Source organism: Cydia pomonella, chromosome 13, assembly GCF_033807575.1.
Source record: "Cydia pomonella isolate Wapato2018A chromosome 13, ilCydPomo1, whole genome shotgun sequence".
Classification (NCBI taxonomy): domain Eukaryota; kingdom Metazoa; phylum Arthropoda; class Insecta; order Lepidoptera; family Tortricidae; genus Cydia; species Cydia pomonella.
This window is the reverse complement of record NC_084715.1, coordinates 21,938,282-22,226,639: the sequence shown is the minus strand read 5'-3', so window position 1 is coordinate 22,226,639 and position 288,358 is coordinate 21,938,282. Positions and strand designations below refer to the sequence as shown.

The window sequence follows — 288,358 nt, the reverse complement described above, 5'->3', positions numbered from 1 at the left end:
AAGCTTTCGCAAATACCCTTAATATACCCGCATTCACCCCATTTTCGGAATATACGTTCTCCTAATTTTTCTCTTTCATTTGAGACTATCCCGACCTCCGGGACTCTTCTAGTTCCGGAGATATTCCCATTTTCCCCTTTTTCTGACAATCTTCAAAAATCTTCAATCTTCAAAAATTCATATCTTTTCTCCTAACTGTCCGATCTTCTTCTTTTTGGTGTCTATCGTTTCCTTTTAATTGTTTCTCTATAGTTCTAAATAGTTTTTGTACTTTTCGACATCTTCCTCTTGTAAAATTTTCAAAAGTCACTTTTTGCCACTAAAAAACTTCGTCTTAAAAATTTTTAGCTTGAAACTGGTCGTATCTAATTTACTCATAATAACTATTTCTTATAGTGCTATCTCAGCACTATCTTCTCATATACCTGGTCTATCTTACGATTGACTTGTTGACTTACAATCGCACATTTTTGTTTTTAAAATTTCTAACATTTTTGCTTTTTCTGTTTATTAAACTCTATCTAGGGTTGATTTAGTTTTAAATTGCTTCTTTTTGCTTTGTTTAATTATTCTTTTGATTCCTGCATTACAATTTTGCATTAACTCAAATATCATAAATTGTGTACATAATGAGCGCAGAAAACTTAAATTTACTGGACCTCGACGTTGTGCGACTCGAGAATCTATACACCACACCGCAGGGCGCATCTGCCCAGCGAGACCATGCAGTGGCAGCGTTGCCAGCACGCGACGCAAATAACCATCCCTATTATGGACCTTCTCGAGGAGTTCAACGGCGACCTGGAGCACGAAATGAAACAGATCTTCGAAAATATTGAAACCTCAAAAACACATAAAAGCGTCACAGTTGAAAATAAACGCTGTATAAAGGTCGCCGCTCAGAATGCCATGGCCATTTTTAAAGTCTACACAAAGGAAATCCATGGCATCCTGAGGAAAGAGGCACTTCCACCTGCTAATATTAAGACAATGGGCGTACAAACCGACCCTGACGACGGATTACAGAGCCGAGCACGGGACGTTGTCGAGTCGGTCCAATTGCAGCTTGACCAGATTCGCGAGGAGCAGAGAGCCCTAAGCGAACTGGTCCAAAACACCATCGGCGGAGCAGACTCGTGCTGCACCGCTGAACCTCGACGCCCAACCTACAGCGAACAGCTCAAGAAACCAGCTGCCTCTAAATTCAAAACTCATCCCGCGCTTGTCGCGACGATTGAGAGCGCAAACACTACCGCTGATGCGATGGGCACCTTACGTGCCAAAATCTCTTTCAAAAATGAAAACTTCGCCCCAATCAAAATAAAACCGCTCACGAACTCTAAAATACGAATTGAATTTGACACTGAAGACCAACGAAACTCAACACTACACAAACTTGAAACGGCAAAAATCAAAGCGGAGCCTGCCAGGACCCTATCACCGATGGTGATTCTGAAGGGGATCTATAAGGAGACCTTGAAGGAAGAACTTTCACAGATCATACTCTCACAGAACCCATCGGTGAAGGCCACCCTCGGCGAAGGAGAAACGCTGCAATTATCCTTCGTAACAAACAATAGGAATAATAATCTATACAATGCAGTCTTCAGATGCCAACCCAACACATGGAGAGCCATAATAGATCTCGGCCGGCTCAACATTGAGCACCAGCGCGTGCAAGTCTCGGAGCAATCTCCATTTAAGCAGTGCCTTAGCTGCTTGCAGTTTGGGCACACTCGTGTCCACTGCAAGGCGGCGGTAAAACCTTGCTCACACTGTGCGGACAAAACCCACAATTACAAAAATTGCCCTAATAAGTCAGAAAATCCTAAATGCTTTAACTGCCAAACTCACAACGCCAAATTCAACACCAAGCACGACGTAAACCACACTGCAATAGATCAAAAATGCCCCCGACTAACTGCAGCCAAAACTAATATAGATAACCGAATCAAATACGAGTAATATCACATATTAATTACAGTGTCACCTTTTTAATACAGCAACTAAGTTATTTGCCCTATTTTCCATCTTCCCCCCCCTATTTCATCGTAATACATAAATTTAATATTGTAGATTTCTTAAAATATATTCTAAATTTTTCAATTTTCCTTGTATGATTCCGATATCAACACTAATCCAATAATGCCAATTGCATAAAAATATACAGTAATGGTCATATGGCCGCCCGTATCTCTTCGGGGACCATATGTCCACTAGCATAAACAATAAATCAAAAATCAGATTTCTAAAATGAGCATCACGATTTACTACAGATAGTGATGCCAAATCTGGAAACGTAAAAACACAAATACCTCTCACAAATGTCACCGCGGGCACAGGGTCGCCCGTATCAATAGCGAGGGCCCTGTGTCTACAAATGACACGGACAAACCTTGAAAAAAAAAAAAAAAAAAAAACCTAACCTAACCTAACCTAACCTAACCTAACCTAACCTAACCTAACCTAACCTAACCTAACCTAACCTAACCTAACCTAACCTAACCTAACCTAACCTAACCTAACCTAACCTAACCTAACCTAACCTAACCTAACCTAACCTAACCTAACCTAACCTAACCTAACCTAACCTAACCTAACCTAACCTAACCTAACCTAACCTAACCTAACCTAACCTAACCTAACCTAACCTAACCTAACCTAACCTAACCTAACCTAACCTAACCTAACCTAACCTAACCTAACCTAACCTAACCTAACCTAACCTAACCTAACCTAACCTAACCTAACCTAACCTAACCTAACCTAACCTAACCTAACCTAACCTAACCTAACCTAACCTAACCTAACCTAACCTAACCTAACCTAACCTAACCTAACCTAACCTAACCTAACCTAACCTAACCTAACCTAACCTAACCTAACCTAACCTAACCTAACCTAACCTAACCTAACCTAACCTAACCTAACCTAACCTAACCTAACCTAACCTAACCTAACCTAACCTAACCTAACCTAACCTAACCTAACCTAACCTAACCTAACCTAACCTAACCTAACCTAACCTAACCTAACCTAACCTAACCTAACCTAACCTAACCTAACCTAACCTAACCTAACCTAACCTAACCTAACCTAACCTAACCTAACCTAACCTAACCTAACCTAACCTAACCTAACCTAACCTAACCTAACCTAACCTAACCTAACCTAACCTAACCTAACCTAACCTAACCTAACCTAACCTAACCTAACCTAACCTAACCTAACCTAACCTAACCTAACCTAACCTAACCTAACCTAACCTAACCTAACCTAACCTAACCTAACCTAACCTAACCTAACCTAACCTAACCTAACCTAACCTAACCTAACCTAACCTAACCTAACCTAACCTAACCTAACCTAACCTAACCTAACCTAACCTAACCTAACCTAACCTAACCTAACCTAACCTAACCTAACCTAACCTAACCTAACCTAACCTAACCTAACCTAACCTAACCTAACCTAACCTAACCTAACCTAACCTAACCTAACCTAACCTAACCTAACCTAACCTAACCTAACCTAACCTAACCTAACCTAACCTAACCTAACCTAACCTAACCTAACCTAACCTAACCTAACCTAACCTAACCTAACCTAACCTAACCTAACCTAACCTAACCTAACCTAACCTAACCTAACCTAACCTAACCTAACCTAACCTAACCTAACCTAACCTAACCTAACCTAACCTAACCTAACCTAACCTAACCTAACCTAACCTAGCCTAACCTAACCTAACCTAACCTAACCTAACCTAACCTAACCTAACCAATCTTCTGATCCTCGCTCAAAAATATTTGTCTTAAGTTAAATATAGTAATTTGATCTCATAATGAGTGCCGAAAACTTAAATTTAATCGACCTCGATTCTGTGCGACTCGAGAATCTATATTCCACACCGCAGGGCACATCTGCCCAGCGAGACCATGCAGTGGAAGCGTTGCCGGCGCGCAACGCTAACAATCACCCCATTATGGATCTCCTCGAAGAGTACAGCGGCGACCTGGAACACGAGATGAAACAGATCTTTGAAAACATTGAAACGTCCAAAACTCACAAAAGCATTACCGTGGAAAACAAACGATGCATAAAGGTCGCCGCTCAGAATGCCATGGCCATTTTCAAGGTCTACACCAAGGAAATCCATGGCATTCTGAGAAAAGAGGCGCTTCCACCCAACAATATCACGTCCATGGGCGTACAGACTGACCCTGACGACGGTTTACAGGACCGGGCACGGGATGTCGTTGAGACGGTCCAGAGCCAACTTGACCAGATTCGCGAGGAGCAGAGGGCTCTCGGCGAACTGGTCAGGAACTCCCTTGACGGTGCAGTGACGGGCTGTACCGCTGAGATAAGACGCCCAACTTACAGCGAACAACTCAAAAAGACTGCTGCTCCCAAACCAAAATCTCATCCCGCGCTCGTCGCGACGATTGAGTCCGCAAATAACACTGCTGAGGCAATGGGCACCTTACGATCTAAAGTCTCATTTAAAAACGAAAACTTTGCCCCCACCAAGATAAAACCACTAACCAGTACAAAAATCAGACTTGAATTTGAGACAGAAGACCAAAGGAACGCAACAATAAACAAGTTAAACACCACGAATATCAAAGCGGAGCCTGCCAGGACCCTATCACCGATGGTGATTCTGAAGGGGATCCATAAGGAGACCTTAAGGGACGAACTTTCAGAGATTATACTCTCTCAGAACCCATCGGTGAAGGCTACCCTCGGCGTAGGAGAAACGCTGCACCTATGCTTTGTCACCAACAACAGGAATAACAATTTGTATAATGCTGTCTTCAGGTGCCAACCTGCTACATGGAGAGCCATCATAGAACTTGGCCGGCTCAACGTAGAGCACCAGCGGGTGCAAGTCTCGGAGCAATCTCCATTCAAGCAGTGTCTATGCTGCCTGCAATTTGGGCACACACGTGTCCATTGCAAGGCGGCGACAAAACCTTGCTCACACTGTGCAGACAAAACGCACTCATACAAAAATTGCCCTAACAAGTCTGACAACCCCAAATGTTTCAACTGCCAAACTCACAATGCCAAATTCAATACTAAGCACGACATAAATCACACTGCAATAGACCAAAAATGCCCTCGACTAACTGCAGCTAAACTCAATATAGACAACCGAGTCAAATACGAATAATGTCTTACACCAATCACAGCGTCATTCTAATCTAAATAACTAACTGTTAACAAGTATTCCCTCTCAATCTCCTCGTCAATTTCATCATTTTAGTAATAAAAATATATCTTTTCTTAATAAAGTAAATTACTGCACAAAATTCCGTATTGAAATTTTAACTTAATTAATAATAATTTTCTGTCATATTCTTCGTCATATGATTCCTATTTTATATACAAATGTAAAAATGTTAATTGGAAAATCAACATCCATTTATGGTCATATGGCCGCCCGTATCTATGCGGGGACCATATGTCCACAAGCTTAATCATAAATCAAAATCAGATTTTTAAAATGAGCATCTCTATTTACCACAAAGATAGTGATGCCAAATCTGAAATCATAAAACCATATATGCTCCTCACAAATGTCACCGCGGGCACAGGGTCGCCCGTATCATTAGCGAGGGCCCTGTGTCTACAACAGACACGGACAAACCTTCTAAAAAAAAAAAAAAAAAAAAACCTAACCTAACCTAACCTAACCTAACCTAACCTAACCTAACCTAACCTAACCTAACCTAACCTAACCTAACCTAACCAAGCTTTCGCAAATACCCCTAACATACCCCTATTTAACCCATTTTCGGAATATATGCTCTCCTAATTTTGCTCTTTCATTTGATACTATCCCGACCTCCGGGACTCTTCTGGTTCCGGAGATATTCCCATTTTCCTCTTTTTCAGACTATCTTCAAAAAATTTCAATCTTTAAAAATTCATAACTTTTCTCCTAATTGTCCGATCTTCTTCTTTTTTGTGTCTATCGTTTCCTTTTAATTGTCTCTTTATAGTTCTTAACAGTTTTTGTCATTTCCGATATCTTCTTCTTATAAAATTTTCTAAAAACACTTTTGGCTCTTTAAAATTTTTGCTTTTAAATTTCATAAATTCATTTTGGCTTAATTTAAATTCCTGTTGTTTACCATTCCTAATAGTGCTTTTTAGGCGCTATCCTTCCTCATTATTGGTTTGTCTTAGCGACGCGTCGTTGCTGAAATACAATAATTTTTAGTTTTTAAAATCTCACATTCTTGTCTTTTAACTACAAAAATTTGAAAATAACATCTGTAAAGATGAGTATGGATAGTTTATTAGACTTAAATCTGGATAACCTTGACAATTTATACACCGCACAGCAGGGTCCACCCACCCTGCAAGAACGTGCACCGTCGCCTATCCACGACGCCACAAATATCCACCCGGTGTTAGATTTGATTGACGAACTCGCTGGTGACCTAGACTTCGAAAGCAAAATCATACTGGAAAACCTAGAAACATCACATAACCATCGCAGCGTAACAATTGAAAATAAGCGCCAAATCAAAATCGCGGCCAAAAATGTCACTTCCATATTTGACAGCTACGCCAAGCAGATGCGAGCGCAAATACGGGAAATTTTAAATCAAACCCCCACCCCTGCAGATATGTCATCGAAAGGGGTACAGACTGACCCCGATGACGGACTGCAGGTGACACGTGCACGAGACGTCGTTGAGACAGTCCAGCAACAACTCGACCAGATTCGCCAGGAGCAAGTAGCCCTTGGCGAACTGGTTAAGAGTACAATTGGCAGAGCTGAGCTGGGCTGCTCTGTTGAACAAAGTCGCCCCTCGTATAGCGAGCAATTAAAAAAGCCTGCTTCTAATAAACACAAAAACCACCCTGCTCTAGTAGCAACGGTGGAAAATGCAACTACAACGGCTGAGGCATTGGGCACTCTTAGGGAAAAAATCTCATTTAAAAACAGAACATTCGCACCATCAAAGATTAAACCTCTCACAAAATCAAAAATACGCATCGAATTTGATAACGAACAGCAGCGTGACGAAACACTGCATAGACTGACCACCTCGAATATCAAGGCCGAGCCAGCTAGGACACTTTCACCGATGGTAATTCTGAAGGGGATATACAAGGATACCCTCAGGGACGAACTTGTCAACATTATATCCTCTCAGAACCCATCGGTGAAAGAAACCCTCAGCGATGACGCAAAGCTTGAGCTGTGTTTCGTCACCAGCAACCGCAACGGGAACCTATATAATGCGGTATTCAAGTGCCCGCCTGCGACATGGGGAGCCATTATGGCACTGGGCCGGGTCAATATTGAACACCAGCGTATACACGCTACGGAGCACTCCCCTTTTAAGCAGTGCCTCACCTGCCTGCAGTTTGGGCACACTCGTGTCCACTGCAGAGCAACAACTAAACCTTGCTCTCACTGTGCTGACCTTTCACACACCTACAAAAACTGCCCTAACAAAAACCATATTCCAAAATGTTACAACTGCCACAACAACAACACAAAATATAACTTAAAGCACGAAACCAATCACACAGCCGTAGACCAAAAATGTCCATTAATCGCAGCAGCAAAATCAAACATTGAAAGCAGGATAAAATATGAGTAATCAAAGTAATTCTATGGCGACCTTTATATAAACTTCATATTATTTTGTAAATTGCACTAAAATCTAAACTTTTGGTAAAATAAAATATTAATATCTTTTTATGTTAATAAATCCATATATATTTCCGAACAACTATATTATTATAAAGTCTAACCAATCAGCATACAAATACTCTGTGACATAAAGTCGCCCGTATCTATGCGGGGTCTTTATTTCACGAGCCCACTCACATTACAAAATCAGATTTTCAAAACGAGCATCTACTATTTCAGGTAATAGATGCCAAATCTGATATCAAAAATCATAACTAAAAGTCACATATGTCACCTCGGACACAGGGTCGCCCGTATCCATAGCGAGGGCCCTGTGTCTTCCATTGACACAGCAAACCTTAAAAAAAAAAAAAAAAAAAAAAAAAAAAACCTAACCTAACCTAACCTAACCTAACCTAACCTAACCTAACCTAACCTAACCTAACCTAACCTAACCTAACCTAACCTAACCTAACCTAACCTAACCTAACCTAACCTAACCTAACCTAACCTAACCTAACCTAACCTAACCTAACCTAACCTAACCTAACCTAACCTAACCTAACCTAACCTAACCCCGCCGTGTGGTGCCGGCGTCAGAATAGCACCACCCCATCTCGTCCCGTGGGTGTCGTAGAAGGCGACTAAGGGAAAACCGACGGATGGGCAGCAGCGTCCGTCGCGTATTGTATTAACACCTACTGCGGTCCCAATACGTAATCTCAACCCAAACTAACAAACCAAACCCCCATCGACTTAAACAAACCCTTATATTCTACAACTCGCCGTGTGGTGCCGGCGTTAGAATAGCACCACCCCATCTCGTCCCGTGGGTGTCGTAAAAGGCGACTAAGGGAAAACCGACGGACGGGCAGCAGCGTCCGTCGAGTATTGTCATCAACACCTACTGCGGTCCCAACTCGCACATCCAACTCAAAACATAATAAAACAAACCCCCCCATCTTAAAATCAAACACTCACCATCTTTAACTCAACATGTAAATCAACCGACCACAAAACTACTCGCATCTTAAAATAAAAATAACCCCCCATCTTAAATCAAAACTCTCATCTTCACAAAATTCAACCAGGAACCATGGCCGCCCGTATTTGACGCGGGGACCATGGGTCCATCTAAATCACAACAATAAAGCCGGGTCTTCAACTCGAGCATCACCATTGTTCCGACTGATGGTGATGCCGGACCCGGCATCGCATAAAACATAAAAAACCCCATCATAAATGTCACCTCGGACACAGGGTCGCCCGTATCCTTAGCGAGGGCCCTGTGTCTTCAACTGACACTTAAAACCTTACAAAAAAAAAAAAAAAAAAAAAAAAACCTAACCTAACCTAACCTAACCTAACCTAACCTAACCTAACCTAACCTAACCTAACCTAACCTAACCTAACCTAACCTAACCTAACCTAACCTAACCTAACCTAACCTAACCTAACCTAACCTAACCTAACCTAACCAAAGCTCGGGGTCACGGAGGTTATCGAGAAATTATATAAAGTAGTGAAAGAGGCGGAACAGGAGAGGAGCCGGCTGGGAACGCGACCTTTGCCCACGGGAGGCAAAGCCTCCCCGCAGAGGGCCTTAAAAGAGGACCAGCCCGTAGGACAGGTTCCGGCGGCCCCGACCCTGGGGTCAAACCTCATAGAAAAGTTTGAAGAGCACGCGCAGCGGTTGGAAGAAAATAACAAACGAATGCAAGAGCTGAGAACGGTCATGGAGGCGCAGAGAGAAGCCCTCGAGAGGGCGGCAACAGCCCATGCCACATACGCAAGTGTGGTGGCAAGAAGCCCAGAGCAAGCAGAAGCGAGAGGGCAAACTCTGCACTCCATGATCGTCACGGCGCAGGATGAGACTGAGACAGGAGAAGAAGTCATAGAAAGAGTTAGACAGGCAGCAAAAGAGAAGGGAGGCGTGCAGATCGACAAAATAAAGAAAGGTAAAGACAGAAAGGTGATTCTGAGCTGCAGAACAAAAGAGCTGAGGAGAGGAGTGAAGGAGAGCCTGCAGAGAGAGGGGGTTGGCCTCCGGGTCGAGGACGTGGAGAATAAGGACCCACTTCTGATACTCAGGGACGTGTTGCAGAGCAACACTGACGAGGAGATACTCGAGGCCCTGAGGAATCAGAATGGGGATGTCTTCGGCGGACTCGACCAGGAGAGCAATAGGATGGCAGTAAAGTACAGAAAAAGGGCGCGCAACCCACACCTGACGCACGTGGTCCTCACGGTCTCCCCGCAGATATGGGGAAGGGCGCTAGCAAAGTCTGTGGTGCACCTGGACATACAGAGGGTCAGAGTAGAGGACCAATCTCCTCTGGTCCAATGCTCTGTATGCCTAGGGTACGGCCACAGCGGCAAGTACTGCAGAGAGTCCGCCGTGAAGTGCGGCCACTGTGGGGGACCACACATGCGAGGGCAGTGCGAGCAAAAAGCGGCCGGTATGCCGCCTGCTTGCACAAACTGCAGCAAGGCAGGAGCAAGAAATATAGAGCACGACGCATTCGACCCGGACTGCCCGATCAGGCGGAAGTGGGACGCTATAGCGAGAGCTAAAGTAGCGTATTGCTAAAGGCACCCTTAGCGAAAACACGACGGCAAATAACACCCATAGGCATGGAAAGCGAGGGCTCCTGGTGATGCAGGCCAACCTGCAACGCAAAAACCTAGCAACAACCGAACTACTACTGGAAGCGGCGAAGAGAAAGGCAGCCATAGCCATGGTCCAGGAGCCCTACGTAGGGGGAGTGGGGAAGATGAGAGGTGGAGGACCTGCAAGGGTGTACCAGAACGCATCAGACGAGGAGGGTCCAGTCAAGGCTGCTATAGTCATTTTTGACGCAGACCTTGACGTGGAGCAAGACCCTGAACTTACAACCAATAACATCGTGGTCGTAAGGATTCGGTCTGGCGACTGGTGCACCACTGCGGTATCCCTCTACTGCGAACCAACCACCCCCATTAATCCATACCTAGCCCACATAGAAAAAATTCGGGACAAGCTGGGAACGAAGGGGATGATATTAGCGGGCGACGTCAATGCAAAGAGTGTCTGGTGGGGTAGCGCGTACACCGATTGGAGAGGCCAGGAGCTGGCAGGATTCCTTCACGAGCTGCAACTGCACATACTGAACATAGGCAGCACACCCACCTTTGAGGTGGAGAGGCAAGGCAGGACGTGCACCAGCATAGTGGACGTGACCGTGTGTTCAGCGGATCTCCTCCCTAAGGTATCAGAGTGGCGAGTGGACAGAGAGGTAACGGGGTCGGACCACAATGCTATTGTCTTTCGATTGGATATGGAAAAAGGCGCATGCAGAACTACAGACAGAACCACACGCAAATACAACACAAAAAAGGCAAGTTGGAATGAGTTTGATGACAAACTCTCCCAACTTTTGTCACAGAACAACATAAACACAGACAACATAGACGCACTGACAGACAAAAAACAACTAGACAACACAGTAAATACATACACAGCACAAATAACACAAGCATGCGCCCAACACATACCACTGAAAGCCAAGAGTCAAAAACTTACCTTCCCATGGTGGTCCGACGAACTGTACCAAATGAAGAAGCTCGTCAACACGAAGAGGAGAAGGATCCGATGCGCCGCGCCGGTCCGACGACAGAAGGTGGTGCAGGAGTACCTAGAAGAAAAAGAAAAGTATGAGACAGCGGCCAAGATGGCTCAAACACGCAGCTGGAAGGAATTCTGTCGGAAGCAGGATAGGGAAACTGTGTGGGATGGGATATATAGAGTTCTCAAAACAACGGAGAGGAGAACAGAGGACCTACCGCTAAGCAAGGAGGGGAGGGTCTTGGGATTGGAGGAGTCAGCACAATGGCTCGCGGAAAGATTTTACCCAGAGGACGATCGACAAGGGGATGGAGCTGAACACCGCGAAACACGAAATATGGCACTCGAAATAAATAAACCGGGTCATGCTGAGATACATGACCCGTTATTTACAGCAGGAGAAATGATGGCCGCGGTGAACAGCTTCAACCCCAAAAAGGCCCCGGGCGATGATGGCTTCACGTCGGATATATGTCAAAGAGCAGTCAAAAATCACCCCACCGTCTTCCTTGCTGTCGCGAACAAATGCCTTGAACTGGGCCATTTCCCGACAGCATGGAAGAAAGCGGTGGTGGTGATTCTGAAAAAGCCAGGAAGATCCGACTACACCGACGTGAAGCCATACAGGCCCATAGGACTTTTGCCGGTCCTGGGTAAAACCTTCGAGAAAATGATAATGACCAGATTGCGGCACCATCTGGTCCCAAGACTAAGCAAGAACCAGTACGGGTTCATGCCACAGCGCCGTACCGAGGACTCCCTCTATGTCCTAATGCAACACATTCGAACCAAATTGGAGCAAAAGAAAATAGTTACAGTAGTATCATTGGACATAGAGGGAGCCTTCGACAGCGCTTGGTGGCCTAAGATAAGAACCCGCTTGGCGGAGGAGCAATGCCCAGTGAACATCAGGAGGGTAATTGACAGCTACCTTGAGGATAGAAAGGTGGAGGTGAGGTATGGGGGCAGGAGGGCAGAAAGGGGAACGGAAAAGGGCTGTGTTCAGGGATCGATAGGCGGGCCCATACTGTGGAACCTCCTCCTCGACCCACTCTTGAGGCGACTAGAAGAAAGAGGCCACTATGTACAGGCCTTCGCGGACGACGTGCTGATGGTGTTCGACGGTGGGACGGGACTGGACGTCTCGATAGAAGCAAACGCAGCGCTCTCGCGTGTCCTGGAGTGGGGTGTCAATAACAAGCTGAAATTTGCACCGAATAAAACAGTCGCAATAACAATAACAAAAAAGCTTAAATACGACACCCCGGTCCTGGTCATGGGGGGGCGTGACATCGAGATGTCCAGAGAGCTCAAAGTCCTCGGACTGACGATAGACGATCGTCTCACATTCAATCAGCACGTCGCTAGGGTCTGCGGGAAGGCCCTAAATATATACAAGAAGCTTCGAACCGCTGCAAGAGTGAGTTGGGGATTACACCCGGAGGTGATTCGCTCCATATACACCGCAGCAGTAGAGCCAGTCATCACTTACGCAGCCGCGGCGTGGTCACCTGCCGCGGAAAAGATAGGGACCCGCAAGGAGCTGGCGGCGGTGCAAAGGGGCTTTGTGCAGAAGCTGTGTGGAGCATACCGCACAGTGTCCCTGGACTCGGCCCTAGTACTGACCGGGATCCTGCCCCTGGACCTCCGCATACGGGAAGCAGCCGAACTGTACAGAGCCAGAAAAGGCATGACCCGAGCGTTGCCTGACGATAGGGAGGTGGAGGTTGCGTCAAGGTACACGGAGTCTCCTCATCCGGCCCTTTGCCAGGAGCTGAGCTTCACGAGCCTTCCGGACCGTGAAGCTCTGGAAAGATATGCGGTGCAGGAAGTGAGAATATATACTGACGGCAGCAAAATTGAGGGCAAAGTCGGAGCCTCCCTTTCCATATGGAAAGGTGAGTGCGAAGACAAAGCCATAAAAATCACCTTAGCCAACTACTGCACCGTGTATCAAGCCGAACTCCTGGCAATACACAGGGCAACTGAGGAGATAAATAGGAGGGGTGAAGCGAGCTTCGGCATTTTCAGCGACTCGAGAGCTGCTCTCGAGACGCTGACGAGCCGGGGCTCGCTCCACCGCCTGGCACTAGAGGCGAGACGCAATCTCCAAGCTGCTTCTGACCAGGGCAAGAATATCCTCTTGTTCTGGGTCAAGGCACACGCAGGACTCGCGGGCAACGAGCGGGCCGACGAGCTGGCGAAAATAGCAGCACTTTCGTCGCGGAGGAAGGCGGACTACGACCGATGCCCCATCTCATTCGCCAAGCGCTTCATACGTGAAGAGACGCTTGGCGAATGGGCTGAGAGATACGCGGCGGGTTCGACGGCCTCCGTGACGAAGGTGTTCTTCCCGGATGCGGTAGCCGCATACCGGCTTGTCAGGAAGATCCAGCCGACGGGTACAGTGACTCAAATAATGACAGGGCATGGTGGGTTCTCCTCGTACTTGCACAGGTTCAAGCTCAAGGAGAGCCCATCATGCATCTGCGAGCCAGAAAAAGAGGAGACAGTAGAACACCTTCTGATGGAATGCCCTGTGCATGAATACGCGCGCATCGAGTGTGAGGTCAAGATGGGAATAGAGATACGGAGGGAAACAATATGTAATATAATGAAAAGCAAAAAGGAGAGAGACATATTTTTAGAATTTTGTATAGAGATAGTTAAAGTTGTAAGAAATAGAAATAAGTAAACAATATTATGTACTCACATATATCTGGTGTATATATTAGGAGATACATAAATCAAAACTGTAAATTAAATATAGCAAATAAAAACTGTAATATAATATAAACAAGTGTATTAGAATTAAGATAAATGTAAAAGAAACCAGCAATAATAAATGTAAATAAAATCTCTGACTTAACCCATGTCAGAGGACCATACCTCCCCCTTGATCCCAGAATATCCCAGAAATAAAGAAATTAAGTAGTTAAATTAGCATAAGGAAACAAATAGACGGCAGTCCCAGCCGTGAACAGAATGAAAGATGATGAAAGAAAGAAAGAAACGTATGAAGAATAAAAGTGCGAGAGGCAAAACAGCGAGAACTGGTATGAATGCGAAACTTGATAGAATAGGCTCCGATCCATGTGGAGGTAGACAGTAAAAAAAAAAAAAAAAAAAAAAAAAAAAAAAAAAAAAAAAAAAAAAAAAAAAAAAAAAAAAAACCCTAACCTAACCTAACCTAACCTAACCTAACCTAACCTAACCTAACCTAACCTAACCTAACCTAACCTAACCTAACCTAACCTAACCTAACCTAACCTAACCTAACCTAACCTAACCTAAGACTATCCCGACCTCCGGGACCCTTCTGGTTCCGGAGATAATCCCATTTTCCCCTTTTTTGTTGAATCTTCAAAAATTTTCAAACTTTAAAAATTTGTAACTTCCAAACTATTGCTCCGATTTTCCTCCAGTTTGTGTCTATCGTCTCTATTAAATTTACTCCTTCTTTCCCTATTTAGTTTTTGACAATTTATTCACCTTTTTCATAGAAAATTTTCTAAAAACCCTTTTTGGCACTTAAAAATTCTTACTCAAAATTTCATTTCTAATTTTTTGCCCAGTTAATTAATTTCCTGTTTTCTGCTTTTGATAGACCTCGATAAGCGTCATCTTCTCCATTGCTTGAGTTGTCTTACCGACCACCCTTTCGCAAGCAACTTTAATTTTTCTATTGTAGTTTTTAAATTTATTTGCTAATTTCGCGAAAAATCTTGTTTTTCCTTTGTTTATTTGCTTTTAATGATCAAATTGTTAATTTAGTAAATTTAGTAATAATAATTAGTGTATAACTTGTATATAATTAAGATTTAAATTTAGTTAGAACTCCACATAAACACAAAAATGAGCACTGAAAGCTTAAATTTCAACCTCGACGACCTCGATCAACTCTACACCTCACAGCTGGGCACGCCTGCCCAGCAAGCACGTTGTCCGTCGCCTGAACGCGACACCAGTATCCACCCGGTGCTAGAGTTGCTCGACGAGCTAGCCGGCGATCTTGAACAAGAATCAAAAATCATAATAGAAAACCTCGAAACAACAAAAACCCACCGAAGCATAACAATTGACAACAAACGACAGATTAAAACAGCGGCGCAGAATGTCACGAGCATTTATGCGAGTTACGCCAATCAAATGCGTGCGCAAATCCGTGGCATTCTGCTCCAAACACCCACCCCTACAGACCAGTCGTCGAAAGGGGTACAAACAGACCCTGACGACGGTCTGCAGGAGCGCGCGAGGGACGTCGTGGAGACAGTTCAGGCAGAGCTCAACCTAATTCGTGAGGAGCAGAAGGCCCTCAACGAATTAGTTAAGAATGCACTCGGCGGAGCTGTGTCGGGCAGCCCCATCGAACAAAGTCGCCCCACCTATAGCGAAAAATTAAAAACACCTGCGCTAAAGAAACCAAAAAGCCACCCTGCTTTAGTAGCAACGGTGGAACCCGCAACCACAACTGCTGAGGCCTTGGGCACTCTTCGTAACAAAATATCTTTCAAAACCCAGAATTACGCACCGACGAAAGTAAAACCGCTCACAAATTCAAAAATCCGATTAGAATTCGAAAATGAACAACAGCGTGACGAGACACTTCATAGGCTGACCACCTCTAACATCAAGGCCGAGCCAGCTAGGACACTTTCACCAATGGTTATTCTGAAGGGGATATACAAGGATACCCTCAAGGACGAACTTGCAGACATAATATCCTCTCAGAACCCATTGGTGAAAGAAACCCTCAGCGATGACTCAAAGCTCGAGTTGTGTTTCGTCACAAGCAACCGCAACGGAAACCTCTACAACGCGGTCTTCAAATGCCCACCTGCGACATGGGGAGCCATTATGGCACTGGGCAGGGTCAACGTGGAACACCAGCGTGTACACGCTACAGAGCACTCCCCGTTCAAGCAGTGCCTCAGCTGCCTGCAGTACGGACACACTCGTGTCCACTGCAGGGCCACAATTAAACCGTGCTCCCATTGTGCAGATCAAACTCACACATTTAAAAATTGCCCGAACAAAAGTCAATCACCGAAGTGTTATAACTGCCACAACCACAACACAAAATACAACACCAAGCACGTAACTAACCATACAGCAATAGATCACAAATGCCCTCTAATAACTGCAGCAAAAACAAATATCGAAAGCCGAATTAAATACAACTAAAACTGCATAAATACAAAGCGACTTTATATAATTTTCACATCCTTCCATTTAGTAAATTCACACAAAAACTTCAGTTCCTGTTAGAAATTGTAATAAAATCCATTTAATTTTATGTAACTTTCCGAGCCACAAAATAACGTAAACAACAATTGTCACTATAATATAAATAAACAACTCTGGGCATAAGGCCGCCCGTATCTTAGCGGGGACCTTATGTTCAAAGCTCAAGCACTTACAAAAGTCAGACTTCTATAATGAGCATCTATTATACCTGATAAGAGATGCCAAATCTGATATCGCAAAACCATTAGAAACACTCGCATATGTCACCGCGGGCACAGGGTCGCCCGTATCTATAGCGAGGGCCCTGTGTCTACTATTGACACATCTAACCTTGGAAAAAAAAAAAAAAAAAAAAAAAAAAAAAAAACCAAACCTAACCTTTTTTTTTTTTTTTTTTTTTTTTTTTTTTTTTTTTTTGATGACCCAGGGGGAATCCGTTATGGATCCCACTGGCCCGGGAGAAGCCGAGTGGGTATGTCCGACTCCCACGGACTAAACCCCCTGGGGTGTTCTGGCGCTCGCTTTGTTGACGGGGTTTCGGGAACACGGTTGCAGGCCACCGATACCCTGCCGGCGTTGCCCTTGCGGGACCATCTTTTCGGGCTGCTCGAGCAGCCTACTTCACTGAAGGCACCTCGGAACACGCGAGGGCCTTCCAGCTCGGAACCTCTTCAGGCGGGTGATGGAACTCCCGACCCATCACCCGCAGGGTTCCGTTAGGGTGGCAGCATTCGGGCCGCGAAGGCTCTTCGCCGCCTGCCCGGCCTCCTGCGGCGCTGAGGGAGCGAGCTCGCATCATCCTCGCGCATTCGCTCTGCCGCCTCCTTCTGCGTCATGACGGTGACACTGAAGGAGGTCACTGCCGCCCATGCCTCCTCACTGTCCACCATACGGCGGATTAGCGCCGGCAGTGAGAGGTCACCTCCTATAGCCGTGGACAGGACAGCGCGAGGCTCCGCCCACGCAGGGCACTCTTCGCGCGTGTGCTTGGCCGTATCCACGGCTCCTCCTCCACAGTGGTGACACGCCGTTGTCGGCTCTCTTCCCACCCTCTCACACAAGTACCAGCCGAAGCAGCCGTGCCCCGTCAGGAGCTGTGTGAGATGGAAGGAGGGTGCGCCATGTTTGCGTTCGACCCATTCCTTCAGAACGGGCCGAATAGCAGCCACCAGGTCCCGGCTAGCTCCCGGGATCTCTAAACGCTCCGACCACTTTTCGAAGAGCACTTCTCGCGCCTCTTCCCGCCACTGGCGAACTTCTTGAGGGGCGGGCCAGTTTTCCTCCCTCCTAGCAGCCTGCACCCGCCAATAGACAGCGGACTGCACCTTGGCTTCAAGGTCCCATGGCGGGCTTCCAGCCAGCAGGCCGGCTGCCACATGTGAATTGTCACGGTACCCTCGAGCAACCCTGAGGGCTATAGGGCGCTGCGGTCGACGCAATAGGGCCGCACTTTTAGACCTCAGGGTATCCGCCCATATTGGCGCCCCGTAAAGCGCCATTGAGCGCAAGACACTCATATAGAGCCGCCTGCAGGCCCCTAACCTAACCTAACCTAACCTAACCTAACCTAACCTAACCTAACTCAGAACCTAACCTAACTCAGAACCTAACCTAACTCAGAACCTAACCTAACTCAGAACCTAACCTAACTCAGAACCTAACCTAACTCAGAACCTAACCTAACTCAGAACCTAACCTAACTCAGAACCTAACCTAACTCAGAACCTAACCTAACTCAGAACCTAACCTAACTCAGAACCTAACCTAACTCAGAACCTAACCTAACTCAGAACCTAACCTAACTCAGAACCTAACCTAACTCAGAACCTAACCTAACTCAGAACCTAACCTAACTCAGAACCTAACCTAACTCAGAACCTAACCTAACTCAGAACCTAACCTAACTCAGAACCTAACCTAACTCAGAACCTAACCTAACTCAGAACCTAACCTAACTCAGAACCTAACCTAACTCCGAACCTAACCTAACTCCGAACCTAACCTAACTCCGAACCTAACCTAACTCCGAACCTAACCTAACTCCGAACCTAACCTAACTCCGAACCTAACCTAACTCCGAACCTAACCTAACTCCGAACCGTACCTAACCAATGTAATCGTGAAATCGCCCCATAACTCGGAGAAAAACTTTAATAGCGCCATTTAACTAAGAAGTCTTTTTAATTAGTGCCATCTATCGGATACACTGTCATTATTAAATTAGTTTAAGAAAACTGTTAAGATATTTTTCTTTAAATTTTTTTTCTATTTATTGACAATAACGATATACATAATGGATATATACAGATGATTACTATAACTAGCTTATATCTAAAATAGGCCCTTGAGGCATTGTACCAAGGATGCTGGCGGCATTTCCTCGTTGTATCGCAATACTGATACGTTGTGCGAGGAAGCCGCCAGCTCTTCGGTCACCAGTTACGTCAACCAGACGTTTCGCGATTTCTCCAAAAAACTTGTGCGCGCTGGGACCCCATGGACCTAGAGTTTCAACGCCAAAAGGTACAAAATGGTACTCTCTACCGAGGCTCTTATATTTATTACGTTTCAAAATTTCGGCGCTTTCCGCCGCTGCGCCCGCTTTTACATTAGTCCGTTGGAGGTGGGACGGTGCCAGTGTGTCTACGCAGGTAGCATCCCACACTATATTAATAAAGATAAATAAAAGAAAAATATCTTAACTAGTTTTTTTTTTTTTATTAAATATATTAATATTTGACAATTGCATCGGTATGCAATCTATGAACTGGTTAATGTTATGAACACCATATACATATAATCTGCTTCGTTTGCGCAATCCTGACCGCGTTCGTTGTTTCATCCGTGGGTTTATTATGCTATCGGGGTTAGTTTAAATATTTTATTATTAACTTATAAGCATAAGTTGGCGTTTCTGATGGGTCCATAGTATTCCACTCTTTTAGTGATTCTACTCATCGATAGATGGCAGTAGCATTCCCATATTTGTTGGTTTGTTTTGATGCATTCAAATTTGTAGGCCCAGATATATTAATTAATAAAGTAGGTAGGAACCTACTTTATTAATTAATATATTGTGTTGTCTCATCATTTTTCTACAACTCACTTAGGCAACTTTATTTTGGTAAGAGCCTAGTTTCGAACCCGCGATCTAGAATACCCGAATAGCATTTACCAATACTAAGGATGAGTGGCGAGTACCTACTTACCTTTTTAACCCGAACTAGAAAAGACAAGTCGATATAATCGTGTTATATAAATTACATATATCATATTAATCTTCTTGTAAGTTCATATCGTCCTCTTGTGTAATCAATATGCAATGAATATGCAATGTATTCAAAGGTATTTTGAAAATTTACACCTTTCTATAATTATTGGTGCAATAAGGCATACTTTACTTACTTCCTGTGTATCTTTGAATTTAATTACCAGGCTAATATATAAGTTGCTAACAAATTAGATACTGATATTTTAAGAGGCCTTATTCCTACAGACGAGCGTATTTTGTAAAATGCTTCCTTTTTCATTCAAGATTACGACGTAACTATTAGTATTTATTCAAAAACTGATAACGTACTTAAATAATCGTTTCCTAAACTAGGGGCTCCAACAGTTCAAATTTTCATTTTCTCTTTTAAACCTCTTTTTTAATGAGGTTTTTTGGGAGTCTTTTCCAAATTTTGCAGTGAGATGTGGCGTTTCGGTTCTCAATTTTGCTATAAACAAGAATCATTTGGTACATGAATGACTACAATTTGATTCAACATATCTCGTACGAGGGGCTGGAATGATTAACAATCGAAGATTCATTTGAAAAAACTGATAAAATACCTTCCGAGTTTTCTTCATTTTTTTGGTGAAAACAGGGTTTTATTATATTTTATTTACGCAAATTGTACGCATATTTTGCTTTAAAAATAATATTATAGCAAACTGTAACTTCATGTTAACCTATAAAAAAAAAATCGTAACTATGGGACCTACATTGCCGTAAATTTATATTTTTTTAAAACACGTATAAATCACGCAGCAGCGACGCCCCGCTCTCAGTCCGCGCGGAGCGCGCTTAGAGGACGGACCTGTGCTCGATTGTCAGGTATTCGTTGCGATCGTAATCAGCTACGGAGTTCCGAGAAGTGCTATATACTGCGATTAGAAAATCTTAATAAAAGTTCATTTTGTACAGTATGCCTAACAGACTCGCTTATTGATGGATTTTCAGTGTTACTTTTTTTTTAATACTAAGTCGGTGGCAAACAAGCATACGGCCCGCATATGTACGCCTGCAACTCCAGAGGAGTTACATGCGCGTTGCCGACCCTAACCCCCTCCCGCCCCTCGTTGAGCTCTGGCAACCTTACTCACCGGCAGGAACACAACACTATGAGTAAGGTCTAGTGTTATTTGGCTGCGATTTTCTGAAAAACGCATTTTCACTTGAAATTACGTTAGGGTTTGCATTATTATTTTTGACCCGGATGAAGTCCAAGTTCTCATGATGGAGTCGGGAGTTGGTCACCAGAACTCCTAATCTACTAATTATAATCCCATCGTGTTTGGGCTCAAAAGATTTGCCCTGACGAACACCATCGATCTAGATGAGGTCCAGGGTCTCATGATGGAGTCAGGAGTTAGTCACTAGAACTCCTAATCTACTCATTATAATTCCATCGTGTTTGGGCTCAACAGAGTTGCCCTGACGAGCACCTTCAATCTAGATGAGGTCCAGGGTCTCATGATGGAGTCAGGAGCTGGTCACTAGAACTCCTAATCTACTCATCATAACTCCATCGTGTTTGGGTTCAATAGAGTTGCCCTGACGAGCACCATCAATCTAGATGAGGTCCAGGGTCTCATGATGGAGTCAGGAGCTGGTCACCAGAACTCCTAATCAACTCATCATAACTCCATCGTGTTTGGGCTCAATAGATTTGCCCTGATGAACACCATCGATCTAGATGAGGCCCAGGGTCTCATGATGGAGTCAGGAGTTGGTCACCAGAACTCCTAAACTACTCATCATAACCTCATCGTGTTCGGGCTCAATAGATTTGCCCTGACGTGCATCATCAATCTAGATAAAGTCCAGGGTCTCATGATGGAGTCAGGAGTTGGTCACTAGAACTCCTAATCTACTCATTATAATTCCAACGTGTTTGGGCTCAAAAGATTTGCCCTGATGAGCACCATCGATCTAGATGAGGTCCAGGATCTCATGATGGAGTCAGGAGTTGGTCACTAGAACTCCTACTCTACTCATCATAACTCCATCGTGTTTGGGCTCAATAGAGTTGCCCTGACGAGCACCTTCAATCTAGATGAGGTCCAGGGTCTCATGATGGAGTCAGGAGCTGGTCACCAGAACTCCTAATCTACTCATCATAACTCCATCGTGTTTGGGTTCAATAGAGTTGCCCTGACGAGCACCATCAATCTAGATGAGGTCCAAACTCCTAATCTACTCATCATAACTCCATCGTGTTTGGGCTCAATAGATTTGCCCTGATGAACACCATCGATCTAGATGAGGCCCAGGGTCTCATGATGGAGTCAGGAGTTGGTCACCAGAACTCCTAATCTACTCATCATAACCTCATCGTGTTCGGGCTCAATAGATTTGCCCTGACGAGCATCATCAATCTAGACAAAGTCCAGGGTCTCATGATGGAGTCAGGAGTTGGTCACTAGAACTCCTAATCTACTCATTATAATTCCAACGTGTTTGGGCTCAAAAGATTTGCCCTGATGAGCACCATCGATCTAGATGAGGTCCAGGGTCTCATGATGGAGACAGGAGTTGGTCACCAGAACTCCTAATCTACTCATCATAACTCCATCGTGTTTGGGCTCAATAGATTTGCCCTGATGAACACCATCGATCTAGATGAGGTCCAGGGTCTCATGATGGAGTCAGGAGTTGGTCACCAGAACTCCTAAACTACTCATCATAACCTCATAGTGTTTGGGCTCAATAGATTTGCCCTGACGAGCATCATCATCACCAACTCCTGACTCCATCATGAGACCCTGGACTTCATCTAGATCGATGGTACTCGTCAGGGCAAATCTTTTGAGCCCAAACACGATGGAATTATAATGAGTAGATTAGGAGTTCTAGTGACCAACTCCTGACTCCATCATGAGACCCTGAACATCATCTAGATTGATGGTGCTCGTGAGGGCAAATCTATTGAGCCCAAACACGATGGAGTTATGATGAGTAGATTAGGAATTATGGTGACCAACTCCTGACTCCCTCATGAGACCCTGGACTTCATCTAGAGCGATGATACTCGTCAGGGCAAATCTTTTGAGCCCAAATACGATGGAATTATAATGAGTAGATTAGGAATTCTGGTGACCAACTCCTGACTCCATCATGAGACCCTGGACTTCATCTAGATCGATGGTACTCGTCAGGGCAAATCTTTTGAGCCCAAACACGATGGAATTATAATGAGTAGATTAGGAGTTCTAGTGACCAACTCCTGACTCCATCATGAGACCCTGAACATCATCTAGATTGATGGTGCTCGTGAGGGCAAATCTATTGAGCCCAAACACGATGGAGTTATGATGAGCAGATTAGGAATTATGGTGACCAACTCCTGACTCCATCATGAGACCCTGGACTTCATCTAGATCGATGGTACTCGTCAGGGCAAATCTATTGAGCTCAAATACGATGGAATTATAATGAGTAGATTAGTTCTAGTGACCTACTCCTGACTCCATCATGAGACCCTGGACTTCATCTAGATTGATGGTGCTCATCAGGGTAAATCTATTGAGCCCAAACTCGATGGAGTTATGATGAGTAAATTAGGAGTTCTGGGGAGTTCTGGTGACCAACTCCTGACTCCGTCATGAGACCCTGGACCTCATCTAGATCGATGGTGTTCGTCAGGGCAAATCTTTTGAGCCCAAGCACGAAGGAATTATAATGAGTAGATTAGGAGTTCTGGTGACCAACTCCTGACTCCATCATAAGAACCTGGATGGACTTCATTCGAGTCAAAAATAATAATACAAACCCTAACGTGATTTCAAATAACACTGAAACTCTATAGCACTAATGTGCGCAAACGATTGGCATCTTGACTAGGCAGCATGGGTGCGTAGCCACCATGCCAGTCGATACGACAACGAAACACTATCTGTCTCTTTCTCGTACTAATATGCACAAACGATTGGCATCTTGGCTGGGCAGCATGGGTGCGTAGCCAACATGCCAAACGTTTACGATACGACAAGGAAACACTATCTGTCTCTCTATCGCACTAATATGCGCAATCGATTGGCTTCTTGGCTAGGTATCATGGGTGCGTAGCCAACATGCCAATCGTTTACGATACGACAACGAAACACTACTCTCTCTCTATCGCACTAATATACGCAAACGATTGGTATTTTGGCTAGGCACTAAGCAAGTGTGTGGCCAACATGCCAATCGTTTACGATACGACAACGAAACACTATCTGTCTCTCTATCGCACTAATATACTTTATTTATACCTGCAGTCATTTACTAACTTCTTCATTTTCCATTGGTGTGAAAGAGACAGAATAAAGAGCAAGGGTTATAGTACACTCTGTAGTCTGTACACTTAGTAGTAGTGTACATAAAAAAAAACTACTGTGCATATACAATAAAATAAAGAGTGCCCATATGATATCATATGACACTAAAATTAATGTTGCTTGAAATTATATTGAAAACTATCAAGATTATTCTAGTCTGCATTGAAACGCGCGTCGCGTTGCCGGCGCTCGCGTACTGAGCGCCAACGCCATCTATCGAGCGTTATTTCGTGAAATCAGAGAACGCTCCAAGGATTAAGGGCTCTTAAGAGATGGTACTGTGCAATGAATATGAACAGAACAATGAACTTTTAATATAAATTAAGAAAACTTTTCATCCTTTTTTTTGTTTTTATTTACCGAACAAAAAAAAAATCAATTTAAAAAGGTTTTATTAACTGACAAGAAGTTTAACACTTTCTGTCGTGTCAATAATTAATTTGTCTTAAATGTTATTATCAACGTGTCATTTGATTTATCAACGTGAAGTGGCCACATAAAGCTTAGGTGAAAGAGGTTCTAGAATTTGTTCAATGAGGTCTCAATTAATATCATTAACATTGTGTTTTTACGTAATAAATTTGTTTTCCAATAAAACATCATAAAATCTATAATGTTTCATACTTAAATATACTCAATGAGCTGTAAAAATATCGGTAACTAATTTGTTAGCATTACATTCTAATATAACCATTGTATATTATAATTGTTGGAAATAGCGTGCGTAAACTATTATAAACTGCTTACCACTAACGCTATCCTGTGGCGAGTAGCGAAACTAAAGTAGTACCTGCCAACTTTACTAGATGGCGCTAGTAACCATAGGTGGCGTCGTAGTTTGTTTCACAATACATTTTAAAAGTAAGGCTTACTAACCGTACCTATATTAATCTAAGTTAGAAAATGTTCATATTATAATAAAACATACAAAATCGTAATGATCTTTCTACTAATATTATAAATGTGAACATTTGTATGTTTGAATGTTTGTCCCTAATTCATGCAAAAAAAAAATGACTGTACGATTATAGATGAAATGTGGCACACAGGTAGTTAGTAGATCATGACAAATCATATTTTTAGGGTTCCGTAGCCAAATGGCAAAAAACGGAACCGTAAAACTACACAACTATAGTGCGGGGCCCCTACTGTGGTCCAGCTAATATGTCAAACAAAACCAACTCAATGGCAACTAGTAGTGACATCTAGTTTATTATTTGAATATTTTTTCGTTTATTAATGTTCGTACTGCCGAGTGAAGCATTTGACCGATAGGTGGCGCACTTTTTCAACTTAGTCTGTCGCCTCAAAGAAATAACGGTCGGAACGTGTTTGAGAGAACTCCGTAAACTTTTAATAAAAAATACTACTTAAAGTGAAGTCTGCTACTCAGAGTTGGATTTATATGGCAGGTAATGATTCTTGCAAAAAAATTTTTATTGTTCTCTTATCCTCGGGTCTCAACTATAGTCCTAATTTTTTCTTGGACCATAATTTAAACCGAACTTATTTTTGTTGTAGAAAATAATGGCACGGGACAAATTAATGAGAAGTAAAGTTGGGGGGTGGGCATATAAGTGTCATAGTGAAAGGCAAATGGAACATTGCCTTACGGACATCACAAATAAAACCCTAACTCAACGCGAAGCTGCCAAAAAATATAAGATCCCTAGAAGCTCGATAATTTTGAAATTAAAAGCTCTTGGAATGAACAAAGTTAGAGAACCGAGCCGTCCGCGTATTTTTTCAGATGCCGAAGAAGCTGCATTTGTCCAACATGCAATTGAAATCAAACATCAAAAAAATTACAAAAAAAAAAACGGTTGATTCCGCCTCAGAAAGCGATGACGACATATGCTATACGAGTTCGCAGATGAACTTGCAGCTGATATTCCAGATACAGCTGATACGCTACATTCTACGCAGTTTATTCCCAAGCCGGGCGAGTATGTTATAGTGGAATACGAAGGTGAACAGTGGCCGGGACAAGTCAAAACAATCGATAGTGATGGGGCGTATGTAAACTGTTTGACACGTTGTGGACTGTCTTGGAAATAGCCTGAGAAACAGGACTGTACATACTATGCAATGGATAAGATTATCTCCGCAATTAAGGCCCCGACAAAAGTAGGCACTAAGCGGGCATTGTTCCGTGTACCGGAACTTGACTCTAAAAGGGGAAAACCAAAAAAATAAAATATGTTCCTCAATACCTATTAATAGTTGATTTTTTATATAATAGTTGAGAGTTAATTATAAAGAACGTCGCTTATTTTTATTTGTTATATTAGTTTTGAAAAGCAATTTTAGAGAATTTGCTAAGAATTAAAGAAATAAGACTATGATTGTGACTATTGTGATACATAATTTGATTAATTAAAACCTGAACTCACTATAATTGTTTTTTTGATGTATCTAAACCACGATGTTAAAATAAATCTCTCATGTATAGTCCTAATGTACCATATTACGCGTTTTCAGTACGAATAATAATCTGGCCTATAAGTACCTAGTTGGCCACATAACATACAACAATGTGAACTGTGATTACTGTGAACCGCATTAAGATTTTCACACCAAAATAGAAAAAAAAATTTGAGAGTTCCCCATACTTACATCTGAAACTCAAATTATTTTTTTTCATCAAATCCATACCGTGTGGGGTATCCTATGGATAGGTCTTCAAAAATGATATTGAGGTTTCTAATATAATTTTTTTTCTAAACTGAATAGTTTGCGCGAGAGACACTTCCAAAGTGGTAAAATGTGTGTCCCCCCCCTGTAACTTCTAAAATAAGAGAATGATAAACCTAAAAAAATATATGATGTACATTACTATGCAAACTTCCACCGAAAATTGGTTTGAACGAGATCTAGTAAGTAGTTTTTTTAATATGTCATAAATGGTACGGAACCCTTCATGGGCGAGTCCGACTCGCACTTGGCCGCTTTTTTTTATGTCGGAATTTGTCCCCCGAGAGGTGTATTATGAGGACGAGAGTATTAAGAGGAAGGGTATTGGTGATACTCAGGGGTCGTACAAAAAGTGCGGATGACGTCAAACCACTTATAGGTGATTTCAAATAGTATTCTTGATTTTCATAAACAATTATCACTTATCATTTATCAACCTCTTTATTAAACGATATCGCCACTTGAAATGAGTAAGTACGTTTTTGACTGACACATTGTCAATCAGATGAACAATCAATTGACTTCGTTATTGTTTAGCTATTGTATCTTCACGATTATATTTAGCTAAAATTTATATTTACTAATGTATAAGAAAACGCACTAAAATGTCATCTTTACTCGAATATTGTGGCAATCCCACAGACTTGTTCTAACTAATTTCAAATAATTATACCTTATGGTAACAAGTTTCGTGAAATTTATTTTATTCACTACATCACCCTACCACCTGTATTATTAATTCCATGGATTTATTTACGATTATTCTGTTACTTCATTAATACTACTTTGTTACTACATGTCACACGGAAGTTTAAATACAAACTCAAACATCATCCTGTGTGCAAGATTACGTCATTTTTACGTCATCCGCACTTTTGTCCGACCCCTGGTGATACTACTCAGGCGAAGTCGCGGTCTGATGCTGGTTTATTTATAAAGTGCCAGAGGGTGAATCAACTTTTTAGGGTTCCGTAGCCAAATGGCAAAAAACGGAACCCTTATAGATTCGTCATGTCCGTCTGTCTGTCCGATTCTGTCACAGCCACTTTTTTCCGAAACTATAAGAGCTATACTGTTCAAACTTAGTAAGTGGATGTATTCTATGAACCGCATTAAGATGTTCAAACAAAAATAGAAAAAAAAACAATAAATTTTGGGGGTTCCCCATACTTAGAACTGAAACTCAAAAAATCTTTTTTCGTCAAACCCATACGTGTGGGGTATCTATGGATAGGTCTTCAAAAATGATATTGAGGTTTCTAATATATTTTTTTTCTAAAGTGAATAGTTTGCGCGAGAGACACTTCCAAAGTGGTAAAATGTGTGTCCCCCCCCCCCGTAACTTCTAAAATAACAGAATGAAAAAACTAAAAAAAATATATGATATACATTGTCATGCAAACTTCCACCGAAAATTGGTTTGAACGAGATCTAGTAAGTAGTTTTTTTTTTAATACGTCATAAAATTAAAAAAAAAATTTTTTTTCATCAAACCCATACGTGTGGGGTATCTATGGATAGGTCTTCAAAAATGATATTTAGGTTTCTAATATCATTTTTTTCTAAACTGAATAGTTTGCGCGAGAGACACTTCCAAAGTGAAAAAATGTGTGTCCCCCCCTGTAACTTCTAAAATAAGAGAATGATAAACCTAAAAAAATATATGATGTACATTACTATGCAAACTTCCACCGAAAATTGGTTTGAACGAGATCTAGTGAGTAGTTTTTTTTTAAAACGTCATATAATTAAAAAAAATTTTTTTTCATCAAACCCATACGTGTATCTATGGATAGGTCTTCAAAAATGATATTTAGGTTCCTAATATAATTTTTTTCTAAACTGTACATATTTTACTCATTCTATTTTTATTTAATATTTAATTTGTCTAAAGCAGTTTCATTGGCTGTATGAGTAAAGCCGTTGACTATTGGCAGTTTTAGAACGAAAGAGTAATAATTAAAATGTAAGAGGCAATCCCGCTAATTTTATGTTCATATTCGTGTATTGCACTTATGTACGATGCATTATGTCTAGGAATTAGTACTGCAGTTTGCTAAAATATGTGTTTTATTCATCTATATAGGTAGCAATCTAAATGTTTTTCGCTACGGGATATTTCTCTTTAGAGTCAGAACTGCCTTATTTTCTACGGATACGCCGTCCGCCCGTCATGAGGACTCTTATAAGGAAAGGAAGTGTAAAAATAATGCACGGCGCGATTCGAAGAATGAGATACGATAACGATAAGTTCTGGTTTAGATAAGTTTTTGTTTAGATATCGTTTAAATGTCGTGTAATTGACAGAAGCAGCTCGATTCGGGCAACCAATGTCACTTTGACATTAGAATTATCGTCGATAAATCTTATTGAGATCACAGCGGAATCGAAATAAACGTCAATTTTTGACATGTCGTTTAGTTATCGATCTTTTAAAGATCTTCCTAAGATCTTAAACGTGTCTTAATCATTCTTCGAATCGGGCCGGCCGGACTCTCTCCGTCGTGCACCGCGGCAACCAAAATAAATCCACGATAATACGCACGCCAATCGCTTAATCAATCACGACCCCGCCCCTCGCGCCCCTCGCACCATACCCGGCGGCGGGGTAATGCCCTCGTTGACAAACATTGATGAACTTGAAACATGGACTCCAGGGACCACCCTGATACCACATATACATATTATGTAGACAACCAACGCGGTAGGCAGCTGCTGCAGGCCTCTAGCAGGCAGTTATCCGATTATTTGCACAGGTGAGGCGTCCACTTGACAGTTGGCGCCGGCGGCCAGCGAGTATTAATAATATTTCATACCGCTAACTGTCTCATCGAGTCGTACGAGCCACTTATTTAAATAATGAGGTCGTCTCGACATCGACGGCTGTGATTTACTTGCAAAGTTAATTTTAGCGCAGCATTCGCGCCGCGCGCCGGCGATGGGCCATATATGGCATTAGCTGTCGTGCCCTGTCACCCGGTCACAGAGCTGCAAAGGGAATGTTTCGCTTCCATATTATATGTTTGGCCTAAGACTCAGCAGATATTTAGAAATTTTAGAAAATACTCCTGAAGATTTATATAAATTAATGGACACTTCAGAGAACAGGACCAAAATCCAACTCTCTCTCGAATCATTCAGATTCAGACGAATTGCATGATAGTAAGTGATTACCGTCGCCCATGTACCTACACTCGCAACATCCGAGGGGTTGTAAGTGCGTTGTCAGCCTTTAAGAGGCTCATTTCTTCAATTCAATTGAATTGAATTCAATTCAATACTTTATTTCCAAGAATATGGTACATACACTGTTGGTTAGTAGAATGTATTAGATCAGCATATTCTGCCGGCATGCATCGGCGTAGAAATATTTACATGAGGAGTTAAATTAAACATTAAAATTCAAAGTCAGTATAAGATTAGTAAAATTAATTAACAATTCATAATAAATATCCATTTAAAAATTCATCAACAGAGTAATAACATTTACCAAGCAACCACTGAAACATTTTTTTTTCAAATTGACATGCCGGTAGAGTTTTGAGGTCATCTGGGACTCTATTAAATATTTTAACAGCCATATTGCAAGCATTTGACTTGGAGACTTTTAGCTTTTGCGCAGGTTGATAAAGCTGAAGTGGCTTCCTGCTGGGCCTTTGCTTGTTTATAACTTCATCATGAAGTGGGAAAAGCTGAGGGTGTTTTTTAACAAATTTGGTGATTTCTAAAATGTATTGACAAGGCAATGGTAAAATTTTGAGTTCTTGAAATATTGGTTTACAGTGGGCGAGATATTCACTTCCGCTTACCGCCCTGATACAAGCTTTTTGGGTCACAAATGCTCTTTGGATATCAGTGCTATTACCCCAAATGATAAGTCCGTAACGCAAAATTGAGGCGACATAACCATGATAGGCTGACATTGCAGCTTCTCTTGATGCTATAGATCTAAGCCGTCGCAAGGCAAAAACAAATCTATCCAATCTGGAACATACATTTTCAACGTGTGCTCTCCAATTTAAATGTTCATCTAGAGTAATACCAAGAAACGTGGTTGAATCTACAAGTTCTACATTAAAATTGTTACAATTAACATTAAGGTTAATATGCGTAGAGTTACGAGTTCTAAATTTTATAATTTTAGTCTTAGCCAAATTTAATTTAAGACAGTTATTTTCCAACCATCTAGCCGTGGTATGCAGTTCATTAATGGCTTCCGTTTCTAGGTCACTATTATTGGTAGACTTTATAATTAGGGTTGCGTCATCTGCAAACAATACGCATGTATGTTTTAGTATGTTTGGCAGGTCATTGATATATGCTAAAAATAACAGTGGACCGAGTATGCTTCCTTGAGGGACGCCACAATTATTTGTTTTTGATAGTGACTTGTAGGTAATTTTCTTTTTCTGAACTATTTTAGTAATTTCTGTGTATTGTTTTCGTTCAGACAGATAACTTTTAAGCCAGTCATTAGCCTTTCCCCTAATGCCATATTTTTCTAGTTTTGTTAATAGAATTTTGTGGCAGACGCTATCAAAGGCTTTGCTCATATCTAGGAACACTGCTAAGATTGGCTGGTTGTCATTAAGTGATTGGGTAATATGTCTGACTAAAGCAAAGCAAGCATGAGTTGTAGAAGTACCCTTTCTAAAGCCAAACTGATTTGGATGGATAACATTAGCTCTGTCGAAAAAAACATTAATTTTATTGTACAAAGCTTTTTCAAAGACCTTAGATAATACCGGTATTAGTGCAATTGGGCGATAATTATTTATTAAACTCGGGTCACCCTTTTTGAAAAGGGGTTTTATAATGCTTAATTTTAAGCGGTCAGGGAAGCAACCTTGCTCAAAAGATAAGTTAATCAAGTAAATGAGAGGTGATGCTATTTGGACTGCACATTGTTTTAATAACTTTGTTGGAATTTCATCATAACCGGTTGAATTAGTGTCATTTAGAGATTTAATAATTTTTATTACGTCATACTGATCTAAGGGAGAAAGAAAAATGCTATTATTAACAGTTTTTATATCTGGAATTTTATTATCAGTATTTGTATTTATATTGGAATTATTGATGTAAAAGTCGTTAAATATCTCACACATTTTTGAAGGGTCATCGAATACTTTGTCATTAATTTTAATATTTTTAATTTCAGGTGTATTTATATTTAAGTTAAGATTATCTTTTATTACAATCCATGCTGCTTTACCCTTATTTTTAGAATTGTTTATATAAGAAATATTATTAAGTTGCTGGGCCTTGTGAATACACTTTTTTAGTAATTTCGAATATGCTAAATATTTTTGTTTGTTATACTTTTTGTTTGTGTGCTCTTTATGGTATTTAAAGTATAAATTTCTTTTTTTAGTACACGATTGCTTTAGCCCTTTCGTAATCCATTTATTTTTTATAGGTTTATTTTTTACTATTTTATTTATAATTGGAAAGCATAAGTTGAAAAACAAGATGATTAAGTCATGAAACTCGACAAATGCAGTATTGAGATCTGATGTCTCAAAAACTTGGTTAAAAGAAAGGCATGAAATGTATTTACAAAATTTGTCTACATTTTCTTGACTATAGTCTCTCCTTTGTTCAGTATATTCTACAGACTGTCTGGGTTTCGAGTGTTCAGAAATCTGAAAGGATATAGATTGTCCAGTATCGTGGTCAGACAGGCCTAAGTTATGTATTTTACATGATACATTCGACATATCCAAGTTCGAGGCTATTAAATCAATACAAGCCTTTTTTCGGGTTGGCGACTTTACATGAATGCTTAGCCCAAATTTCGTTAAGAGAGAAATTAGTTCCTTTGTTTGGTTACTATTTTTTAAAACATCGATATTCCAATCTCCGCAAAATATCATTTTTGTATTCTTTTTTCGTATAAGACTTTGTAACAATTGTTTAAACTTATGGATAAATAGCCCTATGTTATGTCCAGGTATTCTATATATGCATAGTATTATTAGATTAAAACTCGTTAATTCAACACCACAACATTCAAAGTAGTATGGGGTACATAATTTATTGGCGATTTTTAGTGGAACATATTCTAAACCGTGCTTTAGTAATATACACGAACCACCTCGCCGTTGGTGTTTTCTTGAAAAATATGATGCTAAGTTATAGTTGGACATTTTCAAGTTACATTCAGATCCATGTTTCATAAAAGTTTCAGTAATACAAATGCAGTCTATTTCACCAATCTGTTTAGAGAGTTCTGACATAGTTATTTCGAATAATTCGTTTTTATTGAGTATTCCTGCCACATTTTGATGAAACAGTCGCAGATTTTGGAAATGTGCTACATCACTCTCGAAAAAACTCCTCCTCAAGCACTTCCACCTCCTCGGTCGTTTCAACGGTCTCAGGTACGAATTTCGGTGACGTTGGTTCTGTGACACAGGTGTTTATCATATTTAAAGTACTCGAGATTCGGTTTTCCTGTATTATAAATTGTTTCAGACTCGAAAATACAGATCTAATGCCAAAATTGGTTATCCTCCCAGAGTGATGTGAGAACATATCAAGAGTTAAGTTTCTATTAGTATCGAATAGGTATGCGTAATCATTGCTTTGCATGTCCATTGCTAATAGGTTTCCAAAGAGTTCTACCTTGTAATTGTATATAAGTGCTCCACATATGTAAGTAGGAAGGCAGATTATTTTGTTAGTATGTGTAATTTTCTTAAGAGATTCGCGAAGACAGTTAACTAATTGAATTATATTTACGGTCCTATTTAGGTCCTGCTCACCGATGTAAATTACACAATAGTCGGCCATAGTAAACTTATCTAATTTTTTTTCCAAATTAGTTAACAAGTTTGTTATGCCACCATTTGGTATGACATAATGACAATATCTAGTGTTACTTTGAAAGGCATATTCTACAGCTTTTAAGATATTAGTATATTTTTGGTTACTTAAAGGGTTTGGTTTCTTGAGGGTTTGAAGGTCGTATTAGGCCGGACATACCGCAGTCGACCGTCCAGTACATCGTTTAGTTTATTTGTTTATGAAATGTATGCAATAAGACGTTTTGTATTGTCAGCGGAGTACGAAGAATTCCGACGTGATAATAATGAGTCTAAATGTCGAGTACAACCGTAATAGTTGAATGGAAACTATGTTATAGTTATTAGATCTCAATCCAATATGATACTGATCTGTCAGTGTCAAAAGTGACTTTTCTTCAACCAAAAACGTCACTTTTGACAGTTTAGACACTGATCAGTATCGTGTTGGAAACAGATCTAATAACTAAAACGGTTAGTCAGTCCAGTCGTACTCGCGAACTCCTGGAATAAAATGAAATAAATATCATATATCTTCAAGTGGCAACCATCGTTTTTGAGTTGTTGGAATTATGATTTTATTTCAATGAATCAAAATTTCATATTTAAATGACGTAATCGGTCGGGAGCCGACGGCCTACCGCTCCAAGGGAAGAATTAAGAATATCCATTTTGTTGGATACAGTTTAAAATGCTTCTCTGTTATGATGTCTTTGTAAAACATGTCAGTACTATCATAGCAGGCAAATACATACCTACTTATACTAAGAAGCAGATACAAAATTATTGCGGAGGCCGTCCGTTTAGCGTTTGTCCCGCAGTTGACGCTAGTGTTACTACTGATATGATGATGAGGAAATAAGTTATTTTTTGTTTTACCTAAAATTCCTAGATTATTGATAGGTAATGATAATGTCAAAGAAATTTACGTTTAAATATACATCGTCTTAGAATCCAGCAGGGTGTCCATGGAGTTTGTGAATCATGAAAAATGGAGATCGATTGTGATTTGTTAGTATTTTTAAGCTTTACCTACTGAAAATAGTGGTTTTGATGCACGACTTAAGTATGAACGTGTATAAATTCTGTAATGTTATTAGTATTTATTACTTATAGGTAAATTACTTAACTATAACTGAATGCAAAAATTACGTTAAATATAAGTAAGCACAAAAAACTATATATATTGTCATAATTTTTGGGTAACATCGTCTTCACTAATGAACTCTGTGTGTTGTAAATATTTGCTTTATAATAAAAGTAAATGTCATATTCATGTACCCTTACAGCTAGTCCGTTCTATCCGTTCCATCAGTCTGCGCACTCCTGATACACCGACACCCACACGGTGACCTCATTTTCAGCCATGAGCGATGACATTGCCACAATTTGTAAAGTCAAATGCCATAAGACTGGGTGCCATCATCGCATCATAGATAACTTCCGATGATTCACTTTCCGGTGTCAGCCGACGCGCAATCTAAATGAGATCACAATTGAAGAGCGTTGGCAATGCACCCGAAATAAACAATGCAATGGCTATGCTCTTAAATGGCAGTCGACGCGCGCGCCGCCCGCCGCCCAAAGCGCCTTGTAGGGCGGGCGGGTGAGGGCGGCCGCAGGGCGGGAGTGCGCGCCGCAGGTAAATACTGGTGCGTTGCTGCTGCCCTCACAGACCGGCACAGACCACACACCACACCGTGAGTGTCACACTCGTTAACCTTAATGTTTGGCAAGCGACGAGTCGTTACAATTCAATTTTAAATAGTAACTCCCTGAACAAATTGTCCAATCGGATTTATAAGTTTAAAACAAAAAAAATCTAAATTAGTAGTGAAATTACTAAAATAATAAGTGCAGAAGCAGCAGTGTTGTATAAAGTGCTGTTTTGTTTGTTCCAGGACCTAAGGCGTGGTATTTTGTTGTGATTGTACGAGCTCGTGAACGACAGCCAATATGATGGACGACGATGCGGGCGCCCTTGTAGTGGACAACGGGTCCGGCATGTGCAAGGCCGGGTTCGCCGGCGATGACGCGCCGCGCGCCGTATTCCCCTCCATCGTGGGTCGCCCACGCCATCAAGGCGTCATGGTGGGCATGGGGCAGAAGGACTCCTACGTGGGAGACGAGGCCCAGAGCAAAAGAGGTATCCTCACCCTCAAGTACCCCATCGAGCACGGAATCATCACCAACTGGGACGACATGGAGAAGATCTGGCACCACACCTTCTACAACGAGTTGCGCGTGGCGCCCGAGGAGCACCCCATCCTGCTGACAGAGGCCCCATTAAACCCCAAAGCGAACAGGGAGAAGATGACTCAGATCATGTTCGAGACTTTCAACTGCCCTGCGATGTACGTCGCTATCCAGGCCGTGCTCTCCCTGTACGCGTCCGGTCGTACCACGGGTATTGTTCTGGACTCCGGGGATGGTGTCTCCCACACCGTACCCATATATGAAGGTTATGCCCTTCCCCACGCTATCCTTCGTTTGGATTTAGCCGGTCGCGACTTGACTGACTACCTCATGAAGATCCTTACCGAGCGTGGTTACTCTTTCACTACCACCGCTGAGAGGGAAATTGTGCGTGACATTAAGGAGAAGCTGTGCTATGTCGCCCTCGACTTCGAGCAGGAGATGGCCACCGCCGCCGCCTCCAGCTCCCTAGAGAAGTCCTACGAGCTTCCTGATGGTCAGGTTATCACCATCGGTAACGAGAGGTTCCGCTGCCCCGAGGCGATGTTCCAGCCTTCTTTCCTAGGAATGGAGTCGTGCGGAATTCACGAGACCGTGTATGCCTCGATTATGAAGTGCGACGTCGACATTCGCAAGGACCTATATGCCAACACCGTACTCTCTGGCGGTACTACCATGTACCCTGGTATCGCCGACAGGATGCAAAAAGAGATCACCGCGCTGGCTCCCTCCACCATCAAGATCAAGATTATTGCTCCCCCTGAGAGGAAGTACTCCGTCTGGATCGGTGGGTCCATCTTGGCGTCTTTATCCACCTTCCAACAGATGTGGATCTCGAAGCAGGAATACGATGAGTCGGGGCCAGGCATCGTGCACCGCAAGTGCTTCTAAACGCTTTCGAGTCATGTGGTGTTCTATTGCAATAATTGAGTCGATGTTTTGTGTCACTAAAACGATTACAAATTTTGGGTTAGCTTTTATGCAAATTTTGTGCTCGTTTTGGCGTCAGTGTATTTATTTTATATTCGCCGTCAGAGACTGTACGCTTGTTGCGTTATTGTATAAGTGAGTTATTTTAAGTTTATTTTGTTAAATATTATACTTTTGTTATAATTTTTTTGGTTATTATTGATAGATCACCTTCAGCTCGCCCAGGGTGAAATTAAGCTTGAAAGATTCGGGAATAAATACAAGTAGGCATAAACTATAACTAGGTACACATCTACTTATAAGCTAGAGTACGCCGCGGTTTGCGCGTCGTCCGTATATGGTGTAGCTATTAATAAATCGATTGAAGTGGCAATCGAATAGTGCTCTAATTTAACAATATCGGTGCTGCTGCCAATTCAATAAGCAAAGATTATAAATAACTTTGATAGCATAGCTCTATAATTATAAATTTAAATTCGTTGGCAGAATCATCAAGAATATAACAATCTCATCATGCATTTGCATTACTCTCAAACCCCAATAAAAGTTAAAATGATTTTAACCTTTTTGACGCTAATGACGCATGTATCAGACCGCCGAGCAACATAGACCTACAAATGTGCATATACATAAAGTTCAATTTCAGTTTTGACAATTCGGTGACGTGGCGTCCGAGTGACAGCATTTGTGTTAAATACGGCGTCGAACAGTTGAAGCACTCCGGGCGTCCATCCAGTGCCGGTGGTGGTTTATCACCTCTACACGACGGGGCCCAGCGTAGGCCAGTCCTAGGGACGCATTTATGCGTTAGAGGGAGCAAGTGATATTGCTATCACATTTCACCGCATAGCTGCGTCCCTTCGACTGGCCTACGCTGGGCCATCGCGTGAGGAGCCCATAAAGAGCCTACAGGGCCACGTAACTTGTTATTATTTGACAATTAATCTGAAAGTTTTTGTTTAGCCCAATGGTTGCCTGGTAGAGAATTTTTTAAGGCATTAAGGCCGTACTTTTTGTACTTTTTTGTATTGTACAATGAAGGTTAAATAATCAATTAATGAGTACCCAAATAACCAGTCAAGTTCTTAGAGGTTAAATGTCTGCTACACTAATTTCACAACAAGCGCGCGATGTGATGTAGGCCGTACATTAAGGGAAATTAAGCTAAGCTAAACTGAGGTCCAGATTTCAATTTAACCTTTCATGCTGATTTTCTCTCATTGACCTCCTCAACAAACAAAATACTTATTTATAGGCCTATTCTTCTGCAACATACATAACAGCCGTAACAATATAAACTCGTACAAATATTGACTGTGTTCTCGCGTTTGTCGTTACGCGAGAACACCGTGTAAATATTTAAATCTGTTTTCCAAAATCAGACTGGTTTTCCAATGGCTGTTACAAAAGCTGCCTGATGGGCAGTATTGCTTAGCTTAGGGTAGGTTGCTAACTAGAGGTTTGTTTGCAGGTCAACTATCTATGCAGCTGACTGTACAATTTTCTCAAAATATTTACCACGAAACCGACCTTTTTAGGGTTCTGTAGCCAAATGGCAAAAAACGGAACCCTTATGGATTTGTCATGTCCGTCTGTCTGTCCGTTTATGTCACAGCCACTTTTTTCCGAAACTATAAGAACTATACTGTTCAAATTCAAACTTGGTAAGTAGATGTATTCTATGAACCGCATTAAGAATTTCACTCAAAAATAGAAAAAAAAAAAACAATTTTTGGGGGTTCCCCATACTTAGAACTGAAACTCAATTTTTTTTCATCAAACCCATCCATGTGGGGTATCTATGGATAGGTCTTCAAAAATGATATTAAGGCTTCTAGTATTATTTTTTTCTAAACTGAATAGTTTGCGCGAGAGACACTACCAAAATGGTAATATGTGTCCCCCCCTGTAACTTCTAAAATAAGAGAATGATAATACTAAAAAAAATGTATGATGTTGATGTACCATACCATGATTACCATTCAAACTTCCACCGAAAATTGGTTTGAACGAGGTAAGTAGTTTTTTTTTAATACGTCATAAATGGTACGGAACCCTTTATGGGCGAGTCCGACTCGCACTTGGCCGCTTTTTTCTTAGTGGGTAATTTTACATAGGTATGGAAAATTCGTTTGGTTTCCGATGCGTCACTTTCGATTGCCATATTTTTATTAAGGGAAAGAGATTACTTAATACAAATATTTAGGAAAACTGCGATGGCAAATCACAATGTGATTGGCAGCACCATAGAGTTAAGATATTGACAGAGAGAATTTGACTTATGACAAACTGTGACTGCAATGGCGGACAGTTTGAAAGGGTGCGTGTAGGCGAGTGATACCAGGTATCATAAATTCTCCCCGATGGTGAAATCATTATTTTTAAATAAAAAACAACACTGTTTTATGATCGACAGTAAATCTGTACCTGATTTTATAGGCAGGGATCGGAACCGGTTTTTTGCAAAAACATCGATATAACCATATATTTCAGTTTTTTTTTATACTCTAAATGTAGGACTCAGTTGTGTTTTTAGATAACGACTTCGTATTATTAGATTGCCTATTTAGAAATGAAGTAATTAACAAAGAACGAAAAAATACCGTTTTCGTTCCCATACAAAAAATACCGGTTTCCGATCCCTGTTTATAGGTATTGAAAATGCGTAATGTTGCAAAATTACTCAAAATTACATTTTTATAATCGAATAAGCAGATTGTGTTGTGTTTTTAGTGCAAGATGTAATTTTTTTCAAATTCCTGTTATTAAAATCTCATTGAGGGTCTGAGGATTGAGGAATCAAATCCAGTAGTTGGCACCGTAAGCAGTTAAACAGAGGGGAAGTATATTAGTAGCAGGAAGCGCCTAGCGATTGTGTCGGAGTGATTGTTCTTAGATGCGATGTGCAGACAAACAAAACTTGTCTGTAGGCAATTCTACTTTACGGTGTTAGTATGGCAAGGTATTAAATGAAGGGAAGTAATTAATAGAGCAGCCGTTTTTAAAACCGATCTGCAAAAAAAATTGACGTTTAATCATTTTGACAGCATACAACAATTTTGCTGGCAATAAATAAACATAATCGGACAGACAGACGGACATGACGAATCTATAAGGGTTCCGTTTTTTGCCATTTGGCTACGGAACCCTAAAAATGAAGTTACAACTCTTGTTCAGCAAATAATTCACAAACGATCAACATTATAACCAATATCGATCTGCTTCTGTTATAATTTATCAGCTTAATAAATAGTTGAGCTGCAAAATTATTATTTGGTCAGCAAGATTTCAAAATAAAATTGGTTGGTAGAAAAAACATCTCTCAAAGCAGTTTAGTTGCAGGCGGAGTGAAATCACACGTCACAATCCACGTGACAAGATACCACACCACAATCCTTAAGGTTACCAAAATGTCAAGGTCATCTAAGATCAAATCTGAGCACCCCACTATCCACGTGATCTCGTCTGTCCTACCCATAGAGAGCAATTGCGAAAACGGAAGCGCGGAGGGCTGCTTTTCCGCAGCGCTGGAGCTACCCAGATGCGATAGCTTCACCCCGCCGCAGTTGCGTCTCGGCCCCCTCACCCTTCACCATACGGACCATATTGTAAATATTTACCCTTGAATACACCCTCTCCAACAAAGAGTAAGTTGCGCCCATTTTGTGAATGGGACAAAATGAAAAGGAAGTATTTAAATTATGTCCAATATTCTTTTTGTTTAAAAATTCACAATCAATCAAAAATTTCATTAATTGTGGATCGCTTACTGGTGATCAAATAATGAGTTTGCCTACCAAATCAATTTAGAGCAGCTCGGTATGACATTAATTGCGAACTGGTTTAGAAATACTTGCTAACCTTAAGTTGCTGACCAAGCATACATTTTGGCTGACCAAATATATAGTTTTGTTTATCAAAATAGGAATATTTTTCAGCTCGATTAAATGACACCTATAAATAAAACTAGCATGTGCATAGTAATAAAAATAGCAATGTCTATCCGAATGTCCGACCACGCAATTTTTATCTTTATCTAGATATATAGCATCGTTTGCAGACCTTTCTTCTTTTTAAAACTTAATTTAATATGGGTAGCACATTGGTGAATTTCCAATATGATTTGGAACTCCGGTACCCATCTAAGAAGTGTAACGTTCTTACGGTAGATGTCGCTAGGGTCCCCTAGAGCCATATGGTGGGAAAATTTGCTGGCTATGGATGAGGTCTTGGTGGCTCAGATGGCAGAGAGGTGGAGTATCGATCCAGGGACCGTGAGTTCAAGTCTCACCCAAGGCAGTAATTTTTCCACTTTTAAATTTATTCTAACCTTAATAGCTCGTTTGCAGACGTTTCTGCTGTTTAAAAATTAGTTTTGTAATATGTCTACTAGAAAATAAGTTTTTCTCAAAAAAATATTCTTTGATTCAATTCAAGATTTTATCGCTGACTGTACTTTTCTTTCCACAGGCGATTATAAATACTCATCGAGAGAGATACATATATATACACATACATACTGCTTTTGCTTTGCTGTAGTCGGCTAAAATATGAAAAGATACTTACTTCGTTAAGTCATCACCGCGAACTCACAATGGTTTTAAGTGTAATAGACGTAAAAGGCGCTTAAGTCCTTTGAGCCAATCATCGCTATATTTAACCATTTCCAAAAAAAAACAAAACGGATTAGTTATATGTAACTATCAAACCTGCTCACAAAATGTCAAGAGAGTCGGTAACACCTTCGCATCGGCAATTAGTGTAACTCGTAACTTAAGTTGTATTTCTTAAGTCGACTTACCCTTGACTGACAGATTTGTAATAGGTTTTCCTGTCATCTTTAGATAAATAATTATAATGTGATTTTTTTTCAAAATTGTAGACCTAGTAATTTCGGAAATAAAGGGGTGGAGGGGTATGGTCTTGTTTTGCCTATTTTCTTGAATAACTTCGAAACTAATTATATTAAAAATATTAAAAAAATATTTTTGAAATTATCACAATAAGCCCTTTTAATTGACATATAACACGATATAAATTGCAAGACTTTTATTTTTAATTTTCTCGTTTAACCCCTAAAAATTAAGACGGGCCTAACGCACATTTGGGTGTGTAATGCTTAATATAATTGTAAAAACCGAACAAGTGCGAGTCGGACTCGCCCACCGAGGGTTCCGTACTTTTAAGTATTTGTTGTTATAGCGGCAACAGAAATACATCATCTGTGAAAATTTCAACTGTCTAGATCGGTTCATGAGATACAGCCTGGTAACAGACGGACGGACGGACGGATGGACGGACGGACAGTGGAGTCTTAGTAATAGGGCCCCGTTTTACCCTTTGGGTACGGAACCCTAAAAAACTGTCATACATTTGTTATAATGCCATTTGATATAACATTATATGTAATAATAATAATAATGTAATTTTTATTAGGGTTCCGTAGCCAAATGGGAAAAACGGAACCCTTATGGATTCGTCATGTCTGTCTGTCTGTCCGTTTGTCACAGCCACTTTTTTCCGAAACTATAAGAACTATACTGTTGAAACTTTTGCTATGTACTTGTTGGTATTCTGTGACTGTAATGAGATTTTCACACCAAAATAGAAAAAAATTGTGGGGTTCCCCATACTTAGAACTGAAATTCCAAAATTTTTTTTTCATCAATATCATATGTGTGGGTAGGTCTTCAAAAATGATATTGAGGCTTTTAATATAATTTTTTCGAAACTGAATAGTTTCCGCGAGAGACACTTCCAAAGTGTTAAAATGTGTGTCCTAAACTTCTAAAATAAGAGAATCATTTAACAAAAAAAATATATGATGTACATTACCATGCAAACTTCTACCGAAAATTGGTTTGAACGAGATCTAGTAAGTAGTTTTTTTAATACGTCATAAATGGTACGGAACCCTTTATGGGCGAGTCCGACTCGCACTTGGCCGCTTTTTTTATTTACTTGTTAGAAAAGTTAGCTATAGATTATATTTTAGATAAAAATTATAAAAATTAAATTTCTACTCATAGAAAAAGCTGCTTTCAGTCACCTTTTTTTTGGGGACAAAAACAAGACAATGAAAATAATTTTGACCCAGTTATTCGTTTGTGCAAAGTCACAGTTCCAACCTAACCTAACCCATTTATGTTATGCAACTAATTATGTGATGTCACTTGTTAGAAGAAACAATATGCTTTAGAGTATATAATAATTATGGCAAAGTACATTAGATGAAGTGTAAATATGTATACCTATGGTCATATTATACCAATAATAACATTATGTTTGCCGTTAATTAGGTATTACGGTAGTATGCCATTTATTACTTTATTTAATATAACGATATATCAAACTATAATATATGAAAAGTAATTATAAAAAATGTAGTGCACCCGCACAATTATTTATATTATTAGAAGTATTAGAAAAAAAAAATTCAGAAAATATTTTAATTAGTTTTTATTTTAAGTAGAAACACTACTATATAAATTATAAACTAAGATAAATGTCATATACTAAGAAAAAGTGACCAAGACTCCAGTGCCCCAGGCTGGAATCGAACTTAGTATATGACATTTATGTCAGTTTAGAATAGAATAGAATAGAATATCATTTATTTCAGTATAAGTACACAGTTATACAATACATATAGAGGAAGAAAGAGAAAAAATGACTTATAACTAACTTGTACACTGTATATAATTATACTGAAAAAGGTGAACACTCAGCATAATGCCAGGTCCTACTGAAGTAGTACGCTGACGCTGGTCTTCCGTGGACACCTGTAGGGAGCGTAGTTGCGCGCAGCTACCAACTACAGTTAAGTTACTGAGATAACTATAATAATTACGACGGTAAAAAACAAAGCGGCAATGAAGCAGTTGACATCATATGTTAGCATGACTATCATGGTCCAGAAAATATATATATATGTACCCAAAATAATAATATAAATAATTAGTTACAGTACTTAAGATTTGTAATGGCTTCACTCAATCACTCTGACAATAGTTTTTGCTTAGAGAGAAGGTAACTTTTTACTTTTATTTTAAAAGACTGCAAAGAAGTTAGTTGCTTAAAAGGTGGTGGTAGGTTGTTCCAGCATTTTGTGGCGGTGTACTTAAAACTGCCACGAAATGCTGCAGTTTTGTGTTTGGGACACATGAGAAGAGTACATAATCTCTGGCGCTGCAAAAACCGGAGCTTCTCATGCAGGTAACGAGGTGCTTGAAACTTCACGATCCCGAACAGTAGGCAAGCAAAGTGGAGATAGCGCCTAGATTCCATGTTCATTAGATCGCTTCTGTTAAGATAGGGAGTTACGTGAGTTCTTGGTGGAATTATAAAACAATAACGTGCACAGGCATTTTGGACTCGCTGAATCACTTTCTTTGTGTGAGATAAGAGGCAGGAACCTACAACTGTGTCAGCATAATTAAGTTTTGATAGTATCAGTGATTCGCATAGAGTAATTCTGAGCTCTATGGATAAGTAATTCCGAACTTGATATAGAATCTTAAGCCTATAGAAACAGTTTCTAGCAACATCACAAACATGATTATGGAATCTTAAGTTTTCGTCCATGATCACTCCTAGATTTTTCGCTTGTGTAACTTGTTCAATGTTGTTATCTCCTATTTTCAACAGCGGTACAAACTCGTTGATTTTTTGCCTTTGTTTATTTGTGCCTATAACCATAAATTTAGATTTTATCGGATTTAAAACTAGGTTATTGCGTAAGCACCAATCAGCTACACGGTTCAGGTCCTGATTAATGGCGTCTACCGCGAATATGGTTTTACTGGGTTGACATGGCAAATATATTTGTAGATCGTCGGCATAGATGTGATAGCTACAATTCTTTAGACAGTTTATTATATCCGCGCTATACAGAATGAATAATATTGGTCCTAATATTGAGCCTTGTGGAACTCCGCGAGGAACAGGCGAGGCTACAGAACAGCTACAAGTGCCACTTTCACTGCACAGTTCAACCTTTTGAGAACGGTCTTTTAAATAACTAGAGAACCACTTCAACGCAACGAAGTCAAATCCATAGTAAGCAAGCTTGGATATAAGTAGGTTGTGATTAATTGTATCAAACGCACGCGAAAAGTCTAGTAAAACCAATAACGTTCCGTTTCCAAGATCTGCCTCTGATAAAATGTCATCGACAACATCTAGAAGTGCTGTAGCTGTACTACGACCTGCTCTAAACCCGGATTGTTTTTCAGGCAAGATCCCGTTAGCATTAAGGTACTCTGTTACTTGTTGACAAACGATTTTTTCGATTACTTTGGACAGAAATGGTAAAATGCTGATCGGTCTGAGATCTTTGTAATCAACCGGGTTATTATTTTTAGGGATTGGTTTGATTCGAGCTTCCTTCCACATATCCGGAAAAACTCCAGTTTGGATGGACTTATTGACTAAAGCTGTAATAATATTTAGGGTATGTGGTAGTGTCAGTACGATCATGTCGCGTGATATGCCATCTGCACCTAGGGCATTTGACTTAATTTTCATGATAATTTTGGAAACAGTATCTTCGCTCACCGGCTTTAAGCTGAATGAAGACGAGCTGAAGCGGTTAAATTCATAAAAGGTAAGTTCAGAGATCGCGACACTATCATTTCCTGGGAGAGTAAGGAAATGAGCATTTATTGAATTTGGGTCATTTAAATTGGGAGGAAGGTTACTCTCTTTTGAATTGAAGCTAACAATATCACGTTTAATATTTTTCCATAGTTGTCGAGGATTTTTTGAAGTATTATTAATTTTATGTTGAAAGTATGCCTTTTTTTCAGACCACAAAGCCTCATTTACGACACCTTTTAGTTGCTTGTAATACAGTTTATGGGAATCTAATTTAGACGTGCGAAATTTAGAGTGAGCTTCATCTCTCAGTCTCATCATTTCCCTAACCGTAGGTGTTATCCACGGGTAGCCTTGTTTTTTAATTAGACATTTTTTTATTGGAGCAAATGAGTCATAGATGTACAGTATGTACGCATTTAAAGCTTGGACGGAGTCGTTGATATTATCGTTTAAAAGTCGAACCCAATTGAAAGATTTAGTAAAAGCATTAAATTCATTCAAAGCGATATCTTTCAAAGGTCTGTACACTATCAACTTAGGCAACGGCTTGGGTTTTCTGACGCATAAGTTGCAAGAGATAAATGCATGACTGCTAAGGTCTGGGATGTGATCAACCTTCAAGTTGGAAACGCTACAATTGCTGCAAATAAGATCTAATATTGTCTCAGAGTGATCTGTGAAATGAGTTGGGTTAGTAACATATTGATTGAGGCTCATGTTGTGTAAAAAATTTACCATTTTTTTAGTATTCGTTTCGTCAGTAGAGCTCATATCGATATTAAAATCACCCATGAGAACAATATGATCAAATGTGGAGAAAGCACAAACGGACTCAGTCAATGCGTCTATAAAGGTATCAATATTTAACCACGGGGGGCGGTAAGCGGTACCGATCGCAAGTTTCAGGCCATTAAGCTTAATACTGATCCACATTTGTTCCACTAGTGGTGACTCTGGTGGATGTAGTTGGCGCGCGTAGATGCCAGAACGTAAGTAGAACCCGACGCCGCCGCCCCGTGTCCTGTCACCCGCGGGACGCGGTATGTGACGTAAGCTGTAACCTACCGGCTTCGGCGCCCGGCCCGCCTCTCCCTCTCGCAACCAGGTTTCATTTATTGCCAGGATATCTACACCATGTCGCTCGAAAGCTACCATAAATTCGTCATGACGCGTTCCTAGCGAGCAAGGATTCAAAAGACCTAGTTTCAAAAACTTATTAATTACAAACTGTATAATATAAGAGTGTAAGATTTGTATGTACTTTAAATTTATCAGAAACCTTTTTAGGAAAGTTAAGTGCCGCAAATTGGTAAATATACGTATACTTATATTTCCAAGATATTGAATACCATGATAATAATAATAACACTTGAATTCATGATTAAGATAGGACATAGACATATTTAAGTAGCTTGCTTCATTATCGTTCGCTGCAATAAACCTGATTTTAAAAATAAAACATGTATTTAGAGTTAAAAGACTTAAATGACATACATTGAACGTTTTAAAAAGAGGTATCAAATCAGAAAATGTTGCAAGTAAATATGATGAAGTAATTTTAATTTTATTCACATGCGTCAGATGCAATGAGTAGCAATAATAATACGCATTGTTATGTTTATAGGGTCCATTTAGTAATAAATCATTAGAATGATAAATTAGACATAGCTTTTCAAGGTAAATACAGACGCGTACAGTAATTACATTCCAATTTTCAGGTATCAAATAAGTAAATATTGCAAGTAGATAAAAGGCAATTATAATTTTATTCACATGCGTCATCGGGTGCAATGAGTAGTAATAGTAATTGACATCGTTATATTTATAGGATTCATATAGTAATAGACCATTAAAATGATAAATTAGACACTCCTTTTCAAGGCAAATATATGCGCATACGGCCCATTTCTCATGTTGGTGGTTATACTGGTTACATATGTCACTTTGCTGAATTAAATCGGAGCTATTTCCTATCGGAGGCAGTAGGGACCATACCGAAAACACGTTGAATGTCTTGCTCAGATTTGATATTAACAGTTTTAGTGTCAGTGTTGTCAGAACGTTTCGCATAGACACGCCCCTCTCTCGTCCATACGAATTTCCAGTCCGAGGCTCTGCCCGCTTGGCGTGACATCCAGAAAAGTCTACGGTTAGTTTTTGTTAACCGTTCATTGATGTAGATTGGCTGCGGAGTGTGCTCAGGCAGTCCTATATTTTGAGAGTCAGTTCCGCGACGTACTTTGGCGTTCTGGAGCATCTCGTCTCGAAGTGCGCGCCGAGCCAGCCGCACGGCCAGCGGCCGGGAGCGCGGCCGCGAGTCGGCCGCGGCCACGGCGCCGGCGCCCGGGGCCCGCGCGGACCCCACACGCTCAACACTAACCACATCCTGGGGTTCTAATTTTACGCCCAATTTTTGAGCAACGGCCTGGACTACGTGCGTAGTTGATTATCCTGTATATTCAGGCACTCCCGAAATTTCTATATCGTTGAGAAGTAACGCCTGGTCCCTTTCATTGATGTCTACTAGCAATTGATCGAGTCGGCACTGTATTTCTGACGTGTTTGGTTGACTTTTTTGGTAATTTTTTATGATTTGTAACTCGGTGCTCAGGCGCTGGTTTTCAGATTCGAGTTCTTTCACTTTTTTATCGATTGTACGGATATCTAATTGGAAGCTTTTCAATTGTTCCTCCAGAAAATCTGTGGTTTCAGTGAATTCTACTTTAATCTTTTTAATAGCGAGTTCAAATTCTTTTTTCATTTCATCGAAAATATCTTGCTTGGTTGAGCTTAGTTTTGTGTCTATCATACTTAGATCTTGTTTTACAGTCGCGAGTTTTGAGTCTAGCATGATGGAAAATGACTCCATAATATTTTTCATCGGGTACTCCATGGTAATACTAGACTTGTGATTATGCAATAGTAGATCATCGACTGAGCTTACGTCTTGCTGCAGAGATGCATCGCACATCGATATATCGGCGCCGGTCTGCGCAGGCGGCGATTGTTCATAGTGCCTACGTACAGGAGTGTTATCGCCCTTACGTCCACGCCCGAGCGTAATATTGTTACACGAAGGACAGTGCCATTTATGATCTCTTTCTCGCATTCTAGTTTTGTAATATTCTATAGGAATATCCAGACAAAAGTAGTGGTACTGGTCTTTACACAGAGCGCACATCAATATCGTGTCTTCAGTGATCTCCTCTTTACACACTATACATGCCATTTTACGTATCAACTTATGTCCACAGTTAAAAATAAAATAAAAAATTCAAATGCAATTCACACGTCGAGCCACACCCGCTCGTCCTTGACCGTGCACTTGTCAGTTCGGCGCGGTAGGCAGATTCACCACAGGATTAACGCAATTGATTATCCTTATATCACAGTTTGGTCTTAATGAACTATATCGTATTCACATCACAATTAGATTTGTCTCACTTATGTCACAAACATTCGACCGTTTTACAGTTTTTTAACAATATTATCGTAATAAGTTAGCGGGAGCTCAATATAGTTAATGTTTACACCGCTAACGTCACATCTACCCTGAGTTTACAATTGTTTATATATTGTATTGATCTATTTATTTGTTTATTGTTGACGACCGGTCTGGCCTAGTGGGTAGTGAGGGCGGGCCTATGAAGCCGATGGCCCCGGGTTCGATTCCCGGTAAGGGCACTTATTTGTGTGATGAACACAGATATTCGTTCCTGAGTCAAGGGTATTTTATAATTTTTCGATGTATATTAATATGTATTTATAAATATACGTATGTAGTCCCCTAGTTACTCATAGTACAAGCTTTGCTTAGTTAGAGGCTAGGTAGATGTGTGTAAGATTGTCGAAAAACATTTATTTCAATTTTCCACGTTTTAATGAAGGACAAATGTCATGAAGCCATATCTGTTATTTCCTTCTGATTCGTGTGGATTTGCACAGTCCAGTCTGTAGGTTTTGGCTGTCTCTGCATCAAGATGCGAACCGGATGAGTTTTATTTTAATTTATTTTATATAAAATTATGATTAAAAAATATTGTTTTTCAGTTATTTTACTTTTTACACTTTTTTGTCATTTTACATTGTATAGGTAATTCTTTGTGTATAACTTTGTTTAATATGGGTGCTTGCGTGAAATAAAATCATTTTATTTATTTATTATTATTTCCTGGCTGCGTCCCTTTATGATGGCCGTGACCATACACCAACAATATGAAACCCATTATTTCTTGAAAGAGAGCCCCTTTCAGCTTTGATCATATTTTGTTTTGCTATTTGTTATGTTAATAGTGGTTACAAAGACACACGTCCCGCGTGTACAATTTATATCACGGTCCATGAAAACTGCCCACCACGCATAACAATCGTAAGTACTATAGGAAAACCCTATCGAAAAACATGATGCGTGAAAATATGTGAAATTAAATGAGTTTTAGAATGTGGCTTACGGTTTTTAATGTGCATGTGTGTGTGATATATTGGGCCATAAAATCATAGCATAACAATACAGATTGAGGCTTGGCCAGCGGAGGCTAATAGATATGTAGTAGATAAGAGAGTTGCGTCGGGTATTAAGAAGGAAGAATACCTTTTCGAATTACGAAAAAATAAATACGAATTACGAAATTATGGTAATTTTCCACTAACTAAATCTTAACAAATCACTTTGATTTAGATGTCGATCCCTTCAGCATAATATACTCTAGGTTTACAGGTTTCGCTTAAACTTTTTTTTGAAAAGTTTGGAAAAAGGAAGACCTATAAACCTAGTTTTTCGTTGTGTCAATAACATACTAAAAAAAAAGCGGCCAAGTGCGAGTCGGACTCGCGCATGAAGGGTTCCGTACAATTTAAGACGTATTAAAAAAAATCTTCTTATTAGATCTTGTTCAACATTTTCCCACTTTGGACACACATTTTACCACTTTGGAAGTGTCTCTCGCGCAAACTATTCAGTTTAGAAAAAAATGATATTAGGAACCTAAATATCATTTTTGAAGACCTATTCATAGATACCCCACACGTATATGTTTAATGAAAAAAATTTTTTTTTTAAATTTTATGACGTTTTAAAAAAAAACTACTTACTAGATCTCGTTCAAACCAATTTTCGGTGGAAGTTTGCATGGTAATGTATATTATATATTTTTTTTAGATTTTTCATTCTGTTATTTTAGAAGTTACAGGGGGGGGGACACACTTTTTTTCACTTTGGAAGGTTCTCTCGCGCAAACTATTCAGTTTAGAAAAAAATGATATTAGAAACCTTAATATCATTTTTGAAGACCTATCCATAGATACCCCACACGTATGGGTATGATGAAATTTTTTTTTTTTTTTTAATTTCATGACGTATTAAAAAAAAAACTACTTACTAGATCTCGTTCAAACCAATTTTCGGTGGAAGTTTACATGGCAATGTATATCATATATTTTTTTTAGATTTTTCATTCTGTTATTTTAGAAGTTACAGGGGGGGGGACACACTTTTTTTCACTTTGGAAGGTTCTCTCGCGCAAACTATTTAGTTTAGAAAAAAATGATATTAGAAACCTTAATATCATTTTTGAAGACCTATCCATAGATACCCCACACGTATGGGTATGATGAAAAAAAAATTTTTTTTTAAATTTCATGACGTATTAAAAAAAAACTACTTACTAGATCTCGTTCAAACCAATTTTCGGTGGAAGTTTACATGGCAATGTATATCATATATTTTTTTTAGATTTTTCATTCTGTTATTTTAGAAGTTACGGGGGGGGGGGGGGACACACATTTTACCACTTTGGAAGTGTCTCTCGCGCAAACTATTCATTTTAGAAAAAAATGATATTAGAAACCTCAATATAATTTTTGAAGACCTATCCATAGATACCCCACACGTATGGGTTTGATGAAAAAAGATTTTTTGAGTTTCAGTTCTAAGTATGGGGAACCCCCAAAATTTATTGTTTTTTTTCTATTTTTGTGTGAAAATCTTAATGCGGTTCGTAGAATACATCCACTTACTAAGTTTGAACAGTACAGCTCTTATAGTTTCGGAAAAAAGTGGCTGTGACAGAATCGGACAGACAGACGGACATGACGAATCTATAAGGGTTCCGTTTTTTGCCATTTGGCTACGGAACCCTAAAAAACATGGAGAATGGAAAATATTTAGAAGTGGAAAAACGAATTCTCTTTTTCCGGAGTTCTGAATGTACTGAGAACGGAGTTCTGAATGTACTGAGGACGGAGTTCTGAATGTACTGAGGACGGAGTTCTAAATGTACTGAGGACGGAGTCCTGAATGTCCTGAGTACGGAGTCCTGAATGTACTGAGGACGGAGTCCTGAATGTGCAGAACAGTTTTATCATGGATCACCCTCCAGTATCGTTGACAAGCAATCGGAAACGGATTCGAGGCAATAAGGAAATACTCCAGCTGTACGATCATTTTGAATAAAAATTAAATACGTACATAGTAACCCTTTCTAACTACGCTTGTGTGTTAATTTACTCGTACGTCATTCATGAACTTTATGGCCAGTTCTGAGTACAAGTACTTATCCATGTCTCATTCGCATCCTCACAAACACGTGTTTGAACCATCGTGAACTGACTCTTTAGAGTTAAATGAATTTTCTTATCAATATGAAAATAAGCGGTGGTTATTGGTAGGCATTTACTCGTAGCAGTATATCTATTAGATACCCAATATATTAGATATTTAATACCTAAATTTAGGGAGTGAGATGGTCCGCTGATGGTTTAACCTTTTATATAGGTAGGTATGTTTTTTTAGCATGATTGAGGTAACATCTGTCCAACAACATTGAATGCACTAAAGATTGATAAAAAAATCATGATAGCACTTTCATAAATTAGTCATAATTCATAATCATACTGCTCAGGAAAAATCAAATGATACTTATTGGTTCCATTTTTGAAAGTCCAGGCGGACTTGTAAAATTTCAATTTTGAAAATGCTTTTGGGAGTACCTAGTTTTGATCTGCTTCAGTATTTTGGATATCTGATACAACACATTACAGCATGCAGCATGATACGATACGATTGATGGTTTCACTCGTATTTGGGGGGTCAAAAGTGTAAAAACTAGTCTAATGCCTAGACAGTGAGATCCGGAGGGCCGGTAAACTCATCCACTACATACAACATTAAAAACGCTTACTACTAAATACAGAGCTGCTTCTACGTGATAGATACCTACCTTTTAGGGTTGCGCAGGAATTCACTTGACTCGGTGTTCTCCATTTTATCAGCATATTCCGGTGGGGAGAGGTTTTGCCCCAACGTTGTCAATATATCGTTTATTCTCGCAAGTATATTGTTTTTTTTAGGGTTCCGTACCCAAAGGGTCAAACAGGACCCTATTACTGAGACTCCGCTGTTCGTCCGTTCGTCCGTCCGTCTGTCACCAGGCTGTATCTTATGAACCGTGATAGTTAGCCAGTTGAAATTTCTACAGATCATGTATTTCTGTTGCTGCTATAACAACAAATACTAAAAACAGAATAAAATAAATATTTCTTTCCAATCTCGAGGTTCTCATCCAATCACCGAAGTTAAGCAACGTCGGGCGGGGTCAGTACTTGCATGGGTGACCGTTTTTATAGATAATGGTACTTGGCCGGTTTTTTGTGACTATCTGATATATAAAAATGGAAATAGCTTTTGAATCAGTAGGTATTTCTGTTTCTTCTAGTTGTTTCTCGCGTGAAAGGATCAAATCAAATAGTTTAAATCTACATTTCAGTTCTGTCATACCTATTATTCCTCTTTACGGTATTTTATGTAGGTACGAGTATCTTATATTATATCTCTGTGAGCTGTGTAGACCTCGCGATAAACCTTAAAAAATTGAAAATACTTAAATACTTACTCACAGCGAACTCATAATGGTCTTAAGTGACAGTTACCCTAAAGTTCTTAGTGCCGTTTTGATTTTTTTCGAAAAAAGTAATTATAAAACAATTTAATGTAACTGATACTGTAACTTGCTAACAAACTTTGATGAGAATTGATTGAGAAATGAGACCTGTAGAGGAGAACATACGAAAGCACTTTTGTCCAAGCTGAACTGTAGACCTTGGCTGTCGCTCGTTCAATTAACCTTGCTATACTTTAAGTTCTTAACTTAGCTTAGTACTTTAATACTTACTCGTGACTTTAAAACACATAAAAGCTAAGTCAAAACATATTGTATGTATGTACAGTCAAATAACAATCATCAGCCGTATGTAGTAGGTAGCGGCAGCCGCTTCATTTCCGCGTGTCCCCGGCGACGTAATCTAAATGAGCTTACTAATCAGCGCAAGTGCGGTCGACAATGCACCCGAAATAAACAATGGGTGCAGCGCGGGATGTAAATGGCAATAGGCGCGCGCGGCGGCCGCGGCGGCAGCGCCTTGTAGGGCGCGCGGAGCCCGCGGGTGCGGCGCGCGGGGCGCGCGGCCGCGCCGGCGCAGGTATATAGCGGCGCGCCGCGCGCCGCCGCCTACTGCCGCCGCGCCGACCGACACCCCCACCGTGAGTGTCACCTCCTTCCTTATTGTAACTTGTGCTCAATTACCAGTAGTGTCAATCTTATGATGCGATTAACTAAATATCAGTTTGCTGTCAAGTGCCTAAGTGGAGTTCCTGTATGTTATATTAGTGACGTGCCTTTTCACTGGATTTTTCCTACCTAAACTGGATTTTCCTTTTAAAGCGAATCGCTTTGTCCAACGGTGTCTCACAACGTTCTGTTATTTAGCTGACATGATGTTGCATCTAAGTTTGGATGGCAGTTTTTTCATGATTCAAAATCTTTTAGTATAACTAAATAAAAATAAAAAACTACCGGCGACCGATTGACGTCATTGTAGTGTGTGTTGTTCAAAACGCGATACATCCTTTATTCGGACACGACACCTCCAGAGGGTTTGTACAAGTAGGAACAGAGCCTGAAGAAACGGGCAGCAGAATTAAGACGAGTGTTTATTTGTTTCAGGACGCAGAGCGTGGTATTTTGTCCAGTAAAAGCGAGTTCGTGAGCGACAGTCAACATGTGCGACGATGATGCGGGCGCCCTCGTAGTGGACAATGGATCCGGCATGTGCAAGGCCGGATTCGCCGGTGACGACGCGCCGCGCGCCGTGTTCCCCTCCATCGTGGGCCGCCCGCGCCACCAAGGCGTCATGGTGGGCATGGGGCAGAAGGACTCCTACGTAGGAGACGAGGCCCAGAGCAAGAGAGGTATCCTCACCCTCAAGTACCCCATCGAGCACGGCATCATCACTAACTGGGACGACATGGAGAAGATCTGGCACCACACCTTCTACAACGAGTTGCGCGTTGCGCCCGAGGAGCACCCTATTCTGCTGACAGAGGCCCCGTTAAACCCCAAAGCCAACAGGGAGAAGATGACACAGATCATGTTCGAGACCTTCAACTGCCCCGCGATGTACGTCGCTATCCAGGCCGTGCTCTCCCTATACGCGTCCGGTCGTACCACCGGTATCGTACTGGACTCCGGAGATGGTGTCTCGCACACCGTTCCCATTTACGAAGGTTTCGCCTTGCCTCACGCCATACTCCGCTTGGATTTGGCCGGTCGCGACTTGACCGACTACCTCATGAAGATCCTTACCGAGCGCGGCTATTCCTTCACCACCACGGCCGAGCGAGAAATCGTGCGCGACATCAAGGAGAAGCTTTGCTATGTGGCGCTAGACTTCGAGCAGGAAATGCAAACGGCGGCGGCGTCGACGTCGCTGGAGAAGTCCTACGAACTTCCCGACGGTCAGGTCATCACCATCGGTAACGAGAGGTTCCGCTGCCCCGAGGCGCTGTTCCAGCCTTCCTTCTTGGGCATGGAGTCGTGTGGCGTTCACGAGACCGTATACAGCTCTATCATGAAGTGCGATGTCGACATCCGTAAGGACCTGTACGCCAACACCGTACTCTCAGGTGGCACCACCATGTACCCCGGTATCGCTGACAGGATGCAGAAGGAGATCACCGCGCTGGCTCCTTCAACCATCAAGATCAAGATCATTGCTCCCCCGGAGAGAAAGTACTCAGTATGGATCGGTGGGTCCATCTTGGCGTCGCTGTCCACGTTCCAGGCGATGTGGATTTCGAAGCAGGAGTACGACGAGTCGGGCCCCGGCATCGTGCACCGCAAGTGCTTCTAGACGCCGCCGCCGGCGCACCTTCCCCGCCGTCAACTTCGCTTTTACTCAAACTTTATACTCGCTTCGGCGTCAATGTATTTATTTTGTATTCGCTGTCGGAGACTGCACGCTCTTGCGTTATCGTGTAAGTGGGTTAATTTAAGTTTACGTTGTTTAATATAACTTTTGTTACTGACTGCCTAATTGATTAACCGACTTCAGAATGCCCTCTTACTTTACTTGTGTATTAGAAGCTATTCAAACTTACCTAAAACCATTCAAATGATAACCGAATAAATACGAGTTATATAAGAACGAAATAATGTCAATGTGGACAGAATCATAAGGAATTGGGTAATTTTGACCCGCATCGTCACATTTTTTTCGCTACATCGCTCTCACACAGCCACTCACTTGCCAGCTCTAGCTTTGTCGCTAAACATGGTGCTTTCCCAAGCCGTAGTTAGAATGTGCGCTATTACCTAAGCACTTTATTTTTAGCTAGAATGCGGATGAGTTCCGTACAAGGTGCAGGTATTAATAAATCAAACGAAGAGCGTGAATCGAAGTGGTTTAAATTAGCGGCACATCGATGCGCTGCCAATGATCGGCTGGTAGGCCACAAATAACCGCAGCCGGTCGACTCTGCCGGTGCTTTTTCTGAACCCTAAAGCGATAAAGAAAGCCAGCATCTACCCCGATGATGTTAGCCTTTGGATAAATATAACTTTACTCATCTTCAGAGAACTCAACGTTTAGCACTTACCATTTTAAAATTTCTTTCCTCCGATGCATCGCGATGACCGCTAGGCATACATGTTGTCTATCTCTTGGAGTTCGGTCCTATTAAACTATTATTTTTTCAATCAGTGAACTGTTCTACGTGTTTATAAATACCTAGTATTTTTAGAGACTGAAGTTTTTTAACTTTTTATCTATTCCGCTAACTTAAAATTTGCCTCAGTCATACGTATTTCCAAAAGTTAATAGTATCGAGTTAGATATTAGAAAATAAAATTGAAAATTATGACGTAAGCGGTTCTGTAGCTAATTATTGCCCTCACGTGAGCCGTCGTGTCCCACGAGGCGCGCCACGGCCGGGCCGGCCGCGCGACACGCGACACTTGACGCTATGACGCTAGACGCGGGACACGCCGCGGCACCAGCTCGGGTTGCCACAACTAGAGCGCGGTGGCCCAGGCGACCAACAACTAGATCTGTGAGATAGCTCATTCTATTCCTATTCGAAATTGTATCTATTGTCGCTATAGGAAATGGATGTAAAGTGTTACGTTCGTTCACGTGTAGTAATAATAATAACTAATAGGATACAGAGCTTTATGACCCTGGATATTTCTACCTGTTAATACAATCGTCGATGTAATATTTTCATTACAATGCTACTACATAAAATGCTAAATTAAATTGACAGCTCTGATGACAATACTTTAAATTGGGCATAAGGCACGAGCTGCCCTATCACGCATACGAGTATCAACTGTCGTAAGCAGGGATCGGAACCGGTTTTTTGCAAAAACTTCGAAATAAATATTTCGGTTTATTTTATACTCCAAATGTAGGACTCAGTTGTGTTTTCAGATAACGACTTCTTATTATTAGATTGCCTAATTAGAAATGAAGTAATTAACAAAGAACGAAAAAATACCGTTTTCGTTCCCATACAAAAAATACCGGTTTCCGATCCCTGGTTGTAAGTGACACTGGAAATCAGTTGAACTTAGATTTTATTATGCAAGAATGCGGTCAAAAATTGAATTAGTTTCGAATTTGACTTATGGTTGTTATGCGTCGGTTTTGTTAAGATACACTATACACTCTGTAGAATTGTTAGTAAAGCGTCTTGGTTACATATTTTTGAGGTCTCGATATTACCGCAAATCAAGAAAACTACCTACCTAACTAAGGTAATTGAATGCTTGGGAGATGTCAGGAAAGTGAAACAACGAGTCGCGTAACACTGTATATATAATCATATTTATATATTAAACTTACAAAAGATGTACGCGTGTACACGTACGTTAGTGACTGTACACCGACCCGGACGCGAGTCGCGGGCCTTTAGCGTTTCCTTTTCCCTTTGCTATTTACAACCTTATGTACACTACCACGACATCGACGACCTTACTATTTGCGTTGTATCGTAATCGTTTAACCTCATATAATTATATACAACATGTAACAGAGTTCCCACAACTCGGCTTAGATTAGGCCACTACACAACATGCAAGAAGAGAGTTAGGGTCAATCATCACACCACACAGAGCACTCAATGTCATGCAGAAGAGGGCGCGGGCGCGGGGGCGGGAGCGGAAGTGGACTCCTACAGCAGGCGCGTGTGCGGCGGCGCGTCGTCGTCGCTGTCCACGCACTCGAAACGGATGTGGCGCGAGTCGGCGCGGCGGCGTTCGGCGTCGGCGTCGGCGTCCTCGGCGGCGTCGGGCGCGCCCCCCGCGCCGCGCGCCGCCAGTCACACCTTGTCCTCGCCGGCGCCCGGCGCCGTCGACCGCACGAACTGCAACACACGCACACGGTCAGCCTCGGGGCGGGCGGCGCGGAGCAGACGCGCGCGCTTCGAGGTACTCACGCTGACTGTGGTGTTGGTGGTGGAGTTGGCGCGCGGGCGGAACGTCAGCACGCGCCAGCGCCGCCGCAGCTGCGCCAGCACCTCGCCGTTGCAGAAGCAGTACAGCACGGCCACGCATAGGCCCTGCAGCGAGGAGCTCAGCGCGGACACGTACTCGTACAGGCGCCACCAGCTGGCGCTCGGGTCTGGCTTGTAAGGCATCAGCAGGTACTGTAGGCCCAGCAGTGGCGCCAGAAGGCATGTAGCGCGCAGTGCGTGCAGCGCCGTAGCCGTGGGCTGTGCGGCGCCTGCCGCCGCGCCGCCCGCACCGCCGCCCGCACGCAGCTTCGTGCACAGCACGCGCACGATGTTGCACAGGAAGCCGAGGTTGAGCAGCACGGCCGCGCACACGAGCACGGCCAGCTCGAGCGGCGGCGCGCCGTCGTCAGACCAGCACATGGGGTCGTCGGCGGCGGCGCGGCGCGCGGCGTAGATGACGGCGGAGGGCAGCGGCAGCAGCCAGCCGAGCGCCAGCAGCGCACGTAGCAGGCGCCGCTCGGACACGAAGGCGGCCACGAGCACCGTGTGCAGGTAGAGTCCCTCGCACAGCATCCAGGTGTAGTTGGTGAGCAGCGCGTACTGCAGTGCGGCGTTGAGCGCGCGACACCAGGCGGGCGAAGCGGCAAGCGTGGCGGGCGCGCCCACCACCAGCTCGTACCACAACAGCCACAGCACGTTGTTGAGCGCGAAAGACGCAAACAGGTTCATGTGCACCGTGATGCGCGCGCACCGCAGGCTCCTGCAAACAACATCCAGACACGATTTGCAGTGCAATGATTAATTAGCAGTAGGAAAGATTAGTTGTTTAATTTCTTAATTATATCGCTTTATAATTGAATTGAATTTAAATATTTATTTCGAACTTGACGTCCATAGGGTTAGGTAACAATGAATTATGAATGAATGAATTTATTTCATAAACATCAAATTACATAGATTTCCTTAAATTAGAAACTCTGCTTCCTAAATAGGTATAACCTGTACTTTAGGGTAAATAGCGCTCCTCCCCAAAAATTTAGTTGCAGGAGATGTTTTATTTATATAATTTTAGATAAAAATTGAAAAACTTTAGTATCATTAATACTGAGAAATTTAACTTATAAATCTTTTATGTATCTAGAGTTAGTATTACAGTTAATTAGACAAAACAAACAATTGGACAAAACAAATAAAACAAAACATTACATAACATTTATAACTTTATAATAAAACTAACTTTTATAGATAAACAAGGATCGAGGTTGAACAAGACAAACCATTTGAAAATAGCGAGAGACAAAAAAAAAGTTAAATGGTACAACATTTTTCGAGAGATTACTGTTTTGATTAGATGGGTATTGTAGCATGGGTACAATATATAAATACATGAAAAAGCGTTTTGATTACCTGAAGTAGGCGAGGATGGCAAGCGAGAGGAGCAACGCGACGAGCGAGACGGAGTACCCAGCCTCGTAGACCGCGATGATGTCGCTCATGTCCTGCGCAGAAACACATGAGTGGGCGAGCGAGCGAGAGAGATGACACGATACAGAGTTACGAGTAACGAACATCCTCGGGCTTGATGCAGGTGGTGTAGTTGGACCACGGCTTGCCGGTGTTGGGGTGTAGCCACCACGTGCCGTTGCTCGTACATTGCTTGTGCGCCAATACTGAAACGTAAAGGTTATGCTACAGTTCAATGTTGGAATGGTGTTCAATCAGTCTTGGCAAGCTTAACGCGTCAGTTACAACAAAGTACCTAATCAAAATGGACTTGTTCACGAGTATAAAACCAAGCAAAATGCCTTGCTTCTGTATTTTGACATGTCGTTTAGTTATCGATCTTTTAAAGATCTTTCCAAGATCTTAAACGTGTCTTAATCATTCTTCGAACCGGGCCGCAGGTTAATTTTGTACAGCAGAACTTATGAAAAGCGTCTCATAACGAAGTTATGTTTTGAGAGCATTTTGAAAGAGGAAAATAGCAAATGTCCTTCAAGTTATGATGCCTGGAGCGTGGATCATCATCTATTAGTAAAAGTGTATACCGATATTCGAAATGCGTGTAGTGTTCGATACATGGAGCACTGCAAGCAACTCACAGTCGATGCTGAAGCCGGGCACGAAGCCGGGGCACGGCACGCGCGCCACGGCGCCCGCGCGCGTCGGCGGCCAGCACGCCCACGTGTCGAACGTACCCGGGCAGTACAGCCCTGTAACATTACAACTGATTAGCAGTTATATTCAAAGAAGTGTGATCAATTTGCGTGCTTATATCAGCCAACAACTGAAGGCTGCTTTGACAGAAAATGTCGTAGTCCCAATTTCGTATTTATATCACCGGCAAACGAGGCATATAGGTACAGTGTGCCACAAATATATCAAGGTATAGGAATGGAAAACGTAAGATGGAGCCATGGCCCAATTTCAACGATTTTAATGTTTTTTTGGGTAGACTTGGTAGACCCAAGTCTACCAAGCGAACTTAATCTTAATGCTAGAGCATAATCTGATGGAGCATTAACTGAGTCTGTTCTATCGGTGAGTTTTGATACAGTGTCGTGTTTTGCACCAAGTTCGCTTAGGTATTTTTTGACTCCTCAGGGGAGCCTGGCGGTTTGTGGTGTGGGAGGACAAGAACCACTTTGGGTTGTGGCGACACAGTAGTAAGAAAGTAGCAGCAGTTCGGGAGTGAGCTGACCGGGCGGCGGCACGGTGTTGTTGAGCAGCTGTGCACAGGTGGCGTTGTCACGTTCTTCGCGCTCCGGGTCGTTCATGGTGGACGTGCGTCACGCCGAGTGCCGCGTCAGGCGTGTCAAGCCGACGCTTCCCTCCGACTAGCGGCTCATTACGGCCTTAATCTGGAATTTAAATCAAATTTATAATTAGTCAGATAGGTTTTTTCTCAACAAGATATTGCTGTGTATTTACTTTTTTGATCTCGATTATTAAGCATTAATTTACGTATCCAGTATGTACCAAAATTTGGACGAACATTACATATATGTATTCAATAATATAACGAGTCTAAAGCGATATAGTTTCATTATTTTGAGTGTTGTTTTATTCTGAATGTTATGTGTCGTGTCGTAGATAATTAACATAAACATAAACGGGTAGTTTTCAAATTTCAATTTCTTTTTCCGCCTCGAACATTTTTAATTCGAGTAGTTTAGTATTTTTTATTCATATCTTCGTTGACATTTTGCTGAGACGACAATCTTCAATGACCACGGCTGATGTAACTCAATTGAAACGTCGGATAAGGTAAAAAAATAATGAAATTAAATTGAGTTAAAGTCGTTAGACCTGTTAAATAATTATTTTCACCACACCGACTGGTAGAGGCCCTCTTAATTGTTCAAAAACTAACGAGAAAGTTTCATTTTATCCACATGTGGGGCGAAGTAACTGATTACTGATTGCAAATTTTGAGTTGTTTCCTTATGTTAACTAGTAGAATTGACTTTTAAATGGTGATTTTGAATGAAATTGTTTTTATTACGCTCAGTTAGATTTGCTTTGATTTTTTTGGTGTTTCATAGTTATTTGTTTTACAAGGGGGTAAAGTTGTTGTTTAACCGCTCGTGCTAATATTGCTAATTCTACCAGCTAACATAATCAATCAAAATTTGCATCTGATTACTTTGCCCCACATGTGGATAAAATGCAATTTTGTCATTCGTTTTTGAACAATCAAGAGGGCCTTTACCAGTTGGTGTGGTGAAAATTTATATATGTGTACGAAATACGAGAATTCAAAACATTACATAGTCGGAAATTCAAAGCACTACATTACGGAAAACCGATATTTGAAAAATATTGATTTCGTATTTATCTGTGTTAACACAATATAGCTTAAGCGCATACTAGAAGCTATAGGTACCGAAGAGAGAAGGTAAACATGAACCAAAACGAATTAAACAGGATTAGCCAGCGTAAATGACAATTAATTGAGAAGGATCTCCGTTCATTTGCCGGGAAGTGAGGGCGAAGAAAAACGGCATTGTTAATTTAATTCTACTGATGATGTTGCAAACAGAGGCTGCCGGTCAGATGACTTTCAATCGTCCAAAAATAGCAGCGTAATCGTAAATTAATTCACAACGGAATGAGTAATGGGTGCACAGAACGGGAAAGATTAATCGACTTTTCAATCTGGAGATCTACCTCATTTTGATTAGAAGTTTCAGGATTTGCGCCCTTTATCACGACCATTGTAACTTAGAATATTGCAAATGTCGTATGACTACCGAGTGACATTTCTACTGCGTTGTAGCGAATAATTAAGACCTAATGCGGGTAGGTAGTTTCCTGCTATCAAGAACTTAAAGATTCCTTCGACATGATAAATGAATGCATTATATAAGTATACGCATTAAGTCATTACTTGAGAATAACGAGTTCATGAGGTCTTCATAAATCAATTATTCATGGCACTGTAAAAGTAATGGCGAGCGCACACGAACTATCGTCGTTCTTAATGTAACCTTGGTCACTCGACTGTCGGAAGTACTTAAGTCACGTACAAGCTTGCACGGCATCCCTGCCTTCGTTTCAGTAACCTTTAGGTGGACCTGGATACGTTAATAAAAGTCGCAAATAAGGTAGTGCTTAGACGCCTATTTGCTTGTGATGGACAAGTTTGCAACTCTGAAACAGTAGGGTTTGGAATGGTGTATGTACATCCTCGCGTATACATCAGACGTTAAATTAAAATGAGGCGGTTTATGCTCTTCGCGGTTTCTCATGAATTCATTATGTAGAGTGCGGTTTTGATGAGTTGAGTTGAACAAATTAGGAATATTGTTCATGCGGTCTTTACTTACAGCTTTATTCAGGTGCATAATTTGCGATATGATATTTATAATTATGTTAAACATTTATTCGCATTCCCGAAATAACAGTAAAGATTAAATAGATGCAAATGTTAAGCCGAAAAATGTTACAAAATTAATCGTTGTTTTATTTAAACATCTAAAAAAATCAGATAATGGTTTCTCTGAAGTGTTAAAGTGAACGGAATGCCGGAAGCAGATTTTCCTCGCGGCACGTTACAATAAGCGTCGTCCTGACGAAAAAGGGACAGGGCAGAGGCGGGATAATCAACGGTAATCCCTGGAACATTCAGCGCCTCCACAATTAGGTTCAATCTTTTGCGAGAGCGCTCGACCAATATTAGCATTAGCGGAAAGGCTTTTATCGTGGATAGGAGTGCTCAGACCCGCAAGTTTGAAAGGTTCTTTAGTTGTATTGAGTGTTATTTTACTTATGACGTCTCCCTATTTATTACAAATTTGACGGGAATCGATTTAAAGCGGGTTGGTGCGGTAACAGCTGCCACCACGTTTACTAAATGAGCTGTTGCTGTTGATGTAAGACGAATTAACAATGACGCACACTATTTTACCCTTAATGCGGAGACGGTCTTCGAAATATGGAAAGTGATGTTCTAAGAAAGTGACGTCCTCAGAAAGTGACCTACCTCGAAAGTCACGCCCTTAGAACTTGACCGTTAGGTTACTGACCGTTAGGTGACTTACTCCGCCTAAAGGAAACTTAGTTTGCGCCTCAATAAACAAAGTTGACGCGCAGCAGTATCGCGGGATCCCAAACAACGCTCTAAACGCGTTCTTATATACATATATATATAGGTATACGCATTGTATGCCCGCTACTAATATTCTTCAGTTTTTTTGGCTGAGCCAGAAGCTGTTTTGCTTGGACAAAGCGGAGACCCCGCCCCCCTAAAGGCGCATAATATAAAGGAAATATTGCTGTCAACGGTACTGTCTCGCTAGCTCAGTTGGTAAAGCGAGTTGTATCCCGGAGTCGCGAGTTCGAGTTTCACCTGAGACCAATTTCTTCCACTTTTAATTTATTTCATCTATTGCATTTTTCAGTCAATTCTAATATTTTAAGAGCAGGTTCTATAATAATATGGAAACTTATTGTTCTCCATAAAATTATTGGGTTTTTCTTTTTCAAAATAACGGAGCGATTGGGGTTCACGAGGTCTGCAGTTCACAGAACCGCTAGTTATTTATTAGCCTTTTGAAAAGCATCAAGTTACCCGTGAAGTAAGGACGTGGTGGTCCACTGGAAGTTGCGCCGCCCGCCCGCCGCGCCCTCAACGCATGCAACCTGGAACAAATGATAGTTAAATTAACTTAACTTCCTAACTTGCGGCCACAAGCTCACTGCTCGAATGCATGCATATTTTGGTGCATTATATGTCAAAACTGAACAATGGTTCAATTCCCCGTCGATAAAACCTGTCTGCCCTTCGTTTATATTTCATTTTTTGATTTGTGTAACTCTTAATTAAACGATTCTGTTCATAGACAGGTTACTGTACCAATCTAAACGTTATTAGGGTTCCGTAGCCAAATGGCAAAAAACGGAACCCTTATAGATTCGTCATGTCCGTCTGTCTGTCCGATTCTGTCACAGCCACTTTTTTCCGAAACTATAAAAGCTATACTGTTCAAACTTGGTAAGTAGATGTATCCTATGAACCGCATTATGATGTTTACACAAAAATAGAAAAAAAAACAATAAATTTTGGGGGTTCCCCATACTTAGAACTGAAACTCAAAAAATCTTTTTTCATCAAACCCATACGTGTGGGGTATCTATGGATAGGTCTTTAAAAATGATATTGAGGTTTCTAATATCATTTTTTTCTAAACTGAATAGTTTGCGCGAGAGACACTTCCAAAGTGGTAAAAAGTGTGTCCCCCCCCCCGTAACTTCTAAAATAACAGAATGAAAAATCTAAAAAAAATATATGATATACATTGCCATGCAAACTTCCACCGAAAATTGGTTCGAACGAGATCTAGTAAGTAGTTTTTTTTAATACGTCATAAAAATTTAAAAAAAAATTTTTTTTCATCAAACCCATACGTGTGGGGTATCTAGGGATAGGTCTTCAAAAATGATATTTAGGTTTCTAATATAATTTTTTTCTAAACTGAATAGTTTGCGCGAGAGACACTTCCGAAGTGAAAAAATGTGTGTCCCCCCCCCCCCCCCCGTAACTTCTAAAATAACAGAATGAAAAATCTAAAAAAAATATATAATATACATTACCATGCAAACTTCCACCGAAAATTGGTTTGAACGAGATCTAGTAAGTATTTTTTTTAATAAGTCATAAAATAAAAAATATTTTTTTTTTCATCAAACCCATACGTGTGGGGTATCTACGGATAGGTCTTCAAAAATGATATTGAGGTTTCTAATATCATTTTTTTCTAAACTGAATAGTTTGCGCGAGAGACACTTCCAAAGTGGTAAAATGTGTGTCCTAAGTGGTAAAATGTTGAACGAGATCTAGTAAGTAGATTTTTTTTAATACGTCATAAATGGTACGGAACCCTTCATGCGCGAGTCCGACTCGCACTTGGCCGCTTTTTATGAGTACCTATTGAAAATAATATCAGAACACCAACATTTTAAAATCAGAATGCGTCTCCTAGTAAAGGCACCTTCTGAGTACTAGTTACATAGCGTATAATAAAAATTTAAAACGCATTTGTATGCTACACACTCCAGGTATCCTGTAGTTATCGTCGCGTGGAACATTTTTTTATTGGCACCGACGGGGTTGTGGCAATCTCCAATACACTAATATCATAACAGCTCCCGCGGCACCCGACAAGGTCGCGCTGTCGCGCTTCAACAGTCTATCCATTCGCCAAATATTATGTCATGATAAAGGCTTCAGTTCACTTTGAGCCAGAGATGCGTGACTACCCTGCGTAATTGAAGGTCATACCCGACGGTTTGGGTTGTAGGCAGCATTGCACATGGTTGAGAATAGTAAAGAGTAAAATTCGTGACAGAACTGGTATAACATGAGTGCGAGATCCGTAGGAATATGTTATGGTGGCCATATGTATGTGCTGGTGGCCTAGCGATAATATAATAGGCTATAAATTGAAGCTCATGGTTTCGAACCGAAGTTCGTTCCAAGTTCCTCGGTTCCGATTTCCGACCTAAGAAATAATTATCTTTTAATTTTTATTGGACAAAGTCCTGTAGAAACCGGACTGTTCTCAATAAGACCTAGGGGAATATAAAATGGTAGTTGTTTTCGTGATAACTAGTTTTGATCTACTTCTTGACATAAGGTAGCCACCAGTGGACTCCGGTTTTCTCTAATATGCAACCGGAAAAAATATCATCCACCCAAGAAAAATGCACTTGCATACGTAGCCTGAGCGATCAACTCGCTGTGTGTCGACATAGCGAGTGTCAGTGTTGGTGTGAAATGTTGCGCACATCGCCGGGCAAGTAATTGTGTACGATAAATAAATACGAGTATGATCAGAGTGGGAGCGCTTTCGCGGATATTTCCGAAACGCCGGATTGCGAAGACGGCGATCACATTCGGTTCTATCTTTTCTGCTTCGATTCCTGACAGGAAGTATTTGTTGAATATGTATAAATAAATGTATTTATTGGTACATATATCTAGATAAATCAAGTAAAGCAAATCGTGCTCAGTAAACGGGTTAACACACATACATACGGTGGTTACTAAATGTTCCAGGCTCCATTAGATAATAAGCTACTACTATTACTGCCTTACCTACACTACAGGTATATCTATGGATGTCATTGTTGTATAAATATAAATGTACACTGCTAGTAAGATAATAATGACGAATACGATCGACCTGGATTTGACTTGGTATACCTAGTAATACATAAAGGGTTTTCTGTCTGCGAAGTTGTCTCTATTATAATAATCTTGGGTATTTATAGTAGATACATTTCTTGTTCTGAGGTAGTTAGGTCATACTCTCAGTCCGCTATTGGAATTTGGGATCTGGAATGTCGTGAGGGCAGAAACGTGCATTATACGCCGAAAATCGCGCGTCAGATACGTTGACCTTCGGTTCGGAGGCTCTGGGGGAATAAGTATTTGAACTTTCTCTGGCAATTTAATGCATCTCACGAACATTAATAAGCACGGGATAGATGCATTGTAGGTGGGTTTAGATTTATAATAATTTTCGGATAAGCCTCCTGATCAAATACTTGTTTCTATGCGTATAGGATTTTGCTTATTTGGAATTCGTTATGAATATCTGCAATCAAGTTGCTGTTTAAAATTTGTTTTAAACCAGCAAGTCGGTACTTCAAATATAAGAGCGATTTAAATTGAAATACAGATTAAACAATTAGTTATTTTGAACTGGTTTTGATCACATTGATGCATGATCGTGTTGGCGGTTGGCGCGCATCTCACGCATGACTTTTACTTTATTTGACATGTACCAATCAGCGTGAAATCTTCAAGGTCGTCACAAAACCAGGTTAAAACCATAACAAATTGTTAAATCTAAATCGGGCCGTTCTCGCTGCCAGCCACGAGTAACAGAATACAATATTTTTTAAATGTCATTCTGATCTAGCAATATTAATGACGTGACAAAGCGCGGCCGAACTCCGCCGCGTGTCGCGAACGGAAATTGTCACGTCGCGAGTAGTTGACGCGCGCCGCCGGCGGCGCGGCCTGCGCGACGTGGCGACATTCCGACATTACAACTTTCAAAATACTTACTGTTTTATTTTTTATGGCAAACGAACAGATAAATCGCCTGGTGGTAAGCAATTAATGTCGGCCATGAACACCTGCAACACCAGAGTGGTTGCAAGTGTATTGCCAGCCTTTAAGATGAGAAGCAGTTAAGTATTTTGTATTGGTCCGGAAAATCTGCGGAAATAACTTGATTTGATATTCATATAAGATTTCTACCCGTGCATCTCGCTCGAAATATTATTATAGTGATGCGAGCAAGATGGACTGTGAGTAATATTGATATTACTCACAGATGAATAATTCATTATTTTATTTTCATTTGAATGAATTATTAAATCAAGATAGATGATCAAAGTTGGAAATGCCGCCCAGAGAAGTGTATAGTTCCTCAAATGGGGCCAGTTTACACCTTCAATTCAAGTCTAATTAATATTCCTATTGACGAAACACTTATAATTAGCGATATTTTTTAAGCTTGCCCCAGCTGTAATGGCTACAAAAAAGTTAAGTCCATAGACGATATATTGTAGTCATGTATTAAGATTAACCTACTTATTCTCCTTCTAATACATGTGACATTCAGAATTAACCTCGTATTTTCCTTATCAGACCGTTACAGGCCATTTCACGCAGACATCCTAATCGTTGATCCTACAACGCGATTCGGATTTAAAAACATGTTACAAGTTTAAAGTGGTTTTGACACGAATTTGACGATTGTCTTTTGCTTCACCCACGACTTTCACTGCATTTCACATGCACATTGCAGCAAAATCACAACAAGTTGTAAAATGAGAGTTTGAATGAAGGTTGTATCCAAACTAATTCAAACCCGTAACAAGTTGATAAATCTCTGGCTCCAGAATGTGCCAGATTTGATAAAATTGTTTGAAATTTGCATTTCAATTCGCATTTACATGTCATCTCTGTCTGGTTTTAGTACATAGAGTTGTATCTCTTTTAGTGTGTACTATATAGCACTAACCGAAATATTTCTAAAAGGTTTTACGTTTTGTAGAAAAAATGAAATCTGTAATAATCGGTTGCAATTCTGCAGGGCAGTTTGGACAAAATGCCCTTATATAACGAGACACTGCCCTAACGTTCCACCAATTGTGTTATGTATGGTGAGATTTCATACGGACTTCTTAATTTGGTAGGTTAATTTTAGTGTGAAGTTGGCGGCCAAATGTTGGCGGCCGATTGGCGTCAACATTTGGCCGCTAAATGTTGGCGGCCGTCTGGCGCCAACATTTGGCCGCCAACTTTTGGCCGCTAACTTCACACCGGTTCTGATATCACAATTGACAAGAATCGAGGTCAAAACAAATTGCTTTTTCCAAAAAACTGAGGAGGCTACTTGAAATTCGGTCTTACATTATTTATTATTGTACAATGAAAAGAAAAGAAATATAACCATATTTAACTATGACCCTGAAAACTGCAAAACATATTTTAAAAGTTTACTTTTACATAATCAGGCGAAAACGATATCAGCCCTGTTAGTCTATAGATTATCTGTGATAACACGTCACTCGGGTCGAAAACAACATTTGACATTTATCCATCATTAATTGTGAAAACCTCATAACGAATTTCACTCGTATAAGATTCAACATGCGAGTCCTATGACGTCACTACATGGCCGACAGCGTTTTCAGAGTTCAAAATAAAAAAAAATAGAACCACAAATTTTGAATTAAAAATATGCAGCCATCATCGAACAAAGGTTAACTGGAAGAGATCCCTCAAAGGGATAAGTTCGCCTTTCTACTTCTTACTAATTGTATGTTACTTTTAATATGTATTTTTGTACAATAAAGAGTTTACAATAACTACTACTACCATACACTTCTAATACCCGAAATCTATAAATATAACCAATTAAGTAAAATAATACAGAAAGTAATAATTTATAGTGCCGATATGAGTCTAGTAGCATATTATGTAGGTACAAAAGTAGTCCATCTGTTCTCAAACTCAAGATTCACCGACAATGAATGATCTTTAAGTTTCAATATCGAAAGTTACGCAAAGTTGGCTAAAGTTTGCACTTTTTGCAAGTTAGATAAGATGGCTCCGTTCAGTTTGGAGTCGGTGTCTCCTCCAGTGAAAGTTCATCCGTACGAAGGCAAGATGATGTGACATCGCGAAGCAAATCAAGTTTCCTTCAAGTTTGTTTGAGAGTCGAGCGCTATGCTGCCCTACCATGCATAGCGTTCGTGAATGACGCTATTTATTGGCTTTATTGCATGAAAATTCGGTTAACAATTGAGTGAGTTTCTGACGGTTATTATTGTTATACGTGGTAGGTTAGTACAGAGCTGCAATACCTTTTGTTCGACATTACATACAAGCACTTTATGTGCTAAGTTGGAGATTTTACATCGATTGCGGTATATCAGGAGGCTTATTTTGATTATAAAGATGGTTATTAAGATCTGGATTTGTTATGGATATGAGCTGTCAGTGTGAAAACCGACATTTCTTTATCCAGGAACGTCACTAACCATGACAAACCAGATCAAATTCATAAGCTGTTATAACAATCAAGATAGGCGTGCTAGAGCAAGATTGTTATTTATGTTACTCGTATCAATATCATCATCATTGCATTTTTTTTAGCATTTCACGACATATTCTGATTATCCGTATTTGAGCATTAAATTTTTTTCCAAGGTTATCAATTATGACGTAATTATTTGGAATGTATCACAATGTGGCCTCTTTCCCCTCGACCCCCTTCCGCCGCTTCAACACCGCTGATGGTAATGGCGCTCACATCACTAGTTATTAATTGTGGCCGTCCCCAATAATGACTCCTGACATCGCGCACTAAAGTAAAGAAACGGATTAATAAACACACTAGACGGAGGGTCTATAGACAGATCTGGTTTGGCATACTGTTTCTGCAAGTGTTGGCTAGAAAAAAGTGTTCAATCCATCTTTAACTTACTTTAAAAAATTATACGCGAACGACATTTGGAATAGATTTGGAGAGAGATGTAAAAATTTCATGATTCGACTATCCATGCCACTCGTGTTTTGTTCATATTTTTTTCGTGCCGTAAACTTACGCACAACGGAACATGTGGTAAGGTAAGAGGGAGTTGTCGTGTAATTTTACTATTTAACATAACGTGGAATCCTATAGAAGGTAATCTATGTTCGACTAGCAAACTAATGCATTGGTAAGTATGTTTATTTAGTGCCTTTTCATGTCACCCTTCTTTAATTTACCGAGTGTGCCGATGACACGCGAGGGAATATTTAGGCACAAGTACAGTTACCACCAGTTTGGCTCTGACATAAACGCTAGCGTGAACGTTACTTATTTTCTATGCATCTCGCTCGTACTGGCAGATTAGTGCGAGTGAGATGTATTGAAAGTAAATTACGTAGACGTTCAAACGCATATACTCAAGTATGTCAGTGTTGTACGGGTAAAGTTCACACGAAACAGTCGCAGCCAACCTCGTAATGTGTATCCACTACATGCCCTTTCTATTTCACGGTCTTAATTACCGTAGAGTAATTTAGTCAAATGTAATGGTTTAACATAAAACAGTCCAGCGTCCCGCCCGCCGCCCGCCGCCCGCGGCGACCGGGCTCACACAGACAACTCATTACTTTCTCATTTCTTTCTTTAGTACCTCTATTTGCTTTAATATTTTAAATCATATTTATGTATGAATTTATAATATTAGATAACTTAGTATTTTAATTACCCAACGTTTTGTTGACGTTTTCTAAAGTAAGTAGGCGTATAATGTGTGTGTATAAGTAAAACGATTGTGTTGGTAGTGGCCCTGCCCATCAAGCCGATGGCCCCGGGACCAAATCCTGGTAAGGGCATTTGATTAGTTATATTATTTGGCAGTTTATTGTAAAATCGTACACAATTACCTTTAAAAGAATTTTTGATTTTTTGCAGCCGTGTGGTTGGTATTGCTAACTTGTCCTTGTTTCTTGTGTTAATATTATGTATGTCACAATTTCTCTTGAAGTTATTGATATGCTTATGAACATAAACAATATTTGCATAAATGTATTGGCAGTATACAGTAAGTATATTAATATCTTTAAACTTATTTCTAAGAGAATCTCTAACCTTCATTTTATAAATTGAACGAATGGCGCGCTTTTGCAGTACAAAAATGGTATTGATTTCAGCAGCATTACCCAATACACCAATCTAGCTGTTTTTTCGTCCGTTAAGTGACGGATTTTGCATACTGCAAATGCTGCAGAACTAAGTTTGCCTGCGAGAATATTTATGTGGGGGCCCCAATGCAGCTTGGAATCTAATTGCTCCTGAGTAATGGGTGTTTTCTATGTATTTAAGTATTTATAAATATTTATATATTATATATATCGTTGTCTAAGTATCCACAACACAAGCCTTAATGAGCTTACTGTGTGACTTAGTCAATTTGTGTAATAATGTCCTATATTATTATTATTAAATGTTCAGGTTCAGGTTAGGTTAACATTATAGCTATCTTGCCGTAATTGTTTTTAACAGACGTGATATTTATATTATTCTCCTCTTAAATTAACATTATGTTTGCCCTAAACCTTGTTAATACCTCTTTAGAATATATTAAGAACTGGTGTGTAAATAATGATAATAGCTACACTTGGCCAGCAAAGGGCCAGCACATTTGCGAAGACGAAGCAGTTCTTTGAGCAATTCTCAGGGCTCCGAGCCGTCGCGGACAGGCGCGGGTCCATCCATCACGGCTGTCTGCGGGGTCTGAGGTTCGCAAACTTACAGGCCCCTTCTACAAGCGGAACACTATTTAAATAAATAAATAATACTAAATAAATATTATAGTACAATATTACACAAATTGACTAAATCCCACAGTAAGCTCAATAAGGCTCGAGTTGAGGGTACTTAGACAACGATATATATAATATATAAATATTTATAAATACTTAAATACATAGAAAAGACCCATGACTCAGGAACAAATAAATATCCATGCTCATCACACGAATAAATGCCTTTACCAGGATTTGAACCCGGGACAATCAGCTTCATAGGTAGGGTCACCCGGTAGGTAGGGTGGGTATATACTTGTGACCTTTTAAATTTATTACGAGTATAGTTTTAGACTCTATTTCCCACCGAAGCCTATGGGACGCTCTATTGGCACAATCGATTCCAAGAACATACATCAGCATCCTAAAGGACATTTACAGTAGAACATGAAGTAGGGTCAGGTTGGACCGCACGGGGCACGGACCGCACGGGGCACGGACCGCACGGGGCACGGACCGCACGGGGCACGGACCGCACGGGGCACGGACCGCACGGGGCACGGGAGCCTATAAAAATAAGTAGAGGCGTGAGATAAGGTGATCCTCTCACCGAAAATATTCATTACAGTTTTGCATAATATTATGGAAAAATTACCTTGGTCTAGGAAAGGCAAACGCTTAAATCACCTTCGTTTCGCGGACGACATAATTCTACTTTCTGAATCATCATCACTTCAAACGATGTTAATAGAATTATCCACAATAAGCTCAAAGATAGGCCTAGGCATGAATACAAGTAAGATCAAAGTAATGACAAATCCTTAACTATTTCTATAAAACTTCAAGGAAAAATACTAAAATATGTCACCGAATATATTTATCTGGGAAAAAATGACTTTTAGGAAGAATTGGCACATAGACGAATTAAATATTACGTGGAATAAATACTGGAGCCACAAAGAAATCTTCAAATCCGACATCCCGATGCCCCTGAAACAGAAGGTTGCAGATTTTTGCCTTTTGCCTTGCTTAACTTACGGATGCTAAACTTGGGTGCTCAATAATATAATACAGCAATAAATAAAATACAGGTATGCCAAAGAAGTACCGAGAGATGCATCTCGGATCTAAAATTAAAAGACAAGGTCAGGAACTCTATAAAGGCTTTTTTTATACTTGTATTCCCTTGTATTTGAAGAACACGATAGGATCCTCTAAAATGATGTGGGTTAAATGTTGTGGTAGGTATTTAAATTATCAGTACAAAATAATACATTTAGGGTCCGTTGTTAATGTTAAAGCCGATACCGTAAGTGACATTGAAAATAGAATAAAAACAGGATGGCTCAAGTGGAGATCTCTTACTGGAGTTCTCTGTGACGCAAGAATGCCAATTAAAACCAAGGGCACCGTGTACAAACGAGCTGTGAGACCCGCTTTACTTTACGGATCTGAATGTTGGGGAATGAGAAAGTATGACCAACAGAAAATACATGTCACTGAAATGAAAATGCTGCGCTGGTCTGGAGGTGTTACTCGGTTAGATAAAATTCGGAATGAGTATATCCGAGGTACTTTTAAAGTTGCAGATATACACCATAAGATGCAGGAAGGCCGATTACGCTGGTATGGTCATGTAATGCGCAGAAACGAACACCACATGACGAGACGAATGATGGATATAGACGAGGACAAGAGAGGCAGAGGCCACCCGCCAACCAACTGGACTAGAACCATCTCCAAGGACATGACGGAGCTAGGCCTAACGCCAGCAATGACTAAAGATCGCAACAAGTGGCGATCATGTATCAGGAGGGCCGACCCCAAATAGGGAATGCGCCAGGAGAATGATGATGAGTACAAAATAATACATTTATTTAAAATAAAAAAGTGAATACAACTATATTACGAAACTAAGGATCAAAATATTCTCCGAATGCGCTCACAGTCGTACAAACAAAGGCTTCGCGAATAGTAACGAGGCTCCGCGCGAACTCCATTGTGTCCGTGATGAATGGAGCCGCTGCCGCTCATACTCGTATCGCGGTGATGTATTTATCAATTACCCAACGTCGACACCCACCGCCAATTGATAGCTGCTATTCCAACAAAGCAGGGATTGTTTAGTTAACTACATCTATTCCTATGGTTGGAAGGAATAACAGCAATAGCGAAGATTCCGATTGCTAAAAAATCTTATACCGCAAGTTCAAATATAGGTCTAGGTATATATTTTTTACCGTAGGTATTCTTTCGCAATTAATTATTGCGTCAATTAGTCGAGGTGGGACAGAAATCTTATCCAAGTGACCCGGGTACGTCCTTAAACTACGTCCAAAACAGAGGTATGGGCATTGTGAATAACATCTCGCTTTGTGTGGTAGGGCACAGCACAGCGGATGACATTCCAGATCTAGAGCAGAGCCCAACTGGGGAAGTACCTCCACCTTACAGAAAACCGCAGCCGAATAACACTATACCATACTCATAGTGTTGTGTTCCTGTCGGTGAGTAAGGTTGCCAGAGCTCAACGAGGGGTGGGGGGGGGGGGGTTTGGATCGGCAACGCGCATGTAACTCCTCTGGAGTTGCAGGTGTACATAGGCTACGGATACTGCTCGGACCATCAGGCGGGCCGTATGCTTGTTTGCCACCGACGTAGTATAAAAAAATATATATCGGTGAGTATTAAATAATAATAATTATTATTGGGACATTCTTACACCAATTGACTAAGGCCCACGGTAAGCCATGAAGGCTTGTTTTGACTATTTCTTTCATTTATATTGTATTATGGCCGATGAATAGAATAGGCTCTTAGCTATCTTCACAAAATTCTAGAATTCTAACTAAATGTATTAGTTCAGAACTTAGTAGACTAATTTGTTTTAATCAAGGCTTATTTCAGGTAAATTATACTGGGTATGGAACACCGCCTGCACAGTATTTCCCAGGTGGCAGAGGTAATCGCTTAAAAAGGTGTTTTAGGCGCTCTAAAAAGGCGCTGTAGCCCGATGTAGGATCTCGTCCTATTTAAACCTACCTTTAATTTCAGTTTAGTCTCTCAAGAATCAATCATTGACGGCAAAGAGCAGCCGCGTAAGTAATCATATTGCTAAAGCTAATGGCAAACAAATACCTACTTAGGTAAAAATTTAATCTCCATGAGAAAGGGAGCCCAGTGGCGTTAATTATGTACTACGTACCATGCGTTAAATATAATTGCTACCGGTTGACGGCATTAAAACGCATGGAATACTATGCAAAAATATAAACGTAATTATAATATATTGTTTACAGTGGTCCGGGATCCCTACAATTATTTCTTATGTTGGGAGACGTGTAATAAAATAAAATAAAAATAAAAATTATTTATTTTCAGATTCCTCCGATCCATAGATTGTTAGTTACAAGACACTTATAAAACTACATTAGTAAAACTATCTTATATTACAGGTTTCATACAAATGTCTATTTCTTAAGTCGTATGATATGGAGTTCGGTATAACGGCGGAGAATATCCGAATCCCACCTCTCTGCTATCATTCTCAGGATGCTGTTTGCGCTCCCCCTCATCCGCCTCACCACAGACGCCGTCTTCTTCCTCACTATAGCATAAAAGTCCTCTACACCGGCATCGGCAAACATTCCAGAGGCGCTACAGAATCGAGGAAGCCCAAACAGCATTCTACAAATGTTATATTGGATACGCAACGGTAATGAAATAGGTAAACTGAGATTTATATCCTGTTCGTATAATATTTTTTGATAATAGTCCTTAAAACTATTTGTATATTCAATATGTTTTATACTAGATTGATTAAAATGACGTAAGGACTGATCTAATTTAATGTTAGGAAATACTTCTTGTGTGGCCTGAGGGTAATCTTGATTACGAATAACGTTCAACAAAGATGGCGTCGAGCACTCTGCGCTCGTAGACGCGTAGGTCGTGCCGTAGCATGCGTAGCAGAGGCTGTCTTGCAGAGGCGTAGCTGCGTAGCGCAAAACTATTATTATTATTATTTGTAAAGCAGACAGCCAGTTGAAAAAACTGATAATGCTTGTATCCAGAGTCATCAATAAAGTTTTTAGTGTTGAGTAGAATTTGCATTGTGCGTATCCAATTTATTCTTAAACTCATTGACACTTTGGGCTTTTGGGAGTGTGTTCCAAGCTTTGACCACTCTGTTGCTAAAGAAGTGTCTATGAGGATTGTTTTAGGACCTGCGAGACACCAGCTTATACTGATGACCTCTCAGACGATGACTTGTTATTGCGCTCTAGCATATTATGGAAATCTTTGAGGTCATAGTGTTGAAAACTGTTGAAGAGTTTAAAATTTTAAGTAACGGCCGGATTCGAACTTTAAGATACTTTAAGTTTTGTTTTGAGAAGAAAATAAATGACGTTTTTGGCCGTGAATTTGTTTTTTATACAACCACATAAAAAGCCAAATACACGTATAAAGCTTAGTTTTGTTCACGGATAGATCATCTAAGGGTGAATAAAAGAGTAGTCGTTTTATACTAGCTTGTGTTATGGTTGTAGGTTTTTAGTTGGTGCGGTCTCCTATTATTTATTCCCTCGCCACGGGGGCCGCGAGGCCGCACGCGACGCGCGTCGCGGTCGAACTGCCCCGTCGAGGATTGTTCAGTGTAATGTCATGACCATTACATTTAAATTCTACAATTTTAGGTACATATTTGTCGCGCCGATGTTTATGTTTTTGCATACATATATTGTCAGGACAATACAAAACAAGTACAGGTTATGGGCGACCGAGCGTTGCTTAGACAAATATGTACATAATTGACAAAAGAAATGTATCTTTATCTTATTGTGAAATAAATACAATGTATTTTAATCTTACAACATAGTGACATAGACTGCACGTAAGTGACGACGAGACGCATCAACTAGAGGTCAATTCAAACTTACATTCCGACATCCATTTAAGCCCTTATGAAAATACGAGTACATGCCTGGAACGAGTTAAATGCATGCGCGAATGATAAATATATTTATATATATATACGAGTATATATATATATATATATACTCGTATATATATTTGGCACTAAATGAGAAATTTAGATGATAATTTCATTTTAATGTGAAATGTACATTTGAATTGCCTCCCCGTACGATTCCACGCTTCATCTATCATTTGGTATGTTTCGTGATAGATATGTCGTTGATGTAGATGTGTCGCACGTGAGTGTCGACACGTCATCAATCTCCGCGTGTGTCGCGTCGGCCGCGCGTCGCGTAGCTGACGTTGCTGACGTTGCTGAACGACATCACGGCACCTGTACTGCAACAGTCAGCATCTAAGGCAGCGGAACAGACTACGCGTACAAGTATCTATACACAGACATTCTCTAATAAACAGTATTCCTGATTGGCCGATGTTTTGGCGCATTATTTCATTCGCTGTAAAAATCTTTGCCTGTCCGGTTAATTTCGTTAGTATAAATAAGCAATTTTGGTACAAAATATAAAACAGTAGGTGTTCAATTTAAAAACACACAAGGATTTAATATTCAGGACTTAATTCACATTTCTGTCAGGATAGTAATCTGTGAGAAAAAAATCCTTGTAAGATATAGTGGAGACACAAAACGCAAGCATAATAGTCGAGAACACCATTGACATGTGCTTTTAGCAAGGACTTATTCGTAGTACCTTAGCATAAGGCATATGTTTAGAAAAAGAGAGCATTTTGCCATCAAACGTAAATGTTAGCAAGATTTTTGTAAAATTCTTAGCGTTAGTTTTCTCAAAATAAATAAATTATGAGAAAGACACACTTTTGCCTAAAACATAAAAAAGTAAACCAGAAGAAAACAGACATAATAATCATATTTATTTATCTAGGAAGTGTAAACCATCAACTCTTACATACTCACTCCTTTATCCTATACTTCAGACAAATTACAAGGATCTTGCAAGACGTTACTAGCATAAATGATCGTTCCTAACTATCCGTAAATCGGCTCCGATTGGCTATAATCTGCTAACGCGGACCCACAAACTCAATTATTGGTGATCTGCCCAAATGGTCAAATAACAGCGAGCGACGTCCCGCGGCGACTCATGCAGGTAATCACGTAACGTTTCAAGTTAGCCAGCGGCTCTGACGTGTCAATAGGAATAATTAATCTGTCATGACCTTACTGAGTGACCCTGCCTATCAAGTCGAAGGTCCTGGGTTCGAATCCCGGTAATGGCATTTAGTTATTTGCGTGATGAGTCGTTCATTAGTTTTCTATTTATTTAAGTATTGACATATATCTATGTATGAATACCTATCACACAAGCCTTATTGAGCTTATTGTGGGGCATAGTGAATTTGTGTAATAATGTCCAATAATATTTAATTATTTATTTTATTATAAGACGAACCATTGAAATAAGCCAGCGAAGGGAAACCATAAACGTAAGAGATAGGGGCGTAGGACTCGCGACTGACTTACGAGGACTTTTGAAAAATAACTGCACTTATGATACAAATGACATAAACACTCATACATTGCTACGGATGTAGCACGGTCGCATTTTATCGCCTGTCACCATGCCTGCCACGTTTTAACTACTATATTAGTACAAAAGTGACTGGCATATCGACCAGCGATAAAAATGCAACCATGCTGGCACCGCCGGAAAGCTTTATTAAATCTGTATATATATGGTTTTTTTTATAGCGAGATATAAGTTTTTTTACGGACATCAAACGTTGTACTGCGTTGTAAGAAATATGTATTGCCACGTAACCTGTTTCTAAGTAAAATCAGACCGAATTCATAATTTTTAATAGATAATGCCATATGTAATTCAGTCGGATAGCAAATTAGCAAAGTCTGCTAAATTTAACTAGTTCTACGGATTCCACTCACGTTGTTAAATGTTAGTATGTTTCACGACAGTTTAAATTCAATGTCTGCTGAATTGTCGCACAAATTATATTTCGTCACTTCATTTTTCAGATATAATTTTATATTAACCATGTAGTTTCCCTATTGTACAGATAGCATCGCACACATTTAAGAGTAACTATTTTGATTAAAACTGTGAAAACCAATTTCCGCCCACTTCCGCTTACTGGTTACCTGCGTGCGGCGACCGCTGCGCTCTTCATTCTTTATTTGTGCGTGGTAGCGTCCACACCTCGGTCTAGTTGCCGAACACTTCGGCACAAGACCACATTTTTTATAACGATCTTCGTTGCCTACTATGGTGTTAGCTGTGAGATTTCATTGAATTCGTTGTGCAATATACATATATTTGTTTTTAAAATCGTTGTGCAATCCTTCAACTTGAAGGACATACATACATCCTGGAGGTTAGTCGAGAACTAACACGATGGAAAAAATCATCCTGGAGGTTGGTCGTGAACCAACACGAAGGAAAGTCTGTTCGTATTTCGAACACCGATTTCGCCCGGGGGTTGGTCGTGAACCAACACGAAGGTATAAGATCGGATAACGCACAACGAAACAAAGGCATAAAAAATCATCCTGGGGGTTGGTCGTGAACCAACACGAAGGAAAGTCTGTTCGTATTTCGAACACCGATTTCGCCCGGCGCGGCGATTGGTCGTGAACCAAAAGATCGGATAATGCACAACGCACAACGAAACAAAGGGCCTAGACATTCATATTGGTGCATTTTTCATAATACCCATATATTTTGTGGGAAATTTATTGCCTTAAAAATGGGAATAATGTTGTGTTATAAAGCCTTTCTTTTTAGAGGCTTTCTTTTTATTTGGTTTTAGACGGCCCAACACTTAAAATATATCCAAATTTTACTCACACCTAACCCATAGTACGGTATTAAATGAAAAAAGAAGTATGAATCCCCGCCCATAGGTTGAATGTAAATCAACAAGCGACTCACAAATGTTGTATTTAACACAATAGTACATTGTTTTTATACTACACTACCCACATAAATATAATATTAATACATTGGGTAGGTATAACTTGTCTCTAAAAGTGGGAATTGCTACGTGTACCTACATCACGTCACAGTATTATTTAAAGTATATTCTTTCTGACGTACAATATTTAAACTCAATTTCTAAACTTAATCTTGATAAAATATCTTGTTAATATGTATAGTGGTGCCCTGACAGTGCATACTTTTTGGTGTCGATTTTTAAATCATTATGATATGCAGAAACATTCATAAATCGAACTATAAAAATATGGCTACGTACGTCAATAATGTTATGGGCAACTTTGGTTTACTCCTATATTAAATCGCATAAAAAAGAGTCGACCAAATAAATACTTATATCAAAATATACCTATTTATAATATCAGTTTGAAGAATCTTTATTTCTCAAAATAAGATATAACAAAACTTGATATAAATGAGTAATTGTCATGGTCGCTTATTGGCGATGCCAGTAAGTACTTATTATCTGTTTGAAAATTAGATTTTTTCTTAAAGTTATACCGGATAATTAATTCAATTGAATCATTAAATTATAATAAGTACACTTACTTCAATTGAATTAGAGGAAGACGAGTTTTTTCATCACAATTTACTAGAACAATTTGCAAGAGCTCAGTGTCAAGCACCACTAGAGTACCATTCATCTGAGTTAATCAGAATATGGTTTTCTCTTCATTTTGGCGAGTTGCACATATTAAGATATTTTGTTCGCATCTCTCACAGACATTGAGTGTTTATTTTTATGGTTTTTACTAGATTTTGTATATGGTTGTTACTTTAAATAATCGGTAACTAGGTAAATACCTATTCATATACTTATTTAATTGTATTAAAACAACAAGACGATTACCCTCTGATTATCCTTTAAAGGATTACCCCTCAGATTACTACTTAAATAACTAAATAATTAATTAGGTAATAGAAATCGTATAAAATAAATAAATAAATGTATGGTTCAACTCTCATGTGTCTGTCGCGGTACTCTTTCAGCCATTGCGATGGTAATATGCAATACGTTCACTAGACTTAAAACACTCAAAAGTCAAAACGGTTATGCAATATGTTTTTGCTAAGTTTGAAATATATGTACATATACATTTAGTATCTGTAATGTAATTATACTACTGTATAATTAATATAGTCATTCATAAAATTAAGACCGAATCACTAAATATAATATTTGTTTTCTAAACTCGCAATACAACCACAGTAGCAATACATTTTTTTATTTTATTATGCCAGTTATTCTATAAGTGTATTTTTTATACATTATAAAAATATACAACATTACGTCTATGTCTTTCGTTACCGACAGAGCGAATATTTGGATAAAATAAAAATAGAGGGCATTTGAGATTTGATGCTTAATACGTGAAAAACTATGGATTGTTATCGTGGTTGATTGCTGTGCTAGTTTAGTTTGCGCTGAGAGAATAGCAGCTACAGCACCGATATTTGTGCAAATATGGTCAATCGTGTCATGCTGTCATTAATATTTAATAAAAGAAAAAAAGGTCATCTTATTTATCTTTATTCGAATGAAAAGACTTGTCACATGGAGTCATGTACATATGTTTATTAAGCTAATTACTGATCATGTATGTTGTACGCTGACTTTACCTACTCAGGTTTAACTGGTTATTATTAACTTAGCACCGTAATACGAGTAGCTCGAATATACATTAGGTATATAAAATTAATATATTCCGATGTCATTAATGGGCCTTGGCCCTTGCCCTATTTATTATATGCAATATGAGCGCAATAATAAACATTTCAATTTGGGTAAATTATAATGTTATATAAGAAATAACTTCGAAAGTTGAGTAGTAGTTATAGTAGCCTTATAAATTTATTTTTTCATATCTTAACCGAAAGCATATGGATTTATGCACGTTCATATATTTCTTATATTTCAAGAACATGATGGATTTTTGCATTTGATAAAATCCAAAATATATTTCTTCTTGAATAGATCAGAGATTTTAATGCATTTTAATGACGTTAGACACGTTTTGGAGAAAATAAAATAAAAAACTATTATGTTTAAATTAAAAATCTTAAAACGCGCTAGGCCGCGTGAGTCTTTGTATCTACAAAGACTCGTTGTGTCACTATTCGTTCAACAGGAGCTGCTGTAAGCCGACATGCGTGTGCAGGAGCCTAATAACTGAATTTTCTCATTGTCGCCATCTGCTCAATGAATACAACGTATCCTACCCTGTCTGGAGGTAACGCTGGGTTATATCGTTGACATAAATTACGTCTTATTTTAGTTATTATTACTCTTAGACGAGTCTGAAGTTGATATCAATAGTAGTACCGCCTGTCTTCTTTAATTCCGTATCGCGGACAAGGACCGCTAGTGAACTTTCATACATTCATAAATGGACGTTTTATGAATTAATTCTACTTTTTAAAATCGAATTAAACTGAATGTAAAGTAGACCACAAAGTGTATAGAATCTTAGTGAATTATGTTTCATTGTGAACAACAAATTGAAACGGGATTATTAGGCTTTGTTTTGATATCCTAAAAGGTGTATTAAAATATATATATATATATGTATCATGTGTACATACCTAATATGTACTTTTTATTTTGAACCTACATACCTAAACTTTCTTTATGCTTTTAAACAAGGCTTCATAACTCAATTGCCACAGTACACTTGTGTACACATATTATGTCCTGAACTTGGTCTGCAGTCTACGCAGGTGGGCTACTCTGCGTTCGATACAGTGATAATAACTTCAATTTCTTGATGGCTTAAAACACAACCCATTACACAGTTGTTCGCTAAAGCATTGATTTAATTTTGGTTCAGTTTCATTTACCATACTTCTGGATTTCTTTAGCAGTCAATTAAAATAGTATCATGTGTTTTCATAAAAAAGGATCATCAGATCGTTTTCTTTTATTATAGAATTGGTTAAAGTTAAACGACTGAAATACGATTTTAAATAATATAACTCAAAACATCAAAATATGGTATATTTGGGACACTAACTTAATACAACTGATGAAAATAAATCTCTAGAAATTGAAAATAAATAAATTCTGATCAAAATAAATCTTTAGCACCTGAAAATAAATAAATTCTAGCCATATATAGATGGCGATTAACTTATAATCTAATAATTTGAAACATTAAACTATAATATGAATATCTCATACCAAGGATACTTTATATGAGTAACGGCCTAACTGCAAATACAGCAGTTCAGATAAATAAAAAATAAATAAAAATACTAAATATTTCGGTTTATCACCATGGTTAACATTAACAAATAATTTTCACCCGAATGACTTATTTTACTTCGGACTAAGATAGATATATGTTTTTAGTGTCTCACTATGATGTTTTTTAATAATATATTTCTAATGTTAGTACGGTGTATACGTAACGTACAGTAAATAAAATAAAATCCTGCGGTCATTGGCATGGCATATAAATTGGGAAGTTTTTTTTCTCTCTTTGGGACGTCCCGGCGTCCATGTGCTAGTTAGGAGGAACGTCTTAACTTAAACCAGATACTCAGACAGCCAAAGCTTTCGGCTTATTTCAACCAAAACTTATATCTCTAAACATCTACATGGTTAATATAAAATTATATCTGAAAAATGAAGTGACGAAATATAATTGATGATCAAACGAACTTCTTGAAGTGAAGTTCGATCGATATTATATGAGTCACTTCATTTGAAGATATAATATAAGGTCCCACCCACCCTAGAGCCCTGATATAAGTTTTGGTTCCTGCCTTCTCTAAAAATAATGAAGAGCGCAGCGGTCGCCGCACGCAGGTAACCAGTAAGCGGAAGTGGGCGGAAATTGGTTTTCACAGTTTTAATCAAAATAGTTACTCTTAAATGTGTGCGATGCTATCTGTACAATAGGGAAACTACATGGTTAATATAAAATTATATCTTCAAATGAAGTGACTCATATAATATCGATCGAACTTCACTTCAAGAAGTTCGTTTGATCATCAATTATCGCGAGCAACGCAACCGCGAAAATTAGGGCTATCTATGTCGTAAAGTAGAAGTCTACTCGTTGGTACACCAATCACGAGTGACGACAGAAGCTTTATAAGCCAATCATTTGTCAAAAACTTTGGTGTTATTCATTTCACAATTTTCATCACAAAACTTCGTGTCCAATTACGAAGCACCCATGCTTAATAACTGTCAATTGTGACGTCGCGAGTAGACATTTTATAAAGTTTTATTAATTATTTAGGACGGCAGCTGTCTCCGATCAGGAATAGGCAGTCTCTACTTTATTATTCATATACTATCTGGATAATTTCTGGTGGATCGTATTAACGAATCCTGCGTAATGGTAACGGAACCAATAAAGCCAAAACAATTTTCGACATTAGTTCAGCTGAACCAAAACTGGAGACAAAAACCAAAGATTACGACGAATTGTAGACATTTTCTTTTTAAAGTCGGTTAAAAAACATAAAGTCGTGCCTCGTTTCGTCCCTCGGCGTGTGATCCATCGTCAAAGGGACACACAATCAATCAGGAACTTATGATTGGTTCCTGCCCCAATTAAATAACTTTCTCGAGTCAATAACGTGCCCACACAGACAGATTGTCTCGTGGCGTACGAGACCATTTTGTAAATAAATAAAATAGGGCTCAATTTATGTTGTTTTATATTAGTCAGTGTAATCTAATAAGTAATAATAGTATCTATTTCGCACCTTAATAAAAGAAAATAATATAGAAAGAAAATCACAACTTGAGTAGAGGTAAACAACAGGTGGTCTTATCGGTAAAAAGAGATCTCTCCTATGTAACCTTAGGTAGTGCCGTGGGATAGATATAAGAGCGATACTATATCTATTAAAAAAATGTGGAATGTAATCTTCTCGCTGCTCAACGCTGTTAATAATTCAGTAGATATAAAATTAAATAACATTCTGTAATCCGCGCAGCTCCTCATTAAATTTCTTCTTTGAACGAACGTGCTTTCCATAAGTATTATTCTTTCTTACATAATTTACTATGAAATCGCGAGGAGGGGCCAGTGGGCAGAAGCGACTCCCGCGGGTGTGCAGTCGTGGTCGTGACACTGTACTTATAGATTGTACCACCCACCTCGGTAGCTTTTAAATGTTGTGCGCTTAGTTTTTCAGTAAGCTACATATCTTTGACGTCGACTGTACGATCGCTATCTTGCTCGTCATTTGAAAGATCTTTTCGCAGAAAGATGTGTTTAACTTCCGCTATACATTAACATATTTTCGCCATTGTTTCCCCAAGCATATCCCTAGCATTTGGGAGCGCGACGGCATATAATTTGATTAGAAGCGTGATAATGCGTTTAATCTGATGCGAGTGATTTCGTAATTGACTTATAATTGGCGTTATATCCGGGCCGGACCTCCGATTCACTGACCCGAATGAACGCGATACAGGTCGCTGAGGTCGCGCCATACGACGTATATGTTGAATAAACGCGATACAGGGCGCTGAGGCCATGTCAGACGATGTTGATGACACCACCACCACCAAGAAGTGCCTTACTTTTAAACTTATTTCATACAAACCAGGTACTGAGTATTACGGAAGACATGCCCGTATAAGTAAGTAAGTAATCATTTATTGTCAGATTGTGCTTGTCAGTACAGATGTTACAATAGTATGTTATAATAGCAAGTGTCACAATCAACCGGTTAACGGTATACAATGTACTTATTCCTAAAATACATTAATAACAACACAATTCAAATAAACTTGAAAATTAAATAATTGTCAAAAGTACAAAACCGATATAAAAAAACACTTCGACTACATTCCAAAAATGCATCCATTATAAAAATGCGCACGTTCGTGCGCCAGTGTCATTTCACAGATGATTTTTGATAATTACGAATGCCAGGCTACAAGGCAGGGTTATAGGCGTTGTTATGGAGTTGAATGTTGATCGTTGGTTCCCTCGGCTCCTACACAGATAACGATCACGTCATGTGCCAAAACAGTGGCAACATTGAGCGGGCATGTATTGTAATACACGTGGGCAGATGTCTCGTGTGACAAGTTTTGAGTGAACCTGTTTTGCGGAGAATCCTCCCGAGACTGTAACTAGCTGAGATGTTGTTAAAGGCTTTTAGGTTTTTTAGTTTTATAACATGGTGATCGTAGCCGTAAGCGCATTAACATCCACAAGACATTAATCCATATCATATGATTGATATCGTAAAATTAGTTATTATGTTTAATTAAAATGATTAGTCTAACCTGTGTTGGAGGATACGATTGATAGAACATTTCGTAATGAGTCGACAGCTCGTTGATTTACTCGTAATTATACACCGTTCAAGAGCAAAAAGAATATGACATATTTATTTGAATACTACACAAAGTCTGTATCATTAAAACGATTTCAGTAACTTGCTTCTTAATTCCAGCGATTCTAAAACTTTGCGAGTAACTTACGGAATTAAATTTATACGTATCATTAAAATAGGGCGGAACCCCCGCCCCGCGGCCGCTCCTCGCACGTAATTTATTGTTTTTGCCTCACTGAATGGTTGAAAGGTCGAAATGCGATTTCATTTAGTGAGATCCATTTGGAAGGTGAAATATAGGTGGTCAATAAATGCCAATTGAGGTTTTTAGGATCAACGTCGGGAACGATATTACGTAATTGAAAAGCTCTTAAACTTATATGGCGCCCATTTTTAGAATAGAAAGCTATTACCTAAACGTTATTAAATGTATCGTAGCACTCGTATATAATACTACACTCTAATTTTAGGCAGTAGGTACTGCTATAACGCGTTTTTAAATGGAATTGGCACCAATGTTAAATTTAATGGCACTTGTTTTGCCTTTCATCATATCGAAAAAGATACCCCCGAGGTTGTCCCCGGCGCAAAGGGCGCAAAGGTACCCATTACACTAGCCGCATTGCCAATTTGCCACGTTGAATGGCGATTCCTTATTTGGTTTTTTAATGGCTGTTATTGGTCTACGAAGACAAAAGTTAATTATTGAAATAAATTGAAAATTATTAGCTAGTGCGTTGAAGCTAAGACCCATGACTGTTGTTTCACATAACATCCACCAAAAACCACAACCAAATCGGCCGAGCCGTTTCTGAGCTAATTGTAACATAATATTTAATACACCAACGAACAGAAACAACCGTTCATCCTAAAATATGTATTACCGTATCTGTGCCATTAGGGTTAATTAAATGACAATGAATACTAAACTTATTGTTTTTTCGAAATCTGAATATGCGTATACATGTGCGTGCGCGCAACCCCTCCCCCTCCTCCTCCCCCGCGCAACATCTGACGATTCTGACGGCAGACAGACGTGGGCCGTATTTCATCGCGGACGTCGGCGTGCGGTTTATTGCTCAAGTGATATATTCACAGAACGCGTTCTTACACGCATGGTTGGACACTAATTGTGGAAGGGATTATTTTTGAGTTTTATCGGTAAACACTAATTTCATAAGGATAGGACCAGGTAAACACAACTTTACGATTTCATCAGAACAGAATACGTGTTTTTTTTCTTATTACTCGTAAATCATTGTCTAAAGCTTAGTATTATTACATATTGAAAATAGCTTACAAATAATTAGCGAAATTCATATTTAGAATTTGTCACCTTGTTGTAAATTCGAGACCGTTTCAGATAAATACTGATAAACTAAACTCTGTTTAAAACCTTCTAGTTAATAGTTGACTCGCCGCTTATCCGGCTGCGATAAGTCTGTTTAACTTTAATATAAAGAAACTCGAAGAAGGCGGGTTGTTGCGAAGTTGCTTGTTTTTCTGCCGTAACTTTGCAGGATCAAGTTTTCGTATTTAAATCTGTTAAGAGCACGACGAAGGCGCGGGAGGGCTCTGTTATTAGTTGTGATCTTGAGATGTGAGAATAAATAAAAACTAGGAAGAGATTGCTTGTTCCTTTGAAATGGAGTTCTGGCCTGCACAGTTTCGAAGAGCGTTCCTGAGGAAAAGCTAACAATTTTATTTTTGATGCAGTGAGGTAGTTGTACAAGGCTTCGATGTTAATACAGTGAGTCCATTTTTTGAGCACGGCATTGTGACCATAATGAAATAAATCATAAACTATACCTACCTAAGGATGATAGCCGGTAACTTAACCAATTGCCTAATTAATAGATTAGAATTTGTTGGGACATCATTTTAATCGTATTCTTGTTATTTGAACAGGTTATTAAATACTCGTAAATTTGGTGAGACTACTAGAGTAGCAGTTTTAGTTAAAATTGTAACCAGATTTCCATATGCATTAAAAATCGTTTAAAATTTCAAACTTTCATTTCATAGCCTGTTAAGACTTTGTTACTGGGATTTTGCTATTAATCCCCTAAGTACTGAAAGATTAAAAACATGTGGATGAACATAAATTACAGACCGAGTCGCAGCGGCGACAGCGAACGACCGCTTGAAACGCGATAACCCATAATATTTAGACTTGGCTCATGTTTTACAACCTATACGTTGTGAATGCGACGGGTGCCTGCCAGGACGAGGCGTGACCCGCGGGACGTCTGTCTACAAGCTCATTCGTTCATCTCTAGTATCATTTGTTCCTTTCATCGTTAACAGTGCCATTATGAAAATAGTGCTGACAAGAAACTTTTAACTATTTGTGGAAAATGTATGCCCTCCGTATGTTGTCATTTTTAAAAACTCCTTGGCCATGCTACTTAATTTCATTTTCAAAAAAATTCTAACTTTCGAAAAACAAATTTTCTTTTCTCATACTTGTTTAATCAAATGCTTGTTCAATTAAGCCTGCAAAGATAATTTTAGGTTTCTTAAGACGAAAGGGGACGACCGCTCGTGATCGCCTTGTCATACAAACGTAGTCCCCGTTTTCGTTTCTGGATATTAACTGTATTGGAAATGTTTTAACAAAATTTGACAAATAGCTATGCGTTGCTTTTTATCACAAGTAGGAGCATTTAAAATTTATTTTTTGTTCGTAACTTTTATAATAATAATTTTTTTTACAAAAATCAAACGAAGAAGGGACATAGCTCCGGTCAGGACACATACGATTGTGTATATGAGAAGCAGTCGTTCACTTTTGCTGCTGTTGTTTAAAGTCTTTATTAAGAGTGCGCATGCATTTCCTTTAAGAATCTGTTTAATATTTTAATCGATAATAGTAAGAAAATGAAATGAAATTTGTTATTTTAATGAATAGGTATAACACGCATGTGTCACGGACTTCGAATTCGAACTGAAACTATATACATACACAGGCGTATTTTAATAAGAGGTACCGAATTAGATCTGAATCAGTTATAGATCTGATCTGTCAATTTCAAAAATGAAATTTCTTCAACCAGAAACGTCACTTTTGAGAATAATAGATCAGTACCCCTAGTGTAAATTTGATCGACATCATAACGTGACGAACGCGTTTGCGTTAAGTCTCATTTTGTATAGGATTTTGAGTTTCTAAAACGTCCCGCTTGGCGCGCTCTTTCTAAATCCAATACAAAATGAGACTAAACGCTAACGCGTACGTCACGTTTCGAAATCGAATTTATTTACACTAGGGGTACAGATCTATAACTAATCCAAATACAATTCACAACCTGTTATCAGAATCCAAATACGCCTGCAAGTGTAGTGTGAGGTCAGCGTAAGTGGCCGCTAGCAGCGTAGCGTTTTGTAAATAGTCGCTGTTTCCGGCCCCGGGCCCGGGCCGGCTTCCGGACTCAACGATACCATCAGCAGCAGGTGCCTTCAGATGGGTTACTTGAACGACAACACAACTACTAACCTGAATCCGAGGAAAATACGACTAAATGTGTAACGATTTTCATCATGGCTTAGTAGTAGGTAGTAGCTAGTTTTCATGATGCAGTAGCGTCTGACAGGCCTATTGGAACGTTTTTTCAGAAGCCATGTAATTGATGTAATTCATTTACCGTGCATTTCGCTCGTACTTGTCCGTACATGTATTGCGTGGGCGAGACGCACTATAACTAAAAACCATTATTCAAATATCATTTTGATGTCAGTGTAGGTATTCGTACCACTGTATTGATCGGTGAAGCCGTATTGTGATCTGAAAATCTGTTTAGGTATATTCATATTGATATGCTACGATCGTGCAAGCTGGTTGGTGCATGCGAAGCCCACTGCGAGTCATGTCAATAGGCATCTCGCTCGCTTTATGATGCGCCTGCCAAGGTCATATCATAACAGAACCAAAACTTTAACACATTGTAAAATCAGAAGACTGCTGTTGGGTTCTGTTGCGAAGCTCCGACGATGGATCCACTAATGGTTTCATTTCACTAGCTAATGCAGATTAAGGCGAGATGGGAAAGCTAGTTATCGATCGATGTATAAGTGTCATAAAAGCGTAACGGCATTACGGTGAAGAAGTGTTTTCTTTATTTTTACAGGTTTTTTTAGGACTTGGATACTACTATACTATTTCATTAGAATGTAGCGATGAGACCTATTCACTGACAATGATGATGAAATCTTACCGATTATTTAATTAATTTCAAGCGAAATTTTATTGATTGTATAAAGATGTGCAAACAAATTCGTACTTCGAATTTAACAGCTATTACAGATGGTGCGTTACGGCTCCGTACGCCATATGCCGTCACTCTAGTTGTCAAAAGTTGATATTTAAATAAATTGTGACCATAAATACTCGTATACGCCGCAATACCTACTTATACAACGCTATTGCTTTTCAGTTGACAAGTTTGGGGGTACTATTTTCCCTATACATCAAATTTTTATACACTCAATTTTTTATCTACAAAAGCTTTGTGTGAAAATTCATAATAATATTTATGTAGCTCTACAACTTCGGGTCGTCCTCACATTCGGATCGAGTTAAAAACGTGGCGAATAGAAAACAACTTGACGCAATTTACCTTTTACTACTCCACCTCCATCGTGCGATCGCGTTCCGCGGTGAACCGAAATCTCATCAACCTTTTCACTTAGGATTCGCCCTAAATAACGTAGTATCGGTTAATTACATTGGGTCGATTAAATCACTGCCTCTATTTCCTTTAAAAGGGATTCCAATGTTTATTGAGAGTAATGGGAATGGATACAAAGTTGAAGGTTTTAAGTTACGGCCTGGGTTTTGCATTGTGCACTGTATCGTGATGGAGTGATAAAATCACACGGTATTACTGCAGCTTTCGGCTATAACGTTTGTTTTGTATCTAATTATTGTACGCTAATAGATATTTTACCGCATTCCATCACGCGGAATTTCCTATCGGAATGAAGTTAATTCCATATTAACTAGCTACCTGCTAATGATAAGAAATATTTAGTACCAGTAGCAACTACTAGGTGTCGTTTTTATGGTTTTTTGGGACGTTATTTATGAAAATGGCATTGAATGATTTTAAAATTTAATATTGTGGACATGAAAAATGTTGAAAGTATTTTTTGCCATAAAAGAAGAAACTGACGCACAGCCTAAACCGCTGGTTATAGGGATTCCAAATTTGGCTCGTAGGTTCTTTACAAGGTCTAGGGGTGCACTAAGAAAACATTTTTCAAAATTCACCCCCTAAGGGGGTGAAATAGGGGTCCAAAGTTTGTATGGGGAAACAATATTAGTTAGGATATTTTATTCGAAACGTTACAAGAGTATTCCTAACGATAAATGAGTAAACACGTGTTTCAGGTTTTTTGAGAATGCAACCTCTAAAAAGGGGAAATATGGTGACAAAGTCTAAAAAAGCGGCCAAGTGCGAGTCGGATTCGCCCATGAAGGGTTCCGTACGGCACACGATTTTTACGATTAAAAACGATACGTATTAAAAAAACTACTCACTAGATCTCGTTCAAACCAATTTTCAGTGGAAGTTTGCATGGTAATGTACATCATATATTTTTTTTAGTTTTATCATTCTCTTATTTTAGTTACGGGGGCGGGGGGGGGGGGGGGGGGGCCACATTTTACCATTTTGGAAGTGTCTCTCGCGCTATAACTAAATATCAGTATGGGTGTCGTTTTATGGTTTTTAGGGACGTTATTTACGAAAATGGCATTGAATGATTTTAAAATGTAATATTGTCGACATGAAAATGTTTGAAAGTGTTTTTGCGAAATTGAAATTCAACGGTCCAGTAGTTTCGGAGCAAATCGGTTGTAACAGATGGATTGACAGACAGCCACACGTGATCCTATAAGGGTTCTATTTTAGCTTTTGAGGTATGGAACGAGACCCGCGTTATCATAATAGATACTACGACAGGACTGTTTGTCCCACGGTCAGTTCTATGTGGCGTGTAAGTTCATCTCAAAGTTTGGTTCTATTGCTACCGCCTTCAAACATGGCAAAAAATGTTGTTCATAAGGAAGTATAGTCAGCATCAAAAGTAGCATTCTGTAACAGCTTTACAAAAAGTGATGACTTTAATATAGAACAACAAAGACTGCAAAAGATATACTTTGGAACGCGAATTCTAGAAATTTATCTATATTTGCAAAAGTTATCCCGAATATCAGATACTTTTGGCGCGTTGTTTCATCCGCTACTTTTGATGCTGACTGTACTTTAACAAGTACAAAGTTGTTGAACACTTCATGCAATTTTCAGAACATGATTCTAAATCTAATAATCGCGGACAAACATACATACCTACATGCGTTTATACAAACATATGGGTCAAACTGAGAACCTTTTTTTTGTTTAGTGCGCGGGCAAAGCCGCGGGCAAAAGCAAGTAAATAAATGAAAATTAGGTCTATATTATCAATTCATCCCAGGCGGTTGGCAAAGGAATCACATGGTGGAATCCTATGAGTAGTTAGTAGGTAAAAGGTAGCTCAGTTTTGGAACTTACACTTGTTTATTTTTTACTTACTTACCATAATACGAATCAGCTTCGCAGTCAAGCCTTAAAAATGGTTCGTAGTTTGCCAAATAACTTCTTACCAACCGTATCTGTTAAACTGTAGATATGCATGCATATACCTTGATGTATCTGTGCCTTGTAAGGCACCTAGTCGTGCTAAGTATTTTCTGGTCCGCACTGTCAGACGGGAATCCCCGGCATCTACATTTCCGGATACAAACTTTTCCTAACTTAAAAGGCACGATAGAGATCTGCACCAGACGGAACAGATTTATGAAACCTGCGTCCGGTCTGTGTTAGGTGGCATTTTCAATTTCTGCTAGCGAAAACAGCTAGCAGAAGTTGAAAATGTTTTCTTGCTAGGAAATTTTATTCTCCTTTAAGTACCTTTTCCACAAGACAAGTAGTCTAAGTCGCTCGGCGAGGTGAAACCAGATAACTTTGATAATGAAGTAAATTTCTGCGCGATTATGAGAAAACGCATAGCTTCCCAGATGTACCCATTGAGAAACAGCTCCAACAATTTTCTAACCGAATTTGGCGAGAGGCTTAATAGTCCCATTTATAAGAATTAGTTCTCTAGGCATGTCCCAGTGTGCCGAATGGATAAACGGCTCGTTTGTTAATATTATTATAATCATTTTAATTTAATTTTAATGTAAATATATACTGTTTGTCAATCAATACTAACACAATGATAAGTAGAATTGCAACTAACCACTGATGGATCTGTGTCCTTTTGTCCGAAATAATCTAGCTGCGTTAAACTTCGTCAAAATTTACGGTAATTAAAACAAAAAATATTAAGGTCACTGTGGGCAAGACCGTCTACAAGGCAAGTCCGTCAACACATTATAACTTTTGAATTAGAAAGCGTTTGCCGCTTTGGCGTCGAGTTTATAAGTCAGTTTTTCGCGCTTGTTCCCTCACTCTAAAACAGATGGCGCTGTGACAACGAACTTCAGAGCAATCCGCGTAAACAAGTCATTACGTGTATGGAACTCGAAGTGATAGTGCGACAGTCTTTGCAAATAAAATTGTTAAAAATAGTTTGTGACAAGATTTTGCACCAGAAATCGACTACGTAAGTAATATAAGACCCGGCAATCTTTATTATGTGTTTAAATTATAAGATATTGGCTTAGTTTTGTAATTATACGTTCCATCATTCATCACATTAAAATTTTGTTAAGTTGGAAAGTCCGTCTACTATGCACAAGGCAAGTCCGTCATATGCCGGACTTTCCTTGAATCAGAGGTTACCAACTGTTAAATGGCTTCAATATTATTTATTACGATTTTATAAGGTTACTACAGATACGCATCTTTACGACATTGCGCATGATGTTTGTGTTTTGTATTTATTAACAATTTAATCTCGAAACTAGTAAAGAAATGTGTTCTTTATCCTCAGCACTATGTAACCGAAAACACAAATAAGAAAATACCTATTAAGTAAATAAATAAATAAATAAATATTGGCCGCAAGCTAAGCATAGCTTAGCTTTTACTATTGATGCTAGGCGACGACATATAGAAACTCATATAGATAAATATATAAAAAACAAACATGACTGAAGGAACAAATATCTGTGTAGATTATACAAGCAAATGCCCCTACCGGGATTCGAACCCATGACCATCGCCTTCATATGTTATATTATTATACCTATGACACATATTATTACCCTTTTTACTCCTCTTGAATTTTAGAATACGGTTGTACAGTCATATTTTCTTGATAGTTTTGAAAATTAAAATCACTGCAGCCATACGAGTCCATACGTATTATATTTCGGAACATTTATTGTACTTATCGTGATTTAGGCGATTTGCCTACACCGTGATACAAGGTTACGCGCCACGCCAACGCTGTACCGCGCGTGTTACGCCGCTATGTGACGTGGGTTCTTCGCCTTACTTATCCTGAAAATTTACGTATGTAGGGTACCTACTTGTGTTATGGAGTTTGATTTGCCAATCACTATTTGATTTAAACTTGCTACTACTATGAGCTTATTTATGTAACCCTCTTTGATCTCCGTAAATTTAAAACAACGAGTAAATTTAAAATGACTATTGGTATTTTATTTGAGAAGAAAAAAAATAAGTACGTATAATTATTTTCCAAAAAAGGTTTACCACCCCATTTACGTAGTATATGCCGGACTTACCTTTTAATACGAAAAATTGTGTTTATTTCGAATCTAAACCCTATATTAACAAGTTTAGAGTACACTTTTCATTGTCTGGTTTCATTCTTTGTAAGGATTCGAATACGAACACATAAGCACCCATAGTATGGCTGATAACGTTACTAGACGGACTTACCTTAAACTACACGGGAAGTCCGTCTACTCGCCGAATTTTTAAAAATACTATTGTTTTTGCTTAATTAATGACTAAAATGATCTGTCACTATAGCTTAATTATTATATATGAAATTCTTCATCGTATGTGATTACAAGCGGTCACGTAAGTGAATAATTAACGGAGCTAGAATACTCCAATGTAAAAAATAAATAAAGTATGCCGGTCTTGCCCACAGTCACCTTACTTTGCTAATCTGTGAAAAGATAACCAATCCGCTGACCATTCCAATCGCAATCCAATCCAATCGTAATCTGCTAGCCAATCCGTGATAATGCTAACCCGTTATACTTACTTGCGTATTTTTACATGCAATTAATGTTTCCACACTCTCACCGCAAAAAGAAATACGCAAATAAATATAACAATCCACTAACGAAAATACAAAACCCGGCACGTGTTTCGCTTCTCGGCGAGGCATCCTGAGGAGACATTGACGGTCCGAAGTTCGACGACTAAAATATTAATTGCATGTAACAATACGCAAGTAAGTATATCGGGTTAGCACTGATTGATTAACACGTTATCTTTTCGCGGATTAGCAAAGTATTTTGTTTTTGTTTTAATTAATATGGGTTTCCGCAAACGCCTGAAACACCTAGACAATATGTTCGTATGTAGTTTCTGTACGGAATTGTTTCATGAAAACATCTTACAGAATTTTTATTACTGAAATGATTTAGCAACCTAATGCTTTTTTTCTATAGATATGACTGATTACAGTGATTACCGGCTCCTTAGTTTCCGGTCGGTTCGATCCTAACACAGCTTCTCTGATAGAGAATTAAATGTAATAGAGATTATGAAGATCTTGAATCGTGTTCAATAAAGTTTCATCTGGGTGGATGATATCCATTGTTCTGAGAACTACTTTACCTAATACTAGTACTTTGTTGTGTACTTCTAATCAAGAATAATTCATTTTATACACAACAAATGTACTTGCCTTAAATATTTTATAAATTATAAATTTCTTTCATTAACTCAATTTGCATTGTCCACCCGCATCTCGTTTCTCTGGCTAGCCTTGTTTTGTTTACTCCGGAGCTCCGCTGACTGCACATTGTCTCTCTCTTCTAATTGCGCGTAATTCGCCGTTCGACCGCATTCGCCTTTCATGAATAATGAGCCCGGACAGTTTTAATGAACCTGTTTGAAAGGCGGCATTGTCTCTCCGGTCCAGGGGTGGCATTGAAATTACTAACTGCACGGGGGTATCGAATGTTTAGAACCAGTATATATACATCCTTAATACTAAGACAAAAGGGAAAATGTATGGAGCAGGATGCTTGACGCTGGACCGCTAAAAAAATGCATGGCGCCTGGATAAGGTTCGCAACAAATATGTACGCGGTTCGTTCAAGGTAGCGCCTGTTATTCGACAATTAGAGTGCGGTGGTACGTTCACGTATTCGAAGGGATGAAACTGCGCAGTGACGACGGCTATGCCTAAGCAACCTCACAGGAAGAAGCCAAAGACCAGCAACCAGCACCAATACTTGACAACACAGACAACTCAGGATTGATCCGACCTCCCTCTGAACTGGGAAATGGACTGGATAAAGAAGAATAATATAAATACGTCTTCTAATTATGTAATTTTAACGACTTCCGGCACAGAGTCGCGGACGGAGACTGATGAGAGTATTGCCGTAAACGAGCAGTGAGTTAACTGTGTTGACAATGGTTAGTTCTGGCCGTTCCTGAGCTCACGTTACATTGGCACCTATAACCGTTTCGCTCGCGCGCGTGCAAGGAACTGTAATACTACCTAGGTATACAGGCAGCAATAATGAGTGCTTTAATTGTTCAGCGTTCGTTTTCAGTCCGTCATAATAGAAGCTTAAGCATAAGCTGACACAAACATCCATATCGTCATGATATGTCTCTGAGGGTCTTATATATATTCCATACATTTCAAATCATCTTCTTCCTTGTCGTATCCTCATGGCTGAGGGAGGTTACACTCACACTCTTCACCAGTGCTTCCAAACCGCTCTATCTTAGGCCCGGTGTATACTAGCACTGCAATGTGGTTTTTGTCTCTGGCGTTGGTCTGTCCGTCCAACGCATGGCCGTACGTCATTTCAAATGCACACCTTCAAACGTATAGGGTAATAGTATTTAAGTAGTTGCTTTGTATCTTATTTTATAATAATGCAGTGAGACGATTTGAACTTTTTTACATGTGAAGAGGTCACTGAATGCAGGCATTATCACTTGTTTAAACTGCTTAATATTTAATCAATAAGTAATAAATTCTAATATAAAATACACCCCATGCTAAAATTAAAATTAAAACTCGGTAATGGAAACTTCCATAACTTATTGTAAAAGTTTTTGGAAAGGTCCGAGGGTTCAAAGGGAAAGGAAGCTTTTTCAGAAAATTAAACTAATCTTAGGAATAGCTTTGATGCAGTAATTGAGTACAAGCCGAACAAAGCGCGTTTCAAACTGTTTCAGACACCTGTCACTTGCGTTATGCGTAGGTTCTAGGTAGCAATTAGGTTGCCTGCCGTCTAAGCTAGACTGCTTGCAGGCACACAGCTAACTAATTTACTGAATGCTTAATGCTGAGAGATGCCAGCGCCGGAAATTTCATCAATATTATAAAGTAATCAGGAAGCTGAGATGTGGAAGGTGAACCATATCTGCAGGCACAGGATAGATAATTGTACCAGCAGGCATATTGATCAGGAAAGGGTAACTACACATATATGCTGCCTATTAGTTTTAATATAAACATTCGTAAATATGTTTAACTTGTTAATTTAATTAATTTATCATTTAATTGGTTTTCGTGGAACACCGTTTTCCCAATTCCGTTTTCATTTGCGGATATTATACGTGATGGGCAGGATACACTAAACTCTGTATCTATAAGTATTTAAATAAAAGTAAACAAACAATTTATAGGACATCGCTAGTCAAGACTAGTACAGTCAGCAGCATCATTACCTAATAAGAAGAGGTGTTCAAAATGTCATGCAAAATCTCTTATTATTTTAATAGCACATAAAGTTGTGTCCAGTTCTTTTTAAAAACCTTGAAAGCATAGCAACTTCTGCTGATGTAGGAACCAAGCTGATTGCGAGAACGTGAACTGTGGGTCTACCTCCATTGTATGTATACTGTGATACAACGAGTATTCAACTCGAACTCACGCTGCAAGAGGTCGGAGGCGAAAGATCGCATTCTGTACCTACAGTCAAGTCACGACCCGGTCTACATTATTACGCGCTGAGATACGGGGATGTCGGGAATACTTTAATATTATGAACGTTAAGTTTATTACGAAGATACTAAATGTTACAGATACCCACCACGAGACGTGCAAGAGTGTATCCAGACACTACTTGCAACATGTATTCGTTGCGTAGTTATAATCCTTTTTATACAGGAAGTAAATCTAGGCGGGTTGAAATAAAAGCAATTTGACGCAGAGCAACGTTCTTATCTCACTATCTGGCGTTGTGACCCGTTGTGGTCTGTAGAAAAAATTATCGGCTTAGTGGGAATGGAAAATTTTCGAAGGTAGACAGTGGACACATATATACGTTTACAGATGACTCTGTTAACTTATTAACAATGTTTCAAGCTATCTCGGTCTCCCCTATGTTAGTAAAGGCCCTACTCGTAATCATACCTAGGCCGCTAGGGCGGCATTATTTCATAATTAATAAGGACCGTTAACGAACGCAGTTTTGTCATGTCATCGTTTCGATCGAATACCTTAGTATTTTTGAATCTTTTTTTCTATACGTGAATTGTGTGGTGGGAGAATTGCAATCGACGATCGCGCTCCTCCTGGCAAACAAGTTAACCTTCGTCGTTCCAAATTCTCCTACTACATACTTACCTATTTGACATTTTTAAGCTGTCATAGCTATTTTCACCACACCAGCTGGTAAAGACCCTCTTGAGTGTTCAAATACTGATGAGAAAGTTGCATTTTATCCACATGTCCGTACATCCACACAAAGTAATCTGATGCAAATGTTGAGTTGTTTCCTTAAGTTAGCTGGTACAATTGACTTTTAAATGATGATTTTGTTTGATTATGCTACAGTTAATATTTTGTTCGGGCTGGAATGGTGAAAAATTTAATGTTTCACTGGGGGGCAAAATTTGTTTAACCGTCATGCTTGAAACCCTCATAACGCTCAAGATTTTATTTGGTTTATATTTTTTCTTATATTTGAATAGTAATAAGGTTGGAACCTTCTTTTAAGTATAAAATATACTTGTGGCAGAAGGCCCCGCTCTTCCATAATTTGAAATGGTACAAAAAAATATTTTTTTAAATTTTGGTATGTTACAATAATATATGTTACTTATAATTTACTATAAGACATGCTATAAAATGTGTGTGTGTGTGTGTGTGTGTGTGTGTGTGTGTGTGTGTGTGTGTGTGTGTGTGCGTGCGTGCGTGCGTACGTGTCTCTCTCTGTGTGTGTATATATGTGTGTGTGTGTGTGTGTGTGTATGTGTGTGTGTGTCTATTTCGTTATAGTGTAAGGTTTTTATAGTGTTTTATGCAACAGTTGTATAAGAAGGGTCAAAAAAGGCGAGTGGCGTGAGTTACAATGTGAGCCGGAGCCGAAGGCGTAGGCGAACATTGTAAAGGAATACGCCACGAGAATTTTTTGACCTACTTATACAACGTTGCATACAATGAGTCAACAAAAATAAATCTTAATTTAGGTAAACAAATTACAGCAAAAGTATATAGCCAAGACGCGCGAGCATACCTTGTTACGCACAGAGCACACCTCCTCGTAACTCATGAGGCCCTGGTACTTGCTACTTGCTAAATTAATTTTTTTGGACAGTTTTTTCTCAATTTTGGCCACCGTAGCCTACGGAGAGTAACAAGCAACGCTAAGCGGTCTTCGTAGTCTATGGGTGTTGCTATATTACGGGTGTCACATGCGTGTTTCTGACTTATGAAGTAATTATTTTTACTATGCAACCAAATGAATATTTTGTAAGTTGGCATCAATGCACTTAGTTTAAAACTGTATTCGTTTTGGTTTTGTTAGGTTGGTAGCCCAGATCATAGAAAGTACTAGATGGCTGACGGAGGAGTGGCGCGTGTCGCCGCGACATGGCCACATCGTGGCCATACCGGCCCGCCGTAAGACAGTAGCAAATTAGCTGTCATTGAACAATGTGCGCGTCAATTTTATTGAAATGCCGAATTATAGCGTTATTTTGTGTCGAAATAGGAGTGCATCCAAAAACTATAAGGATCATGGAGTTACATACCACATTTTTTTTCACGTATTAGTCAATAAAACCACACATTTTAACAAATAAATCCAGTGACATATGATTTTTCTGAGTCAGACCATGTTGTCATAAAAACGCGTGGCAATTTGTCTATGCATCCTACATTGACGCTTTGGCATGGAAAACTATTTGTAGTGTCCCTAGCAACGGCGCAATGCATTAAACCGCTAACGATATTCACAGGGGCATTATTGTTTCTTGGTACGACCGCCAACCGCTCCCTTCACTGACGCCGCGAAGTAGAGTGGTGCTCGTGCATAATTGATCTTTGAGCGTTATCGATAAAAATGTTTGGATATAGTGTGTATGAAAGTAATTATTTTTCAAGTAAAAATTTACAATTATTTTATATGCACCTAATGTTTAATTTGATACTTATTAATTTGGATTAAAAATCGAATAGGTAAGCCAAAAAATAAACTGATTTAATTAAGTACAATTTATTTATAACATTCTAGTTTATACCTATAAGTATATTTTATTCAGGTTCTTAGCAACGATTCGAATAACTGCACAAGGTATAATCAAATATGTTCATGATTGCAATTTTTTTCAGTTTCCCGAAAAATTCCAATATTAAAGAAAAATGGATAGATGCTACAGGGAGAGGGCCCTAACTGGTTTACAAGCGAGAAAAGTGTTATTTGTTTGGATCATTTTCAAGAAAAATGTTTCCAGTTACACTTCGCCTCATTTATACATATAACGATAGAATATAAATATGTTTAAAATAATAGTATATTGTATACTTAGTCGATCCAGAAGTTCTATCAGAAAGATTTTTACTGATAATTATGATTACTCTTTCCTTATTATTCGTACATATGATTTAAAATCTTATTTAATGGTGCATTATACTTACTTACTTTATTTATAATATGATTTACTATAACTTGCTTTCGCAGTTCTTCATAACTCTATGTAACATGCTGGAATTGCTTTTAATTGGTGACGAAATATGCTATAATAAACTGAAACTATTTTTTTAATGAAGCGCTCACGTCTAACGACAATCCCAAAGTAAACTATTTAAACAAACATTACATCAAATAATGACTAAAATTTAAACCAATTTGATTAGTTAAGCATAAACAAGCTTTCGCATCATGGTACATGTTTTTTTTTTATTAAAAGCTTTGTATTACATTTTATCAGTAAAAACCTTTGTGAGAGAACTTATGGATCAACTAATATACCTTACACGTACCTTAAAATTCTTAGCTCGTAAATAAGGTCAAAAATTTAAAGGAATATAAATTAAGTCTATGCAATTATTACTTAAAACAAAAATGTCTAAACTCTAAGGTCATGTTCAGAACATGTAAAATATCGATAGCTCTATCGAATTGTCCTCACTCTAGTGCCGCCGCTCTAGGCTCCTACACCGCGCGGTTTGGCCAATTACAGCGCGTGATTTGGTTGTCTGGCCACGCCTTCAATGATGTGGTGGGGGACAGTTGGAGACAGCGAGACTCGTTGAAATTATGCTTCGTTATAAATCTCCTTACTTCTTATATCTATGGTTGGTAGCCATTAATCGCAGTAACGTTATAGCGTATAAAAGCACAAGAGCTTTTATGAGGAATAGACAATATAGACTTTTCTTGAAATCTTTTATGTATGTTCTTATATTCGTGTTAATGAATGCATAAATGACAGATAACAGTAGAGGAGTAGGAAAAACATTTTATGACCTTCCTTACATTCATGTACTTGTAAGGAATATATATCGGGTTGTTCGTTTACAAAACTGTATAATTTAGGAGATTGCTGATAGTGAAATTATCTTTTTGCGAATACAGAGTTTACTGATGGCACCAGTGCAGCTTTACGCTTTCGTCTTCTAATCCTATTTTAGAGGTAGTTATGTACTTAATTCACGCATGCAGTTTTGTAACACATCGCAATATGTAAAGTTTCCTTATAGATAGTAAGATTCCATTTTTTTTATATCTCTGATAATATCTATCTAATATTTTTGAATACTTTTCTATTGTATACAAGACAGCAAAACTGTTGTTTAAAAGTTCGTGCTGATTGATACCCGAGCAAGCAATAGAATCTAAACTTGAACCACGAGCGTAGCGAGGGGTTCGAAAAGTGGAATCTTGAGCGTTGCGAGGGTTTCACGGCACAAACAAATTTAGCCACCAAGTGAAATACTAAAAATTCACCACACCAGTGCGACGAAAATACTAACTGTAATATATATCAAACAAAACAAAAGCCAAATGAATGTTTTTAAATATTTATCATTCATAATCATCATTTCACCAGCCAGCATAAGGAAACAACTCAAAATTTGCATCAGATTACTTTGCCACACATGTGGATAAAATGCAACTTTCTCATTAGTATTTGAACAATCAAGAGCGCCTTTACCAGCCAGTGTGGTGAAAAATAAATTATATGTCGTCGTATCGCCCACACGGTTAATTTTTAAATGACAAAAATGAATGTCTCAATTTTCTCTTACAACCGAACTCTTATTTTGACAGACGAAATATGAAGCCATGGAAAAATCCGACAATGTCAAATTATTTTCATCTGTATGCAAATAGTGTAGTCTTTTGACGGAATGGGTTAATTTTCAGGCAAATGCGAGACATTACGAGCCGACGTGGGTGTTACGCAGGATATTTTGAGTTTAAATTCCCATCCCGCTTCATGGTGCTGTACATTGGCTGTTATATAGTATATATTGTTAGGTGGCAGAGACAACCATAGTAAAACACCATCAACACAATACTCTCGTGTTGTCCCTGTTATACGATGTTATATAACAGCCAGTATAGGAGCACCATCAGTAAGAATCATTTGTCGTATGTTTGAACTGAGTGATATTTTGATAAACGTAATTTAGTTCTGCTCTGTATTTTTTTTATTGCCAATATTATGGTCAAATGCTTCCCATTTGACCACAATCAATCTGCACAATTATTAATTAATTATTATTTTTACTAAATGAGATTCTAGGACACAACTGTTTGTAACTATTAGTAAAAGAAGTAAAAGAAGCCGGGGTTTGAAGCCGCGACCTCCGGATTGCATGTCGCACGCTCTCACCGCCAGGTCACTAGCGCATCAAGCAAAAAAAAAGTTACCGTTTCCACATATAAAAGAAAACCCACGTGATGGTTTTCTTTAAAGGGCTTCACGTAATCTTGATACATATTTCATAGATTATGAATTAGATTTGACTTTGCCTCTCTCCATTACTAAATACGTTATACCTACACAGACGGGGCATGAATAATTTTCTAATCCCGCAAGTATAAAAATCGGAACTTGATTTGATTTGACAGCACATCTTTTATTTCACCTTTCTAAGTAAAAAATATGAAATGAGAGTTATGTCAAATCGAGATCAAATCTAGATTCGATTTTTAAAGCACGAATTAAGGTCCCAACGTCGTTACGAAACACATACACACCCACACGCACACAGAGGTGGTCTTTTCATAAGAGTCTTGGTTCTGCTTATTGCGTATGCATAACATTACGCTAAGCTCTGGTCTGCGCGGGTTAAGCCGGCTTTCTAATGTTGGTTTAGCCGCCAACCCTGTCTTAGCTGTATTCATAATAATAAACCAAGATAGTACCTATAGTTTACAAAATAAAATGACCTCCGGTACAACTTTACTGAGACAGGGGTCTAGCCAAGATAAGAGAATAGCATCCGTCGAAATTTCTATGGTAACAAAGGTGTGTTGCAATATATTTAATCTGAAAATGCTGATGATACATTGTGCAATGCGGGAGATATGACCAAAGGTAAATATTAAAGAAAGTCAAATAGATCCCAGCGGCGTTTGTAAATATTTCAAATCGTTTACATTACCAATGAGCAAGTGTGCTGAAAATAGTATTTGTGAATCTGAATAAGTACATAATTATATTTACTGTTGAGTGCGGTTAAATGCATGTGTTTAAAATAGGTTAATAGCGTCGAGGTGTTTCGGTCCCGTGAGTGCTACGTAAATCTGAACACTACTTATACATTTGAATAGTAAATGATCGACTGTTTATATAAATGTATCTTTAGACTCATCGTTTGTTTTGTCGTCGTCGTAGATTTTATTTATATTAAGTAAATTATTAGATTATAAATTATTCATTATATTTTAAGCAAAACTATGGATAATTATGTCCGAAATAAACGATTTCATTTCATTTCATTTCATTACATTTCATTTGGTTCCTTGCTGATTGCGTCAGTGGCGAGTGATACTCGTAAAGCACAGATGACAAACAGCCTCGGCGATTAGCTCTCACCTCACCTCCAACGCTCGGCGAGTGATCACGAGCGTCCGTTACATCTGTTACGGCTAGGGCTAGGATATGGAATAATTGAATAACCTGACAAAAGTTGAGCATTTCCCTAAAATTCCTAAAAATTCTTGGACGGTCATCACTCCAGAAATCACCTTCATATGTTGAAGTTTTTAAAATAATTTAACTTTATTAAGCACTCGTTATTGCCAACAAATTTCACATCACGATCGCTACCATATTCTGTAGCTATGTAGAGCAAAGCTTTCCCTTTCCTCTGCTCAACTCCAAACTTTTAGCTAGCTTTTAGTGATAACTTGAGGTTCCTAAATAAGTAGCGGCTCACAAAATACACCTTCGTTTTAAATTTAGTTAAAATATATCCTATAGTTTCCACGCCAACCTTATACTTGGTTGCCACACGGACAGACGGACGGACGGACATGACGAAACTATACGGGTTATTTTGGCTACGGAATGCCAGTGGATTGCCCCCCACGTTCATGAGATAGGACCAAAAATCTGGATATACCTGGCGTATGGCAACCCTATTCAGAACCCTATTGGGTAAAACAGTGTTTACAATCATTATCATCCTTGTGAATAGATGGTTGAGTGAGAGGGATCGGTTGACCGTTTTTAGCCACCATACCATTTGCCATTGCTTCCTTACTGAAGTCAAGTACCATCATAACAAAGGCTGCTGCACTTTCTATCTTTAATCCAGTGGCATCATAAACGATACCAGATTAATTTAGTCGCCAAAACCGTTGGAAGCGATGAAAGCCACTCAATATCTATGCAATTTCGGCCCCGTCGAAACGTTGCACATGGGATATGAGTACCCGCTTCTCGAGCGGCCTCGCGCTCGTCCCGCGGGAGGGCTCGGCGCATAATTGCTGGAGGTTATTCCCATTTCCAACTCAAAAGAGCTCGAGTCGAGTTCTCTAGCGCCAGTGTAAACATAGGTAAAGCTTCGTAACAAGCTGTAAGCGTACTCATAGACCGCATTTGTACGGATTGGTTTGATTTTCGACTTGCCTGCGTTCGAAGAGCGTTTAGAACACAAGCTCTGAGTTTATATTAACGCGCAGATTAAAACTTAATTGCTCCGTATTTCATCGTCTCATAGGCGTGGGAAGCATCGCTCAGTGCTCAACTGCTTAGTTAGAGATTGCTGGTAATAGCGAGTGGATACTCCGTAATATTTTTACAATATTTCTACACTATCATATAAATTATCGACTTATTTGGGTCGGCAACACACACGTAACACTCCAAGAGTTGCAGGCGTCCATAGGCTACGGTGACCTCTTACCATTAGGCGGACAGTATGCTTGATAGCCACGATTCAAAGTAACCTTTTATATATGTAGTTATTTCACTTTCTGTTGGAGTACTATTGCAAACCATTTTAATAAGGACAACCGGCTTCAGAAATTTTAAATTTTAAATTTGTTCAGTTCAAATACCTATAAAAATATGGTCGATCAGCAATTATGTTGACGTGCAATAATTTCCAGGTACCTACTCATATAAAGTGAGTGAAATTTAGGGGACAATGGGTACGGTTGAAACAGCTCGAATATTTACGAAACTATCTAACTAATACAGGAGAGTGCGCGTTTCAAGGGAAAAGAGAAGTAGTGCTTAGCCATAAACATGATTATCGGCAATGCTGCGTCCTCAGTGTGGCAAATTACGTGTGCATAGTATTTTTTGCATTAATACTATATAGGTGTTTCTGGTCGACTTCTTTTCAAAATATCTTAATTATTTAATAAAATTACGATTCATAGATTAGTAGGTATTTATCATTCTTTAGCGGAGTTTCATCGACGAGGTTATGGCTGCTTAAAATAATACATTATTATAAAATTGTACCTTAAACTAAATGATAATCATCATCATCACACATAATTTTAGCCTCCAGTCGCCCACTGCTGAGCATAGGCCTTTCTTTGTGTACGCCACTTATCCCGATCCTGGGCTAGTCGCATCCAGAAGTGTCCCGCGAGTTTTCGGATGTTATCCACCCAACGAGTCAACGGACGCCAGTCGCTTCTTTCATCCGAAAGCGGCCACCAATCTGTCAACATTATGGTCCACCTGCCATCACTCTGCCTGGCAACATATCCCGCCCAATTCCATTTTAGCTTGGTAATAACGTCACACACGTCTCGCACCTTGGTACATACGACGTGGGATCTCGACATTCCTCACGCGGTCTTGAAGTTTAATGCCGAACATGGTGCGCACCATGGCTCTCTGTGCTACTCGTATTTTATGCACAGCTGCTTAGTGAGTGTCCATGTCTCGGCACCGTATGTCATGGTAGGTAGGACACATTGGTTAAAGAGGCGAGTTTTCAGGCATTGTGGAACGTTAGCTGATTTAAGGATGTCCGCTAGTTTATTAAATGCTGCCCAACCCAGCTGGATTCTCCTGATAATAGTGTACGGTATTTGAATTGTTGCGTGTGATGATTTGGCAAAGAATTTAAACAATTACTTGCATTGGGTTCCATTTGGATATGCTACAATCGTCCTCCATCACTGTTACAACGTCACGGCATGGGGACGGTTGTAACAACGGCACACAAAATTAGAAAAATGACTCGCTTACGAATAATGACTGAAATTAGGTTATTTATTGTAAATTTACCGTAAGCTCATAAGAGTATTCTTTGAGTTTTATTTATTTGTTTGTTTAAGCTGTAATTCCAATAATATAAGTGATCAAAGCCTACAATTGTTACAACCGTACCCATCCTCCTCTAATCCCAAATTATTTTTTCTGAATAGAAAATAAATTAAATTCCCACAAGCGAAAGATTTATCTTAGACATCTCTATTCTCTATAGGCAATTTCACAGAGCTAAAGAAGCGTATTATGATTTTATGATCCTACTTAAGTCCCTCACGATTACATTCACTCAAGGGCAAAGAAAACTGGTCTCTGTATCGTCAGCAGTTGTACTCGGGCAAATTGTTCAATGTAAACTCAACTCGCCTAGCTCCCCAATAAAGTCGTGCTAGTATAAATTGGACACTATATCTGTTTTTGACTTTGTAGACACTTCCATTTTATTACTATCCAATTTGAGTGTACTTACATGGACAGGAGCTCATTGCACAGGTAGGCAATGGAGTTAAATTGGTATCACATTTTTGTTTCAAATTTCATTCATCATCTTCCTTGCGTTGACCCGGCAATTTTCCACGCCTCATGGGAGCCTAAGGTCCGCTTGGCAACTAATCCCAAGAATTGGCGTAGGCACTAGTTTTTACGAAAGCGACTGCCATCTGACCATTCAACCCAGAGGATCAACTAGGCCTTATTGGAATTAGTCCGGTTTCCTCACAATATTGTCCTTCACCGAAAAGCGACTGGTAAATATCAAATGATATTTCGTACATAAGTTCCAAAAAACTCATTGGTACCAGCCGGGGTTCGAACTTGCGACCTCCGGATTGCAAGTCGCACGCTCTTACCGCTAGGCCGCTATTTGTTTCAGATTTATACATTATTTATAAAAATAAAAACAACGAATGATTGTGAAGTTTTTATTCTGCAAATAAATTATCATATTTTATAAACCTGAATATGTTTGTAGGTATCGTCGTTCGGATTTAGGTAGCTTGTTATATAATATCGCGGTCTCAGGAGGGCGTACCATAATTAACGGCAGTAATCCGATATCGGCGGATCATAATTAATACAAATTGTGAGTTTCAAGGCCCAGGCTAAACGGCGGGCGGCGGGGAAATGTGCCTGAAACCCGGGGTTGCAACAACAATACAATATATGTACGGTCACGTCTGAAAATATCGATACGAAAAAAGTGCCAAAAATATGTACACACGACTTTATTGCCCATATATTAAGGTAGTGTATACATATTTTTGGCACATTTTTCGTATTGATATTTTCAGACGTGACTGTACATGGAGTCCAATTGTAACAACTTGTTATGGGTTTTGTATCACTTATTTTGATATGACCTTAAAGAAAGCTCACGCTGGTTGGTGCGAGCAAAATTTAGTGAAAGTAGTGCGCATCAATCACCAAGACGATCGCCCAGTTCGTATCAAAACCAGAACAATACCGTAACTAGTTGTACAATCAGAATCGAGCTTATAGTCGAGCCGCGCCCGAGCGGCTTTAAAGATTAATTAATAATTAAAATATGTTACTGGTACGAGTATAGTACAGTCAGCGTCAAATATTTTGTAGCAACCCCGACACGATGACTGCTACAAAGTATTTGACGCTGACTGTACCTACATGTGAGATAAACATGCAGCCAATACAGAACATACACTGACATCAAAATAATACTTGCATCTTAATAGGTATTTACTTATCGTGCATCTCGTACGCGCCAATATTTATGGACTAGTACGAGTTTCCCCAAGGGATTTCCCGGCATATATTTAAATCACAAATGTCAAAACTACTTCACATTAGACAATCGACCCGTTAACATTATTCAACTTCAAAAATCTATTGTGAGGTGTTTGTAAGTTAACCTTTTAAACTTATCCTGCTCCTGACTTTTAATACTATCATAATATAAAACAATCAGAGCGATACGAAATCGTTCAAATAAATAAACAATAATAAAGTTAAAATTAAGCCTAAAATGAATGGTACCCGCCTCTCCCCCATTATTCCCGCTGCACACCTCTGGCAGTCTCGAGAGAAATGCACGATAACTGTATGACGTATGACATGAGTTAGATCTCATTGTACGTTTGTATTGACGTGTAAAATTATTGTCTAAGCAATATTAAATCAAACGTTTTAAGTTTCTCGCTCTCGGTCATATTTTTGAGAGCGCTCGAACGCTAGCGTGGACAATATTAAGTACCAACTGTACCAAGTACGCACATAGGTATGTATTTGCAATGGTAAATGGTGGTAATGTTTAGTATTTTACATTACGTATATTTGAGCATCTTAAAACGGACCTAACTTCGCCAATCGTCAGGGTGGTTACTCAATTATGTTATATTTGCACAAAATGTGAGTGTAACTACGGATAGGTGTGGTTGCAGGGTAAGTGTGGCTGGTCTTCACATTGAGACCTGCATAATCATTGATTATTGTGAGTTTATTTATACATTTGCTACCTGTGTTTAGTGACAAATATATACTAATCAAACTAGCAAAAAACACTAATTAATGTGTATACAGACCCAATTTGAAGGTCAGCCAAACTTATCCTGCAGCCACACTTTGCCCTATTGACCTTACCTATTAAAAGAAACATGTTATTATCATCCTATTTAGCGTAAGCAGCAGATGCACAGTAGCTAGATTACATATACGACTATACGTAGCTAGTCGTTAGGTTAGGTTACCCGTTACGACGTCGCTGCGACATCGTCGCGAGACGCTCACTATATCCCGCTAACTACAGTTGCTCAGTTATTTGCCTGCAACTCGAAGTTAATTCAACTTTTATGAGCCGCGATATTGCAGAAACTAATGTCAGCTTTCACGACTATAATGCAAGCTATTCTGTTCAGACAGTGAGTAGTAACTGCATATGGAAATTATGGTAAAAAGGTTGAGATAATAAACTGAAATAAACCTAATGCAGTGACCGAGCCCTCAGTGGCGCAAGGTCAAGCACAAGTTGTCATTAAACCGTCAAGAATACTGCCCCGGAGTGTTAAAATAACAAAACTGTTTATTATAAGCAATCAACAGTTGGTAAAAGAGGTCAATGTGTTAAAGTAGATTACGATCGATGCTACGGCAGTCGATCACATCATGATCGTATGCATCGTATATATATATCATCGTATATCATATATATCGCATAATCGTATCGCATGAGTAGATCGTAGCATACATTTGAACAGTGGGGTCGTTATTTTAATTTAACGTGAATATTAGGCTGTTTGCTCACGACACGACACAGTTCCCAGCGAACTCGCTCGTTTAGTTCAAAACTTTGTAGTAGATTTTGCGGGTACAGAGTTGCCCTGCAATCAGTGCAGCGAGAATGAGGGTGGTCTTTGACGCTTCTGTCAATACACATGGGGATTGTTTTCCAACATTTTCGCCGGACAGACAGACAGACGGACATGGCGAAACTATAGAAAGTGTATAGTCACTAAATACTAAAGGGCATTTGGGCCTTTTTAATGATTATGATGAGTATTGTATGACATTCAATCTAAAATCTTACTGTCATGTCACTTATCGAATTGATTGAGCTCCGTACATAGCGATCGATTCAACGACTGCCTGATGATTGCAAAATCTGCTCTGCCGATTAATATGACTGTACCTATACTTCAACATAAATCTTCAAACGGATAAAATAGAGACTGACTAATATATTGAAACGAATAGCCTTATCTAGTGTTACCTAAGGGCCACCCCACACTAGCATCTTTTGAGCGTCGGTCGGCGTCTAGTCAGCGCTATGGAAAATGGCGTCGACGCGCAGTTGCGCCAATATTGCGTCGAACGGCGCAGTCATAGTTGACTAGCCGCCGACGCTCGGAAGACACTAGTGTGGGAGGCCCAAAGTGTCAATACACGTTTGACAACGTGTACCTATTGACACTTTATCTTAAGAACCTTCGATTTACTCTGAAAGTGTGTCGCCAGACAAATCTTCAATAATTTCATTAAGCAAAATGGCCAAATGCCATTAGAAATTTGCATGTCGGGTACACATATCTGATTTTAGTTGACACTTCGACGACGGTCCCTGTTGAGTAGGGAATTCTAAAATGTCACCGACATACAATCAAGCCGTACTGTTACCTTCCCCATTTGTTAAGCGCCGTGTTAAGACGCCGATCATGTACGAGTATCACTCGCCTTGTCGGGTGTATGGCTACATGTGGGAAGGTGTGATGTCACGTCCTCGCGGCGCCGGTCCGCCGGCTCTTTATTAAAACGTATCAACTTGACACTCCTTTCTTAATGGAGATAGGAAAAATGAGAAAATTGCGAGACGGGCGATACAATGGAGGATCGGGTTGCTTTAGCTTGGTGAAAACAAAGAGTGTAGGAAAAACTAGTGGATCTCCTTTTTAAGTAGATAGTAATATTTAATTAAAGGTAAATATGTATTTAGCCTTTTCAATAATACAATAAAGCATATCAAAGGTTTGTAACGTAGTTGAGTACATATCTTCAAAATAAGTAAATGTTAGACTCCGACCACGCCTAGTTTTCCCCGATTTGCTCCCTTGGCAGTTTCAATGTATGGTTGCGTCATAATAAAATTGGATGATCATGTTAGCGTGGACGAGCTCTGTTTGAATAAAGTTTCTGTGAAAATGGCGATACTATTTCCAATGGCCTTACTTACAATACAATACAAATACTCTTTATTTCAACTTCACTCTAACATACGTAAAGACAGAAGTAACAAATACAAAAAGACAGAAGTAACGACTGGCGCTCTTATCGCTAAAAAGCAATATTTTCCAGACAACCTGTAGATATTTCATCCATTTCAGTCATTATTTTAGACGTGCAAAGATAAAATGTACACACAACTTTGAGAACAAATTAAATTATTTTATTGAATATTTTGAAGATGTGTGTTTTTTTACACTGTAGTTTACTTTTCTTTAGTATAGGTTTGAATGCTCTTCTAACTTAGGTACTTAAACCCTCTCTCTTAGCCGGTGCAAGTTTAGGTCACAGGTGGTTTATCTACGAGAGTTTGATAGTTCCCATCTATTATCCTGCCCGTGTCTGCTATAGTGGGAGTTTGATAAGTTCGTTTAAACGTGCTTCAAAAGTTTTACCATGCATAGCTTTTACGAATATGTCATAAACTTTTCACTACAACGCCCAAGACTGTAGTCTTAAAGCATGTATGATTCCGCACTCCTGACTTTCTCATCTTCCTCGCCAGGTAGTGGTTATAAGTCACAAAGTTCGACATAAATGTGGAAAAATATCTCCAGTATTTAACATTTAACTTGACTTTATTGACGAAGCAAGCGAAGCGTATTCGTTTCAGCTTGGATAAAAATGCTTTCGTGTCTTGTCGGATGTCCTACTATTTTCTTCTAGAGGAGGCGCAAGTTACGCGCCTCCACATCAAAAAACATCCACAACACGCTTCGTCATCATATTATTTCTTTTGTCTTGAACTTAAATACATTTAGCTACAATGTATTTAAACAGAATAATACGTTTTTTTTATTCTATTCTCACGAAGTGAATACCTTTTAGAGGATGGGTTGTGATTGGAAGCGACGCGTTCTTTCCCCCGCAATTAACGCGACCGAGATTGTTTCTATAGAACTCATATCCCGACCTCGACGTTACTTTTTGATTACTACTATTTAACGTTTGTTGGCATCGTTTTGATGTTTCTATGTTGAACAAATACGAGGAACAAGGATATCATTTTACGAGCGTCGATAGAGAGTATACGTAATCCGCGTTGCCACTCGATTCGGGCTTTGTCTTGATCCAAATACGTGTGTTGACGCAAATGTTAGTTGTAATCAAAGGTAATGAATTTACTAGTGCTTGATGTCATTTCTAGCAATAAGTTGCCATTTCTAGGATTTTTTTTTTGTTTCATTCAGACACACTAGCACTACTAATAGGTCCGTAGTCAACTAAATAGGCATCGTGCAGTTATAATATATTTTTTAGGAAATCGTTCAGTTGGCTGATACAACATGTATATTAAAATGCCACGGTCACCGAATTTGGAATAGACGCCGTTACCTTACAAGACTGCATAATAATATCAAACACACTAATAGGTTTATCATAATCATAATATTTACCTGCTGTTCCTATACAATTTCCTTCGATCCGCGCCAGCAGCTGTGCTTATTTTTGCTGGGTTTCGACGTCACCTGTAAACAAAAAGTTAAATTTAGCACATTTTTTGAAATCTAATCACATTTTGCTTTCAGTGTCACTAAGTATATTCTTTACAAATAAACACGTAGATTATACTGGCCCATAACCAAGTGCGTTTTGTAAAATTTAGCTTTGGGTTCAGAACGCAACGACTAACGCCCTAAACTAATTTAGCAGCTAACAGCTCTGCTGCTTGAGTGCATTCCCGGATGCATTAGCGAGGTGAGAGGGTGTGGAGTGTGGATGCTCAGTCGCGGTGGACGTGAGGCGCGCTGGGCGCTCGAGCACACCTAGGTACACATTTAGGTACCCGTAGGTCTCGACTTACGAGTAAGTACCTCCTTAAGTGTTACTTGTAAGTCGTAACACGAGGGTCACACGATTAAACGCCGTATGCCCGAGCACACTTCACACTTAGGTTGATTAACTCGAAGGCCATAATGTTAAATCGGTCGAAGCGTAATAATTGGTCCCGAATCCGAACAAACTTGAAGTTTAGTGCTCACATAGGTATCTTTACTTTGGTAACTTGATTTTTACAAACAGGGTGAATGCAAGTCGAATATCCGTAAAATTTTGGTCAAGAGATTAGAATCTACTAATTTCCATGGTTAATTTTCAAATTATTATCCAATATATTTTGCTGAATTATTTGCCCTTGCTTGATCCATATTGGACACCAACACTAACTCATCTGGAATTTAAGTAACCGGTTCAAGAACTGGATTTTAACATGATTAAATTATTTAATCTCTCTCTAGTCAAACAGCACAAACAAATAATTTAACTCCATCCCATTGGGGTAATTGCGAGTGCAACGAACCAGCGACCCCATAACTTCTGTAAGTGCCGCGTGCTTTTTACAGCCAATGATAAGAATTCTTTCCACACTCACAATCTGTTGTTAAACCCGCGACAACTATTGCGGCAAATTGCCGAGGGTACTATCTGTCGTGTTAAGCCCGTCTGTCGCAGCAACTATTGCGGGCAATTTGCGCGAGTACCAGCAATCTGTCGCCGACCATTCGCAGTAATGGGATTGTCTCCTCGTTATCGCGGTCGCGTTTGAGTCTCGGAGCAAACGATCATCCCGCGCGATACAGACAAAATGATCTTGTGTTCAATTTCGGTTCGTTCAACTCATTTTTCTCACTTGTCATAAGCGGGATACCACAAGCAATTACTTCTAGTCACGCTGAATGAAGAAAGATTCATCTCATGTTGTATTGGCAGAAATGTGTGGGACACCTTGTACTTTTATCTCAGGCGATGATAGACGGTTGCTATTGAAATCCCCTGGCATGGCATGAGATAAAAATGCAAGTTCATTGCCACAACCGCCCCTGCTATAAGGAAAAATACATTGTGAAAAATCTTTTTTTATTGATTCTATGAAGATGCTCGGTGATGATATGGTACTATCCCCTATGAACCCTGCTGCTAACATTGCGAATCCTCATAATTAAATCTTATTAATCGAATAAAAAAAAAAAATTGAAGCAGACTTTATTTGTAGTAGTTACTTTACTATTAGGTGGATCTTAAAAATGAATGTATAGGTATGTAAGTCGGTATTTACACAAATGGTGTACGATATACATTATATGGAAGCAACATTACACTGATGATTCCAAAGCTCAATGTTTTCCAATGTGTTTACCTGCTAATAAATAGGCAACAAATCTCCGCGCTACCGGTCCATGTTCTGCTAGACGCTGGAGAGAAGCCAACTTACAGATACATTGATAGATTTATCATGCTTGTGCCAATAACGGGTTGGGGAATATTTACTAACACCCGCCGGCTGAATGGTGTAATCATTTTCGTATAAACAACGAACTGATTATTACTGTTACATAAGTACGTATACAATGTACATGTTGTTGGATATTTTACATGTTTTTGAGTGTAGGTGTGTTTTTGTTTTTGATTAGTCTCTTCCGTTGAAATTTCAAATAGGTTACTATTTGGTTCCGCTGCAAGAGCCCACTGCTGATTGGCCTTCCACATATTTAGATTACCACAAAGTAATTCTCATGAACTAATCAAAAGCTTGTTCAAATAGGTACGAAATTATTTATACGGCACCTATCTGACAGATTGTATTCCTACAAAATGTTTTGATTCTCCTAATAGGCATGAATTCAAACAGGTGCGTTTTTACTGACCTTGTAGTATTTTTAGAATCCAATAGAACTTTATCATCGTTCGTACCTACTTAGATGCTGAAAGTAGTTCAGAGTTAATAAACATGTGAACATTCGTACAGCTTGTAAATAATTGTAATAAGCAAAATGTAGATTAATTATCTGTCAAGTGTAGAAACTCGTCGTCATGTTTCATTCTGAGGGTAATTATGAATACATTTGTCGAGCGGTGGCCGGCCCGCGGCGCGGCAGACAAATGAGTGTCCTTGGGTCTCATTCAACTATGTTAACGGCAGCTACTGATACAACTAACATAATGATGTCCATTTTAGCCAAAATTATTGATGTTACCGTTGCTTTAGAATTGAAGTTATCGTAAGCCTACAAAAAGGTATATGGTCTCTTTATATATGTGACAGTCCAAATCAAAAGGGACCTTATGGCGGTCACATATCATAGTATTGCAGGTGATTGTCTGAGGAAAAAACTACGTAGTGTTAAATATTGTTCCTGTTCTAGAAATCAGTCTTTTATATTATTTTCTTAAGATTAAGGTATGCAATAAATATATAGTTGTTTTCAGGAGTTGTAATATCACAAACTATCAAAAATAATGTCGAGCAGTGCCCTTTACTTGTACAATAACGGCGACGGGACACATTACTCGCGCGACAACCGCATACATATTCAGTGGCACAACTCGTGTTTGTGCGGTGAAGATTGCCCTTTCAGACTTACAGACTTTTTAGGGTTCCGTAGCCAAATGGCAAAAAACGGAACCCTTATAGATTCGTCATGTCCGTCTGTCTGTCCGATTCTGTCACAGCCACTTTTTTCCGAAACTATAAAAGCTATACTGTTCAAACTTGGTAAGTAGATGTATTCTATGAACCGCATTATGATGTTTACACAAAAATAGAAAAAAACAATAAATTTTGGGGGTTCCCCATACTTAGAACTGAAACTCAAAAAATCTTTTTTCATCAAACCCATACGTGTGGGGTATCTATGGATAGGTCTTTAAAAATGATATTGAGGTTTCTAATATCATTTTTTTTCTAAACTGAATAGTTTGCGCGAGAGACACTTCCAAAGTGAAAAAATGTGTCCCCCCCCCCTGTAACTTCTAAAATAACAGAATGAAAAATCTAAAAAATATATATGATATACATTACCATGCAAACTTCCACCGAAAATTGGTTTGAACCAGATCTAGTAAGTAGTTTTTTTTAATACGTCATGAATGGTACGGAACCCTTCATGGGCGAGTCCGACTCGCACTTGGCCGCTTTTTATTTATTTATTTTAACATTATTGCATAATTCATAAAAGTTCAAATGGAAGACTAATGCCAGAAGGCATTCTCTACCAGTATACCAGTGCTTAGCTAGCGTTTAAGGAAAAACTAGGTACTTACAACATCACTTCGAAAATGGTGGGGTTACTATGTTTAAGCATTTCGTATTTTCCGTTCTACATGAATGGGTTAAGCGCCAACTTTTAGGATGAGATCTGGAAAAAAGTAGTGGTTTAGCACACATTGCCACGGAACGTGCTGTCGCTTACTGTGAGTTTTGACATTTGCATATGCGCTTTAGACAGACTGGGGATCAGGAATATGGATGTTGGCTGTGGCATATTGAACTTCAATCTTCTTGGGTCAAATACATTCGGGAAAACTGGCGTCGTTTTTGGAGTAATAACCTACATAAATTAACGATTTTGATACATTTTTCTAAGACTTTCATCATAAATATTATAAGGTTTTAACATATTTACTTTTACCTATTAGGATAAAGTAAAAATAATAGGCTTTAAATTCAGTTTATTTTATTATGTCCAAGGCTCGGAAAAAAAACCCGTAGTTTTGAAAATAATACCCTGTTCCGTATAACAGAGACTTCCTTATACCTAGCAAATATCAACGATTAAATATGTGCCAATGACCGAATGATGAATGATGTAGACCGTAAAGGAAAACTTTCGACTCAGAAATGGGTGTTATTTTATGGTTGTTTTCAAAATGACGGGCGTCTTTCCGAGCCTTGGTCGTGGCCACAGGAAAGTCTCATAACCTTAACTTTTACTAAAAGACCACCTTACTTATCTTTACGAGCGACGAATCGCATCCAATTTTATACATTTCACCCCCAGAGCCACAATATCTCAGTCTTCTGCGGATTGTGACGCCGGGTCCGCGGCAACATATGGAGGCGCAATGCCACATGTTTGCAGCCCGCTTGCTGCGAACAGCAAATCTTACAATCTTCTCAAACGTGTGTTCGCAATATCTGTGGCTGTTCTGATTGGCTGCAAGCGCCCAGTTCTCGACCAACCGTTGTTGGCCGGTCTCCTAGCCTGGTCGGTCGTGAACCTTTCGCAGGTTCACTACCGACCAGGCATAAGGTAAAGGCAACTATATCATTTTTTTGTATTTAAGGAAATAAATTCAAAATGCATCCCTTCGGGCAAGGAAAGACTCGAATTTGTGATCGCTTTTAACCATCTGTTAGCACAGTTGGTTAAAAGGCGGAGCATGCGAATCTTTTAATTCCTTCCTTTTTGTTTACTCGCCTTATAGAGGCGCATAGAGACATCTACCATACGATTTTTTTATCTTAACGACACCAGAATCCCAAGTTATATTAGGAATTCACCAGTAACAATGAGCATTTGTGTTTATCACGAATATTTGTTCCCGTGTTATAGATATTTGTTCCCGTGTTATAGATATTTGTTACAGTGTTATAGATAGTTTCGTCGGGTCGATCTGCGTAAAACTGTCCTTTAGGAATAGAGAAGCTTTTACACTGGATCCTAACCGAATTATTAGTCCTATTTTGCAGATTTTTAGAGAACAGTTCTCTGCTCTATCAAGCTCAACCAAGGGTTAAACCCACGAATTTTGACCATTACAATTATTAAAGGTTACCTAATCAACCAGTGGTCGGTGAGCGTTTGGAAGACATACCCGGTTATTGTCCGCAAACGCGAGGAAATTGAGAGTTGTGTGGCGTCTCTTATTGCACTGATGTTATTTATAAAGCTTGCCAAGCATACAACCAGATGAACTAGTATCGTCAAAAGCCTTATTTGTCTATGCCCGTTGGGCACAGGCATAAAATGGAACCTTTAAACTTCTTTGCGATGTATGTTGGCTTCTTCGAGGTGTTTGGAAAACTCCTATGAGCCGGGTTTTAGTCCCGACCTCTGTTTGAATTAATAACTATTCGTAGTCTATCCTTGGTTTCTTGAACGTGACCGAGTACGGTAAGCGTCGGGAACGCAAGGCTTGTAACGGGTGCTGTTCTATTACTGCAACTTGAGCCAAAAAGCTGTATGCTATTATGAAACTTGTAGACACGGCTTTATTGGCTTAGAGCGGAAGTGCACTTATTGCAAAGCTGGCGCAATATGTCATGCACGGATACAATGTATTAAAAAAGGAGTTAGCAAACATTTGAGGGGAAAATTCAACCACATGTTTAGCCACATACGAAGGTTTGATTTGTCTAAGTCCGCTAAGTGTTAATTGCTTGAGTGCCTTGAAGAGTCGTAATAAAATTGCGTACATACCTACTAACTAGTATGTATAGGTAATGTAATGGTATAGTCAGCATCAAAAGTAGCGGATGAAACAATGCGCCAAAAGTATATCTTTTACAGTCTTAGTTGTTCAATATTAAAGCCAATACTTTTTATTAAGCTGTTACAGAATGGTAGATACTTATGAAGCGTTATTGAATCCGCTACTTTTGATGCTGACTGTACCACTACTACTTCGTATACATATAAATCTGATTTTAAATTATCCCGTCGACCCGGAAATAAAAACGTCACGCATGCGTGTTATACTAAATAATGAATAGCATGAGAATTGAATCAAGTACTTATCGATCATCACATTATCACATAGGTCCATTACATATCCCTCAATGGAGCTTGAGGGATAAGTAATGGACCTAGTCACACAGTAAGCTCAATAAAGCTTGTGTTGTACCAGGTCACTATCGACTAGGCTAAGAGGCAGACAAACAAGACATTCAATAATAATATTAATAATATCTAAAGGGGCGGGCGATATCGGCCTGTCAGTTATTCGCAAAAGTTGACAATTGAATTGTTGAGTTGATTGATGAATAACTGAGAGGCCAATATCCTCCGGCGAACTGGTAATCATATAGCCCCTTAATAGTTTGCTTGCAATTAAGAATATGTAACAAAGTGCTTAACTTTTCGTAAAGCTGCTCTAAAATGTCTGAGAATGCACCCTCGGATCGTGTGGAGCGGGCTTGTGATGGATGGCGTTACCCACGTAGGTAATAAAATGAACGTCACTTTTTAACAGCGAGTGATTGAGAGACACCGGCATTATCGCGCTGTCACGTAGACAAATACGATCATATATTCTGATATAGAAAATGATATGAGTGATATGACGAAAATAAGGCTGTATAACATTTTATATAATACCGCCTTTTGTATAAGAAACGCCTGTTGTGTACCTCTAACTGTGTTTTTGTTTTGTATTGTTTTCTTGTTTTGAGACGTACAATTTGCTAACTTTGTCGCACGTGATCTGTTTGTCTTAAAGTGATTATTATAGTATTCAATAAGGATGCATGTATATCAAATTAAGTATTGTTGTAAAAGCTACGTAACATCTACTCGTCCAAAATACCGCAGTCTTAAGACGAAAGTCTTCAACCATGGTGTGTATTGCCAGTGACGACGTACGGCACAGAAACGTGGTCGCTCACAATGGGGCTCATAAGGAGGCTCAAGGTCACTCAAAGCGCAATGGAGAGAGCTATGCTCGGAGTTTCCCTGCTTGATCGAATCAGAAATAAGGAAATCCGCATAAGAACCAAAGTTGTCGACGTAGCTCAGAGAATTGCCAGACTTAAGTGGCAGTGGGCGGGCCACATTGCTCGCAGAACCGATGGCCGATGGGGCAGAAAGGTTTTCGAGTGGCGGCCACGTACCGGAAGACGCAGCGTGGTAAGGCCCCAGACTAGATGGACTGACGATCTGGTTTAAGTCACGGGAAACTGTTCGTTAAGGGCAGCGAATAACCGTTCGTTGTGGAAATCCTTCGGGGAGGCCTTTGTCCAGCAGTACACGTCTTTCGGCTGAGATGATGATGTAAATAATTGTACCTTAATTAAATAAATAAATCAAAAATTAACACGATGATGGCTCAAAATTCAATCTTTGATGAAGTCAGTATCCAAGTTATAATATTTTCATTACAACATTTGTGGCGTTACTTTGACGTACGTTTCGCGTTAATAACCAATCAGCTTGTATTCATATCCCGAAATGTGATGTTCGGCGGAGCGTTAAAAGCCGCTCGCGTTCTATATAATGTGGGACAACATGCCCCCCTTTCCCCCTTTCGTGACATGTTCATCAAATGGATGGGAAAATGTCCCAATTTCAATTTGGGTGTTCATTAAAACCAGTAGTAATAAAATCGGAGTATTTTAGGTAGGATCGTGTACAGTTAGCATCGAATAGATAGTGATGGCCAGTGATGAAATATATATACACATGACTAGGTTTAATACAGGCACATGGCCAGTGATCAAATAAATAAACACATGGCTAGGTTTAGTACAGGCACATGGCCAGTTTTCAAATATATCAACACATGGCTAGGTTCAGTAGAAGCACATGGCCAGTGATCAAATATACATGACTAGGTTTAATACAGGCACATGGCCAGTGATCAAATAAATAAACACATGGCTAGATTTAGTACAGGCACATGGCCAGTGATCAAATATACATGACTAGGTTTAATACAGGCACATGGCCAGTGATCAAATAAATAAACACATGGCTAGATTTAGTACAGGCACATGGCCAGTGATCAAATATATCAACACATGGCTAGGTTCAGTAGAAGCACATGGCCAGTGATCAAATATACATGACTAGGTTTAATACAGGCACATGGCCAGTGATCAAATAAATAAACACATGGCTAGATTTAGTACAGGCACATGGCCAGTGATCAAATATATATACACATGACTAGGTTTAATACAGGCACATGGCCAGTGATCAAATAAATAAACACATGGCTAGATTTAGTACAGGCACATGGCCAGTGATCAAATATATATACACATGACTAGGTTTAATACAGGCACATGGCCAGTGATCAAATAAATAAACACATGGCTAGATTTAGTACAGGCACATGGCCAGTGATCAAATATATATACACATGACTAGGTTTAATACAGGCACATGGCCAGTGATCAAATAAATAAACACATGGCTAGATTTAGTACAGGCACATGGCCAGTGATCAAATATATATACACATGACTAGGTTTAATACAGGCACATGGCCAGTGATCAAATAAATAAACACATGGCTAGGTTTAGTACAGGCACATGGCCAGTGATCAAATATATATACACATGACTAGGTTTAATACAGGCACATGGCCAGTTTTCAAATATATCAACACATGGCTAGGTTCAGTAGAAGCACATGGCCAGTGATCAAATATATAAACACATGGCTAGGTTCAGTACAGGCACATGGCCAGTGATCAAATATATCAATACATGGCTAAGTTTAGTACAGACACAAGTAAACCGTTACAATTTTTGAAGTCTTTGTTTATATGAATGTAACTATGAAATACATTTTTTTTAAATTAAAATATGTTTATGTTAATTAATAAAATCAGGCGTTTCTTTGCGGAAATCCATCCTAGTTAAAACAAGAAATGTTACTTTGCTAATCCGAAAAAAAACGTGCTAGTCAATCAGTGCTAACCCGTTATACTTACTTGCGTATTTTTATTATTTTATTTTATTCGGAAAACCAACAGCTTAATAAACTAAAACTAGGTTAACATAAATATGTATCAGGGAAGCCAGTTACAGGTTTCCACAGATAGGATACAAAGGTAGTCATATTACAGGTTAGCACGTGTTGTAGATAACAAAATTAAAGACTTTACGAACGCCAAAACATGCTATGAGAAAAGAAAGAAGTAATTTGTTTCTTATTTAAATCAATAAATTAAAATTAAACCTATGCTAATCTTCTGCAGGCAGGGGAGCAAAGAAACTAGATGCCATGAGGTTTTTAATTGTAGCAGGTTTCATTAGATGTAAATCCATTTACATGCAATTAATGTTCCCACCCTCCCACCGCAAAAATAAATACGCAAATAAATATAACAACTCACAACCAAAAGTACTAAACTCGACACGTATTTCGCCTCTCTACGAGGCATCCTCAGGAGATACTGGAGATGTTTTTTTTTTATTACGAAAAGGTACTAAGCATTTGACCACAATCTCACCTGATGGAAAGTGCCGATGCAGTCTAGAATGGAACATGCTTACCTAAAAGATGTCTATTCACTTTCGATTTAAAAAGGTCCAAGTTATAGTGGACTGGGAATAGATTTGCAGTAAGTGAATTCCACTCCTTAGCCGTTCACATGATAAAGCTGGATGCGTAGCGTCTAACGCCCATACAACAACATTAACATACACATTTCTTGTTTTAATTATGTTTATGTTAATATCGTAGCACATCCTCACACTAATTATTTGCTTTTCCAACAGTATATATTCCAAGATACGAGTTTAACCTCTAACCAACTATATAATCTCCTAAATGCAGCTTTTTCAGTCCGCTAACCTGACGATTTGTACATTAAAGCCGGCCGTTGGTGACCACTATGAAGCTCAAAAGTGGTCACGTTTTTTCATTGGTAGGCTATCTGTTTAGCACTCATGTTCATATACGTGATGGTTTCCCTTTAATTATCTTAAAGACTCGCTCGACCGTCCAGTGTCGCGTTAGGGGAATTGTGTTTTCCAATAAATCAATAAATTTATGTATGAATAAATATATATTATTGTTTTCCTACTTATTCTCAAATTGCAAGTGTTAAGTAAACGTCATAATTTCATAGAAGTTTGACGTTCAAAATAACTCTGTACCGTCGTCTGGGCTTTCAAAATCGCTGGTATCTTAGCTTGGTCTGGTATTTTATTATTATTAACAGCCCCATGGCTATATAACTCACGATAAAGAGATGACCATCTTGGCCCTACAGTGTGATATACATATGTATGTATATAAGCTTGCTGCAGACCCCTTATATCCAGTAGAAGAATTCATGTTATGACAGGTAAAGTGACGAATGCAAGATCCTCACTACTACCAGAACCCATCCTGGGTATCTCAGCTCCGACCATGCGTAAAACATCTATTGAACCTTATTTTCTTTTAATTTTAGAAAAAAACGTCTACTTAAGTAATTGACCTAAGTATGTACTAATAAAATAAACAAACTCTAACTCGCGACTCGAGTAAACCAGCCCAATTAAAACTTTTACGGTTCGTCTCCAGGCTCTTGAACACATTACGTATTCACCGATTTGACGGCAATATCTCACCAAAATTGATTTCAAGGTGTCCATTGAGTCCTCCTCTCGATGTCCCATTAGCATCGTAAGCCCGCTGCAGGAGCCGCTGCATTTGCAATGCAAACGACGGACCCAACAGTTAATTGCCGCGAGCTTGCCGTCTCTAAACTGAATCACATTGAATGCGGAGTCCGTCACACTGCTTCTTTTCAACACAGTTCTATTCGGTGACTTGAATGTCGATGAGCAATTTGTAAACATTCTAATATTGAGCAGGGTAAATAGTTATATCCCCAAACTTATCTTAAGAAGGTATAGGTAGTAATGAATACATATACTCGTAATAATACACTCATACCTAATGCCGCTTTTTGTGGCGGCGAGTCACTTCTGCCGAAAATAAAATTGTATACCATTTTATTAGGCTGGCGTCCTGTCTTATATCCCATAGCCCAAGATTTTGTTCATCGCTATCATACAATAGCCTATTTAATTTTCAGTGTCAAAATGGCCTCTACGTGTGACTTGACTCCGCACACGCCTCCGAAATGTCCGGAACATCATTGTTCCGTGATGGGAAAGACACACTCATAATAATAATTTGTTGCATGGTGCTTTATTCTATGTTAATCTAAAATGATTTCAAAGGATAGACATATAGTACATTACTTCGTAAAGACTGGCCTTACGAGCACTACAAATGTCATAGTCATAGTCATAGTCATATTTATTCATAAATAATTTACATTGTGTTTGAAATTAATTTACAAATCAATTTTCTTATGTAATATACACAAACAATTCTTATAAAATAAATTTTCGTAAGACACAAAAAAAATCTCTTAAAATACTTATAAAACATAACATAACGTAAAATTAAATTTAAGAAATAATAATAAATAAACAGAAAATTATAATGTCATGAACAATAAATACTGAGATTAAATTTCATTGGATTAAAATTCAGGACACACACACACACACACACACATTTTACCACTTTGAAAGTGTCTCTCGCGCAAACTATTCAGTTTAGCAAAAAATAATATTAGAAACCTCAATATCATTTTTGAAGACCTATCCATAGATATCCCACATGTATGGGTTTGATGAATAGATTTTTTTTGAGTTTAGTTCTAAGTATGGGGAACCTCCAAAATTTATTGTTTTTTTTTTCTATTTTTGTGTGAAAATCTTAATGCGGTTCACAGAATACATCTACTTACCAAGTTTCAACAGTATAGTTTCGGCAAAAGTGGCTGTGACATACGGACGGACAGACAGACAGGCATGACGACTCCATAAGGGTTCCGTTTTTTGCCATTTGGCTACGGAACCCTAAAAACAATGTATTTATCTAACACATTTAATATGTTTTAACTCCTACTTGTTCCTACTGAATATTCTTAAGTGAAGTGAAGTTTATTAACTTTATTAATAAGTTTATTAATTAACTAGCACGGCAAAATTTATAATAATGATATTTATATTAATAAAAACAGTAGCATGGCTTGTTTAGCTGTGGCAACAATGATAACATTTATTCAATTGTCACTTCATCGTCGCCCTAAAGAAAGAAAGGGACTTAAGGGCCTCCCTCGGGCCATTTTACTAGACATATTTTTTGGAGGCGAGAGTGCAGTCTACTTTCGCGTATGTCTCTGGCCAAAGAGACTTGATTGTATAAGCATTTGTAACAGTTGTACTTCTATTGACTTGATTGTATCTTTGCTCTGACCATCGGCCGAGTAGTTTACGCATTGTATGCATGAGCTTATCTTTAGATCTATGTTTCAAAGAGGAAAAGTATCAAAACTGGTAACGACTTATCAAATCAATTCCTTCATAAACTGGTCCTCATGAGCAATTGTTAAATTGTTAATCGATTGTACCTAAACATTTATTCAAGAAAACATTTAACTTATTTCAACCGCTGTTGAAAGATCAATCGACTTCTAAAGTTGATTACTATTTCACCTATTTCATCTCTAAAACAATACTCAAGACAATTCCTCTTTGCCACTTGTCATCTTCAAAATATTTTAAGAAATTATATAAAAAAAACAATAGCTTTGTTTCTTTTTAGAAAACTAAAGCCAGAGTACAATGTGGCCTGAAATCGCTTCATAATGCCGTCAACGCCATTAGCATGCAGATGAGGCCGCTAGTCGCTACACAAGTCAAAACGCCAGTGTGACGTGCTCCATACAATACACATAAGTCATTTTTGACGCTGCTGTGTCGGCGGTGACGCTATGACCATCTAAACTTCATTATACAGCGATAAAAACACTCAGGAGACATTATAAAGTTAATTATGATTATTTTGTTGGTGGTTTATGTTTACTTTGGTTGGACCACACACTGGCGTACCTATTATATCGTTAAGTATATCATATCCTGATTCTTTATCGTTTCAACCGATTCTTGTAACAAGAGAAAATCGAAACTTAAAAATAGAGTGATGGTTATCGTTTAAGTCCGAATAGGTCTTTGCCAGTTTTCATATTACAATATTAAACATAACATTATAAAACTCAATATTTAACGAAAAGCAAAATAATTTCAACGAATTTTCAGCATAGTTCGTAATTGCCAATTACGAAAATTGCTCACGAAATGAGTTTGACTAAACTAACAAGTCTTTTAATGGCGTACGCTGAATTTTTTAAGCTAGTTATTTAGCTGACCATCGCGCATACAGACTAATTAACTTAAGAAGATAATTATATGCTGTGCTAGAGTTTCTAAATTATGAAACATGTAGCGTAAATCCAGAGTCAAAGTAAGTAAAAAGTTGTGATTAGTCGACACTAGGTTCATGGTTCGAAGTTTACTATGCTATTTAGTTATTGAAGCGATGTCTAAGTATTTTAATTACACATTTCTTCCTTTAGACTCAGATAAAACAAGGCACGTATTATATGTATATTAAATGTAAATATTAAAATATATGTTCGGGTCAAGACTCAAGAGACGAACAGCCAACGCGAACAGTTACACGGTTGCTCCATGTCGAACAACGGAACTAGAAATAAACAGAAGAGAGTGTGGTGAGGGATAGGGGGCAGTATTGTGTAGATAATATATTAAAGAGTTGACTCTTTCTACCGAATTAAAGGCCGATGTCGCAGATTACTAACGTAATGTTTGCGGATTCGAGCTCACAGTTACAGAATAAATAAATAAAATACATTATTTTGCAGCAAGTTCTACAAAAGACCCAATAATTCGACTTACATTCGAATTATAGATTCACAGAAAAGAATCAGGCCGCGTGCCTACTTTAATTTGTATTCAGGCCCTAACACATTCACAATACTTGAGTATCAAGAGGTTTCCACATTATTCCCTTTCGGAATAATTACACAAACTCATTGAAACTCAATCGCTGATGAACATAATGCGTACGCATTTTCGAGGTGGAATTGGTACACTATAAAACGTATTGTGATTGCGCTTTCCCGCGAGTCCTCAAACTATATACTTTTCAAGGGAAAATTAGACAGAATTAGGTACAGATATACAAGTTATGTACATTATCTTAAAAGTTAAAAAAAAAAAAAACTTCTCGAAAATGTCTTGGAAACTTTGCAAGAAGTAGTGGGATCTATTTTGGAAATGAAAGTTTTATACTTTAGAAAACGGGAATATGCAAAGAAAAGGCTTGACAGCATGACAAGAGTCATTGCTATAAAGATATCTAAAGCCCACCACCACCAGTACGACGTGACTAATATCCTCTGCAACAATGGCACGGATACTCCCTCTGGATCTGCGACTGGGCGAGCAACTCGAACTATCTTATACCTTTAAACGAGCAATTCTTGTATGTATATATATATTTCCGGGATCTCGGAAACTGCTCTAACGATTTTGCTGAAATTTGGTATATGGGGGTTTTTGGGGGTAAACAATCGATCTAGATTAGTCTTATGTTTGGGAAAACGCGTGTTTTCGAGTTTTCATGCGTTTTTCTTTCGACCCAGAATATGGTCGCTAATTTCGTGTTGCCGGCCACTGTCCGTCTGTAATTCTATAAGCTCTAACTTCACAAACTACACATTACGGCCCGATCCGAAATTTAAGATACGTCAAAAATATCCTAGCTAGCTATCGTAGCTTGATATGGATTGGATATATCAGTGTCAAAAGTAACGTTTTTGTTTGAAGAAACGTCACTTTTAACACTGACTTATCTAATCCATATCGTATCTTTAGCAAATGTTCTCACATGGGCGTAAGGTGTTACTTGTTCTTGTAGTAACAAAACGGCCAAGCCACATATTTTGACTAAGGTGTAATAGAGTTTGGGAAGTTTAGGGCTTGTAGAGTTAAAAGCTTGACTCTACGAGATCTGATAACTTTTTTACAGTGCCTACAGTGCTTTTTTACAGCCTTATGGTTCCGTCTTGACAAAATTCTACATGAGTTTTTGGTGGGATTACCTAGTATTTCCTGAATATCCTCATAAGTAATGGGCCAGGAAAATAAAATTAAGAGTCGCACCTCGGAATGAGGTAATAAGCTGAAAACTCGTATAAGTACACACACATTATATCGTTCTGAAGATTTTCTTTAAAAGCCACCGGAAATCTCGTGGGCGTGTGTCGGAAGTTATTCAGGGTCAAAAGTAAAAAGAAATATTCGTATATCAAGGTTTCTGTAACTTTTTTCGGCTTAATTTGCCTGAGTAATAAGTTCACCTCTCCCGCTTAAAATCTTCAGCTGCTGACTGAACTATAAAAATCGGGTTAGTAGCCAAAATGTTGCGAGATTTGCAAGCGATTAGTTTTGCTAACGCACGATCAATCTGCACCACATGTGACACCGTTCAAGGAAAATTGCGCTATTGTTCATACCGCAGGCCACGCTTGTCTTTGACACTATGTCAACCTTATTGCGAAGTCATAAGATCTACCTATGTTCAGTTGAGAGTTTTGCTGTTAGTAGGTAGGTAGGTAGCTCGCGCTCAGTGGAGTTATTCTGATTGCGAATAGAGCTCAAGAGCGTAGAGGGCTCAGGTGGACCAGTGTCATTATTTTAGCCTCCTGTCACTCACTGCCGAGTTTCATAGCCGAGCCGCATAGGCTTCTCTTTATGTCTCATCCAGAAGTGCTCCGCGATCTTCCGTGTCGTCCACCCAACGAGTTAACGGACGCCATGCGCTTCTTTCATCCGAAAGCGGCCACCACTCATTCCGTTAATTTTGATTGTGTGGTATAGTAACCGAAATAAATTATAATCATGTCCATATTACATTCAATTACTCTGCTGGCAACATGTCCCGCCCAATTTCATTTTAGGTTGATCACACCCGTATCGCACCTTAGTGCGACGTCGGATCTCGTCATTCCTTTTTAGGGAAAAGTGTGGATACGCATTCGAAAGACGCTAAGTTCACGCTAATCAGGGTTCGCCATCGGTTGTTAAGTATTAATTGAAACTTTGAAGGTGCATAGTTCACGGGTGGAGCTAAAAGCGGGGCGGGGGACAGGAGCAAAAAAAATTAACTGTAGACTATATTCCTCAAACTGACCAACATTTGTTCAGCGACTTTTAAAAATAGTTTGTGTTTTATAAGCTTAACATAAGACGCAATGTATTACAAATTTTGTTAAGTTTAAGGCGCGACAAGCAACTTCAAATTACAGTAATGATGGCGTACTTACATTGAAGATAATATATAATTTGTATTAAAAATACAAAGTCTAACGGCGCGATTCGAACTTGAAGATCAAGGATCGGATGTGTCAGTGTCAAAAAGTGACGTTTTTGTTGAAGAAATGCCTATCTATCTAGACCTAATATTTGACGTAACTTAAAGTTTGAATCGGGCCGTAAAGAATTTAAAAGTTATAAAAATTTAAGTATCACCGTTTGAGGAGTATAATGTATAATCTATGTTTTAATTATCTACTCGTGCTACTGGCCCACCCGGTATATTTTGTACTTCAAGAGCTGGTAATAAATCTGCGTATACGCATAGTTATGTCGAGTTCAATAAAACTTTTTGCTAACGCGATGGTAATAAGTGACAGCTGTGACAAAACAGCTAGTGCTCACTATCACAACGAACAACATTGACCTCTAGGTTCAAGACAGTTATGCAAAATCGGAGGTCAAATACACGCTGGTCGTTTACAGTGAAGCGCTGTATAAAGTTTTGAGATTGCCGCGGCCCTGACGCCATTTTTTTATGGCGTTAACGCGCGCCATATGTTTCTCGTCAGTTGAACTCAGTTGTGGTACCAGAGTAAAAACAGTAAATTCTTTCTGTTTTAAGATGAAAGTGAAACACGTGCGCTCTTCATAAATGTATTGTAAAAACCGGAGAATCAGTTTTCGGAATATAAAGGCGTTAATTTTTTAACTTAAATATTTTTTTATCTTCATCATTTGTGACGATTCTTGTTAACTAAATATTTAATATCTTAATGGTTTGGGATACGTTATGTTGGCTTTACTGTGTGGCTATATTAAAGTAAATGTAAACAGACTACTGTATTTATTCGCACGTGGTTATCATTCCATGAATACGAACCGCTGGTTTCATGTGCGCACATGCTAAGGGTGTGATGTGATTAGTTAAGATATTACGATAGCCCTTGTGGCGATGACACACAGTTACGTTCAGTATTGATTAAAGTCAAGCAGAAGTTGTAGGTGTATACAAATATATAATCAGTCAATCATAAGTATAAATAACGAGACCAAATTCAACATTTACAAGAATAGACTAAAGAGTTTCTCAACCTCTAAAGCCTACTACTCAGTCGAAGAGTTTATGACAGATACAAATTTATGATTGGACCTAGAAATTACGCATCTGTGTTTATTTATTAATGTATACATTACCTACACGTAAATAAATGATAATAAAATTTGAGTAACTTAGGTACTCATAAACCTTCTATGTTTTCTTTGTCTATGTTTTATGAATTTAATCATTAATGAATTTCAATTTAATGTATCATGATTAATTCTTGCAATTTTTTATTTGAATCTGGATTTGTGTCTAAAAGATTTATGACATGTTTAATTATTGTAATATTGATTTATTTTTATTGTAATGATTTCCTAGTTTTTACTATTTATTTTATTTTATGTTTAGCAATATATTTATTTTAGTATTTAAATACTTAGTAGTTAGATTTAGAATAGCAATTATGTTGCTATGCACTGACAGGGTAACCATGCATGCTCTTGATACACGTTAACACCTTGGTCAAATACCATGGTTCTGCAAAATAAACGAAATAAAATGAACTCAAGAACTAGACGAACCCTGCATCACCACGCTAAATAATCATAAGTGACATTCGTTCATTCAATTGTTTACCGTATTTTAGCGCAATAAATTCCAATTCCAAATTTTTATTCTGATTTTTTACTTACTATTATAAAGCGTGGTGGGGAGAACAAACATAATGTACGCTTATTCAAAGTTGGATGGAATAATAAATGAGAATAGGTTATAAAGCGATTCTTAAAATTGCTCACTGAACGCTCCTAATCCATGGCACCCATTCTCTGGTATCGCGCTACAAATAAGTAAGTATGCTATTGCGAACTGTCTGCAGTTCAAGCACGTCTTGCGAACTCATAACACTTTAATGTATCTATAATCTACGTGCTTATCGTTGACAATATTATTGTATCCTACGCTTCTTAAGCTGCGGTAGGTACGAGTGTAGTACCTACTTAAATATATTTCATCTCTGATTTAATTTAAGTACCGTAAAATGTGCCTACTTCGCTCCAACATTTGCTCCGAAATTCGAAATTCAATTTAAATTTTAAAATGATTATATTGTGGAAGGTGTGTTGATATAATATGCCGATTTAAAGTAGACCATCACTCATATCATGTTGTAATACTTTAATGAGGTCGTGATATAGTTTTCATAGATAAAAAAAAAATGTTGCAGCACAATATTACCCAGTGGAGAGCAAAGTAGGCACATTTTACGGTAGCTACCACTTCCGACCACCACCAAATACCACTTCCGAGTATGGTAAGTAATGTTCCTAGCACCAATAATGAAAGTAAACCATAAATCCTGTAAAAAAGATGTAAGTATTTAACAGATAACACATAAGCAAGAGACTAGAGTTGCTTAAGTATGACGTTTTATCAATTTCGATCTGTTTTAATAGAAACCGTGGCCTACTTAACTGTATTGATTAATTAAGTATTTATGTTGAAACTATTTACAATTTTGAAAACATAAAAGGCGAATAGCACATTCAACCTATAAAGCACAAAGCGGTTGAAGTTTTTGAAATATCAAAAATAGTCAAAGTTATTTTCTTGAATATTTTATGATTGGTGCCGTTCACATAACCAGAGAGCAAAGTTCACACGTAAGAACCGTCAGCGGCGTTGGAAAACCAGTTTGTCATCAATTGTACAAGTTTCCAAATCCACTTACAAGTGTATGTAACGCTATGCGATGTGGGTAGAGTTACAGGCGGGTATTTGGAAGAGCAACCGGAGGAGGTCGGAGACGCACTAAAGCTTTATAAAATTATCTTGATTTTATCTAAACTAACTCGTATAGGCGTTCCATTCCTTTCTTTTTGTTTAAACGTCTTAGGCGTTAAAATTTTCTAATGTAACGGCATCGAAGTCTAAGGTTCTATTGATTTTCATATATTTTCGGTAGCTCAGTTGGTTAAGTTCACTAATACCGTTTACTGTAGATGAAGTTTATCATCTGGTGAATCTCTCGCTAATACCGTTTACTGTAGATGAAGTTTATCGTCTGGTGAATTCACAAATTCCACCAAAACCGTCAAAAGACGTGTACGGGATTAGCATGAAGCTGCTGAGACTGGCACCTATTCCCCTAGTCTATGCTATGACAGAATTATTTAACCGATGCTTAAAAGAGGCCACTCTTCCGGCAACACTTAAAACAAGCAAGGTAACTCCTATCTTTAAAGGGAAAGGAAAAAGAGGTGATGTAGATGCTTACAGGCCTGTTTCGATTATACCAGCAATAGCTAAGGTTTTCGAATGCGGCCTCAGTAGCCGGTTCACAGACTTCTTACTTGTAACGAATGCGCTATCAGACAGGCAATATGCGTATCGTGCAGGCCGATCTACGACATCCTTAACTCGTGAACTGGTTCGCCGTATCATGGCTGCTAGAGAGGGTCAGCAGCAGGTAGCAATCTTGTGCTGCGACCTATCCAAGGCGTTTGACGTTGCTGACCATGCCTTACTCATTTGTAAGCTACAACATTATGGCATAAATGAACCGTCACTGTCCCTACTAAAGAGCCTACTCAATAATAGATCCCAAATAGTAGTTGGAGATGGAGGAAGTACCAGATCTGATCCCCTAGAGGCAGCCATGGGTGTAGCGCAGGGATCGTCAGTCTCAAATATATTGTTTTCGCTGCTTCTAAATGACCTACCTGATGCAATACAATCAGCTGAGATTTTAATGTACGCAGACGATGTCGCGGCGGTGGTCACTGCACCTACAATAGAAGATATCGGTGTGGCACTGAATGACACGGCTTCTCAGATGGCTCAGTGGTTTAAGCGCAACGGCCTTGCCCTAAATCTTAAAAAGACGCATTATATACATTTTAACCTGTCAGGCCGTTGTGCGATGCCACTGACTGTTAGATTGGACGGGAAAACTCTCGAGCAAGCTGCTTCGACCACCTTCCTGGGTTTCGAGATTGACAGTGGACTAAAGTGGGACCAGCACGTCAACAAGCTGTGTTGTAAAATCGGAAGCGCATGCTTCGCCCTCGGCCGGGTAGCGAAGACTGTGACACCAGAAGTGGCCCGGTCGTGCTACTTTGCCACTGTTCATTCCCTAATTCAGTATGGTGCGGAGCTCTGGGGTCGCTGCGCCCAATGGGAACGAGTGTTCCGACTCCAGAAACGAGCAGTTAGGTGTATTGCACGGGTACCTTCAGACACGCCAGCAAAGGAACTATTTAAAAAATTAGGCATACTCACACTGCCTTCAATTGTGGTTATGCAGGTAGCTATGTACGTAAGGGTCAATATATCGAACTACAAAACGAATGGAATGATACATAACTTTAACACTAGGAATGCCGGGAAACTAGTTAGTGTAGGTCGCAAACTTAAAAAATCAAATAAGCTTACCCATGTAATGGGACCCACAATATACAATAAACTGCCTAGAAACATCGTCGAAGCTCCCAATTTAATTAGCTTTAAGCGTAGATTAAAAAACTGGCTTGTCGAGCGCCCATTCTACACCTACCTAGAGTTCTGTGCTCACAAATAATAAAAATTGTAGAAATACATAGTATACCTACTTAATTAAAATAATATAAATGTTGAATAATGTACCTATATGTAAAATGTATATTTGACGTATAAATTGGTTTTATAAATAAAGATGATTATGATTATGATTATGATTATGATTAAGAGCAATTGGACTGGTTTTCCAAAAGGTCGTAAGTTCGAGTCTTGCCGGAAGCGGTGTTGTTTTTTACTTTACTATCTATCGCAGATGTATCTGCTTGATAAAAAAAACTGACTAAGAGCATGTCGGGCCATGCTCAGTGTAGGGTTCCGTAGTTACCCGCTTGTCACAATAGGCTGCCTTGAATGGGAGCTACGAGTATTAGGTGATATTGTGTGTATAACAAGCATAAGTGGTAAATATCTAATGATATTTCGTATATAAGTTTCGAAAAACTCATTGGTACGAGCCCGGCTATGTGGTTTCAACCAGCGACCTCCGGATTGCAAGTCGCCCGCTCGTACCGCTAGGCCACCAACGCTTACTTTTCTTTCGGAGCGAGTATATGTTTCCGAAAATATTATCTTAAGAGCCCTTAATCCTTGGAGCGTTCTCCGATTTCACGAAATAACGCTCGATAGATGGCGTTGGCGCTCGGTACGCGAGCGCCGGCAACGCGACGCGCGTTTCAATGCAGACTAGAATAATCTTGATAGTTTTCAATATAATTTCAAGCAACATTAATTTTAGTGTCATATGATATCATATGGGCACTCTTTATTTTATTGTATATGCACAGTAGTTTTTTTTTAATGTACACTACTACTAAGTGTACAGACTACAGAGTGTACTATAACCCTTGCTCTTTATTCTGTCTCTTTCACACCAATGGAAAATGAAGAAGTTACTAAATGACTGCAGGTATAAATAAAGTATATTAGTGCGATAGAGAGACAGATAGTGTTTCGTTGTCGTACGTAAACGATTGGCATGTTGGCCACACACTTGCTTAGTGCCTAGCCAAAATACCAATCGTTTGCGTATATTAGTGCGATAGAGAGAGAGTAGTGTTTCGTTGTCGTATCGTAAACGATTGGCATGTTGGCTACGCACCCATGATACCTAGCCAAGAAGCCAATCGATTGCGCATATTAGTGCGATAGAGAGACAGATAGTGTTTCCTTGTCGTATCGTAAACGTTTGGCATGTTGGCTACGCACCTATGCTGCCCAGCCAAGATGCCAATCGTTTGTGCATATTAGTACGAGAGAGAGACAGATAGTGTTTCGTTGTCGTATCGATTGGCATGGTGGCTACGCACCCATGCTGCGTAGTCAAGATGCCAATCGTTTGCGCACATTAGTGCTATAGAGTTTCAGTGTTATTTGAAATCACGTTAGGGTTTGTATTATTATTTTTGACCCGAATGAAGTCCATCCAGGTTCTTATGATGGAGTCAGGAGTTGGTCACCAGAACTCCTAATCTAATTATAATTCCATCGTGCTTGGGCTCAAAAGATTTGCCCTGACGAACACCATCGATCTAGATGAGGTCCAGGGTCTCATGACGGAGTCAGGAGTTGGTCACCAGAACTCCCCAGAACTCCTAATCTACTCATCATAACTCCATCGAGTTTGGGCTCAATAGATTTACCCTGATGAGCACCATCAATCTAGATGAAGTCCAGGGTCTCATGATGGAGTCAGGAGTAGGTCACTAGAACTCCTAATCTACTCATTATAATTCCATCGTATTCGAGCTCAATAGATTTGCCCTGACGAGTACCATCGATCTAAATGAAGTCCAAGGTCTCATGATGGAGTCAGGAGTTGGTCACCAGAACTCCTAATCTACTCATTATAATTCCATCGTGTTTGGGCTCAAAAGATTTGCCCTGACGAGTAGCATCGATCTAGATGAAGTCCAGGGTCTCATGATGGAGTCAGGAGTTGGTCACCATAATTCCTAATCTACTCATCATAACTCCATCGTGTTTGGGCTAAATAGATTTGCCCTCACGAGCACCATCAATCTAGATGATGTTCAGGGTTTCATGATGGAGTCAGGAGTTGGTCACTAGAACTCCTAATCTACTCATTATAATTCCATCGTGTTTGGGCTCAAAAGATTTGCCCTGACGAGTACCATCGATCTAGATGAAGTCCAGGGTCTCATGATGGGGTCAGGAGTTGGTCACCAGAACTCCTAATCTACTCATTATAATTCCATCGTGTTTGGGCTCAAAAGATTTGCCCTGACGAGTACCATCGATCTAGATGAAGTCCAGGGTCTCATGATGGAGTCAGGAGTTGGTCACCATAATTCCTAATCTACTCATCATAACTCCATCGTGTTTGGGCTCAATAGATTTGCCCTCACGAGCACCATCAATCTAGATGATGTTCAGGGTCTCATGATGGAGTCAGGAGTTGGTCACTAGAACTCCTAATCTACTCATTATAATTCCATCGTGTTTGGGCTCAAAAGATTTGCCCTGACGAGTACCATCGATCTAGATGAAGTCCAGGGTCTCATGATGGAGTCAGGAGTTGGTCACCATAATTCCTAATCTACTCATCATAACTCCATCGTGTTTGGGCTCAATAGATTTGCCCTCACGAGCACCATCAATCTAGATGATTTTCAGGGTCTCATGATGGAGTCAGGAGTTGGTCACTAGAACTCCTAATCTACTCATTATAATTCCATCGTGTTTGGGCTCAAAAGATTTGCCCTGATGAGTACCATCGATCTAGATGAAGTCCAGGGTCACATGATGGAGTCAGGAGTTGGTCACCAGAACTCGTAATCTATTTATCATAACTCCATCGTGTTTGGGCTCAATAGATTTACTCCGACAAGCACCATCAAATTACCATTATGATGAATAGATTAGGAGTTCTGGTGACCAACTACTGAGTCCATCATGAGACCCTCGACTTAATCTAGATCGATGGTACTCGTCAGGGCAAATCTTTTGAGCCCAAACACGATGGAGTTATGATGAATAGACTAGGAGTTCTGGTGACCAACTCCTGACTCCATCATGAGACCCTGGACCTCATCTAGATCGATGGTGCTCGTCAGGGCAAATCTTTTGAGCCCAAACACGTTGGAATTATAATAAGTAGATTAGGAGTTCTAGTGACCAACTCCTGACTCCATCATGAGACCCTGGACTTTATCTAGATTGATGATGCTCGTCAGGGCAAATCTATTGAGCCCGAACACGAGGAGGTTATGATGAGTAGATTAGGAGTTCTGGTGACCAACTCCTGACTCCATCATGAGACCCTGGGCCTCATCTAGATCGATGGTGTTCATCAGGGCAAATCTTTTGAGCCCAAACACGATGGAGTTATGATGAGTAGATTAGGAGTTCTGGTAACCAGCTCCTGACTCCATCATGAGACCCTGGACCTCATCTAGATTGATGGTGCTCGTCAGGGCAACTCTATTGAACCCAAACATGATGGAGTTATGATAAGTAGATTAGGAGTTCTGGTGACCAGCTCCTGACTCCATCATGAGACCCTGGACCTCATCTAGATTGAAGGTGCTTGTCAGGGCAACTCTATTGAGCCCAAACACGATGGAGTTATGATGAGTAGAGTAGGAGTTCTGGTGACCAACTCCTGACTCCATCATGAGACCCTGGACCTCATCTAGATCGATGGTGCTCATCAGGGCAAATCTTTTGAGCCCAAACACGTTGGAATTATAATGAGTAGATTAGGAGTTCTAGTGACCAACTCCTGACTCCATCATGAGACCCTGGACTTTATCTAGATTGATGATGCTCGTCAGGGCAAATCTATTGAGCCCGAACACGATGAGGTTATGATGAGTAGTTTAGGAGTTCTGGTGACCAACTCCTGACTCCATCATGAGACCCTGGGCCTCATCTAGATCGATGGTGTTCATCAGGGCAAATCTATTGAGCCCAAACACGATGGAGTTATGATGAGTAGATTAGGAGTTCTGGTGACCAGCTCCTGACTCCATCATGAGACCCTGGACCTCATCTAGATTGATGGTGCTCGTCAGGGCAACTCTATTGAACCCAAACACGATGGAGTTATGATGAGTAGATTAGGAGTTCTGGTGACCAGCTCCTGACTCCATCATGAGACCCTGGACCTCATCTAGATTGAAGGTGCTCATCAGGGCAACTCTGTTGAGCCCAAACACGATGGAATTATAATGAGTAGATTAGGAGTTCTAGTGACCAACTCCTGACTCCATCATGAGACCCTGGGCCTCATCTAGATCGATGGTGTTCATCAGGGCAAATCTATTGAGCCCAAACACGATGGAGTTATGATGAGTAGATTAGGAGTTCTGGTGACCAGCTCCTGACTCCATCATGAGACCCTGGACCTCATCTAGATTGATGGTGCTCGTCAGGGCAACTCTATTGAACCCAAACACGATGGAGTTATGATGAGTAGATTAGGAGTTCTGGTGACCAGCTCCTGACTCCATCATGAGACCCTGGACCTCATCTAGATTGAAGGTGCTCATCAGGGCAACTCTGTTGAGCCCAAACACGATGGAATTATAATGAGTAGATTAGGAGTTCTAGTGACCAACTCCTGACTCCATCATGAGACCCTGGGCCTCATCTAGATCGATGGTGTTCGTCAGGGCAAATCTTTTGAGCCCAAACACGATGGGATTATAATTAGTAGATTACGAGTTCTGGTGACCAACTCCTGACTCCATCATGAGAACTTGGACTTCATCCGGGTCAAAAATAATAATGCAAACCCTAACGTAATTTCAAGTGAAAATGCGTTTTTCAGAAAATCACAGCCAAATAACACTAGACCTTACTCATAGTGTTGTGTTCCTGCCGGTGAGTAAGGTTGCCAGAGCTCAACGAGGGGCGGGAGGGGGTTAGGGTCGGCAACACGCATGTAACTCCTCTGGAGTTGCAGGCGTACATATGCGGGCCGTATGCTTGTTTGCCACCGACTTAGTATTTAAAAAAAGTAACACTGAAAATCCATCAATAAGCGAGAGTCTGTTAAGCATAGTGTAAAAAATGAACTTTTATTAAGATTTTCTAATCGCAGTATATAGCACTTCTCGGAACTCCGTAGCTGATTACGATCGCAACGAATGCCTGACAATCGAGCACAGGTCCGTCCTCTAAGCGCGCTCCGCGCGGACTGAGAGCGGGGCGTCGCTGCTGCGTGATTTATACGTGTTTTAAAAAAATATAAATTTACGGCAATGTAGGTCCCATAGTTACGATTTTTTTTTTATAGGTTAACATAAAGTTACAGTTTGCTATAATATTATTTTTAAAGCAAAATATGCGTACAATTTGCGGAAATAAAATATAATAAAACCCTGTTTTCGCCAAAAAAATGAAGAAAACTCGGAAGGTATTTTATCAGTTTTTTCAAATGAAACTTCGATTGTTAATCATTCCAGCCCCTCGTACGAGATATGTTGAATCAAATTGTAGTCATTCATGTACCAAATGATTCTTGTTTATAGCAAAATTGAGAACCGAAACGCCACATCTCACTGCAAAATTTGGAAAAGACTCCCAAAAAACCTCATTAAAAAAGAGGTTTAAAAGAGAAAATGAAAATTTGAACTGTTGGAGCCCCTAGTTTAGGAAACGATAATTTAAGTACGTTATCAGTTTTTGAATAAATACTAATAGTTACGTCGTAATCTTGAATGAAAAAGGAAGCATTTTACAAAATACGCTTGTCTGTAGGAATAAGGACTCTTAAAAAAAAAAAGATTTTATATTTTACCATTTTGTTGCCACGAATGATTTGTATCCATGCGAAATATAGCTTTTTATCACTAAGGATTATCAGATGGACAGGCAGGCGAACATAGCGAAACTATAAGGGTTCCTAGTTGACTACGGAACCTACAAAAGCTCAGCTTAGTTCGATACGTTAGACCTTCTGTACACTGGTATTTTTATCTATGGATTGATTTTACAGACCATCTGGCATTTTGTGTTAAGAAGTGCAAATCGCTCTACGAACTACTCCCGTAACGTTATAAAGTGGTTATGATTGGCTAGTGCACGGATATTAATAGCAGTTTACACATTAAGCGCGTGCGCAAGATGGATGGCGCGCTTTGACTCCGAATAGCGTGTTTATGCAAACTGTCGGGCTTGATCGATTCACACACACAGCAGGAGAACAGCCGGGATAATACAAGAGAAAACTTTTAGAATATATGTCCTACTTATAAACTCATATTAATTTTTACTTTACATTTGATTTGACATGTCATTTTCTATGACGGCTGATCGTTGATCACGTGGTGCTTGCCATAGAAAACGAAGAGCCAAAAGCTCCGGCTTCGACCCGGCTCGGTCTAGCGTGAGTTATACGGCGGCATTTCATGATATTCATACCTATTGTCTTTTTGTACAGTCACGTCTGAAAATATCGATACGGACAAACTGCCAGAAATATGTATATGTTACTGTAAAAGCCCGAAGTACGGTAAAACCTAGGATATACCGGTAAGACCTAGGTTTTACCGATGCCGATCGGTAAAAGCCCGAAATGTGAGATAATTATTGTTCACTTCGGGCTTTTACCGACATGGATTTGGTAAATCCTAGGTCTTACCACGGCGACCGGTAAAGGTTCAATAATGCACTGGTTCTTGACATTATTAGATGAAAATCTTGTATCAGTGTAAGGGGCGTCACATGTAGTGCCATTTAGAGTGATGCTTCGTATTGTTTCGGCTATTTTACTAGTCATATAGATCTAGGTCTTTCGGTTTTGCTGAAGGTGAGAGTGAACTCTACTCACTGCAAATTCGAACACCGTGAGCAGGTATGTAGAAGTCCTGAGAGCAGAGTAATGTACAGTGTGTCACATACCCTCTGTAAACAATATGCCCAGTTGGTGGGAATTTTCGGGCTGTAGCTAGCCGCTGTAATGGGTAACAGAAACACGTTCCGTATGTGCTTCGCTTTCCAGATGACTAGGGTGCTTTGCTTAATGCAGAGATTATCGTATCGCGAAATGAGAAATTTGCTCTATTAAGTTTAAAATATTGTTTCGAGACCAGGTCGCTTTACTAATATCAATAAAACACACATACGGATTTAATTTGAGCAAAAAATGGAACATTATCCTAATAAATAAGTATGTTTCCTTCAATAAACGGACAAAGAAAATGCCGAGAAAGTGCTCGAGAAAGTTCTCGCGAGAACATTCCCAAGAATATGCTCGGAAATTTCCCAAGAGTGAAGAGAAAGTTGCCTTTAGAGTAATTTGTTGCTTTCCAAATTGTTTTAAACATGTATAGTTTATAACATTAGAGTAGTCAGTAGCTCGTAGCGCAACGACGACGGGTCGTACGCCTAAGCGAGTGCGTCGCAAAAAGCAAAGGCGAGGGACCGCGCTGGAGCTCAGGCAGTACTGAGCGAGGCCATCGCCTCTTGGAACTCCAGCACGAGTAATAATTAATGCCCTTTGCATTTTGCTGGATTTTTCGGGGGTCGGTGTGGGTGGTGCAACTAACACCTCTTGACCAGATGGACGCATGATTCTACGGGGCATACTTGCATCGCCATTTAGAGGCGACGGGGTCACGTGAGGGTCACGCGGGGTAGTTATTCTGGAAAGCAACAGCATGAATGATAAGCGTGTTCTCCCTGTCCTCTTTTTTTTTTGACGCAGGGGTAAATGCATTTACGCATCTCACCCCGGGCTGGGGAAGCCCATTGGGGGGTGGTATGTGGGACTCACTCCTCCCGTTACTCCCTCTGTAAGCCAGAGGAAGGGGAGGGGAATACCCACTAACATCCCCTGCGGTGTCATCCTCTTTGCCGTTACGGGAGCGTCATGGGATCGCTTGCGGCATTCTATCTGCGACGCCCCTCGGCGGCCCGACCGACCTGTGTTGGACACCCGCGCCAATAAGGAAGAGTACCAGGACGCTTGGCTCTCCTCCCACACGTGCAGAGCCGTTCCGTGTGGGCCCCCAATCCACTGGCTCTACGAGGGGGAGGAACTAGCTGTTGGCTAGGGCATATTGCCTACCTAGGGAGGAGACCCTCCCTCTTCGCCTACGCCGGAGCGGTAGCGCATCTGCACTATCTGCGCGCAACCGCTCCGCTGCTTCCTTTTGGGAAATCACAGATTCGCAAAAGGCCTCAACTTCCTTCCATGCCCTCTTGCTGCGCAACATGGCTGACACGACGTCGTGCAGCGAGAGGTCCCCACTCGTGATTTCCCCTGCCACCACCATGTTTTGGCATACCACAACCCATCGCCTGCACGATTCAAGTGTGTGCTGGGCTGTGTCATGGCAGATTGTCGTTGGTTCTCTCTTAATTTCATGCAGGTAATGACCGAAGCAACCGTATCCGGTTGTTACCTGCGTCAATCTGTAGCTGGGCACCCCGTGTTCTCTATCGAGCCACTGGTTAAATAACGGGAGGAGAGCCCCTATACTGCGGACTTCATAGAAGGAATCCTCCAGGTCACTCTTCCAGCGGTCCCTCAGTCTCTTGACAGCCTGTCGTTGCTCTCTCTTCGCCTCCTCTGGGTCGAGGCGTTCTCCACGCGCTCTGGGCTCTACTCTCATACGGTAATTTCCAGCTATCATTTTAGTTTCCAGCTCCCGGGGTGGAGTGCCTGTCAGGGCTCACGCCACCGCGAAATACACCGTATGGTATGCCTTTATTATGCGCAAGGCCACCACCCTCAGCGGACTCCTTAGGAAAGGCTTGGCTTTAGCCAAGAGCCTGTCTGCCCAAATTCTTGCCCCGTACAAGGCCATGCTCCGAACAACACCCACGTACAGGCGCCGACAAGGGGTTTTCGGCCCACCCACGTTTGGTAATAGCCGGCTAAGGGCTGAGGCAGCACCCACGATTCGGGGCGCTAACCTGTTCTAAATTCCACCTCCGGTCAAGAACAAGACCCAGGTACTTCATGTGTGAGTTGACCGGAACCCTCTCACCTGCAACAGCTATAGTTAAGTCCTCAGGTAGCGCCCTTCCAGGTCCCCCGAAGACAATTGCTTCAGTCTTCGGGAGGGGCACATTCAATCCTAGGCGTTCGATGCGACCCACTGACATCTCTGTCGCTTTAGAGTCCGGTCCTGTGCGGTCGCCTTCATGAGCTTCGCGCCGTGACATCACACGCGACGCGTCGGACAGGTCAAGTGTCTCATTTTCTTACAGAATAAAATGTTAGGTATAAAAGTAAATAGTTTAACACAACCTTTAATATGTAGAAAAGGACGTATTTAAGTTTTGTCTCGTCCCCTGGGTATGTTTTTTTTTTTTAAGCCGTTTATTTCAGATCACTGATCCATAACGATTATTAGTATTAAACTTAAAACTATGCTAATTAGGTACTAAGAGTAAAATAAAAAAAAAGAACTTATAACTAAACACTAAGATGTGTGGAGAGTAGGGGCGCAGGTTACCATACTCTATTTCGCTCTCCCAATTGCCACCTCCACCCAAAACTTTATAACATGGCAGTCGAGGTGCTCGGCCAACACCTTGAGTAGACTGTTGCTGCTGCCGTGCACCCGTGTCAGCATGGAGGCGATTCTTTTCCGCCTGATGGCAAAAAAGTCATCTACTCGCGCCTCAGCGAACATGCCGGACGCGCTGCAGTGCATCGGCAGCCGCAACAGCATCCTCAAGATTTTATTATATTGAACGCGCAATGCGTTATAGGCTCGTTGTGTAAACTTAACCCACAGGCTGCACATGTAAAAAGTCTGACAGTAAGCTCTAAAGAGCGTCAATTTAACTGATGTATTACACCGTGCGAACCTGGGGGCAAGCATATTGCCTCTCACTGCCGTCGCTCTTTTCTCCCTTTCCAGATCCAGATCGTCATTCAATTCAGTTGTAAGTATATGCCCCAGATACTTAAAGCGATCTACAACTTTTAGGGGTTATACTTACGAGCTTTGAATATAACAAGCTAACTTTGGGCCGTGTTTTATTTTAGACCATCCTACCGCGTCAGCCGAAGGCCCCAGCAACGCCATGTCGTCAGCGTAACTTATATTGTTAAAACACACATCACCTGTATGGCAACCGACATGTGCCCTGCTGAGTGCCTCGATCAACTCGTTTACGTAGACGTTGAAAAGGAGAAGGGATGTTAGCCCTCCCTGTCTCGCTCCACATTGTAGTTTGTACTCATCAGACTCCTCTCCCGCCCATCTCACTCGGTTGACCTGGCTGTTGTACCAATGTTTAAGCAACCCGACATATTCAATGGAATCTCCCGTTTTTATAAGCTTGTACACAACCAGGTCAAACGCCTTTGACAAGTCCAAAAAGCACGCATAGATCGGCGTGTTCATGTCCTTGTAGTACCTGACAGCTTGCTTAAGACACAAAATCGCACTTTCGGTCGACAGCAGTCTTACATAATAGAGCTATAAGATTCCGGTTCAAATAACCCTTTAGCGGCGCGGTTCCTTTGTTCCGACCGGCCGTACCAATAGTTCCTAGGGACGCAGAGGCCTCCATTCGCATCCACATCAGCTGTCCACGGCGCTTAAAGACGTTCCTGGCTAACCAACGGCCCTCGGTACGACCATCTAGCATGACAGGGGAGTAGCAACATACCACGGAACCAGACAGGCTTATTTCTCTCCCTTACGAACCACTACCATGACCCACGCTTCGCAAAAGGTTTTTTAATTAAAATAAAATGATTTAATTGAAAGCATCTGGGTGTCATTTGATCACCCAGCCATAGTCGCTTCAACAGGCGAGAACTATTAATAGATACCTAATTTGTTTTTACTGTAAACTATACCTAAACCTTGGTACCTAGTCAAGATGCCAACCGTTCGCGATATGATAATCTCTGCATTATGCAGTACACCCTAGTCATCTGGAAAACAAAGCACATACGGAACGCGTTTCTGTTACCCATTACAGCGGCTAGCTACAGCCCGAAAATTCCCACCAACTGGGCATATTGCTTACAAAGGGTATGTGACACACATTACTCTGCTCTCAGGACTTCTACATCCCTACTCACGGCTCTCGAATTTGCAGTGAGTAGAGTTCACTCTCACCTTCAGCAAAACCGAAAGACCTAGATCTATATGACTAGTAAAATAGCCGAAACAATACGAAGCATCACTCTAAATGGCGCCACATGTAACGCCCCTTACACTGATACAAGATTTTCATCTAATAATGTCAAGAACCAGTGGATGATTCAACCTTTACCGGTCGACGTGGTAAGACCTAGGATTTACCAAATTCATGTCGGTAAAAGCCCGAAGTGAACAATAATTATCTCACATTTCGGGCTTTTACCGATCGGCATCGGTAAAACCTAGGTCTTACCGGTATATCCTAGGTTTTACCGTACTTCGGGCTTTTACAGTAACATATACACTACTCTAATATATGGGCCATAAAGTCGTGTATACATATTGCCCATCTTTTCAGACGTGACTGTATACCTATGTAACGAAAAAACTGTTTGTTAACATAAACTACCTATACTATTCTGTCTATATTACACCACGGTTTTAACGACCGGTCTGGCCTAGTGGCTAGTGAACCTGCCTATGAAGCCGATGGTCCCGGGTTCAAATCCTGGTACGGGCATTTATTCGTGTGATGAGCATGGATATTTGTTTCTGAGTCATGGGTGTTTTCTATGTATTTAAGTACCGTAAAGTCGGGTTACATGACCCTTTTTTCTTGTATTTTTTTATATACTTCTAGATCATTACGTTTCTATCCTTGATCCGAATTTTTAGTTACGGTTAGGTGCATCTTAAGGATACGTCGGATAAGTAAACGTAAAAAAAAAGTAAAAAAAACCTTCTGTGTATTTTTTTTTATTTTTTCATTTTTGGGCCAAAGTTGATCTTAGATGCGGGTAAGTTTGAACTTTATACTTATTTTCATACAGAAAGTCCCACTATTAATCTAAACAACAAAGAAACCCAAGAAACCTTCTTAAGGTAGGCTAGCAAATGAAACGAATTAATTTTTGATACAATATTTGACATTTATTTGAGCAAAAATCAAACAAAAATAACTTTTTCAGTTCTGAGATAGAATAAAAGTTGTTCAAATTTTAACAAAACCTTAATTAACAGCCTTTTAATGAGAATCATCATTAGAATTAGTCAACATATACGATAATAATCACCTTTATTAGTAACAAGAATATGGTAATATTTTACCTCTAAGTAAAATAAAAGTACAAAATCTCAGTCAAGTAAAACTTAATACTGAAAACGTAACAAATTATTAAATCACAGAATTTTAACAAGAATAATCGTTGGAAATAGTAGGGTTAACAATTTCTTTTTTGTAACTTAAGACTCACTTGCACTTATTTTAAACCTATGGAGAGCAAAAACTCACAACAAGCATGAAAAACTTAAAATTTAGATACCAGCACTTAATTAATTCAGTCTTTCAACGAAAACTATCATTGGATTAACGAAAACTATCAACTGATCTTCGTCTAAAATGACATAATCGTATGATTATGTCATTTTAATACGATAGGTACAATCGGGTATTACTTGTAGGCTAGCTACCCGCGGGCTAAAGTTCCCCGAAATGGGGGACAATGTTTACTATGATTATACTAACGAACTTTATGTTTCTAAGAAAAGACTAAATAAGTTTTTATTGTAATTGCAGTATTCTCAAAGACATGCTTTGTATCAAGATATAGGTATTAGTAAGCTAACTTACCTTATTTCGCTGTTTTAACCAAAAGTTTGCAGACACCATTTATGTACGTACGTCTCACCTCACGCTTGATCGATACTGACAAGTTGAAACCTGCGCAAGCAACTTGGAAACGGTACCACGTCGCGGGTAGGTAGTGTCATTTATGATTTTAGAGCGTAACTGCTACGATCGGACGGCTATTGGCTTTGTGGCGGGATGTTAAATCTTTTTAATTTTTTGGGACAATCTTTACCCTTAGGGCTAAAGAAACCCGGTTTTACGGTATTTGTAAATATTTATGTATTATATATATCGTTGTCTAAGTACCCTCAACACAAGCCTTATTGAGCTTACTGTGGGACTTAGTCAATTTGTGTAATAATGTCCTGTAATATTTATTTATTTATTTTATATTAACATGTTAATTTTATGTATTTATACGTTCAAAATACAAAGCGTATACTTATATATAAAATTGGCAGTAGATGCAGATATTATATATATTATAGCTGTAAATTAATGACGATATATATTATGCTCCAACAAGATTGGTGAGTAACCGTAAAACGATGGGGGTCAATTTAGATCACTTATACTGAGACGGTCGGTAGTTAACTTTACATAAATAATCTTTAACATAAAAAAAATCTTCACACAACCGTATGTGCCTTCATAAGCAATTCCACTTAACCACTGTTTCTGAAACTGCTGACTTTCTGTGAGTACAGTCAACCAATTTGATTTCTAGGCCACTATAGAACCATGCCATAATGACTTCTACGACAGTGCTTATTGAGTGATGCGTGTCAAGTATCTAGTAGTTAAAGCGACAAGGTTCTATAGTGGCCTAGGATTCTAATTGGTTGACTGTACCTATATTCGAGATATTCATACTTAAAAATATACCTAAACGAGCCACCCACCACCAACCCACGATTTCTCCGAGATCCCGTTGTTACATCCTAACTGCTGACACTGAAAAAAAAAAAAAGAATTTGTCATATCGGTATGAGAGCCTGTCGTATTATCGTTACTAGGTTTGCAATAAAACCCGTCGTCTCCAAGTCTCCACATATCGTTTCCGTCCCGTCACCGTCCCAAACAGCATTTTATCACATTACGTATGCGACCCACTGTAATGAACACGAGTCGCCTCGCATGAACACTCGTATGTAATGCTCTCTTTATGTCCAAGCTATTCTCAGCCTTGACCCCGGAGAGTAGGGTTCAGTTCGGGCTGACAGGGGAGGCCACCTGTTGCCCCGCCCGCGCCACGTGGCCAGCGTCACAGCACTCGGCAATTTACGAAAAAGTCACCGACCGCTAGGGAATGCTCCCGGGGCTGAAAGTATATGGTGAGAACCCAGAATGGCCAGAATATCCGGTTCCAGGACTGATTTTCTATGTAAAACTAGTACCGCGAGCATACCGTGCCGACCTCTATGATATTCAAGGGGTCGATTCCGGCAAATTTACAAATTGATCTATTGTCCAGCGTGACTCGCATTGGATTTTATCTAGTATCTAAGGTTTAGGCTGTGCGTTGTGTGTCAACATGTTTTTACTGTTTTATAGATTAAAATTTTTAACAACACACAACGCACAGCCTAAACCTTAGATACTAGAACTTGAAGTTTAAAACATTATTCAAAAATTCTAGAGCTGCACTAAGTAATAAGAGCGAGGTACGTTACTAAATGTATCAATTTATAAAGTCCGAATAGGCCACTACACTCATAGTCTTGTTGTTCGCTTCACGATAATATGTTTACACCATAAAAATATCAAATACTAGAGACGAGCTGCCACCGTGTCGTTGTGTAAATATATCGGCGTGTTGCCTCTATTTGATGTTGCGATACTTGCGATCCAACATTATCACAATTACATAAAGTACCTAATGTAATTGTAATACGTATGTTTGATCGTGTCTGGCTGGCTGAGCGGCAAGAAAGTAATAACATTACAGATACTGCAAATTGAATATTGAATTTGGAATATCAAATATCCATCTATGCCAATAAAGATCGTTATTATTGGAATTACATTATATTAGGTATCATAACAATATTCTAAATGATAAATAAAATGTATACTTGGCATGTTGAGGTATTTATTCGGCACACAAATCGTCCCCTTAAGTGTCCCCTAAACAAGGGTCGAATATATGAGGCTACTAAGGAGGTGTGAGGTGGTCGACAGTTCCACGAATCTATAAAAACGAAGTTGCAGGCTATGGTTTGTTTGTGATAATGATTAAAAAGGTAAATATATATTTTTGTATGAAATAGGTCTGCGATGATGAAATGGAATAATACATATTTAAAGAAGCTGTGTAAACAAATAAAAGAATTCAAGATCATGTCCATTAAGATAAGTTTATCTTATCAAAATCTTCTTCACCGAAATAATAATATTTAAACAGACAACGGGTAGCATCTGCAGAAACATGAAGTTTACGTAAACAAGAAGTCCAATATTTGTTACGGTTTTGGTCTTATTTCGACATGACCTTGAAGGTAGATCACGCTGATATCCATGCAAAATGAAGTGAATGTTATGCGTCTAATCAAAACCATAACAAATTATGAAGTTAGAATCGACCTCCGAGTAGCAGCTCCAAAACTATGAAGTTTGTGTGAACCAGAAACCGCAAGAGTTTCTGCGTGTTCGTAACTGGAATCAACTTGCACTGAAACTAGCTCCGTGATCGATGAAGCTGGAAAGGTTCTCTGTGGTTCTCTAGCTTCGGTAGCTAGGCTTTTAGACTGAGTAGATACCATCTAATACAAATAGTATTTGCGAATGAGACTCACATTTACAGTATTTTTAAACAGCGTGGATAGGGTGAGAGATGTCATCTCAAAACAACTTTAGATTTTGCATTTTATGGTTATAAAATGTATGGAGATGACAGTTGTCAAAGTACCAAAGCTGTTTGGAAATACTATACAAGAGATTAGAAGCGCGTCCACGTTTGTATAACATCGACGCACGTTGGAGAGGTAAAACGCTATTTTAGGACCAACCATCCATACTGTGAGGTAATAAAACATTATAGATAGCCTAAAATACAAAGAGTGAGAAAATAGTGCGATGAAAATACAACATGATTAAATATTTAGATGTGCCTGGTCGCGTAAATAGTCTGAAAGCGTTCGAAGTATGTAGTTCAGTAAAGAAGGTACCGATTCACTTCACCAAGGCCGAATTGGAAATAGGTAGTAATTGTAATCTGTAAAGCCAAGTCGAGCAATTTCGCTTGACATATCTGGCAACATCGACATCACGCCACTTATGTCCGTAGCAACGTCAGGTGAAGTCGTGTGACTTTGCGAAACTTCACCTGACATACTGGCGACATCGCGCGACTTATGACGCACCTGGAAACATGTGTCGCGCGATAATGCCAGACATATCGAGCGAAGTTCGTGTGTATCGGCCTTTTACGCCTATAAATTTGCCGCTCTTTGCTACTGTACTCGTATAAACACTATAAACTGGCTTGCCAGAGTATACAATCAGAATGGTCGTGCTCCTCATTCGAGCTTCCTGCAGCAAGTACGATCCTACACCACAAGTACCGTTGTTGACGCAGCTAACTCATCATTTCTGCACCTTAATACGACGTGATGAGGTCTATTGTGCAAGTGTGTTATCAAACAAACAACAATTAAACTAAATAAATTAACTTGGAGGGTCTTCGCCAATTTCCGCCGAAAACAGAACGTCAAGTTTGAAGTTGACAAAGTGAGTTATGAAATTAATTAGCGTGTTGTCCGGAACTGGTGGGGAGGGGGTGAGGGTAACCAGTTATTAATATCCAGTTGGGACACTAATTAGGGTGACCCGACACCGAGTGCGCGTTATACGAGCTCTAGTTGTTTTATTTGAAATTTTGAATTTTATAGAAAATAAACAGCGCCCTGGGGGATTCGTATCAAAGTTGTATCACACATTTGCATTTAGAAGTCTCGAGTTGTTATATTTAATTGTATACCACATGCATTGCTCCAGCACTATGAATGCAGTGCCAGGTCGGGTTTATATTAGAACTAGAGGGGCTGAGGGTGTCCGGTCTTTCGCGTTAACACTCTTCCGATCATATTCATATTTAATTAAACCGAATGAAAGGTTTTGGGGTTATCTATTGTTTACGAGTAGGGTTACACTTTAATTTAATTTGTTATATAAGGATATGATTTTTAAAATTCGAATATCCCCTAGGATTCAAATGTATGTGAACTAAATTATATATATAGTTATGTTATGCAGAGCCCTCTCTTATGATGCATACAGTGCAAGGAAGTGGTGCGACAGTGAACTAAAAACACGTAGTCCTTTATAAAAGCGATATGTTTTCATATACAGTAGGCTTGTGTAAATATGTATAAAGGCAATAACAACAACCACGAGTAGTGGGCGGGAGCGGCCGTGGTCTGTCGCACTTCAATTAATAGTGGGTTCCCATTACACCGTGATGGACATTTTATAGCGAAATTCTTCGTCGGACCTACGCTACTCACAAAGGTTGCTAACCACTTCGCTTTAAAACTAGTTTAGTGAGATCTGCGACTACGTATAAACATTAGAGTCTGGACGTGTATATGGTTAGTGGCTGAACAAGTACCTACAATTATCACTTTTTTAATCGTCATTTTTACGCGTTAAGTGCCACGGTTGGATGATAATGACTATCGTTAGAAGACCAACATAAGAATGAAATTGAGAGCTTTGTCGTTTTCAAAGAGGATAGAAAAGCTTCTATTATAAATATTAAATTTTTACTAACCGATTCTAAAACTATGTCATTCGCCTGATAGGGAGTGACAGTATGGTCAAAGATGTTTGCACCTAAGATATGTAAATGAGAACGGTTTACCAATTTATTGCCATTGCCCGTTTAGATGGCGCTTAAGTGTAGCGGTCACGAATTTAGAAGTCAAATCATATTACGAATGAATTTACAGTCGAAAAAGTAGGATAAACGACAAACGACGTTTTATAGATAGTTTGAAAAGGTTCTGAATTCGGTTCTGCCGCAAGTCAAGTCGGGATTCGGTAATAAGATCTCGCGTCGCATTACACCTCAATTGCTAGTCAATTGGAGCACTCGAGACGGCAAATTGCATCAACATGTTGGAACATGAAAAGGCGCGTCGCGATTTTAGGGTACAGTCTGTGTTCTCTTTATAATAAGCGTGCGACCAAAGTAACAAGCGACATAGCCTATTTAATATGTACTTTTCCAGCAATGAGGTGGCTTAATCGACTCCTTAACAATCTTATACATAAACGCTTCTCTGGAAGAGTCCTCGGTACAACCACGGCACGTGAGCTCATTCGACAACCTCAGACTTCATATAGAAGTCATCATGACTTCTGGACGGGCACGGTATTTTTGAAATGGAGCGAAACATGTCGGGCAAAAGAGTCGGACTTAAATTACGTGAGAAATTACTTAAGAACTTAAGTTTTTGAAAATGGCGAATATCTTTGGAGTTTTAATCTATCACAACCTTATAGTATTCCGTGATCACAACACTCACTTGAGCCGATATCTTATTGTAACTTTTCCCGAAGATCAGAAGCGACACTTTCTATAACTTAATAGATTGAGTGCGGATACGAGACACTTGGGGATGCTCGGGCGATCTATCTTCGAGGTGTCGAACTGTCGACGCTGTGATTCAATACAGCTTAAATCTTCACTCATACTTTTCTAGGTCAATTTACATTCAAAACTAGGTAGGTAAACAAATAAACTGTATGCTTAGAGTGGTTTCAGACTAGCGTAGGTATTTTTACGCGCATATACGGTCGTTTCGGCGGTACAATCTTATACGCGCGGCACATTTCCCTACATTCAGTTATTACGAGCTTAAGCGCGCGTTTTCTTGCCTACATTTAGTTTAAACGATCTTACACGCTTGTACGCGTACGCTCGAATATAACGCTAGTCTGAAACCGCTCTTAGTCCTCAGGCGATTATTCGACTCGCCCATATGACAGCCGTATCTTGGTTATTTTATTTTATTATAGCCTATTTTGTGTCCCACTGCTGGGCAAAGGCCTCCCCTTTTTTCCGCCACTCATCACGGTTTGAAGTATACACATACAACATACTTCAAACTTCAAACCGTATCTTGGTTAATCAAAGTAAAATGGACACGTATTAAGCCTGTCTTATTTGTCACCAAAAATAGGCCATTTGATATTAGATTTTTTTTATCTTATAATTTTAAACACAATGCACTCCACCAAATAAATCTTCCGAAAACAATTTTTAACTAGTTATAAATTGAGGTTTTGATACTTGTGCGAAAAACGTGCGTCATCAAAATCGTTGAAATTAAATTCACACCTATAACACTTTATTATATCAATAAAAAGGTTATCAAAAGAGATAATCCTCATCAAAAAGTAAAATAGGGACGCTTTAAGTCACGTGAGAAAGTTGAGACATGTAACAAAATATAGTAAACAACACAGGGACCGTTTGAGGATTGTGTTTATTGTTACCAGTCGGATCTGGCTGTACTAACAGCAACACTTTTCACTGACCGTTGGAGGACCTTGTGCCTTGGTAATAAGGTTTACGAAGGATCAGTCACCAGTCGGATCAGATCTTCAAAGGTAATGGCGAGGCAGCCGGGCGTAAGGGCGTGGGCGATGTTTTCCTCGTCCGGAACTCTGCCTTTTCATGTACTTTGGTAATAAGGAATTTAATAGGCTTTTAGAATATAATGGTTCTGGTATGGGGGGACGTGATTTATAAATAGGCTAAAATAAGTAAAATAATATTTATAAATCATTAAGTCTATACACGTCTTACTGCTTCGCACAAACCTTCGCTGGTGCTTAAGAGGAACTGGGCTAATGATACCCACTCCGACTTATGCTGATTGAAGACTTCACATAGGTACCTGCATCTTTGAATTTCTTCCCAGATATGCTTGACAACAGTTTCTTTCATCGAAAAGCACCGAAAGACACATACCACTTAAATCATTGTACTACACACATATGTCTAGGAAACAAGAGTAGATAGTAGATTAATATTGATTGGTTTGATTATAGGTAAAAACAGCATTCGGGAAGATCTAAGTACGTTACGTACCGATTATTGAAATTTTATGTAAATATAATTATCTGCAACGGCAACATCAGGCAAAGATACAATGAAAACGATACTTAAGGTTTCCTTCTGTTTGCAGGAATTATTAAATTTTTCTGTAGTATAAGAGAACGGGTTGTGTCATGTTATTGCGATATTAGCGCAAAATTAAATTCGCACTTCAAATACGCCTTTAAATATTTGGAACTGACACCGGTGCGTTTATTAACTGCCAAATTGAAGAGCTCGGGTTGAATTGCCAAACAAATTGAGGATCGAATTCCTCAGCATTAACGAAAACAGTATTGTTAGCGCACTTTGGTAATTAAAGCTAAAAGGTAGTCATTTGGGGCGAACAAAAACACTCAATTATTTAGCGGGCAATGAAAGGAAACAAAAGTAATTGGTGATTGTCCTGGCCGGAGTGCGCGGCCATTTAGGGTGCGGTCGGGACGCGGGAAAGCCGCATTTCAATGTTGTTAGGTTACAAGTTGTCACATCACCACATACGGCCCGATTCGAAGAATGATTAAGACACCTTTGAGATCGTGGAAAGATCTTTAAAATATCGATAACTAAAAGACATGTCAAAATGGATGTTTATTTCGATTCCGCTGTGATCCCAATAAGATCTATCAACGATATTTCTAACGTCAAAGTGACATTGGTTGCCCGAATCGAGCTGCTTCTGTCAATTATAAGACATACAAACGATATCTAAATGAGAACTTATCTTAACCAGAATTTATTTTTATCGTATCTTATTCTTCGAATCGGGCCGATAGGTAATAAAAACAATAATTTATGAATATGTCCAGCACCATTTTCAGCGAATAGCCTAGTATGCATGTATAATTGTATAGGTATTTATAGTTATATCCGTGGTCTCAATCTGCGACAGTGTATAAAGCTAGGTATTGTGGAGGCCATTCCTGCCGTCGTAAAGGCGCCGTGTCGACGCTGACTTCGCTTTTACTGCTGCATTTATTGACCTGGGTCAATTGTTGCCATTCCAATCAGATGTGGACAATATTGTAGATTTCTAGTTTGACAGATATATTGAAACGGGTTACTCACATATTTTGCCTATGCGTTGACACTTCGCATAGTATATCTTAAGGTGGTTTTTAGTGGATAAAGATCTGAAGCACTCCAATCCAAGGTCAATTTGCGTCTAGTAGAGGGCGGTAAAGTTTGACTCCGCCACGCTTCGTTTGGTGCCATATTTTTCCGAAACCAAACAATACAAAGTATAGTCTCGCTAATCCGGATCCTCGCATATCCAGTGATCGCTGTAATCCAGATTGTCTCTGCCTGGGTGCGCTGCCTTAATATGACGACTTTGGTAGTCTGACTGAACTGAACTATAAAAGTGACTTTGAAATGAATTATGAAAGTTTTAAGTGGAAGAGTATACTTGACAGATTATTTTTACCGTTAAGTTATTTATTTAAATAAATAAATAAATATTAAAATAAATATTATAGGACATTATTACACAAATTGACTAAGTCCCACAGTAAGCTCAATATGGCTTGTGTCGAGGGTACTTAGACAACGTTATATATAATATATACATATTTATAAATACTTAAATACATAGAAAACACACCCATGACTCAGGAACAAATATCCATGCTCATCACACGAATAAATGCCCTTACCAGGATTTTACTTCATTTAATTACAGTAAATATTAAGACATACATAAATCTTTAATTTATTTACTAATTAAGAAATTACTAGATGATTAAAGATTTAAAGATTTTTCTAAATCAAAGATTTATGTACAATTGAATTCTACCATGAGAAAATTGTAAACGGTAATCTGAAAACCTTCGTCAAAGACCGGTTGGTTGCCCGTAACGTCTTTCTGTATATCAATGGTCTGCATCGCTACAGTGTAAGCATAAAGTATGTCCTAGATTACCTAGCTAGTAGGTATTGTCGAAGACGGAAGGCCGGTTATTCCTGCAATCGTGAACGGAGCCGGCGACGCATTCACTTTTACAGCTGCATTTATTGCCCTAGGTCAATTGTTGCCATTGAAGCGTCATTATTTATAAGTACTTATTTCCTTTCATAACGTTAGATATCGAGAATACGAGTATTGTAGACTTCTAGTTTGATTAAAGAAAAATTAAGGCCAAGGAAACGTCACTTTTGACACTGATATATTGACGTATCTTAAAGTTCGAATCAGGCATTAGTTTAATATGAAATTTCATTTAAATCTGTTGAACCATTGTGTCACACATATGTCGGTCATTTTTGGCGAGACCAAGACTACTCGATTTTAAAAGGAGTATAGTATCTTTAGGTAAAGTGCTTTGGGTTAACTTTGCCAACATTTACGCAACTGCACTATTTACCAAGGCATTTTGCTTATTGTTGCTACATTAGGTATTTTCAACTTTCAAAATTACCCCGCTTTGGAAGTTTCTTCACTTTCTTCACCTAACATAAGATTTATACATCGAGAGCGTTACGAGACGATCATTCTTGTGAGTGGCAGTCACGTCTTCTCATCAGGCGACTTGACAGCAATACGTGACGTTACAAATATAATTTTTCAGAGGATTACCTTTTTAACTCTAATATTTTAAGAGAGAAGACATTGGTTTAATATATAGAATATACATGTACTGAACACAGATGTACCCACTTACATCGAAAGCGAATTGTAGAGTTATTAGTTTATTCTTATCACCGAACAAGTTTATCGAGTTTCTGGAAACTAGAACTGTGGTTCACTTGCACTTGTAATAATATTCTAGCTTCTGCTTGCGATTGATAGAAACTATCCTATGCCCTTCCTCGGACTCAAACAATCTACATACCAGATCTCATGTAAATCGCCTCAGCGGTTTAAGCGTGAAGCAGTATCATACACAGAGACAGCCAGAGTTGCTTTTGCTTTCATAAAATTAGTAGGGTATTGATACTCCTGTTATCAAAAGAAGATGCTCTGTTGTTTGGCTTCCCTTTTGTAGTGTACTGTCCGCTTTAGGTAAAGGTTCTTGGTCCAGAATTCTTTGAGTACAGGCTGAACTACCCGTAGGGGCTCAACAATTTACTTTTTTGGAAGCTAATGTATTTTATACGACGACCTTTTTATGATCATCAATTATTTATAATTTCCGGCAGAAATCTGTGAAATTAAATATTATTGGAAACGTTTGATTAAACATACTTGGATGAAGATGCTTTATTATAAAACACAAGTAGTAGGCAGCCGATATTTTTGGAAAAAATATGTTGTTTAGGGAAGTTTTTCGCGTGTGGTGAATCTTTTAGATACTACTTAGGCGACATTCAATTTGTTTTGACAGGCCAGTGTACATCTCGCTCGTTCTGTAGAGATGTTAAAATAAGATCAAGTTGATATAATAACCTACTTTTGTAAATTCAAATCAGACTACTTGTTTGACTGGCGGCAATATTTAGGTACCTACTATACGTAACTACTGATCGTATATTTATGATTGATTATTGAAGATTATTTTCAGTCATAATAAGTGATTTATGGTCAAAGTTGTACGGTGTTAAGCGTCTAATTACTCGCACAGTATACCACCCGCAAATTTGTATACCAAAGGGAAAGGAAGCAATCGAGCGTAATGTTTAATTGACGTGTTTGTTGCTGCCATTACGGAGAGTGGCCCGGGTTCGGCAAACATCCGGAGGCCTACCGTGAACACCGAAGTTTGCAAATTGCGGGTATCTTTCTCTTTTACTGCAATGAAGGCTTAATAAGAGTGACAGAGAAACATACCCGCTATTTGCGAACTCTGGTGTTCGCGGTAGGCCCTAGTTAATGCAATAATCGCCTTTACTACAGTCGATATAAGTCAGTGGTGATTAGAGTGTATGCTGCTGTCCAAGCAATATCGACGCGTGGGAAATGGCAGGTGATGGCGATTAGAAGTAATTGTGCAAGCCCTATATTTGTTCCTAATTATTTAAAGCGAGGATTCACTGCTCGAACCAGCACACGTGTGGTTTTTAATTATGTATAATGTAAGGCTAATAATAATATTATTACGTAACGAAGTTTGAAGAATTACAGTATATTGTGCAACGGGGGGGGGGGGGGGGGAAGTGAAATATTCTACGAGAGTCTATATATGAATTAAAGACTCGAGTAATAATATTCTTACCCCCGGAGTTGCAAAGAAAAAACTAAATTTTAAGTGAAATAATTCTTAAATACGGTGACATTTCAAACATTCGTCCGCCATATTGTCATTCTTTGACAGGTTAGGCATCGAAGGCACAGACCTTTGTGACGTTCAGCCACAGTTGAAAATTGTGGAAAAATATTTCAAACAGCTATTAAATTACTTACCGGACTTAAATGAAGAACTTCTCGACAAATTGGATCGGCTACTCAATAACTGCATTCGTTTCATTTTTTGCCTTCGTAAATATGATCATGTCTCATCTTTTCGTTCCCAGCTCGGCTGGCTCCCCATTCGTCAACGACGCAATGTTCGCATGTTGTGTACTCTTTTTTCTGTGTTAAATGATCCTCATTCTCCTGAATACCTTAGTCTCTATTTCAATACTACGGCGTTACCCGGGACCGTCAACATCGCTCTTCCGGCAATATGTCTCTATCTATCCCTCTTCACCGCACTGGGTTCATGTCGAATTCGTTTTCCGTGCAGGCGGCCCGTCTTTGGAACGGACTTCCCTACGGCATCAAAACAGTTGTAAAGCGACAGTCGGCTCTCCCGTGCTCCGTCCTGCTGTCGAGACGTCAGACAGCACACGTACAGCCGTTGAGTCCGACGAACAGATCGGCGACAGCGGGTGATCGGCAATCGTAAATCTCATTTTTGGAGACTGGTTGTTAGTAACAACCTGAGTTTGAAATTGAACAGACCTGTAAGATTATTTTCCTTGGTAATTGTTACATGTTATATAATAACCTGTGATGATGGATATTTTACGTAGACGGGCATGGAAAAAAAGGCTTACCAGCATTTTTACCGTCATTGGCTCTGTTCGGCCGTCGTCAGCTATGTTCGGCCGTCGAAGACGCTGAACGGCTTCCGCCAGCTCTGACCGGTCCTTATCGTAGGTACTCGGCCGTGATCGGAGCCGTTCAACTCTTTCCGGTACCGTACGGCGGTATAAGGAGATTTATGAATGCGAACGTGTGCGGTAGGCTGCAAACAGCGTCGTACGAATGCGAACAACTTTACGGCAAAACGCCGTTTTCCCGTCGAAAGACGTCGTTTCGCGTGGGCCGAGCCGATTTACGACTTATTCGCTCTTATTGCGTTGACATAAAGCTTTTTCCGTACGCGATTTGCCGAAACGGCGTCGACTAGTTTGGGGAGACCCTTACTCAGTGACAATGAGATTGTTTCCATTCTTTCTCTCACTTAAAACTTTCTTGTTTTTAACACATTTGTTATAAGATTTAAGAAGATTTACTCATAATTTTAGCGGGTCTATATCTTTATTCAGTTTCAGGCACTAACTCTCTAATATGCAGGTTATGTAAAATTGCTAATGGCTGCTGTGACAAGGCGGATATGCACTAAATAAATTTATAAAATCTGTCCGAATTTTTTTTTTTAAACATAAGTAATTAGAATTTAAGTTTAAATTTTGGTAGTTCTATAGTTGTTTACTTATATTTGTTTCGCATGCCGTGTTTACCTGTAAGTGATTGTGACACCACTCCTTACATGTATTAGCTTACGTTTTTGATGTATTGATGTCAACAATTGTTGGTGAACCTTAAATAAATAAAATAAAATAAAAAATTAAATATTTTTTATCTCGTTTTGTCGCCCTTACATTTGTTGTTAGAGACAGTGTTATAGACTTGTGGCGTTATTTATACACGTGTGTCAAAATTCTAATGCACTGGTTCATTATCGTTTGTATATACCTATCTGTCATTATCACATTTGTGTTTGTTAGAAAGAGACAAAGTTTTGTAAGATGTTGCCAAGTTTTATGAATAAGAGACCTCCCTGGTTTTGAAATGTACGCTCACGTTGTGTCAGGAATACGACTAGATAAAGGATGACTAACGTTAGACCAGCCGGACGTCCGACAATTCGTCTTTTATTGAAAACATCACGTGATCACCGATCACCCGTCATAGAAAACAAAGTGTCGGACGCCCCGGCCCGGCCCCGGGCCCGGCCACCAGTCTAGCGTGAGTCATCCCTAACGGGCAATTATGCGGGGGTCTGCGATGACCGTCGCGTGATCGCGTCGCTTCAACACGTAGCCATTTTACTATTCCAATCACTGAGGAGTCGAACGCTTAGCAGACCAATGTAAGCGCTCTCTGAGTGTATCAAATTTTTAAGTATGTTGAGGTCAGTTTATCTGGTTCTTCCTAGTTTCCTATAGCCAATATGAATACATGGCAGGTGTCGACGACCGGTGATTGATCGCCTGCATGTCGCTTCAAATGAGCTCCTAAACTTGTCAATCAATGGGCGAGGGTTCTTTTGTACGCTATTTCATTTTTGTAAAGGTTATTTGGAGCGAGCAGTGAAAGGGCTGTTTTTCCGTGCAGGACTAATTCTACCCTCGTTCATACGAAGCAAAGGTCCCGATCGGATTCAGAATACTGCTGCCGTAACGTGATGTTGCATGGCTGCCGTCATGTACGATTCCCAGCGACCGGCTGGTGTCAGACCGCGCTGGAGCGCATTTTAATTGTGACAAACCGACTCAGACTTATTTTACATGTCAAGTATTTATAAAATAATATAGCTATATCAGCGATGGAGTCCGTCCAGAGCCGTCCACGTCCGGAAACAGATGACCGGCTTGCGACTATACAAATGTGAAATGCGCACCGACTCCGCCCGTTCGGTGCGAATCGTACCTAAATGTCAAAAAACCGCGCAGCAACATTAACTTGGAAGTTTGCGGCAGCAATGTTTTACTGCAGTAATAAAACTATTGCAGGAAACGTCAAATTGAATTTAATTGTCTCGATAAAATGACCTTAAGACACTTCTATTACCCTCTTTATATTTCATCATTTAATTTTTTCTCAGTCAATACCTACATATGAACTTGAAGTAAAAAACGTTTGGAACATGTGTAGTAATTAAATACCTATGTAATAATATAACATAAAATAGCAAGCTATTTTCTTTTTATAGTACGTTTATCTTAATTTAGTAGCCATTTGAAATATCTTTCAAATGATGTAAAATAGTCAAACGCAAATGGATGTATGGAAATACGACAATTGAAACGGCCTGAAATCCATCGACAACTCCCAATAGACGCGGCAACACGTTTTCGATATATCGACATTAATGAGATTATGTCGCTCTATGAATGCGAATCAACTTCAGCCAGAATCTATCGGATTAGCATAATTTACGCCATTTTTAGCACTTCATGTATATGCAGCATATAGCACCACCGAACCTATAATAATTCCATGATTACCATCGTTTTCTAAAAGGAAACAAAAACGACAAGCTCGAGTTGGTTTTAGGGATCAAATCACATTGATATTTAAAACAATTGTTTAAGCGTTATAAGTAATTGCGATTTATTGTCAACATAGTTTTTTTTTGGTATCTCAAACGGCGCCACACGCCCATAGATAGTGTCAATTGTTTCATCGCTCTCGCTCTCTCTATCAAAAATGGCTGCACGCGTAAGTCCATAACTCTGTGTTAAAAATAATAAAATTAGTTTTAGTGCACAAATATTGTGCTTCAAAAATGTGAAAGTCGAAATAAAAGACTATTGTGTTAAATCCAACGTTTTATTGAAGAGTTATCCACCAGTGAACCAGCTTATCCAATTATCCAAATTGTGCCGGCCACATGGTCGGACATTGGTCCAATCGAACCGAATAAGAACGAAATTACAAGATTATCACCATGGAATATATAAAATTACAGCAAAATATAGAAGAGATAATTGACAAGGCCGCTTCTAACCTCAAAAAATCACCGAAATCGCGTATGACCAACACGTACTTACAAGCAAGGTTAGATCTTCTCGAAGGAAATTGGAAATCTTTCGAGAGCAACCATCAAACGATTTTGTTAGAATCTAAGGATCCAAGCAATACGTACTTCACAAATGAAACCTATGACAGAGTCGAAGAAAAATATATTGATTATAAGTGTCAGTTAAAAGAGGCCTTGGAAAAAATGAAATCAACAATGTCAACATCCTCAACTCACACACATAATAATCTACAGAGTGAATCAAATCCATCAAGTGCAGTGAAGCTATCTAGAATTATAATCCCCGTATTTTCTGGCAAGTATGCGGAGTGGCCTACTTTTCACGACCTATTCGAATCTGTGATCAATAACAACCAGACTTTAGCACCTGTACAAAAGCTCCACTACTTAAAGGGTCATCTGACGGGTGAAGCAGAGCAGTTAATACGATACACACCTATAACGGATGCAAATTATGAACAATGTTGGACATTATTGAAGAAACGTTACAGCAACACTCGCTACATCTCATCGTGCATACTTAACCGCTTAATAAGCCAAAAGACTTTAACCGCAGCATCTTCTTATGGTGTCAAACAAATATTAGACACAACAAATGAATGTTTAAGTGCTCTGACCAACATGAATATTGATGTTTCAACATGGGATCTTATCATCATCCACCTGATCATACAGAAGCTTGACCAGGAATCCCGGAAAGAATGGGAACACAAGATAAGTGATTACTCAGATAAACTACCAACGTTTAGTGAATTTTCAACATTCCTAGAATCCAGATTCAGAGCATTGGAGTTCTTAGAGCCAAGTACTAAGAAAGAAACAAGATTAAAAGAAACAGAGCGACCTAAAGTGTTCAGCATTACCTCATCAGCATCATCAGTATCCTGCCCATTTTGTGCAGAGGCTCACTTGTTGTACCAATGTAAGCGGTTTAGCCAGGACTCTGTACAACAACGGAGGGACTTTGTCAAAAGTAAGGCGTTGTGCTTCAATTGCTTTGGAGCAAAGCATTCTGCAACACACTGCAAGCGAGACACAACATGTAGGCGCTGCGGCCGCCGTCACCACTCCCTATTGCATCTGGACAGCGAGCAACCACCTTCAGCGCAACCAAGCCGAGCCGTTGAAGGGGTGAAGATCCACAACCAACAGCCGAGTACCCATGAGAAGTCGGAGCAGAAGGAACCTGGGCCTGGTAACATTGTGGCTCACGCTGCCAAAAGTTCACGTTCATCGAATAGTGAGATAATATTAACAACGGCATTAGTTAAGGTAGAAAATAAAGGAAACTGTCATATACTTAGGGCATTTCTTGACCAGGGTGCACAATTATCATTCGTGACTGAGCGTGCTGTACAATTGCTTCAGTTACACAAGATACCTGTTAATGTTAGTGTTGATCCCTCAGGGCTGGGCGGAGAAAAAATCCCGTTGTCAGTCCCAATTAAACACAAAGTTCAATTCAAAATACAATCCATTTGTAGCTCTTTTAGTTGCGTTGTTCAAGCATATGTGGTAAGTCAGGTAACTAATCCCATTCCTTCACAGAAAGTTGAGATTCATGATTGGCAGGAGTTGAAGAAATTAAAGATGGCAGATCCAGGATATGACACTCCAGGCCATGTGGACATGTTGCTGGGTGCTGAGGTGTATGGACTGACCCTGACAGAGGGTATTGTACGTAATCCGACGTCCACGCTGACAGCACAGAACACCGCTTTGGGCTGGATCCTGTCAGGAAGAACACAAGTGAGTAACCATTCTAATAGCTTTATAACTGCTCATATTCTGGATAACTCCATTAATGACACTCTCCGTAAATTCTGGGAAATAGAAACTGATCAGCCTCGCACCTTGTTGTCTAAGGAGGACCAAGTGTGTGAGGAGCATTATGCATCCACTACAACTAGAGACTGTACAGGTCGCTATGTTGTTAGTCTCCCATTTCGTGATGAAGATCCATCATGTCAGTATGGCGAATCACGGAAAGTGGCTTTAAGGAGATTTCTCTCATTGGAGAAAAAGATGGATAGCAATCCACTCCTAAAGCAGGAATATACCAAAGTGATAAATGAATATTTATCACTAAATCACATGGAACTTATCCAAGACCAGCGGGACGCTGCGAGACCTGGCTGTGTGTACATGCCTTACCATGCCGTGATTCGCAGCGACAAATCCACAACCAAGTTTCGCATGGTTTTTGACTGCTCTTCTAAAGGTGTTAATGGCAGGTCCTTGAATGATGATCTCTTGGTTGGTCCACGACTACAACCAGAACTGCGTCATATCATCATGAAATGGCGTATTCATCCAATTTGCTTTATAGCAGATATTATAAAAATGTACAGGCAGGTTAAAGTCGTGGACAAACACACTGATTTCCAACGCTTGCTGTGGCGTGAGAGTTCTGATGACATTGTAAAGGATTACAGGATGTTACGTGTAACTTTCGGGGTCTCGTCAGCTCCTTATCTTGCAGTCAAAAGTTTACAGCAAGTGGCTAAAGATGATGGTAAAGATTATCCATTGGCTGCAGAAAGGGTGCTGACAGATTTCTATATGGATGATTTCATGAGTGGGTGTGAGACAGATGATCAAGCCATCCAAATCTATTCGGAAATAGTTAGTTTGCTAAGTAAAGCTGGGTTTGAATTACAAAAATGGGCAAGCAATAGTCAAAGATTAATGGAAACAATTTATCCACACCCGGTTACCAGCTCTGACAAAGACATAAAACTGGATGACATGATCAAAATCCTAGGCTTGTCTTGGAATCATCAGACTGACTCATTTCACTATAAGGTTAACTTACCTCCACAGCCAACCCCCGTCACCAAACGGAACATCTTGTCTGACATATCACGTCTCTTTGATCCACTGGGATGGATTTCCCCAGTCATTATCCGAGCCAAGATATACATGCAAAAACTGTGGGTTTCAGGTCACTCGTGGGACGAGGAAGTGACTTCCAACTTGCTGACAGAGTGGAATGAGTTCCGTGAGCAGCTCCCGGTTCTCAACGACTTCATCATGCCAAGATGGGTTGGCGTCAGGCAAGACGCGAGTGATATCCAGCTGCATGGGTACTGCGACGCCTCCAACGACGCTTACGCAGCAGTCGTATACCTGAGGGTAGTGGATCATGAAGGTAATGTTACTGTCCATTTAGTCGCAGCCAGAACGAAGGTCTGTCCAATCCGCCAAATTTCCACACCCCGACTTGAACTTTCCGGAGCAGTACTCTTATCCAAACTGCTGGCAGAAGTATCCACTGTCTTATCCATGCCAGTCAGTCATTGCAGGGCTTGGACAGACTCAACCATAGTCCTCGCATGGCTTCAAGGTGAGCCGAACCGTTGGACAACGTTTGTTGCCAATCGCGTCACTGAGATCCTATCCATACTAAACCATGATCAGTGGGCGCATGTAGAATCCACCAGCAACCCGGCAGACTGTGCAAGTCGAGGAATGTCACCATCTGATTTCATCCAATTCGAGTTGTGGGTCCATGGCCCAGCTTGGCTACATGACCCTAACTACCAGCATCCAACATCCGAGCCCGTATCCACTGAGCTAGAAGCAAAGCCCATGAAAGTCCAGGTATGTACAGTTTTATCCCCTGCTCAGCCATCCGAAGAGTTGAGTGCTTGGACTAAATACTCATCTTTAACAAAGACAGTAAGAGTAGTAGCTTACTGTCTCAGATTTTGTAAAAAACTGAAAGGAGAATCGTTTCCATCCTATCTGACCGCAAGAGAGCTTGATAATGCCTTGAAGGTAGGTATTAAAGCAAGTCAATTGTCAGCCTTTCCCCGGGAGTTAACTAACCTGAATAACTCTAATCCAATTCCCCGGAGAAGCATTATCTTATCATTGTGTCCCTTCTTGGACGAGGATGGCATTATGAGAACGCGAGGTAGGATTGAGCATAGCGATCATTCTTATAATGTAAAGCATCCTATCATAATGCCTCATGACCATCACTTGTCAAAGCTGATTGTGAGTGACGCTCACTCAAGGACTCTCCACGGAGGCCCCCAACTCACCCTAAATTATGTAAGATCCAAGTTTCTAATTATTAATGCCAAAAGCTTGATTAGACATATTTTAAGTAAATGTGTGAGATGTATAAAGTACAAAGTCACCAAAACTCAACCCTTCATGGCTGATTTACCCAGTACCAGGGTGACTGTTGCTCGACCGTTCCACCGCACCGGGTGCGACTATGCAGGCCCTATAAATATCAGAATATCCAAAGGTAGAGGATGCAAGAGCTATAAGGGCTATATAGCACTGTTTGTATGTATGGTAACCCGTTGTATCCACCTGGAGGCAGTAAGTTCACTTACCACTGAAGGGTTTCTAGCTGCTTATAGACGGTTCGTGGCACGTCGAGGACCCTGTAAGGAGATTTGGAGCGACAATGGGTCCAACTTTGTCGGTGCATCCAAGGAACTGCGCATCCTCTTCCAGCAGGGCGAGGCTTCTGTCATGAAAGAGGTTGCTGAGGCCTTAGCTAATGAAGGTACTGAATGGCATTTTATTCCACCCCGGGCTCCCAATTTCGGTGGACTCTGGGAGGCGGGTGTCGCCTCTACTAAATATCATTTGAAACGGGTCCTAGATGGCACCACTCTCACGTTTGAGGAGTTATCAACGGTTTTAGCACAGGCTGAGGCTTGTCTAAACAGTAGGCCCATGTACCAGCTGCCATCAAATGAAGTGGACACGAGTCCACTCACCCCGGGACACTTTCTAGTTGGCGAAGCTCTGGTAACCGCGCCAGATCGCAACTATGAAGATTCTAAAATCAGCCCTTTACATAGATGGCAGCTCACCCAGAAGATTATGCAGCAGTTCTGGCGAAAGTGGTCTCAGGAGTACCTAACAACGCTTTATCAGAGGTACAAATGGACTAAGTTGACCCCAGAGCCACAGGTAGGTGACGTAGTGTTAGTCAAGGAGGATGATCTCCCGCCCTCGATGTGGTTATATGGGTTAGTACAAGAAAAGCACCCTGGTCCAGACAATGTCACTAGAGTCGTTACCTTAAAATGTAAACATTCCAAACTTATGAGACCTGTTTCCAAATTAATAGTGTTGCCTGTTGCCAACTAGTATTATTTGTCATGTAGTTAAAGTTATAGTTTCCTGTATTCTTATTTTGCTACCAGTCAGAGCAAGACTAAGAGTATGTTATTAATATGTGTTAAATTTAGTTGTAGGTACCCAAATGGTACTGTAAAATTCATATGGTTGATACTGTTACTGTATAACTTTAGGTTCTTACTCGTAATGAAGTTCCTACAAGGTTGTTACTGAAGTCTCTATTAATACTTCTAAATTCTACTAGTATGTAAAACTATACAAGTGTACTTATTCAAAATGACTGATAGGAAAGAGTACTAATTGTATAAATATTGTAATAGGTATACTTATAAGTTTTTATTTTTTCTAAATTACATTTATGTGTTATGTAGTAATTAAAGGGTTTTTAACCTTCAGGTGATTTCTGGATACTCACTTTTACGGGTATGTTAGTAAATGTTAGTTAACATGCTAAAGTTAGCATACAATGTTACTTGTCTTAGTCAGCCTGTTTTCTCTATCTCTATAGATTGTAATCAAAGTTGTTCATGATCTCTGCCTTATATGGTGAACAGTGTATTTGTATTGTTTATGTTTAAAAAATTTAGATGGAGTGCAAAGTTATCTATTGATGTCATGTTAACTCGTTTTCATGTTAGTTTAGTACGTTAGTAATGTTCAGTTCCTAAACCTTGTTATGTATGTACTGTTGTATGATGACATGGCGGGCGGTAGGAAGAACATACTGTTCTTGGCGGGCGGAATGTTTAAGCGTTATAAGTAATTGCGATTTATTGTCAACATAGTTTTTTTTTGGTATCTCAAACGGCGCCACACGCCCATAGATAGTGTCAATTGTTTCATCGCTCTCGCTCTCTCTATCAAAAATGGCTGCACGCGTAAGTCCATAACTCTGTGTTAAAAATAATAAAATTAGTTTTAGTGCACAAATATTGTGCTTCAAAAATGTGAAAGTCGAAATAAAAGACTATTGTGTTAAATCCAACGTTTTATTGAAGAGTTATCCACCAGTGAACCAGCTTATCCAATTATCCAAATTGTGCCGGCCACATGGTCGGACAACAATGTATGATATTCGGTACCCTCTGTGCAAAACTAAGGATCCCTTTTTATATAAGCTAGTTAGTTGTATATATATATATATTTTTTATACTACGTCGGTGGCAAACAACGGCCCGTCTGATGGTAAGCAGTCTCCGTAGCCTACGTACGCCTGCAACTCCAGAGGAGTTGTTTGTTTCAAAAAATCAAAATTTTGCCGAATATTATCCTCTCACAAGTACAAAGTGTACACCTCGACATTGCAGAATCCACCTTGCTGAAATAAGTGAGGAGTAAAAGCTATTTAAGGGAAAATCAGAATCGGGCTCGTGCTCATACTTGGCTGAATTATACTTATTGATTGATCGCACAAAGGGTTGTGGAGCGGAAGAACGCGGAAAATCTGCTTCGTTATTTTTATTACAGAAAATAATCGAGGTACTTTTCGTAAGATACCTGTCTTTTCCTTATAAACTTTCTCATTGATACCACGTCAAATACATCTTCGGTTTCAAGCGATTTCGGTTGCTTTCATAAGAATCGAGAATCCAATTATAAAATACGAAAAACATGAGGTTTTTTCAATAAAATACACATGGCTGGATCTAAAAAAATATATATTCCGAAGTTCGTTACTTTTAAGCACACAGAGCTGAGCTGTGTAAATTGAATTTGGCTACCTACATGGGATATCTTTGTAGTTCTCAGCAAAATATTCCAAATTGCAAGTTGTGTGTGTAAGTATTGCGCTGTTGAGCCCAGAATACGAAGATGAGTTGCTGTGTGTAGTATCAGGCTAAGCTAACTCTGCATCATGTTTGATAGCCCGAGTGTGCAAGTGTTATTTTAAACGTCATGATTTCATAGAAGTTTGACGGTTATGATAATCAAACAAGCTGCAGAGTTAGTTTAGCCCCACTCTAGACTAGAAACTGTCAGAGCTATTTTGAAAGCTGAATTAATGTTTCTGTGAGTGATTTCGTTCATTAATTAATACGGTAGAGCCTCGTGGACCCTCGCTAATCCTATGACCGCTGTAATCCGGATGGTCTCGGACTGTAGAAAACGACTTTGATAGTCACGATAATTTGAAATTTGTACCTCGTTCCCGACTTAGAGTGCCTTCGTAATGAAGTGCAAAAATGTAAAGCAGAAGTATACTTAGCTGATTATTACGCACATAAAAACAACGACACAAGGCCAGACGATTCAACGGAGCCACGCCTTTTTGTCGTCTAAAGGGTACTACGACTTTTAAGTTTATAAAATGCATATACTTATATAGGTATATGTTAGTCTGTAAGGTATTGGTAATGTGAGCTTTGTTGCGTGATTTAAATTTCTAAATAAGTAAATAAAAATCGGTTTTTGCCCGGCCGGATTAGCGAGGTCATGTAGTTGTATTCGCCTTTCTCTAAATTTCAAGATTTATTATTCTGTACTTCAAAATTTGACGGATACAGTATTCAGTACCCCTAGTGTAAATTTATTCGATGGCGTTATGTGACGTACGCGTTTGCGTTAAGTCTCATTTTGTATAGGATTTTGAGCTTCCAAAACGTTCCGCTTGGCGCGCTGTTTCTAAATCCCATACTAAATCTTAACGCAAACGCGTTTGTCACGTCACGAAATCGAATAAATTTACACTCTGTTTAATAAATTCAATTCAATATTCGAATCATCGACTATTTAATAATTCTGGCATCATTGCTGTGATATATTATGACGGCTTTCGACACCTCTATGCGCTGCTTCGACAGCGTGCAATCATTTCCCCTTACCACGTGTATAACGCGGCCGTTTTCGCTAGCTAGTCGCTACGCTACCTAAGTAAACTCCCACCCGGTGCATCTATAGTCTATATTATTATTTTTATTCCATTTTTTCTTAGTTAGTTAAGTTGTTTTATAATATCGATTTAAAAATAATATACAAAAACTGTACAAAATACATATAAACATGTAACAAATAACTTAACCAAGGATGCCGCCAGCGGCGGGGCAAGGTCCAAGCTGCCGGTGGTCAGGGCCGCCGAGATAGGAACCGACGTACTATACGCGCCGTGCTCACGATTTCCGCCTTCTTCATCTGACCCTTGATCCAGCCACCGTGCGAGAGGTCAAGGAGGACGGCAAGGTGATGTTCGAGACTCTTCGCTCTGAGACCGTTATTCATTGAATGATTAAACATTAATTAAAAAAAAAAATACATTTTGGACTGAGGTCCTACAAAGTTTGCAACCAAGGCGGTTGGTTCATACGCCCATCATCATATCAGCCCTTTATCGCCCATTTGTTCCGGTCCTGAGCTAATCTCATCCAGAAGTGACCCGCAATCTTCCGAATATCGTCCACCGAACGAGCCACCAGACGTCAGGGGCGAAAGCGACCACCATTCAGTTGGCGGTTGGTTAAAAGTTATTAAGTAAAAATGAAATAAATGAACTACTTTTTGTCCCTAAACTCAGCTACTATCTACTAGAAAATCACAGCGCAACTTCTTTACCGACCGCCATTGGATCAATGCAGGCTATTGGACCAACGCGGTTGTACATTAGAGGGAGAAAGCGATGTTAGTATCTCATTCCTCCGTATAAATAGGTGCGTCCTTTAGGGTCTACGTTGGCCTAATATGTGTACTGGGCTGCGCATAAGATAAGTGGTAGGGTAAATATACATATAATGGTGGGAGGGAGATGCATTGTCAATAAACTTACTCATTCCCGATCGAATACGGTCACAAAACTCTTGGTAAGGGTACTGTACTGAAATGCCCGAAATCCGTATGAGCGTAAAGTAAACTAGCTGACGTATGCTGCTACAGAAATAACTGCTGTTTTCGTTTCGCTCGTCGGGAAACGTAAACGTTCGTTACGGACATTAAAGTTTGAAATAATAATAGTTTAGCATAGTAACAGACAATCAGACATATATCACATTTAGAGCTGAAAGATCATTAAACACGTTTAAAAAGTTGCCAGATTTCTTCTAATGTCCTATAATATTTATTTATTGATACAATCCGACAAAATCTCTCTAGGAACTCTTCTATGTCCAATTTTACACCTGACTTGATTACTTTAGCGGTATGTGAAATTCTGTCACAAAGCCTGTTTCAAGGACTTGCAAAATTAAATCCATTCTTATTAACATGGCGACAATGAAAGCTCATAAAAGTCCTTTCCGAAAATATGTAGGTGATATTGTAGCCCTTAGAACTGTAATACTTTTGTAACAAACAATCCTTACAAAAAGTTAGAAGACTGATAGTTTCACGTCACCTCGCCAAGGACAGGGGACGCGCCGTCGGCAGAACGACCCGTAATAATATTTGATCAACGGACATCGTCCTTTCCAAGACAAATGTTATTTAACATTCGCATTTCTATTACATAAATAATGAGGTCTTTGTTTATTGGAATAGAAATGAAAGGGCTACAAATGGGATAGTAGTGGTCGCTGTAAAGGTCATTATGACCATACGGTCGATTCTAATTTGACAACTGTTTTATAGTTGTAATACGAGTAATAAGACCTACACGTCCACTTACACGCGTGATTGGCGTAAGAAATTCAAATTTCTTACGTTTACAGTTAAAATTCTCAATTTAAATAAAATATTCTGTAACTACCTAGGGCTCGAGGGCTCCCTTCGTGAGTGACAAGTCATTTGTGACATAAAATTCAACTTCGGAAAATAATGAAAATTACATATAAAATAAATAACTACATTTTTGATATGTAAAAGTATGTAGCAGAAGTTGTTAGGTCTGAGGAGCGGAGTTGAGGTGTGATATGGCCAAGCCATGGCCATGTGACACTCGTATTTACAGAAGATGCCAATCGCAACTTGAAATGATCACGTGATTTTTCGATCGCAACTGTCATTTACATTTTACTTTTTGATTTTCGATAAAGGATTGTCCTCTTGTCTTCAGCTTCTTAGCACCATTTAAGTTTTAGTAAGAGCGTATTGCAAACAAAAAGGCGAAGAAGGGCGTGTTAGAAAGAGAGAGGAAGTGAGAGCATAAGCTGTGTGTGTTGCAAACGGAAACATGGACGCCCTAAATTTACTTGGCGCCGTTTAGTAGATCAAGAGTTGGATGTATTGAGAATGGGGTGAGAGGAGGTTACCTAAACTGCACAGAAACAGTCAGTGGAAGATCATGATTTGAGTTCTACACCCAAACAGAAAAGAGCGTGTGCAGAATATTTCATTGGTCATTTCTCTCGCTGACCAGTTCTACTGCTATGTAACAAAATTAATGCTTGCCATTCGAAGCCAAAATACTCCAATTGAATACGCGTCACACTAACGCATATCAACATACACGTTTTACTGATCTTCAATTTTCTAGGAAAATATAAATTGCTGTAATACGACGCCGCTCACGCAGTCTCTTTGAAGAAACGCTGAGTTTTTGCTCTCTTACTCCGTATCAAAAATATCTACACAATATTCGTCTTATTACCACGGAATAAAGTGCAAAAAAGTAAACATAATATATATTTGACGTTGTACGCGTATTTAATTTAAAGCACCAAACGATGCCACCTTTGATGTCATGTTTACGGCAAAACCAGAGCATGTACATTTTATATCTCGATAATTAAAAATATTTTTAATGACCAATATGTCGTTAAAAACATTACATAGAAACATGTAAAGTTATTTACATAAAAAAGGCCAGTCTGCAAAACAGTTGTATTTAACACCCGGAACATTTTTTATTTATGGCTTATCTCATTCCAGATAATAGTTTAGTATGTTTGATAGATATATGTCTTTATTAGTGAGTACTCATGATAAATTAATGCTAACTTATGATCAGCATAACAAACCGCAACGTTGAAATTACGATGAGCCGTATTTTTGTTGGCTCGAGTATTTGGTTTATTCGCTTGATTAACAAACATGACGCTATCTAACCGTGGTTAAATCAATTCAGCGTCACAAAAAAATACCTATCATTTTTTTTTTTTTATAAAAAATTCAAGTATAATTTTTGTCACAAATCGTTTGATTGGTCTTGAATAGTTTCGCAAAAAATTTACATTGCCAAAAAAAAATTGCATTTATTCCCTAAGCCCGAATCCCCTCTCGACACTTAATCTCACCACAGCAAGAACCAGAACATTCTGCCAACATTCCGCAACCCGGCACACTCCGGTCTCGCTGGCCGCTGCACTCGTATATAATTGGAATTCCAATACCCTTCCCTGCCATAAATTCGGCCTCCTTTATTCAATTTCCTTGCTAATACTTCATTAAATGTTAAGACATTGTATATAAATGGCAGTGGCTGCGGCTTTGGTTATGGAAATGTCATATTTGTTTACATCTTGTATATTTTGTTTGGATTTAAGAATAGTACACGTCTTCAGCCTAGATTGTAAAAGCAGGTCGCAGCATACTTTACATGTACATAAAGTCCAGTACAAACTATGCCTGACGAATTGCTTTTAAAGTGTGAGATGTTGTGTGCGTGCAAAGCGTACAAATGTTTATCTTCGAAAGAGATTGATCAATTTTCTAGAGTTTGTGGATTTTTTAGGTTTATCTCTCGTGAGTCGGTTTTTAGTGAAGATGCTGCTAAAATATTGGTCGGATGATTTTAAAGTTAGAGTTTAGATTCATTATACCGATCAACTATGTTTTCAAATATTAAGCAAATTTTCGTCAGCCCTCTGTACCGGAATTAGAAAACACCAACAGATAATCAGATTCAAAAGTAAATTCATATACGTTACCAACAAATTCTTAACAAATTAATCGCAGTAATTTTACGGCTTTCCATGTACTTTGCTTCCGTCTTGAAGAGCGCCGCCGTGAACGGACACTTGTTGCTTCAAACACAAAATAGCGTCTGTTTACTCCATAGGTACTTAATTTCCTGGTCGATACTTCCCATTGCTTAAGTGAGCGTGGGCAAAACTTTTTATTCTATGTGCAGACTTTCTATGAGAAGCCAGGGCTGTAAGATGGGCGTAACTTGACAGACAGACGTACTCTTTGAGTAACCACATTAGAAGCTCATACACATGTCCTGTAGTTCCTAATCCTTTTTAGCAATAATTGTAACGTTTAAAAACTAAAACCATAGATGTTAGAAAGATACTGCGCATCGGAAGGCCCCAGCCGTAGCAGGCGCCGAAGAAGATAGACGATCTGGTTTAGATCGTTGGGAATGGCTGGATGAGAGCAGCACAAAACCAGTCGTTCTTTCTAAATATCGGTTTCTTTGACCCTTCTAGGTCTATACTCGGTAAGCTTTCAGAATGACATTCAACCCGAACTTCGCACCAACCACTTTATTAATTTGGGCGCAAGAGATCAAAAGGAACGGGCCGAGGGATCGTAGCTGTTATTGAAAGCCCCTTTATTATTTAAGTGTCAAATAAAATACTCCTGTTGTCCGATTGTTGAATTTAATCATAATGTTTCTCTTGTTTATTTGTTGCTTAGTCTTGGATATTACTTGAAGCTTTGACCTTTCCACAAAATTATAAGAATCTACGCTTACTCAGTAAGTATAAATGATTTGTTTTATGTTAAGCCACATTCTGCTAGATAAATTGTTATGGGAGTCATTTAGCAACTTCTATTGTTTTTTAAATTAACTCAGAAATTAAGAAAAAAGGTAAGGAAAGTAAGGCTATCTGGGGGTCTAGCCAAGATATCATGAGAAGAAAGAATGTATTGGGATGATAGATGCCACAAAAAGTCCCGTGATCAACGATTATGACTTGACTAGGCCCTCTGATTAAACCAACTACCATTTATTGCGGTTTAGGAAAATTATTATAATAAAAATTGTTAACTGTGACCTACATTGTTCATCTGTCAAGATATGGCTAGATATTGCATATTTTTTAACATTGGCGTGGTGTAGGTAGTAGGTACCTACTATGATAAGTCAGGTATATTGCCTGCCTGCTTATTTTATCCTCTTAAAATTAAGTCTTGCAAGCGGTCGAAATAGATCTATGCTTTTGTAACGCTGTGATATGAGTAAAATTCAAAGCTCTGTTGTCGACAGATAACTAGAGCAATTTATGAACCAGCAATGGGGTATGAGGCTACATTCTTACATGATTCAGATAATTTCTGGGCACATTACTCAGAAAATCTATGGCCAATAAGCAAAAATACATGGAATGTATGGTTGTTTGGGAAACATTCATACTATTTTGAACATATTTATATTATACATAAATATTTACGAAGCAACACGCCCCAATTCAATTCAATTTATTTTTATTTCGGACCATGTCCATAGTGTTAGTGTACATTCCCTTAATCCTATGTAACTAACATACCTATACTAAAGTATAATAAATTATAAACTAAGCCTCTGGATCCCATATGTACATCCTCCCAGTGTTTCCAGAAGGCGCAACTACTCAGCCACCAGTTTTTTTAATTACATATATTTATTTCAAATCCAGTTAAAAATGTATAAAACACGAGCTCACAACCGGTGTAACGGTGTATGAATGAGAAGAGAAGCTAACAATGCGACGTCGGCAACAAAGCGCCTATTAATATGAATGCAGGAGCGGCGCTCGGGAAAAGGCTTCTCAAAGATTTCAAGTCCGTACAGACACTTGGAGTAATATCTTGCAAAACGAACTAGCACAAAACTTACCTTAACTGCCCCTTTCGCTTGCCTGCAACCTGCAATAAAACATTAGTTATGAATTGCCAGGAATTGATGTTTTACCTAATTAATAAACTGACATTTACACCTAATTTACTCCTTTTTGTATTTTGTTCCTATTTGTGTTATATTTTATAGGTCGAGGCTACCTAAACCTGTTGCTATCTGTCGATGTATATTGTATTTTTAATAAAGTCATAATTAATATTTACGCCTTTAAAAATATTTAACGAAGAATTGACCAAATACCTATCTGTCCCAACCCATCGGCCCTCGAAGAAAAGTTGTTGCGCAATAACGGAGACCACGAGATGGGTTTTTGATGCGAGGACTCCAGCTTTATGTCCGATTTACGTTTAATTAATTCTGGTCGTAAACTTGCCTGCCACACAATACGCTATCTAATAGTAAAGGCATATTCGGACTTTAAATCAACAACTTATTTTGATATAGATTTGACAATACTCTAGCAATACATCTCAAAGAGACAAGCTAATATTAGGGATACCTACTTAAGTGGCGAAGACCTATGCTCAACTGTGACTGAACGTATGACTAAGGTTGCTAGATTCCCGCCATTTGTCTAGAGTCTTTCAATTTTTTGTTTTAATTTAACCCCGAAAAATCTCCCATAAATGGCATCTTTGAAGAAAAATCTCTCAGGAAAAATGCGTCTTCGAAGGACCAATACCTATACGTATTTAGCGCCGTCGACATACACTTTTAACATACTTTGAAAATACATTTAGATATGTGTATCTATAGATTTAAAAATCGTTATTTATATTCAAGTTTTAGATTGCTATTGGTTTCATAGTTAAATTTCCGCGCATTTTTAGAAAAGCAATATAAATTCCATGGCCCGAACACGCATTGCCAAGCTATGTTACTGAAGCGACCTTTGCTCGCCCGATATATCACGCGCGGTCAATCTTTCCCTATTTCCAACCTTTACAGTAATATACTATTCATATAAAGTCGTATGAATTGTGTGTAACCGACGTTCGATCCTTGTAAGTACTGTCCTCTTACCTTCGCAACAGTTATTCAAAAAAACATACTTTCAGCAACTGCGAATCTAGACTAATAAGTATAATACCCTGTAAAATTACTTGTAAAGGTTCTATCTTTTTAATAAATTGATTTGCTGTCGTTGTCGCATTGTTATTGCGACACTGTAGATAGAGATTTAAAATCTGTCACCAATGTTATCAAGAAGGTGACAGTGACATCACCCGTATCAACGCTGCACTGAGTATAGTCAGCAAACGAGCAGACGAGCCGCCTGATGGGAAGCGGTCATCGTCGCCCATGGACACAAACGTTGCAACAGTAACGCTGCTGCAGTTGCCATTCGACTGTCACCTAACCTGTAAAATGAACTGTCGGGTATACCGTCGGAAATACCGTGGATTTCCGGATCGATACGACCTTCGAACCTTTAATGTGTAAATTTTAACGGACGGCAACGCACTTGCAACCCCTCTGGTGTTGCGGGTGTCCATAGCCGACGGTAATTACTTACCAGACGATTCATTTGCTCGTTATCATAAAAATATGCAAAGGTCATTCTACATTAGTTTCTTGTGTCCAAGTGGGTAGTAAACCTTCGTAAATACCGAATTGCCAATCTCGTCCGCCGTTTTATCTTAGGTACCTACTATCAATCCTCGACCCTCCAAACTTTATGTGACGTAAACGTAATTAATTTACAGAATACCTGCTTTTATTACATACTTTCTTGTTCGAAGAAACCTAATTAAAAGCTAAATAATACCTACACGTGAATTTTAGGAAGCCTACAGAAACTAAGGCCCCTAAGGGAATATAAAAACTGACCAAGTGCGAGTCGGACTCGCACAGGAAGGGTTCCGTACCATTATCTATGAAAACGGTCACCCATCCAAGTACTGACCCCGCCCGACGTTGCTTAACTTCGATGATTGGATGAAAACCTCGCGATTGGAAAGAAATATTTATTTTATTCTGTTTTTAGTATTTGTTGTCATAGCGGCAACAGAAATACACAATCTGTAGAAATTTCAACTGGCTAACTATCACAGTTCATGAGTAACAGCCTGGTGACAGGCGGACGGACGGACGGACAGCGGAGTCACAGTAATAGGGTCCCGTTCGACCCTTTGGGTACGGAACCCTAAAAATGATCAAAGCTAAACACGTTAGGAGCTTACTGCGGGATTTTTTTGGTGAAGAAATAAAATGTAAACGTTGATTTAGTGAGCTTCCTCAAGCTTCTTCCTCGTGGCCAAACTTGTTTCTATGTATTTAAAACACACACATAACTTAGAGTTGTGTTGTAACAACTGCCATGCCATACTTAATACCCTACATTTGTAGTTAAGACGTGATCCGTGAACCACTACCCATATTTTGTTGTGTTTTGCTAAATGTAACTCAATTCCTGCAACAGATTATACCAGCTGTCACTTTTGTCAATTCGCGTTCACAATTTTTAGATTGATCGCTACGATTATTTTAATGTAAGTATACTTTATAAACTCGTTGTGAAAAGTTACTTGTATACTTTCCATTTGCTTGTTATACAAATGATCTGTCATTTAATTTTTTTTTTTTATATTATGTTACGTTTCGTGCTGCACACCGTCATGGCCCCGACGGAAGACCAGCGCTAGGCCAGCCAGGCTAGCACCATGCTAAGTCGGGACCATTTCGTGGCTTATATGTTACGTTTTGTTACTTGTTGTTTCCCTCTTTTATTTTGCCACGAATAAACGATCTGTACTCTACTCCTTAAATCTGCCCCATTTTCCATAAAAAAAAAAAACATTCAACTGTTTACCGTAGTATGTGGGAAGATATATTATGCAACATCTATCTTACTGATAATGAGATCAACCTAACCTACTGGCCTAACTGTGCGCCGGAAGAGACGTGATAGAACGCCACTTGACCCATATTTCCATTCTATATTCATGTCTACAGATTTTGTTCAAATTTACGCAGATCTACGTAGATTTTATTGTTAAAAAAATATTGAGTTAGGTTTGAATCTTACTCCGTCTTCTTGAAAGAATAAAAATGGAAACCGATTACTTCAGGTGTTGCTATGTGATGTTATCCATACTTACTAACTCTGTCTATCTGTCGGTCTAAACTGAACCGAATGATGGTATGGAGACAGCTGGATTACTGGAAAATATCATCAGTTAAAGGAGGGATGGAATTTGCTGTAAAGTGCTGCTAGAGTCGCTGCTTTATTCTGTATCAGCTGTGGGTCTACGCTTTATCGTCTATTACCATTTGCATTACGACCATGCAACTGCGAGAGTGATGCATGGCGCGATAAACAAGAAAAGCGCAACCATGCAATCAAGGGAAACATATAGTTTAGGTTTAGACATCATAGGGACAGTTAGCTGCAGAGAAAAGGTATAAGCGAATAGTTTTGCTGACGGTACCTACTGCTAATATTTTTATTAAAGTGCACTGCTCTTTGTGAACAAAATTAATGCTATCGCCGTGGTCCGTGGAGCGTGAAATTGGGAAAGCGAGCGGAGATGACGCCAGGACTTATTCGCATTGCCTGCGCAAAAGTCTGTATCAAACTAGTGTAAGAGCGTCACATTGCCTGATCCGATGAAAGTAAAATGTATAACATATGTGATGTGTTTATATAGGATTATTGGCACTTAATAATGTCAGCCATGTCGGACCTCTCCGTCAGCTGTTGGACCGATAATTTATTAATAATGATAAAAAATATACTACTAATAGCAATCTTCAAGTCCTTTTCTAGTAAGTTAATTGAATCGAGACTTGATTAAACAAATTTAGCTCGATAGAAAAAAAACGAACGTAGGTCTAAAACTTTTTTTTTTTCAGTACTTAGGTGTTGAGTGTCAAAAAGGTAAGGAAAAGTGTAGTTTTATAAAACGGAGTTTAGCTTCTCAAATATGCTTGTAAGATTCCAGTTTCCACTAGCAATTATACAACTATAGGTAAAATGGCATCTCTGTTATTCTGGTTTTCTTGCGATGAATGCTCGTAAGGCGTTTGCAATGAGGGCCTGCAGCGGACACCTCCAAGCTATCTGGCCCGCGCACTGCCTGCGTTTTACAGCGCTCAAATATAACTAAATAATGTTGAACCCTTATTACCCATAGCCGTCATGAAGTGAGGGGTCAGATTATAATAGAGAAGCTTTCAGACAAGTCGTTTAAAATAGGTTGCAGGTGCTTTCCTTGCATGGCACTCAAATACCTCATTTTACCGGCATTATCGGCTTCTTTATGGAGTTTGTCTGTTAAGAGAACGGGGAGCATTGATTTAGAAGCCATTACGTCGTTGTCACAAAATACACAAAGTAACTTGTATAGGTATATATCGACTTACAATATTAATGAAAGTACTTATATCTTTAGTCCCCCAGGCTAAGATCTTTATAAAAGAAGAGTCAAATAAATTTAGGACAGGTACTGTGTACCTATTGATGTTAAGTCAACCAAACTCTAGTCTGCAAACAATGTTTGTTCGTGTGGGAGTATAATCGAATTAATTATTTTATTTTTACTAGAACAAACATTAAAATATATACAGAATAAAAAAGCTGGCATTTTCGATTACTTTTAGTTATAATTATAAACATATCAAATTGAGAGGGCTGTTGTAGTTGCAGTTGTAGTGATCTTTTTATAATAGGTACAAATGTACGTTTGGTTTTTAGGTCAACCAGGGCAATTGAAACTGTGGGGTAATTGCAACTATGGGACTAATGCACTCTTAAGAAGTGAGTAATAATGGGAATTATAATGACTGATGAAAGTATGTCATGAATACAATAGGCTAACTCATTCTGTCTGGTTATCTGGACATTATAATGTCACGAGTCACACAAACAGCCGCTGTTATACAAATTCGCAAATTGTGGGGATCTTCCTCTTTTACTCTGTCTAACAATAAGACGTAATTAGAGTGACAGAGAAAAATGCCCGCAATTGACGAACTTCGATTTTCGTGGTTATAGCCCTGGCTACCAACTCTAAACCATATCAATGAGCTCCGAAACAAGACCGCCATTTCCTTCCATCTAACCCAAATTTTCACCGGATACGGCTACCACAAGAAATACCTAAAAATAATGAAAATTATCACCGACGGCCTCTGCCCCTGTGACGGAAACACCCCACAAACAATAGACCACCTTCTACGATCATGCCCAAAATTCAGCATAGCAAGATTCAACTATGAAATCATTTGTCATAATCTCCAAATTAAGTCTGACATCTTATTTTCATATTTATGAAATTTTAATTAATTGTACTCAATATTAAGTTTAAAATATACTGCTATATAAAGAGTTGTTTTTTAGGTAAAATATATCTAAAAATCGCTCCTAACAGTACGCGCAAACGTGGAGTCACGGGACAGGCTTAGCCTAGTGTGACCCACAAATTTTATGTAAATGTTTCTAACTGTACCCCTAGTGTAAATAAATTCGATTTCGAAACGTCACGTATGCGTTTGCGTTTAGTCTCATTTTGTATTGGATTTAGAAAGAGCGCGCCAAGCGGGACGTTTTGGTAACTCAAAATCCTATACAAAATGAGACTTAACGCAAACGCGTTCGTCACGTTATGATGTCGATCAAATTTACACTAGGGTACTGATTATACTTAAATAAAATTTTACTTTACTTTTACTTTACTTTATATATGTTACGTAAATGTTCATGCCAAGTTTCACCTAATAAAGCATATTGTTTTAAAATAAGAGCGTCATTTCAATTGAATGGGAGCGGCTTTTTAACGGCGGGTTAGTGTGACTCTTAATAACCCACCAGATTTTAAAACGTGATGATCAGGGCCCGTACCTTTCATGCCGTTGACAGAAAAATGACGTCACGCTACATAGAGTATGATTCCAATTAGTATTTTCATAATAATTAATCATTTATCAACCTCTTTAGGTAAGTGATACATATACTTGACAATCAGTACAGAAACGTCTAACTGACTCTCATCTTATTGTCACTCTAATAAATAATAGATTATTAATTTATTAAATAATACATATTTTTGATTTTTAATAGCGTAACAAGCTTTTATTCTCGTAACTAGTATTTATTTTGATACCCGTCAATAAGTAAATAATCTAAATTTGTAGTATTGAAAAAACTCCCTGTATGTTCATTTTTGCGTGAACGGCATGAAAAGTACGGGCTCTGGTGATGATGGTTTGTCTACTTATAGGTAGGCTAAAGTACGCAAGAGAGGACGCGGACAATACAATATGTACAATTCAAATTCGATCAAGCAAAAATATGAAATACAGAGCCCTCGGCGTTTGAAATCGTTGAAAGCGACGAAAGCTTTTAACGTTCCATTTGTATAACAGATCGAGAGTTTTTAAGAATTTTGGGAAGCACGCGAATCACGGATGTTTTTAAAATTCGCGGCACGTCACAGACAGCAGTTGTGGAATTCCGGGATGGAAGGGACCAACTTTTCGTTTGCCAAAATACGAGCACTCTACATAGGGGCCGATTTTAATTTAATTGTCGATTTTTTTAGTTACAAATAGATAACATTTTGACTTTTTTTTGACTGAGAAGCGCTGGTGGCCTAGCGGTAAGAGCGTGTGACTTGCAATCCGGAGGTCGCGGGTTCAAACCCCAGCTCGTACCAATGAGTTTTTCGGAACTTATGGTCGAAATATCATTTGATATTTACCAGTCGCTTTTCAGTGAAGGAAAACATCGTGAGGAAGCCGGACTAATCCCAATAAGGCCTAGTTTACCCTCTGCGTTGGAAGGTCAGATGGCATTCGCTTTCCTAAAAATTAGTGACTATGCTAAATCTTGGGATTAGGTGTCAAGCGGACCCCAGGCTCTCATGAGCCGTGGCAAAATGCCGGGACTACGCGAGAAAGAAGAAGAAGTGATAAAATTTTGACTGGTTTGATGAACTCCTTCTGAGCGTAATAAATACGAAATCACAATAAATACCGAAAAAAATGTATGGAATTTTCCGTTGTACGACGAAAATACTATAGGATTTTTTTCGTTACTCAGAGGAAGATTGTTTAGGACATAGATAGTAAAATTGCACATACTTATAAATGTATAAATAAATGTATGTACAGAATAAGGAGCTCTATCCATCCACCAAATTTTATCGAAAACTGCCAAAAAATAAAAATGGGCCCAAAATCGTGGTATAGTGAGAAGTATTTTTGATTATGCTCGTAAATACTGTGTATGTTTGATAGGGTTTTGAGTGTTTCGTAGTCCGTCTCCGTTACGGGTATATTCATTTTACCACTTTGTTGGCGTGATTGATATTCATGACATCTTGAGTTCCTGACATAGATAATATGAATCATTTTTTTTGCAATTTTTATAGAACCTTTGGTTTGATTTTTCTTAACGCAGGTGTCTTCTTATTATGTTCTAAACTATAATTGTTTCAAAAGAAAAAATAATAATTCATTATTAATTTTTCTTTTGCGAAATATCAAGTTTAATATCTAAAACTGCCCTATTAAAGGGTTAAAACCCGTTTGGCCGCTTCTAATGCTGACTATGTGAGTATATATTATATCCTCTGAGAGTGGTTGAGGGACATTTCCCTAACCCGAAACCTTTAAACTCGCAAAGCCCGCGGCTTTGACTCCTGACTTTAATCGGGATCAGTCCTTAAGCCTTCATCTAAAAGCAGATAAAAATACAGTAGTTGTAAAGCTTTTGTAGCTGCGACTTTTGGCGGGAATTATGAAATAATTATCTTCAAAGGCCCAGCTGCTGACGTCTATATTATTGAAATAGCTTTCCGAACTGGTCGACCAGTTTAAGTGTCATCTGGTTTGAGTGCCACGAATGCTCGCTTGCATATTGGAAGCGTCAAGAATAGGGTGAGGTTTAAAAAAATAATTAAAGGGATTATGGCCGTTGTTGCGTCCGCCGGCTAACTTATAATTTATTCTAGCAATTACTCGTTGAAACTGATCCCTATATTATTGGAATTTAGTTTCGACATGCGATGCGTGCTGCCAATATTGTTTAGTTATGCATTTTGACAGCATATAGTCACAATAACTTGATTTTAAATACCTAGTATAAAACAGCTCCACATAAAGATATATGAATATTGAATATAGGTATCTGTATAAGAAATAGATTGTAATATTTATTTCGTTATATGCGCCTATAGGGAGCGTGCATGAACTGTAGGAGGCAGCACAGGAGCCGTCAGATTTTTGGCGCGAGGCGTAAATGTGATGTTTTTTGTTCCGATGTAGCCCACAAGATGGCAGAACCTACTATGCACAAGAAAACACGTGACGTGTAAATGTACATGTTTATGGTTCCGATTCAGGCCACAAGATGGCAGACCCTCCAACGCGCACGGCCCCTATACTGAGACTGACTGTAGCTACATTAGTTATTCATTTAGTTAACTAACTTGATTGTCGACAGTTACATTTGACTGTGCAAATAGTTGAAGCCAGTAGTTTGTCAACTAATCTACATAATGCACTAAATTGGTATAAGTTACTACAATTAAATTGTGTTATCAATTTAGTTTTGACAGTAAAATATTGCATTAGTTATATTGGTTGTTTTATAATGTATTATTAAATATAATCTAAGGAACCGAATGGTACTAACCTTTTTTTCATTTGGAAGTTAAAGAAATTTTAAAACTTTGAGATCTTGAATTTTGTATAATTTTCCCTGTATTGTCATCTAATTACCTTTAATTTGTTATAATCCAACATGCATCATCATCCCGATGATACCAACGTGAGAACCTTACGAGATAGCTTAGTTAATGTAAAACAAGTAGCGCAATACCGAGTTGATTTTTCATTTAATTTTATGTAACAATTAATGTTCGCCGTCAATGTCATCCATTGTGCAGTAAACGGTGTATAACCGTGTATTTATCAATTTATTTCTGTGAAATATTACTGTTAGAGTGGGAACAGCTGAGAATAGCACTTCTCAAACGTAAGTATTGAGCACTGGGTTGATTCTTCATTTAATTTGATGTAACTATGTTCGCTGTCAATGTCATCCATTGTGCTGTAATTTTACGGTATACAACCGTAACCTTATTTATGCGAAACATGGCTGTCAGAGTGAAAGCAGCTGAGAGTAGCATTTCTCAAACGTATTTCTTAGTTTTATAGTGAATGTAATGCAAAAAGTTGATCACCCATTTAATACTTATTTCATTTAATTTGTTGTAACGATGTGAGCTATCAATGTCATCCATTGCGCTGTAATTGCACGGAGTGCAGCCGTAAGCTCATTTATGAGAAACTTCACTGTCAGAGTGGAAACAGTTTAGAGTAGCACCTCTCAAACTCGTGAAGTATTTTACAACTATTAAAGGTGGTAAAATGCAGCCTTGACGCCGGCGCTGCTGTATAAATTCATTTGCTTGATAAAATGAGGGACATTCGCCGACGCATTACTGGCTCAATACTCATTCTACCAGGGAGATTGACAGTAATTTCCTTGGTAGAATGAGTGACAGATTGAACTCACAAAAAATCTTCCTGCGGCTGCTGTGTACAGCGGTGATATCCAGGCTACCCCAGTAATATCACAACAGCAATGCGGCTGCAGATGACATCCAAATATCGGCATGAAAGTGTTCCATTAGCCGCCACTATCGGCACTAGCACTATGTAGTTATTCGGTTAATAATTGTCGTTGATTTTCGATTCTAAAAAAGACGGAATAGACGGATAATATTTCACCATCGGACTACCAGACAATCGGCACTTCGGCATCGCTTCATGGTAGGTATTCCACAAATACGCACGAAGCGTTTCGCTTCAACATTCCTTATGCGAACTACCAAGGAGTGAAATGCCCTGCCCGAGTCTGTGTTTCCGTATGAGTACAATCTGAATCTCTTCTAGGCTAGAGTAAATAGGTATCTCATAGGTAAGCGTGCTCCACCGTAGACCGCATCATCACTTTCCATCAGGTGTGATCGTGGTCAAACGCCTGCCTATCCTCCATAAAAAAAAACTTTTATAATTAGAAGTTGTGTTATGTTGGACGCATGTCTGCTGCTCACGAAACAAGCCAAGCCAACAAAACATACGCTATTTTTAAACAGATTAATGTTAAATATCCTACTGTTTTGAGTTTAGTATGCGGCGCGGTATGAACCCGACCTGCACGTGCACGCCTTGACCCGTGCACTGCCACCTTATTTAGCATTGCACATTTCTGCGCGTCATACATTTACTTATAATGGCATATTATGTGCACAACGGCATTACTAGCAAGTACTTTTGGCGTTATTTTTCTGTTTCAAATAAAGTAGGGAAGTATACAAGTATTTAGTTGGTCTGTACCTAATAAAGATGTAAAATAATGTTATATGTTCCTAAGTTGAATTTAATATTTTAGTTGAATGTTGAAGCTCGAATGATGACCAAAATACCTACTACAGGTACGTCATTTATAAGGCTCGATTGTAGATACTGATAAGACGTCTAAGCATTTAAGGGAACTTCGACCTAAAGACTACTGAATAAGGTCGATAGTAGGTAGGTAAGACGTCTGCCTGTTTCAGGGAATTTCGTGAGGCGCCTATTGTTGCCCCGTTATAGTATTAATACGTTTCAACTAGTTTGACAGCTCGTGTTATATCGAACCTAGATCTTAACAACTCTGTGACTATAGGTTGTACGTGTTTTTCTATACAGGGTGGGCTAAAAAACTTGACCAACTTTAACCACCAAGGTATTCATGTACAATGTACAACGGGGAGTCACAGAATGGTTCGGATTAATTCCTGCCGTTTCTTTTCACCATCGCTCTACGCGACAAGCCGAAAACATTTCCAGCTCCTCTGAACGCAATTTTAATTAATTATTTTATTTTCACTCTGCACCTGTGGTTGGTAGAGAATGACATGGCAATAACAATTGTATTAAGTTTGCCATTAGTATATTGTAATATATATTTCGTGCAATTTAGTTTAAATAAATACTTAATACTAATTGATGTGTAAACAGGCCCCAATGTGAAGGATAGCCACACTTACCCGTGAGCCAACTTTATCCGTATTGACCTTAGTATATAAAATTTATTCAGTTTATTGAGACTCACCCTTACCGCAAGAAACAAAAAATAATTGATTTTGTACATATACTAAGGACATACGTAAGGCGTAAGGTGGAACTTTGGTGGAACGTAAGTATTGATAAGTACTATACCGGGTGGGCCCTGTAAGAGGAATAATACCTAAATTAAACTATAGGCTGTATTCTTCAACCCAAACTTACCAACATTTATTCAGCTTCTTTTGAAAATAACTTGTGTACACTTTAAAGATTATTCTGAGATGCAAAGTATTGCGAATTGCGATGTTTAAAGCGTATCAAGCAATGTCAATTACACTGATGATATTAATTTGTATGAAAAATAAGGAGTCCAAAGACTTTATAATTTTCATGAGTTTTACGGCTTGAGGAGTACATTATGTTTTAATTATTTGCTCGGGCTACAGGGCCCACCCGGTATATACCATGCTATACTTGTACCAATTCAAGGCAGTTTCGTGACGCGCCTCTTTGTTGTCCTGACACCTTTAACAACCCACTTTACTCGTAACTCGTCAGGCAGCTAATCCCTATAATAACTAGAACCCTACACACTAACACATCTACGTCATCGAAGGGCCACGTAATACTGGTGAAGCTAGCGTAGCCAGGGATGTGGCTTCCTGAACTGCTCCTTTTGTACTCCTAACGTAACGATGTCCAAACACTCACCTTGCGTGAGGAGTTGAGGACGGTCCCGAAGGAAATGGGGAATTCCGTTGTATCTTTAGCGGAATTGGCTCTAAAATATTAAAACTTTTGCGTTTCAAAGACACTGTAAATAGAATGTAAGGAACTATCGCTAAATAATTTCTCCTTCTTTGAAAAAATGGTTTTCATTAATATTATTATAATTTCGCCAATGCCAAAATTCTGCTTATAGAGCATAACGCTGTTTACTGGGCCCTTATTCGACATGCTAAAAGTGACGTTTCGTGTTGATTTCCATTTGATGTGGGAAATATTGTGACTTGTCGAATTGCTATTATCACCACCTGTCAGTGAACAATATCCACACTAGAGGCGGGGCGTTGTACCGGAATAGTTTTTGGAACAGGTTATTTGTAATAGACTACTTTTAGCTTGTCGAGTATTTAAAAGTACGAACTTTGATTTCTGAAATAAAACAAATATGAAACTTTCATCACCTCGTACCTCCATTCTTACCGTTACTTTAAGCAAAACAAAATTTTGTTAACAGACGGTCGTCTGGGCGTCTGTTGTATCTAAAAATAGTGTAATAATATATAATAAAAATATGTCAATGGATTCATAGCCTTCACTCAAAACGTCATAATATTTCCGACCCCTACCGAAATAATAAGTCGATATTTGCATATATAATCCTTATTTGTAAGACGCCTAAGACCGGCAAATACGTAAACTGCCTATTGGGGGTCATACTCCTAAAAGTGGTATTTTAGACGTACTTTTGGTACGAGTAACAGAGACGTACTTTTGGTACGCAGTCCCAGCTCTAGTCAGGATTCTAGTTGTCAAATATAAGCGTGTCGAATACGTATTAGTTAACTGTCAAATGAAATTAGATCAACGGTAGACTTTTTTGTCGATGGGTATGGCTGCCATGTTTGGATTTATGACATTTGAAAGGGGATCCTAAGGCAGAGAGTAGTTTTTTCTGTACGATTTTGATTCTTCTACTCGACGCAAGATGGAGTTAGCTGCCAAATTCCGATCTTGGCGTTATAAAAATAAACCGCAAGAACCATGACAATGACATGCAGTTGCGTCGATGTAGATCTATCATAAAAACGTACATGTGACAATTGTCCAGGATTTAAAAAACATCTTGACAATTAATAAATGTCAAAAAGAAAACTGATTTATTATAATAAATACAAATTATATATAAAGTTTGATTTTAAAACCAATGGTCGTGGGTCCTAACCCCGGCTCTTAACAATGAACATCTTGTAACTTGTGTGCAAAATATCATTTAACTTTTACCAATTACTTTTCGGTTAAATAAAATATCACGAGGAAGAAGTAGCCCCAATAAGGTATATTTTCCCCTCTGGGTTAGAAGGTCAGATGGCAGTGAGACAGGGAGAAATAGTGAAGAATGCGGCAAAATAATCATTAATTGTGTTGTTAGACTAGCTTTTTTTGTTAATATGAAAATTGACGCAACAGCAAGCTCAAAGCCCCTTATGAGTCAGAGCCTGTTAGGTGCAGGCTTAATTGGCTCATCCGAGGGAAGCGGAGCTTCGGCGACTAGCTGGTTGCGTCTGCTTATCAACTTCTTCCAATTCACTTTTACATCAACTCCTTATAAATTTGTAAATTAAGGTCAACTTTGTAAGAACTAATACCTGTGCCATACTATAAATTGCCACACACACACACACACACACATGATGATGATGATGATGTCCTCCCAGACGTATCCGTCGACGGCGACATCCTGACAAATAAAAGGGTCTTAACTATTACGTGCATGGGCGCGGACGTGGCTTGCGAATCCAAATTTTGTTTTAAAAGTCCGGCAACACGAATCACAGTAGAGCTGCCCAGATGCGTTGTATGTGTAATGGTAGGAGGGCTTGGGCTGAGTTTTTCGGAGCTGGCGTTTGGCGTCAAGATCTTCAAGTCGGGTGTGCTCGAAGTTACTAAGACCTGTGTTGACAGCAGTTCGCCAGTCCGATCTCCGAGATGCAAGCTCCTCCCACGACTCGCATGATACGCCGGTGGCCGAAAGGTGGCGTTTTAAGACATCCTTGTAGCGTAGGTACTGCCCACCAGCCTTGCGTTTACCTGCAGCTAGCTCAGAGTAAAACACTACTTTAGGCAGTCTAGATGGTGCCATACGTACAAGGTGCCCACACCAACGCAGTTGGCCCTTTATGAGCAGACATTCCATACCCGGCATGCCCGTTCGACGAAGAACCTCCGAGTTTGGAACACGATCCTGCCACTTCAACCGTAGTATTCCTCGGAGACATCGTAGATGGAATGTGTCTAGCCGTTTTATGTCCCCTTTGTATAGACACCAAGTCTCCGAGGCATAGAGCAACAGAGGTACAATAATTGCTCTATAGACGGCCAGCTTTGTTTGAAGACTAAGATCATGCGATTTCCAAACTCGTTGGTTCAGACCGCCAAAGGCTGCAGCAGCTTTGGCAATCCTAGATGAAATTTCAGACTCGAGACGATTGTCACTCCGCAATAGATTACCTAGATACCTAAACGTACCCACTTCGTCCAGTGCTTTGCCCCGTAAATAAGCAGTAGTATCGTCCGCAGATTTCCCTCTTGCAGGTTGTTTGACAATCTGAGTTTTCGATGCACTGATTACTAGGCCAAACTTGCGACATGATTCGTCTAAATTATCCAGATAACTCTGTAGGACTTCCATGCTATCAGCCATAAGGCAGACATCATCAGCGTATAGGATTTCTGTGACCGGGACACACTGTAGTTTGCTCTTAGCCCTGAGACGTGAAAGGTCAAAGATACTTTTATCCATGCGAGAGTTCACCGATATCGGGTTGTTGCATTTTTGAAGTGCATCATTCATTACCGCTGAAAAATATATGGCAAAAAGGGACGGGGCCATGACGCAGCCCTGTTTAACGCCGCTTGTGACTGGGAATTGATCTGTGAAAGCGCTTTCGTGCCGTACGCGAGCAGTCATACCCTCGTGAAATTGGCGCACCAAGTTGATAAATTTCACAGAACAACCACACTTTTCTAACACTGCCCACAGAGCCGCTCTAGGCACACGGTCAAAGGCCTTTTCGAGATCCACAAAACATAAATTGAGGTCACGATGTTGCTCAAGACTTTTTTCCTGCATTTGTTTGACGACAAAGATAGCGTCGACCGTACCTCTATTTGCTCGAAAACCACACTGGGATTCAGGAAGGAAACTTTCGGCAAGTGTGTTAAGCCGCTTATTAATAATACACACACATACACACATGAACACACTCCTATCCTAAACATTAAAAATATATGTAATAAATATATATAAATACCTAAAAAAAAAATATATATATGTCTGTAATTTTGTAATATAATGTAACTACAAGTAATTACGGTTGTGGAAGAGCGGGACGTCTCAACACAGGCTTTGTAAGCCTAAAGAGAGGCCCCAGCAAATGCTTACTATATGTTTGTAAATAGATAATAAAGATATTTTTCATTTTCATTTTCATTTTTAGGGTTCCGTAGCCAAATGGCATAAAACGGAACCCTTATAGTTTCGCCATGTCCGTCCGTCTGTCTGTCTGTCTGTCTGTCTGTCTGTCTGTCTGTCTGTCTGTCTGTCTGTCTGTCTGTCTGTCTGTCCGAGGCTTTGCTCCGTGGTCGTTAGTGCTAGAAAGCTGAAATTTGGCATGGATATATAAATCAATAAAGCCGACAAAGTCGTACAATAAAATCTAAAAATTTAATTTATTTTAGGGTACCTCCCCTACACGTAAAGTGGGGGTGATTTTTTTTTTTCGCTTCAACCCTAGAGTGTGGGGTATCGTTGAAAAGGTCTTTCAAAACTAACAGGGGTTTTCAAGAAACATTTTTTGATAAAGTGAATATATTCGGAGATAATCGCTCCGAAAGAAAAAAAAAAATGTGTCCCCCCCCCTCTAACTTTTGAACCATAGGTCCAAAAAATATGAAAAAAATCGTGGAAGTAGGGCTTAAGAAAGACATTAAACGAAAACTATAGCGGACATGATCAGTTTAGCTGTTTTTGAGTTATCGCAAAAAGTTTTCCCTTCATAGTAAAAAGACTTACTTTAATTACGTACTGATTATGCAAATTTGCCTATTTGTTTAACTCGGGTGAAAGGTACCATTTACTACACTTTAAGCTCCAGTTTAGCTTATTGTGACGGAAGAGTAACTACGGAACCCTACACTGAGCGTGGCCCGACATGCTCTTGGCCGGTTATTTCATTTTCAAATTGGACGATATGCCTAATTAATTGTTATTAATGTTGAATTTTTAATGGCGTATAATATAAGACAGCGGTCGTATAATGACTGAGAAATTTGGATTTTTCTGTTTGAATAAACAGCAAACTGGAGACATTGAGATTAATTATAAACTTATTATTTTAGGTGTTATCAAGAAAAAAGGTCTTAACAGATTTATGAATAGGCATTGGCAGAAAAACAGGCGTCCGACTTTTATCATGTAGCTATATCTATATGACCTCTGCCGCCGACTTTTTCACCCGTTGGCGCCTGTGCCCAAATCCTTCTAAGACCGAAGTTTGCTGTTTCCACCTGTCCAATAAGCTGGCACATAAGACAGCCTTACAACATAACTATTCCCCAAAGTATCTCGGTGTTACACTGGATAGAAGCCTGACATACCGATTGCACATAGAGAAGCTAAAAAGTAAAATAAGGACCAGGATATTTTAATTACGATACATAAATAACTACTAAAACATGTTTTCTGCAAGAAATTAGTTATCTTATTATATTATAAAATATTTATTATCCATCTGTGATGTTTATTTCTTGTGAAGATATCGAAGTAGCACTTATCGATATAATATGATCAAAATCGACCCGTCCACATCCCTAAAAATCCACACATACATATTTTTACGCACATATACAAAGCAGTATAACCACCAAAATGGCTACGGCTTGAGTATTCAAATTTGTATTGAGAAAAGGCAACTATATCCTGTCTTTATTTGCCTCTCTATCGCTCGAATATGCAATACGCATGCACTCTTCGTCAAAATCGGTTTCAAACTTTTTCGACTGAGTACGCGCAATAAACGCCTAGTAGTAGTATTTAAATGTTTACCGTATTCATTTAAAGCATCGTAGGACAATGCCGCTATGTAAACTGTAAGGTGGGTCTTAAATTAGTGTGAGTTATTTTGGCACCGGACTCAACCTTCACGTTACAATATTTAAAGTATTGCGCTGTCATAGTAACGAAAATGATAAACACGTCAATCGGAGTAAACAAGTAACTAAATGATGCAAACAAGAAAATATTGCAAAATAGGTACATATATATATGTACCGATAATTATTTTGTGTTAAAAATATGAGGCAAATTATACTGCCCGATTATACGGACTACATATTAAAAACGATTATCTTGGAAACAGTCAATAGGTGAACAGAGTTATAGTAAAATTGGTGCATAATTTCAGGGCTTGCCTGGCCCACGCATGATGTACCTACCTACCACGACCACGGCCGTCTCCTATTACTATTTTTTTCTAATTCCCTAACTAGAGAACAATATTTCATGTTCATAGTCTAGAATTTAAAACCTTAGCTACATATTTGTGGCGCTTGGGGTTGAAGTTGAAACCCTGGGGTCCTAGCGTGGGTCTATGAGGAAATGTCAAAACGCCTTTTAAAGGTTTCTGGTGACCAGAGGCCTGGCCTATATTTCAATCGGCGGATCAGCATTGTTATCCAGAGGGGCAGCAGCCTTCTGGACACACCACCGACCGACCACAATTTATTTATAAGTTTTTATCTTAAGTGTTTTTATGATATTTTATATATAAACTTACAGATGTCGAACCACCAGCAAAGTTTTTGAAGAGGTGTACCTAGTTCCTGGTACCAACTGGAAACTGAAACTAATAATCTACACTCAAGAAAATGAAATATAGTCACAGAAAACTTTAATGTTTTATTTTATTAAAGAAAAACGTTAAAAAAATGTGTAAACAAATATATATTTTTTAATTCGTAGTTGAATAACATAATATGTATTTAATCTCCTGTACATAGGAATCGTCTTTTTGTAGGTTTATATAAACAATAAGTACTTAGGTCGATTTAGGCATCAACTCATCACACCAAAATTTTGTTCTAACCGGTCACACCGCCAAAAGCAGTATTATTTGTTTCAACCCGTCACAAGTAGATTTAGTTCTATTAGGACACATCGTAATTTTGTAGCTATTGGTCAAACTGCAAATCTGTTCCTATTCGTCATCCCGTCAAACTGTTCTAACTAGTCACAAGGAGGATACCTAAACAAATTTCACTACCCGCCAAACGTGTAATATAGACCATACAGTAGGTCTTAATGGTGATGGCGACTGTACAATGGGGTTGCGTATACATACAAAGAGCATTCAAATAGTTGGTGATAGACCAAGTGACCGAGTTACTAACAGTTATATTATATCTTTTTTATAAATAATGTAATAGCGTAATTTTTGGAAAAATAATAAAGGATTCATGAAACATCTCGTAATTTTTAAAAAACGGACTTTAAATCATATGCCTGAAAGATGTGTTAAGGTATACTTACAACTTGGATCGTGAACGTGGTTTAGAAGCAACTGGGTGCGGAGTAAATTGCTTGAATTTTTTTAGAATTTTGAGCGTTTCTAGGAGAATATGTGGAGCGAGCATTATTCGACGTGTAGGTGTGGGTTCAACAAAAAGATCGCATGTCAATAGTGCTTTATTGTCGTTAAAATTCAATTAATAATCGCCTTCATCGACCATCAACCGTGTGGTCACTTTTTAATTGATTGACATTGTCAGGTATAGTTTCACTACTCGCCGCCGCATTATTCATAGCGCATTACTTATCCTATCGGATACAAGATGTCGCTGATTCTTGTAAAGTTATGTTTTAAAAAAAAAGACGCCTTACTCTATGCCATATATTGTATGAAAGGAAGGGTATTCCCTGTCGTACGTCAAAAAATCCAAGATGGTGCCCAAGCCCATGGACAAAAAATTCTAGCAATAAAATCAACACTTGTCAAAATTTGACATTAGCAATCCACAGTCAGGTGACAATCAAATCAAACCGATCCACTTCGAGTTCAGAGCCATTACAAACTGTATAGTAGTAATAAACAAAGTTGATTTTAGTTTGATTATTTTTTCTATGAATGAGTTTTGATTGTTCCAAATGATAATATCCACAGTTGATAGAATCAACACTTGATACAATCAACATGCGATAGAATCAAGTGTTGATTTGATGTGGACGCGAAATTTGACAGTTGTGCATGTCGAATAAGGCCCCTGGACATGATGGTTGAAGTTTACAAATAGCCGAGATGAATTGCCGGGTGTTGACTGAATTATGGTTAAACGCACGCGTTACAATAATTTTCTACCTGTGGAAATTTGTAATTGGCTTACTGTTTCTATTTCGCAACCTATTTTGTTACTCCAGCTGTAAGTTTTCTTAAGATATAAAATAAAATAGAATACTACGAGTAATAATTCTTCACTAGCTACACATTTCCACGTTAGTTCACTGCATAATAAGCTCTCAATATTACACTTTAAACAACATTAATGAGCAAAAAAAAAAAATTCTCGAGACGACTTCGCCATTTTGAAGTTCAACCAGAAATACACGGTTAATCGAGTAACCGTTAAACCTTTGAACGCTACATGTACGAGTATCGTACAGTCACGGAATTTGAAATATTGTCACTTTTCGATTCGAAGGTGCAGTAGGTTCAGTGCCCCTAGTGTAAATTTAGTCGATAGCGAAACGTGACGTACGCGTTTGCGTTAAGTCTCATTTTGTATGGGTTTTTGAACAGCGCGCCAAGCGGGACGTTTTGGAAAGTCAAAAATCTCATACAAAATGACACTTAACGCAAACGCGTACGTAACGTTTCGCTGTCGAAAATATTTACACTAGGGGTACTGAACACACAGTTTAAAAAAAGTCCTAGCAGTTTTTTCGATTACAATACGGCTGACATAATAAACAAATTAGGAACCATGAGGCCTTTCTTAAGGGACTGTATCGATTAGAATCCTAAGTTTATAAATTTCTCTCAATAGAAAAAAAATTACCAACATATGTCTAAAATTCACTTAAAAATATTTGTAACAAATGGCTTCTTAAAATTGGCAATATTATGTTTGAGGTTACGCATCGATTACTTTTTATTTACCTATTGAAATTCAAACGTACAAAAAATTAAAATTAATACACATGATATCCCGCTCCCGGGCACGCACTTACATCTCGTTCACGGAGAGTGACAGAAGAACAAGAAGTTACAGCGCTGGCTTTACAGCTAGCATTATGCTGAGTTGGGTCCATTTCGTGATGCACACTTTATGATTTCTTTTTTTATTGCTTTTGTTGTCTGTACATGTTTTGTGATCGTCACGAATATTATCTTACTGGGCCTTAATGTTCAAAAGTGATAAACCTTAAAATTCCGTGACTGTAAATTTTATTGGAATGCACTTAGGCTAATATTAAACTATGCGCGTCTGTAATAGCCGTCTTCGGCGGTCAATGGGTTAATTCAACGTTTTGACACAGGTTCCACTGGTCATGTCCGCGATAACTGAAATAGATAATTTATTCAACTACCTGACGAAAATCTATGACAATACTTAGGGGTAGACATCTCAAAATCCAACCACCCACCACACTTATGTTAAATTAGATTTTGCCCGCAACTTCGTCTGCGTGGCGATGATGATGATTGTTCAAAATTATCCCATATCCTTCTCCGGGACTCAAACGATCTACATTTAAATCAATTTAACAGTTCATGATTCATTCAATCTTTTAAAAGTATGACTTCAGTCCAGTGGGACTATTTCGCCAGTATCAAGGTATTAGGAGATTTAAATACGGCTAAAATTGTACGGTTAGTACAAGACAGTGTACGGTGATTTCATTAGCTCTTGTAAAGCGATAGCTGGACTTTACAAGTAGCACGCGGACTACCGGCCGTTGACTCCAAAGTGGTGGTTAAACGTGCTACAAGAATAATTCTCCGTTCACTGCACACTGCCACATTAGTTTACTGTATAATAAGCTATCGACATTACACTTTAAACAATATTGATGAGCAAAAATTAAATTTCTTCATTTCAATGTTGTTATTTTCCAATGCTTAGATTTGACATTATATTTGCACGCTTGCCTGCAAGCAAAATACATATCGAACCTGAATAATTCTAACACCTTATGTTTCTGTATGTTTGCAAATAAATAAATGATTGATTGATTGAATTAATGAAAAAATAGAGGAAATAATCACGAGGCACTAACTATCAAGATGGCACTCTAATCGGAAGTCGATTCAACAGTTTAATCACGAAAAGGTAATAGACAGACAGACATCGGAGCTTCAGACGAGAATTACGCTTATTTCCCACCATATTGGTAAATATTACTATTCGTGAACTAACTAGACCGCCTATTGTTTGCCTCTATCACCAATCAATTATTTTTTCTTTAAGCTGTATATTTTACTTAGGTGTGTCAATAAAGAGTATTCTATCTATATAGATAGATACTATATCTTGTATAACCAAAGAATGATATTATTGTTTTAAACAAAACGCGTGAATCTGTAAGGTATGTCAGCCTTATCGAATATGACTCGCCACGCCTGCACTGCTTACATAATACTGAAGTAATGTTGAATCACAGAATTATAACTACTTTTTCTCGTTTTACGACTGATTTATACATGTAACGTATTTATAGAAGTGACGTGTCGGTCTCCTAGCCTAGTGGGTAGTGACACGGCCTGGCTACGAAGCAGATGATCCCGGGTTCGAATCATACTAGTACCTACCTTTACCATATTATTAAATTATACAAACGGGACGTATTCGGATCATTGAGTTCTTAATTTTACCACTTAAATTTTAAACATCAATACGCGATTAAATGGCAATAAACGGAACCCGTAACTATAAGAACTATACTGTTGAAACTTGGTAAGTAGATGTATTCTGTGAACCGCATTAAGATATTCACACAAAAATAGAAAAAAAAACATTAAATTTTGAGGGTTCCTCATACTTAGAACAAAACCATACATGTGTGTTATCTATGGATAGGTCTCCAAAAATGATATTGAGGTTCCTATTATATATATTTTTAAACTGAATAGTTTGTGCGAGAGACACTTCCAAAGTGGTAAAATGTGTGTCCCTAAATGTGTGTGTAATGATAAAACTAAAAAAATATAAAATGTACATTACCATGCAAACTTCCACCGAAAATTGGTATGAACCAGATTTAGTAAGCAGCTTTTTTTTTAAAACGTCATAAATGGTACAGAACCCTTCATGGGCGATTCCGACTCGCACTTGACCGCTTTTTTATTTGTGCTATTATCATAAATATTTGTTCCTATGTTATGCATGGATATTTTCTTTGTGCATATATTTTGTTGTCTAGTACCCACAACATAAGCCAGCTCAGTTAATGAGCTTACTCTGAATAGCTCTACGCTAAACCTTTTACCTACATTAAGTACCGATTTGTTTATCAATATAAATGACAATTATGTATCATATGGTCACATTTACGTATATAGCGAGTACTTTTACTCTTTAATAGTGACCTTTGGCTATGAAAATTGTCACTTCACTGCTAATAATATCTTCTTTAACCCATTCAGCGCTATTCACGACACGTTGTCGTTTTGCCTCTACAAAGCATTTCCTCTACATACTGGGAAACCTGTGTTATCAGCTACGACGTAGTGCTATGACTGTAGCTCAGCGGTGAATGTGTTAAATATAATTAAATAAGTAGAATTGAAATGTAGTATAACGCGCTGCTGTTAAAGGCACAGTTACCTGAAGTATAGCACAAGATTTTAGGATGGAACATATTTAGATTGCTTGCAGGGGTTCAAAAATGTCAACACTGGATGACGCTAATACTCAAATAGGTAATCACAAATAAAAGTCAAATTCGTGTGTAAAAACAGCGAATAAACACAGAGGAATGTATCGAATAAACAATGTAAAGGTAAACATGGTGATTGGTGATAACGGCTGGTTACATACAACACGACGCCAATAAAACATATTTCAACCCTTCGCCGTCGCTAATGAAAGAGCTTCCAATGTCCGATTCCGGTACATCTGTCGCGTAGTGACGTGGTTGAATATTCCCAATATTTTTAATTTTGAGAATATTCCTTGAAATACATATGGCACCTATTGATATGTCACAAGGTTAAAAAATATGGGCCACATATGTCCTTCGCTACTAATGAAATGGCTTTCAATGTTTGGTTCTTATGTTGCGTAGGGATGTTAAAAAAAATTTCAGGCCAATTCGAACGTACACTGACATCAGAATGATATCTGAATGTCAGCTAGTTATCATGCGTCTCGTTTGCGCCAATACCTGTACGGAAAAATATGAGCGAAATGAATCAATAAATTTTTCGTGTTATGGCTCCATCAAGGTGTTCTGCCAATGTCGAGGTTGGATAAGACATGGCTAGTATTGAGCTAAATCCACGATAACTGAATGACATCAATAGATGTCATTTTGACATCGGTGTACGTTCCATATATTCAGTTTTTTAAGGTTAACAAAGTCATGCGTTATTTGTCGTGCTATTTAACGACGGTGATGGTCCCGGGTTCAAATCCTGGTAAAGGCATTTATTTGTATGATGGCCAGAGATATTTGTTCCTAAGTCATGGATGTTTTCTATGTATTTAAGTATTTATAAATATTTTGTATATATTATATATTTCTCATTATCTAAGTACCCATAACACAAGCTTTATTGAGCTTACTCTGGGACTTAGTTAATTTGTGTAAGAATGTCCTATAATATTTATTTATTTATTAACTATTTCTATGAAAAGATTATAAATTATTTTCTGTAGGTCATAATTAATAATAAATCCCAGTAAACTCTTTTTTTTCGTAAGATGACTCATATAAAATTGAGACGTAGAAAAACAATGCGACCATTATTTTCATAATCCTGAATAAACGAGGTACCACGTATATACACGAATAAAAATAAGGAACGCACCTAATAAAGGAGCTTCACAGAAATCAGAGGCTATAGTAATAAGAACACATGAAACCCGAGAAGGACAAATCCACCAAGTACCTAGACTTGGCTCGCGAGATTACTGCCATGTAGGATGTTGTCTCGACGATCATTGTTCCCATAGTCTCGAAGAGTCTCGACTCGACCAACACCTAGAGAGACTCTTGCTGGGTGTTTGGATCAAGGGTCAGATGCAGAAGGTGGAAATTTTGGACAGGCGCGTATAGTACGTTGGTTACTCACTCTGCAGCTTCCGACCACCGGCAGCTTGCTCCGCTGCTGGCGGCACCTTAGGTTAGGTATTTTATAATATATTATAAAGGATTTAATCTAAGATCGAAAATGAAGAAAAGATCGAATATGAAATAACACGTCGTATATATAGTTTTTTATTTGAAATTATTCGTTCATTCATCGTCTCTAAATTGCAGGACGGAACGTATACGAGTACCTGGCTGCCACGAGAATATATTCATGCAATATTTCAGCAAGGGAATACTCGATATGGTAACAAAATTCATCATCATTCCGTTTTTAGGATTTAAGTAATCAGTAACTTTTGTTTGGATTAATTTAATTAAACATTTTTGTCTTGTCGTCGATTTCAGGTGACGGCATTCGAACAGTAAGATTAAATGAGGCAGAAATATCTAGTATATTTACGGCAATTTTGGTGCCCGACGTTTAGTCCTCCCGGGAATTTTGTTATTCGTCACATCACTAGTGACGTCTATGTAATGACAGGGCAGCGCCGATTGGCCGGTGATTGTCGGTTTGGAGCGACGGCCGTCATTCCTTTGTCATTATATCATATGTCATCGGCACATAGTATAGCTACACGTATTTTGACCGTTGACGAATATAGTCCATGATAGCCATATTATGACTCGCTGTTGAAGCCTGACTTATATCAATGAGTTTAACAGTGCCTAGCCTATGTATAGATTTTTAATTTTAGCTCTACTGATAAAAACCTAACTACCAATAGGCCCCGTAGGTTCAGGAAGCTAGGCTTCAATGTTTGGACATGATTAATTTGTCACGAGTAAACTAGCTCATGGGTAAATGAGTGTTAAACTCGAACAAAACGAAACCAGGCCTTATGTAGCACAACGGACCCTGAGCTCTCTCACGGTTTAAGTTTTACGACCAAAAACGCGATGATAAGATTAAATACAGAATGTTGAACTATTTTGAAGTGTGAAGTTGTGAAGAAATCTACTAAAGATAGATATAGAAGATACCTGAATTATTAAATAGCTTAAAGGACGATTTACGGTCCGGGACCGGGCCGAGGCTTCCGATAAACCAACACCCGTTGTAAAATGAAAAGGCTAAAGAGGCCTACTGATTACCAGTTCGCCGGACGATGTCAACCTGTCAGTTATTCGCGATTGCCAGCTTGGGGCCCTTAAGTGCAAATTATTTCCAAAGTTTAGGAACCATGAGGGTAAGACTATTTTTATAGCTTACGTAAGTTTATCGCATCAAAGTTCCAAGAAAATAGGATAAAATTTTAACAGTTACATATATAAAATTCTCATTGGTCAATGTAAAATGTCAAGCAAACCATATACATTTCAAGGGAACGTACCTAGTCGTCTCTTGGGTCCTGTCTGATATTTTCCTACATTACTAATCCAAAACATTGTCCAGAACAGAAATGCTACAGTTTCTTTTTGTCCCTTCAAAAGTTTGCCTCCATATGACACTCACGAGACCGAACCGTCAGAGCACAAAAGGCATTGATTGGACGTCGAACCCGCGACTATAACTCATGGCCCGCGGGACACAAACTTCGCATAATTGACAAGTTTTAGGAATACGCGAATACGCACACAGAGGCACTGTGTGTAAAATATTTTTTCCGTCTATATATCGTACATCTAAACGACAAATTTAACGATTTCTTTGGTTGTAGATTTTTTTAGTTAGATTTAGATGATTTGAAAAACGTGATACTGATACTACGTGGAATAAATAGTACGAAATCCCAATTTGTGACAAAATTTAGGACATGTACGAGTAGGTTATTGAATTTTCGGTTGAGTTACGAAAACACCATACGTTTTCGTAATCCAGTGGAAGATTTTATTAGGCATTCTGGTGAAATTGTGCTTATTATGTACAATTGTATAGGATAGGGAGCTCTATCTATCCACAAATTCTGATGATGAAAAAAAAAACGCCAACAAAATAACATGACTACTTAAAAAAAACTTCTCTCTCCTACCTAATTAAAATCGGTTAAAGATGTTGCACCCGGATCTGCATTTATATGTCTGTGCACACATTTAATCACTTGCCTAATTAAATTAAAATACTTGAACAATCTGATTTCGGACGTACACTTTATAAATGGCGCTTAGACATAGCTTACTGCAAGATAAGTGACCACTTTATGTCGTCGAGCTAGAATTAGTATGACATAGTTATTAATTTACTTAGTAACAATTTTTTATTCGCATCACATATAATAGCTGTAAGACTAGTTTTAGCATTAACATTGTACGCCGCATCGCGGTTGACTGTGATGATTCTACCCTGACATAATTTTAAGATCACAATATGACAAAAAAGAATTCATTTTCAATTTCCCGTAGCCGGATTAAAAGTTTAAAACGCCTACATATAACAGAGGATGTAAGACGAGATATGTAATACGTAAATACAGATTTTACCAATTTACCTAGATAAAGGACTTTTATTTAATTTTTTTTATTTAATAATATTCCCTATTGTTTTTAGGGTTCCGTACCCAAAAGGTCAAACGGGACCCTATTACTGAGACTCCGCTGTCCGTCCGTCTGTCCGTCTGTCACCAGGCTGTATCTCATGAACTGTGATAGTTAGCGAGTTGAAATTTCTACAGATTATGTAGGTATTTCTGTTGCCGCTATAACAACAAATACTAAAAACAGAATAAAATAAATATTTCTTTCCAATCTCGAGGTTCTCATCCAATCACCGAAGCTAAGCAACGTCGGGCGGGGTCAGTACTTGGATGGGTGACAGTTTTTATAGATAATGGTACGGAATCCTGCTGTGCGAGTCCGACTCGCACTTGGTCGATTTTTTAATGTTTTATAGGGCAGATTTTCTAAATCATACTACGGTTATTGTCAAAAAAAAATTTGATATTTATTTGAGAGCCTTAGTATTCAGAAATAAATATTTCACACTATACCTACATAATACTATAGTCACTGAAATACTAAAATGTATGGCAATCGCTCCAGTTACACCTAGTTACCTGAAAATACCTGAATCACGTGCCTTATCTATTCACGGTTAATTATAAAACTGTAAAAACCTCATGAGTAACTCACAAATCAAAACAAACGGCAAAACATTTCCTTATACAATAAAATAAAAAACTTACAAATTTCACGAGAACTCGACAAAAATCCCAAATAAAATTAAACGCCTTCTTCACTCACAAATTAAAATAGTTACGAACTTTTCGTGAAAATTGAAATGTCAAAACTCTAACTTTGCGTTGTCGGTGCGGTTCGTGCGGCGCGCGCGAAGGCCCGGCGTCTACTGCCGCTGCACCGGCCTTCGCAGCACGTTTACCACGAACTAACATTACTAGACGTGGGTGTATAAAAGTTAAAAAATAATTTAATTTGCTTATAAATTCAGCGCTCGAGGCGGAATCTTTGAAAGTCCAGGAACATCCTTTGCGCTGAATTTACGTGTTACGCGGTTACGCGTTGCGTGGCACTCCGTTTCATCAGAGTCGATTTGTGTAAAATAGGTAAGTGTAATTTGTGTGATTTGTCTTTTAGGTAAGCATTCTCTATCCTGAAACTGAATCGGCACTTACCATCAGGTGAGTAGGTTGTGGTCAAATACTTGCATTTTTCTAATAATAACATCTAACTGATGTCATTAATCAATGTTATCTAGTCATCGTGCGTCTCGCCCGCGCCAATATGTGTACGGACGTAGTGCGAGCGAAATGCACGGTAACTAAATAACATGATTGAAATATCATTCTGATGTCAGTGTACGTTCTAATTGGCCTGTTTATTTCACCTCCAAATCGGAATGAAATTTATGCGCACAGTGCGGTCCTAGATCGATGTAAATGTATGAATTTGTTATAGTCTTGAAATGGTTTTGATACGTTGACAATCGTCTTACAATTAGTGATTGGTTCGCATCTCACGCACGATTTTCAGTTCATTTCGCGTGCACCAATCAGCGTGAGCGATCTTTCAGGATGTATCATAATATGATCAAAACCGTAACAAATCGTTGCATCAGCATCGGGCTCCGGAATTCGTAAAGCGGAAGAATAAATGAGATGTTACTGTAATTTCCCCTGTACTGTGGTTTCCGTAATTAAATTCTGTTTTTATGCATCGTTCTAATTCTCTCGCTACGGAAAATCCTGCGAGAGTATAATGTAGCGTTCATTTGCCTTAAGAGGGGGCGTAAAGCCAGGAAATTAGAAAGGAACAAAAGATTAGGCGCACCGCGCGAAACGTGCGATGGATGATATCACGATCGCGCGGGATCAATATCTCTGAAAGTATACTTTTGTTTAAACTTTTGCTAGTCAAATCTCTCAGCTATGTCATAAATCATAAGCAGTTTTATGCTACAATTAATACTGCTATCGTGTGCACGGCAACGCTATACAATTGAAAATAAGTGAAAATTAGATATGTGTCCGTGATTTTTATCCTTTACCAACTTTATGGATCTCTACATGGACCCTCTACATCTCTAAGGATAATTTAATATATATTTTTATATTTTATCTCTGACACGTAGAGACTTATACATCTCTAAAGAATTTTAGTATTTTATGGTTTTATTTTTTTATCATAGTATTTTTTTTGTGTAATTTGACATTTAGAGACAGTATACATCTCTAATAAAGTATTTATTATTTCATAGATTCGATATTTGTAATTGTTTTTTTTTTTAATTTATTGTTTGTAAAAATGGACATGTAAAAGTGCCCCTGTGGCCTATTTGCTGAATAAATGTTTGATATTTGATATTTGATATTTAACCATTTAAGGTCTCGCTCAGAGTCTGCCCTCGCAAATATATAGTTTCTGAGTGCTTTTTATGGCATTTGCCCTTGATTCAAACGCGTAATAATTACAAAAGCGCCCCCTTAACTCCGGACTCCGGGTACACCACGACCGGGACTCTGGAATGTTTCCTGGTGTTCCAATTACTAGAAACGGAATCAAAAATATCACTGCCATTTTACTCGGAAACCATAAGATATATTTTAACGAAATTTGAAACGCAGCCGCATTTAATTTTGTGGGCCGCTACTTAAATTACTTTTGAAGTTAAAATGTTACGACCTTAGGGCCTGTTTACATATTGATTAGTGTTTAGTATGAGTTCATACATTTGCTACTAAATGTAAGTACTATCTCGGACGATTGACGTATAAAATGACATTGATAAATCACAGTTTGCCCGTGTTACAACAACGCTATGTGCATCATTTAATAAGTTTTTGTAAAAAAAAATTTAAGATTAACTACGCCATTTAGTTCCTTAAGCATACTTACCCATAACCCGAAATTAACGGAATCCAATAAAAACACGGTTTATACCGTAAAACTTCACAACTAGAGTGCGGGGCCCCAACTGTGGTCCAGCTAATATGTCAAACAAAACCAACTCGATGGCAACTAGTAGTGACATCTAGGTTATTATTTGAATATTTTTTCGTTTATTAATGTTCGTACTGCCGAGTGAAGCATTTGACCGATAGGTGGCGCACTTTTTCAACTTAGTCTGTCGCCTCAAAGAAATACCGGTCAGAACGTGTTTGAGAGAAGTCCGTAAACTTTTATTCAAAAATACTAGTTAAAGTGAAGTCTGCTACTCAGATATGGAAGGTAATGATTCTTGATTAAAGTTTCATTTGCTGTAGAAATGTACTGATTTTTTATTTTCACTTATATATATTAATTTAACGCGTCTTATTTTATCTAAGAACATAAACGGGGTTATTATATGTCATTTTATGAATGAGAGGGACAATCTCAATCTTGAAATCCGACTAATCCGGACTATAGTTGTGTAGTTTTACGGTAAGGTATTTGTACACGTTTTTAAAATAAAGTTATCGATTCGTATTGCAGTTAACGTGTACGCAGCACTCCCGGCAGCGCGGGGTATTTTATTTAATTCATTTTGTTTTTGGAGGTCTAATTGGATCTGGAATCTGATCAGCATACAAAGCTGATGGCTTTCGGAATAGCTACTCCGCTGAAAGCCATTATTAATTCGAGTCCCGATCTCCCAATTAATGTCGATCATTTTGGTACAGATTTTTCGTTCAGCGTTAATTTGTCCAATCAATCTAATAATGATACTTATCAGTTAATTAAGGCTTATTAATTAGTTGCTTGTAATTTGGTATATAGGGTGTCGCCGGTTGTGTACGACTAAATGAAGTGGAGCTAACTTGATTATTTATGGTTTAAGACATTTATTTCTCAAACAGAATACAATTCACTTGATATGAGAAATACAAATTACATTTTACAGTAGCTTACACAGTAACATGCAGAGAACTATTTACAATTTCTTAACACTAAAAGCATATGAGTAGCAGGAAAATATTAGCAAATTATTTTATTATAACAAAGTTAGGCAATGAGAATGAGGGTAAGGCATATTTTAGGTTGGAGGTAGATCGATGCGGATGACGCTTATCGGCCGGTTAATATTGTCATGGCGCGGGATTTATTACGTGTGCATATGATAGCAATAGTAATAAGGTACTACTTATAGCAATTAGATATCTGTACTTGAAAAGCGATTAAGGATGTTATGTTTGAGAACTTTTTTAAATAATGACTGTGATTTTATGTCCTTAACATCACTTGGCAATCTGTTATATATTTTAGCTCCTTCGTACAAAATATTCCTTTTGCCGTAATTAGTTCTAGGTGATCGGAGACAAATATTATTTGCGCGCCTAGTTAGTCGTTTTTGTATTTGGGATTTTTTTGTGAATGATATTTGTGTATGAATATGTTTATTTAATATTTTTCTGACCAGTATGCATGTTTTGTAGTGATATAATTGAGTAAGTGACATTAATTTTGTTTCTTTGTAGATTTTTGTAGTAGGAGTTAAAAAGTTGTAGTGAAATAATATTTTTACAATTTTATTTTGGCTTACTTGTATAGTTTTTAGTAAAGTTTTACCTGCTGTGCCCCATATTTCTAATAAGTACTCTAAATGTGGTTTTACCATGGAATTATATATAATATATCTAACTGCTTTTGGAAAACAACGAACGGTGCCGTGAAGTGAACCCATAAGAGATGAAAGTTTGGACCGCAATTTTTCAAGATGTGGTTTCCAGCTTAGCTGACTGTCAAGATAAAGGCCAAGATATTTCTCAGTGTCTACTTTTGTTATAGGCTGATTGTTGATTACTAGTGGTTGGTGGGATCCAATTATCTTGTTTTTTGCGTGAAAAATCATATAGTTTGTTTTGGCTACGTTAATTGTTAATAAGTTATATTGAAACCACGTGTTTAAGCTAGTTAGATCCTCTTGGGCTTGTTCAATTATTTTATCTATGCTATTATCATAATAAAACAAGCAGGTATCATCAGCATATAGTGAAATGTCTCCCTTTAAGCCGATTTCATGTATATTATTTATGTAAATTATAAAGAGTAATGGCCCTAAAATCGATCCTTGGGGAATTCCACATGTGACTCTTTTCAGGGTACTCACTGTGTCGGAAATTTTGACAACTTGTTGTCTATCCATGAGATATGACCGAAACATTTGATGCGCTGTATCTTTGATGCCAATATGATGGAGTTTTTTTAAAAGTAGTTCATGGCTTATCGTGTCGAATGCTTTTTTCAAATCGATAAAAACACCTAGGGCTATATTTTTGGAATCAATATTAGTTTTGAGTTTTGTAATTAAATCTATATTTGCCGATAGAGTGTTCGATCTTGAACGGAACCCATACTGTTTTTCAAACAGAAATTTAATGGAGTCGAGATACGCGCATAGTCGATTATACAGCACTTTTTCAAATATTTTTGAAAGCACGGGAAGTACTGAAATCGGTCGGTAATTGCTTGGGTCAGTCTTGGGTCCGGATTTAAACACTGGGGTTATTTTTGCAATTTTTAAGGAGCTGGGGAAGGTTCCGCTTTCTAGGCAGATATTGATACTGTTAGTTAGATTGTCTATAATTGAATTTTTTACACACTTGATTACTTTGCAGCTTATTCCATCTATTCCTGTACTAGTGTTCGTATTTAAATTGTCTATAATTTTACTGATTTCGTCGGTGGTCGTTGGTTTAAATTTAGCAAGTTCGTTTTGAGTGTTGTCGTGAGTGGTGTTATATAAATATTTATATGTCGTCGTACTACTGTTATGACAATAGGCTGGTATTTTGTTTGCCAGTTCATAGCCCACGTTGGCAAAATAGGAGTTAAAACACTCGCATACGGCTTCCGTCTTAGTAATGAGACCCAAGTCTGTTTCTGTGTCTGTTATTTAATATCAGTCACTGATGGAGATGGACGTTAGTCCGTTACGGCCCGATTCGAAGAATGAAATACGATAACAACAAGCCCGCGTAGCCAACGTGCCAATCGTTAACGCTCCGTAGCGAACGAAACGCAACTGTCACTAATTTAGAAGAGTGATAGAGAGATGATTACGATACGCTACGGAGCGATAACGATTGGCACGAACAGGCCGCGTAGCCAACGGTTTAGATAAGTTCTCATTTAGATATCGTTTATATGTCGTATAATTGACAGAAAAAGCTTGATTGTGGCAACCAATGTCACTTTGACGTTAGAAATATCGTATTACATAGATCTGTTATTGGGATCGCAGCGGAATCGAAATAAACGTCAATTTGACATGTCATTTAGTTATCGATATTTTTAAGATCTTTCCAATATCTTAAACGTGTCTTAATCATTCTTCGAATCGGGCCGTTAGTCATTTTATTAAGGGAATTGGCAGATACAGCGCCTGCGTCAAGGCCGCAGCTGTAATGTGGTCACAGTAATGTAGCTGCTGCATTACTTGACGACCGGTCAGGCTTAGTGATCCTGCCTATGAAGCTGATGGTCCCGGGTTCGAATCCCGGTAAGGGCATTTAATTGTGTGATGAAAATATTGTTCCTGAGTCATGGGTATGTATTATCTATATACTTATGTATATCATTGTCTTACTAAGGAAAAAGACGCACTAGAACAAGCACTAGCATTAAAATGGAAATGGGCAGGCCACATATCACGTATCCGAGACCTGATATGGACAAAAATTCTGACAACATGGAAAGGTCCAGTAGGGAAAAGGAAACAGGCGCGACCTTACGCAAGATGGGAAGACGAGATCAGAAAAACATCAGGACAAAACTGGATACAAACAGCTCAATCAAGGGAAGATTGGCTAACTTTGGAGGAGGCCTCTACCTACAGAGGGGTTCTTGCATAATGGAAAGTGAAAAACTTAAAATAAGATATACAGTCTTAAATAATGCATTTTCATTTCATTCTAATAAGTGTAAAAAACCTAGAAAAATCATATATATAGATATATATAAATAGAGTAAGTATTTACCTAGATTTTAAATTTCAATACTTTTTGTTAAATTTATGCAAGAAATAAAAGGCTTTTTATTTAATTTTTATTTATATCATCGTCTAGTAGCCACTACCCACAACACAAGCCTTATTGAGCGTACTGCGGGGCTAGGTCGATTTGTGTAATATTTATTGTCGCGGCATCGTTGTTTCCGCCGCTGTATCCATCAATTTTCTTGAATTCCTTTATAAAATAAGTGACGCAATGAACGTCATCACCGTTAACACGTCACGGCACTGACAAACGGCATTGACAGACGCCGATGCAGCTGCAGTTGACATTCGAATGTCTCCTTTACTATCTTTTACACTCAATTTGACTCCAAGGATTGTTCCTGGAATGCAAACGATATTTAATATTAATCCAAATTATGCTTTCGTTGAGCGAAATTTCACGCAGACATTCAAATAGTTCAAATTTATTTTGAAATTTTCATTACTTTACTTTCAAGTGATTATTTAGTTAGTAAAAAAATGATTTGGAGCAGGAACAATGCCTCATGGCATTAAGTTCGCCTTTTGTACATTAAGTTTTTCTTTTGTGCAATAAAGTTTTAAATAAATAAATAAATAAACAATTTTTCATGAAACTCAAAAACTACGTGATCCTACAATTTACTTTGTCTCACCTGTCGTAACAGTTCAGTTATTTTGGAGTAGCCTGCATTAATAAATTATTTCATTATTACAGCCTGCTGAAAACCAAGTCAACGTTAGTTGCTACACAAACGTCAAGTTTAATTCTCAGTAAAGCCTCAAGCTTAGATGTTCTTCATGAAGCTTAAATACTCATATAGATGTACAGACAGATGAGTTTACAATCTCTTTCTTTATGCCACTTACAGGCTTACTGTACATCATTATACACATCAAGTCTGTGGGTTAGATATACTCAGCGAGCTTACAATGACAGTCAATACAATAATGGTTTTAATATGCTGTTGAGACTGCTGCGTTACTGCATCTGCAGTATCAGACGCGCACAGACGGTTTCGATGCCGTGTGGCGTGGCGGAAGAAAACTGCCTCACAGCTAGACAGCGTGCGCGGGGGTAGCAACAGTATTCTTATGATAGCTAATAAGCTGGATTATCCTCTGTTACGGGCAATGAGTCAGCGGACAAATTCACTTTTATTTATAAATTATTATTATATATTTGATGTAAAAAATTTATATATGATAATCAATTACAAAAATTATAAATTTTTCGGACCATTTGATGTCAATAAAGATTTTTAATTTTTGTTTTAATAAGTCTGAATTTATGGCCTACTATTTGATATTTTCTATTTAGTTACATCCATAAAAGTGTCCATAAAAATTAACAAAAATGAGCACATATACTCTGGCAAGCCAACCTTGTCACTAGAAAAAGGCACAAAATTCAAAACTTGTATGTACGATCCTTCATTCCTTCATGCCTTAATTTTTCAAATTTCGGCAAATTTCTACCTTTTTCTACGTGATATTTTTTCTTCCGAAAAATGGTATAATAGGTAAATACATAATTATGACCAAAACCATCCTCAAAGTACTCAAAATTTAAATATTATGAGTTCCGGGAACATTTTACCGTACAAATTTAACTTTCGTTACACTGCTGTTGTATTTAGCCAAAGTATCAAAGTCAGGTGCTGTATATTTACAGTATTTACACGAAGTTCGATTCGCAGTAAAGCCTCAAGCTTCGATATTGTTCTTACCGAAGCACCTTGGAGTCGCCATAAGTTAGCTTAACGGCCTTGTTCGCAATTACCGCGGCTCTGGAGTTTGTATACCTACCAATAAAGCACAAGTAAGTCAATGTTGTGCTTTCGTCGTACCTTAATCAATTCGTTAACCTTAGCGTCGCGCGACTTTCCCCTTCGATTGAAGAAATGCCATTGAAAAAATGTTTAAAATATTTTCTGATACAAAGATTCTTATCGCCCGCGTACTGCTATACCAGCTAACCCCACCCGAGACAATTGTAACAAGCCCAAATACAATGAGGTTCGGTTGTTTTTTCACAGAGTTCCTATGGCCACCTATGGCTTGTAAGATTTAACCCTAACGTACATATTTAGGAACATTGCAACTATTTCAAGTTAAATAAAAGCTTGTAAAAAAGAGTCCTAATTTAAACCTAACATAAGCGATATTGAATCTTTAGGAAGGAGAGACTGCCTCCTTATGTCCTTCTGTTATGTATATGTTCTACCGTTCCATCTGTGGAAGCTCCCTGCCGAGGTTTTCCCGAGGGGCCACAGTATGGGGTTCTTGAAAAACAGAGTGTACCTAAAAGGTTTGAAAGGGATCGGCGCGACGCGTGTGTAACACCCCCGGAGTTGCAAGCGTCCATAGGCTACGGTGATCGCTTACATGTAAAGTTAATATTTTTTTCTCAAAACGAACTGTCGGCCCGATTCAAAGAATGAGATACGATAAAAATAAGTTCTGCGGTGTCATGATGGTTCCATTTTTATCACTTGTCACTATGGCCGTCACTTTCGCACTTACATACTTGTTAGAACGTGACAGGTATGGTGACAAATGATAAAAAGCCGACCATCTTAGCCCTACTGGTTTAGATAAGTTCTCATTTAGATATCGTGTGTATGTCGTATAATTGACAAAGCAGCTCGATTCAAGCAATGAATGTCACTTTGACGTAAGAAATATCGTAGATTTAACACTTATCGGTAAAAGAGTAAAGGTGACAGTCCATTTCCAACTGCAGCTGCACTACCGTTGCGACATTACTGGTGCGACATTACTGCAGCGGCCGACTGCTGCTGTTTGCGGCGTGCAGTCGCGGCAGCGTTCGTCAGTTGATTGTCAAAGTCAATGAATAATGTCACTGTCAGACGTATAAATAAAATTACTAATTTACTTATTTGTATTTTTTACGTGAAGAAGTAAGTGACGATAATGCTACATGGTACACGAAAACGAAAAACAGTTTGCCTTTCTACAAAAGTCACATTCAGTCGAAGGCAGCTATGCAATATTATTAAAAAACCAGATATTGTTGGTGATCGTTTGTTTGCCGATTAAATGAATAACAATTTAACTTCAAATTGAAGAAATACAACCAAATTACTCGAATTAAATGAATGCAGAGGAGAAATATTTCTTCACTTAAGGTAAGTAACATTTTGAAATTATCTTCCCCATCCTCTTGACTAAATGCGTGATCACCGCACACAGCAACCCGACGAGAGCGGGACTCATGTTGCTCGTGATGGATACGGTATGCGCACTTGATCCACTTGCATCACGTGATCCAGCCAAATCCAGCCGGTGGTGTCTGCACGTTTTTGGTGGCCTAGTACCGCCTGGATGTAGAAGTCTGCGATAAACGTCCCCTCAAAAAGCTAGGTAGGCTCTTTTATCCCGGGTTTACTTTATTTTTGCAAAGGGATTCGTGGGTTTCGGAGATGGTGATGCGACAAAATAAATTCTCCAATGCAGTCGTTCAGTGTTAGCAAAATATTACAGATTTATCTTTCTGAGTTTTCATATTAAACCAATCTTTCATTAGTTAAGAATAAACGAATAAATTGATTTGTAAGAGCTATAATTACGCAATTTACACTTAATATTGTCCAGTTTCCTATTTCAAACTAAAGCACAAATTTAAATCTTATAATCGCTCTTGTGTTGCAGGTGTCCATGGGCGACGGCACTCGTGGTCGTGGCAGATACAGTTTATGACTAGACCATATAAAACTTGATGGGCGAGACAAGAAATCCTTTATGAAGAAAGCTATTTACGTTAGCCAAGGGGCTGATAGAAAGAATATTTAATAAATTAATTGGAATAATAAATATTTTCCTCGTGATGGTGTGATAAAATAAATTCGTGTTGCGCTCTGTAGCAAAGTTTGTTTAACCCTCATGCCTTAAAGTCCCCGCAACTGTCGATACAATTTTATTTTAAAACCGCTGTCGCTTCTCTTGTGGTTCAATTTTGTATTTTTTCTTACGTTTGAGTATCCATATGCTACCATGAGGTGTTAAACAACAACTTTGCCTTTTGGATTTCTAGGTAATACAACTGAATTATTGCTTCTTTTATCTCAGAAATGGCTTTGAAATGACAAAGTGAGAAAGTGTCACGATATTATACACCGTGGGCTGGTAAAACCTGATAGATTTAAAGTTGTATTCTTAATCGCATTTAGAGGCTAAAATATCATACAAATTTTCTGTAATCGGTCTTCTTTCAGAGATAATGGCAATTCTTGCGAAAATTTGTTTCTGCAATAACTTTGTGAAAAACGCCTTTTTCGCTGCGGCGCTGCCTCTATGTGACTTGGTTTAGTCATACCTTCTGACAAACATTACTCAACTAAAAAGAACACTCGCAATTTTGATCTATAGATGAATTAAGAAAACTTTACTTCTTCGTTGTAATGTTTTTTTTTCGCCAAGATGTAGAAAGAAATAACGTGCTGTGTGCTAGGGAATGCAAACCGGTTTTAACCGAAACCGAAAAAACCGGTTAAAACCGGTTTTTTGACGGAAACCCAAAACCGGGTTTTTAGAATTTGAAAAAACCGGTTTCGGTTTTTTTCGGTTTTTTATTTATTTAACTAAGTTGCATGTTTTATTCATTATAAGGGTGTAAATCGGTCCTAAACCGGTTGAATCGACATCAAATCAAATAATGTGGTGTTGTGTTAGTTTGATCAACAAACCAAAAAAGTAATTTTATATAATTGGTTTGTTCCTATTCCTAGTTACAAATAACATTAAGTCATTTGACAATTCCCGTACAATACAATAAAATAGTCAGATATTCTGTCTTTAATTTCGTGATAAAATAGTGTATAACGAGGGTTGCTATTTATATATCCGGAAACCGGGATTACAATCTTCTTAAATAATATATTTGACCTCCATGGTAAAATTTGAACTTCTTTATGAGATAATAAATGTCTTAATCCATAAAATTTTAACTTGTTTAAGTACTGGCCGGTATATTTTTTCTTTCTTATTAACGCTAGTGTTTTGTTTTTGACGGGTTTTAAATGTCATCTCGCTGCAAGAATGGAACTCACTCGTGAAAATATTCGTGCTATGATTTATTATGATTTTCGGCGTGGTTTAACGCAACAACAGTGCATAGAACTAACTTCAACTTTTGGTGATGAAGCTCCATCTAAAACTACTGTGTATCACTGGTTTAGTGAGTTCAATCGTGGACGTAGTATGCTTACGGACGAAGTTAAGGCAGGTCGCCCAAAATCGGTCGTTGTACCACAAAATATTGAGGCTGTGCGAAAACTTATAATGGACGACCGACATGTTACGTACCGCGAGATAGAGGCGACTCTGGGTATTTCTATGACTAGCATTAATAGCATATTACATGATCATTTAGCTGTAAAAAAAAATTGTTCGCGTTGGATACCGCACAACTTAACTAAGGAGCAAAAAGATGCTCGCGTTGAATGGTGCAATAAAATGTTATAAAAATATAACCGTGGTGACTCAAAGGCCGTTTATGACATCTATACAGGTGACGAATCCTGGATCTGCATGCGATCCCGAAACGAAGCAACAATCAACGGTATAGGTGTTTCAAAATGAGCCGAACCCTACGAAAGTTACTCGTGCAAAAAGTACATTGAAACAAATGGTGGCCTGCTTCTTCGGTATTAATGGCCATGTAGCTACAGTGCCACTAGAAAACCGTAAAACGGTTAATTCAGATTGGTACACGACCATTTGCTTACCGGAAGTATTTGAACAAATTCGTAAAACTAACCAGCGACGAAGAATCATTCTTCATCATGACAATGCCAGCTGTCATACGTCACGCGAAACAACTCTATTTTTGGAAGGTCAAAATGTGAATTAACGGGTCATCCGCCGTACAGCCCTGACTTGGCACCCAATGATTTTTATTTAATTCCCAATATAAAAAATAAATTACGCGGTCAACGATTTTCGACCGCTGAAGATGCTGTCGACGCATTCAAACAACACGTTATGGAGGTACCTCAGGCGGAGTGGTAGAAGTGCTTCAAAAATTGGTTCACACGAATGCAAAAGTGCATAGATCATCAAGGGGAATACTTTGAAAAACAAAAAAACCATTTTCAGCCGTGTACGTTTGTTTTTTTGTTTCCGGATATATAAGTAGCAACCCTCATACTATACTAGCATTCGTTTTTACACGTGAAGCAATCTTTTCTTTATTCCATGGCGATGAATTTAAGAATTGTTGATTCTAAAAACCGAAACCGGTTTTAACCGGTTTCGGTTTTTTTTGTGGTAAAACCGAAGAAAAAACCGGTTTTGAAAAACTTCCGGTTTTTGCATTCCCTACAGTGTGTGCAGAAAATAGCTTTTAAATCGGCTAAAAGAAAAAAACAGAACATTTTTTTTCCGAATTTTATTAAACATTTTTTGATCCTCAGGAATGCGTTTTTCTGTCGGATTTTACCAACCCACGGTGTATATAATATGATATTACGACACTTTCACATTTTCTCACGCCAAATTCACTGTGCCACGGTACTGTCAGCGAGAATTCAGTAATTAATCCTGTTAAATATAAGCATCACTGAAACTCCTAAGCACGCCTCCAACTCCAGAAGTGATACATGCGCGTTGCCGACCCTTTAAAACCCTGTACACTTCTTTTTTCAAGAACCCCTACTGTAGACCTTTAGAAAAACCTCGGCAGGGAGTTCATACTAAAGCCGGAGCGCCCGCGGGAGGAAATTCCTCTTAAGCCGCACAGTGCGCGACCATTGTTGCCACTAAAAAATGTAATCTACTGTGGTTTCGTAGTATCCTAACACAAATACAGAGGATACAGAGTAAGCTATTTCATTCGAAACATTTTCTCAGTCAAAATTTGGAAAAAGAGAGAAAGAGGAAAGAGAGAGGAAATTGCATACGACCACTCCGTTCAGTATTATAATCATCATAGAAATATTATGTTGTCACATTTTTATGCTATGTGTACATGATTGTACGATAATGGTTAGCACACCTACATCGATCTTATTCTAACACATAAGTGCGTCCTGTAATTTAGTAGTAGTAGTAGTAGTAGTAAAACTTTTTATTGTACAAAAATGAACACAAAACAGGAAAAAAACACTCATCATTAATACAAAGGCGAACTAGTTTTCCAGTTTTTTCACTATTATTTGTTTGTAAATAATTTATATATACATACATACATAGCTACTATCTACTTATTGCCTACCATGAAAATCTTAATTTGAAAATCGTATATTTGCCTCTCTATCGTTCTTGCCCTTTCGAGCTTATAGCTGTTCTCGGAAAACTACGAAAAAAGGAAAGAACTGTTTATTTAATGAATTTATCAGGAAACATTAAAAAACAATAAGAGCAACGCCAAGATACAGAGGAACTACCGCGAAACACAGAAACTATCGGGGTTGTTTATCCGCGGGTGTAATAAACTCCTTATATTGTAGTGGTTATATCCTCTTTGCTTAGAGCTACTAATATCTGTGACCAAAGACATTTCTGTAAAGATTTGACGTGCGGTTCGCAGTTGCGGTCGTATGTACACCAAACACTAAAAATCACCATGCTACGTGCAGTCGGTCTTGTCATCATTTTACTATGGAATTTGACAATAACACTGACGTATTCAGGCCGCTGCAGTAATGTCGGAGCAGTAGTGCAGCTGCGGTCGGAAATACGTTAAAATTACCATATTACGTGCAGTCGGTACCGTCATTGATTTTACTATGGAAATTGACAATAACACCGACGCGTTCAGGCCGCTGCAGTAATGTCGGAGCAGTAGTGCAGCTGCGGTCAGAAATGGACTGTCACCTTAAGGATCAAAATCAAATGGCGTTCTAAAAGTTTTAATTATGTGTCAAATGATGGCAGTAAATTTACGTCGCTACAAAGTTTTCTTTGACAATACACCTCTATTTCAAATTCTCTTTGTCAGTAGTGACCCTGCCTACGAAGCAGGACGTCCTGCCTATTTGTCTGCTTATCATAAATTTTGCATGAGTTTTAGATATTTTTACTTATATAAGTATTTATATAGTAATGAAATAAATATTTATATATAACTACATATTTAACATTCCCCTCCTTGCATCGGTTTCCTCATCACTGAGGGTCGTGGCCACTTCTATGGAACAGCTTCTCTTTGACAATTTACAACATATCGTCTTCTACTTTAGAACTAGGAATATTGTCTTGTCGACAATATTGCCTCGAAATTATAATGTCAGCCGCTTTTTGTTGGTTTAATGCGTACTTTTAAAAAGTTTCTCGCAGCTGTTTTGCCGGGAATGAGAATGTTTGACAAAGGTCACCGACTGCCGGGAGGCTGTCGGATGCCGGAATCTGTTCACTGACTCTTTATACTCGCATGGTTTGGATTTGCTTTGAAGCTATTTGATTCAATAAGTAGTATAAAAAGAGTAAACTTATTAAAGATGTAAATCTTTTATTATACGAAAAGCCTAGATCTGTCACCGACACGCTACGGAATGATATGATGTGATGTGAACGATATTTCCGATTAAAAAAACAAGCAAATGATACCCAGCTGTATTTATTTCTTGTAGTTGACTTGTTCTCCTGATTTAGACTGTAAATTGTTAAGACACGTCACATTTTGCATGAAACCCTTATAATACATTTATCCAATCCATCTATCTTGAGGTCAATTCAAACATACATTTAGACATCAAAATTATATCTATATATCTAAATGGTGTAATTTTGTTCTCATTCGTCTGTGCGTCTCGCTCGCGCCAATACATGTACGGATAAGTACGATCGAAATGTACGCGCGGCTGATAACTAAATGACATCATTTGACGTCAAAGTGTAGGTTGATACGTTCGAATTGGCCTTCCTTCTTGAGTTAGTTACGTCCCGTATAGTTACACTAAGGTAACTCTCAAGTCGTCGGTGTTTGCTTTACGAAGGCAAACTTATTGACTATGAACTTGTTGATAAGTCATCAGTGTGTAGCTATGGGGCTATTAAATAATATGCTGTAGTTTAACATTTATAAAGTTTATTATAGGTTAAACACAGTCCACAGAAGATAGTCAGTACAGTACGGAAGAAAGAAAATAGCACAGAACACCGTAGAAGAAGAAATACAGAAAAGTACACATAAAACGTAATTAAAATGCAAGCGAGAGCGATCGGCCTGCGCGCAGCCTCCCGGCGTCAAGTATCGGATATGACTGAGTTGGCTAGGAAAACCGAGCGCGCACGAATGCGCCCGAAGATTGGACCGTTACTTTTGGGTACAACGCGCGGCGCGGAAGCGCGGCGCGCAGGCAACTAACATTGACAACAAAAACGATTTAAACATACATAATATGTGTTGCTACATCAGCCCCTTCGGAGACCTTTAGGTCGATTACAAGTAGCTAGGAAAACGTACAACACGTCCTGAACGAGTTCTGCGTTCAGTCTTTGCTGGTTGTGGCGCTACGAGCTGCTGATCAGAAGCTGGACTAGGATCGGGTTCGCTTAGCATGTACGCGGGCTTGAGCCGGTCGATGGAGACATTATTTGGCTTACCTTTAATAAGAATCTTGAAAAACTTGTCTCCCCGTTCAACTACCTGATAAGGCCCAGTATACGTAGGTTGCAGGGGCTTTCGCACGGCATCGTTACGTAGAAACACATGCGTGGACGTAGTCAGGTCTTTATGAACAAAAACTTTACGCGAACCATGGCGAACCACTGGTGAAGGCTGTAATTTGCGCATTATAAGCTGCAAGCGAGAGAGGAAGTCTGTGTAGTCAACTGGCGCATCTTGACCCGAGGATTCAAAGAAATCCCCTGGCAAGCGCAGTTGCTGGCCGTACACATATTCCGCGGTGGAAGCGGCTAAATCGTCCTTCCATGCCGTCCTGATTCCTAAAAGAACCAGAGGCAGGACTTCAACCCAATCCTCGCTCGCATGGCATTTAATGGCAGCCTTCATCTGTCTATGGAATCGCTCCAGCATGCCATTCGCTGCAGGGTGGTAGGCAGTCGTCTGTATGTGCTCAGCTCCGATGGACTTCGCCAAGTGCCGGAAAGTCTCGGAAATAAACTGCCTCCCCCTATCCGTTGTTATACGCTTGGGGCATCCGAATCGCGACACCCACCCGGAGAAAAATGCTTGAGTGACGGTTTCTGTTCACGTCGGGGTCACCAAATTTGTAGCTATGGGGCTATTAAATAATATGCTGTAGTTTAACATTTATAAAGTTTATTATAGGTTAAACACAGTCCACAGAAGATAGTCAGTACAGTACGGAAGAAAGAAAATAGCACAGAACACCGTAGAAGAAGAAATACAGAAAAGTACACATAAAACGTAATTAAAATGCAAGCGAGAGCGATCGGCCTGCGCGCAGCCTCCCGGCGTCAAGTATCGGATATGACTGAGTTGGCTAGGAAAACCGAGCGCGCACGAATGCGCCCGAAGATTGGACCGTTACTTTTGGGTACAACGCGCGGCGCGGAAGCGCGGCGCGCAGGCAACTAACATTGACAACAAAAACGATTTAAACATACATAATATGTGTTGCTACAAGTGTTTAGTTTCCAGAGAGAAACTTGCTGAATAAGTAGGACTTCAGGCACTCCAGCTACTGCAACTACTACTAGAACTCCCCAATAACCAAAGTAGTATAGAGGAGTGTTCAGATAGATATTCTGTGTTTGAAATTCGTAATAAAAAACTTACCTTCTTATTATATAATGTAAGTGTCGGAATGATATGCCTATTTACTGGTATTCATTTTTATATCATATGAAGGCACGGAACATTCAATTTATGCGTAGCCCGATACACACTTGGCCGGTTTTTGAGAAAACTTAAACTGCACATTATCTGAGACAATCTTTTTTCGGCTTATCTTATTTATAAAGTGTGATATTTTTTTTCTCTGTAAGCAACCATACAAAATATTTTGTATTGCATATAAATAGATATTATTAGAGGGGTCGCAAGTAAGTCAAAGTCCGCAGGCTACAATCTGAACATGCTCCGCGTATCGTGTTTCCATAGCTCGAAGTTGCATCCGGTCGTTTGAAGAACGCTGGAGAGTGTGGGAATGTGGGTCTGTCGATTAACCAAAATAGAGTCGGACCTCTCGGTCCTACCACTTTGTCGTTACGTCTAAATTCTATGAAAAAGTGACGTGTATAATGACACTCCCTTATTTTGTTCTATTGCAATCAGTGCAAAGTTAATTAGACGGACTCTATATATCATATATTTAAGTTAAGGAGAAAAAGGATTCTACTTCTACTTTTCTTTTAATTGTTTCACTTATTTACATTCATACTTTTCATCCTATAGGATTAGATAGTTAGATACTAGACTAGAGTATATAGAGTCAAATTGTTATGTCTGACCTTACGCTGAGGGGTAAATAATATAATTATAATTAATTAATAATTTGGATCATTTTTAAATCGAGAGTGAATAGACATATTTTAGGTAAGCATGTTCCATCCTAGACTACATCGGCACATTCGGCACTCACCATTAGGTGAGATTGTGGTCAAATGCTTACCTAATCCTAATTTAAAAAAAAATAGGTGGGTCTTATTACCACTGTGGGTTTAACTATGGGTACAACTCCGAAATCGCGAATAAAATCAGCTGTTCCATAGAAAACATTGACATGTGATTCGCCAAAATGTATGAGACGGCAGATTTTTGTTCGCAATTTCGAGGACGAACCTATAGTAAAAGTTGTTCAGTATGACCTACATATCCATCCCTTAGCGATACCAGAGAACCTACTGCAAAAAATGGAAATTTCGTTGTCTGCCTCTCTATTCGCTTGTACATATATGGGATAGAAAGGTAGGTACATAATGAAATTTCAATATTTTGTATGTGCGGTAAGCCCTCAGAGCGCTAACAAATTTAATAAAGAATAATAAATAAATAATACATTAAATAAATAAATATACAATACAGTAAGCTCAATAAGGCTTGTATTGAGGGTACTTAGACAACGATATATATAATATATAAATATTTATAAATACTTAAATACATAGACAACACCCATGACTCAGGAACAAATATCCATACTCATCACACGAATAAATGCCCTTACCAGGATCTGAACCCAGGACCATCAGCTTCGTAGGAAGGGTCACTACCCACTAGGCCAAACCGGTCGGTCGGTAAGAAGAAAAAGGTTAGAGCACACTTACGTAACATTAATCTTCCATACGTCAAAATTCGAAACGTGGTTCGAACTACGGTCCATAGATACAAAACTAACAAACTAAAATACATACGATAATAAAAATCTTAAAATCTAATCATTTTGGCGACGCAGTTTTCTGTTGCGCCACCTGTTTGGGTGCGAGATTCGGCAGTTTCCCTACGAAACCACCGAAATATCATGTAGCTTACTATGGGACCAGGTCGATCTGTGTAAAATTGTCCTATAATATATATTTATTTATTTATTCACAGAGAAGAGAATTAATACTCGTCTCCCCTAAGCTTATGCACTCCAGTCCTTTAAATTATTTTTACTCAGTTGCTGGTTTCAAAGTTATACTAGTTTTGTCGCATTCGCTACAGCGCTTGGTAGCTAACTAGGAACATAGGTATGGCGAGAAACTAGCCTTAACAACGTGGCAAGATGGCTTCCTGCAGCCAGTGAAACAGTAGATACTCTTTGTAACCTGAGTTTACTCGTTACTTCGATGCATAGGATTACCTCAATACAAGATGGGACTTCAAACTAGGATACTTTTTTAAACTAGGGATTTTTTATTTGTGTTTTTAAGTAGTCACGGTGGCTGAGTCCGGCATCGAACCGGCGTCTTCAGTTTACACGGCTAAAGTCCTGACCACGAGACCACCCGCCCACGGCGGTAGCCGTCCGAAATTCTCGAATTTGATGCAATCATTGAAAGGCTAGGTGCCCTTGACCAACTCTAAAGGGCGAGCAGTACGTGCTGCACCCTGTATACCTAGATTACCTAGCATAGGAGGGCCGCGACACTATCTCGCCCGCGAGATAGACTACCCGCTTTTTTATAACTGTATTAATTAAAAAGGGACTGGTAGTTTACCTCCCGGGTTTACTATCGTCCCAGTCCTGTCCTGTGCTAGTCCGGCTGGAACACTTTTTATTCCAAAAATCATCTTCTTATGGTGTTAAAAGGTTTTCTAACGTTTGTTTGAAAAAACAGTCAAATCGTCGACTAATGTTAGTGTCGAAGAAATATGCATACCAAGGGCTTAAAGAGAATAAAACAATACAAAAAAGTAGTTTACATTCATAAAGCGTTTTCAGAAACTTTGAAGATTATATATTTTTTGTTCAAGCCCTTAAAAGCGAGTAGGAAAAGTTTTTAAAAAGTTTTTCGCTTTGTTCATTTTTTCACAAGAAGCTAGATTGTTGAAGAAATACACAGTTGTGTACGTTCATAAATTATTAAAATATGATATTTTTTAACAGCCGAGAAAAGGGATATCTTTATTTTTATTTTCAACAGTAAACAACAATAAATAAAAGTATTCTGGAAGTTCAATAAATACCTATTGCAAATATAAAAGTTTGTAAGTTTGGACTGTGGTATTCAATAAAGAAAAATGGCCTAGATAAATAAAAACGCATTCAACCGATTTGCAAGACCGAAGTGATCTCATAAGATCTCAGTTTTGTGCGGAACTCTAAAAAATGGTGCAAAAAATAGTGTTAAACCTGTATCTGTTTTAACCTGTACCTGTTCTTAGGAATAAAAATTCTTGACATGAGTCAAATGAGTGCTGATATAATATAAAACACAGAAAAATAATTTTTTGTTTGGCATTATTAGATTATTACAAATTGTACTTATTTACGAGTCTCAAGCGGACGGAGTCGCAGGCAAGTACTTGTTATCCTATAAGATAACTCGTTATAAAATACCTTATTTCAGCTTCCATTTTGCTCGCTGGCATTAAGGCTTTTTTTGCAGTTCTTTAATTACGGTTTTTTATAGCCCTGCTGACTATATTAGTAATAAAATGCTTTACTGCCACGTCTAGTCGCGGAGCGTGTATCAAATCAACGTGAGGTGAAAGACAAATGAATGTGGAATAGGTGACACGAAGAACAGTGGAAATATCTAAGCGCGCCGGGTGCTCAAAAGTATATGAGCACAACTTTATTTTGAAGGGAATAAGAGCGCTGCAGGCAGGTCAAACCTTGAACTTGATTTACATCCCAAGTAAAATATGTAAATGCATTTTAAAAAATATCTTCTACACAGAACTTGTCAACCATAATCTCAATTATAGTAATCCTCTGTATATATCCATTATGTATATTGTTATTATAAATAAAGAATTTTCATTTTATTATTTTGTCGGCGAAGTCAACAACAACGCGTATACTCATACTTAGCTCTCATTTCACATTTATGTTTTTGATGCGATATCATTACTTTTTGTACAGAAAGTTTTTATTATGGATACATATTTATAAGTACTCCATAATTTACCAATACTTTCATACTTCTTTCCTCTATAAACACCTAATAGTCTACCTTGATGCCAAATATCACGTCTCTAGGTCATCTGGAAGAGGGTTAACTTTTTGACCTATTGGTCTTAATTTAATCCAATAATTATCAATAAGATTTTTTCCATCGAATCTATCTATTAATTTACAGTTTTCAGATTATTTTTCCCTGTATGTCTACCTTGATGCCAAATATCAAGTTCTAGGCTATTAGAAGTGGGTTCGATATTTGATAGGTTTTTGATCTATAAGTCAATCAGTCACAAAAATTCCGGTTTTTAAACTGTTTGAGCTTTGTTTTACGAAATTTTGTATTCTAGACAGGCTAAGGAGCTTGAATAAATGTGCCAAATTTCATATGTGCAGGTTCAATAGATTTCAAGTTCTGGGGTGATCTAATTTTAATGTAGTTTAGAACAATCTAATCTTAATGTAGTTTAATGTAGTATGATACCTAAGAAACTCAAATAATGAAAAACTGGAAAGCAATAAAGGAGGAAGTTCCAAATCAACAGGTGGAAGTGTGCGAGGCACAGATTACTGGGATTAGATTGAGCATATAAAATGAACGTATAATTAATTGTTGAAAATTAATAGATTGCATATTTTTCTATGCTTGACAAGAAGGGTGTTTTATTCATTGCTTTAGCTCAGACGTCCCTATTTAGTTTCTTCTTTCCAGTTCTTAAAATAAAAAGACCATCACGGTCCGTTTCTACTTGAGTTTATGAAGTAAATAAGCAAAAAATAAAATAGATTGCGGTCCGGATTCCGACCGCGGTCCGCCATTTGGTGAGCTTAACACGGAAAAGGGTGGGCGTCCTAGCGCTTTTAAAGAAGGGGATATATTTATTTATTCGTTTGATTTTCCACAAAAATATTCACCTTACGTACGATGGTAGCGAAACGGCCGTCATATATTTTGAGTTTTTGACTAAGGTGTAGAGTTTGTGAAGTTCGGCCTTGTAGAGTTAGCTCTACTGAACTAGAACTGTAACTCTGCTGTGCTGATGAGCTGTGAACTGCTTCTAAAAGCTTGGCTCTACAAGAAATCAGATAACTTTTTATAGTGGGAGTCTTATGGTTTCGTCATGGCAACATTTTACATGAAAATGTTTTTGATGGGATATATTATGCAAAATACACTTCATACTTGTTTATAACAAACAATAACTTTTCATACTTAATTTGTTTAATTATTGTTGTTAATTTCTGATAAAATAACTGTATTATTCTTGAATAAAACAACGTCTAGAGTCTTCAATGGTGGTGTATTTTATATAAATCCTTTACTTAAAAATATTAACATATTTTAGGAAAGGAGCGAGATGCAGTACGTGTAGCTGTCAATAGCGAAAAAGTGTCGGGGTCAATGTCATAGCTGTCAGCGACTATTTTGTTAAGGCGGCGTCACACTCAATATATTAAGGTTGCTTTACACTCTGCTACATCTCCCCCTTTTTAAAAAAAACAATTTGTAATATCGTAAAATTACACAGAAGTACTTATTTCTAACATAAAATTCTACAATATTCAGTTTAATAATACTACTAATACTTAATCTTTTAGCTATTACAAAATTGTAATAAATTTGTTTCTTCTAATCAAATGAGCACACTTACTAATACAAATTTTACATTTGTTTCTTTCTCCCCCTTTTACAAAAGAAAGAAACCATGGGAGTTGGACCTTCAACCAATAGTGGAGACTGGTGGAACACAAAGCTTCACGCCGGTCGAATATGAAATGATGTTCTTGTATATTCCACATTATTATTATCTACTACGTTGTAAGACCTAAAGCCATTACATTTACAAATTTTTCCTTGTAACCATATTTTTTTATTTGGTTCTTTTTTGAACCACACATGCTGTCCAACATAAAAATCATTTTTACATCTAGCTGTACTATTGTAACACTTCTTATTTCTATGTGATGTTCTTTGGAACTGCTTTTCTACATTATTATTAAGCTTTGGCTCTAGATATTTATAGTTAACAATGGCTTTTGTTTTGATATTTCTGTTCATCATTAACTGACTAGGAGAAAAACTAGTACCAGAGACGGGAGAAGCCCTATACTGTAGCAGTGCTAATCTGAAGTCAGTTTTATCTTCATAACATTTAAGTAAAATTTTTTTAGCTATCTGAACCCCTTTTTCTGCCATTCCGTTTGACTGAGCATATCTTGGGCTAGTATATGTGAATGTGAAACCCCATTCACGAGCAAATTTATGGCACTCTCTGGAGTCGAACGGCACATGGTCTGAAACTACTTCATTAGGGATGCCCCAGTTACAAAAAACATCTGTAAGGCTGTTAATTATACATTTGGCACTTTTACTTGTTAATAACTTAATATCTAACCATTTAGAATAGTAATCATATACTACTAGATAACTTTTTGTTTTAAATTCCATTATATCTGTAGCTATTTTATTAAAAGGCAATTTAGGTACTTCATGAGGCAATAAGGGCTCTTTTACATTATTATTTTGGTAGGTTTGACATACAAAACATCTCCTTACATATGTGTCTAAGTGTTCATCAATTTTTGGCCAATAGTACATATTCCTGGCAGTTTGTTTCATTTTAGTTGTGCCAAGATGCCCTTCATGTAACATTTTCATAATATTTAAGCGTAATGTGGTAGGTATTATGATTCTATGATTTAAAAATACTAAGCCTTCATCTACAGTTATTTCAGATCTAAATTTATAATAATATTGTAAACTATCTGACACATGTTTTTTATCGGGCCATCCATTCTTAGTATATTCAATTAATTTAGAAAGTTCCGTATCATTATTAGATTCTGTAATTAATTCTTGTTTTTGCTCAGGAGTGCACTGTAAGTGACTCGCAAGTCCCACGCAATGGACCATTTCGTTAATGTATGGATCATCTGTTGTATTATCACACTGAATATATGCACGAGATAGTAAATCCGCTATGTACATGTATTTACCTTTTAAATATTTATATTCTATGTCATATTTCAGGAGTCTTAATTTCATTCTTTGAAGCCTAGGGGATGGGACTTCATGAATATGTTTTTTAAGCAACGACTCCAGTGGCTTATGATCATTTATAATTGTACATTTTTGTCCATAAATGTAGTAATGATATTTTTGAGTTGACCAACACACGCTAAGTAATTCTTTTTCGATTTGTGAAAAATTTTGTTCGGACGGAGTTAAACTCCTTGATGCAAAAGCCACCGGCTTTCCTTCTTGCATAAGGCAATAACCCAAACCATCTTTAGATGCATCACATTGTATCACTACTGGCAGTTTATGATTAAAATTTTGTAAGGTTGGAGCTTCTGTTAATTTCTTTTTAATAGTTTCAAAAACATCTTCATGAATTTTCGTCCATAACCAAGTCACATCTTTTTTTAACAATAATTGAAGCGATGATGCAATATTAGCCAGATTAGGAATAAACTTTCTTAAATAGTTTACCATACCAAGGAATATTTGCAGCTCTTTTTTATTAGTAGGGCTTTTCATATTAGTAATGGCATTTACTCTTTCTGGATCAATCTTCATGCCTTCTTCAGAAAAAATATGCCCAAAATATTTTACTTCTTTTAATTTGTACTGAAATTTATTTTTATTAAAACGTACATTGTGCTCTTTGGCCCGTTCAAAAACTTTATTTAATATTGCATCATGCTCTTCTTCAGTATCACCACATATTAATAAATCGTCACAGTACACAATGACACCCGGGATGTCACCAAAGGCAGTTTCACTGTACCTTTGGAAGACCTCCGGGGCTACAGAGATGCCAAAAGGGCATCTTAAAAATTTATAACATCCAAATGGGCTGTTAAAAGTGCACAAATCACTAGAATTTTCGGATAATTTAATATTATAGAACCCATCTGATAAGTCTAAGACTGAAAAGTATGTTTTGTTACACAATTTTGAAACTATTTCATCTAAAGTTGGTATTAGGCAATGTTCTCTAATTAATACTTTATTTAAGTCTTTGGGATCAAGGCAAATCCTAAGTGAGCCATCTTTTTTTTCAATAATAACAAGGTTGCTTACAAAACTCCTAGGGTGTGCGACTTCGGCTATAACTTTGTGTTCCACCAGGATCCTCAGTTTCTCGGCAAGCCGACCCATCAGTGCATGCGGCACGCGGCGGGGGGGCCGCACTACTGGTTGAACTCCTGGCTGAATTCGCAACTCCAATGGTTCCTTGAATTCCCCGACACCCTGAAAAAGTTCCAAATTTAATTTAATAATGTTATTTTTGTTTGAGCTTAGAGCTTCATTAGTTAATGTATTAATTTCTTCTAATTTTAATAATCCTAATGTTATTAGGGACCTGAAACCTAAAATAGGACGGAGATTTTCTTTAATAATTACAAACTCAACATCAAAACTTTTTTCATCATTTTTAGAATAAGTCTTTAGAGTGATGGTACCTAATGGGAAAATTTTGCCACCATTGTAGACCTCAATTACTGACCTTGTCTCAGACAATCTGCTTTTAATATCATCATTGACAATTAATTTGAGATCTCTTAATGAAAGGACATTAATGCCAGCGCCTGTATCACACTTTAAAGATACCCTTTTGTTTTCGACTCTTAGCTTTTCCGTCCACTCATTCTTAGTAAAGTCTATGGAATAAACTAGTCATAAGTTGTGCACATTATTATTAGTGAAATTTGTATTCATTTCATGAACCTGTCTATTAGGCATACTGCATCCTACACTAAAATGATTATATTTTTTACATTTTGAGCAAATTTTTCCAAAAGCTGGGCAGTTCCTAGGCCCATGTTCTGTTTTACATTTTCTACATAAATAAAAGTTTTTGCTGTATTGATTGTTGCTATTGAAAGTCCTATTGTTATTCTCAAAGTACTTATCTTTCATATCTGAAGGCCGGTGAGATGAGGGCCTTGCTTGTACTGCATGCACCTCCGGGTTCTTCAGCGTCTTCATGTGTTCTTTGCAGAGTTCAGCAGAGCGGCATATGTCCACTGCCTTGTCCAAGGTCAGTTCTTTTACTTCCAGTAACTTCTGCTGTGTCCGCTGGTCCTTAATTCCGATGAGTATTCGATCTCGTAGCATCCTATCCTTCTCCTTGTAGTTGCAGTTTTCAGCAATTTTCCTGATGGCTGTGTAGAATGCATCGAAGGTTTCTCCGTCCTCTTGGTCCCGTTTGTTAAAATTGTAACTGTTAATCACCTCGTTTTGCTTTGGTTTGAAGTGGTCGTCGAACAATTCAATGATTTCGTCCAACTTCGTTTTCTCGTTAGTTTGCAGCACATTAAAATATAGTTCCTGCGCTTGCTGTCCGATGCAATTGAGAAGTATGGCAGCTTTTCTTGTTTCAGCTAGCCTTTCGAAGCCAGCGGCAATTAAAAATATGCGAAATGACTGTTTAAACCTCTGCCATTGCGGCCAACAGTTTCCTATGTCGTCTAGGTTTAAGCCCTGCGGCATTTTGTACTCGACCGCGCATGCCATGCTATCTACTTCGTTAGTTTCGTCATCAGACATTGTCGATTTTTCTTTTATTTTAACACAATTACCTTAATACTGAGATGTACCGGCCGGGGTCCGCAATGTGCCTTCTTAAGTTCTTATTTTAATCTCGTTAAATCTTCGTAATCGTTCTTCTCCGACTGCGCCATGTATTATTCTTGAATAAAACAACGTCTAGAGTCTTCAATGGTGGTGTATTTTATATAAATCCTTTACTTAAAAATATTAACATATTTTAGGAAAGGAGCGAGATGCAGTACGTGTAGCTGTCAATAGCGAAAAAGTGTCGGGGTCAATGTCATAGCTGTCAGCGACTATTTTGTTAAGGCGGCGTCACACTCAATATATTAAGGTTGCTTTACACTCTGCTACAAACGACTGATTTAGAAATGACCTTTGTATTATGAAAATAGTACGTAGTTTAATTAAAAATATCCATTATAAAAAAAGAAAATTGATACAAGCAAGTTTTATCGTTGTCTTTTTTGAACAGGATACTAATACTCATTGAGACAATTCTAATAAAACCCAAACACAAGTAGGTTGCGTTGTTTTATCATAGAGTGTCTATGGCCGTCTCCACTGTCCATCATGAGATCAGCTCGATGGTACCATAATATTGCATTTTCACTCAACTTACATATGTTAAATTTCAGCTCAATTTAATAATGAGAAGTGGGTCTAGTTTATCTTGCAAGCTTTGATCCGAACACAATATATATATTGCAAGTTAAATAATGGCTTGTAATTACGATTGACATTACTTTTGTTCGTACAGGAAATTAAAAATTGCAGACTTTTGTGAGTTGGATCCTTTTCCCTAAATTAAATCTTTCAAACTTAGTTGAGTCGTCCTCAAAGCCTATACGGCAATAACAATTATGAGAGCAATATATCGTCACCTCGGGAGCCACGTAATGAATGTTGAAAAGCAATAAAGAGACGTTTAGCATCAACAAGTGGAAGCGTGCATGGCATAGAACACCCCCGAACAGATACCCTATTAAGAAGAAAATTATACTGGGTGACAATTTTTACATGATAAAATGCGGCTGTACTAGTTTCTATGATCAACTGTACTTTCAGTATAGCAGCAACTCTGAAATAATCTCATAATAATAAATAATAATTCTTACCACAGGGCAGCTTGTGGCGAGTTGTTCGTAAGTAACGACCCCACGCCCCGGCCTGAGTACCCTCGAGAGTCGGTCAGTGTCTCCGTCTCCGGCGTGTCTCCGTCGGTCGGTCCCCAAGGGGACCTGCAGGACTCTCAACTCTGGCTTGCATTCATTGGCCGTGCAGAGAGGAGTCGTTAGAGCTATATGCTCTAGTGATGGAAGTGAAACATGCATAAGACGCGAGTTGGCACAATGGCTGTAAATTTATCAACCACTGCGTAAAAAGCGGGGTACACCTCTCGACACCCCTGAGCCGGTGTTGCTCCTGATCGTCTTCACGATGGCAGTTGCAGGGGTCAATCTAGTGGGTGGCAAGTCACCGCCTGTTTCGATAATTAGTGAAAACATTGCTATAGCAGGTGTCTGAACGTTTTTACAATAACCCGTTTTATATCTACCCAAACTTCAATCCATAGACCGTTATACTGTTCACTTTTTTTCAATAGTCCCAGTGCCTGCTGGGACCAGTTCAACAGGCGTTCTACATGTCATTAAAGCTCTCCAAGTGACCTCGACGCCTTGGATCTATATCCCCACGCAAGCTTATCAAAATACCGGGATTTATAGGCCCGTGAAATCCCAGGAATAATAATTCAACCTATATACGTCCCACAGCTGGGCACAGGCCTCCTCTCGTGTTTGAGAGGGCTTGAGCTATAGTCATCATGCTGGCCTAATGCTGATTGGGGACGTGACATCACATACACTTTCACATATACAATCTTTCAATCCGGAGATCGCGGGTTCAAATGGCTCTGGCTCGTACCAATGAGTTTTTCGGTGAAGGAAAACATCGTGAGGAAACCTTTGTAGATCCACGAAGAACTCTGAAATAACAAAAAAAGTATCCCAATATCTTGGTTACCATAGATGCACACTTACAACCTCACTGGTGTTGCCCATAGGCGGCGATAATCACTTACCATCAGGCGATCCGTCTGTTCGTTTGCCTCCTATATCATGAAAAATATATTGTGTCGAACTGAACTTTGTTCACTTGACTTGACTTGAACCTGTGTTGAACGGAACACCTACATTTTTTTTACAATTTCAGGGTTGCTCTGATAACAGAAGTTGCTCATAGAAATAGGTAAAGTGACGTGCATATATCTCGTATTGCGCATAAATTACACCTTATACACCACAGTATGCTAAAGAAGGGCTTGTGTTGTGGGTATTCAGACAAATACTTAAATACATATAGGAAACGCCAATGACTCAGGAACAAACATCTGTGCTCATCACACAAATAAATGCACTTATCGGTATTCAAAATTCAAAAAATTATTCTTCAAGTAGGCCTCAAGGGCTCATTTACAAGTCAATACAACATTTATAGAATAATGAAATATACATAACAACATTTATAAATACAACAGCCAATACCTGGGTAAACATTACATTATAATAATCTTAAAATAAATTATTACTACAATACAATAGAGATGTATAGTCTCTATGGTTAAAACGCAGGACCATCGGATAAACTTATCGAAAACCAATCTAGCGTTATCACGGCAAAATTCATACTGCATGGCTATTAAGATATATATAATATTCTCTCCGATACATTTAAAGAAATGCCTTTTAATATTTTTAAGAATAAGTTATTTAATTATTTAATTGAACATTGTTATTATTCTGCCAATGAATTCATAAACAAATTTTAATGTAAATTGTAATATTAAATTATTTAAAATCTAATTTGTTATACATTATGTATTATACTTGCATGAATTGCATGACATTCTAATGTTTATCATAGTATGTAAGGTTAGGTTTATATCTTGTACATACTTAGTCAATTTAGTTAGTATTAAAACAATATTTGCCAGTCATCGCAAAACAAGGATCGGTCAAAACCAAAAATGTAACACCCATGTATATACACTTGTTTGACTCAAATAAACATTCATTCATTCATTCGGCATCATAGGCAGGGTCACTACTGACAAGGCCAGACCGGTCGTCAAATGTATTACTCTGCAGGGTCTAGTGTGCGGTAATCTATGACGCAATTAGCCAGCCACAGAATACTTCGCAGGTTTCACAACTTACTTCATTTGGCTCCGCGATTTGAAGAATTTCTAACTGCCATCATTCCACGGCCTATTGTAAGTATTCGTATTAATGAAATTAAGTATTTTAAAAGTTCCTTAATTCATTTCCTTAGTTCCTGTTTTGGAGCGCGTTTAATAAAACACAAACGAATGTATTTCGATTTTTATATTATTTTAGGCAAACAAGCCAGATACCAAGTAGTAAGTAAATTACCGTTGTCTATGAATAACCTTCAAGCCTTAAGAAAATAGCCTACTCCCATCTTAAACACCGGCAACGCACTTGTAATCTCTCTGGTATACGACGACTGTAAAGTGCTTGTCATCAGGCGATTCACCCGCGCGTTTGTCTATCTGATGAAATTGTGAATCACGTTGTTAGTGTGAATGCCGTAAATAAACATTTACAAATTGTTTCCAAATCGTGGAATTTTTTATCGATAGGGAAGTAAGTTGGCGGCCACGACAGTTAAATAAAAACACGTTTCTATTGTTTACTCGAATTAGGCGGCACACACGACCCTCGGGCACGTGGAATTCAGTGCTAGGTGTTGTTCCGGACAAGGCAGCCTAATTGTGGAATTATATGGAACACTATTGCCCTGATCACATGTACCGAGTACAGTGGCGACACAGCAAATTGGTACTCGGCCGAAAGAGTAGGGTGTGGTAGGGTAGGTGAGCAGGTGATTACACGCATTATGCTTTTCCTGATGAGTCAGTTCACTGTCAAGAGGTTCGTCAGTGCATCAATGTGACTAGCAAATAAGATTTTGTCATAAATGTCATTTTTGGTACAAACTTTTATCGCTGACTGTACTTTTTTTTTCCACAGGCAACTAATACTCATCGAGACAATTCTAAACACCCCAAACACAATTAGGTTGCGTTGTTTTATCACAGAGTTCCTATGGCTACCTCTTGTCTCCATCCTCAGATCAGCTTGATGGTACCATAATATTGCATTGTCACCCGACTTACATCTGTATGCAAATTTTCAGCTTTATCGGGAACTGGGAAGTGGGTCAAATTTAACTTGCAAGATTTGTCCCATACATACTAACAGGGCAAGTTACGAGTAAATACAAGCTTGTAAAAAAATAAATCACTACTTGCTCGATCGCTATTTGCGAGTAGCGAGTGGTCGTGCTCAGATCTGTCGAGTGGAGAGCGACGGGGCACTCGGCCTAGTAAATAAAACAAGGTCCGAGTGACTCGCTCGTCATTTTGCTGGGCCAAGTACTAGGCCGAGTACTCGTCACAATGTACACACGATGTCTCTCGCCACTGTACTCGGTATATGTGATCAGGGCATATCGGGCGGGTAGACTTCTTCAGGCGTATCTATTAAAGTCCCATTAAGAGACAGCGTAAAGCTTGGAAATTAAAAGTGGACAGAAATTATAGCACGCCGCGCGAAACTTTTTTTTAATGATATAGATGGCAAACGAGCAGATAAATAACCTGATGGTAAGCGATTACCGCCGCTCATGGACACCCGAAACACCAGATGGATTGTAAGTGCGTTGCCGGCCTTCAAATGGGAGAACGCTCTTTACTTGAAGGTTTGAAGGTCGGGTCGTATCGGTCCTTGCGGCCATTATGCGGTTTTTATCTTTTATCTCAATTATTCTGAAAACTCTGATAATATAGGTATTTCTGTTTGAAATTTTGCTTGGCTGATCCCTCGGCTATATAACTAGTGATATAAATAGCTATTTAATAATAAAATTATATTGCTATGGCATTTAGCACAACATTGTGCGACTGAAAAAAAATTAAATTAGACATGTTTTGGTGTTTTTTTTTCTATCACCACAACTTTAACCTTTTGAGGTTTAGGTTGGAGTCTGTCCTCGCATATATGATTTACTTTCCTATAATTTTTTTCTTGGCGTTTGCCCTTCATTAAAACGTGTAAAAATCAATATAAAAAACTAAGTACCTTTAGTACTGTACCTTTCTGTAATGTGACACTGACAAAGTCTGCGCTGAATATGAAGCTGATGGTATGCTATATTTTTGGTTTAAAAAGTTATTTTTTTAAATAAAAAAAATTATATACCATTTTGTATAAGCCCCTACTTAAGATTGGCGCGGACATATAATGTTCAAATCAGCGCGCCAACCAATCATGAACTTGTTAATAGCTGTGGTTTTGTTCGTCAAACATGTGTTGGTGAACCCGACGTAAGTTTCCAACTAGTTATACGCTTCGTGGTTGTCACGGAAGTTGCCCAATTGGTTAAACTTAATTAAAACATACAGTCACCGGCACGCTTGCTATCTATAAATAATTTTCAGGCCAATTCACTCTGGTACACTGATTCACTGATATCAGAATTACATCTCGCCGGCTGAGAATACGTTTGTGCCATATCCATTTTTGAGCAAAAACGTTTTAAGGGGGTACCCTAACGCCAATGACCTTCGATTTGAATCTTTAAATCCCTACCATATTTACTTCCAAGTTTTATTTAATTTTATTTTATTTTATTGGTATAATCTTCGAGATATTTGGCATCAAAGTTGAACAATTTTAGGCCAAAAAACAGGTTAACTGGCTATAACTTTTGTGTTAATTAGTTCCAACAAACATTTTTTTTGACCTAACCTTAGGCTGCGTTTCCACCGGAGATACCTCGCACATATGTATCGAGGGATGTGTTTGTCAATGAACCAGTGGAAACACTTTATTTACCTATCCTCAGCTCAGCGCAGCTCTAATGGAAACAGCTCAGCAGATTGAGGTTTTTGTACATACAAAACAAGGGAAGGATATGAGCGAGGAATGTGTTGCACGAGCCGTAAGCAGCGGTCCGTGGCGCACCGGCTCCGCTCCCGCCTGAAAAGAGCCCGCTACACACCCTCGCTACGTATCCTCGCACAGGTCAGCTACCTAGCACGTCTATGGTGGAAACGCAGCCGTAAGTGTTACAACATTAAGTAAGAATTATAATGGAGATTTAGTGTGGATCGGTTTCTCTTGGCAGAATTAATTATTTATGTGCTTTTGCCACACATAAACAATTTAAAAACCAAAAGACATGCGTACTTACATGTAAACTTTTGTAGTACCTATTTATGAGGGTACTTTCAATTAACGTTTTACGAGTAAGAAAAACGAGATAAATTTCAGAATCAGAATTGGACACTATACGACGAATCCATATGGAAATGAGTTTTCATTGCCTATCGTAAAAAAAGGGAAAAAAGTACATGGAAATCAAAACACCCGAGGGCCAAAACGTATCACTTTCAGTTTGCTTCATAGATAAACAATGTACTACACTAAACAGAGTACGAGAAATGGAAATACATTAAAATGCGAAATATATTCCTGTATCCAAAACAATGTGTTCACCTTTCTTGTGTATGTGCAAGAACCGTGCGTAATGACTAAAGAAGGCGGGATTACTATTGATTTCCGAGCACTGACGAGTTGAGGGGCTCAGATAAAACCAATATATTATATTTTACAAACTTTTATTTAACTTGCAATGTATATATATTATGTTCGGGTCAAATATTGCAAGCTAAACTAGAACCACTTCCCAATATTCAATTGAGCCGAAACTTCACATACGTATATGTAACTTGGGTGACAATGCAATATTATGGTACTATCGTGCATCGATCCGATCTGATGGTGTACAAGGGAGGTGGCCATAGAAACTCTGTGATAAAACAAAGCAACCAAATTGTGTTTGGGTTGGTTAGAATTATCTTGCGAGTATCAATTGTCTGTTGAAAGAAAAGTACAGTCAGCAATGAAAGCTTATAATTTTTAACTAAACATTTATTTTATAATTTACATCGATCGGGCCTTGCCACACAGGGCCGTAGTGCGCCATAGGATCCTGTAGGAATACTGAGAACTTGAAACTTATGCACCTGGATTACATGAATGTGCTCCAATAACGCAAAGCTGTTAAGTATCTCAAGGTCACTTTAGTCGAGATCTCGCCCACGTTTTTTCAATGAAAAGGAATACCTAGAGCATATTTTATTCTCGGGAATAAGATTCCTATTGTTTGTCGCCCGCGCACGGGGGCGCTCACTCGGAATTAATACGGTGGCGCAACATATATAATTGCATAGACTTCACTTACTACTACACTGCATGTTTCGCAATAAAGTTTTTACCTATAGATATAGGTAAAAACTTTATTGCGAAACATTATCATGACAACGAATAAAAGGCCAACTGTAAGTAATGCTTAGAAGTCTCGGTTACAAATTGATTTACTTTAAAAGACACTGCAACTATTTAATCTTTCTGAGTTAACCCTTTGGTTGACTGGTAGAGAATGCCTTAAGGCATTAAGTCCGCCATTTGTACCTTCATGTATTGTGCAATAAAGATTAAATAAATAAATAAATGCTTGGATCAGTAACAGGTTGGAACAAAAGGCCTGGCTTCTTTAGCATGTAACAGATAATTTATAAATTCAAGCAATTTATTTATGGAGCTGCGGTGAATTAAAGAACAAGAACGTTTGTTTTATATTACGTTTAGATACCTATGTTTGCTAGCTTCCATTAATAAATTTGCGGGTGATAATTTGGTTATGGAAAGTGTCAGTTTATATTTTGCCGAACATACGTAATTACACTATGTGCTAGATAAGTGAGCTTATGTGGTTTATATACATATATGTCTATAGTTGGGGCAGATACCTTTCTATAATTATTTGTATGTGTTGCGGCCCGAGGGCGACACATAAACCTTTACAATTTATCGGCACAATTTGTGGAGGCTCGTTACGGCACAACACCGAAACTTTGCCTCTTATTCATAGACAATCCTCTTCGTGAAGCATTTACGGAAACTGCTACAATACATGCCACATTCTTAGCTTTAAAAGTAACACTGTGTCAATGATTATTCACATCGGACGAACTAGAATAGGACCTTGTGTATTAAGGGCGGTGAACAAGAATTCATTAAGCTCAAAGTCGAAGGCGAGGTAATTAACACGAGTTCGTAATTCTTGTACCGCCCGTGGCAAACACCATGATCATCACACTTATGAGGAAAAAACTACATTTTAAGCGAAATAATTATTAAACAGATATTCGTCCGCCATATTGACAGGTTAGGCATGGAAGGCACAGATCCAACCGGTATTCAGCCACGGTTAAAAATTGTGTAAATATATTTTAAGTGGCCATTGTTTTACATAAAAAAAAGAAAAAAAAAACTTGTTTTTTTTGTGTAATTGACCTGAACACATTTAAAATTATTTCCTTCTTTTGGCCTCAGAAATGCGTTGTTAAAATATCTCGGGTTCCTCGTGGGCACCTTGTATATTTTAAAAGTCTCACAAATTTACCTATACCTTTTTGCGCAGAAATTGAGCAGCTAGATGACAGAAAAAAAACAATATGCCCAATATGCCAATGGACATAAATTAATAAAAAAAAACTAATACGCCCGTGGGCATAATATAGCTCATTGCATCTCAGTATGTTGGCATACAATAACACCGTTTACGAGCAAGAGTGATGAAATAACTACTTATAAAAGTCTGACTAGAGCAATATATCCAATTACTCTCAATGGCAAATGATAGCAGAATGACATCTAAATGATGTTAGCGTGAGCGATCAAGAGTATCAAATTAATATGAAAATCGTAACTTTTTAGTTCGTAAATTTTTAGTTCAGAATCATGCTACTTTGTCGCGATAAAACCGCATGAATCGCTGGTCGCCTAGCGGTAAGAGCGTGCGACTTGCAATCCGGAGGTCGCGGGTTCAAACCCCGGCTCGTACCAATGAGTTTTTCACAACTTATGCACGAAATATTATTTGATATTTACCAGTCGATTTTCGGTGAAGGAAAACATCGTGAGAAAACCGGACTAATCCCAATAAGGCCTAGTTCACCCTCTGGATTGGAAGATCAGATTGCAGTCGCTTTTGTAAAAACTAGTGCCTAAGCCGATTCTTAGGATTTGTTGCCTAGCGGACCCCAGGCTCCCGTGAGCCGTGGCAAAATGCCGGATAACGCGAGGAAAATGATGATGAGAAGTCTGATAGAGCTTAAGGATAACCCCACGAGAATTGTGTTGTGCCGCGAGCGACTCAACCCATTTTATTGACCAATCACAACTTCTTGCCGAGGGTTAGCGGAAGTCTCCGTTTCAGCTTGGATTCACTCCAGATTTAAGCGGTCACGCACACTACAACAAACATTATGCCTACACATATGTCATACGCACATAAGCAAATATTATCGTCCGACAGCTACCGGGGGCTCCGAAATGGCTGAAATTATCGGAACAGCGGCATCATTGCGCATGAGTTGCCATAGTGCATCAAGTCCACCTTTTTTACGTTATCTATAATTTTTACAGTAATAACGATTTTATAAATGAATAAATAATACAGAAAAACACATAATAATATGTCTACTTTTTACATCTATCCGACGAAAGATGAAGAATAGAAATGTGAAAACGCTTTAAGACTTTCATATTATTAGACTGATAAGGTATATTTATATAGATTTAACATTCGCTCTGTATTTAAATAGGTATCAATGTTAGGGAAGTATAAGTAATAAACGTAGAAGAGATTTTATTATATTATTATTTCCAATTACACGGGTAACACTACAAACGATAATAAAAGCCCACCCACGCTTACGTCATATGGGCTGTAGGTGTCGGTGTACGCAGTTTTCCTTAAATTTTGCTAAACTATTGGGATTATTTTCTCTTATCTTCTTATTATTTTATGATCATTAGCCACATTAGCATGGGAATCGTTTTGATCTTTAATATGTAGTATATTACCGGTTTGTCTGGTCGAGTTTTCTCTCTGAGTAAGCATTAGTATGACCCGAAATTTCAGTGTATTTTAGACGCTGTACAGTCGACGTCAACGATATGTTTACATTTTTCGAATTATTGCAAAGTAAGGCGAAAAATGTCAAACATATCGTTGACGTTGACTGTACATACCGTGAATAAAACCTTCCTTTCAAATATAGTAGGTATTTTTAGCATATGATTCACAAAAACTATAAAGAAAGGGTTAACATTCATGGTTTTTATCATGATAAATGTATAAACAAATCAAGAGGTCTCGCGTTCGCATCCCGGTTAAGGCATTTCTTTGTGTGGTCATCTCTAATATTTGTTTCTGGGTTATGAGTAGGGTGTCCAGACGTGATTTCTGGTTTTACGGGAAAACTGCATTAAAAATACGGGATTCAAGGTTAAAATACGGGACAGGCCTTTTTTTATTAAAAATCAACATTCATTTTTTATTGCAAAAATTTGGCATAATCAAACAAACTTATACAAATGCTAAATTTCTTTAGAAACCTTTAGAAAACAAAGTTTAATATTTAAAAACACAACATTTTTTCTATTATATGGAAAGGAAATAGTGAAATAATCGATTAATAACCTGTACAATAATTGTTGCTAACTGTTGTATTGCCAATCGTTTTTGTTTCAGCTGTATATTTTACTTAAGTGTGCCAGTAAAGAGAATTCTATCTCGTATATATAAATTAACCCATACAAAATTCGATTTTCTTTATGAATTACCCTTAAAAGAACCAGATATCAACAATTTGTATTTACTTATTTGGATAAGAGAATGTGAATTTATCAAATAAATAACATATCCGAATGAAATACCCAGAAAACGATAATAAATATACACGAGTAATATAGTTAATATAATTGTTTGAACAGGTATTTTTATCATTAATTGTGCTGTCCCGTATTGGTTTCGCTAACTTACGGAAAATTGAAAAATTCGCGCCTGAAATAAGGGATAACCAGTAAAATACTGGACATCTGGTCACCCTAGTTATGTATTTTACCAAGGTTTTTTTTTTATATTTATATATAATAAGTATTTATATCGCCGAAGCGCTGGTGACCTGGCGGTAAGAGCGTGCGACTATCAATCCGAAGGTCGCGAGCTCAAACCCCGGCTCATACCAATGAGTTTTTCGGAACTTATTTACGAAATATCATTTGATATGTACCAGTCGCTTTTCGGTGAAGGAAAACATCGCAAGGAAACCGGACTAATCTTTTCTAATTTACCCTCTGGGTTGAAAGGTCAGGTTAGCAGTCGCTTTCGTAAAAACTAGTGCCTAGGCCCATTCTTGGGATTAGATGCCAAGCGGATCCCAGGCTCCCATGAGCCGTAGCGAAAATACCGGGTTAACGCAAGGAAGATGAAGTGTGTATATCGTCGCCTAGTACCCACAGTACAAGCTTTGCTTAGTCTGGGGCTAGGGGGATCTGTGTTAGATTGTTCTCAAATATTTATTTTGGTATTATATTCTAATTTTGTCCTTCTTCACTATAGCTACGAGTAGGAGGTTACACGGTGTAGCTTTCGACACAATAACTCTTAATTCCGTTAAATAAACAGTACTTGTTTCGCGCTCTCAATGCCATCCAACAGATAATAATCTCTAATTTTGTTGAACGACTTTACTTGAAGCCTGTTTCAGTGATTATCCTAAAACCCAAGTTTATCCTTTCATTAATCTCTTGACTTTGGGAAAGTTTTAATAACTGTCGCAAGTTGGAACCCTTTATCGGGTTCTAAAAGTCAAAAGGGTACTGTAGAATTTGTGTAAAAATGTAGCTGTTTCGATGGGTCTTGTGTGAGTAACAAGGTACGGAAAACGAGTGTGGAGATAACGAGTTATGTTGTGGGGAAGGGCGTGAACAGAAGAGACGTCAGTGTGGACGGCTCGGACGCGTTAGGAAGCTGGAATAGAATACAAGTAGCAACAAAATCGAAAGCTGTTAAGTAATTACTTCTAATACACTCTTGTGAACAATTCTGACAAATTGCCGCCCTTATCATTGTTGCCAGCAAATAGTACTTAAAGACAATTACAAATGTTACAAGGGACGTTCCATGTAAGATCAATACGGGTATTGATTATTATTTTTACGAGTTCATACAATTGCCTGTACAGTCAGCGTCAAATACTTTGTAGCAGTCAAAGTGGCCAAATAGTTCGGTACACCATACTAAATATATGGTGTACCGAACTATTTGGCTACTTTGGTTGCTACAAAGTATTTGACGCTGACTGTACCTGTACACGCAATATATTATTATTATAATATTTCTATATACTTAAACAGATATAGGTAGTAACTTAGAGTTGATGTGGAGATATTGCTTCCCTCTCACTGTACTCTACAATATACTGTTTTCTGTTCAAAATGACCCACTTTCATTGATCTTGACCGGGTGTAGAACGAGCACCTACTTGCGGTGTTTATCGACATTTATCAATTGTTGTTTCCGCCGCCGTTGTGCAACGGCCTTGCTTCTAAATCTGAAATGGGCTCGAAAACAGGATAGTCACAATGTTGATTAAGATATGCAGGAACTACAAATACCTTTTAAAAAATACTGGGTTTAGAAGGTTCATTTTGAAGGTCTATAAAAAGTCCAACCGATTTTACCGATACCATTGTTCATCATCAGAAAAGGGAAGTACTACTATAATATTAGATATGCATGACATATCCGTTAAACTAAAATACCGGCTACGAGTATTATACATTATGTCTAAATCGCCATACTTACGCTCCGTTTAATTACTGGAATATTTATAGACTAGGTACCATAACAGCCGTAACCCAGCTTGAATATGGATCTTTCTGCGAGAGAATACCTTAAACTGTTGAATGGGTTTTCCAATGGCTGTAAAGGGTGGTCTGTTGAAGCCGTAATTCGGATTTTAAGGACATCGTGGGGTTTAAGTGTTACGACAGAACCTTCAAATTGAAATTGTGTACTTAAACTGTTTATTGATGAAAAAACATGTTTTGGGGGAGTAAAATAAAAATATGTTAATATTGATTATATTTTCATATCAGTTACTAAAGAAAAGACGCTTAGCGCGAGAAATTTTGTACTTTGACTCGCCCTGTTGCTATCTGTATCGCATGCAGCATTGACCGTCGGCATCATGGCTCCCGCCCCCGCCCATGCGTGGGTCAATGCCGCGTGCAATAGAGTGATAGGCGTCTTTTCTTAAATAATATTGCGGCTACTACTGTAATAAAACACTACAAAATAGCACAGCGAGAGGCAGGAAGCACAGAATATTCGTACATAAGTGAATTCTCCTTATAATCTCTTCCAGTTTACCTAAGCAATTGGGAAAGTCAGAGATAGCATACCTTACACAAATACACAAATGAGTATTCAATACATGATTGGAAGAAATCAGTTGGAAAGGAATGAATTCCGAAGTTAGCTCTGTGTTATGGTGGAGGCCGTAAACCTCGGCTTTTACGGCCGGGGGATTGAGGGCCGGTTTTTATGCGACACACCGGTCAGCGTTGCCAGGTTTAGGACTTGGAAGTATTTAAATTGATAGGTAAATGTGAATAAGTATTTTTTCTACATTTCATTGTTGATACGATAATCAGTTTCTTTCACTGACTGTACAGTCAAAAGATTTAATTTGTGACCCATTTCGTGCCTTGTCACAGTGGCAATAGTATGAGGTCTCTAGCGACTTTCATGTTGTTTGTCACTGTGAGAAGGTACGAAATGGGTCACAAATTAAATCTTTAGACTGTACTTTTCTTTCAACAGGCAATGAATACTTATCGAAATAATTGTAACACAACCAAACATAATTAGATCGCGTTGTTTTATCACAGAAATTCTATGGCCACTTCCTTTTACCATTATCAGATCAGCTCGATGGTACCATAATATTGTAATGTCAGCCAACTTGCATATAAATAAAATAAATAAAAGGCTTTTATTTCAGGCAGTCAGTACCCATAGTGCATACAAAGTTATTATTACTAAATTAAAATTAAGTATAAAATTAAAATTGCACATGGCATGTGCAGTCATTTTTTGTTCTGATCTATGTGAACAGAAATCCAGCGCTTAAACACCGGACTCCTTATATCGTCAGAGACAGCCACAAGTATTTTGTTGTCGGAACGACGCAGTCTCCTCCAGAACGAGGCAACGCGGGATCTAGTTACCGCGAAAAAGTCGGGGACCCCCGCGTCCGAGAACATGCCCGACGCGCTGCAGCACCGCGGCAGCTGCATAAGAGCCCGGAACACGTCATTGTACTGAACTCTTATTCTGCTCATTGCCTTCTGCGTGAACGTTATCCACAACTGGGAGGTGTACACGCCTAAGCAGTACACCTCCCAGCATATTATGTATGTGAAGTTTTAGCGCGATCGAATAATGGGAAGTGGGTCTAATTTAGCTTGTAAGAAAGATTTGGCCCTAAATTAAATTAAATAAGTGTACGAAAAATAGATTGAAAGATTCAAATCAAACATTTGTATGTTGACGAAACAAATATAGCTCCGGCTAATTTTTTTACCGGATTTATAAGAGAAGGTTTTTTGAGAAAAATCCGGCTTGCTCTATTCGGTATTATGGCGGAAATCGTAAATCTTGACTTTTTACGGCCGTTGGGATTGAGAGAGGGATCTTATGCCAGTCGCACGCCAGTGTTGCCATGTGCAATACTTAAAAATAGGTAACTGGAGAGCCTAAAAATGTGTAAATATTTATAGCAATAGGTTTTTCCTTAAGGTGACATGCGGATGCCAAATACAATTGTATTACTGTTGCGACGTTACTGCAGCGGATTTGATGCCTATTTTTTTTCTTTTCTTAACCCAAATGGCACCTTTAGACCCCGAAGCAGGTATTTTTTAGTTTGGAACTTAGATGCTATATTAAAAATCAGAATATGTTGTGAAATATGAGATAAGAAGGAGCTCTACCTAATAAATGGTTCCATAAAAATCACAAAACACACATATGTATTTATGATTTTTTTGCCGTTTGTGTGTGTCACTCTATATACTGGACAAAGGCCAAGAACTTGCAATGAACCTAAGCCTTTACAATGTTACAGTCATCATTCGCTTGCCCTTATCCCATTCATTTGTGACAATGTTTCAGTATAAATACTAAAATAAATAGTCTTTCAAAAATGCGGGTTTTTCTGGAGCATGCAAACACCGCGTGTGCACTCTGCTAAGTGCCACCCCAAGCGCTCAGTTGAAGTTTACATTACTTACCTGCATACTGCTCGTGTGTGGTCACACATTTTATGCACTGTTACCTTTCAGGAGAGTTCAAGTATTGTATATTATTTAACTAAAAAAACTAAAATGGGACTTTATTGCTCAGTGCATTTGATTTCATTATTTTAGAAATGACATTAGGTCCATATATTAATGATCGCAATACAGCGATCACAGTTGGAAACCTTAAATCTAAACTGAACTATTGGTTATTATAATATATATTAATCATTTAAATGATTCTATTATATTATGTTATATAATAGTCATTTAAATAATAATTTAATTTAGAGCTCTTTAATTTATAAAGGCATCGAGTCAGACCAAGATACAATGGCTGCGATTTTGGCAGCCCAGAAAGTGCAAGTGTTATTTTAAACGTCAAACTTTTATGAAACTATGACGTTTGTAAGTGTTACTCGTAACACTTACACTGGCTGAGCTATCAAAATCGATGCCAACTTATCTTGGTCTGACTCTAGCAAGATAAACTCTTAGAAAAAGTCGAGAGGCACATTTTCTAATCTTACTCAAAAACCATGTAGGTTTTACCTTTCCCTATCCGTGAGTACAATATTTTAGAGGGAAAGAATTAAACGTCTCCGCGGGCGACGTGAACTGATGACCCTGCTTGTTTCTGGTCGGGTGTTACTTATTTTCGGAAAAGTTGCCTCATATTATTTATTTATTATGTATATAGGAGTACATCGAAAACTACAAGCATTTTACATGAAGCAGAGCAAAATATGCATTTGAATCGTAAATTGTTAGTTTCGTTACTTTACTAGTGGAGAACATTCAGGTACTTTTCAGTGAAACATGAAAGTGTTTACCTAACAACGAAAATAAACTTAAATAAAGAACTGGATTTTAACCAGACTGCCAATGAAACGCCCGCCCGCAAACGTGACTTTATCTAATTCCATAGCACTGCATGAAATAAGTATACCTATTTTACTACATAAACCATATCTGAAATTTTGCCTACGTCTGGTTTTTAAGTCGGTAATCCATTCCTCGAACCTACACAAAGTGGCAGCTTGTGGACTATTTATAAGTCTAAAATTGTTTCAAAAATGAGCCTAAATCCCTTGTATGCAAATGAGTAACGTCTTACATCTAGACGTACCTACTGACTTTTATATTACATTAACCACACGTAAATTATTAGTAGCATATCGGTACCGCCAGGTGTGGTAACTGGGCACAGGAGGAGTCATAGTAGACATAAGCCATATTCCCCAATTATATGTGCGTGGCTGACAGCGGTTTACTTTTTACTTTAAGCAAAGTCTTAAAGTAAAATTTTCAATTAGCTAGATTAGTTCATAGTCAAAAAATGCTGTAGTTATATAGTTACGAAATCTGTCCCCAGTTACCTCATTTGTCGGTACGCGACAAATTGCCCTGCAGACCCGCGGAACCTCGCGGCAATTTGTCGGATTAATGTATCTTGTTATTGCTGTGTTGCTACATTTGCGGTAACAATTAACCCAGCATTTGTTCAACAGCCTTCTGGAGCCCCCGGGGATTGCGGTCTCTTAAGTGGGCACAAAATAGTCATATATATGAATACTATTGCAGAATTTGTGGACACAATCCGCCGCGGGCCGTGACCGATAGGGGGCGGGTGGGGGTTCACTTTCGTAGCTACAATATAGTTGCATATAGCTTCAAGCCGCCCACAGATCATAACTTGTCAAGATAAATGCAATGATTTGTAAACATATAGATTTGAAATACAAGGGAATTGTGGAAAAAGTAACGGTCCGATTCGAACTTTAAGATACATCAAATATTAGGTCTAGATACGTCAGTGTCAAAAGTGACGTTTCTTCAAACAAAACGCATTTAACACTGACATCCGATCCATATCGTATCAAGACCCAATATTTGACGAATCTTAAACTTCGAATCGGGACGTAAATGTACTTAAAGGGGCCCACTGGTTACTAGTTCGCCGGACGATATAAGCCTATCAGTTGTTCGCGATTGTCAGCTTAACGAGCGCTTGCCAACGGCCTGTAGTTTGTTCACAAATGTATTCATTGTCAAAACCTCTAGCCGCTTAGTCTTAAAGGGCCTACTTATTACCAGTTCGCCGGACGGGAGCGGCCTGTCAGTTGTTCGGACCTGCATGTCAACGTTTTGTTCCAACTGACAGGCCGATACCGTCTGGCGATCGAGCTGATCTAATGATCGTTGATGAACCAATGATCGTTTTATGGGGTTTTAACTTAAGTATTTTTTGTTATTATACTCATTATCATAGGTGTGATTAAGGTCAATCGCCCATCAGATAGTAATAAAAAGGAATCTTAGCGTTTATCCCACCAACGTAACGACAAATTTCAATTCCTATAAATTTATGAAATTATAATTAAGAGCAACGACTTACAGGATTTATAAATAGAATCAGGCTTAGGCAATGAAATAGTATCAAACAAATTTTCAACGTATGGCTTTCAAGGAGAATTTAATTGAATGAAATTCAGCAAAACCACTTGCGGCGAGATTCGAAGAATGAGATACGATAACGATAAGTTCTAAACCAGAACTCATTTACCTAAATATCGTTTGTATGTCGTATAATAAAATTGACAGAAGCAGTTCGATTCGGGTAACCAATGTCACTTTGACGTTAGAAATAGCGTAGATAGATCTTATTAGCATCACAGTGGAATCGAAATAAACGTCAATTTTGACATGTCGTGTAGTTATCGATCTTTTAAAGATCGTTCCAAGACCTTAAACGTGTCTTAATAATTCTTCGAATCGGGGCGTTAGATTCGTCGACTTGACCGCACAAATCCAATATAGACTTTGATAATTTAATAACTAGTTCCCCAATTACTGGAATCCTCTTGGACCAATCAGTGGTATTTCCTAGAGCCATTTTCCATTTTAATAATTCAAAGGTCAAATTGGGGTTACTTGTCTTTAGGGAATTGTAAGCTTTAACATGAAAATTGTGACACATGAGTGTTTGATTAATTGACTGTGTGTATGTTTATATAGTACGGTGATAGCTAGTCTATACCAGGACTATGAAAGTACTCGTATAGGCTGGTTGATTTACATTAACACTAGAAGAGTCGCGCCCTAGTTTGAAACACATTTAGTCTCTTTGGGGTCCACTGGACCCAGTAATTTAAATAACTACAAAATGAAAATTATTTAAGAATAATACACATTAAATTCCATAAATTAGATTATAAAGCATTCATGAAATAAAAGTCAACAGTTTTAATTAGGGAATATTCGTAAAATATTCGCTAATCTAAATCTATAAATGACATTTTAAAAATTTTTTGCGCTTTCAAATGTAATGTAACTCTCATAGCTCTTTATTTCCCTTTTTGTAAAATAATGTTCTTAAAGTACTAGAATTGTTTCATCAAAAATAGCTAAAAACGATCTCAATGGATGTATATTAAAACATAATCCGTAAATGCACTCCGAATTTCATCTATTGGAGAATTCCTCCCAAATCTTTATTTTCAGTTTCAGGAGAGTTTTAATACTCTATTAGTTTAATTAATGTAATATGCTATCTTTTTTTGACAAAGCCCTATGAGCGTTAACTTTTAATGCTAAAACATTAAAAACTTTAAAGACATAAAGATTTTAGATCATGTAAATACTAGTGAAGTAAGAATATTTTACATACGTGAACGTTCACTACCGGGTCTAACAGACCCATAGACACTTCAGACGTACGTTGCTCGTAAGTGTGACGCCCTGACAGACAAACGAAATAATGACGAATTGACGCGACGAACTTTCACTTGAAGGTACTAAAACAACATCGTCGTGCAATGCCTAACGAGCAAGTTAACATTCATAATAAAGGCCCTGGGTCCAGTAGACCCATTAGCGACTGTTCTAGTATTAATCCCACCAAACAACGTCAATGCTTAATTCTCTAGCAATTCAAGTCTTTACTTCTCTTTTAATACAAGGAGTCTAAGGAGTCAATTAGTGATGAAATGTTGAACTAAATAATTCTATTTAGTCCAATTTTATTATCCCTTCAAGTGGCAGGAACCGGCTCCCGGGGCCATTACGTCAATTAAATTTGAAATTCGATTAATTAAAACAAAATCGAAAATCCAACAACCCAAAAATCTACGTACATCTACGTAAGATGGCTGAATCCACTGTTCTTCGAAATTTATCTGATAACATCCACTTGACTGTATAAATTATTTGATATTTGATTTTTACGGCCGCATATTATTGTATCTTTAGGCATTTAAATGAAAGTAAACAAGCAGTTTGTACATTTTCGGGTGGTCATAACATTTATTGGTTAACCAACCAAATACAAAATCGCCTGGATCTGTGCCTGAACAACCTGACTTTAACCTACATTATTTGATCGTGTACTCCTAATGTTTTCATCTACCCTCAACTGGCTTAAGGAGCCATTTGAGGGTAACTTTTGTTTATTTTTATTTAAATACCTAAAGATACAGAGTTATAGTACCTAGTATTAGTAAAGTTTTTATTGTACAAAAATACATAATTAATCTAATTACATAATTAAAAAAGCTAATTACTAAGGCGAACTTATCACTTTAAGGGATCTCTTCGAGTTTACCTATGAGTAGATGAAGAGACTAAGAAGAGGGTGACAAATGCAGAAACATGTACAAAAGGTAGAGGATATAAATACATACAAAATTTATAGGACATTTTGTTGTTGCGTGGTGGTGCGCGGGCCGTGCGGCACACTGAACGCGAAGAAGAAACGGTTAGGGATGGCATTGCACGTTTAGTAACTAAAGAATCGTCTGATCTCGTGTCGGATTCGGCAATTCAACGTAGCCACGCCATACGAAATTGCGATTGATGGCAATAACACACGAATATAAAAATACAATAAAACACGCGTTTTATGAGCAAAACTCAAGAAAATCAAATATTTATTGTCAATGATGTCCCCGCCGCCGTACATCTCTCTCGTAATTTAAATGCTCATATTGTGCAAGCAATATAAAAGGGTCGTATTCGAGTTGGTTTCATGATATACTGCTTTATAATATTGTGATATCACGGAAATATTACCGTGGCCGACAGCAGTCAACTTTATCTGGCAATCAGATTTCAGATAACTCATTATTTTTAATTGCATTTTGCTGGCATGCATTTTTAAAAAGAATAAGTATATAGTAAATAATGATATATCAAACTTATGTAAGTGTTACTAATCGTAATTAAAAAAAAGCGTACTCAAATTTGAAAGGCCAGAATCGTTCTTGCAACCTCTGGGGTCCCTGGTTGATTTTGGCATGTCTCCTCTCACCTCCGCGGGTCTCTGTCTCATTGGAAAGACTGCCTTACGTAGCTCAGTGATATATCGATCAAGAAATTATAGTGCTTCCACCTACCCAGGTTATCCGACTGGTTATACACGTCACAACCAATCGTCAATATTGTGATCAGCCATATCAAAATCACCAAGTATAAAATTAGAGATACCTCATTGCGGGTTTTTGTTTCATAGGCCAAGATCCACCTCGAATAAATGCTCCATAAGATATCCACAAGTAGGTAACAATAATAATGACTAAAGGTACCGTTTGGATTCTGACTGTGCACGCACGTGTCGTCGCACAAATGTCAAAATTTCGCGCGACGACATTGATTTTGACATTAGTGGCAGCGATGGCAGTTTTCGGCAGTAATGTCGCGCAGCAATACTGCGGTATTAATGCTGGTGCAATCTGAATTCGAGCGCTTGGCGATGTCACGAGCTATCAATATCGAATACAGCCTGTAGCCCAATAATGTGTCTAAATGCTAATGTGGCGCCCACTCGTGTTATTGTGTGATTCCCAGCGGATAAGGATAATTTGTGTGCACGGTGTGGAACCTGCGTCGGAATGGAAAATGGTTTATTGCGTTACTATTAGGTTCTATAAATATCTACCCCAGAGTGGGGTACACTCAGCTAAGTGAGTGAAATGTTAATAATTATCTCAATCTTGGTGTTATTTTTACTTATCGCTTTTAAGTTTTTCGTCGAGTTACAACGTCTTATCCCCACTCTTTAACTCTAGAGGGCTATCAGTGCCACACCGGCTAACAAAAGATTATTTTATAACATTCAGGAATATTTTGAGTATGATAATTATAACGCAATTAGTTATTTCTTTTAGATAATATCGTTAATAACTTATTTACTATTAGTTCTGGCGTATTTTGCATGTAGCTAACATAGTTAATACAGGTGCTAAGTAGATGAAAATAAACATTGCACGCCCATGTTTGGTAACTGCTGGGACAATGTTGTTGTATAAATGTCATCTTTTGTACACAGTTTTCCAATAGTGTTTTTATTCTATTTTATCCCTATAGACGATAGCATATCCTTGTTTCTGGTTGAAGAAATATTACTGATGACAGTTGATAGATCATATCTATAATAAATCCAGATCAAATTCACAACCAGTTACTACAATTAGAAAAAACGCCTCCTTGAGTATAAAAGAGAGCTTCTAAACGTAAGCGTAGCACAGCCGTAGAGGGCTCGGCTACGAGCACTACGAGCTACGATGCGGTCGCCGTGTAGCGCACAGCCGTAGAGGGCTCGGCTACGAGCACTACGCGGTACGATGCGGCCACGGTGTAGCGCACAGCCATAGAGGGCTCGGCTACGAGCACTACGCGCGACGATGCGGCCACGGTGTAGCGCACAGCCGTAGAGGGCTCATACGAAAGCAGTTTGCCCGAGTCAAAACGGAAAACTTCGCTAACGCTTCGGTCAATAATCGGTGTTATAATTACTGAGTTTTGCTTGTACAGTTATTACACAATTCACAATTGACTTCAAAACTTAAATGATTGTCTCAGATCGGCTCTGAACCAAAGTAAAATAGAACAAAACAGATGTTCTTCAAACAAGCCTTAATTGAATAATACTAAAGTATTTGCTTGTCGGGCTGTCGCCTCTTGTTCCAATATTGGGAGGCCAATTCAAATTTATTATTTTATTACAAAATTATGTAATTTCGTTATTATTCGCCCTTGCGTCTCATGCGCGTCAACATCTATGTACGAACGAGCGAAATGCACGCGCAAATGTTAACAAAATTACATCAAAATATGAGTTTGAATTGGCCCATGGAGTCACATTCGAACTTTGAAATTTGATCCCATTTGGGATAATATGATCTTGTTTGAGGTTTTGACATCATTCACCACTGTGAATATCGTCTCATCTTGTTCACAGTTCATACTACAGTGTTACAGTACTCGTATAGTTGTAGACTAATTTTTGAGTACGATTCTTTAAAAAAACCGGACAAGTGCGAGTCGAACCGAGGGTTCTGTACTTTTTAGTATTTATTGTTGTCAGAAATACATCATCTGGGCAAATTTAAAATCACGGTTCATGAGATACAGCCTGGTAATAGACGGATAGACGGACGGACAGCGTAGTCTTAGTAATAGGGTCCCGTTTTACTCTTTGGGTACGGAACCCTAAAATAGCATGTTAAGGTTTTTATAATGTTGTGACAATGACAAGTGACACCTGTAGAGTTGCAGTGGTCCATAGGCTAGCTATATTTATCAGAAAGGTGACGTTCGGATGTCAACTGCAGTTGCATTTAGTTGCTGCGTCGTTGTTGCCGCCGCTGTATCTGTCAATTTCCTTGATAAAATGAGTGACGGAATGACCGTCATAATCGCGGCAGTAACGCGTTTAGTCATAAATACTACGTGCATTTCAGTTCGTTTGTGGTGCGCGTGCCGCGGCCGCTGCAGGACACCATCGCGCGGACTTCTGGCCGAAGGTTGCGGAGTTTCGGCGGTTCTGGGGCAACCTGCCGAATCCTACGCCGATTCAGACGATGCTACGGAGCCACGCTGTTACGTCGTCGCCAAATCCAATGTTCAAATTGTATCTTGTTATTTGTGTTTTTTCGTATCTTTGTATTTTTATATGTTTTGTAGTTCGCAGCGCCTTGGTAGTAATACTGTCATGCTGTGTAACTAGTTTGAATAACAAAATAAAATAAATACGACCTGGACACGACTCGCAGTGTATCTCGCGTCCATCGATCAAGAGGCGTATTCTGATTGTAATAACAGGTTATTAATTCATATCCATAAAAAATATATATCTATAACAATCCAGATCAAATTCATAACTCGTTATTACAATCAGAATGCCAGGGTGAGCAATCGTCACGGTCGTATTATGACAAAATCAAAACGATAGTCAAAAACAAATTGTACAACCTGTACCCCTAGTGTAAATTGTACAACCTGTACCCCTAGTGAACATTTATTCGATAGCGTGACGAGACGTACGCATTTGCATTAGTCTCATTTTGTATGTGTTTTGAGTTTCCAAAACGACTCGCTTGGCGCGCTGTTTCTAAATCCAATACAAAATGAGACTTAACGCAAACGCGTACGTCACGTCAAGCTATCGAATAAATTTACACTAGGGGTTCTGAAATACCGCTCTGTATCGTCTTAAAACGAAACCGACAAAGCATAATTCACGCCAAAACTCCCCCTCAAACAGCAGGCTAATTGTGTAATGTGATTTCTGGCAGTCGGTGAGTTCGGTTTGTTAAACATTAATATTGTAACACGATTTTTGTTGAAGAAATTGGAATGAAATTTAAATAAGGAGCACCTTAGATTTACTGCCAAATATTGGTTTTACTAGACATTTGGGTCAAACGTATTTTAGAAAAAGATCACTTCTGTGGACAATATAATACAAATTAACGAATCCGGCACATAATATATCCTGTTTTTCTTATTTGAGTCTCAAGTACTGAAATAAGGGGCGTTTTGTACCTTATTACGGAACCCTAAAAGTGTAACCCGCCTGTAAAAGTGTATCTTAAATGTTAAGTAGCTTTAATTTCTCTTCATTTTGCGATGTCTACAGGCAAGACGCGAACGAGTTAAGCATACTATAAAATGTGTATGACCCATTTGACGTTCCTAATTTCCTTATTAATATGACTGATGGATTGAAGTTTCTAATCGTAACGTCGCCGCGACGACAGCAATGCAAATTACAAGTATATCTAAAATGCAAGTCTCGCTACTTCAACGGTTGTAAAATAGGTTGTAGGTATAATAACCAGGTGAGTTGATGTAAAACATTATTTTTTAATGTCTAAATGTCTTATATTATGCGTGGATGTCTTTGTACAATGGGGATGGTCTTTATTCTATTGTAGTACACATACGAGAAGGCACTCATTACTCACTAGAGTCCCGTTTGCGTTATCGGGAAATTCATCCGTAACAAAACCCTTCAAGTGGTTGGAGTGGATCTGAGCTCCGACAATGTATTTCCTTTCGTAATAAAATCAAAATGGATTCGTTTTCGTATGCGATATTTTTGAGATTGCGTCATACTTATTATTATACAAGATTATATCTAACTTGCAATGGTTGGAATGTTCAGGATGCTTAGCCAACGTGTCAATCGTTAACGCTCCGTACGGTAGCGTCGTCGTCTCTTTCATATTAGTGCGACAGTGACAGTTGCAATTCATTCACTACGGAGCGATAACGATTGGCACTTTGGCTACGCATCCAGGTCAAACCTTGCAAGCTTGATCCACTTGCCAATATTTGATCTGATTGTTCTGGAACTTTACATACATATTTAAGCTGCGTGACATTAAATATTATGGTACCATCGAGCTAATCTGATGATGGACACAGGAGCTAGTAAAAGGCAACAAAAAAATTATGTTTGATCAACATAAATACAAATTGTACATTGCCAACATATTTTTTTTTTCTTTTAATGTATCTGTATCTGTCCCTTTTGTACAATAAAGCGTTTACATACATACATTCAAATCCACCATTTTATTGCACAACTTCAGAATTAATGTACTGACATGGAAACACATATAATAATATATAGAAGACAGAGGTAAACAGCAGGCGGCCTCAATATTCCAAAACAAATTTGTTGTTGCACATAGTTCGCTAGTCCCAATTTTTCTTTCAGTATACTAAATAATCGCAATGTTACAAGCCTTTATCAAAACAAGCCGAGCCAATCCACGCTCATTTTAAGCGACAAACGCTTACCTACTCCTTCCATAATCCGGGTGACTCGCTGTGCCACACGTCTCCATCTAAGAAGATTGACTGCGTGTGCTCCCCGTATCTTATTCTTTCGTTAAACATTTCAAAATAAATGTAAAACAATCGTTTTACCTCCATCAGCCGGTTTGAGAGATTACAGGAGTATGAGTTACGCATACGGTTGCTAAGGAGGTACATTACATGTAATATCATTACACAGGGGTATTCATTGGTAAGGTGTGTACGAAATACGAGTAAGATATTGAGCCCGACTCTGACTTAACAATTTGTTATGGGTTTGATTTTATTTTGAAGAGTTTTTGAAGATCGCTCACACTTATTAATGCATGTGAAATGAAGTGACGTCTCGCCCGATTCGTACTTTAAGTTTCGTCGAAAATTTCCTAAAGATACGATAAGGATTGGATATGTGAGTGTCAAAAGTGACGTCTTTTCAAACAAAAAGTCACTTTCAACACTGACATAAACTGTCATATTTAATCCATATCGTTATGGAAGGTAGAGGCAAGGAACAAAATCTACATATACCAAAAAGTGTCCGACAAAAAACCATAAATAGGTGGCGCTACAATACCTAGAATACTTGAGAGAAAAATCTACTCATAGACAGCGCTTTTCACTCCGTCAATAACGCCTAGGTTCTTAGCTACTCTAGCGCTACTCTGGACATATTTGGAACTACTATTTATAGCTGACAGCTGGCCACTTTTGCAACAATTCTGCCTAAAGAGTTTCTGTTCCTTGCCTCTACCTTCCATACATATCGTATCTTTAGCAAAGTTTGACGTTCGGGTCGCGTTGTGAGATGCGCGATAATCACCAAGACAAAAAATTTGTATTGACTTTAAGTTGCGCACGAGTGAAGATAGGTATTTTATGGTTATGAAATGATTAATTGATTTTTAAATCAAAAGATCTGCAGCAGATTTTAAGTTCTTCAAATGATGGCAGCAGTGTGTCCAATCTTAAAATTGCAAAATACAAATTCTTGCTTGAGCTGTTCAAAACACGTTTTATATTTTATAGTAAGTTTTGTTTAGTACCGAAACACGTAAATTAACCCCGTAAAATATGACTAAATGTCAAAAACTACCCTGCATATTAACGTTATCATCACTGTAAATTAGGATGTTGGTGTTTCTCTAAAGATATGAATATCTACTTAATTTTCAAGAGACTTTTTCCGTGGATATCGGTAACAATACAGATCCGCGGCTTTTTGTTTTATTTCTTAATGTAATAAGCCTTATTTACATTACTTATTTACCTCTTTCAATGCAAGTAGATCTCCGTGGAACATTAGTTGATCCGCTAAGCTTCTTACTCACCACAAAGGAATCGGAGCAAATGTCTGGTTTATACGAAGTCTAGGCGCATTTGTGCTTTAAAAATATCAATTTGAATTTATATTTAATTGACATAAACACAGACTAAATAGATATGTAGCGGTTTTGCTAGGACAAAAATGGTTTCATAGGTCCGGCTACTCGATTCTTCATCAGTCGTGAAGTTTTGTGAGCGAGTTCGATAATTATAGCATAGCGAGGGATGTGTTTGGTAAGAAAAAATGGGATCACTTAATTTGCCTATCTATCCTCAGCGCAGCTCTAGTCGGAAATTTTCTATTAGTTCTTAGCAAACACATCCCTTGCTACTCATCATCACACATATCTGGCGAAACTATGCAAAACACACTTGGAAAGCTCTACAAATTACAGAGACAATTAATAGACAGTACACATGAAATTTATTGCAAATACTATTAAAGAAATATTGAAACGAAGTTTATATTCTAAGAGCTCGAATCGCTCGCTCACTCGCTACGGGAAATAAACGCGCCATCGGGCTAGGAACGAATTTGTTTCGCTTGTAAATGTTATTGTATGCCTTTAGTACACTAACCAATGATGTGCTGTACGAGTACTTCTTTACTACATCCCTACCGTATAATGCTATAGTAATTCTGTCTGTCTGTCTGGTACCTCCTCAAGTCCTCACGCATACTCGTTGAGCCGATGATATTTGGAATGGAGATATAGTTCGTGTCATCCACGATGACGCACAGATTTATTAAATCTAACCTTTAATAACATGACAATATGAGACAAGGCATGCGTCGTCGTGAGTGACACGATCTATAGTTGAGGCCCGGGGACGGTGGCCATGGGATAGTTTTTATCAATTACTATCATCAATTATAGTTACAATAGAGTTATAAAAATATTATCAAGAATTTAATTGAACTGCAACACGCACAACCATAACGTTGGTATGCTCATCTGGTGCATCTAGGTTGATTCATAAAAGCAGTTTTGTAGTTCGTGATTACTATAATACCTACATACCGGTATATGTCTGTGTTTGTCTGGCATTATGTCGTAAAGTGGCTGTCGTATCAAGTATACGAGTGTTGTGTGCACAATCAGCTCTGAACGATATCAGAGACGGCGAGACAGAGGAATCAAAAGCCTTACGGGTGAATTTGGAGGGATATCGTTGATCGCGTTTGATGTCTCGAAGCTGAAGACATTGTACTTGTTACTGCTAAGTGCATATTTTATTTATGTAGCTATATGTTTTACATTAAAAGAAAAATTGAAAAATGAGCTCTTCGATCAACTTGATCTTACGACACCTTTCGGTCGGTCCACGATAGATTAGATTAGATTAGATTTATTTATTTCTTAAAGAAAAAGACACAGTATTTTACACAAAAGTATAAAACAAAGGCTTTCACTAAAAGATCGTCAACTTAACATTACAACAAAAAATTTTTTTAAAATAAATAAATAAAGAAATGTCACGACAAAAAAGAAAATGTCAATGTATACATAGCTAGTAGATAGGACCTGTGTTTCGATTGGTCGCAAGTTTAAGTCTGGCCCGAAGTGGCGAATATAACATTTTTTTCTAATCAAATAAAAAAAGCATAGTGACAAATAGTGGTTTTGTGAGCTGTAGATCCGATATTTAGAAAAAAAAACAAAAATGGAATCGACAAAAAAGTTCTACCTGTATAATTATTTGCCTCACCTACTTATAAAATTTCACGAGGATCGGTTCAGGAAAACGACCTGTAGAGGAGAACAGCCAGATAACCAAACATCGAAAGCTGACAAAGCTGAAACGGAGACTTTGCGTTCATGCTCGGTCAATAAAATTTAAATGTAACTCAAAATTTATAGTTAATGTCATTTTTATCCAATAATAAAGAAATCAACCCATTATGATACAATGAGAATCACATCATTTTAAACCATCGTATTTTTAACCGTCTAAAATTTTCTAATGACGTGCTTAAGATAGATAGATAAATAGAATACTCTTTATTGGCACACCTCAGTAAAAATATACAAGAAAAATAAACAATTGATTAAATTTAGAGGCAGACAACAGGCGGTCTTATCGCTAAAAAGCGATCTCTTCCAGACAACCTTTGGGTAGTGAAAATAGAGAAATTAATCTAAAAAGTAGGTAAGTAGGTAGGTGGGTAGGTCTTAAGTAGTTTTTTTTTATACCACGACGGTGGCAAGCAAGCATACGGCCCGCCTGATGGTAAACAGTCACCGTAGTCTATGGACGCCTGCAACTCCAGAGGTGTTACATGCGCGTTGCCGACCCTTTAAAAATCTGTACACTCCTTTTTTGAAGAACCTCAAGTTTGGTAATGAATAACGCATTTAAATTCTGTAAAATATCAACGTTTCAAAATTAACACAGGCTGAACTGAACACATGCGTTATCTATTTATAAACACGTCTGTGCAGCCAGCACCCAGAAGATTTCTCATCTAGTTAACTATAGACAATGTTTAGAACAGAAAAGTTGGAAAACGTAAACAATGATGAAACATAAACCGACTTCAAAGAGTCAAGTAATGTGTTACTTCCGGCGCACCTTGAAAACTTTTTCGCGTCATTTTTTTTCTTGTATTTTTTCCTAATCATAACATACCATGATACGGATCCTTAAACGGATCCCCACTATTTTTGTTACATTTGTATTTAATAAAATAATGTCCCTGACGAACTAAAAACTACATAAATAACTTACAAACTTGTAAAAATGACATCTTTTATACATAGTTTGCCAATAAAGTGTTTCTATTTCTAACCTACTATACATTTATGAAATAATAACTGATGAGTGACTAGTTTCCGGTCGAGGTGTGCCGGAAGTAACACATTACTCGTCTCTTTGAAGTCGGTTTTACGTTTCATCGCTGTTTACGTTTTATTTAAATTTAAATCAAATTACTGTGCCACTCTTGTTGATGAATTTTTTTGAAAACTGAAGAGGTCTTTAAGAGTTGAAAAATATATTACAAAATATTATTCGGCTGGCAAAGTCCCTACTGCAAAACAGTCAGTGGTGCTTGTTAAGAATTTCCTGGCCATATTTGGTCCGTTTAAGGACATACCCGGATGTCCTTAAACGGACCCGGGTATGTCCTTAAACTACGTCCAAAAAAGAGGTATGGGCAATGTGAATGTCATCTCGCCTTGTGTGGTAGGGCACAGCATAACAGATGTCATTCCAGATCTAGAGCAGAGCCCAACTGGGGAAGTACCTCCACCTTACAGAAAACCGCAGCCAAATAACACTTGACCCTACTCATGGTGTTGTGTTCCTGCCGGTGAGTAAGGTTGCCAGAGCTCAACGAGGGGGGTGGGGTTAGGGTCGGCAACGCGCATGTAACTCCTTTGGAGTTGCAGGTGTACATAGGCTACGGAGACTGCTTACCATCAGGCAGGCCGTATGCTTGTTTGCCACCGACGTAGTTAAAAAAAAAAAAAAAAATTGTCGTTTATTATTGTTTGACTCTTTACTCTTTAAGGAACCTATTATTTAATATCATAGCCGGAGCTCTGCTCCACAACGCGTCAGTTTGAAATGTGTGAAATTGGCACTTACGTAAGACTAGAATGTCCCTTGCCATTTTTTACGGACAGAACTAAGAAACATGAAATCAATGTTATAAAAGATACTGTATTTTATTCGTCTATGGCAATAAAACCGCGAATCGTTAAGTATTTCGTTGGAGAAGAGAGATACTTGAAATTACGCTCAGTTCTTGTTATCCTTAAGAGGCTGTCAACACCCAATGTCCTTGAAATTGATGTTACTTAAACAGTTTTTTAAGGAAGACTATTTGTTTTAGTCAAGTAAGAAAAATATATGTTCATATTAATTATATTTCGAAGACCGTGGTTGTACTCGATACATGATTGAACGATATCGGCTCGATAGAAAATAATTGCAAAGATTGGTCTTAAAATCACAATTAAACGGTTTTATGTCTTTATTGTTTTGACTTATGGGTCTGCAATTAAAATCACAATTTCAAAACATTTATATCTAAACCGTGTTTGAGTAAAATATTACACTAATAATCCACTTTTTTTTAATTTAAATATTTTTCTTATTATTCCCTTGCCCAGGCCCAGAAACATGCGACAGTGCTATCTCATGTACTCCGATGCAAATAGACAGTGTGCGCGCTTTAGGTATTGACAGCCTCTAAAGGTGACAGTCCATTTCCAACTGCAGCTGCACTACCGTTGCGACATTACTGGTGCGACATTACTGCAGCGGCCGACTGCTGCTGCTTGCGGCGTGCAGTCGCGGCAGCGTTCGTCAGACGTATAAATAAAATTACTAATTTACTTATTTGTATTTTTTACGAGAAGAAGTAAGTGACGATAATGCTACATGGTACACGAAAACGAAAAACAGTTTGCCTTTCTACAAAAGTCACAGTCAGTCGAAGTCAGCTACGCAATATTATTAAAAAACCAGATATTGTTGGTGATCGTTTGTTTGCCGATTAAATGAATAACAATTTAACTTCAAATTGAAGAAATACAACCAAATTACTCAAATTAAATGAATGCAGAGGAGAAATATTTCTTCACTTAAGGTAAGTTAACATTTTGAAATTATCTTCCCCATCCTCTTGACTAAATGCGTGACCACCGCACACAGCAACCCGACGAGAGCGGGACTCATGTTGCTCGTGATGGATACGGTATGCGCACTTGATCCACTTGCATCACGTGATCCAGCCAAATCCAGCCGGTGGTGTCTGCACGTTTTTGGTGGCCTAGTACCGCCTGGATGTAGAAGTCTGCGATAAACGTCCCCTCAAAAAGCTAGGTAGGCTCTTTTATCCCGGGTTTACTTTATTTTTGCAACGGGATTCGTGGGTTTCGGAGATGGCGATGCGACAAAATAAATTCTCCAATGCAGTCGTTCAGTGTTAGCAAAATATTACAGATTTATCTTTCTGAGTTTTCATATTAAACCAATCTTTCATTTAGTTACCTAAAAGTAAAGAATAAACGAATAAATTGATTTGTAAGAGCTATAATTACGCAATTTACACTTAATATTTCAAACTAAAGCACAAATTTAAATCTTATAATCGCTCTTGTGTTGCAGGTGTCCATGGGCGACGGCACTCGTGGTCGTGGCAGATACAGTGTATGACTAGACCATATAAAACTTGATGGGCGAGACAAGAAATCCTTTATGAAGAAAGCTATTTACGTTAGCCAAGGGGCTGATAGAAAGAATATTTAATAAATTAATTGGAATAATAAATATTTTCCTCGTGATGGTGTGATAAAATATTTTTTTTTTTGCGCTCTGTAGCAAAGTTTGTTTAACCCTCATGCCTTGAAGTCCCCGCAACTGTCAATACAATTTTATTTTAAAACCGCTGTCGCTTCTCTTGTGGTTCAATTTTGTAATTTTTCTTACGTTTGAGTATCCATATGCTACCATGAGGTGTTAAACAACAACTTTGCCTTTTGTATTTCTAGGTAATACAACTGAATTATTGCTACTTTATCTCAGAAATGGCTTTGAAATGACAAAGTGAGAAAGTGTCACGATATTATACACCGTGGGCTGGTAAAACCTGATAGATTTAAAGTTGTATTCTTAATCGCATTTAGAGGCTAAAATATCATACAAATTTTCTGTAATCGGTCTTCTTTCAGAGATAATGGCAATTCTTGCGAAAATTTGTTTCTGCAATAACTTTGTGAAAAACGCCTTTTTCGCTGCGGCGCTGCCTCTATGTGACTTGGTTTAGTCATACCTTCTGACAAACATTACTCAACTAAAAAGAACACTCGCAATTTTGATCTATAGATGAATTAAGAAAACTTTAGTTCTTCGTTGTAATGTTTTTTTTTTTTCGCCAAGATGTAGAAAATGGCTTTTAAATCGGCTAAAAGAAAAAACAGAACATTTTTTTTCCGAATTTTACTAAACATTATTTGATCCTCAAGAATGCGTGGTTAAGATCTGTCGGATTTTACCAACCCATGGTGTATATAATATGATATTACGACACTTTCACATTTTATCACGCCAAATTCACTGTGCCACGGCGAGAATTTCAGCGAGAATTCAGTAATTAATCCTGTTAAATATAAGCATCACTGAAACTCCTAAGCACGCCTCCAACTCCATAAGTGATTGCCGACCCTTTAAAAACCTGTACACTTCTTTTTTCAAGAACCCATACTGTAGACCTTCAGAAAAACCTCGGCAGGGAGCTCATACTAAAGCCGGAGCGCCCGCGGGAGGAAATTCCTCTTAAGCCGCACAGTGCGCGACCATTGTTGCCACTAAAAAAATGTAATTTACTGTGGTTACGTAGTATCCTAACACAAATACAGAGGATACAGAGTAAGCTATTTCATTCGAAACATTTTCTCAGTCAAAATTTGGAAAAAGAGAGAAAGAGGAAAGAGAGAGGAAATTGCATACGACCACTCCGTTCAGTATTAGAATCATCATAGAAATATTATGTTGTCACATTTTTATGCTATGTGTACATGATTGTACGATAATGGTTAGCATACCTACATCGATCTTATTCTAACACATAAGTGCGTCCTGTAATTTAGTAGTAGTAGTAGTAAAACTTTTTATTGTACAAAAATGAACACAAAACAGGAAAAAAACACTCATCATTAATACAAAGGCGAACTAGTTTACCAGTTTTTTCACTATTATTAGTTTGTAAATAATTTATAATATACATACATACATAGCTACTATCTACTTATTGCCTACCATGAAAATCTTAATTTGAAAATCGTATATCTGCCTCTCTATCGTTCTTGCCCTTTCGAGCTTATAGCTGTTCTCGGAAAACTACGAAAAAAGGAAAGAACTGTTTATTTAATGAATTTATCAGGAAACATTAAAAAAAAACAATAAGAGCAACGCCAAGATACAGAGGAACTACCGCGAAACACAGAAACTATCGGGGTTGTTTATCAGCCGGTGTAATAAACTCCTTATATTGTAGTGGTTATATCCTCTTTGCTTAGAGCTACTAATATCTGTGACCAAAGACATTTCTGTAAAGATTTGACGTGCGGTTCGCAGTTGCGGTCGTATGTACACCAAACACTAAAAATCACCATGCTATGTGCAGTCGGTCTTGTCATCATTTTACTATGGAATTTGACAATAACACTGACGCATTCAGGCCGCTGCAGTAATGTCGGAGCAGTAGTGCAGCTGCGGTCGGAAATACGTTAAAATTACCATATTACGTGCAGTCGGTACCGTCATTGATTTTACTATGGAAATTGACAATAACACCGACGCGTTCAGGCCGCTGCAGTAATGTCGGAGCAGTAGTGCAGCTGCGGTCAGAAATGGACTGTCACCTTTAAGCTACAATAAGAAGCTTTGTTACACAATGAAACTGAGTATAAATTGATAAATTATTCATCAACTAAGTAATTCACAGAAATAAGAAAAATATATGCCTACACCATTCATGGCAAGAGCCTCACCTCATGAAGGCGTTATGTTTCTTGCCAATAGCACCATGAACACTTAGGGTACCGTTCGGATTCTAGCTACACCAGCATTACTGCCGCAGTATTGCAGCGAGACATTACTGCCAACTGCATTGCAGCCGCAAATGTCTAAATAATCAAATATAACAATTGTTTTTAGTACAGTTATGCTGAATATGAACGGTACCTTTATATTGCTATGGGGTACACTGTGATATGTGTGTTTCATTTTATGACATACGATTATAGTAATGTACAAAATAAATACGCATAAATGTCAATTTATATTAATCTATTTTCTGGCCCAGAACGCATTACAGCCGTAACCGTCATTGAAAAGTCATTGAATTATTTATCTTATTTTTGTACAACACTAAATTACAAACTTAAGGTAACTGTTATGTAGTGAGTCAGAATAATACTCATAAAATATAGAATAATTACAACGTACCTAATTCAGGAAATAAATATAATGCACAATGATGTCAAATCGAATTATTACTTAAGTATAAAATATAAGTATTCTATAGCAATCACATACATGGAAATATATACTGAGAAAAACCGTCAAACCCATTTCTAAGCAATTCACCGTAGTGCTTTATAGAAATGGTGTCCCTCGAAATGATTGTAATCACATTTATTATTCCATTACCTTTGATATTGTTACTTTAAGTGATGAGGTTGATTTATGTACACATTTGATTAACGGTAAACAAATCAAAAAGTAATCACAACAAAATAACGCTATACAAAACTTTGACACATTTAGATGACAGTAAATTTATGATATTCTAGCTGTCATCCATATATATGACAAATGATGCCAAGCTTCGGCGTGAAAGTCTGTTCACATAACATGTATATTAATCTCTTGTCTCGCATATAAGGATCCTGATCGAATTTTTAGTCATCATTTGTATTTTTTCCAGAACGATTTTTTTTTGCTTTATCTAGCACAACGGAGGTTTTAACCCTTGATTTTTGACCGCCACACACCATATTATGAAAGATTAATTCTGAATATAATAGAGGCAGAGGTCGACCACGTGGCAGATGGTCTGACAAATTAGTAGCAACGGCGGGTCCAAAATGGCTAAAGACAGCCCAAGATAAAGAGAAGTGGAATAACTTTTCACAAGAGAGGTATGGGCATCACAAGAGAGGTATGGGCATTGTGAATGTCATCTCTCTTTGTGTGGTAGGGCACAGCACAGCGGATGTCATTCCAGATCTAGAGCAGAGCCCAACTGGGGAAGTACCTCCACCTTACAGAAAACAGCAGCCAAATAACACTAGACCCTACTCATAGTGTTGTGTTCCTGCCGGTGAGTAAGGTTGCCAGAGCTCACCGAGGGCGGTAGGGGGTTAGGGTCGGCAACGCGCATGTTAGAGTTGCAGGCGTACATAGGCTACGGATACTGCTTACCATCAGGCGGGCCGTATGCTTGTTTGCCACCGACTTAGTATATTAAAAAAAAACTTGGGGGAGGCTTTTACCCGAAAGGGGCCAAATATTTTTTTAGTTAAATTTTAAGTTAAATTCTTTTATTTTAATTTCTATATTTATTTTGTTTAAAGTATGTGTGTAAGAAATAAAGCTTTATTATTATTATTATATTATAATTCTGAATATTCTCAGCATCATCAAATTCATGAATGTCATGCTTGTTCAGCACAATTTTTTGTCAATAATAGTCCTATAAAAAAAATTAAATGCTTAACAATGTAAATATAATTTTCTCGAATGCTAGGAATAAAATATTTAATGTATAAAAATGCGTTTTTGGTACCGTCAGGGACAATAATTCGACAACACTACGTTATGGTTAGGTAAAACATTTAGTATTCTTACAACCGGGCCTGATGTAAGAGTCACACGACTCCGCCGCAAATATCTACTCCCATACAATCAAATATACGTTCTCATTTTATCGCTTACGTAACATATACATACCATACTTCTACCTAAATCTTTTTGGAACATCCATCCAGCAATATTTCACATCACAGGGAGCATAAAAATTCAGATTAGTTTTCAATGCAATGTATATTCTACCTTTATAGTTTCGCTGTTTGACAATAAAATAGTCAAGATCCAGAGCATGGTCATAATCAAATCCGTAGCTTTGTGCTCGTATTCCAAAGGGAGGATAACAATAGCATTTGAAATTCAAGCTCTAACGACATCTCAGCTCCATTCAGACTTCAGACTTCACAGCCCTCGTGTTTCATTGCGACGGTGTTCTATAAAACTTTTACTTCGAAGGTTTACACACACTTGTCAACTCGGTAACGCACATCATCCATTCATATGGATCAGACTAACAAAATGACTCAGGATAAACGCGTCGAGCGAATTTACTCAACACAAATCTTAAAACTATTTTAAAGTAGTGAATTCACAAGCCACGCATGCTGTCAACGTCAACCGCTATGCAATTTAGGAAAAAAAATCCAAAGTCCCAAAAAACACTAGCTAAAAGTTTCGTTGCAATATTCTTCAAAATGTTTGGCAGTCGACGCTGCCAGCGTTAACGTAAAGCGATTTCTTTCAGAGGTTGTTTTTTGAGGCCTTGAAACGACGCGTGTAGTGACCAGCGGTTTGTAAAAACAAAACTTTTTTGGGGCCGATGCATGATTTGTATGCCCTGCCCTCTTGTACTAGTCCCGTCATAACGCGTCACCCCAGCGCGTGTGAAAGTGATAAGGGCGCCCTTAAATCTATCGCGATATACCAATACTCGTAACAACAGCGGTAACAGCCTCGATCCGAACCGAACGTGGTCGTGATTATACGCACGATTCGTGCTCGATATTACCGAATATAGGGCGTGTGGTTTAATGTACTGAGGACATACCGCGAACCACGTTTGACGTGTTGCCTCCCTGTACACTTACAAACGGATTTACAAGTGCGAATAGGGTTGTTTCCATCTACAAATCTTAGGGCAGAATTGTATCGCAATAAATTATTTTGGATTATAAGAACATGTTAAACTACTTTTGGGGACCTGTAATGATCATATTTTTGTAAATATTGAATTTAATAGTACATTACGATACAAGTGCGAAAAATAGGAAATTAGAAACGAGTGGCGATAAATTAAAACACGACCGAAGGGTGTTTTAAATCGACACGAGTTGCGAATTACCTATTCGCACATGTATTGTACAACGTTTTACAGTACATATGGCCCCTTAAATATTCGACATAGTAACGTAATATACTAATTTTCGCACTAGTGCGGTAAAGTAGCACCATATGTACTGTAAAATATCTTTTGGCACACGTCACGTGACCAAACTCGAAACGTCTTTGAAGATTCTGATGACGTCACAACTCTCGGATTGACACTGTTGACAGTTAGGTGATAAACAACAAATGACAAATGTCAGTTGACAGTTCGTATCTTCTACGTGTGTATGTAGTTATGTGTCAAACCGTAAACTGTGACGTCACACAATTTTCAAAGAGGGTTTTGGGCGCGAAAGCATCTGTCAAAATATATTTTGTTAATTTATCATATTTAAAGCCGTTTTTAGTATAAAAGTTGAATTTTAGGGCAACTTTTAGTTAATATAGAACGTAATACAAGCTTTTCAAAAAATTGGAAACAACCCTATCATACCGGTTTTTTGTCAACCTGGTGCCCAAACTCTATGAGGAAAAAAATTTTGTACAGTAGCATCAAAAGTAGCGGTTGAGACTGCATATCAAAATTATCTTGATTATTTATATGTAAGATAATTCGGCTGATACATATAGGTACATTTGAACACCAATCATAGAGATATAGTTATATTTGGAAACCTATTTTTGTGTGTTATCATATAATATTGACTGTGGGCCGCTCAAAAAATAAATTAATATTACCGCAAAAGAGTAAGTAATATATTATATATTATAATATAGTATTTTTTAAATCAAGTTACCAACAAGCCAGGGGCCTAAAGGCACGACATTTGTGTGACGCCTAGACGTAATGCGTTGTCGTGCCGACCAATAGGTATTACGAGTATTATGACCCTACCACAATTAACCCAACCATAGCGTAGTCTCATAGATTGGAAAGCCTCGGCCGGAGCATGAGACGTGGCTATGTGTTAGAACGAGTCCGCAATAAGCTATAAATAGAGGTGTTACCAGATTACTGCTCATAAACCTAATAACTACATTCTTGAGCCATGAAGAATCAGAGTTCTGTAATACCGTCATACTTGGATAGTCTGCACAGGTAGGCATTTTATATGACGCATAAAACAATATGAGGTCAATGAGTATATGTGCGTAAGAACGTTTACACAGACATAGGTCAGTTTATTACGAGTAATAACTGGTATAAAAAACAACTTTTGTATTACAAGTAACATTCGCGTAAAATATTGTGTTAGGCAAAAACGTTTTTAAGGCTTTTAAGTAAGGTTATTGTGTGTATGTCGAAGTATATTTAGTTAGACAGTTATTATCTTTTTCTATTAGGTATTTTTTTTATAAATTGATATTATACATTTATAGAACGGAAGGTCAAAGCCGCTACGCTTAAAAAATACCCCCCGGGAAAAACCACAAAAAAATGTGCTTACCTAATCTTAAATGGCGGGGTGGTGAATGACAGTCATTTGTTTCTGTAAGTGACGTTACCGCTTCCCGATAAAGGGTTAATGACCGTAGCGCCCTTTGCGTAAACCCAGGATTGAGAATTTATCACTCAAATCCCACTAACCAATTCCAAAGTACAAAAGTGAAGTACAAAAGTAAAGTACAAAAGTCATTAGTTTGGCAATGCATTCATGGTTAGAACAATTTACCTGACGATGCTTAAAGGTTACCATTTCCAGCTCTTGAGAATTACTTGAAAAAGGAATTTCACGTCACCCCGGCCGTGCGAGGACGAAGGAAATATCTGTTGGAAGAACCGATACGGAAGACAAATATTATCAATTAACACAAATATTGTATCCCGTCACGCCTCGCCGCACCAATATTTGGACAGGTAACGGTCAAAGGGAAACTTTCACAGGAAAATACGGGTTGCTCGACAAAAATACGTTATAAGTTTGAAATTAACTTTGGTCGTGAAATGTATCTATTCTTACATGCTAGGCATATTGACATGATGCTCCTTTTTATCTAATGTTAGATATTAGGGGCAGAATTGAATGGCAGGTTTTAGTTCCCATAACGATAAACTTATTTACTTATAGATGTTTTTTTCCATAAATAGTGATCGTTCCAAGTTTTGCTTGTAAGTGTGTAGGTATATTTTAGTATTATTTTGGAGACAATTTTTCCTCTTTAGAATTTGATGTCTGCTTATAGATAAAATAATTAGTCAGGTGAAGATAAACGTATGAAATAAAAGCGAAGCGAAATTGCATGCGAATTACATTGTTATTAAATTGCAATACGCATAACACCTCTTCAGGGGATGATTTAAGAGTTAAAATGAAGCAGAAATATTCGATTCCTGACTCCAGACTATATTCAGACATGTTTCCTGTGGGCCATACGAAAGTTACAGATTTGAGTACATTTTACTGGGACATGAATCATTCGACTTTAAAGGAGGGGGTGGAAACATGCCTATAGGATTCCGGCAAGAAAATTAGGTTTTGAAATCCATTTATTTTATTATGTCCACAGGAAAATTATTTGACTCAAAAGAGCAACATCAGGTCGACCGTTAGCCCGAGCCGTGCCGCGCAGGCACTTACCGAACGACAGTACCGATGTACTCGTACCTAGGTAATTCACATATTGCTTCGAAATAATAAACCCTATTATTGGGGACAGCTGTGTTGTCGATTCTTGGTACCTAATGGTCCAAGATCCGAGAGCCGCCAGACCTTACTTATTTTCTCATGAATAAAATGTATGGGATAATGTAGAGTTAGTATGTACTTTGAATGCCTGCATACTTGATATATTAGCCCGACGGCCATTTGTCTGGTCGTGGCGGTTCTGGGATCTTGCTCTATAAGTATCGCGTATCGCCAACAAACTATTTTACAGTTGGTGAAACTTTAATAATAGGTATATTGTTTGTACATTGTTTTGTTAAATAAAAAAAGGTAAGGTCATTTAGGTGAAATGCTCTTGGTTACGATTCAGATTTTGGTGCACCGTGAAAGAAGTGAAAGTCGTGCGTGAGATGCGCGCCAATCACCAAGACGATCGTCAAGATCGTGTCAAAACCATAACAAATTGTTCAATCCGAATCAGATTCCGTATAGTGACCCAGAAGAGTGGTTCCTAATCCAAAGGCCCGTGGAACACCGGTGGTTCTTGGAAGTACTTACCTGAAGTTGTCCACAAATTTACAAACAGACCCTTTGTTGATTTTATTCCTCTTCGGTATTTACTTCCAAACGGTTCTTGGCAAAAAATAAAAATTGTCCGTTAAAACTGAATGTTAAGAGCCTTTTCCATAGAATGTTATTTGATTTAATAAAATATTATTACACCTTTAGGAACAAATCAAGTTGTATATTTTTTTATTTGTATTTAAAAAATATATAATTTATATAAAATGACTATGTGTTCAAAACAACCTGTGTAAATAAAATTTCTTTGTCTAAGTCATTCATTTTGTACGATCATTCCAAATAAAATAAAATTAATAAATTGATGACTGGTGATACGAATTTTTGGTTCAGAAAGCTTGAGGCCCTCAAAAACGAACATTTCAAGGTACCCTTCTTTTCGGAACGCGCCCCATCGTCGGACTTTATTTGCGTACCGACCGACCAATAAAACCTACACGGCTTTCCTTTTAGCCGGTTCTGAATAGAAACCAATTCGGTTTTTAAGTGGTTAAATCTCTGGTAGGGTTTTTCCGCACGAGCTAAAAAAGGATATTCGACATATTTGCAATGGTGAAATGTAAAAAAGGTTTGAGGAACAGAAATGGTCATTAGCGACAAACAAGTTAAGAGGGGCTAACGCAGTCTTCCAGCTTTTATATTGAATTTTTACACATTTTGATCAAAAGCATGAAATAATGCACTTGGAAACAAGGGTATATTTGCGAGGGTAGACTCTAAGCACAACAGTAAAAGATTAAAGTTGGCTTAATAGAGAAAAAAAAAACACGAAAGCATGCCTAATTTTTATTTATTTTCAATTGTATATCGTTACTAAAGCAGTATTAGCAGTGGCGTTTCAGGACGTCTTTGTACCGCAGATATTGTCCACCGCCCTTGCGTTTACCCGAAGCTAATTCGGAGTAAAACACACCTTTAAATAATCTTGGTGGCGTCATGTATAAGGTGTCCACACCAACGCAGTTGACCATTCATGAGTAGGCATTCGAAAGTGCACGCCTCGAAGATCCTGACGCTAAACGCCAGCTTCGAAAATCTCTGCCCAAGCCCTCCTACTCGTACACTTACGACTCAAATGGCGAAGTTTAAAACAAAACTCGGTTTTGCAAGTCACGTTTGAGCCCATGCTCGTCAGAATTTACAAAATACCTGATTTATCTGGGAGTACATCATCATCATCTGACTGACTGTAAACTGATTAATACGATTTAATTCCAATGCGCAAATGGAGGAAATATTGGAATTGAAGAGGTGAAATTACTTCGTAACTCCAATCAGGGCTATGATCGTAATATTATTTATTTATTTATTTATTTATTTATTTATTGTTCGGAGAACCAACAGCTATAGATTGTACAATAGTTATATATATAGATAACAAAGAGCCAATTATAGGTTCCCACCGGTAGCAACAGGTTAACAGATAATTGGTGGTTAGCACTAGAATTTTTTTTTTTTTTTTTACAACGTGTTACCACTAATATTTTTAAATATTAATACTTATTATATTATATACTGAACAAAGAAACCAAAACTTATTAGTAATCTTAATACGTTAATCGATACAATAATATGCCAACACATACGACTCGCTCACTCAAGTAATTTGTCTGTTAGAATCCGTCTTATAGTTGTGATGTTGCTATTAAAAACGTCTATATCCCGCTCCTTCGTTAGTTCATTTAGACTTTTACCAGCTCGTAGTAGAAAGCTATTCTTTCTGTAATTACGTGATGAAAAAGGAATTGAGAGGGGAGGGAAGTATCTTTTAGACCTAGATGGAGTATTGAAGGAGAGCTTAGCGAGCAATTCAGGACAATCAATGTTACCATTTAAAATATTAAGTATATAAGTAATATCTGCAATCTGTCGACGTTTATGTAGTGGGATAAGGTGATGTTTTTTACAAATATTCTCATAATTGGATGAATTATAAGGAGTTTTCATTTTAAAGCAGAGGTATTTTACAAACTTTTTCTGTATACGTTCTATTCTGTTAATGTAAATATTATAACTGGGGTTCCAAATTTGAGACGCATATTCAAGTTTACTTCTGACATATGTACAATAAAGAACTTTTATAGTTTTAATTTGGGTAAAATGTAAAGAACTACGCATTATGAATCCCAAAGTCTTGGTAGCACCAGTTACTATATTATCTATATGAGTATCAAATAAAAGCTTTGAATCATGGGTGACTCCCAGGTCCTTCATACATGACACAGATTTAAGCACATGATCATTTATCTTGTACGAAGTTGGAATTGAACTTTGTTGTCTAGTGAAGGTTAAAGTAAAGCATTTAGATACATTTAGATCTAATTTATTGGTCTGGCAATATGCAACAAGACGTGTAAGGTCATCTTGTAAAAGAGCAGAGTCATCCAATGAATTAATTTTGGTAAAAATTTTCATGTCGTCAGCGAAACATAGCAATTTGGAAGTGTGGAAACAATCACTGATGTCATTGACAAATATATTGAAAAGCAAAGGCCCCAGCAACGATCCTTGAGGAACGCCACTGGGAACAGTTACCCAGCCAGACACATAGTTGTTAATGACAACAGCTTGCGACCTATTGTCAATATAAGACGTGAACCAGCGCAACAGATCACCGTGAATACCCATATTACTTAACTTGAGGATTAGCAATTTATGGTCAATTTTATCGAACGCTTTACTATAGTCTGTGTAAACTACATCTACTTGACTACCTTCAGACATGACTTTAGTTACATAATCATTAAGGAGTATCAAATTTGAAACGGTAGACTTACATCGCAGGAAACCATGTTGGAAAGGACTAAAATAATTCTTAATTGCCGCATATACTTGAGTATAAACTAGTTTTTCAAGTACTTTAGCAAGTATACAGAGTTTTGAGATTGGCCTATAATTAGTTACTTCCGTTTTTGGGCCTTTCTTATGAACGGGTGTAATGTAGGCTGATTTCCATATGGAAGGGACGTTACATTCAGCAAATGAGCGCTTGAATAGTAGAGATATTGGAATCACAATTGTATTCGCGCAATTAATCAGAAAGAGGGCCGGCATATCATCAGGTCCAGCTGATTTGGACGGATCCAATTTTAACAGTAACTTTATAAGAGCATCTGAGTTAACTTCTATATTACTTATATGTGAGATAGAACCACCCACAGAGTCAACCGGCACCGCTTGATCAATACTAGGCGCAGAAAATGTTGTATAGAAATAGTTAGAGAAAGCCTCACATATATCAGCGGCCGTATTGACCAATCTTTCGTCATACTTTAAACAACTCGGTACACCATGTGAGCTAGAACGCGACTTAATGTAGGACCAAAACTGCTTCGGGTCTCTAACGATATTATTTTCGAGGCGTCGAACATATGTTGCAAAACATGACTGTTCAAGTTTTTTGACCCTGTCCCTTTGAAAATTAAAAGAGATTAAATCTGATATATTACCATATGTACGGAATTTTCTTAGATATTTAGATTTCTCTTTGATAGCTTTTTTTAGCGCGGGCGAATACCACTTAGGAAAACTATCAGTATGACATATTTTACTAGGGATATATTTAAATCGCAGTTTTTTAAATGTGGAATAAAAAAAGCTAACCGACTCCTCTAATGAGCGTCGCGAGAATTCATCCTCCCAATTAATCAAGGTCAACTCGTTGTTAATGGAACTATAGTCACCTTTATTGTAAAAATATTTTATGCGAGGAGCGGGTTTTAAACTACTTATTTTTGCAAATTGAATCGAAACTAATATAGCTTTATGATATGGATCAATCGGTACTAAAGGGTCCGAACACTCACTTACATGTACTACATCATTGGACAAGACAAGGTCTAATAACTTACCATACTGGTTACGGACATCGTTATATTGATTTAAGTTTAGCGTGTTTAACTCATCAATTAAACTACACTCATCGTTAGTTTTATAATTCGAGGGAATCAAAGTAGAATGCTGATGTGTCCATATAATATTGCTCATATTAAAATCGCCTATTATTAAATACTTGTCATCACACCCACGTAATACCGCTTCACCTAGGCTGTTGAGGAAATTAGATAATTGCTGTGAGAAGGTATTACCATTATTTTGTTTACATAAGTATAAAACACATAGGTGCAGTTTAATTGATGTGTTTTGATGGCCCTTAATAGTCAAGGTCACCCATAGATCCTCGGCTGTTGATTGATAGGTAGGTAGGTATGTAGGTATTATTTATAATTAACCTCATAAATGCTGGGGAAGGGATCCCGTTCGTCCGCGCTGATTAAGGAGTATTTCTATTAACTGAGCGACGCGAGTCGAGACGCGAAATAGGTGCAAAGCTCTGTGTAATGTGTCCATACGATTTTGCAACTCTGTTGTCGCGAACGTATTGTGAACCGGCTAATATTTGCCAACGTCATGGAGTAGATGGCGCCAGTAGTCACGTTTAAGTTAAATAACCGCTTCTAGGTTATTGGGATTTTTTGGCTGAAGTTGAGAGGGTAGATGAGAACGACAGTAGGAAAAAGGGTGTTGTATGCGAACAAATCTACGGGAAGTGATATTTGCTTTTAGATCAAGTCAAGGACGTTCTTATGGTGTTATTAGAATAATCAATCAATCAATCAATTTATTTATTTCGGACCATGTCCATAGTGTTAGTGTACATTCCCTTAATCCTATGTTAGTTAACTACTATACTAACTCATAATAAATTATACACTAAGCCTCTGGATCCCATATGTATACTCCCTCCCAGTGTTTCCAGAAGGCGCAAGCAGGCGATTCTAACACTAGGCGCAAGAGGCTGTTGGAACTGTCACGCACGCGACGCATCAGGGAGGCAGTCCTTTTGCGTATTATTGCACCAAAGCAATCAGTGCGCGCCTCCGCGAACATACCTGATAATGATGTGTATCTTGTAGATTGTGACCAACGTTCAGTACTCAGAGTGAACAGTGATCCAGTGAGGTTACAACGTAACACAGTACACCCTACATTTACAAAACGCAATACCCTGTTAAGACGACCTATGTCACAATAAAATAATTGGATTTGTCCTTTTTGTGTAGCTTACAATGGCGGACAACGCCGAAGGAGCGAGCTAACAGGCCAATTCGAACGAACACTGATATCAGAAGATATTTCATTGAATTATGCTATTTAGTTATCGTGCATTTCGCTTGTACTACTTCTGCTCACATGCACAGCCAAGTAAAAATATGGGTGCTCGCAAGTTGCTCAAAAATATGTCCCTTAGCTCTTATGTCGGCAAAATAAAAAAATATAGAATATATATTCGAGTTAATTGCGTGGACACATATTTTTACACTTGACTGTACCTATTGGCGCAGGCTAGACGCATAACTAAATAAAATAATTGAAATATCATTCAGACGTCAGTGACGTTCGAATTGGCCTATAAATTTATTGGACAGACGTCAGTCGCATTAACTGGGATATCATTTATGGATATCCTTGATACAGGTATCTTATTGACCGAGCCATTGGAAGTCGTATCAAGTAACCCGTAAAATGGAAATAAAATTGAGTTAAACCATGACGTCGATACTACTTTAACAATTTGTTTGGTTTTGATACAAACTTTATGATCGTCTTGACGATTGGTGCGCTCACACGCACGACTGTCACTTCACATGCACAAATCAGCACGAGCGATCTTCATTCGAGAGGTCATATGAAAATATTGTTAAATTTTAACAGCCTCCAGTTTTTAAGGTTCCGTACCCAAAGGGAATAACGGGACGCTATTACTAAGACTCCGCTGTTCATCCGTCCGTCTGTCACCAGGCTGTATCTTATGAACCGTGATAGCTAGACAGTTGAAATTTTTACAGATGATGTATTTCTGTTGCCGCTATAACAACAAATATTAAAAAGTACGGAACCCCCGGTGGGCGAGTCCGACTTGCACTTGTCCGTTTTTTAATATAACATTATATATTTCGATAATAGCAAAGATACATTGATTAAGATGTGTAAAATCCAACACAAGTGCTCGTGCTTCGTGCTCAGTTAAACGAGATGGCGCTGTACAGCTCCATACCTTTTGCGGTAACTCTGACTGTCAAAAGTTGACGTTTGACAATTCAGGGACCATAAAACATATGGCGCTGTACTGCGCCATCTGTTTAGGATGTCAAACTAAAGGGCACGTTTTTTTCTTAGACTAAAGTAAACCTCTCTATTAAAATAAATTATCTTGGGTTAGTAGTGAGTACAATAAAATATATTATGGGTGCGTTCTAGATTATATAACTCTAAAGAAATACTTTTCTTGCTTGGGTACGAGCAGCATTATATTTTTAACCTTCAAATAAATAATTTATTACTTCAGTTACAAACTACGAAGAAAGTTGAGTGGATATCTTGAAAGGTAAATGATAAATGTGGTCATAAATTTAGCAAACCAAACATTTAAAATGAATTACTACATTGAGAACAATAGTGGTAGGAGAAAAAAATTCAATAGGCATGGCATCAACGGAAAGCTCACAAGGGCGCTCCTGCAACTAGGGAAGGTCCGACTGAGTATGGTAACCAGTGTCATAACAGGTCATGGACTATTTAACAAACATCTTTTCACAACAGGTGTCACAGACAGTCCCCTGTGCCGAGGATGCATGGAGACAGAAGAAACAGCCTCTCACGTCGTGCTGGAATGCAGCGGAGTGACTCCATACAGGGCTAAACATCTCGAATCTCCGAGAGACCTCCCCGAGGTCCTATTCAACATTAAAAGTTTGATAGGATACCTCGAGGAGCTGGGCGTTAATCCAGACCTGCTTGCATGAGTTGCGTTCTCGCGCGCGATTCCATACATCTAGCACGACTTCAAACATGAATACGTGCGCGAGAACGCAACTTATGGTAGCCGGTCAGATAAAACCATAATTATTTTTTTATTAACTATGGAACTCATACTTATGGGCTTCGTTCAACCACAGCACAGCGGATGTCATTCTAGATCTACGAGTAGAGCGGAGCCCTACTGGGAAAGTACCTCCACCCTATAGAAAACCGCAGCCAAATAACACTAGACCCTACTCATAGTGTTGTGTTCCTGCTGGTGGGTAAGGTTGCCAGAGCTCAACGAGGGTGCGGAGTGTTAGGGTCGGCAACGCGCATGTAACTCCTCTGGAAACTGCCTACCATCAGGCGGGCCGTATGACTGTATGCCACCGACGTAGTATTAAAAAAAAACCTATTGTTAGAGTCGGACCAAGCTGACTTTGCGTGGTATTTGCAATGACAAAGTGTGGCAAGGTCGCAATTAATGACTATTTTCTATGAAAATATGACATTTATAACGACACCTCTTGGTTTGTTCGAGTCGGTGCCAAATTAGCTTAGACGGATTCTTTTATGCATAATGGAGCTCGCTGGCACCAATGACCAAGAACAGTCAGCTGCAGAGACGTTGCTATGCACGGGGAGGGGTCAGTTATCTCTGCAGCTGACTGTAGTGAGCGAAATACAAGGGAAAGTATTTCTAAAATGAGATCAAATTGACATGAGTTAGTTGACCGAAGCGTTTAATTCTCAAACGATTCTGGTAAAGTTTGTGAGCAGGTTCAGTAGTTACATAGAATTTTTCTGTCTTTTCGTATTTTTTTAAATGTAAAAATGATGGAAAGTGGCATAAAGGACGTAAATGCCATTAGGGTCTATAGCACTTAGTACGCTGTGATAATGATTCAACGAAGTAAGTATTTTTTGTTTTTACATGTTTTACGCTTATGAATTTTATCGCGAGGTCTGTAGACTCTACACAGACAGCGCGATTCGAAGAATGAGATAACTATAAGTTATGGTTTAGATAAGTTCTCGTTTAGATATCGTTTGTATGTCGTATAATTGACAGAAGCAGCTCGATTCGGGCAACCAATGTCACTTTGACGTTAGAAATACCGTAGATAGATCTTATTGGGATCACAGCGGAATAGAAATAAACGTCAATTTTGACATGTCGTTTAGTTATCGATCTTTTAAAGATAGGTACAAACGCACGCCGATGGCACGTTAAAAAAACGCGGTGTGCTCTTATTCTTATTCTTATTGTTTGGGTACCTAGAGACAAATGCGTATTTTTGTTTAGCTCTCTCTAATTTAAGTGACATAAAATTATATCGTGTCGAATTTAAACGGGCGAGGCGTTTGAAATCAACTGTATACAACTTTATTTTCAAGCGAATAGAGAGAACATGTATCTATGGTCACTATAAGCAGTTCAACCGCTTAGCTACTTAACTAAACTTTTGCTACGGATTGTATATTGGTTAATAGATAATATTTGTTGTCTCTCGACCCCTAAAATGTTTTAATTGAAACGATTGAAACAAAATTATACATACTGAGCAACTTTTACTATTTGAGAGTACCCTATTGCTAAAGTTTTATATTGTTATTGCCAACAATTTTTCCATATTAAAGATAATCCCATATTAAAAGATCATCTCGTAAAATTTGCTTTTGGGTCAAAAACACCCTATATTACTTACTACTAAATAAAAGGTATTTTATCTCTCAGCCTGACTGACCCAAACGGCAGGCATGAAAATAAAAATCTGCTATGGATTGTATATTAGTTAATAGATATGTTGTCTGTCGCTCACTAAAATGTTTTAATTGAAACGATTGAAACAAAATTATACATACTGAGCAACTTTTACTATTTGAGAGTACCCTATTGCTAAAGTTTTATATTGTATTTGCCAACAATTTTTCCATATTAAAGAAAATCCCATATTAAAAGATCATCTCGTAAAATTTGCTTTTGGGTCAAAAACACCCTATATTACTTACTACTAAATAAAAGGTATTTTATCTCTCAGCCTGACTGACCTAAACGGCAGGCATGAAAATAAAAATCTGCTATGGATTGTATATTAGTTAATAGATATGTTGTCTGTCGCTCACTAAAATGTTTTGCCAGCAGAAGTGTCCGAGCACTCACAAATTGGGTCGCCATCGACGGCCGCTTGACCCAAATCACTCCGTTACCTGACCGGTAAAACACGTCAATAACGGCATGGAAATAAATACGAGTGTGATGTTTTTCATTATTTACTCCATTTCTTAGTAGTTGCATTTGGTCTATACTTGCAATGGCCCTTGCTGATCATACGGCTTTTCAAACACCAGTAAGGCTCTACTCCCGATGCAACTTGCCGATACTTTGGAATAGAATCGTATATATTCCATGATATCCCTTGGCCTCCTGCAATGCTTGCAGTAGTTGCAGTCCTAACCACAGCAGCAATTTTTGAAAAAGTTTCTTTGGCACATTGCTACTCGAACTACTAACGGGTCTCAAGAACTCGACTCTGTCGCTTTCGTTCGCGTCAACAATAAGAATTCCCGCCCGACCCAACGCTCGGCCACTCATCTGCAATTTCACGCGTCACCAGAAAGGACACCGGACGGTAAACATGAGGGCTATAACTATACGTAAGTCGATTTTATTTCGCCGAAGCATCGACGTAAATATTTTATGGTTATGGATTATATTGACATCAACACTTTTAAAATATTGAGCGAATTTTATTTTATGTTTGTCCATTACTATTCACTGCAGGAAATCATCGTGGGGAAGACCTAGGTAGGGGAAAGTGGGCAGACGCGGCTATTTTAATGTTAAATTTGGAACCTCTTGATAATAAAAGAAAGTTTAGAATATATTGTGGAATGTACAAAAAATTTTACCGGGGATAGATAGATAGATAGATAGAATACTCTTTATTGGCACACCTCAGTAAAAATATACAAGAAAAATAAACCATTGATTAAATTTAGAGGCAGACAACAGGCGGTCTTATCGCTAAAAAGCGATCTCTTCCAGACAACCTTTGGGTAGCGGAAATAGAGAAGTTAATCGAAAAAGTAGGTGTTGCTAAACCGTTATGAAGCCTAGATTCACACACACAATTACAGTGAATAAACATACACATATAAGGAATATAAATAGACATACATAAACATACATATAAATATATATAAAATTAACCGAAACATAGCTAACTATGACAGCAGCATGTCAGCCACAGAGTAAAAATAACTATGTACTATATAAACACTAAGGGAGAGATAAATAATGTTCTTTGAGTGTTTTTTTAAACACAGCAAGAGATTGAGCGCATCTAATGCCAACGGGTAAGGAGTTCCAGAGTCGGACAGCTTGAAAAGTAAATAAAGTGTTGTACAATTTTGTAGAAGAAGATGGGACGGAGAGAAGCAGGCTGCGCGACAGCCTCACAGAATTTAGGTAGTTAAAACGCTCCTTGAGATAGCGGGGAGTTGCTGGAAGGAAAAGAATAGAATATAGGAGAGACAGAATATGAAAGTTACGACGAAAACGAATAGGCAACCACTTGAGCTGTGAGCGGAAAAGAGAAACATGGTCATACTTGCGTAACCCAAATATGAACCGGATGCAGATATTTTGGATGCGCTCAAGTTTATTAAGTTGCTCCTCCGTTAGATCAGGATATGAAACGTCAGCGTAGTCCAAAATGGGGAGAAGGAGGGTTTGGGCAAGCGCAATTTTGGTCGGTATTGGTAAAAGATTTCGTAGCCTTTTAAGAGAGCTCACTGCTGCAAACATTCTCATGCTTACTTCGCCAACTTGAGGCACCCATGATAGGGTACTATCCATGAGAAGTCCCAAATTCTTTACTTGCTTCGAATACGGGATCAGAACGCCATCAAAATAAATTGGGGATAGTGTATTGAAGTCTATCTTCGATAATAATCTGAGGAGGATCTGAGGAAGATACATCTGAAAAAAAAATCATAGACGCGTATAGATTTAGATTTCGATATTTATTCTCCTAATATAAAATTACACTGTTTAAAATAATCAATCTTATGTCAACAATTTCATCATTTATGTCAAAAGAAAGTACAGGAGTAACTTTGTACGAGTAGGTATGTTATTACCTTCTAATAATTGTCATGTTCTAATAAAAACTAGGAACACATTACGTTACAAATAAATAAATGAGAACATGTTAAATTTACACAATTCAATTTACAATTTAAAATTACTCATTTATTGAATAAATGGGATTATCCAATAAAAGGACTCTCAGATGACGTTCAAATGTTTCGTCTGATGTTTCCATACGTAATTCAGCGGGTAGACGCTCGTAATGTCGGGCCAGTTACTTGCGGATTTATGCTTAATTATATAAATTCCCTAATCCGCATTCGGTTAATTTAGAAATTGTGGATGGATCAGTCAGGCCTAGAGGCGTACTCGGATTGTAATAATAGGTTATGAATTCAATCTGGATTTGTTACGGACTCAGTATCAAAAGTTACATTTCTTTAACCAGAAACATTACAAGCTGTTATTACAATCAGCATATGCCTCCTGACAGATGTATTTACATACACTAATCTGGCAGGTACCTTTATTACCGATTTATTTGGCAACAGCAATGAGGTCGTCGACTCTTATAATAAAATTTATCTTCTCGGATCTACTGAATTTGTATGAGTCACTGAATATTAAAGAACTTTAGACTAATATAGAAAACATTCTGGAGTCAGAAAATGTAAATTCAATTTATTTGAGACAGATCGTAAATATTAATTTATATTTTGTGTACGAATACTTTAAGAGGGAAGAATAGCTGTGCGATTTCTATGAAATTTCCATTTTGGGAGAAAACGGTTTCCACTAACTAAATTTTAACTAATCACTTTGATTTGGATATTGGGTGTCGATCGCTTCAGCATAATATATTCTAGGTTTATAGATTTCGATAAAAAAAAATGTATTGCAAATTTTGAATAAAAGGAAAACCTATAAACCTAGTTTTTCATTGTGTACTACAACTACTAATAACATAAGTACTAAAAAGCGCCCATGAAGGGTTCCGTACCATTTATGAAGTATTAAAAAAAAACTACTTACTAGATCTCGTTCAAACCAATTTTCGGTGGAAGTTTGCATGATAATGTACATCATATATTTTTTTTAGTTTTATCATTCTGTTATTTTAGAATTGTTACAGCGGACACACATTTTACCACTTTGGAAATGTGTCTCGCGCAAACTATTCAGTTTAGAAAAAAATGATGTTAGAAACCTCAATATCATTTTTGAAGACCTATCCATAGATACCCCACACGTATGGGTGTGATGAAAAACATTTTTTAGAGTTTCAGTTCTATGGGGAACCCCCATTTTTTTTTAATACTACTTACTAAATCTCGTTCAAACCAATTTTCGGTGGAAGTTTGCATGGCAATGTACAACATATTTTTTAGTTTTATCATTCTCTTATTTTAGACGTTAGGGACACACACACACACACACACACACACACACACATTTTACCAGTGTCTCTCGCGCAAACTATTCAGTTTAGAAAAAAATTATATTAGAAACCTCAATATCATTTTTGAAGACCTATCTATAGATATAGTTTCAACAGTACAGTTCTTATAGTTTCGGAAAAAAGTGGCGGAGTGAAAGATTTAGAAGTGGAAAAACATTTTCTTTTTTTGTATACACTAGTTCGTGGTATACTTTCCTCTCAACATAAACCAATAACTCTTCATATTTACCTGTACGTACGTATTTAATATTAATATCTGGAGACGAAACACCAATAATAGGTAGTGAATGTTAAACTGGACTTCCATAAATTGCGAATTTGAAACATCTCCAATGTACAGTCAGATACAGAGAGAGGTGACTCCCCTGCATACAATCAGTCTATGCTGGAGGGGTCACCTCTCCTCAAGCTGACTGCCATTATTACACAAGTCTTTGAACAATATATTCACCGTTAAAGCCGACGAAATACGGCGTTTCTTGAATCAAAGATTTCCTTTGGCAGGATTTGGTCCTGAGAACTAAAGTATTGATTTAACAAGTGGAGCTAGGATGATTTTTGATGTAAATTTTATCGCTCTCAACTTTATCGTGATATCTACATCATTTAAGCTACTAGACCAAGTTTGGTACAGTCAAGGTATTAAATATCGACACGGACAAAGTGCCAAAAATATGTATTACATGACCTTATTGCCTATACTTTAAGGCAGTGTATACATATTTTTAGCACTTTGTCCGTATATATATTTAGTACCTTGACTGTACCGTCTTCGTATAAATGGGAGATGCCATATTTACGTATATTTATGGTATGGTATCAGGTTGACATTATTATGAAGTAAGAACAAATAAAATAAAATAAAATCTTTAAGTATTCCCTTTTCATACTTAAACCAGCGAACCAATTTAGTTGAAGTTTGGTATAAAGATATAGGATATAGGATAGTTTTTATCTCAAAAGTTATCCCTTAAGAGTGTGAAAAGGAACCCTCCTTTGTATCCGGAATCAATACCCGCTGAACTGATATGAAGTTTGGTATGTAAATTCTTTGATTTATTTGAAAATTATAAGTACCAAACGTGACAAAATAACCCTAACCTTAATATTGATTAAGCTCAGACATTTCCGAAGCTGAAGCAGCCCCCTACACCTCACCTGCATCAAAACTCTGACTGGCTCCATTTCTTAAATACTTCTTAGGAACACAAATATCAATTCTGCCTAAGGAATTATTTGGTTCACAGAAAGCCTAATTCGACCTTTTTACATTGTGTGTAACATGCATTTAGTATATTGTGTGTATGATACAATCTTTTCTTGTTGACTTCAAGTTTGATCTTGAACGTTTTTTGTATTACTATCTTTGCCTTGTATATTAGCTAAATATTAAAAAGCCTGTCTCAATGTCTCGAATTACTGAACTGGAAATTCTTCGCTAAGCATGTAAAATCAAACCCAGTCATAAATAATGCATGGCAATGCGTTTTGCATGCACGGCACGGACATAGTTTCCAAGTCAACTAGACAGTAATCCGGATAGACATGTGGCGGCAACTTGCAGTGGGAATAGTGGGATGCATCCCTCCGCCAATGGCTTACCTACTAAACTATAGGCGAATATCAATAAATAGTCGATAATTAGCTGAAGATATTATGACCATTCAAAAGTGCTTGTTGCCAGGCCAAGTTGAATAATAGTATTTTATACAATCGTGATATAATAGAGAGCTTTTCAGTCGAGCACTGTGTGCCGTGAGTCAACGAAACTTGCTGAGTCGCCTAAGTAAGGTACGAGATTGAAAAGCTCGATTAGATCACTATTGTATACAATACTTTTTCTACGAGTTATCTGAGATAATACTTTTTTTACTACAAAACCTAAATTATAAATGAAAATTGGTAAGTATCTCAGTAGACAAAAATGTAGTACAAAATACATAAACGCGCGAAGTCATGAAAAGTACGCAATTATAGTTTGGTATACGAAAGCTTAATTCTAATTGACTTAAGAGTCATTGGTGTTTAGCCAAACAATGTTAAAATTCGCAAGAAATAAAAGGCTATTTTTTAACTTATTTATATGAAAGCTTAATTCAACCATTACAGTCGAAGGGTAGAAAAATAATATATTGAATCTTCAGAGACATCAAAGAGATAAATATATTAGCCATGTGAGTGACATAGGCGGCCCCCTGGGAGATAAAGGAAAAATGTTGACATGTGACAGATGATTAATAGAATGATTTTAGATCAATTCACATGTTTTCCCTTGGCTTATCACAGTGACAATAGTTACGAGACGCCTAGCGGATTTCATAAGTAATTGTCACTGTGACAAAGTAGGTACAAAATGCCAACAAACAAAATGCTTATATACGTAAAAACATCCATACCTAACTCAGAAACAAATTTTTTCACCGGCATGCTAACAACTACCGACTAGGCTAGTAGGCCGTTCTTCCTGTTTAACTGTTTGTTGTGTGTATTTTGACGACCGGTCTGGCCTAGTGGGTAGTGACCCTGCCTATGAAGCCGATGGTCTCGGGTTCAAATCCTTAGGGCATTTATTTTTGTGGTGAGTACGAATATTTGTTCCTGAGTCATGGGTGTTTTCTATGTATTGAAGTATTTATAAATATTTATATATTATATATATCGTTGTCTAAGTACCCACAACACAAGCCTTATTGAGCTTACTGTGGGACTTAGTCAATTTGTGTAGTATTACATAATTATTATAGTTTATTGTTTCCCTCGGTGCCTTAATTGTATTTAAGACCCCACTCTTATAGAACTATTCAAAAGCACGTTTTGATGCCAAAATTATGTCTTTGTGATATCATTAGCCCAGGCGTTTCGCTCGCCCCAATACAATGAACTGATAAGTACGAAGACATGTACACGCGAATGATGAAAAAATTACATAATTTGCGATATCAAAATAGAATAGAGGGAGCTGGAAGGGGTAGACCTCGGCGGACTTTCACTGATCAAATCGGGGAAATCCTGGGAGAAAGGCCAGGTCAAGAGCACCCTAAGTCGACGAGCGTGTATGAGGAACGTCATGAAAGTGAAGGAAGCGAGAGAGGTATGTCAGAATCGTAGCAAGTGGAAATCCGTGGTCTCTGCCTACCCCTTCGGGAAATAGACGTGATTATATGTATGTATGTATGTATGTAAAATATGAATACGAATGATGATAGATGGTAGTCGCCCTCTAAGTATCAATAGGCAAACAGAGTAGCCACTAGCAGTTAACAATAGTTTGCCTCCCGTTGCCCGTCTGTCACTAATACAAGTTACGATGGGCTGAGTTGCATCACAAAGCCAGACTAGTTTGCGTTGTCAACTTTGATATTGGATGTAATATTTGCTCCTGACACAGTACAAGTATACACAACTAGGCAACTTGCATACAAAGTCTTTCTGTGTATTCGAACTATAATTGTACCGATTTAATTTATTCAATACTAGCTCCTGCCCGCAATTTTGTATGCGTGGAATGTTATATTTCGTTCCCCGAGCCTTAAACTATCTCTATACCGTATTTCAACTAAATCGGTTCAACTAATTTCAACACTGGCTCTAAATACCCTAATGCATATGTACATTTCGGCTTTGTCTAATGGCTAGGGACACACTGTATATAAACAAACATTTAGATGGTAATTCGTTTTTTCCAGCCTTCCCTATTAATACTGATAAAATTACATAAAATAAACTCACATACAAACATGAACCTCGGAAACAAATACACTCCTCTTTTTCCGCAAATCCGCAGTCGTGTAAAAACAAATTTTCGTTTGCTAAAATTTACCGGCACAAAAAAAACATTGAAATTAAAGTGCGCCATTTTTCGCTCGAACTCATGAAAACATTTTGATTTGTTGCGCGATTTCACCTCAAAGGAAATGAAACCAGCGACGTAAGTAACAGATTACTAGGTACCCAAGCAATATTGTAAGGCTTGCAACCGCTGATTATAACGCTGTTGTATGGCGTTAATTAACATATTTAATGAAACATGATGTTGAACAAAAAATATTCGTAATCATAACGATCTTTAGGTACTTTTATATTTTCTCTTACCAATATAATGGAACAAATATTGACAGGTGTTTTTTAGTCACCTGCAATAATTTACGGGGTGAATATGTAGTTCATATTGAGGAAATATATAGTTAAATAAAAAAAATAAAAAAAAACTTTTACTTTAATACTAATCCCGAAAATGCAAAAAAATTACTCTCCCATATAAAATATCAACATCAGACTAGCCAAAATGTATGAAGCAGAAATTTTTTTTCGAGATTTCGCAGTTAGTCCCATGGTGGCGTTGGAAATTATTCACCCCGTAAATTATTGCAGGTGACTAAAAAGACATGCTGTGTATGGAAATAAAAATACACAACCTAAAATTATATTATTCCGAAACGTGTGTGTGTAAAAGTTGAGTTCATAAATATGTATACATGTCTTCACCTTCATTGCAATAAGTTGAAATAATTTTATACAAATGTATGAACTGTACACTACTTACATGCAATCGCTATGTAATTTTCTCTTATACAGGTGTCTCCTATCATGAGGCTTTAAATATAGGGCTTGATTCTACTTTCTACACTGAGCTATTTTTATGATAGGACCAACCCCGGAATCACTAATATTTTTTAACTTTTTTATACATTACGGCTGATTAGATGTCGATGTATTCTATGAAAAAAAAAACAAATCGAATATGCAAGAGTGATAGAAAAGTAGATAACGAAATTTGGATTTTCGTCTTTCACGGTAAGCTTTCTGAACTCTGTGCGCCTTAAAAATTGGTACCAGGCACGCGGGAGATGCAGCTACTGCACGTTGTAGCATAGTCGTGTCATAACGATAACAAAACAAATTAAGATTTTAAAATTAGAATCGGCCTCCATTAAATAAATAAAAAAAAGAATAGCCAGGAATAAAAGGTTAGCCCTCGGCTTTCAAGCGCTCTTCAAAACGAATACGTTAACATTATCCTTTCAACAATTCCGAGTATTCAGTCTTCAGACGAATGAGATAAAAATCCTTTCAAAATATAAAATAATGTTCTTTGTAGAAGTTATTGTAATGTTTTGTGATGTTTTCAACACCTGTGACGAAGTTGAATAGCTACCTTTTTTATAAATAAATATTTGGAGACACAATGTACACAGATCGACCTAGCCCCAAACTAAGCAAAACTTGTACTATGGGTACTAGGCGACGATATCATACGTATATAGATAAATAAAAACATAGAAAACACCCATGACTCAGAAACAAATATCAGTGTTCATCACACAAATAAATGCCCTTAACGGGATTCGAGCCCGGAACCATCAGCTT

General features: G+C 38.5%; 4 protein-coding genes and 1 long non-coding RNA gene across 7 annotated transcripts; 4 read left to right on the top strand and 1 right to left on the bottom strand.

Moving 5' to 3' along the window:
• The first annotated feature begins 35,155 nt into the window (after positions 1–35,155).
• Positions 35,156–36,909, top strand: LOC133524530 (actin, muscle-type A2-like). Its single transcript, XM_061860614.1, has 2 exons — positions 35,156–35,298; positions 35,500–36,909. The coding sequence occupies exon 2, from the start codon at positions 35,555–35,557 to the stop codon at positions 36,683–36,685; it is 1,131 nt and encodes a 376-aa protein (XP_061716598.1). The 5' UTR covers positions 35,156–35,298; positions 35,500–35,554; the 3' UTR covers positions 36,686–36,909.
• A 16,811-nt stretch (positions 36,910–53,720) lies between these two features.
• LOC133524528 (actin, muscle-type A2) lies at positions 53,721–55,682 on the top strand. The gene is made up of 2 exons (XM_061860613.1): positions 53,721–53,858; positions 54,322–55,682. The coding sequence occupies exon 2, from the start codon at positions 54,377–54,379 to the stop codon at positions 55,505–55,507; it is 1,131 nt and encodes a 376-aa protein (XP_061716597.1). The 5' UTR covers positions 53,721–53,858; positions 54,322–54,376; the 3' UTR covers positions 55,508–55,682.
• A 1,772-nt stretch (positions 55,683–57,454) lies between these two features.
• On the bottom strand, positions 57,455–203,963 carry LOC133524527 (calcitonin gene-related peptide type 1 receptor). Of its 2 annotated transcripts, XM_061860612.1 has the most exons (10): positions 203,775–203,962; positions 176,481–176,509; positions 113,995–114,066; positions 64,183–64,253; positions 60,811–60,970; positions 60,212–60,322; positions 59,679–59,779; positions 59,517–59,608; positions 58,092–58,869; positions 57,455–58,019 (listed from the first exon to the last, which is right to left on the bottom strand). In XM_061860612.1, exons 5-10 carry the CDS (start codon positions 60,884–60,886, stop codon positions 57,975–57,977), a joined length of 1,203 nt encoding a protein of 400 aa, XP_061716596.1. In that variant the 5' UTR covers positions 60,887–60,970; positions 64,183–64,253; positions 113,995–114,066; positions 176,481–176,509; positions 203,775–203,962; the 3' UTR covers positions 57,455–57,974. The 2 variants fall into 2 exon arrangements, with proteins under 2 accessions (XP_061716596.1, XP_061716595.1); XM_061860611.1 differs by having other exon boundaries at positions 57,455–58,869; positions 203,775–203,963.
• On the top strand, positions 162,228–168,771 carry LOC133524526 (uncharacterized). Of its 2 annotated transcripts, none has more exons than XM_061860610.1 (2): positions 162,228–164,428; positions 165,624–165,740. In XM_061860610.1, the coding sequence occupies exons 1-2, from the start codon at positions 162,587–162,589 to the stop codon at positions 165,645–165,647; spliced, it is 1,866 nt and encodes a 621-aa protein (XP_061716594.1). In that variant the 5' UTR covers positions 162,228–162,586; the 3' UTR covers positions 165,648–165,740. The 2 variants fall into 2 exon arrangements, with proteins under 2 accessions (XP_061716594.1, XP_061716593.1); XM_061860609.1 differs by having other exon boundaries at positions 164,304–164,428; positions 165,624–168,771.
• On the top strand, positions 191,797–194,240 carry LOC133524525 (uncharacterized). The gene is made up of 2 exons (XR_009800401.1): positions 191,797–193,599; positions 194,125–194,240. It is a non-coding gene; the product is annotated as an uncharacterized LOC133524525 (long non-coding RNA).
• Positions 203,964–288,358: the final 84,395 nt, after the last annotated feature.

What these genes read in the sequence shown, in the direction of transcription:
- LOC133524526 (XM_061860609.1), top strand. Translation starts at nt 165,713, where the DNA reads ATGCCAAGATGGGTTGGCGTCAGGCAAGACGCGAGTGATATCCAGCTG.
- LOC133524530 (XM_061860614.1), top strand. Translation starts at nt 35,555, where the DNA reads ATGATGGACGACGATGCGGGCGCCCTTGTAGTGGACAACGGGTCCGGC.
- LOC133524527 (XM_061860611.1), bottom strand. Translation starts at nt 60,886, where the DNA reads ATGAACGACCCGGAGCGCGAAGAACGTGACAACGCCACCTGTGCACAG. An exon ending in CAACACCGTGCCGCCGCCCG is followed by an intron (nt 60,323 to 60,810) that starts GTCAGCTCACTC and finishes GTAATGTTACAG; the next exon opens with GGCTGTACTGCCCGGGTACG. An exon ending in GCCCGGCTTCAGCATCGACT is followed by an intron (nt 59,780 to 60,211) that starts GTGAGTTGCTTG and finishes TTTACGTTTCAG; the next exon opens with TATTGGCGCACAAGCAATGT.
- LOC133524528 (XM_061860613.1), top strand. Translation starts at nt 54,377, where the DNA reads ATGTGCGACGATGATGCGGGCGCCCTCGTAGTGGACAATGGATCCGGC.